Here is a 288,358-nt window from a genome sequence, read left to right on the forward strand (position 1 = left end):
CCAAATGTTGTTTTCTTCCCTGCGGTGCTGAGCCAGTTTTTCTATTTATGGGGGGGTGTTGAGCTGATGTGAGATGATCGGAAAGTGCCTCGCTCCCATTGTGATTCTCCTTGAGGTGTGTGTGTATGCAAATGCATGTGCGTCCATGTAGATGTTGACATGCATGAGTTCGCTTCTGGGATTGTCTGTGTGTGTACTTGCATTCGCGCCTGTTTCCAGATCTGCCAAGGTGTTGTATGTCCCTGTGTGTTTGTGTGTGTGTATTTGCATTGTGTATGATGGGGATATAAACAGGACTCGGCTCATAGAGAGCAGATGTGCCTCCAATAATGGCTAAATGGAGATGCAGGGAAGCACCAACAGCCAGACTAATCAATGCCTTGAAGTGCACAACTTTCCCTATAAAGGGGTGTGTGCATGTGGATGTGTGCACGTGGCTCTATGTGTGTGTGAGATACAGTTGCTATTAGTTTGTAGCTGAATGTCCACGTCTTCTATTAATACAAGCACACGCACGCAGAAATTTGAAGGAGGTAGCATTAAAGCACACAATGCTGCTCCATGTATTGTATGAATAGCATGCACTAAAGCTAGCAGGCACTCTGGAAATTAAATTTAACCAGCTGAGATGGTGAATTTGTGGAGATACTTTAATCCAGTCTGAGGTCCTGAGTAGTTTTTTATTTTCAGCACTATATTTGAGAGCTTTGGGAGAACTAACTTGAAGCTATTTGGTTTGGATTATAAATGCATTAGGAAATCCAGGTAATCCAAACACGAAGACATGCACAAACAAACAAAATCTACAGAAGTCACGCCAGGCCCGGCCCTAACCAATCTGGCGCCCTAGGCAAGATTTTAGGTGGCGCCCCCCTACATCGGCAGTGTAGTGTATGTACTCACAAGAAACCGAATAGCTTTGTCTTTGACCTTCTTTTTTTTTTTACTTAAAGAAAGCAAATTCACAATCAGAATAATTAACAAGATAAAAAAAGATATGAATAAATAAATGAATACAAAAAATAAAAAATGAATATATGAAATACAATAAATTTTACATACATAAACACAATAAAACGTGTCAACAAGTTGGATAAAATAAATTAAAAATACAATATAAATAAGGCAACAGGAAGACCGCTTGATGCTGCTGCATCATGGCTGGGTTGTGCTGCTGAAGTGGAGGCAGCAGCGGTAGATGTGGTAGATGGCCCAGGGGTGGGATTTAGAAACTTCAACAGTGCATCTGAAGAGAGGAGTATGTGACACCACTGAGTATTAAAGTCTAATAATAAAAACATGATTCCAGGAATAAAATGAAATGATATAATATAAATGAAAAACCAAAGAGATATATATATGATGTTAACTGATATGCAGATTAGATTAGATTCAATTTATTGTCATCATTACAGTGAAATGCTGAATAGCAGAATGCAAAGTAACAGTATAATATCATATGAGAATGTTATGTTATGATTATCTTTGACCGAATCACAGCAGTGCTCATATTAAAAAACAGCATTCCCTCTCATGTGATATTGCTTAATTAACATTAATAATGTGCACTTTAACAACTAGGCTTACAACTGTAATATATACAGGGGTGGAAAAGTGACTATTACCTGCAGGGTAAACGTTAGCTAACCAGAAGGCAATAACAATGTAAACAAAAAACACCTGCTTAAAAGATGAATACAAATGAGGAATGGTGGGAAAGGTGGGAGTACTGTAATTACCTAACGTTACATTATTATTTTCCATAACAATTTAGCCCCCTCCACAATATTAACTGACGTTAAAACAGTTAACTAGCTATTTATTGATTAGCAATTAGCGAATCATGTAACATTAGCTTAATGCTAAAAATTTAGGTTACTATCACATTCAGACAAATAATTTCATGTAGGCTAACGTTACCTACCTCTGTCTTTTTCTCGTTTCTCCTCCTCTTCTTTTCTCTTTTTTCTTCCCTGGCCACCTGACAGTTTTGGCCGTTTTGACATCTTGTGTTGATTTTTTGATGTGGTGACGTCCAAAAGGAACCATGATACCGGGAGGGAGGGGGCGCACCGTGCGGGGAGGGGGGGGGCGTAATGTTGTAACAAATAATGTTTCTATTAAATAAGCTTTACTTTGCATTTTAATTAACGTGGGATTATTTTTTGTATTTAGAATTAATAGTACCAACTTTTTTTTTTTTTTTTCAACATTTATGGCACTGGCGTGGCGCCCCCTGATGGACGGCGCCCTTAGCATTTGCCTATACGGCCTATGCCACGGGCCGGCCCTGAGTCACGCAGTACCTGTGCTCTGTTTTTAAATTTAAGGTATCAGTGCTCGCCTTCTGACAAGACCATGGAGCCGTACTGGTTTCTTGAAAATCGACAACAGTCTTGTGATGTGAACCAAACTCACAAGGAAAACACTAATTACCGGTAAACAACGTCCTAAGCATCAACGCTAATGAAGCCATCTACGAGCTGTGTGCCAAGAGCGTGCTGCAGGTAGTCACGGGAAGAAAGTAGAGATGGCACGATACCACTTTTTTATGTCCGATACCGATACCGATATCATAAATTTGGATATCTGCCGATACCGATATGAATCCGATATAGTGTTTTTTAATCAACAAAACTGTTTTTTAAAATATCTTGCTGCATTTTGCAAGTCTGCAAGTTCATACTCAAGTTTAAAACAACAACTACACTAAAGCTATTCTGTTATACCTGTATACAAAAAAAATATTTCATAGTTCAGCAATACTGATCAATCTAATAAACTTAAACCTACACCATTCTCCCTATTCTGGTATTTTAAAGAGTACTTAGCATAAATATTAAGCAACCTAACTAATAGGGTTCCAACTCCCAGCAACAACAAAAATAAATAAATAAAAAATAGGGAACCACCCCTCACGCTCCACCTCATGATGCTTAATCGACGTAATCAACCTTAATTTGATGCAGTGTGAAAAAAAATGCACAGAAATCAATTATTTTTCAAGAAATATTAAATAGATTCAACATCTTTCTTCAACAAAATTGCAGACTGCACAGATGGTACCTTCCCAAAGGAAAAAGTACTATAGCTTACTAGGGTATATATATTAGACTTAATAGTCACTATATACAGTAATTGACTTCTATTCATTTTACATCAAATTAAAACTTTGTGTGTCAGATAATTATTTATTAAAAGCTCGACATTTTAAATGAGAATAAGAAAGAAAAGTATGTCTTTGTGGCCCCTTTTCCCTGTTAATGCCCTACGGCCCCCCTGGCTAAACTTTGCTAGATCCGCCCCTGCACAGTTACCAGCGTCAGCTACGTAGAAAAAGATCCTGGTGTAGAAAGTAATATTAAATAAATTCTAACAACAGCTTATCAAGCTTAAACGTGCTGCTGTTGTTCAGCCGCTGGTTTCCTCTTTCTGGTGCAAAGTGGGCCAAAAACAAAGACGGACTCGCGACAGAAAAGCCGATCAGCTGATCATTTAAGCAGTTTCACGATTGAAGTAGCAGCCGGAGAGCGAGAGGCAGTCGCTCGTTAAGCTTAACGCAGGAATGCTTTACAAACATTCAGAGATGGACTTACACACTTGCTTTACTTCTCTCGGGGATAACTTTGTCGGAGATGAAATGCCAGGTTGCTAGCGAAGCTCCAAATGCTATCCAGACCACAGGTCCCGCATGCCACAGCCGCTCTATCACGTGATGCATACTGCTCCGACATGCTAACGTTCTGAGGTGAGTTACAGCGTGTTGCAAGTTTTGTGAGGTGCTTTCGTGATATTTAATGGATCGGATTACATTTTTTATTTTTCTCCGATATCCGATCCAGTCATTTAGGTCAGTATCGGACCGATACCGATACGTAATATCGGATCGGTCCATCTCTAGAAGAAAGACATGAAAAGGTAAAGATGGCGAGGAAAAAAGGACTTAATGGAAGAGAAGCAAAGGGATACTGGGAAGAAGGGAAAGTAAAATGAATGAACAGCAAAAGAAACTGAAACAGGAAGGAAGAGATAGTAGCTGTAGGGGAAATGAGGGAGCTCGAGATTCAGCGCAAAAATAAAAGAATCAAATGAGCAATAGCAAAGGAAAGAGAAGAAAAAAGTGATGGAGAAGAGAAGAGAGAAGTATTTCGGGAGGTGTGAGAACAGAACATATCATCCCGGGGGCTCTGTGACTTTCCAGGCCTTTAATGTCTTTAATTAAAGCCAACAGTATTATCGCCGTGCTCCCTTGGAGTGCCATTAGCAAAGCAACAGCTACAGAGCCAACTAATAGAGGAGGAGAAGGGATTGGGTTAAAATGCCTAATGATGGGAAGAAGCAGCAAGAGGGGGGTGGATGGAGGAGGTGTGGGGAGTCATCGAGGCCGCAGGAACGCTGGAGGTCAGGATAGACAGGGTGAGAGTAGTTATTAAGGGTGAAGGGGAGCTGGAAGCCACGATGGACAGAGGGACACACAGGGTGAAGATGATGGAGGAGGATGAATGGAGGAATGGAAGAGGAGGAGGAGGAAGAGGAGAAGGCTTGGTGAGGAGGAGGGGGTGGATTTGTGAAACTTCAAAAGGCCAAAGCTGGAGAGGAGACAGGCTGCCATGGAGAAAGAATTATGGAGCTAAACGTGTGGGCTGACTGATACATGATCACATTATCCCGGCAGCTTGTTTAATCAATCTGACTTCCCGGTCTCTCACATGACCCTGCATCAGAGTGGGGAGGCATGGCAACCACTGCAGGGGCAGAAGGCTGCAGAAGGGGTTTGTCTTGTGACATTTTAATGGGAAGAAATGTGATGGCTTTGGGTAAATTTCACCAAAATGAAATGCGTTTCAGTGCCACTGTATATAAAGATTAATGTAGCGAGCTTTGACATCACCCATTGGTCTGTATTCAGGAAATGTTTTGTCTCGCATGGCCTGGAAACCTGGATCATAACCCATTATCGTTTACTGTCAGTTCAAAGCGAGGATCCAAATGCAAGACAACACAGAGGCAAGGAGGGAGGTTGCAAAAAAACAGGTTCTTTAATGAACTTGCTAGTGGGTGTAAACAACAAAGGGCGCTGCTGAGGAAGAGCGGGCTGAGTCCAAAATATAGTCCAAAGACTAAGTGCAGCCAGAAAGCAGGAACACAACAGAGGAAACTAAAGCTCAAGGAAAAACTCAGGGGAAGAGGAGGAAGCAACTGGAGAGTAAACAAAGACAAGACGAGACACATGTGAGAAGAGTTAAAAAAATAGCAGAGATGGAGAGACAAAGAAAGCAAAACAACAAGGAAACAAGGAAGATCAGTTGTCAAAACAAAGGAGGAAGTCACTACAACTGGGACATGAGAATCACTCAGACATAGACTCGTAGACAGAGAGACGAGCAGACAGGGAAACATAGGGGCAGAGCTCTTACTTACACATGATCTAACAGGTTAACGACTTTACCTTCATTGTCTGCAATAACATTAAAATCAGGTGAGAAACCAATATCACTGACCTTTTGTCCCTCTTTGGGGGGACACTCCCACTGGGTATAAATCTGGGACTCGCCGCCATTTGACCTTAGAACTGAAGAAGCTTCTCGGATGAGAGGTGAAACGTCTTCAAGCAACTTAAAGTAGTCCAGACGCTTTTCTTTGCAAGCTCCTTTGACTACGATGACCTGGATGACTGAGAACCTTCACAGACACAATATCACTGACATGTTTTTGATTCTTCTCAATGAAGCATATCATACGAAATGACCAGCAGTAAAACTTATCAGAGGTCTGCAGAGCAGCGAGCTAATCTTACAGAGCAGCTGAGGGGGGATAACATTAATGTTTTTATCCTGCCGTGCCATCCTAAGGCCCATTTCTCATTTATCACTTTGTACATCCTCGATTCTTATCCTCGCCTCTTTGCCTTGCCTCTTAGTTCCTACCGTTAGAGATGCACAACAAGTTATCATTTTATTCAAGGAGGACAATCTCGAAATTCCAGAGAGCTGCCACTTTAAAGTGGTGTCAGTTAAATATGACATTTGGCACAGCTGGATCATAAAGAGTTATTACTGCTGTATTTTATGATCTCAGAGGTAACAAGGTTCTCTTTTTTAATCACACACACACAAAAGGGTGAAGAGTAGAAGGTTTGATCACCTTAAACACCTGAAACAACATGTGAATACTAAGAGTGCTTCTCCCACAGTGATTTGTATATTCCCCTTTAACTGAAGCTAAAAAAACTCCTCAATCCTTCTCTCTCTTCTCTCCTCCTGCTTTTGTCCTCCAGATGAATTTTAGACACTGGTAAATCCTTCAGTGTGACGTACTGAGATTGATTTCAGCGTCACAGAAAGAGAAAGAGATGAGGAAGCTTAGATTAGAGACACGAGGCAAGCCTTTCATCCTGGGTAGATGCTGACTGAGGGATAGATTTGGGGGGTGTAGTTCAGACTGACTGGATTGTTCCCTTTCTGGCCTGCATCCTGCAAACCTCTGGGAAAACTGTTCTTTGATCCTGGTAAAACTTTATTCAACTTTTTACTGTTGAAACACTGTTTTGTTCTATGTGTGGCGCACGTTTCTTTTAACCTGAAGTTTGAATAACTTGGACAACTGTTTTTTTAAATAATAATAAATGATTTAATTGCAGGACAAAGGTGGTGCATCATGCATGAAATTTTAATTTGTATTAGGAACAAGCCCAATCTGACAGCTGTGATAAACATGCACTATGGCTAGTTTTACACACACACACACACACACACACACACACACACACACACATATATGTATGTAAGCAATTCCATCACTAGTCATGTTTCCTGCTCTGGTTTTTAAATTTGAGCACTGTGAGATGAGCAGAATATTAAACAAATATTTTTTATGGTTGACTGATGAGCAGGCTTAAAAAACATGAAAGCCAAATGAAATCTTTTCCCACACGCCTTCAAAACCAGAATATCGGGGAGGTTTTAAGCTCCCTTGTGAACTCTCTCGCAAGGAAGATGTTTCTTTCCTGCCACAACACAGAGTAGGTAACAACTCAGCCTTCACACGTTATCGTAGCTTTAATTGTGTCGCTGTATTTAAACAGCTGCTGAATCAACATCTGTTTGCCATCAGATTGTATGCTTGGGGAGATGCAACTGCAGTGGAGTCACAAAGTGCAACTTGGAAAACAGTCTAGAAAGTAAAATGAAGGAAAAGTAAGTGACCGAGCGAGTGTGTGGGTGGGTGGGTTATAGTTTTTTTTTTAAAATGACTTCCAGTAGGTGCCAGTAATCCACTGTCAGCTGCTGAAAGTGTTCCAGGTCACATATGAGATACCAAGTCGCAAAGTAAATAATGCATTGGGCATAACACTGCCACACCCTTTAAAAGGTTGGCCTGAGGCATTACTGAAAAACATAATATTAAAAAAGCTTTAGTATTCCCGAGTCTAGCCTGAGACTCACTTAAACCAGTAGGGCCTTAAGGTTTTCAAACTCAAGATGCCAGATCTTTGAAGGATTTTTCTGTTAGTGCTAGCGTTAGCGCTGTGATGGTGACAACCTTTTTTCTTAGTTTGCAAAAACGTCTATAGTCACCTCTCAGAGTGAGGAGCCACTGCAGTTTAAGCTGAGAAGAAAGAGCAGGGAGCGGTTTAAATTCATGGTAGGTCGTGCCTTACCTCCAAAGGACAACCCGGAGCTTAGAGAGTGACTGAAGCTGCAGCCTAAAGAAGAGACAACAGGGTTGAAACTGGGGGCCCTCTGTGCTCATGCCAAAACACATTGTGCAAATATGTGTGACTTTAATCAAAACCAAAGGCTGGGCTGTGAGACGGCAGATGTTGGTCTGGTAATATTGGTTGTGTTGGTTTGGCATAGAGCTGTTTAACTGGATGTTCTTTAAAGCAAAACAGGAAAAGGGGATGGAATTTGCAGAAGTGCAGAAATAAGAGGTTACAGAAACAATTACGAGAGGGCAGAAATGGATGATTCATAACCTTTTTCATTGGTGATCGCATATTGAGTCCAGAAAACAAGACTTTAACTGAGAAATTATGTGTTCACCGCAGTTTAATCATCGGTTCGTCACAGAGGACAGTAACCTTTTCTGGGAATGGAAAAATCATGCGTTGCTTTTCAGCTCAATTGAACTGCTTAGTTGTGTCAGTGAGGTTTTGCTATTTTTACAGCAGCTTGTTATACGTTACCAAATTATTTCAACTCTGATAACACTGTCCGATTTTTATTCTAATTACTTCATCCAGTTCTACACCAGTGAACTACAACACAGAAACCACTGAAAGGTGAAGTGAGCAACAGAGATGTAACAATAGCAACTGTCAAGGATGGGATGTATGAGACAGCGAGTGAACAACAAGTTCTTGAAGTTGGACAGTGAGAGATGGCACTGTGGGAGGAAGAAGGCGGTACAGTGCTGTCCACGGTGTTTTGCTGGGAAACCGTAGACTCTGGCACTTATGTGAATGTTATTTTGGCGCATATCACCAACCTAAACACTGCTGCAGACAGTTTACATCCCGTCATGGCAGCAGTATGTTCTTTTTTCAACAGACTAATGCTCCCTGCCACAATCCAGAGTTAAGACAATTTCAGGGTGTTGGCGCCAAAGCATCAGTACACTAGAAAAACAATGAAGGCACACAATGCAACCAATAAGACCTAAAGAACCTACACAAAACACTTTCAGATGACTCGTGGAGTTGATTCTTTGACAGGTCAGGGTTGTTTGACATCAACTCCAAGTCTGTGTAATGCTTTTTATGCACATAAAGCGGGTTCCAGTGATTCATCTGGGACACTTTTAGAGTTCAGTATCTCACTAAAAGACATATCATCTCCTGCAGAACCCAGAATGAAGTCACATGAAATAAGCAAACCACTTTCTGCACTGCCTGGGAATTGAACCCAGGTCACAAGAATGGGAATCTTGTATGATGCCACTACACCAGCAGTGCTGCATGACTGGCTGTTGTGATGAATCATTAACCATTTAGCATACGTGACATTTTATTTTTCCAGGTCCACAGCAGGTGCATATAATTTCGTGAAAGTGGTAACCACTACTAAAAGGGAGCTCAAACACAACTAAAGTCAACATATATAGTAAAGTCTTGGATGGCATGTGCTTGGACTATCTAAATAAGGGGTGCTATAGGAGACGTCATCAAATCCAGAACCAAAGAAATCTAAAAGAGACTTGTACTTAGACACTGAACAGTGACTTTCTGAGGACGTTGGGCATTTGGCATGCATCAGATATGGTCTATGGATCAGTGGCTCACTCCCATGAATCACTTTTTTATTATACACATACAGAGCAGCTGATCTGTTTGAAGGATAGTGGTGGACTCTTAAACACCACATGAGGAAATCAGGAACTAAAGGCATCACTTACTGCCTGCCTTGGAATTGAGCACAGGTCATTCGAATGGGACTTTTGTGTCTATATTGGACCATAGACCAGGTAACAAGATAGTCTGGTAAAGACAGTATGTTGCAGTATTATGCAGCATAAAGCTCTCTGCAATTTTTTGCTTGGAAACCTTGGCTCCAAACATTCATGTGAATGTTACTTTGACATGTGGCACCCAGCTAAATGCTTCTGCAGCGCACCCCAAGCAAATGCATTTCTAGCCTTCTTTTAGAAAGGGACTACACCTTTTAGAGGAGACCAACATTTCCCAGGTGATTGTAGCCTCCAAATTCTCTGTTCTCAGTCTGGCCAAGTGATTGTAGTATGTGCTGGAAAAAAAAGTCTGACTGATGGAGGCCATTTTGCAACCTAAAGGTCTTAAGACATCTGCTGCCAAGGCCGTGTTGCCTTGTACCACCTTTGTGAGGATGTGAGGCATAAAGTCTAGAGAATAGTGTCTCAGCCACATTAATAACCTTTGACTTTACAGATGCATAGCAGCTGTGTATGCTGAACTCTTAAATGCATTTGAAGAAGCGTAAAATGTAACTTAAAGCACTGCCAGGGAATTAAACCCAGGTCACAGGAATGGGAGTCTTGTATGATATCATTACACTAGCAATGCAGACTGACGCACAAGTATATGCAGTAGTAGTAGACAAAGGTCTAAAGATTTCTGAAGTTTTGGGAATAAAACCCAGGTCACAATAATGGGATTTTTGGATGCATTCACTAACAGTCTTAAGCTTGAAAGAAGGAAATTGGACTTCTTTGAGTTTTTTAAGACGTTTCACCTCTTATCCAAGATACTCCTTTAGTTTTTTGTTTTTTTTAAACTATAAGAACTCCCATAATCCCAGAAGGTTGATTCTGATCATCTGGATGTTGCATTTTCAGGGACAAACGTTTCAACACTCATCCAAGTGTCTCATTCAGTCTCAGCTGCCTGCATGTATCCCAGGTTATAAATAGTATGCTTGCATAATGAGTTAAAATGGCAACACTGACTAATAATGGGTCGTGAGGTCAATTTCATGATCATTAATATGCAAACTGTCATGACCATTGATCAATGGCCATGAGTACCATTCACAGAGAGTTGCAGAATGGCTACCGTCAAAGAGGTGTAAGATGGTCTCTTTAAAGTTGAAGACTGATCAATGGTGAACTTTCTTTAACTTTAGAGACAGCTAATTTAGCAACCCAAACGTCCTGTTGCTATGTGATGCATTTGGCATGGCCCACTGAGCAGTCTTAGAACTCATAGTTTACTTTATGATGTAAGTCTGAAGTAGAGGACACATAAGATTTATGTGCACTGCCTGGGAATTGAACCCAGGTCACAAGAATGGGAGTCTTGCATGATACCACTACACTAGCAGTGCTGTTGCAAGCTGGCCACATATGTAGTTGCATTTTTCTGTTACCTAAAGGTCTTAAAGCATCTTTTGCTCAGGCCTTGGTAACTAGTGCCACAGCAGAGTCTTGTCTTTTTCCTTTTATAAATCTACTTACAGTTTTTATTTCTGTGACATTATCTCGCTAGATGATCAGTTAGGATAGAATTATTAAAGACACGAGCTGCAGAGAAGGGCTAGAGGTGAGATATAGCACACTGCCTGAGAATCTTATATGATACCACTACACTAACAGTGCACCAATCAGCTAAAGGTCTCAGCATACAATGGTCACTGCACACGGCTGGTAACATCATCATATACCCACATCCACTTATATTTGCTATTACGGCTCAAGTAGCCACTGCAGTATTCTCCTGAACAATTGAAGCAGCCAGTCAGACAAAAACTCTACATCAGCACCGATGCAGGAGGAGGAGAGCGAAAACGTGAAGCAAAGTAACCTGGTCATGTACTGTACTTGGACATCAACACGAGACTTTCTGAGGATGTGACGCACTTGACATGATTTAGTCTTAGAAATCATAGTTTACTTCAGGATGTTAGTCTAAATTAGAGGTGGCATAACAGTCTTTGCACTGCCTGGAAATTAAACACAGGTCACAAGAACGGAAAGCTTGTATGATATCACTACACTAACAGTGCGGTCCTGGGTTAGCCACATATCTTGCCTTTCGGGTTATGTGCTGTAGAAACAAGTCAGCGAGGTGGAGGGCAATTCTGTCAAATGAAGGTCCTAAATGATCTTTTCCCAAGGCCTTGGCAACTAGTGCCAAAGAAGAGTGTTACTGGTCTATTTCCTTTTATAAATCTGCAGTATTCTCCTGAACAGCTGGAGCAGCCAGTCAGACAAAAGCTCTACATCAGCACTAATGCAGGAGGAGGAGAGTGAAAATGTGAATCAAAGAAACCTGGTCACTCTATCAGACATGGATGGTACTTAGACAATAACATGAGATTTTCTGAGGATGTGATGCATTTTGCATGACATTGCATGCATTCAGTCTTAGAAATCATAGTTTACTTTATACTGTTTGTCTAAAGTAGTAGGACACATAAACTGCATGATACCACTACACCAGCAGTGCTGTTAGAGGCTGGCTGAACATGCAGTTCCATTTTGGGTTATGTGCCGTAGCAACAAGTCAGCGAGGTGGAGGGCAATTCTGTCACCTAAAGGTCTTAAAGGATCTTTTGCTAAGGCTTTGGTAACTAATACCACAAAAGAGTCTAAATCTACTTGCACATGCAGCATTTTTTAATGACATTATCTTACCAGAATATACATGATTTGGGATGGAACCTGCTACTTTGGCCAATTCTTTTCTTCCCATTGTTCCATGTAAACACTCATCATGTTTGAACTATGCCTGGTTTAACTTTTCTACACACATGTGAGTTTATTTATCTAAATATAAAAAGTTTTAGTTTACTACAATGTATCCATAAGAAACCCTCCCTTATGTGTCTTTCAACGCGGACTTTGGTTTTGGTGTAGCTTCAGTTGTTTACCTCAAACCCTAATTTGGCCGTTGAAAATTGTTCTCCTAAGTCTTGACAATCAGAAAAAAATACTGGATCACTTCACAAACCATTAACATTTTTCCACAGAAGTCTCTTTGTTTTTCTTCCAAATTTCAGGGCTTTCATCATCATTAAATCATTGTTGACTAAATGTTTAAACTACAAATGTGAAGTGAAGTGTTTTTGACTGTTAGGCTCTTACTTTTTACACATGAGATTAAATGAGATATAATGGCTCAGGATGACAGGGAGACATATTATACCTAATTTTGCACCTCGGTGGTGGCAAGACTGCAAACACAGAGAGGGATTTATTACAATATGGGTGCAGAGCTGAAAAGCAAGGGCTAACCTTCATAACCAATAATACCAATTGGGATTATGTGCATACAGTGGTATGATAACAATATAAGATATAATAACTTTGTCTAATGCCTTTAATTGATTTTTTTCTGTCTACTTCTTGTACTTTTAAAAGGTTCACAAACTTTCAGGCAACAATGTTACCCTACAAACTTTTGCTTTTTGTTTAACCCCATCTTTGACCTTAAGAGTTGAGCAGACTTTAGGGACAGAAACTTGTGCTTATAAAGCTGTACATTAGGGAAGTTTAGTTTTTCTTTGAAAACAAAACAAAATAAAGAAATAAAGAAAAAAAAATTCTCATTGTAGAACCCACAATGTCCCAGGAGCCATATTTCTACTGTCTCTTTTTTAACTTGGAATTGATTTGGATGTTTATGAACAGGCTTTTGTTTCTTAAAGTTTTATGACTCTTTACAAAAAGAGATATCTAGTGCTCATTTTTTGATTCTTAAGCATTTAAATTAGATTATGAAAATGTAAAATTGCTGACGTTTTGTCTGGTAACACTTTTACTTTTTTAGTGAACATACTATACATAGTTTAGGAGCAGGGTTGGACCTTTTTAAAAAAAAATACACAGCAGTTTAGAAACTGTGAAGGTAAATAGAGTAAGCAGTACATAACTTTGATTTTTAAGAAAAAAAATAAACATTGTCCAAACACCAGAATAGTATATGATGTCAGAGTTTACAGGTCAGCCAGCACGAACCCATTTCTCAGAAGGGTGACATTTTACAACAGAGCCTAGAGGAAGGTAATCACTTGTTTCTGGTGTTTTGCTCACTCATTCGGTCTCTGAAGGACTCCCTCCTCTCCCTCCACCCTCAGACATCCACATCACCACCATCACACATGCGAGCTGCACACATTCACCCTAATCTAAGTAGCTTGACCCTAACCCAAGGCAGAAGTAAAACATAATTTCAGAATGAATTTCCTTTTAACCCCTGTACCACCGGGTGAGATGCTGTGCCACCATAAGCCTGGCCCTCCACTTCACCCTAGGCTGAGTTGTACTGATGCAGCAACAGTTTCCATTCTGTTTAGTCTGAACACATCAGCTATAACTTGTGACTGAGAACTTTACAAAGTATCTTTTAAGTTTGGTTTGGAAATAGCATTAAACCCAGTTGATAAGATTTTATAAAAGCCCACAGACTTATAAATGCTGCTACTTGTTTGTCTCAGGACCCTTCAGTATTGCATATTCTCTCACTGGTGCCTGGTGTTGAATTTCACTGTGCAGCACATATTCCCCAAGTGACTAAAAAGTTTGTGCTCAACCAACCGCCGCGGAGGTGCAGCTTTTAATAAACAAAATCCTACAGGGATTGTAGCACTTGGCTATTTCTCAAGAAACTTTTTTTTAAAGTTTTAAAAGTGAGACACCTCTCTCTGACTTTTGCACAAAACACCCACAAAGCTTTTCTCTTTGCACAAAGCCTAACTCAGTTTCTTTCCACATAGTGGAGTTTCCACATCGGGATCTTCTTTTTCTCCAATTTTCTCTCTATTTCCTGATCATTCAGAAGGTTGTCACCTCTGCAAGAAGGTATTCAGCTATTATTGTATGAGTGGTTGTATACAAGCTTGTGGATAATGTAAACTATCACTCAAACTCTGTCAGTAAACAATTGTAATATATCATGTAACTGCATAACAAATTTAAGTTTAATTTACAAGATGTAATCAAACTTTAACGTGAAAATTAATTTTCTGTCCAAAAAAAGCATAAAAAGCTATGTAGTCAGTTTTTAAATATATATCTTTTTGGCATCATTGCTGAAAAGAACTAAAAGCTAATATCCATCCATCCATCCATCCATTCGCTTCCGCTTATCCTTTTCAGGGTCGCGGGGGGCGCTGGAGCCTATCCCAGCTGTCATAGGGCGAGAGGCGGGGTACACCCTGGACAGGTCGCCAGTCTGTCGCAGGGCCAAAAGCTAATATATTTTTTTAATTGATTTTCCCAGGTGATAACATCATACATTCAGCTTTTTTAGAGGGACTCATAGCCAGCTAAAAGATATAATCTTTCTCGCATATTCTGAGTCTGCCTCAGGGTCTCCTCCCAGTTCACCATGTTTGAAACACCTACAAAATGACAGCAGGCATCCTGGTCAGATTCCCAAACTGCCTCAACTGTTTCCTTTTCAGAGTAGAGCAACAGCAGCTCTCTGAGCCACTCCCAAATAACTAAATTCCTCACCCCATCTCTAACACTGAGCACAGACACTTTTGGGTGGAAGCCTGTTTACCTTCGCTTGCATCTATGATCTTGTTCTCACTTTGCACAGCTTGCAACCATAAGGTGGAATGTAGTTTGGCAAACGTGGCACAGGGTCAGCATTACTGCAAACCATGTGCCCATACTTCTGTCCAAAGTTAAGCCCGATTAATAGTTCTGCTATGTTTGCTTTGGCCTAACACACAACCAAAACACTAGATACACAGTAAGAAAGCAGAATATTGGCTATTTCATTTCCTTGTCACCGTCCAAATACAATTAAAGGCTTCACAGAAGCTCTGTAATATATTACAAGCTTCATTAGTACTAAGTTGACTGATCACAAGTAACTGCATCACCCCGGCACATACAGCTCGAGGGAGATGTATGTCAGGCTATGGTGTAGATTTAAAACAGTGCTATGAATAAAGGTTTACATACAAAGCCATTCAACTGATTTGAACACCCCCCCCCCCCCCACGACTTCAACCACCCCCACTCCCAATTAATTTCTATTTTAATTTGCATTCTGACTTGTGATCGTGAGATAACTGATTCAGTTCTTGTAGCTTATCCTTGTGCAAATCACGCTTATGAAGAGGAAGCTTGAGCACATGGTTAATGGAATATTCAACTATTTATGCATCTGAGAAAAACAGTAAATCTGTAGATAAATTCAGAAAACTAGCAAATATTCACAAAAGCACAGGGATGACTATTTAAATATATATTATATATTTCTTGGTTGCTATGTGTAATTTCCCTTAAATATTGCTATGATAAAATTTCACTTAACTCATCACTTGTCATGCTTTTGGGCATGGATGTCGCCCTGCTTCTGTTGAGAAAAGACTTCCAGTTTACTAATGCTACTTGAGAAGCTGTCCTTCTGACTAAGTGCACTTGAATGCATGGAACATCATATTTACCACTTCAGGAGCCTTGATGAGGGGCTTACCAGCATGACTGGAAGGCAGCATTAAATCAGGAAAGAGCTCTCTCTCTCTTCAGCTCCCTGAAAAAGAAAAGCCACAGAACTACCACAAAACCTTGGCACAGAAAAATCTCTTACTTAGAGTTTTGCATTTGATCTACATCATCTGCCATATGCAAATGCACCATGGTCTCCTATCTGGACATATAAGAACAGGTTTCCTCAAAATGAAAACAAAGTATCCCACCTTGTGCCTTAGTTAAAACAACCCCTAATGTTTGCAGGATGACTGAAGGCACAGTTGTAAGCCTGCATAGCTCCATGTCCTGCTGCCAAGCTATCAGAGTTGGCACTGCGTTCTTTCCTTGCTTCCAAAAAAATACAGAAATGTCCATCAAATTTCTCCATGTTTCTCTGGTGGATGTCAGCAAGTCTGTGTGCATTTCTGAACTCCAACTTGGCTACAAACATTGGGAACATAGAGTACAAGCTGTTTGTAGAGCTGTGATGTATATGTTTGGCCTGTGTTTTGGAACTGTAAAAAGATGGCTCATTTGGAAAACAGCTGAGATGCAATTAGAGGGCCAAACTCACGCTGTGTTTTGGTTTTTTGCAGAAGGGCTCTGTGTAAATTAACTTGCATTTCAAATGGGCTGCAGGGATATGAATAGTGGGCATGGGTGGACTTGAAGCTATCACTGAAAAGATTTTTTTAAAAAGTGGGGTGGGTGGAGGTTTCACCAACAACCCAACTTATTAACATATTAACAGACCAATTTCAGTGCGTATAGACACAATCTACTTAAATTTGGATTTTGTATAATAACAATGCAATTTTAAAAAGCTCTGCAGTGTTTTGAGCAAAATGCTAAACACTAATTGAGCATAGCGTTAGTTTTTGCATGCCATCGAGTCAGACACAGGCAGCAATCCTGACAGATCGTCTGCTGATGATGACACTGACATTAGTTGATGGTTCAGCTGCATCTTAATGGTATACAAATGGGGCATGTTATTTGGCAGCTTGCATACTGCCTGCATATAGCTGCTGCTGAAAAATCCCCTCTGCCCCATCTTCTTCGTTTCTTACGTTCATGCCTGTTTGTTGTTTCTGCTCCTTTTGGCACCTTCCATCTTCCATATATGTGTAGAGAAGGAAAGGGGTCCCAGTACAGTGACATGCTGCCAAATATAAATTCTCTGAAATGAAACAACTTTTGAATAAGAAAATACTCACATATCGTTAAGGGCAGACATACTGAGGCTGATAGGAGTCCCAGCTGTTCTGCAAGTGTTCGACACACATTTTGTCCTTGTGTTGTCATTAACATTAAATATTTAGAGATTCTACTTTAATCTGGAGGTTGGGACATTACACACTCACACACACCCACACACACCTATACAAACACAGACATTATTAGGTGTCATGTGTTTCATATCTGTTTCTACCATTTTCTTCCATCACCCCTTGTTCTTTTGTGGTCTCCTTCTCTTTTTGTTTCCTGTTTATTTTTTCTGTCTGTGCTATGACCTCCCTGGGCTTTGCCTTATTTCTCTGTTTTGTGCCTCCTCGTCTCCTCTCCCTTTTGTCCTCCAGCCTGTTACCCGGAAATTCATCTCAGTGTACCTTTAAGGATGTCTTATTTCTTTAAAAAGCCATCTGGAGGAGAGAGAAAGCTTACTCGAGGAACCATAAGCAGTGTTGGGTAAGTTACTTTAAAATAGTAACTTAGTTACATTACTAGTTACTTCTCTCAAAAGTAACTCAGTTACTTCAAGTTACTCGTTACTTTCAAAGTAACTAGTTACTAGGGAAAGTAACTTTGGTTTTACTCAGAATTCTCTTGTTAATGTGTTGCTTCCATAACTTTGCCAATCTTCTAGCTTGCTTACTTGCCACAAGTGCACTGTGCCACCTACCAATAGAAAGAAAAAGATAATGTGCATATTTCCATGAGAGAAATCCCACGCCTGGACCGTCATTGACTGCTGCCATGATTCTAGCCTACGTCACAGTGTCATCTGCGCCTTTTACATCCAACACAAAAACTGCAGTCGTGGTGCTTTCGATTGTACTCAGAACTCGGAAATTCTGCCTTCCGAATAGGAAGATGTAGGCAACACCAGACTGCAGATGAGCTGCATACAGAGCTGGACTGGGACAAAAAAATCGTCCTGGGCATTTTGACTAGAGACTGGCCCACCATTATAGGAAAAATCATAAAGCCTTTGAATGAAAATAAACACTGTTGTGACAGTGATGTACACTGTCTGATGGTATATATGCATCAATCTATCAATCGTTTGTTGTAAGACTCAGATAATTATTTTTTAAAAGCTAGACATTTTAAATGAGAATAAGAAAGAAAAGTATTTCTTTGTGCCCCCCTTTCCCTGTTAATGCCCTACCTGCCCCCCTGGCAACACTTTGCTAGACCCGCCCCTGCACAGTTACCAGCTGTCAGCTACTTAGAAAAGGATCCTGGGGTTATTTGTCTCTCAGAAACAGTTCATAACTTCCCTTCAACTCATTCATGTCACCTAAAAGGTAAACCTGTTTCTCCATCACTGTTCAGCTCTGATGATTCAGTAAGGACATCTCCTGGTTTCATCTTCATGTTTCCCTCTCACCACATAACCAAACCATATCATGACCAGCAGCTTTTTTGCAGCTGTGGCTCCAGCAAACATCAGCTGATACTAGAAATTAATATTAAATAAATTCTAACAACAGCTGATCAAGCTTAAACGTGCTGCTGTTGTTTAGCGCGACATCCGCTGGTTTCCTCTTTCGGCGCAAAGTGGGCGATAAACACACAAGAGAGAAAAGACGATCAGCTGATCACTGATCAGTTTTCATGATTGAAGTAGAAACGGGAGAGGGAGGGGAGAGAATGAGAGAAGAAGAGGCAGCTGTGCAGCAAAGACACAGAATAACTCCAGCTTTGTGCCTTTTTCATTGTAGCTGAATTACGGGACAAACTGTTCCTTTTCACCTCAATAAGAAACGCGTAATATTTTCTCTGAATACCAGACGGGACGGTTGGCAACTCTAATAACTTATGAACAAAATAAAGTGCAACATCATTAACTTCATAGCACCACCCAGCTGTATAGAAACTCCGTCATGCTAGCTAGCACGCAGTACGGAAAAAGTCAGAATAACGAAAATAAACTCCACCTAAACTTGGTTCATATCTGACCCAGAGAGACTGCAGGTCATAACTTCTTACCTGAAGTTCAGTTCACACTTGGACCGGCGGCCGCCTCGGGTCTCTTTTCCTTCTGCGTCCCTTTTCCTTCATCCACCTGCTGGCCTCCACCACTTGCTAATGTTACTGAATCTGTGGAAGCTCCGCGATAGCCACCACACGAAGTAACGAGTAACGACCCTATCTAAATCCCAGTAACGAGTAACGCGTTCCTGATTTTGGCATAATAACTAGTTACCGTGCTCGTTACCACAATAATAACGTAGTTACTGTAACGCGTTACTTAATAACGCGTTAGTCCCAACACTGACCATAAGTCAAGAAGTACTTGCACTGGTACCTCAGTTCCCACGCAGCTAGAATATAGAAACCATGGATACGACTCTACAATACTTGTTCCCTAAAATATTTACGAGTTGTTAGTTATTAAAGATGATGAACTGTGGAAGGAAACAAGCTATCCTTCTCTTTCTCTACTACTGCAAAGCTCATGTGCCTAGCCATCAGTGGCCCATCTGTCTGCCTGCCAGCTCTTCTACCCTGGCTCTGATTTCTTCATCCATCTCAGCCTGTTCACTTCATCTCCATCGACTCACTTCATCCTCAACCATACATTTGAGAATTTAGCAATAAAATCCTTCGTTTAAATCTTTTCCAGCTTCCAGTTAGGGTTAGAAATTCTGCGGTACCATTGAGCACTGAGGTCTTCTGGTTATCTCCCCTGGGCCTCTGGTTAGCTCGTGCATCTACTTTGTTGTAACATAAACCCTAACCTTCTGCATTTTCATGTCTTTGCTCTCGCCCTTCAAACAGCTCCATCACTGCAGTGTTATTGGATGAATTTTCATTTAGGGATAATCTGTTTGTCCTAGAAGTCCCCTCTCAGAGTGTGTTGGTTTCCACTGACCCTCCTCATGTAACAAACCCCTCCCTCAACAAACCTGGGTTACCTCAGTGGGGACTCCATGCAGTGACTGACAGGCACCTCTAACCCTCTGTTCCACTGTGTTTAGAGACTGAAGGATTATCTACCCAGCGGCAGCTCCCCTTCCTTGCCTCTTCAGAGTACCATGCTCATATCCATCTGTCCCCTCCCCCATCACCTTCTCTTCCACTACGAAAACATACCAATCTATAACCACACAAATAAAAACCACCAGCTGTGTGTGAGCACAGGCACGCATGGATGCGCGAGTGCCTGTGTGTGCAAGTCCTTGTTGGCTTATAGCTTCAAGAATGAGGTGAAGATACAAGAGCAATGGGACTGTGCATATAAAATTCATGGGCTGGTTGTGGTGAAAATAATAAGGGAGAAAACTGCTCCCAGTTCCTTTAATGCAACTAAATAGATTGTGTGTGTGCGCGCGCATGTGCATTTGTGTGTTAGCTCTTAAGTGTTCTGTGCTGATATGTGAATATGTAAAGTTGACTTTGTGAGAGTTAACGCAAGTTCACTTAGATCAAACAGTGGATCAGAGGCATGCTAAAGTAAATAACACGGTAGGTGTCCGGGCTGGCCAGCTGTCACTGAAGTAGGTTTTGATTTATATTGGTCCCTAGAATGACAGAGGGTGGAAAGGCAAAAGAGAGAGGTCAAAGAATGGATAGATGGAGCATTGGAGGGATGGATGTGGCAGAGGTGATGGCAGGAAGAGAGACGAGATGATTGATCTTTATTAATCTTTATACGAGGCAAAAGCATGAATATAGAGCGGTGGATGAAGAGATGATTGGTTTGTGTGTGACGGGAAGGAAGCAGCTTAGTAAACCAAAACGTCTGCAGCCAGAGGACGGCCGACAGATCTGTTTCTTTTAAGTGTTTCTTAAAGAACAGACACTTAAACATTCCCAGATCTGCAGTGCATCTGCAGCCTGACATGAGTTGAGTGCCTCAGTACAATATCATGAGGGGGTTCAAACGCTCTGTTCAAAGCTTATCAGCACAATCTATGATGGAGAAGAGAGGGACTGTGTTGCCTCTAGTGATATTCCCAGTCAGACGCCCATTTTTGTAATCTTTAAACCATTGGCTCCCGACTGTTTTGACTTCTGAGCACATATTTAAAAGTACAGAATGCACTTTTGACCTCACTGTTTGAATTGGGAGTAGTTCAAAAAAGTGAAATTGTCTTCGATGATTGTTTCATTTTAATACATTTTTAAGCCTCCAGAGGCTAAACTGCAAACTATTTCAGAAAAGAAATAGAAAAACATGAGACAAGACAAGAAAGTTCAGGAGAAAATATTGTTGTGAGTTGCAGAAATGTTTTTTTCCTTCTCTTTTCTGCTAATCATTTTGTGGCCTCTGATTTGATTCACAGTCCCTTGAGAGTAGCAATCTTGAACCCCATGCAGTGAACCTCTGGTTTAACACAAGCTCCTGGGAGACTGAATGGATCTAGTAAAGCATGTTTTTAGTTTTCTCTGCTCTTGAAAATACTGTTTTTACTAACTTTGCCAGTGCACTCTTTGTTTATGTAACAGTAATTACGGTATGTTTGAGTAACAAGTAAAGGATGAATCTTTGCATCAACGTGCCTGAGATAACTCCACGTACCGCACTTGGCATATGAGTTGACATAAAGTTGTTCTGATTTTGTTTACGACATCGTTATAGCAGGGGGAATTAATTTACTCTGCTTTCTCCACAGGGCCACACAGGCCTGGAGCCAGGGCTTACTCATTATTTATGTCACACAAATTCCCCCCAAATTGCATTTATGTGGCCTTTTTGCATTTTGTTGCCAAAAGAGATTATCTGTCAGCCACGTGATGGTTTTGAATATAAAAAATGTGTTTTTTTTTTCTCAAGGTTGAGCATTCACACTAATAATATTAGCACACAGCTGTAGTAAATCTTAAGTACTGGTTTTAAAAGCTGAACTACAATGTCCCAACTGGAAAGGAGACATAACCACTACTGAAAATAATAATAAGTGTTTATGTATTTGCAGATTCTGATCTGACTTTAAATCCAGATGCCTGTTGTTATGTAAGTCTTCCTCGTGCCACTAAAACAGATCTGCAAAAACTCAGACGTTGTGGGTTTGGTGCTCAGCCTCTGGGTGATCACTTGAAATTGCATGGATATTGTCTCCAAACAATCACTATCTGACTTGGACTATAATCACTCACAGACAGATTGGTGAAGGTTTGCCAATCATTGCCATCTAATGACTGATTTCTAACATGTTGCAATCGATCTGAGTCAGCCTGCACCAGTTAGTGCAACTGGTCTGTGATGCATCTCTTTGCAATAGAGAGCTTGATTCAACTGGTTGCCAACTGGTTGTAGTTTGGTTTTATATAAAACAAGTTAATTTATCAGCATTCTGCAGCAATGATATCCAGAGGAATTTCTGAATTGTTACATGTTTGGAGCTGGACTCTGTATGCTAGTAGTGCATGTAAATTTCTATTTATTGTACATTTCTATGTATGTAAACAATATTCATAGAGTGATCACAGTTAATTGCTGCATTATTAAAAACAGATTCTATTTAATTGTCAAGCTGACCCCATTCAATTGCAATTAAAAACACAATTTATGCTTAATGCAGTTTTATTTCCACCTCCATACACCAAAGATGCTCTGAAGCTGAAAACTAGCTTGGAGTGGGCACAGACCTGGTTTCTGTCTTGGAAGCAACACTTTTAAAGGCATCTAGATTGTAAGTTTATGGCACATGTTTGGAATAGTTTTGGCCTTGCCATGGTCTCCAACCACTGCATTCCCTAGTATGACTGTGGCTTGGTGTGGGTATGCTGTGATTCCAGATATCTGGGTACTGGCAGCTACTTTGGGTGCACTGGGCTTTTTTATGGTGCATCTCATGGATGCTGAGTCATACTGGCGTTTAGAGAGTTTGGGGGATGAGGCAATACTTTGGGCTTTTTCTCATGTTTCATGAGCTGCAGGAGGATTGAGCTGTAGGGGATTACTGTGGCCAAGGGGGTGGGCTTTGTTTTCAAAAACATTAAAGTTGATTTTGGGTTTCAGAGAAACACCCACCAGCAGTACTGTACTGTAAAATATTGCCATCCATCCATCCATCATTGCTCTGTCTGGATCACAGTTTTCCTTCAAAAAAAGATAATGGACTATTCCACACCCTACATGTGACTTTCACTTTAAGTTCACTGACTTTTTTAGTCTGTACCTGCCTACAATAATGTCATTCTATATTAAGGACTTGGGTCCAGTTGTAGTGTAACATATTTTTAGTACTTTGAAAGTTCAAGCAGAATAATATAAAGACAATCTTTCCATGCCCTTTTGTAAAAGGTAGTTGGCTCAAAATGATGAATTCTTCAACCACATTGATAGTTCGTGCAAACACTCTCAGGAGCTGAATTTGGACTAACAACAACCACTTTGTTATTTAATTATGAAGACTTGCAGTGATTGCGTGCTATATTCCATCTGTTCTTTTGCTGAGATAAACCTTGGATCATGTAATTATGTGTTTAGATAAAGATGAAAAGACAGACAGAAAACATCATGAACTTTGTGTATGTCAGTGTAGAAGCATTACTTTTAGCAGTCAACAGATGGCAGGATATAGCTGGATCATTTGTATGCTGCAGCAGGACCATACACACACACAGACACACACACACACACAGCAGGGGCCAGCAGAATACATTGCGAGTCTTCAGAGGACAGAAGGTTTCCCTGCTCTGCTGTGATTAATGGGCTGATTGAGGCTGGAGCCAAAATGGAGGGTGGGCCAGTTTGCAGCCCGCTAATGAGGTGATAATGGAGAGGTGGGCGGCTGGGTACGCCACCCAGCAAAATGGTGGGAGCTTAGTGGGGATGGTTTTAGAGGTATGCAGGGAGGTGAGCTTCTCAGAGGGCAGTTGTGCATGCTATTTTTCAGTAAAATGTTTTGAATAGTGAAGGTACAGGGAGACCTATATTCATTTTCCACTATAAAAGAGGTGGTTATTTGGTTTTCTTGAAGCAAAAATCATGGTGCTCAAGCAGAGAGTGCATTACACTGTAACACTGCAGCTGGAAAAGACAGGTGGGTGCTGTGACTGGGTGATGAAGAGTTGTTTTCACTGTGACAGTGATTGCTGGTTTTGGAATAAGTGGGATTGTTGTGATACTGCAGATGGTGTGGGAGCACGACGGCATCATTGTTACTGTAAGCTGCAAAACAAGATCTTTCATCATATTGATATCAGTATGGGGAGGCAAAGCATAACTTACTCAATGTTTTATTTAAGCCTTTAAATACGTTTTCACCACAGGCAAGACTCTCAGTGTTTAGAGTATAAAAAAAAATGTCTTATTTTATTTGTTTGGTGTTGCACTAGAAGGCAGCTGCAGCTCAGATGGAGCTGGATGACCGTTATTTGTGAGGCTGGAGGTTTGACTCCTGGGTGACCTTCCAAAAAATGCTTTCCAAATGTGACTTGCTGAGCAAAAACCATTTACCAAATAAATATTTTAAAAGCGATAAGTACATCCTCGTTAAATCTGTTTCCCTTTTATTTTCTGTCAGACTGTGAGACTCATTCTATGAAAGACTGTCTGCTGTAAGTCCAGATTCTAATTATGTGGGTGAACAGGTAATTAGTTATGATAAAACACATACAGCCTGATTACATGAACATAGTTTTTGGTCACCACACCTACAACTACAACATAAGCACTGCTCAGTGACCCTAAAACAGGAGCATGCAACACCTTCAGCCACTTTCACCGGTCACCTGCAGGGAGACTCTGGGTAACTGACTGCCAGTGTTAACAGATCTGGTCCCTGTTTTTAAACTAGTTAACTATTTAACTACTATTTCATAATTGTGAACTCTGATTTACCTCTTGTAAATCAAAACCCATATTATTTAGAGGTAGCTGCTTTCATTTACGTCATATGAAAAACACTGATTTGGTGGGTACGTACAAATGTTACCTGATATTTGAACAGCATTTTAAAAGTACACTTAAGGGATCAGACAAACACAAAGACATCAAAGGCAAATCTGATTACTAACCTACCCCACTTGTGCGTTTTACAGAAAACCAGTTCTCACATTACCTGCAAAACTTTCAGCATGTCCTGTCTGGGTGCCACATGAATCACTTTCAACGTGCTAGGGTTGCAAATCCAAGAGGTAGACTTTTATTTACAAGTTTATTTACAACTTTTAAGTAATTTAGTCGAACTGTCTGTTTGTGAAACGACTGAATTGATGTTACCATTATTCCATCTAGCCATCCAATGTGTGAATAAACAGTCACCTGTATTATTCACTGGCATAAACTAAAGATTTTATATTGGATAGTGTTTTATTTTAAATCACTATAAAACACAAACAGCATTAGAAATATTTCCCACTGCAGTATTTTGGAGTTATGACTCAATCACACAGTTAATTGAGCTTCGCCTCTACAGTGTGTTGCTGTGAACAGAGTAACTTTCTCAGTCAATCTGCTGGTACAACTTATTTCAGCAGAAACTTTAAAAAGCACTGCAGTGGATTTCAAAGATGGTCCTTATCGTCTTAAACAGACAGGCAAACGTCCTCTGTGTGTGGAGGAGAACCATTTCTGTCTTTAAAAAAACCCGCAGCATCACTGTTTCTGTGGAAGGGACAACAAAGTAAATGACGGCATCCATCTAGAGAGACTTAACCCCCACCACTGCAATCCCTTACGACTTTTTCGCGTGTGTTGCAAACCTGAATTTATGTGTGCAATTTATTTTGTAGTTCTTTTGGACAAAGAAACAAAATACATCATATAAAGTGGAAATCTGAATGTTTATGCAGACGATGGAGGTTTGAGTTGTCTCCAAAGCTTTTCTAGAAGTCAAATTGTTGCTGTGCAGTACTTTGGGACTTACTTACACTACGACAACCAAAAAAGAAGCTAAATGAATATGTTTAACATCAGATATCATTAAAAATACACCTGAGAAAATAAAACAGCAAAAATCTGGATTCTATAAATTGAAATCTGGATTTGAAAGTTTAGTTTTCTCCATTTGATGGTTTGCATTTGCATTAATAGTAGCTCATAATCTCTTTGATGTTTCCTTGAGATGTTTCTTTTAATATTTTTGTCTTCTTTTGAGCCATAATGATGGGATATCACACTTATATACATTTCACATTCTCTTTAATCTTCTGGAATATTGGATTTGTGCTGCATTAGTATTATTATTTTAACATATCAATATCTGTTTACATTTTTTTTTGGGGGGGGGGGGGTCACCTTGTGTAGTTGTAGAAGGATGACTATTCCAACTACAGAAGGGTTTGTCTCTCTTTGGAATGCCTTCAACAAGGCTTCCCCTGTGAGCTGAGCACCTGCTTCCGCTCAGTTCTTAGAAAACTTTGGCTAGAAAACCATTACAATAAGCATTATGTGAAGTCCACGGAGACATCACATCTGATGTGAACAATATGACCTTTATTGATTCATAGCAGGCACACTAAACCCCCCTCGGTGATGTCTACTGTTTACTATATTCCTCACTCACATAGTCAGATGATTTATCACTAAATCGAAGGGCAGAAGTCAATAATGACTTTGATCCATGATAACCAGCTTCAGTTACCATTTGCTGACAAAGCTTCTCGGTGATTTTAATAAATTACTTTGATGATTTCTTGGCTGCTGGTCAGACAGAGTAACCAATGTGAAGACACTGCTTTCATTGCAAACATTTTCATCATTTCATTTGTTTCTACATGATGAACAAACTGTGATTAATCTGTAGTAGAAAATGTGGCAATAGAGGTGGTCTGTTAAAATTAGTATAACAAAAGCTATTATCATAGATCATGTAATTATTAATATAATCCAAAAAGCAACAATTAAATGTTATAGATGGTCTCTTCCATAAAGGGAAATTTGCTATCAAAGATTTACCTTGAGTGCACGAGAGCTCAAACTTCTGATGGTTGAGTGCATGAAGTATGTTACAGAGAGTTGGGGAAACGCAGACCTAAAACTCTCACAGTTTGTAGGACATTTGTTCAGAAAATAACAAGAACTGTGGATGAAATAAATGTACAGTAATGTAACCTCCACACGATTAAGGGTTGCAGAAAATATTACCCAGAAGCCTGGGGACTTCAATTTAAGGACTCTGCTTGTAGAGTATGAAAGGCTACTTGTTTTTGCTTGCCCTAAATAAAAAGGTGCGATTGGATTATAAGTAGTTCCCCAACACTAGTTTATATAGTCATATGTGGGAAATCCGGAAATAACCAGTAACCGTGTGAATAAGCGGCAGCTCCGGGGAAAGTACGGAATCTTCGCTGAAAAGTGAAACAGAAACAAATAAAAAAATATTATAAGCATGAAATTAAAATACTTAACTGCTTAAAAGATTCTATGTCGTTACTCTGTATCACGACGATGCTCCATCTCCAACAGTGAAAATCTGCTCCAACACACGCACGCACACGTGCGCGCGCACATATACACAAACAAGCGGCAGGTGTCAGCAGAACACACCCGGAGCTCACAGCACAGGTATGCAGATGCGTCCCTTCTGTATTTCTAACCTTTTAAACTGCACCGCGCTCGGATTGTGCGTCTGTGGCTGTGAGGGTTCAGTATTGCGGCTGAAGTCCTCTTGGTGACGCTCTGCTGACATCACTTTGATATTCCCCCACTCAGCTCTCCGCATCAGACACACGGAGCTCCAGCACTCTCACACACACTCCGTCCACACTTTGTTTCCATTTCGCTCCGCTCGCCTTGTACAAGACGCACCGGCACAAAAACACAGCCACCGGCTGCCTGCGCACTGCGGCCGGTCCACGTGGGGAGGGCTCTGACTCTTCCTGTCATTAACAGAATTAAAGCAAAGGACAGAGAAACTAATCACGGTCCAGACTGAGGAGAGGCGCGCTCAGAGCGGCAGGAGGAGAGAGAAGCTGTAACTTGGCTGCTTTCAGCGCAGGCGGTCTGAACTGAGCTCGAAGTTTCTTGGCTGATCGGAGAAGGAATAATTTGGAGCCCGGCTGAAACACACGGCGCTGTTGTGGATATTACGTCCACCTTATCTCCTGTGTAGAAGAATGGCGAGAGATTACGCAGCGCGCTGCCCGGTGTATCCGATGAGAAACGCTTGGCTGGTGGCAGTAGCGGTCCTGCTTGCAGCCCAAGGTAAGTGTGAACGAGCCCAGCTGTGTTTCTTACAATGGAAGTCCCGTCAGTTCTTCGCCTCCTGTAGCCTCTTGTTCTCTGAATGTAGCAACCCCCGGCACTTTTCCAGCAGGGCAGCCCGCGTTCCCGGAGTGCTGGATGTTTGACGGTGTCACGTCTCCGCGTCCTCTCTGGCTGCTGCTCAGAGCGCCGAGACCTATTGTAAAAGTTTATTGTCCGAGCTCTACATCAGATCTGTGTGTGCATGTGTGTGTGTGTTGAGTTTCGGTAAGCCACGACGCGAGGTGTGGCTCTCCTGGTTTGCGGTGTTTGTCCTAATTCCTCGCCGCTTTCGTCGGCAGGTGACTGTTCAGGAAACCTAATCCTCCCTGAGCCGCTACAAACCCTTACAGCACGGCTGACCTGAAATCTGTGTTTACCTGTCGGGAAGCGTGGCCGTGAAATGGGGCGCTATCACAACTGCCGGTCCGTTTACTAACCATTAGAGTAATGGCAAAAATTGGTCCTCGTCGTGTGGAGCAACAGGGTGTTGATGGGGAAACGCGTTCTCTGCGGGGGATGAGAATGGCTCGGCCCCTGCTCTTGAGGTGGCCCTTCAGGAATAAATACCTTGTCAAGAGGGCTGCATGAATATCGACTACACGAACTGTATGAAAAATACACGAACTCCAGAATCATGGCAGAAGAAGCAGCCTTGCGAACACGCAGTGCATACAAATTTAAGAAGATAAAATGACGTAAATGTTAATATTATGATAAAAGGCACCCTGTAGTCAATTAAGAGACCAATACCAGAACATTTAGAGTAAAATATCTGAAAAAATTAATTCAGTGCTTTTCTTTTTTCAAATTAGACATCTTAAACCCAAATAAAACACATGTAAAACACTCAGAGTTGAATAAAGTGAGATAGGGGTCATAAAAACTTTAACTCCACTTTCTATATATCTACCTCTGTGCAGTGATGCATGTAACTGTGGCCAATATTGACTGATGGTATCAGCAAGTATCAGCCGAATGGTGCTGTGAACTTACTGTTAAGTGATGTAAGCACAATGCAAGACACTGTGTGAGTGTTTTATAAAACCTATAAGAAATAAGTTAGAGCAATATCCTGTGTTTGGGTATAGGAGGATTTACAATGATTGTACGCGAAGTCCCGGATGCAGCACAGTGAGCCACAAAGAGCAGCTTGTTTGATGGATTTCATCTTTAAACTAAAAAGCTTCCTGATCAGCACCTTTGACACTCAGCGAATAAACATGTGCCAAAAATAACGTCCCTGTGAAGTTGTTGAGTGGCGCAGAGACATAATGGGATTATTAAGGAAACGGTGACAACGTTTTCCATAAAATAAAAGCAGGTATAAATAAACCTGCTCATGAATAACAGAAACACTTTGCTGTCACTATAAAACGCACCTTTGATGGATAGAAATAACAGTAATCGCGTACGGGAAAGGTCACTAAAAGACAAGGTTATCGCTGCATTTATGAGGTTTTTTCATGATTCTGTTTCCCTGTACTGGAATGTCTTTACTCTGATTTTGTTGTATTTGTGATTTTAAGTTGAGATGTTAAAACAACACAGATTAGGTGTTGTAGTTTATTGCTGTTTAGATGGCATATTGACGTACCTGACTTGTTATCAGCACTGTTGCACTTGAATGGCTTTTCTAACTAGTCAAAGTCAGTCTGCACACTGGAACTCTCAGTTATGTCCTTTTACCATGTTACAGATTAAACATTAGTGAAACAAACAATGCTATGTGTCACATGAATATGCACGGTTTCTCAAAAGTACCTTAGATTCAACTAAATATTTACTTTAATGTGCACACTCGTGTACTTTCTTGGGACTTTCCAAAGTCTTTACCGACTTCAGCGGCTGTTTATGGGAATTTTCACAGTTGTAAACCAGTGTTTCAGATTATTCAGACAAGAAGAACCACAAGAATTTACAAATATGCTGTAATCCCCAACAGAAACGACTTTGAAAGTTTTTTCCCCCCACTGGAACCAGCTCCAATATTTATAACAGCAGGTAGTCGGGCTATAGTGATCGGCGTTAGCCTGCTCTGTCAGCATGAATCTGTCAGCCTGTTGTTTGCACCTGGGTATAACTAATATCATCTGTCAGAGCTCTCCAAAATTTTCACTGAAGAAAAAGAAGATGGGTCATTATGGAGCTGGAAGATATGTCATCTTGTGCCTTGACGTGCCTTGACGCACCTTGGAGACATGCCTGTGAGATCAAAGCAAACGGGAGGGCAAGTTATTTCGAGCCGGGGAGCCACAGAATCCTTCTTTGCATTTCGCTGTAGCATCTGTTGCATAACCGCTGATGGCGTGAACTGTTATTGGCGCCGAGTTTACAAGGCAGGAGGAAGATTTAATCTCGATTAGAACTAGCTGTGTAATGACATCCTTTCTCTTCCTGCGTTTTTGGAGCAATGTAAGAACGAGAAAACCCCAGTGAAGGAGAGCGTTCTGCTTTAGACCCCATGCTGTAAGCTCTCTAACACAGGTTGGAGAGAGGATGACAGATATTCAGCTGAGACTCTGCTACATTGGGTCTGTATTGTTAAAAAGCTGTCAGATTGTCATGACAGTATCCCCACAGGTTATGAATTCATTTTAACATGCAACAACACAACTGTCTCGTCTGAGGAAGAACATCTACACTCACGCTGCAGCTGCTTAGAAAGCGAGCTGCTGACAGAGGCTTGATTTTTCCAAGATTGCCCTGGCATATGAGGAAACAATTCGAAAGCGAGTTGTGTGCATAGATGATCGTTGTATGTTTACATGGCAAATGCAATTGCGTAATTATGTGGAAAATTAACAAGCACTTTGCAAAAGGGGTCAACGGCAGCCGTGAAACCTTGACTGTAATATTGAAAGAGGAATGTTAACCTTCATAAAAAAGGCAAAATAGAGTTAAGAGGATATCATTGTGCAGCAATGATAATTAAGTCTCTTCAGGTAACCACCCCCTCCCCTTCGTGTCTCAATAGGCCCGATCCTGTGCTGAAATGTCAATGATGATGAGTCCCCTCGACGGCTCTGCAGAGACGGAGGGCTGATTAGCTTATCACTTGGAGAGCAGGCGGACGATGATTATCGCCCTCAGAGCAGCACAGCCTGATTATCGAGAGCTCTTATTAATGACTCATCTTTAGCTTTGCATTGCGCTATGTTGTTGTTTGCATATTTGTGTAGCCAGTGCTACACAAGCTCCAGTATCCATCTGTGATGGCTTTACTCCATGTGGGAATCACTGCAGAGGATCTCAGGGATGAAAAAGTCTTAAACGTTCATGTTGACCTACCTTCTTGCCTTAAAGGGCAAAACCCAAAACATACATCTGCATTTCTTTTTACATCGTCACGCCTTCATTTAAAAAAAACAAAAAAACAACATTTTAGATGTAGCTCTGTAATTTTTAAACATCCTGATATGCACTAGAGACACTATATAGAGCATCTCATCTGGCCTGGGAATGGCTCTGGATCCCCCAGGAGGAGCTAAAAATTGAAGCTGTAGACAGCGACAGCTGGACAACCTCGCTTTGCATGCAACCGCTGCAGTCCGACTCTGGATAAACGGCAAAGGGTAGAGGGACGCGCAGCCAGTTTTAGTGCTGTAATTAAAATTCAGAAACAACATAAAATTGAAAAAAGCAAGAGTTCAAGACGTTCATCTGTGAGCTGCACATTACAGCCGATTGTGCGCTCTTGGCCTTTGGGATAGGCGCACAGTTATTTTAATTTTTCTCCATGCAGGATATTTTCATTTATTAATAACTGGAATAAGCCTAGAGGCTTTAAAAAAATCCAAATTTTTTCGAAAGCAAAGGGCAGTTTGTATAAAATATTCCAGCAATTTTCTCAGTTTAAAAAACATATTTTGCTTCTTTGCATAAATCCTGGTTGAATACTATGTAGCAACCTGACCCTGGAGCCTCTGTTAGCTTTAAAAAGTGGTCTGTAGCGCAAAGGTCCCAGGCCCACTGTGGTCGATGATGTCAGACAGACAAAATGTCAAGAAGTGTATCTGGGGAGAACTGATGCTCTGTGTGTTTGTGGAGAGGTTTGAGGCAGTGGTTGTCATTGTTGCCATGAGAGTTGATCATAGGTATCGTTGCTGGGTTAAAATGTCAACGACCGTGCAAAGCAGCTGGATGCTCTGCAAGTTCCTACTCGGAAGGGCTTAATGATGTGTTTTTAGCATGTGATATTTCCCCCTTAACTGTTAAAAACCTTCATATTCATAACACTAATGACCTTGCTGAACAGAATAGTTAAGGACGCACCAGTCGGGAAAGTCTAGGCTGATGCCGATGTTTAAAAATGACAATTTAGCAGATGTGCAATGCGAGTGGTTTTTAAATGTCGTTGTTATTTATTTCCCCATTTGTCACGGGAAAAAGAGAAATCAAAAAGCAACTGCACTGTTTTCAGTCTTCCAACTCTTCGTCACACAATCACGCATTGAGTGATTGATGTGACACAATGGTTTAGCATCAGCCGCTGCCATATTTAAATGTCTTATTTGCTGAAGAGCCAATGGCTGCTAAAGAAGCCATTATTATCCAGGGCATGACTACAGACTCGGTAATCAAAACTACTGAAACGTAAGAAAAACCAGTTGCAAAGTCATACAGTAAACTTATTTTCACACATGCGTTGGGGTCCAAAACATTTCAAACATAATTTAACCATCTGACATCTTTAGCCTGTCAGCTTCTTTTTACTAAGCCTGTGTGATATTTGATCGAGAACTGAGTCGGTATTTTCCTGGAGATTTTACAGAAAGCTGGTGGACTTTGCATCCTGCCTCTTGCATGTTTTACCTAGCCAGCACTCTTGCCAGGACTAGACTATTTACAGCTGTTGAGAGTGTGTCCTGTTGTCTGCTAAATGTGAGAAAGAGAAACGCTGTCCTGAGTTTGTCTGTGAAAACAGCTTAAGTCAAGTTTAATCTGACACCCGCCACAATACAGGCTGCTCTCACATTGGGACCTGCAGTTAAAAGGCTCAAGACTCAAATGCCAAAGGCTCTTCCTGCTGAGGGTGAAAATCATCAGGAGCAGATCGCTGATGCCCGTTGAGAGCTTGTGAAAGAGTTGCACACTACACACGCTGTTTAGTAATATGGACTGCTGTTTGTGTTTGCACGACTTTGTTTTTGTCTGTGTCAGAATCGATACATGCGGCGATGATTATCACCCAGCATAAAATGAAGTCTTATTGCTTATAAAAAAACTTTTCCTTTTAATTGCAGCTTTTCACTTCTTAATTTTTGGCTCTAGGTTTTGTTATTGATCAAAGATTAAAATCTTAATGACTTCCCACGACTCTTTGTGGGCCAGTGAATGATGAACTATTGAGTTTGTATTGCGGGATCTTGCATAATACGTTTGGCTTGTGTTTGTGCCATCAAAGAAGTAGTTTCAAAAATCTCTAGTGCAGCTCTTACAGCCAGGGGTAGACTTTGGCTTGGTAGGTCACTCTCAGAAATTTTAAACTTGTTGCCATGGATACAGCTTTTGTGTCCGAGACAATATCACAAGCCTGTATTGTGTGTGTGTCTTTGCATGTCCTAAAAAAGAAGGTGTGCAGTTATAATTAGTGGGAATATTTCGGAGTTTGGGTTGATGTAAGAAGCTCAATCCGCCCAGCTTACTACAGGAAGCAGGTTTTACTTCATCACCGTGGGTGCCAAAGAGCCAGCAAGCATGTGTCTGCACTTGGTCAGCAATTTTCCTTTTTCTTTTTTCTTCTTTTTTTTCCACCTCTGAGGAAACGGGTTACTAAGCAAATTCCAGATCACATTTCTAGACATAAAGCGTATCATGGCTAACACCTTGGCATTCCTTTGTGATTCTACAGCAAACAGGTGTCAGTGGGAAGAGGGATTACAGAGCGTAGCAACAGGAAGAGGGCCATGAATCACAATGGAGCTGATCCAAGGATGGTCGGAGCACGGTTTATTCTTACAGGGTCCAGTCAGGTTTCACAGCATCACGAATGCCTTTGCAGATGACGTAAAAATGCACACACAAAGTCTCTTGCATACATACTCACACGATCAGTGTGGCCTCCTTTGCTAGTTTGACTTTTACCTGCATGCAGAGTAAAAAAATGGCCTTTCATACCCTGCTCAGTTTTCATTTTCCCATTCTTTTATTCAGGCATTCTTCCTCCCTGTCTTATTCTCGCTCCCTCTCTTTCACACTCATTCTTTTGCTCACGACCCTATTTTCAGTCGGCCTGGCTGGCTGCTGCTCCGTGGCGGCTCCCAAGCGGGGGCCCTTTTGTTGGAACAGCTTTGGTGGAATTAAAAAGGGTGCCAGGACAACCCCCCCACCCCAACTCTACTCTTCCTCTCTCAATCCACTCTTCTGCTTTCAGTTCTTCTAGGCCTCATTGTTTAGAAAGGGAGGGAGGGAGCTAGAGGGGAAATTCAAAAGTGTGAAAGTGTTTAGACAAGCGTCCCTGTTCTGTGTCCTAGTCTGTCCTCAGCATTCCCGTTACACAGACCACACCGACCTGCGTCCTTCCTTTCCTCCTGTTTATTCACCTCTCCAGATATAGCCTGCTGGTGACAAAATGGAAATTGCTTTTTACCATTTGTGTGCGAGTGCAGCGACCGGTCAGGCTGCGGCGTGACTTTGTGACATTTGCAGTTGTACCCATGTGGGCGATTAATAATTACAGTAACATTGTTTGCTTCGCTTACATCATTATGGAGCTCCTGCAATGACTTTTTCCAATTGAGAAATTTAAGGCAGCGGTCTTGCTTTCCAAAATTGGACCATGTTGGCAGTCACTAAATCACTACTGGCACATTGCTAATCGTTGGTGAAAAGAGCCATTCTGGACAATGTGCAAGATGATTAAAGTGTCCATGTCTTTAATGAACAAAACATCAGAATACATTTTAAAACAGGAGTAACTGAATCATCTGACATTTACGATCCTCATAAAATAAAAAATTACCTTCTTAAACCAGATTGCAGTAACTGGAAAAAAGGGTCTATTTCTCTTCCATTACCTTTTACCACTCTGTTAACAGGTCACATGATACCATTTATTTAAGCAATGAAATGCATGGTTTTAGATATACTTCTTTTTATTTGACCACTAAATAAATCCTTTTTACCATATTATTAGAGATCCATAAGGTTTTATGAGACATGGTCAAGGACACGCTGTAGCCTCAAAGGATTCTGGGGGTACTGGACTGAAATGGGATCTGGGGAGGCCGGAGACCGTCTCAGTGCTTTGGGCTCTTGGTGGAGCTTCCTACACAGTTTTTGTGGTTTGGTGGGATACATAGTTATATAGTGATGTGGCCTGCTATTGGAGTGCTTTTGCTATAGTTTAATTTGCCTGCATCCAAGTAGCATCCAGATCAATGCCAGGACCATTTGTTTCCCTGCTGAACACTGGATTATAACAAGACGATCAATGTTATCCCCATCACCTCTCCGTGGTTCTAATACTGTGGTATATTGGTGTAAAAATACAGTATATTTTCTTATTAAGTGAAAGAGAGGAATCTTATATCATAGCAGAAAGACTTCTTTCTCAGCGCAAGTGAGAAAATGAAATGGCTTCAGCCTTAATGCAGTCTTTGGCCTTGATCACAGATTGCTTTTTATCTCAAATAACAGAGTGAAATTTATTTGCTAAAAAAAGACATTGAACATAACATCACCTACTATCAATCTTTTCGTGTCTGCCAGTTTCAGAATTGGTCATGTCCATTCTTCTAGTTGATTGAATCGAAATTGAAACCTACTTCACTGTTGTGGATTTTTATTCCTGCAAACCAGTATGATATATATATAAAAAAAGAAGTTCATTTCCTGTTATAGTTCAAGTGCAAGCTCTAGAAAGGGCAGGGCATTTCGGTGTTGTTCCTGGATCCTCTTCTTTTTTTTCTCTTATTTGTAATAGCAAATATTCATTTTCAGTTCTTCATTCAGTGTGGCATAATGTTGGCCTTCTGTTTGACCTCCTAAAACTGTTGAACTCACTGTTGAACTTCAAGAGTTTTACAACTCCTGGAATTTCCTGACATTTGGTGAAAAAAAGCATGGAAAGGAAAATCTGTGTCTTAGGGGAATGAAGAACGCTAACATCTCACTAAAGTAATCGATTTGATTTGGAAGATTATAAAAAGCGGTTTTATCTTGGCTTTTCAGCCTGGAGACTGTTCTAGCAACAAGTTCTAGAGGTCAGTGGCTAACCAGCCAGTAGAGAGTGAGCAAATGAGCAAAAGAGAGAGAGATAAAGAGATAGAAAGGGTGGGTCGGTGATGGTGGTGGGAGATCTGTTTGTACTGATGAAATGTTAAAATGAAACTGGGCTGAAGACAAGGATTTGTGCACCTCTAACACTCTGGCTCGTCTCTCACCTCTGTTAACATCTTCAATATCACTGCCTGAACCAAATGCATCCCCGATGCACGCACATGCATGTGCACGTCTGTCGATGGGAGCCATCCTGATCAGCTGCGTCTGCTCTGACAGTGTTGTTTCTTATTTGCATAATACAAGCTAACATCTCTTCCCCTTTCCATGTTCACAAGTGACTACTGTTTAAACAGCCCATTTGTATTCAAGTCACATGCACATTAAAAGAGAATACCAGTGTCATTTAGAGTTACAGCCCATTTACTACCTTCTCTTTCTAGTGTATGTTTCCCCCCGATCATTCTGCAATGCATGCCATATGTAATTAGATCATTTTTAGGTCATTTTTCAATATATAGCCTGTGGTTATTTCAAACCTGGCTGCAAATGAATTGGCTGTCCTGGCAGACAAAGCAGTTGCATGCAAAAGAAGCCATGGATATGACAATTAAGTTTGTCAGGCTGCATATATTTCAGGGATTATTTCCTGGCAGAGACTGTCATGCCTTATGTGGCTGTCAGTCACCTGACAGGAAACAGTCTACATTTATATTAACAACAGGACTTGGTTTCCTGTCAGGCTTCAGTGAGAGACATTGAAATATTCTCTTTGCTAGGAGAGGTCACTGAATGTGCAGAACGATAAGCAAACGGATGCTTGAATGTGCAAACAGTAACCTAGAAAAACAATAGAAACATCCGCCTGCATATAAGTGTACCCTTTAAGAAAGTTAATAGTTGTCTTCCTATAGTGCATTACTTCTGTTACCTTCGTGCATGCCTTTATCCTCACAGCACACTTTAAAACATTTTAAGGCTTTTCTTTAATGTTAAGATGTCATCCAGAGATTGAAATATCTGCATAGCTTGATGCCTCTAAGTGCATTTCTATATATAGTCTTTTTATAGCAAGAGTTGTAGAAAGGGTTCAATAGAGCCTTTTGTGGCTTAAGTGGAAACTGTGAAAGATGTGTGTGTGTGTTTGGTGTCTGAAGTTTAAAATCTGTATGGATGGAATTAAGGGAGCCCGCTAAAGCTCTGTAACTCTCGCCTCATCTGCTCTTGTGGCGAGGGGCTCAAGGCTACATTAGCTACTGCTAAGACTAAGCTGAGTGTTTGACCGAGCTGTTGGAAATTACGTTTGGGTAAATTTGGCTCTGTGTTTTGACGGGGCAGCACGCATGTAATAAGATCTGTTGTGTTGATTTTAATCTAAAAAACGGTATGATTATAGGAGTGCTATAGGAATGTAGCATTCAAGTAGTGAAGTCTAGCAAAAGTACAGATGATGGGTCCGTTATCCTCAGGTGGCATAGTCGATACCTTCCCATGTCTATTAGCACAACTCTAAATATTATGTATATGATAAAAATGTTGTAATCTGAGGACTGTATAAAGCCACAATATGATATTTCTATATGTATACTGAATTCTGTCCACGTGACCCAAAAATAACTGCTTCATCTCACATCCAAACAGTATATCCCGATGTGGAATCAGGCTTCCTCATTCCTTGTCTTTTCCTTGGGGTTGCTTCCCAGTCTCATTACGTGCTCCTGCATCTATGCTTCTGCACCTCCCCAAGTCAGATGTTGGTGGAAAGTTTTAGTTTGACAGCTGCAGAACAATGTTTTGCCTTTCTTAGTTTCTCAGTTTCTTCTCCATCCCACTCCCCGCCTAGAGCAAACTAATTCTTGACTTTCCTATCTCAGATCTAAATCTGAGGGTCAACTCTTTAAATACACAATTCACTGAGCTGAATTTCTCCCGTGAATCCAAAACTGAGTTTTTCTCTTTTTGCACAGAAAAAGGTTGATGTTCTTTTGACATTAAACTAATCAGTATTCCAGACAGAAGCAGACATCCGGTCTTTTGGTGGCCGCCAATAAAGGTTTTCTTTTGCATGATAGAATTACCGGGTTTATTCAAAAGGAGGGTTTTCCTTCTTTAATGATATATTATTGTCAAATGACTCGATATTGCCCGGTGCTTTTCTACAGGCCCTGTGGGCTTTCTTCTCATAGCTCATTTCATTATTTCTCCTCCCTGCTGCTTTTGATGCTTACACTTACCTGTCAGTTAGTCAGTTTAAAGTATGTTTGGCTATTTCTTTCTGTCTTTCTGTCTTTCTTTCTTTTATCTAAGAGAGGATTCTGTCCAAGTCCTGCTTAATTAGACCAAATGAAAGTGCAAAACAGATTAGTGAGGCTAGTGCTTGTAAATAGCTTCTGCTGAACATCTGTCACCCTTGTAACCACTGTGTCCTTGTCGGCATCATGGGGCTCAGGATATACATGGTGGTCAGATGGCTCTGCACAAATGTCTGTGTGTGTGTGTGTCTGTGAGAGAGAGAGAGTGTGAGTGTACTTGTAAGATTTTCTCTTAGGATCTGTATAACTTTTGTAACCTGAGAGTGAAGCCTGTTTTTGAAAATTTGGGCTATTTTTGCCTACTTGAAATTTAGAATAAGATTCTGTTCGAGGGTTCAGGTTAGATTTACTGAAGTTTTAAGTTTGCAGATTTTTGGCCAAGCACTTAGTTGCAATTCTTTGGATAAAGTGGTAACAAAGAGAACATTGCTATGATAGCGTGCAAGTGCATGTCTGCTATTTCTCTCTCTGTGTGTGTGTGTGCGTGCGCTTGTGACAAAGGCCCTCTGTTAGCTGCACTGATACAGCCACTGTGGACTATGTGATGGGTGAGGATGTGAGTCAATGTGACACACAGAGGCATGCACACACATCTTTAACCATCTTTTCTTCCTCTACCCCTGAGATCGTTCTTTTCTCATCTCCTAATATATATTGGAAATGGATCATAGCACATGGACTTAAATAATACTGCAATTGTCAAAACCCAAAACTCATTAATGACATAAAGCGCTTCACTGTGGCTCAAAAGACTTGTACACTCTAGTCACACATGAACTGCTTCCATGGGAGAAAACATTTATATTTCACAGGTTTTCACATTTTTTTTAAAAAGCACAGAAGGTTCTGATTTAAATTAGGAGACTCTCATTCCCTGAATGTTTTCTCCTATTTTAAGAAGCCTGGTTCATTTTCAATGCATTTATTAGTGCAGATGCATGCTCATTATAGAAAAAGAACAATAACTAAAGAGCTTAAACTGAGCAGTGTAAATCTGAAGCTATGGTTGATAAATGGTTTTAAATAAGGTTGGGGACAATGAAGGATAGTATAGCTGACTAGCAAAAATGAATAATGTGCTATTGTGAGCCAGGCAATTATGGCAATAATCTGCTAATCTGCCTGCCACATTGAAATTGGAATATCCTACCATCCATTTTCTAATACGCTTATGCTGTTTGATGCTGTGGGGAATGCAGCACATTTAAAGTAATGCACTGACTGAGAAGCGGTGCGCGCCCTTAAACCAGGTTGTGATATTTTACCTCAAGTCTGCCAAAAGTCTTAAAATTGAAAAATTTGAATAAAAACAACACCTTTATTTAAAAATGCTGGCATACACATATTTACCTGCTGTACTTAAAAAATACAGTGCCATGTTTATTAAAACATTTTATGTTCTTCTGTATTTGTTTGCATTGTTGCTAGCTAGCAGTCTTAGCAACACTAATAGATGGTCAAAACCTGCATAGGGTCATTTTAAATAAGAAATAATTGCAACCACAATAGGCCCTGCAGTCCATGGCGGGCAGTTCTTAACCTCTGCATCTTATTTTATTTAGTAACCGCACATCAGAGTGGATTAGCCAGCTGTCACAAATGAAGATTTTAGTGTTATTCTGGGGGGAATAACTCTTTGAATCTAAATTCTGAGTTTGTATTTTTTGTATAAATTTAAGTTGAGATATGAACCATGTTGTTTCCCAAAAATATGACATTTTCAAATAATTTAAAACCCTAAATAATACTCCAGGTTAGCAATATATTTGAGAAAAGGTAGTTAGCGCTAAAGATACCTGAAAGAAGAACTCCCAAAATTTTAGCTTTATTAGTAAAATGTTCGGTATAAAAAGAGAATCTGAAAGAAACAAGAAGTAAAATTAAGTGGGGCTCAGCATTGTGTGAAAGCCTGTGGCTAAATACTTTAACAATGTAGGGATAAACAAAGTGTAACCTTTGAAAAATCAGAATCAGAAATTGACTTTTTGTTGTGAGCTTACTGACAGGAGCTGTACATGAATTTGATGAGGTTTTGTAAAACTGTAACTTTAATTTCTAATTACTGTCAACTAAAGCCAACAATAGGTGTCAAGTAGGGCTGAACGATTATGGAAAATAATCTAATTGCGATTTTTTGCCCCAATATTTCGATTGCGATGCGATATGCGATTATTTTTTAAGGTCTTTGTCTTCTGTATTATTAAACAAAGACAAGCAATACATCATATAGTATGGCCAATACTATATTACATTAATTTTAAACTGTTCTTTCCTGGAAGACAGACCTCTGTTATGATGACATGAGGTGATGCATGAATTGATGACTGACATTTTTATTTAACTTCTTCAATCACAACAGTATATTTGAACATACACAATAGTTTATTTTTAGCTTACAAACATCTGAGCATAAAGTGCTGACAAGGAACCCTGGTGTAAACATTAAAATGAAAGTCAGTACAATGTGCAGATTGCAGAAATATAAATAAAATAAATCAGTGGCTTTACCACACTCAGTTTTTCGACATCTGTGAACTACTAGACAGTCATTCAATTAAAAAATAATATTAAATAAATAAAACTAATAAATAAAAAATACACACATCTTACTGATCTCTGCAGTCAGTAACATTACACATAAGGTGCAAACATAATAACAATTGTGTAAACACACACACAAACACGCCTTTAAATTAAAACTGGCTGAACATCTTGATTATCTGCAGTAAGTAACAGCAACACAGCACAAACTAAAGTGCACAATGAGTATGGCTCAGTTAGCCATAATCATCCTAGCTCACAGGTTTTTTGCTAGGAAGACTAGCATATCTACTTTTGCTGGCTTTAAGGATGAGCGAGTGCAGGTCACTATATTCCCTCCAGTGCTGAACAGACGCTCTGAGGGGGCACTTGTGGCTGGCACACACAGATATTTGCGGGCCATCTTGCACAGTCGTGGAAAGTGAATGTTGTGCACCTTCCACCAGGCTAAGGGATCATCCTCTCCGTCAATGACAGGGGTCAACAGGTAACTATTCAACTCTGCCTCCACGACATCTTCAAGTGGCAGAGGCAAAGCTGAAGAGGCCGCACTGGTTTTAAAAAGACTACCAATAGTCTTCTTTGCCTTTCCCCCAGAGGCCTGTGCACTTGGAGAATTTTGAGCAGTTTCAGTGCGAGACCTCTTCTCCTGCCAGATGGGAAGAGAGACATTAGTTTTGCAGTTAGCTTATTTTTAAATATTATGTGTTTGTGGAAATATAATTTTCAAGGATTTACCTGATTATGTGTACGTCTAGCCGATTCCACCATTTCTGTCTTCAGTCGGGCCTTAATGGCAGGAAGGTTGTCTGCGCTGATGTATTACGTTTTGAACCTAGGGTCCATGAACGACGCAACATCCAAAAGCTCCTGGGTGTTGAGGTCACTATACTTGTCGTTGAGGTATGCCAGGACCTTGGTTTTAATTGATCTAGTCAGATCAGTGTCCGCAGCATCTTCAGCCAAGACTGATGTTGCCAGAAGATGGAGAACTGGCTTGAGGTAGGAGATGCTCACATACTCTTCTCCAGAAAGAGCATCAGTAAATTCGGAGAGAGGATGCAGTGCCTTATGAATGGACTCCAACACTTCAGCATCCTGCCAGGTTGGGATGAGGGAGCGTGCATGTCGGTCACCTGTCAATACCTGCGATATGGCTTTCATCTGTTCCAGCACTCTGGCAATCATTTTCTCTTTGGACCCCCATCTTGTAGGGCACTCAGTAATGAGAGAGTGCTCAGGAAGCTTAAGCTCCTTCTGTGCCTCAGTGAGAGCTGCCTTTTTCTTCCAACTGTGCGAGAAGTGCCCCACCAACTTCTTGCACAGCCCAATTGCTCTTGATACTCTACCATCTTTGATTGCATTTTCTGGAGGGAAAAAAAAATAAAGTAAAAAGTAAAATTAGTGTTAGACATACAATTGCAGTTATGATGCAAGGTTTCACCATTTCTCTCTCTCTCTCTCAAATTCAAAGTTGCTTTATTAGCATGACTATGGGAACAGTGTTGCCAAAGCTACTGTTACATACATCATGACATACAAGAACATAAGACCATAAGACAAAAACAAAAAAGAAAATACATAAGAAGAGGTGGGTACATCAGGGTGGGGTTGACATAACATATCTAGAATTAACAGCAGTAAAGAACAAGATAAATAATAGTGTGGTGTGTTTGTAGGAGAGAGTGATACACAGGCTCGCACATACATGCATGCACACGCACACTCACTCTCTCTCTCTCTCTCTCTCTCTCTCTCTCTCTCTCACTCACTCACTCACTCACTCACTCACTCACTCACTCACTCACACACACACACACACACACACACACACACACACACACGGCAGTAACTTACCAATAGCAAGATGTAATCTGTGTCCGAAACACTGGAGCCTGGTCCATTCGTTCAGCTGTGCTGCTTTCACCATATTTGACGCGTTGTCCGTCGTTATGCAGACAAGGTTGTCTTCAGGGAGATCCCAACACGCAAGCCCCTCTCTCAGGCCAGCAGCAATGTTTTCCCCTGTGTGGTCTTCGGGGAAGTAGGCCGTTTGTAGGCTGCGAGCTTCGAGGTGGAGGTCTTCGGTAATGTAATGCACCGTCAGACTTTGATAGGGCTCTGCTGTACGGCTTGACCACATGTCTGTTGTCGCCGCAAAAAACTCAACAGCCTTTAACTCCGCTGCGACCCTCCGCCTACATTGCATATGTAGCTCGGGTATTGCAGTCTGACTGAAATACGTGCGGGAGGGCATTCTGTACCTCTTATCCAGTGTAGTTACCAAATTATTGAACCCAGGCTTGGTCACCGTATTGACGGGCATCATGTCTTTCGCGATGCAGTGGGTTACTGCTTTGGTGATTTCCACGTGCCGTTTTGAAGTGCGTTCATATGGCGTAACACCATCAAACAGTTCGGTCAGTGATCCTTGCCGAGTAACGTTACTAGGTTTATTTTGCACACTACTAGATTTTTTAGCCATACATCTACCATACTCTGTTTTGTGCCGAGTCTTAAGGTGCTGGTACAAATTCGTAGTGTTTCCGCGAGATGTAGAAACTCTACCAAGACAGGTTTTACACAGTACCTGACTCTGTGCGACATCATCTGTTTTAAACCCAAAATATTCCCACACGGCTGATGTTCCATTCCTCTTTGGTACTAGCATCCCCGCAGGCTCTGGTTCTGTTGAACCTGAGGCCATTGTGTAGGCTACAGCTTTGCTTGCTAGTTCACTCTCGGTAGACTGTTTCAAAACTTTGCTCCCCGTGTCACGTGACCAGAGTGCAGCCTCTGTGGTTAGACAATCTCGTTTGATCATATCACATGTTTTACTCGCGCATGTCACGTAAACGGAGTATAATCGCAGCGTATAATCGCAGCCTTTGCGGTTAGAAAATTGCACTTGATCATGTCGCGATATTATCACAAATGCGATATATCGTTCAGCCCTAGTGTCAAGGTGACAAAGGAGCGACTAAAGCATTGATACTGTTACTGCTTAAAGTTATAAAAACAGTTTGGAAAGTTGTATTGCTGTTTTATAAGTACAGTTTTAGCCATCGCCACAGCATGTAATTTTTTGAGATGGTCTCTCCTTTCATATTCGAGAAAGTGAATTTCACTGAGCCAGCGACTCTCCTCCTCCCTGCCATGGTGTTTGTGCTTACCTCAAAAAACTCCATTAACTAAGGAGCTTGGATTGGAAAATAGAAATGACTTGTGTGCCTGGGTTTCTGACCTCTCCACCCCCTCATCCCAGAGTCTATTTCCAGGTAGTGGGCTTTTCGAAATGTGAGGATGATTTCTTAATCCCCAGGGGTGCATCTGAGGATGGAAGCGAAATGCTTCAGCTGTTCTCGTTTCCCACCATGCAAGCGGCCTGATGGGTGGTAGACTGCCGACTGCCCAGTTAGCTGGACGGAGAGAAAAGTGTGCTAATGAGATGTGTGCTGCTCTTTCATGTGTGTCCTCTCCTCTTCGCAGCATGCCATTTCTCTGTGGGTGTCTAAGCTATAAGCTTCTAGGTTTCTGACTGTTAATGTACAAAGTGACCGTGCCTGAACTGAAAGTTAAATACGGTTGGAATTGAATCAGGCGTTTTTCAATATGAAAGGGAGTGTAAAGGGCCGTGTGCTAATGAGAGGGTTTGGATCATCATTCGTTCCTTACAGTCATCAGTGGCATAAAACCGGCCAACAGGAACAGAAGACAGAACAAGGACCGGGATGACAGCGCTCGCTAAAAGCTTAAACAAAATCAGTCGACAGCCAAAGTAATTTATTAATGAGTAAAAGGAATTATGGCACATCTCTATAAAAGTCTTCTTTGGAGGATTACACCATTAAAAACAAATTACTAAATTGCAGGTCACTCGTATATTAGGTTTATGTGTTCAATCAGGGAGATCTGTAAGGACTCATCTGCCTGCTTCCTTGAATCTTTGGCTTTCCCACGCTGTCAAACATTACACTCGACTAATCATCTTCTCGCCCGCCTGCTTTGAGCTAATCAGCCTCTACTCTGCGTGGTTTAAATCTTTGGTTTAAGCCATGATGGTGCATCGAAGTCTAATTTACAAATAGATTATATAAGGTCTCATTTACAGATGTCCCATGATAACTCCTTATTTAAGTTACATAATAAGCTCAGTTATATTGTTGTTGATATAAAAGTGACTGATACAGGCTACCTCTTTATCTCCACACCATATAGTATGATATTCAAGATGCACAAAAATCCCTCACAGATAAGAAGAATGTTGATACAAATCCTTAAAAACACCCCCAAAAGTCAAGATTTACTCCAGGTTGGGGATTTTGTGGAGCAGCAGACAGAGTGGAGAGCCTGCTTACTGAAGGGTTTTAAAGTAAGTATTGCGTAGGATTTTATCCTAGTTCACTTTCACAAAGTGAGTCCATGATTTCATTTTGGTGAGGCTGTTGGTGAAAGTGGATTGAGTTTCATGGACGATGGATTTAGTGGTAATGTAGAGCTACGTGTCACTGGTATAGCAGTGGAAAAGACCATGTTGATGGATGATGCTGGTTCCAAGTAGAGAATGAGCAGAAGATGACCAAGACCCAAACTCTGAGGATGTCTCGGCACATAATGGCGAGGAAGTTATTTGTTCTGATCTCTATCAGATGGAATTTCAACCAGAAGTTGCTGGTATCTGCAGTATTTTCTATTAATTTTTTTATCACAACATCCAGTCAGAGACTGTGCAGAGGCTTAAGATTGCAGAATCAAAGGAATCATTGTTTTTTTTGTTTTTGTTTTTTTTAATACCGTTTTTTCCCCCCCAGACTCTCCTGAGTACCTAAAGCACCTAATTCTGGCATTTGAGTTAATGTCTGCCTTCTGCATTTTTAATGCAGGAGGCAAAAAGTTCAAAATGAAATTTCACAGCATCTGTGTTTACTTGTTGGCTTTGACTTCTTCTTCTTTTTTGTTTTTTTTGTTTTTTACTAGACAGCACTTTTTTTCTTAGCTTTGTGAATCCTCTGCTTTTTGCAGCAAATGAAGGATGTTTATTATCTCTCATAAGTTTTAAGCGTCTACAACCTCTGTGATATGCCGGTATTGGTATATTATCCAATATCTCTACCTGAATCTAATTTCAAACTGGCATGAAGCAGACTTAATAAAAAGTTTGGTCCTTTAAATTTTCCTGTTGTATCATTTGCAGATTTGAGAGTTGGTTGGCAGTCCTGGCATGTTCCCATCAGGCGATGGGGAGGCCTGGCATACATGAGACTGCGCACGAGATTCTACTCCATAATCGTCACAGTGGGATCAGCCTTCCAAGGACAGTGGATATAATGATAAACATTGTGTGTCTGTTTTACTTAAATACATAGTACCACAGTAAAGCATATGTTGTGTTCATCACAACATGTGTAAGAGAAAGAAATTCTCTTACACAGCGATTGGTGTTATAAAACTAAACAGACTTTTATGGGCAGCCATGCAAACCTTTCGCATACTAAACATTATTAACACCGCAGAGAATAGAGTTGTCCGTCAATGAAACGGTGTCGTGATGAAATCAAATTTGCTTGTAAATGAAAGTACATTGGTTAACTTTCCAGCTGATTTTCTTTGCCGTGGTTGCACAGAAGGTGCCATCAAGCTTGTAATTGCTCCATAAGATCTCATATGGTTTCAGATGATAGTACGTCAGATGTAATTGCTTGTTAGAACCAAATGGGCAACGGCCACGAGGGGTTAAATGCCAATTAACACAGTATGAGTGTGAGTCCGGATGCAGCCAGTTGGCGCAGAGGGATAGCCATTTGCTCACTATTACTTAGGGCTCTGGGTTGACTCTGTGTTTGACTTGACAGGTCTGTCTGACCCGTCATCCTGTTGATTCTATTCTTGGTTCCTTTTTAAAAAAATAATAAATTTCTGGGATCTTGAGGTTAGTACGCTGTGACAACTCTCACACTGTCTGTTGAGTGTCAGTTTGCTGGCTCCTTTCTTTCTGAAATGACAGGGAGTGAGCGAGGACAGGAGGACTGCAACACGTCGAAGAGGAGAGTGAGGGTCCTAACCTTCCCCCACACTGTCCTCTCATCCTCGCCTTATTCTTGCTCTCTTTCACTGTCGCTCTCATGTTTTATTCTGAGAGTGTGGCTGCTGGTGCGTTTAGACTGGCTGATAGAAGGCCGTCATACATGTGAATACTCTTTCACGTGCAGCATTGCATGCATAACTGCTTGTGCACAGACACGACAATGGTCCCCACGCCGTTCAGCACACAGATTCAATGCCACATACATGAAGTAATTACAGGCACAGATACACACATACTCGCTCTCAGTCTGGTGGAACCACTCAATGGCGTCCCCCTGACAGCTATCCAGTCGCAGATAAAAGCTGTTTTTTAAAGTCTTTTCCCATGTCATCTCTCTCAACTCCTGTCTCTTTTCTCTCTGCTGGCAGTGAAGTGTGGGCGTTGGCAGGATGTGCGTGTGTGTGTGCCTCTGTGTCTGCGTGTATTTTGTTATACGTGTTTGCACGCATGCTGGGAATCATCTTTTTATGTCTGTGCAGATGTGTGGATGATGGATTGAGAGAGAAAGCGCCAAGTACTGACTAAAGCATCCCATGTACTTGCGTAAGTCACGAGTAGAAGCAGTAAGACAGCTGAATACCATTTGTCCACTGATACACACACATGTGCATTAAAACTGGAGCAAATTCCAGCTCTCAAAGGGTGAAAGGTGATGCATGCTCTGGATAGGTCACTAATCTATCACAGACAACCAATCATGCTCATATCCACACCTACAGTAATTTTAGAATCAGCAATTAACCCAACATGCACGTCTTTGGAGACTGTTAAAGTACCAGGAGAGAACCCATGCAGGCATGGGGGCAACAGCTGGCCAGTGGTTTCGAACATAAGAGGTGACAGTGCAAAAACCCTGCATGCGCCTGTTTGTAGTCATCCTACAAAGTTATTAATACTGGTACTGTGCCTGAAGAAACAACTGGATACCCAGATGGACTAGTTCAAAATGCTTCATCTGAGTCATTCTGTGATTTCTATGGTATGGACTAGTCAACTGTGAACTTCTCAGTTGGATGCTGACCATACCATAATATCCAGTGAAAGAAAATGATCTCTAAAAACAAATATTGGAGCTGCGCAGCCGTAGCTTTTTGTTTTGGGGAAAAGTCAGAGTGAATGTCATGGATTCCTTTTCGTCTGTTGTGCTGGCTTGTTAGTTTAATGGCACGACTACTGCCAGTGAAAGAATTACTGTCACACAGATGTCGACTCACCCACCCCTAGTATCATCTGCACGGCGTAACAAACACATACACAGAATAAGAAAGGGTGCCATTTTCTGATATACAACCACAGATGGATTAATTACGAGCTTTAATCATCCCGTTATCACCAGTGTAAGCCATACAAGTGTAGACACACTACTGTGCAGACCTTAATAAACACTTGCTTAAATGATACCATAAATTATTACACTTGTCTTCACAGATTGTATCTTAAAAAAGGCTGTGCATAGATGGTTTCAATTTTTTTCCAGCATTAGAAATATTTACAGACTGTCCTTCAGCCAATCGCAAGACAAACACAGCTGTCATCACAGAATTTAAATAGATCTTGATAATTTAAAGCTTAATAATTTTCACAAGAAAGGCGAAGGTGCTGCGACATACGCCTTCGAGCGACAGCGAATGGGTCGTGGATATCAAGAAGATGTGACGCTCAGAATGGCATTCGCATTCAGAGTTAATTAGCCTGGTGCCATATTTGGAACGAGGCGGGACAAAGAGGAAGAATTAAACAAGAATGGCACAGACAGCAGCTGGTACCTAATCCAATGAATGATTGTGTGTTATTAAAAAGCTCGCACCAGCAGTGAGATTAAAGCTTGAGCTTCGAGTCAGTTTTGATTAATAAGAAGCATGATTAATCAAGTCTGTCTCCAAAATGCACACAGAGATGGAGGGAACTTGGATACAGGCATGTATACAAACCCGCATCCACACATGCACATATATATGTACAATAACTTAGTTTGATCGTGACATTGGATGATATCCTTGACTACTGTAGCATGTGAAAGTGGGTCATCTGTGGCTCTGCCAGCAGGAGGTAATCTGTTCACCTCCTGAGATGTGAAATACTTCCTGTTTGGAGCACAGTTTCATATTTGGGTTTATGTCCTTTTGCTTTTGCAGGTCAGGTGTGGTTGTACAGGTGTTGATGTGGGTAAAGACCGTAAGGTTTTGTTTTTGTTTTCTTTGAGTAGGAAAATAAAAATAGAGGAAATATTTGATTTGAAATTGTTTATGGAGAAGGCCTATACTTTTTATATTTTGTAACTGTAGCTGAGTATCAGTCAATATTCCCTGTGATTCAAAAGCTTAGCCTTCAGATTGCTGTAAATCAGGGGTCGGCAACCTTTCTGATGATGAGTGCCATCTAAAATTTCCTCAGAAGTCAATGTGCCATATCAACCATTGCATTAGGAATAAATTTAATAACACTCTATATCAACAGTTACACACTACATAGAACAACTTTACAGAACTATATTTGCTCCCAGATGTTGGCAAAGTGCAGTATTGTATTTGTGTGTTTCCGCAGTGCTGATGCTGTGCTGAGCTCCTGAAGCATTTAAAGTGTCGTAATGTGGCAATTTCAACATCGCTTGAAAAAACTGTCAGCTAACAACGTCCCTCTCACCAGTAGGCTAAGTGATTTTTAGCCAATTACAAGTTGAATCTGGTAGTTGGGGTTGTTAGCTAAGATATCGTCATTAAGAAGTGAAGCAGCTAATGTGTCTATGCGAGCTAATTTGCGATGTGCACCGGTGGCCCAGCCATTTTTATTTCTAATGCACCTTCTCAGATTAATTCACTGTGTGTCATGCCATCAGTTAACCCCTCACGTGCCAGCTGTGGCACGACTGCCCAGGGTTGCTGACTAGGGATGGGTATCGTTTAGGTTTTATCCCATACCGGTGCCGAATTGGTACTTTTGAAACGGTGCCGGTGCTCAAACCGGTGCTTAAAGAATGGAGAACACAAACTTTGTCCAAAAACCTCTTATGTTTTTATTTTTAGCAGTCTCTTTTTTTTCTGCAAAATGATAAGCACGGTCTAGCCCCATGCACGGGGCGATCCGTGCTAACTTGCTAATGGAGATTTACCACACCCGCAGTAGATGTGCTCGGTGTGAGGTCTTACAGCAAGCTATCAAATACGGTGCATTTCTCTGCTTTTAAAAAAATGCTATGGATCGCCAGGTGTTTCATCAGATTCGAGCTGTTACCTCCTTTGCACAGTATCACCTTAAAGCACTTGTTGCAGGCTGCTGAGTTTGCATCTTTTGCTGTAAAGTACAGCCAGACTTTTGACCGCTTCGCCTTGGGCATTTTTAATCTGTAGCTCTGCTCTAAAAGAATGTACGTACCTGGGCCCGCCTACTATCCTTGGAAAGGTAAAATGATTGGCTAGAATCCAAAGTGTATCACAGCTCAGGGAAAAAAAAAGGCAATGAAATAAAGCACTGAAATGTGCGCTGCTTTTCGGTCTGGTTACTACCGTTTATGTCAGAACCGATACCGGTACCCATCCCTATTGCTGACTCCTGCTGTAAATGCTTCTTTTTTCTACTCTTTGATCTTTATGATGTCGCAGACAAGGATTTTTCCTAACATGGTGATCTTAGGCACACAGATCTGGCTGTTAACCGGTTAATTATGAGGGGCAGCCAATCAGATGATAGTTGATTTAAAACAAAAACAAAGCTATAATAAATTGTATTTGGAGAGCGTATGATCTAAGAGGATGCACAAAGGCACAGAATAAGTTAGATTGGTAAACTTACCTGTGAACATACAAGCTTTTCATAGAATAGCTTTAAGTAAATAATGCTTTAATCTCTAAGTATATCAGCCCTTTTTTACAACCACATCCTGTTTGATATCTAAGGCTCTGACTACTTTAGATGCTATTCCAGTGTGGAAGTGCACAGTGACAGTTGCAGAAGCATGCACATTTTGTGCCCTTTTGGTGTTTTTTTTTTTTTGTTTGTTTTGTTTTGGACAAGTATGTGCAGTCACAGCAAATTGGAGGGTAAGAGGATGTCCGCTTAGAGTCAGCACCTTGAATCCACCTTCTAATGATAACATCTAGATCAGTTGGATGGTGCTGTAAAAGTTCCACATTAGCATCCTATAACGCTAATGTGGCTTTCTGATCCCACTTTTATATCTGTTTAATGAATTTTTTAAAAACCAGAATGAGAAGTTTTTCATTTTGCCCCAGAGGTAACTCATCCGATGCCTCAGCGCATTTGTCTCTGCCCTTGATTTCACCGTGTGAGCTCATTTGCTTTTGTCAGCCTGTCTGTCCTTGATTTGACCACAGGTTAGCCTCTATGTGTCTTTGTGCACAGAGTTCGTTCTCAGACACTGCAGGCCAAGCTTGTGTGTATTTGTGCGGGTGTTTTTGTCTGCCAACAGCAGCGGTCTGATCTTAGATCAATGCGTTTTACCACAGTAGCTGCATTCACACATTCCATTTCCATAAATGGGCAACAGTGCACAACGCAAATTACTGTCAGGCTGCAGGCTAGTTTAGTGTAATTACTCCCTTCTCCTTTTCTCTCCTCATAAAGCTATCCATCTTCTCCTCTGCAGCTCACCTTCTCCTCCCCTTGTCATTTTGTCATTTCATTTCCTCCTTTTTTCCTGTTGAGTCATCTTTGCGTTTTTTCTCCGGTTATGCCATCCGTCACCTTCATCTGCGTTATGTCACTCCCACTTTTTTCTCATGATATTTCCTCATCTTTAATCTTCTCCCTTCTGTTTGTCTCTTCTCTTCTCTTCTCCTACTTGGCATGCATTTCTTTCCCCCTCCTTCTCTTTGTTATTCTTCTCCTTTCCTCTCACCTTTCCTCCCCATCATTGCGCTTCTCTCTTTTTATTTGCCATTCATCACCCCCACTCTCCTCTTAGCAGTATTCTCTTCCTCGGTTTGCCAATCATTCTCTGTTAGGGCTGCTCGATTATGGCAAAAATGATAATCACGATTATTTTCACTGAAATTGAGATCACGATTATTTGACGATATTTATTTAACCCTTTAAGACCTACTATAGAACCAAGTCCACCAGAGCTTATATTATTTTTTTTACATGCTGTAGTGCCATTTGTGGGAGCATTTCAAGTTGCTATACATCAATTCAACTGTTATAGCCCATATTTTAATAATATGTATGCATTAAGTCCATAGTAATTACATAAATTGCAAAAAAGTGCAATAAACTACAAAAAAAATTGAAAATCGCTTTTGTTTTGTTTACATATATTTCTACTTGGAGAAATTTAAGAGGCTTATCCCTCAAAACTTTAAATACAATAAAGTTGCAAAAAATAGTTTACAACAACAGGAAATTTATTTTGAGTGTCTTCATAGTTTTATTTTGGAGATACAGCAATTTTTATATACTGCAGGAAAAACAAAAAACAATCCTATGATGCAGATTTGCAAAGAAAACAGCATGTGCATCATTTCACTGTGGGAAGTGTTACGAACAGCTGACAGGAACGGCAAAGCGTGTTTCTGGAATATTATGTTTTTGTTCCTGCAAGCGCTTTTTATGCAATTTTTGCAAAGCTATATGTGGAACGAAACCGTGACCGAGGACAAGCTGATGGCATCAGATGTAAGTACAACTCCTCCGGTTTCATATGCAAAACAAATTATTGCGCTAGCTTACACGGTTCAGGTTCTACAGGGATTTAACAATAGTTACGCAAAACGGAGCATGCAGCTCTGACCGGCTTTAAAGGGTTAACAATGACTTTAAAAAAATAATATAAAATAGTGTGCAACACCACTGAAGTTTTTTTTTTTTTTTTAAACTCTCTTTTCAACCAACGGCAGTCACTCTCCAAATAACTTCTGCTTAGCTTTCCGAGCTTCCCTCGGGTCCTCTTAATCAGCGGTCTCCAACCTTTTTTGCGCCACGGACCGGTTTATGCCCGACAATATTTTCACGGAACGGCCTTTAAGGTGTCGCGGATAAATTAGGGAGGGGCTAATAATCGGCTCAGTCATTTTTAATGATCGTTGAAAGCCCAGATCGTAATCGTGATTAAAATTCGATTAATTGAGCAGCCCTATTCTCTGTTCTCCTCCTGTCACTCCGTTTCTCCTCACATCCTGCCATCCATGTCCTCTCATCTCCTTTCCTTTCCTGACTCCACTTCTTCAATCTTCCATTTAATCAATTCATCATACCAGCTTTCCTTACTGCCCCCACACTTGAATTTTCTATCTTATTTTCCTCTTCCATTTTCCTTCTAAATGTTTTCAGTTACTTGCCTAAATCGTCCGTAACAAATAAGTCAATTTTGCAGTAAAAATCAAAAGAAACTTTGTCTTTCCCTTCATCCCAGGCTGGCATCAACAAACATTTACTCTTTTGTTCAGAGACTTCCAGGGATCTCCATTTGTGTCAAGTTTAACTGAGTCTTGTTGACAAACCGCGTCCGTCAACTGACCAAAGCTTCTGGCCAGCTAAGAATTACTGATGCTTTCCTTCTAGCTTTGTTTTTGCACTTATCAGCTATTAAAGAGAATGTGTCAACCTCCGCAGCCGCTAAATGCAACAACCAGCCATTTACTTTGTCCCCCTTTTAAGTGCTCAATGTTTAATGAAGCATATCACAGTCATTCTTTGTTTTTTTCCTTCTGCCAGAAGAATACCAAAACAAGACGTCTGATAGTTAAAATGAAACCAAGATCCGAATGATACTAAAAGACTGCAGAGTCGCAGTTCTGAGACACTTTAGAGTACGTGAGCTCGACAGTCATTCAGCTCCTTTCACATTCACAGTCTTTTGATCGATTGCCAGTGAAAATTGACTGAAGCAGCCTTAAAGAGTGAATGAAATACCAACTTCTTCAATATGTCAAAACAACACTTTAAAGGAAAGGTTTGGATGGGAACTCATTGAGGCATAATTTTAAACAAAAAGCTTTGTCATCCATAAAATGAAACTTACAGAAAAGTGTAATATTGTGTATATCGCACGGACTGTGTATAAAAGATGGATATTACAAACAGAAGTGGCCTAAACCTTCTATTGGTTGTAAAAGAAATCCAGCTGTATAGAAGTCAATAAGAGAAGGGGAAACCTAAACCAAGGAGAACAAACACACTACTCACTTGTTTTTAATCCCTCAGTGAATTCCTAATTCTAATTAGCTTAGTGTTCCTGTGGCCAAGATTCAAGTCTTATTCAGCAAACCACAGGATATTTTTGCTATTATGATCCAATTTATGGTAAAATACACAAAAAGAGCAAAGTGAGAATTAGGGGCTGACCATCTTTTGATTGACAGGTTGTATTATCACATGACGGTCAGTTGATGCATTAGTCCAGACCTCGTCGTCTTTTAAATGCAGACTGTGGTGGGTCCTGTTTGTTCTGCTGAAACCACTCTGACCTTCTACGGCACGTCGTTCAGAAGATCTTTGAAGGTATCCCGCGCCTAGACATTATGAGCAGATGTTTATTTTGAGTTCCGAGCCATGGATTGGACTTGTTTTTCTTTCATATCCCACACATGTTCGATTGGATTGAAGTCTGGGGAATTTAAAGGCCAGAACAACAACCTTAAACCAAAGAATCCACTTCACCTGTCAGTAATTTTAATCTTGGACTCATATTTCATATTTTTTTGCTCCGATTAGTAAAACTTGTAGTTCTATCGTGGAGTTTGCCAGCCGCTGTATAGACAAAGACATCCACACACTTGTTACTCTGTTAGGATTTAGCTGTCATTGATCTGTGTTGCCCGTGATATTCCCCACAGCAGCAGATATAACTGTGGCATCTTATTGGTGGGTTTGAAGGGAGGGGGTGGCAACTGGCTGTGAAACATGGCAAGAATTACCCAGACTGAGAAAAGAAAGGGGGGAAAAAATGAGAGGAAAAGAAATGGAGGGCGAATGTATGTCCTGCTCTGCTGTAAGAAAGGCTTAGCGGGAATGATTACTGGTGAAAGCTAAATTGGCAATGTGCCCTTTCTTGTCTTTTGTGCCTCTGGTTTTCTTGGCCTGTCCTCTTTTTTTTCTTCTGTTGCTTCCCTCATTGTTTTACTGTCTCAGTCTACCTCACTTTGTCACTCTGCTTCTCTTGTTTTTTTTTTCACGTGTATTTTTCTTACTTCCATTGTCTGTTTTTTCCTTTTGTGGTCTTCTCTGCCCGGTCTGCTTGTTTTTCCTTTTGCCGTTTTTGCTCTGTCGTCATCATCTTCTTTGGCCCCTCGGTATCCCGATACCGTAAGCTCCAGTTTAGCAGATAACGTTTTTATATCAAAAAGTGTTGATGTTGTGAACAACAGTCATTTCACTTACAGGCCTATTGTGTTCTGCCGAAAGGTAAAAACATTTAATCAAAAGCAATTATTTGGGCTGGTCGGCTGCATTTAAAGACGTAAGCCTGTTATAGGGAGGGATGATGAGATCGAGCTGATGAGATCGAGCAGAGTAACTGGGCTGATTGTTCTTTTCTTGACGAGATGCCTTTTCTGTACACATTTACAGAGCAAAGGAACTCTTTATATTTGTATATTTTGGTACAAGTGAAGAAATCAGCCTCTCGCTTTCCTGCACATGGTTTATTTTTTTTCTCTTTCCTCCATCACCTTTAAACTTCCTTTCTTTTCCATCTTGCTTCCTATTCGCATCATCTCAGACCTTAAAGCAGGGGTGGGCAATCTCAGTCCACGAGGGCCGGTGTCCCTGCAGGTTTTAGCTCTCACCTTGGGTCAACACACCTGAATCACATGATTAGTTCGTTACCAGGCCTCTGGAGAACTTCAGGACATGTTGAGGAGCTAATTTAGCCATTTAAATCAGCTGTGTTGGTTCGAGGACACATCTAAAACCTGCAGGGACACCGGCCCTCGTGGACTGAGATTGCCCACCCCTGCCTTAAAGGGTCAACAAGGTTAACCCGATCTCTGTTATGGATCTGCCTCTCTCTTCTATATTTCTTACTCCGCTCTCTGTTTTGTATCCTGTTTTCTTTTCACCTTTTTTCTGTGAACTTACTCCATCTCCAGCTGACCTTATTCCTGCAGTGTAGTGCAGGTTGGGTCATGTTTATTTTAGTGGCTGTCTGTAGCTGAGACCCTTCACCTCTTACCTCACACCCCTGTCTCTTCTCATTCCTCTTCCCGATGCCACTTAAGCCTCCATTTATCTCTGGTTCTTGGTGTCTCTCTGCGGCTTTTTGCTGCTGTTTTGTCAGCCACTCCCCCTCTTTTTTTTTTTCTCTTTTTTTTAACTTCAGGTTTTAGCTTGACCCTTAATGCTTTTGTGTTTTCTGGTTAATCTCCAGCCTTGCTCTCTAGTCGTTAAGAGCACATATTGGTACTGAAAGGAACTATCTAATTTTTAAGCTTTTGAATTAAAATGACTGAAATTCCTTTATAAAAGAAGGCATGGCAGCATGCATATTTTCATACTATCATTTCATAGGTAATTGTATTTCAATCTGTAATGATGGTAGATTACAAATTACACATACCCCTCTTTTGTCTGATGGTTTTTTGACCTCTGGGCTCAAGTTTCCTACACCATGGAGTCTGTTTAAGGCAGATCTAATTCTGTTACAGAAATGACGCTGAATAATGAATTGAATATGTCGTGTTGAAGAGCTCATGATGAAGTATTCTTGGGCTATTGGCGTTCAATTAACAGGCTATTTTGAATTAACAGTGATGTAAAAGACTAAAAAGCAGCAAATCTTCACATCTGAGAGGCTTCGGCTTGTAAAATGGTTACTTTTATCCAATAAAGGACACATTTTTCTGTATATTAGTTTTTCTTGATCACCTTGATGCAATTTTCACATGACGAATGTTTTTCTCTTTATTCTTAAAGCAGTTATCAAATCAGTAATGAACATTAGCATTTCAGATTCTCTTTGTATCCACTGCTATTACCCGACTAGAGATGTTTTGTCATTGTGTCGATGTACTTTTAATCTAAACCTCACAACTCACCAAAACAGTTTGTACTTTTGCCAGTCAGAACCGCAGAGCTCTCACTTACCGTAATGCTGTCCAGCATTGTGTTAGCGTTTTCAATCAAATCAGTTTGAACTCTTCTTTCAAATATGTATGAAAGACCAAGGCCAGTCAAACACTGAGAGCGGTGAAAGGGAAATTTCCCTTCACCTGAAAGCGAACACTAAACCTATGCTCAGAAGAAGAGCGAGTATGTGCTTCTGTAATTAAACATTATAGAAACACATACTCTGTGTCAGTCAGAGATGGATGCCATGACATCACTAATTTCACACGTGCATATACTGTACATATTCATGGTGTGACTATACTGTACAGTAGTTATGCTCCAAGTTTTCATTCTTGTGTCTGAACTCTCTTTACACAGCATTATTTCTATATTCTACTGCAGTACTCTTTTCAAAGTAAGTTTTTTTTAAAAAGTTTAAAAGGTGTCTAAGTCTTAAAAGTTATGGAAGGTTTTTATTCATTGGTCACAGCGTTGAAAGGATTGAATGACTTTGTATGTTTTGACATGTGGAAAAGGCTTTGATCATTTTAGTGCCTTTGGCACAGGTGAGTCTGTGTTAAGAGAAACTGTTTTGAGAACTGCATTAAGAGTGGTGAGAATCATATTCCTGATCAAATCTGTTGAGATAAACTGTAAATGGATGAAGACGGCATTCTGCACAATTTAGATTCATGTTTGGGTTCATCATTACACAGAATTGGCCAAAGTAACAGAAACCAGCAGCTATTTTTGAGTGAATGTCTGGAGGGAAAACAGAATGTTTTATGGCTCAGTTGACTTCATCCACCTGTCATCATTTACATGTGCAACTGAATAAAAAAAAGCACTTAAAAACCTAAATTAAAACTCAATCATATCTGATGGGTTTGAGATTTTTGGCAAATGTAGTCCATCGTTTGCTCTCCACATACTGTGTTTACCTGTATGCAGCCAAAGCTACTTAAACATGGTTTGCCAATAAAATGTGTACTACGAGTGGACGCCAAAGGAACACCAGAAAGCTTCCAGTACCAAATATCTTGTCAATTGCCAACAGATTCTGAAAACGTTTGTAGAGAAGTGAAGTCTCCTGGTTTCTTAGCTTGTTTTAAGTATAGATTTTAATTAATTTGATGTTAATTAGTTTTTTATTAAAATTATTAATATTTCAGGTTCAGGTTTATCCGTCCGTCCATCCATTCGTTTATCCATCCACTTTTTGTACATTTGTGGAAAAAATTGGATTTCCCTGGTCCCGTGATACCAAAGCTTTCCAGAGCCAAATCTCTCCAGCGTGTCTTTGTCTGCCCTAGGGCTTCCTCCCAGTGGGACATGCCCAGACATCTAACCTAGAAGGCACCCAGGAGGCATCCTGGTCAGATACCTGAAGCACATGAACTGGCTCTTTTCAATGTATAGGATTAGCGGCTCCCCTCTAAGTCAGCCCCTCTCCCTGTCTCCAAGGCTGAGCCCAGCCACCCTTGAGAGGAAGCTCATTTCCGCCGCTTATATCTGCAATCTCATTCTTTTGGTTACCATCCCAAGCTCATGACTATAAGTGAGGGCAGGAAGGCATATCAACTGAGAATGAAATTGCTGGAATGTAAGTTAGTGACTCAAAGTCTAAGAGCTTTGTCTAAGTTGGAAAAGCGTAGAGTGTCCTCTTCTATTTATTACGGTGTGTTCAGTGAAAGTTGGGCATCTGAATGTTAAAATGTTATCATCTTTGGTGAGTGTTAGAGCTGCATGTATTTGTGCATTTATTTTTGTTATTGGAAGTCGGTTTCTATAAATCTGGAAGTGCCTTGCATGATTTTTTTGACACGTTCTAGTGTTTTCTGAGGTGCATAATGTGATGCGTTTCATTAGAGAACATCATAAGCTGTCGATTTACATCTCACGGACTTTAACCACATTCACTTTACTTCTGCTATTCTCCTGTTTATCTGCCTCTATTTCATTTTTCCCCATCTCTCAGCTTGAACCCCCCCCCCCCCCACCCTTCTCTTTTAGCTTGATTAACTTCCTGTTCACTCACTCTCATTCCCCCTGAAGTCTCTGATTTCATCTCTGTTCTTCTCTTACTGTTGTGCACTTTGTAAATCTGCTCCTCCATCAATTCCTCTTCTTTCTTCTCAATCAAAGAGCTGCTAGCTGCTCCACACATGCACAAAGAGATACACGTCAACATGCAAAACAAGCATGAAAAATAGTTGGTTTCAAAGAGTAAAACTTGAGACAAGATGGCAAGCAGACAGCGGCTGACGGTTAACACCACATCCACATGAAAACATAACAGCACTCAGACTAACTCAAATGGGAACATGCACATAAACACAGAAAATCAGACACCTAATCATAAATTTACACACAAATAGTCATGCACAGGACAATTGCATGACAATCTGTTTCGTCCCCTCGTTCTCATTCTTTCTCACTCTTGCTCTCTTTTTCTCTCCGTCTTTTTTTGCTCACGCATTCAATTTAGTTCGATTTACCATCCTGTCAGGCCTGTGATGCCCTCATTTCAGGCTAGCTATGTAAATATTATTGTTGAATCTAGGATGAGATGCAGTTCCCCGGCGAATCTCCTGCTGCTGTTTCTCCCAACAGTCTGTCACATGGGCCGACGTATAATCTATCACACTGACAAGCTATACCCCCTCCCACCAGCCCCTGCGTCTCTTTCCTCCTCAACTTGATGCCAGCTGGGAGGGAGCAGACATGTCAGCACCTAGCTAATGCACCTGTAGATTTTCTCATTCCTAATTTAGGATTTTTGCAATCTGTCTTCTCCTTTTATTCCCCCAAGAGAGATTCTCTCAGTCTGGGATATTTTGCTCTGCTGATGTGCACTCATGTGTGGGATTATGTGCCTCAGGTTTGCAAAGCCTGGTCTTTATTTTAAGAGTGTGATTGTTTTTAATGCTATGTGTGCTTGAGTTTGGAAATGAGTGTCTAATGAATCTAGCTGAGATCAGATCTCAGGCTCAAAGGGAGAGAGTTCCGCAATCTGGGGGCCACACTTCCAAAAGCTTTGTCGCCTTTTGTTTTCAGCCTCATGTGTTGGACAGCAAGCAAGCCCTGGTCACATGACCTCAGGGACCTGCTGGGAATGTATGGATGTAATAGTTCACTTATATATGTTGGTGCTTGTCCATGCAGAGCCCTGAAAGTCAAGGTCAAAACCTTAAACTGGATTCTGAATTTAACGGGGAGCCAGTGCAGCTGAATCAGCAGACATGGGAAAACTTGGAGGACTTGGTCAGAAGCTTTGCAGCAGCGTTCTGAACAACTTGCAGATGCTCCAAAGAGGCTTTACATAAACAAGTAAACAAAGAATTACAATAGTCCAGACGAGATGAAACAAATGCATGAATGACAATTTCTAATTCGGAGCGCGATACAATGGGACTCAGCTTAGCAATGTTTCTCAAGTGATAAAAACAGGAGCGAACCAAAGATTTTACATGGGCATCCAAAGTCAGAGCTGAGTCAATACTAACACCAAGGCTCCTGATAGACGGTTTTGCAAATGTAGCAAGTGGACCCAAGTTTTCCATAACACTAGGTACAAAATTTTTAGGAGCACAAACAAGAACTTCAGTCTTCTCCTCATTTAGTTGAAGAAAGTTTCCAGCCATCCAACATCTAATGGAGTCTATGCAGGAACTGGTGTATCATTGAAATTTGGTTGGCTTTTAATGAAAACTTGTGTTTAAAGCTGATGTCTACAGCAAAAATGTAAACACTGGCATATTTAAATATGTTTGGTACAATAATTATTTAAAAACGGCAGATTGTCTCCCAGTAGCAGGAGGTGCAGCAGACCAACCTGTGTGAATCCTTCTCTCTCATCAGAACAGAAAAAAATAAAATCACCGAAGCGTTTGTTGCTCGTTGCTCCCCTTGCGTCGTTCCTTAGTGGCTCTTGTGCTGGGATCACTAGATATAGTTCTGTGTATTTGGACAGGTGCACGCTGGACAGCCCTAAGCCTGCTGTTTTTCTTTTTTTTTTTTTTTATTTCAGTATGAACTAACAAGATTAAAATGATTTATTATGCTGCCAATACCAGCTTTTCATGTTTATTTATAATTCATTTGGGTTAATAAGGCTGCATGTAGAGTTCACTCAGTGCACTATAGCTGTTTTAATTAATCTAGAGATGACGTGCAGTAGTTTTCGCCCCCCCTGTGATCAATCGCGACCAAGACTCTTTGGTTGACTACAGCCTCTGTTACTTAGTGAGATTTAGAAGTGCTGGAAGGTAGGTTTCTTTAGCCGTTTAACCCGACTTTTAGTTTTCATTCATGCTGAGCTAATCTAATCCACTGTTGGACATGGCTTCATGTTTAACGTACACATATTGATATCACATGTTTCATTTAGCCCATTGCAAGGAAATGTTTTTTCTTTTAAGTAATATATTGGTTTAATCTCATCTCTCTAGGTTTGCATCCCTTGACAGATTGTAAAGTCGTGTGCGCGTGTGTGTGCGTGCATACGTGCTAAGAAAGGGCCTCTATTGATGTCATCTGCTCAGAAAATGGTTCCAGGAACTGAGAGCAATGAGAAAATGGGGAGAAAGCTGATTGAGTTCCAAAGTCAGTCAGAGCAGGAACAAATTAGAGTACATTAATGTTGGAAATGTCATTTTTGAAAGCTCAATTTATTTGTAATATTTGTAATTTTTCTTTTCAAATCCATTTTTGTCACGTAAATAAATAAACATATTCAACGATTAAAATGCTGCAAATTCTTTACAGCATGAATATCTGGAATATATATGAGTGTGTAATTGCATAGCACTACCTCTAATCCATGTGTGTTTGCATGTGTCTGTGTGTGCGTGTGTGCATGTGTGTGCATGTGTGCGCATGTGTGCTTGCCATGTGCACCACTAAGGGACATGAGTACATTAAGATAATGTATCTTTCCTGACCTCATCTCTTTCTAGCCCAGCCCTGGCTGTGATCAATAACCTGCTGTGTGTTTGTGTGTTTGGTCTTTTTGTTTTTAATTATATATATTTGTGCGTCACCAGCACGGTTACAACAGCTACGTGTGCGTCTACTTGCCAGGTCGTTGTCATGCCAATCACAATGTGTTGAATAGATGAGCAGAACTTCCCATTTGTTTTAATGGGGCCTGTCTGTTTAGCAGCCGCTCGTTCTGTTTGTTTTCTTAGATTTCAATTAGAAGACAACACCTCAGGACTTGCAGTGGTGCAACTACACACGCATAAGCACACTTGCGCACACGTTATTGATAAAACGCCTCTCGGATAGAAATAAAGGAGCACAGATTACGTGCTTTCTTCCCTTCTATCTGTATATGAATCTATATGCATTGTGTGTGTTGCAGCTGAGTGATTGCATTCCTGTCTGCTATCAATCAGACGCAACGCAGCGTGTACTAATTACAGTGTTGTATGATGATTTACAGAGGTGGGACCAAGTCATTGTTTTGCAAGTCTCAAGTAAGTCTCAAGTCTTTATCCTCAAGTCTCAAGTCAAGTCTCAAGTAATGTCAGGCAAGTCAGAGTCGAGTCTCAAGTCACTGGTGTAAAAGTCCGAGTCAAGTCACAAGTCTGAAACTTTGAATTTCAAGTCCTTTCGAGTCTTTAAAAAAAAAAAAAACGAAAAAATAATGTTGCAGTTATGCTAAATGTAAATATTAGACCATGTAATTTTAAAATCTGTGTTTTTCTCAACACATGACAAAATAGTGAACTTAGAAAATATACACAAATTGTGAAATTGCACCTCTTTAAAATGCAGCTCAATTAAACCTAGCTCCAAGAATAATTTTCACCGACAGTTCTGAGATAAGCTGCATGTTATTCTTGGATGCGGTTGTAGGACCAGCTTTAAAATCGCATGACAAAAATATCATACACATTAAAAAAAACTGTATCACCAACGTAGCCTGGACAACATTTGCTAGTTAGATGAAGTCAGCTATCTCATCTTAGCATATTTATATGCATATTTATAATTATACGGTTCTTGGAGTGAGTGCATACACTCATGAAGTTTAGTAACTTCAGGTCACTGCAACAAGCCCAGGTACAGTTTACCGACGGATGGGTGCAGGACCTTGAAATGCACCGTGTAGAACGAAAGACCATCGTACGTATCATAAGTTTACCAGTCTCACAAATTGTCGTCATAAATACACATTCCTTAACCGTTTATTAATAGGACCTTTGAGCTCAACGGTAATTAATCAGTAGTGGAAATAATTTCTGGTAGCGTTACAGAAATGTAGCAGTGACAACAATATTGTATGCTGTAATCACCGCGCGGATAGGAGGCGGCTGGCTTGACCGCGGCTCACAAATGACGGCTCACTTTACCGCAGTCTGTAATCGCACTGGGCAATTAGTGATACAAAAAACCTGTTTTATCCTGTGAATAAAAGTATATGTTTTTGTCAATGTACCATAATAACAGAAGCGAAACGCAATATTGTGTCAGGACAATTCACTATTTATGCACAATAAATAAAGGAGCATAGCACGACAATTTCTGTTCAGCGCCAGACTTGCTTGTAACCTATATCACTAATTATGTTATGAAAATGACGTATTAACTACTAAAAAACACTGACCTTCGTGTAAATGCTTGGAGCAGACTAACCTGTGAGCTGGAGTGTTCTGGGACGTTATATTTGGTCTTTGAATGGCTGCAATCCAGGCCATCCGTCGCGTCTTTGTTACTTCGGAAACATGGCTTGAACAATTTCTCTTCAACGACGTAATCCGATAACAACCGATCTCTTTACCCGTCGGCTTCCCGTGGCTCTCATGCGACCGGCTATTGCAGTTAATAATACAACGGCTTCTTGACATTTTTGTGTTTCTTTTTATCGCTGTGTGACTGATTTTAATTGAAAGCCTGCGTGCGCTAGTACCGCTTGCCACGAGTTCCCAGAATCCTTTGCGGTTCTACCCGTGAATGACGTCACATTTTCAATCTCTATATAATATGCATGTTAAATTTTATATTTGGGGTAAAATATCAAGTCTTTTCAAGTAAACCGGTTCAAGTCCAATTCAAGTCCCAAGTCATTGGTGTAAAAGTCCAAGTCAAGTCACAAGTCTTAGAACATTTTTTCAAGTCAAGTCTAAAGTCATAAAATTAATGACTCGAGTCTGACTCGAGTCCAAGTCATGTGACTCGAGTCCACACCTCTGATGATTTATAAGCAAAGCAGCAGCAGCTTAGTCACAAACCGCACTGTCAGGCACCACATGTATTTGTGTGTGTGTTTTCCGTGTCACCATTTAAGACCATTTTCAACATGGTGATTAACCTTTTCTTTTACTGTGAATATACAAACCATAACACAGCATTTGTGCTAACAGCTGTATCCTTTTAAGTTTGTGGCCACGTGCACAAACACAGAATAGATCACGTGCAATTTTTGTCATTAGGAGGCAAACTTGGAGTCAAATTACAGAATTTAACACTTGATCACAGTTAACAGCACTTTCTCTGCTATTCTACTCCTTTGTCTCCCCTATTCATTACCTGGAGTGGTGCCTAATTAACACTGAGCGAAAAATGTTTATCTAGGAACAGAAGATTAGCAGTTCTGCACCAAGGGCGTATTATTCAACGGTATAGAGGTATATACCTCTGAATATACTGCATGAATATCCCTTCTAACAAAAGACTATACGTCCTCTCAAATGCTTTCATTGCATTAGCTAATGTCGATTATAAAATGGAAATTACCCCTTCTGTGAACACATATCTGCAGGAACACAGGTTTTACAGGAAATTCTTATGTTAATTCAATTATCATGTGTTGATTTAATTTTCAGTGAGAGCCATTTATGGTTTTGATTCTCCAGCTGAAACACCAGCAGCGTGTGCATCTTATATCACTGTTCTTGATCATGTCTGCTGAGCAGCTGTTTTGCAAAGAAGAACAAGTTCTGTGTTTTTGATCAGCGATTCTGCCAAATGGGAAGTTCTGCTTACTCTGGCCTCACGCCGCCATTCGTTAGTGTTTTGAGTCACTCCTTTAACACCAGGGGAGCAGACTTTAAATTGCAACAATAAGCCTGTCTGCATAGCCATAGTCAACACTGCTGATATGCATCAAAGTTATTTAATCTTTCGCAAACTCTTTTGAGGTAATTTGAGTGCTATAGGAGTTCAGGTCAGAACATTTCACGTCTCATCTGGGGAATGAGAGCGAGTCTTGTTTGTTCTAAATTTAAATGCTTTGCCAAAATTGGATGTAAAAGAGAGATGCGTTTGAGTAAATGCTTACATTGGAACAAGCCATAGTTCAGCTGGAGACAGGAAAGAAGGATTGAAGCTGTATGAAGGCCAATATAACAATGTTTGCTTTTGCCTCTAATCAGACAAGTATTTCCACTTAATTAAAATACAGTTTTACACATGTGACTTGAATATCGGTCTGGTTTGGGTGTTAAGGCCCTGAGTGAAAACCAGTTCTTTCTTTTCTGGGATATGTTATTTTTGTTTAGATTTTTTTTTTAACCTGACTGCTTTGCTGGGGGTCTGTTTGCTGCATGTCTTCCCATGTAGATTATTCAGTGCAGTGACTTGCAGAAAAATCTTTCTGAAACCCATTTTTGAAATGTGGAAAGTTATACTGTGAACTATACTGTGAACTGTTTCAGACTCATTTTATAATCCATTTTCTAAAGGTTTCACTGTAGGGAAAAATGACTCTGCTGACGTTTTTTAGAAACTATATTCACCTCTTTCTGCTGAGTTGTGGCTTTTTATCAGGCTTCATGGTTATCATCACTTTCTTGGCCTTATCAATGCCAAGCACGAGCACACCAAAAGTTTCTGCTGGTGTTAATATCTGTTTTGTTATGAAGTGCTATAAAGATTGGTTTTCTTAATGGTTTGTCCAGTAAATGGGTTTGACTGGTAAACAGGTTCAAAGTAAAATTTGCAAAGACCAGAGAGCTTAAAAACACAGTTTGACGCCACAAATAGTGGAGACGTTTTTGATCATCGTCAGCACCATCTTTGCCATCAACGGCTACATTTTGATGACGTTTGGTAATCTTCAGGTCTGTTTTCATTTAAGCAGCTGCAATGGAGCAGTTGTGGTGAAATTAACTTGTTCAGAGGTTTGCATCTAGCTCCACTGGCTCAGAAAGCTTCTGGATGTGACAGTGCTCTTGCCAGGGTGGCTGGTTTTCATTCTGAGCTGCAAAACGCTGTATGTCAAGCATTGTCATCATCAAACCTACTCAGATTAAACAAACAAGTAGCGCAAATGTCAAGCATACCAAATCATCTGAAAACTCAATATTAAAAATTCTTCCTAAAGTTCAAAGACCAGACGTCGTTTGAAATGCAAATAACTAAGTTAATGTTTAGTGGAAGTGGTCATATTTCTGCTACTTTAACCACCAAGGCATCGGCAGTCTTTATGATGTTTCATTCATAGTCACATCAGGTGAAATATTCAAAATTACTGTGATCTTGTTGCCTTTGAAATCTTTGATTGAAAATCGGAGACCAGGTCTGCAACCACTCGCAGTCAGTTACTATCTTCAAAGTGAATTTGATTCATCAAGATGGTGATTAAATTGCAATAAGACAATCAGTCTATTAGTGATCTAGCATCCATCCATCCATCCATTCACTTCCGCTTATCCTTTTCAGGGTCGCGGGGGGCGCTGGAGCCTATCCCAGCTGTCATGGGGCGAGAGGCGGGGTACACCCTGGACAGGTCGCCAGTCTGTCGCAGGGCTAACACACAGGGACAAACAACCATTCGCACTCACATTCATTTTCACATTCACACCTAGTGACAATTTGGGTTATCCAATTAACCTATCCCCACAAGCTGCATGTCTTTGGACGGTGGGAGGAAGCCGGAGTACCCGGAGAGAACCCACGCAAACACGGGGAGAACATGCAAACTCCACACAGAAAGACCCCGGCCTGATGTTGGAATTGAACTCAGGTCCTTCTTGCTGTGTGGCAACAGTGCTAACCACCATGCCACCGTGCTGTGATCTAGCATTTTATAATTAAATCTTTGTTCCAGATCTGTTACGATCTATATGTACAGTAAGTGACATTAACTTCATGCATCCAGTTTCTGGCCAGAACCTCACAGAATTTCAGAAAGTCCTCCACAAATAATGATCTAGGTGCTGCAGGATGGTGATACAACTGCAAAATTACATAGGTTATCAGCAGCCTTGCTTTTATATAGGAACAGAGCCCAACCAGATGGCAACCAATTGACTCGAATTCCCAGTTGCAAAGGGGTGCATTGTATACGAGTTGCGCTCATCTGCACAGATTGACTGAGATTGATTGCAACATGTTGACAATCTGTCTGTGTTCATATACAGTTTTAGACTGCAAAACCTGAAGTCGCTCCAAGTCGGACTGCTGTTGCTTTGAAACAGTTTGCCTCCTACCACTTGGCTGGTGGTCACCTGTTTCCAACAGCAAAAGGAAGTTTCAGTGCAATCACCAGTTGGTGGTAAGGAGCTTCCCATCCTATTTGTACTCTTGAATGTGGGTAAGAGGAGGTATAAAGACTAAAGTTATGGTTCAGTCACACAAATCTGACACTGTCTTTATTCCTAATACCGATGTAATTTCCCATTCCTAACCTTTGGTTGGTTTCATACTGTACACTGCAGGCGTAGTTCACTGACTGTGCGAATATGAATGACATAATGGGTAATGCGCTGTTGACATTGTTGGTATGAAATGAACAAATTAGTTCCTGCTTAGCATTTAGACATGCCATCTGCTTTTCTAAATAGTATCAGGCCATGCTCAATTGATTTCCATAGAAGCGAGACAGGGCCGGCAGTGCACTAAGTGCGCTGAAGGTTGTGTGTTAAGGCACCGATTCTCATTACGTTGAATGCAGCGGCATACTTTTACAAGCCAAAATATCACAATAAAACTAATTAAGCGGTGCTTGGAAATGTCACACAAAGGCTTGTTTGTCCATACAAGAGCAGGAGTGAAATTTAAAAAGCTGCCACCTAGAAGAGCAAATTGCAACTGCTCTGAAGGTGCTGTGGTAATTAAGTATCAGGGTTTTTAAATGGACAAATTATCATATAAAATACATTTTGACCTTTTATTTATTCTGAAAAGCTTGATTGAACATGGGTGGTTTTTCACTGTGGCTAAAAACACATTTAACACATTCACACCTGCAAGCCCTGCCGCAGTGTGATAGTATAATTATGTGGTAATAACACATAAAAAGTGAGTCTGTACCTGCAGAATTGATAGTTGTTTCGTACATGATCCACTTTCTGAAGCGCAGTAAAAACAAAAGAACAAAAGAATCATTCAGATTTTATAGAGCTGTTTAAGGCTGCGGCAATTCTGACATTAGCTCAAGTACCCACAAGTATGCGAGTACTTGAGAAAACAGTTTTGTTTAGTTTTTATACCATTAACAGATCATGTGACAAACATGTTGTTTCCATACTGCAGCTCTTAAACAATAGGCAGTTTGTCTCCAGCACTGAATGGACTCCAAAACAAGTGCATTGTTTGCAAAAGGTCACTTCACCCAAATAACTGGAGAGTTGTATCCTTTCACAGTAGTAGTTACAATATAGTTACATATATATTTATTGTTATTACATCATTGTAACCGGTTTGAGATGAATTAATCTTTGTGACATGTTGGATGAAACCAAATGAAGATACACACTGTGGTCATAAGGGGATGGTACTGTTCGCAGTACTGTGATAAATTAAATAAAACATTTTTTATGTGATATAAAAGTTTCATATCGTGATATTACTGATATAGCAATACCGTGCATTTATTTTCCTACAGCGAAACAAGCCCAGGCATGTCTGAGAGGAGGAGCTGCATGTCAGCCTCTGATGAAGTGTCAGTAAAAAGGAACTTACTCAAACAACTTCCAGTGAAACACAGTCAGTTAGAAAATGTGCCAGAAAACTGTTCCAGCTATAGGTGCAAACTATAAACTTGTTTCACCACTTGAGACAAAAAACACAGAGTACACAGACCAGGAAGCCACGGAGGAGACTGGAGAAGCTGGTGATGTGTGACCCAAAAGTAAACAAATGACTCAACTGAGCATGGGTGGGGCACTCGCTAGTTACACTCCTTATAACAGGAAGACTAAATGGTGGGTGGAAATTACTGATGCAGTTACATGGTGGAAAGGCAGCATCTGGTTAAAGACCTTGACTGAAGATACAGCATCCAAAGTGTAAAATATTTGTATTATGTGCCAATACAGTGGAACCCCAACTTACGAAATTAAAAAATGGTAAATGGGTTTCAGAAAGATTTTTCTGCAAGTCACTGCACTGAATAATCTACATGGGAAGACATGCAGCAAACAGACCCCCAGCAAAGCAGTCAGGTTAAAAAAAAAAAATCTAAACAAAGTCTTTCGTAAGTCAAAATTTTCGTAAGTCGAAGCACCTTTTTCCATCGCCTTTTGAGTGAGGCGATAATGGCTGAAGACACGCTAAAACTAAAATTTACATTTACGTTAATTAATGTACGGGCATTTTCGTTATGCGGGCATTTTGCCGTACCATGGGCAGAAATATTGCCGTTAAGTGCCTTTGTAACTTGAATTTTTCGTTAAATGGGGTCTTCATAAGCCGCGGTTCCACTGTATCATTCTGCTCCAGAGGAGGCAGAAGGTTAAGTTACATTTTTGTTAAAGTGTTAAGCAGTTAGGGCTGCTCGATTATGGCAAAAATGATAATCACGATTATTTTCACTGAAATTGAGATCGCGATTATTTGACGATATTTATTTAACCCTTTAAGACCTACCATAGAACCAAGTCCGCCAGAGCTTATATTATTTTTTTACATGTTGTAGTGCCATTTGTGGGAGCATTTCAAGTTGCTATACAACTGTTATAGCCCATATTTTAATAATATGTATGCATTAAGTCCATAGTAACTACATTAATTGCAAAAAAGTGCAATAAACTACAAAAAAATTGAAAATTGTTTTTGTTTTTTAACATATATTTCTACTTGGAGAAATTTAAGAGGTTTATCCCTCAAAACTTTAAATACAAAAAAGTTTATTTTGAGTGTCTTCATAGTTTTATTTTGGAGTACAGCAATTTTTATATACTGCAGGAAAAACAAAAACAATCCTATGATGCAAATTTGCAAAGAAAACAGCAGGTGCATCAAAATAAACTATTTCCAGCAGTGCAATTCGAGTTCTAAGCATCCCAGAAACTATTCAGAAAAGTCAAACATGACCAGTATAGGCTTTTAAGGCCTACAAGTAAAAAAAACTACATTTTCCGCAAAAATGACATCACTTCCGGTTTCGGGCAGGAAATGGCGGACATGTGATAGTTAGCGGTGACGTCTGTTTCAATGTGCGAAGTGTTACGAACAGCTGATCGGATCGGCAAAGCGTGTTTCTGGAATATTATGTTTTTGTTCCTGCAAGCGCTTTTTATGCAATTTATGTGGAAGGAAACCGTGACCGAGGACAAGCTGATGGCATAAGATGTAAGTTTCATATGCAAAACAAATTATTGCGCTAGCTTACACGGTTCAGGTTCTACAGGGATTTAAAAATAGTTACACAAAACAGAGCGTGCTGCTCTGACCGGCTTTAAAGGGTTAACAATAACAATGTATTGAATAATGACTTTAAAAAATAATATAAAATAGTGTGCAACACCACTGAAGTTTTTTTTACCTCTCTTTTCAACCAATGGCAGTCACTCTCCTCTCCAAATAACTTCTGCTTAGCTTTCCGAGCTTCCCTCGGGTCCTCTTAATCAGCGGTCTCCAACCTTTTTTGCGCCACGGATGGTTTATGCCCGACAATATTTTCACGGACCGGTCTTTAAGGTGTCGCGGATAAATGAGGGAGGGGCTAATAATCGGCTCAGTCATTTTTAATGATCGTTGAAAGCCCAGATCGTAATCGTGATTAAAATTCGATTAATTGAGCAGCCCTATAAGCAGTTGTGTTATATTTAAAATTTCCAGGAAAAACACTATCTAGGCTACTTTTATGCTTACACTGGGCTTATGCTCTGTCACTACTATTGCAGTATAATGCTGATGCTGCTGGCATCTTGTAGCTGTAGATTCACACTTTGTAACTCATTGGAAAAGGAAGGAAGGATGGAAAATGCCCTTATTTTTTTCATGCAATAACAAACTGCATGCAGGCTGCTGCCTGCAAACTGCAAGCTGCGTTCACTGATAAAACCTTCAGGTTTTTTCCTGTATTGTCACGAATATCATTATCTCAGATTCCCTTGAAATGTTGGGAAATAGCTTTGAGGCTATATTGTCCACCCTTAGTGTGGGAGGATGCTCAACAGAGACCCAAAGTGTCTGTTACATCAGCAGCAGCAGCCTAAGCTGCTGATACAAGGTAGGATGGATCTATGCTTTCATGTTGTTTACACCAAATTCTGACTCTATCATCCGAATGCAGCAGAAATCAAGACTTTGCAGACCTGAAAATGTTTTTCCAATCCTCTATTTTTTTCATTTTTGGTGAGCCTCTGCCATCTCAAATACCATGTAATTGGCTTATTAGATAGCTGTGTTAACAAGTAGTTGAAAAGGTGTACCTATTAAAGTTAGTGAGTGTACATTGTTACCTTAGTAGTAGCTAAGATCAAAGAGGGCGATGTGCTCACAGATTGTCCTCAGCTTGACCCTTGAGTTTGCCTTATAATGAAAAACCACAAAAATGGTTAATATTCGTGGTAAATTGATGCAAAATCATAGAGTAGCAGCCGTGCTGCTGACAACCATCCATTTTCTACCCATTCCCTTTTAGTTTGAATATGTGAGTGGCACCTGTTATAGACTGTACCCTCTCCAGTGCGTAGCCTGTCTCTCGGCCAAAGTCTGGGACAAGCTCGAGACATCTACCATCCTGAAAATGGATGGATGTCAGCTGCCTGTAGATACTGCAGCAGAGTTCCTTTATGTTATGAAAAAGTTAAACTTGTCAAATCTGCAGAGTGCTTTTCTTTACATTAAGTGGCACTGAGCTCAGAATATGACTAAAGCTAAGTCTTTCCAGCCACCTGTTGGCTGCATCTAATTGACTTGAAAGTTTAAAAAGGCAGTTTGACAAAAGCATGCCCTCACCAATTACCATCAAATTACCTTAGAGCAAAGCACTCAACTCTCTGCAGCTGGGTAGAAGGAAGCTGTGGTCGCAGTGGGCAGCATCCAGGTGTGAAGTGGATGTTAGATTGAATAAGAAAGCTTGGCTGAAAATGGGCAAAGATGCACGGCAAATCCTTTGTGGAGTAATTACAGATAAATAATTCACGGTAAATAATTGAGACATCAATTTACTTCTCATCTGAGCAAATCTCCTGCCAGTTGAACTGTGGAAGAGAAGCCAGCACTTACACTCGCTAAGAACTATAAGGCGGATCAGGACATAATGGACGGGCAGTGGAGCAACTCTGCCCAGGCTATCAAACCTCGCCAGACTCATCTGACAGGTGGGCGCATATGTCATTCCTCCGCAGAGCCCCGGCCATCACAGGTGCGTTTGTTTTCTGCCAGACAACTGCCCTCTAGGGTGGATATTTAATTGTAGCCTCGAGCCAGTGTTGGCGCCGGTTGAGATAGTCGAGGGTCATGCAGGTCGATGAGGCCAGTGTGGCTTCTGACAAACACACATGACCAGACACAGACATACTAATCTGTGTATACACACACATCTGTGTATTTATCTGCTTTAGAAAAGCACACAACCACATACAGTAGAGGCACGTAACACAACTTGGCACACACACACCAGCTGGGAGGTTGTGACAGGTCACAGAAGAGCCATTTACCATATGCTACGATAAGAGAGAGGAGTAATAGGGAAATAAAAAGGTGGTGCGGGATGAACAGAAAACAGAAGAAACTGATGGAGAACCCTGCTAAATGTGGATAGAAATTCAGCAAGAAAACAAAGATGGAGGTACCGATAGGAAAGGGGTAGAAGAAACGAGGAGATTGGGAGCAGAAAGACTAGAGTGTGCACAGGTAAAGAGCAGGAGAGTCACAGAGTGAAAGAGGACCTGCAGTAAAGAGAGAGCAGGTGGACAAAAAAGCTCAAATGAGAAAAAGACTGTGTGAATGATTATTGTTAGACGCACACGATGACAGATAAACAGTGTTGTCTCACTTTACTGTGAGGGACATTTCTGCACAGAGCTGTCAATAGGAGACTTGCTTAAGAAGGTAGTGTACCTCACACACAGTTGGCTCCCAGCCCTGCATCTTGTGTGCTGCTGTTGTTGGTGGAGATGTGGCGACATCTAATAACAGGGATGTTATGCTTCTTTGTTGAGATAAGCTTTACTCTACTGTTGGTCCTCTTGGACAGAAAGCTGAGCTACTTTCTTTATTTACTAGAGAGCAGAAACTCAACAGGAAAAAAGAAATCACAAGATAATGGTAAGGGCAGGGAGAGATGGGGATGGGAAGAGCCATGTATGATATTTAAAGTGCCGTGGTAATGAATGAAAATAAGCAAGGCAATAACAGCAAAGCTTTGCCAGTGGGATAGTCACGAGTAAAGTGCCTTGTGTCCTTCTCTTTCTTTCCTCCGCTTCATGTGAGTAAGGAGTCTTCTGTTACTTCAAGCGGATTGTTTTTGCTTTGCATTTTTGAGACAGAATACCCTCTAGATTTCCTGACATTTTCCTCCAGCTTTTTATAAACACTCTGGAATCTGTGCAGGGCGCAGTGTTTTTTTTTTTTTTGTTTTTCCTGCCATAATGAAGGACAAACATGACTGTTAGTCATAACCTTTCTCTTTGTAGTGGAACCAGTGGCACATCAGAATATACTAACTAGGAAACAATTGAGCTCCAAGGCGATTGAACAATAGCTGGTATTTAACGATTCATGGGCAGATTTTAGTCTTTCATCCATTTATTCTCCTTTTTTTTTTCCTGTTAAGAAATGCCAACATACTTTCTTTACTTCACCATTTCCCCCCCATTAAAAATGTCCTGAAGACTGTAAATTCACACTTAATTATTGACTACTAATTTGATTAGAATGTACTTAATGATTAACATTTAACCATCACAGCTACCATCAAATTACCATGGCTTTTTAGTACGCTGCTTCGGCATTTCATTGAGGTATCTGATGTAGTTTTTGTGCATTCATGTTGCCAAAATTTCAAAAAGCATGCAATTTGTTTTTATTAAATAAATAAAACAATCGCAATTTGGAAAATTGTGGCTACAACATCACTAAATAGAATGCTCAACACATTTATTAAACCAGCTGCCATTAAGACAAACAAATATTTTAGAAAACTGTTGAAAAGTTGTTTTGAACTAAAATTTATGTAATTTATCGGACAAATAATAATAAACTGAATCCATGTTTTCATTTGATTGGGCAAATGAATCAAGTACAGCATTTATCACCAAAATGAATTTTTCTGTTCAGGAACCCAAACAACTTACTGTAATTTGGCATCTTAATCAAAAAATAGTGCTTTTTTTTTTTTTTACAGCTTTTTTGTTAAACGGTAAAATTGGAGAATTCATCAATAACAACAATAATTATATTTTAGCATTAAAAATATAATTTTGTTTAAAGAGCTTGTGCATGCTGGTGGATAAACCTTTACATAAACATTTCGTTGGACAGTACCTAATAAATTTGTTAACCTATAGTCATATAATTTCTTAAATAATGTTCATTCTCAACAAGTTTAAGGTCAATATTTTTATGATGTTCAAACTTATTAGGCTAAATTTGATCCCTTTATTACCTTTTTTATTGCCCTCCGTGCACAGCCACTACTGTTTCACCATCAGCTCCATATATAGTTCCTGTGTGATCATAAAGCTTACAATGGCATTTACTGGCAGATGATAATGACACACGATGAAGGAATCACACATGAAAAAATGTGACCTTCCCACTGGGTTTTTTGAAGAATGCAGCATGTGTTTCAACAAGACCAGACAGATCCTGACATTACAATCTCTTTGCAGAACCCAACAGTGCTACTGGGTATCTGCATTCTATGTATTCATTATTTCAATAATAAGAGTTTCCTTTCATTCCAGACTTGGTGGCAGTCTGTAGATTGCAAATAGCCATTTTAACCAAAGTCTTATCAACTTGTGGTTGAAAAATATTACCTGGCTGCACATATGGCACCTCAGGCTGATCCACAATGGCATTTTTCACTATTTTAACGAATGATAGATGAACCCATCAAGCGCCAAGAAGTGTGCGTAGGGGGGCTGTGGTGGTACACTATATCAAAAGAATTGTCTGAGCTGAGAGGTCTTGTGTGTTACTTTGTGTAAAAATGCCATCCGACTCTGCGCACTTTATTCCTCACTGTAGTGTCGTTCTCTGCTGCTTTTCCGCTGGCTTCACCTAAACAGGTGCGACATAGCATGCGCTTGATCAGCAAGGTCACTCGTGGGCTGTGATGGACCTCTCTTTCTGTCGCTATTTAGTTGAGAAATTCAGTGTGGGCGACCCTTTATGCACTTTCAAGTAGCACTTCATTGACATTTGGACCTTTTCAGAGAGGATTTATGGGAGGTGTGGGTTTGCTTTTCTGAGTTGCTCTGGAAGATTTAAAACAGGGAGATGACAATATCAAGCAAATAGGGGTCAAGGCAGGTCAAAACTAGGTCAGACATGTGCGTGAAGTGGATTAAAGAGAGTATGTAGGCACAGGGGGTAGTAGCTGATAGTAATTTCTTTATACAGAAGCATTCAGAGCTTACAGGGCACATGAAAATGAGCTGTTTTGTTTTATTATTTTTTTAAATGCACAAATGCTTTAGCTTTGTCAGACAAAGAAAATAGCAAAAAGACATGCAAAGTGAAAACTGCTGACACCTGCTTCAGTTTGTGGCCTGCATTCAAACCTATGGATAGGCCAGCGTGCTGAGAGCTTAACCAGGACTTCAGTCTTGCTTATGAGTCAACTCAGCGCACATTTGAGAAACCCCTCAGCTAGTGTGGTGGACAAAACCCAGGAAAGGCAAACACAGGCAGCTCAGTTAGAGCAGATAAAACGAAAAAGGGAGGAAGTGAGGATGGAATAAGAGAGGGATAGATGGGAGGAGGAGAGGAGAGAGCAGCGGCTTGCAGAATGAAAACAGCATGTAACGACAAACAGATATGTAGTAATGATTGTGTGCGAGTTTTTGTGTGTGCGTGCGTGTGCAGCCTGTTTGTCCTTGCTTGCCTGGTTTATCATTAGACTGCACATTGCAGCTGTGCATGGAGAGCATTGGTGCATGTTTTAGAGACGATAGAGGGGAGTGATATGAGGAGGCGGGTGAAGAGATCCAGCGAGGACCTCAGTCTCCAGACCTTTGCCTTTATATCTCCCCAGTTTCCTCTGTAGTTCTCTCTCTGCCTCTCAGTATTCCTGCATCCCTAGCTGTGCATTTTGGTGAGCTGTGTTTGTCATGGCTAAATGGGAGCTTGGCAGCAACACATGCCAGCTTTGTTGTTCTTTTCTGGAAGCTGCAGGGGGAAACGAGGAGCGGGGGAAGCAACTGAGGGGGAGAAGAAAGGCAGGATTGCAGGAGACCTCAGGACATGGTGTGCGCCACAATGTGCAGGCCATGGTAACAATAGAATTACAAGCATTGGCATAAACTCATAAACTCTTTCAGTGTTTCGGGATTGTAATTCTCACCGCACACATGGAACTGTGATGCTAAGTGAGTGGAAAAACACACGAGCAGGGTTTGAGATGTTTCCCGTGCAAGGCTGAATCAGTACAGCAAGGTGCTAATGTGGCATTCAGCATCTTATTGGATGTACTTTAAGATATCTTAGGTTGAGAAATTCATCTAACTTGACATTTATGTCTTTATTGGTAAGAAATGAAACCAATGTAGAGTGATGATGCATTTTATTTCAGCACACAGACACAATAAAAGGAGTTCCTGTTGTCTGTAAATCTTCCTTTGCTACATTGTTTTTCATTGTTTCACTGTGGATGAAGCAGAAAAGTGATTTCCTGTTAATTATTCTCATAATAGTCTAATTACTGGGTCTGACCATGCAACAGTGTTGCAGTCATTTCTGAGCCCATAGTGAAGATGCTGCTTTACAGTTTACTAACTCTGTTGGTTCAAACTGAGAACACACTATACAATATGCAAGCAGTTACCACAAGGCTCGGGCTAGCTGAAGCTATAGTTTCAATTCAGATGTCTGACTATATCAACATGTCTGAATGGTGACCAAGAACACATTAAAGACTGTAATTTGTAGGAGTTTGAGACCAAATACACCATAAGCCCCTTCAAAGTTGGTCAAATTCCAGTTCGCGTGTGTCGCAAAGCTGCCGAGAAACAACTTGGAGGAAAACCGATGCAGTATGAGAAGGATTACTACAAATGGCAGCGATTCATGCAGTTTGGGAGCATATGTATTCCAAATGTGGGAAACACAGAAGACGTATGAAAATTTAAAGTTAGTATTGTGCTGGGCTACCGTGATCCACCAGAACAGCACGTGATTCTCCAAGTTTGTGAAACAGCATTTTTCTATGAATGTTTTCCTTATTTGGTGTTTTGGTGATGGTGCAGGGTAGCACTGTCCGATATGTTGACCACAAATCTCCTATAGATGTTTAACTAGGTTGAGATCAGGAGATTGCAGTGGCTGCGGCACATAATTTGCATCATTGTCTCCTTTCTCAAACCATTGAGTGATCATTCATCCCCTATGTATGGGAACCTTTCATTTTGGAAAAGACCCTTCCCACAGGGATACAGATGTTTCCTCACACGATAAAGGTGGTCACTCAGAACAACTTTGCACTGATGTGCGGAGCCAAATCATTTTTCCAGATCCACTCCCTGTAAAGGTCGGAGGTTTGGGTTTTCTTTTCTTTTCATTTTGTCACCAGTCTTTAGGACAGCGATATCAAATTCATGTGTGTTTGAGAAGTAAAGTCTGCATTTGACATCTGAGACAAAAGCAGCTCTGAAAGCTATCACCAGGGAGGAAAATGTGGTGCATAATAATTGCTTAGTTTTGTCTTGGCAGTTGTCTAGGTTACCCCTGTTTCCTGTCAGGGGTTAATCACGGATATGCAGCTCTTACCCTGACTTGAATGTGGTGAGTTTGACTCATGTTTTTAGCTAAATAATACGCTTAATAAACAAGAAAATGGCAAAGCTTGCCTAGAAAGAGCTAAGTTCTACATTTAACATTTTGCCATAAGACCGAGTTTATGCTAACATTATCCATGAATAAAAAAAATACATACTCGATGATTTGCTTCAGGCGCTTTGGTGAAGCAAAGTTTTGGTGTAAAAATCAACTTTAACAAGAATTCAAGGCAGCACCGCGTGGCAAGAGGCGACACCAGACGAACACAAACATGTCTGCGAGCTCAGATAAATCACTTGGCAACAAAAACGCCATATGTATTCCTTGTTATTGTTGAGATGAAAGATAGTCTTTCTTCTATTGTGAAGTCCCATAGCAGTGGAACGGAGTGCAGTGCTTGGAATCTCAGATTCATCAATCCCTGTGTCTCAACCTCCTGTGTAGCATGTTTTATGATCTGAGCAAACTGTTAACTTCATTTGTTGGATACACTGGGTTTGACTTTTATGTAAAACAGCACTATTACCAGCTTTGAAAGAAAATAGAATTTTCTACAGCTTTGAATGTATTTGCTGAAAAAAACTGATTTTGAACATGTCCTCAAGGGCTCAAGACTTGACTTGTGGTAGCCTTAAACAGCCTTAACAGCTAAAACTACTCTGTCAGTAAGTAAACTATTTATGATCCACATCTTTGAGTTCATGTTGACAGTGTAGAAATGTGGTGTTGAAGCGATATTTATTTTTTAGTGGGTGAAAAATAAACACTTGGCTGTTTTCATTTATAGATAGGCGTATAATTAGTTTGACGATAAAAATCGACAAATAAAGGATCGTGTTCAAACTTATGAAACTGCTTTCCTCTTCAGTTGTGATGCTACTCTGCTACATGTAATGTAAACAAGAGCCTGTACCAAGTATGTGAGTCTACCATTGCTGCATTGCTCCAGACGGTTTAAAGGAATTCTGAAGCACAGCTGCGTTGGTAAAAAAAAATGTTTTTATCACAAAGGTAAAGGAATTTGAATACATGATGAAAATACTCAAATACAGTGAAGATGCTGCTGTTTGATGTAAATAAAATCTACTTTTCAGATGCCATTTTAGCATGCTGAGTCTGCCTAAACACGTTTACAATCATTAAAATGTTGAAGGATTTCTGGGCGAGGGATGGAATAAACCGAAGAGAGGAAGGGTAGCTGTGCACTAGCCCACAGACTACTTTCAGTGTCACAGCAAATGCACTTTCCTGACTGTAAAGTCGCTGCACACACACTCACGCAAGCACATACAGACAATGGCATTGCCTCTGGGAACGCCTGGCTGACTTAGGCCCCCGACTCTGTTCCTCCTCATTCTATATGCCACTTTTTTCCCCTTTTTTCTTTTGCCTGTCACATCCACTTTCTCTTTTTATCCGTCTCCATCTATTTCTTACTGTCTTGTGGGCCGTTTCTGCCTTTTGACCCTGTTTACTGGCTTTTCCCCTATTATTTCTTACTCTTTAGAGCCCTTATTTAGTCTCTTTTTGTTTCATTGATTCCCGTGTTTTTCATCCATCTCTGTTAATCTGCTTCATTCAGATTCTCCCCATTTTTCCCCTCCCTTTCTTGTCCCTCATTAATTACCCATCCCATGTGTTTTATCTTTCTGTCTCTCTGTCCCCTGCCTTCCTCCCGGGCCCTTGTGCTTCCTTTTTCGCTTTCCTTTCATTTTCAGGCTTCTCCATCTCTTTTTCTCTCGCTACCTTTTTCTGCCTCATTCTCATTTGGCCTCTCATCTTTGCCCCTTCCGTGTCATCTTGCTCATTAATTTTCTCATCTTTAGCTGTCTGTCTTTCTGTTTCTCTACTGCCTAGGCCTCTGTCTGCTTCTGGCTTACCACGCAATGATTTCATTAATTCATTATGGTACCCAGTCAAAGAGCTTTACGTGAATATTTCCTCCATTCTCCCTGCCTGACTTTATATGGTGGCCTTCATGTGGAAAAAATCAAACTATGAAACAAAACCAAAAAAACCCATAATAAATAAGTTTCCTGTGGAAATGCATTTGTTACACAATGAAGTTGAATGCTTGATATTATCATGTGTGCTCAGTGTTCCATCTCATATTATCACTGTACCGACATGCCACCTGTCAATCAAAGTTAGGCTGCGCTGTGGCTTTTTAATCCTCACATAGTTTTACTGTTGAAATGTCAGCCTCTGTGGTTGGAGCTTCTTCCTCTGAGGCACTCTTATGTTACAAAATAACAACTTTACCTTTTTGGAAAAAAAAAAACATGGTAACATTGAAAAACACATTATTCTGTGGAAAAGCTGCAGACATGCTAATGTCACGTGTAAATATAACACAGGTAAAGGTCAGAAACATGCCTTATATTAGGTTCTATGACAGGTATATACTGTATAGTGCATTTTCTTTTTTGCAACATTTCACAAGCCTGCATCTGTCCTCTGATTCACTTTCTTTCACAATACTTTTTCCTCTATTTTCGAGTTTGCCCCACTCATTTATCTTACTCTGCTTCCATTGTTATTTTCCTTTTCCAGTCATTCTTTACTCTTTGCTTCTCCTTTTCACCTCTCAGACTCTCTCTTTCTCTGCGTTGAAGCAGAGCAGCATAAAGGGCATTAATGGACAAAGACAATCACTGTGAGAAGAAAGAGAAGAGAAACGAGTTAGTGTAGGAAGTCCAAAATCTAGAGAAAAGGGTGAAACGACAGATTTTCACACTGTGGTTAGCTCTTCAGCTCACAAACTAAAAGGACAAACAACTGCCGAAACTGTTGTTTCTCATGTTGTTTTACCAACAGCAATTTTGAAGGTCAAGAAAAAAAGTCTTTTAAAAAGCTCAGAATACTGGAAAAATCTAGGTCTGCTGAGGATGATCATAATGGAGCTTTCAGCTTTCAACAGACACTTTAATGCAGGATCTAATGACACTGAATGATGCATACATCTTGCCATAAATACAGAGAAAAAAATTGCATTGAGACTCACACAATGAGGATGAGGCGTGGAGAAAGCTTTGTTGAGTACAAAACATGTAATACAAGTTGATGATTTATGAATGTGTTGGCGTTTTTTGGTGTAAAATCATGTATTTATCATACAACATGCCAGGATATTGATATGGTGCATTCTGTCACAGATTGGAACTGTGATTTTATTAGAGCCATTTCGCTCAGCGTGGAATGCAATGAACCAGCGAGATTGCTGTTATCGCGCAGTGTGTAGGGGCCATAAGAGAGAGATTTACTGTCACATTCGAAGCAAAAGAACAACTCAATAACAACTTGTGCCACAAAGACACAGCAAACAAAAGACACCATATTTAAAAGCAGTTGAGGGAATGAAGGGGGGAAAAGAGGAAGTGAGAGGAGGGAGGATGAGCGTGTTGGCTGCTTTCAAGGCTCACAGGAGCGATTTTCTCCCTCAATAGGAGTACTTAAGGCTCCATGGATTATTAATGGTCTATCTCTGAGGAGCAACCCCCCATCCTCCTCTTTCTGTTCACGTCACTGTTCTCTTTTTTCCCTTTTCCCTCTCCTTCCTTCTTTGGCACTCTCCTGTGTGTGTTTTCATTTATCTCCTCTTCTATTCTGCTCATTGTCTCTCTTTCTGCCGCCTCCTCCCAAGTTCATTTCTGCCTTCTTCCTCCTCAATTCCCACTTCAGTTTCCTCTTCTCACGTGCTCTTGACCCACCGCTGCCTCCCAAGTTCATCAGTTTTTCACTTATTCCCCTATTTTCAATCTCCTCTTCCATCTAATCTCCATCCCCTCTCCCCTAGTCCATTCCAGCCTCGGTTCATCTTTTTTTTTTATCATTCTCTTTGTCTCCCCTTTTCAATACCTACCTCAATTTCATCTTCCTGTCCAGCTCCTTCTCCTTTCACTCCTTATGCAGCCTATTCTGCAGTTGATCTTTATTCCTCCCACCCCACATTTCATTGTCAGTGGGCTACATTTCAGACTTCTATTGTAAATTTGCCTGTGTCACATTCCTGATGGATCTCGCAGAAACTCTGGCTAATAAAGTACCTTACACAGTCAGTGTGATTGGCCAGTGGGGTTCTCACTGCATATCCATGTTTGAACAAATTGACATTTTGACACCAAGTAGCTCAGGCTGGTGCTCCTTATTATCCACCCTGGCCTTCCAAGTTCATCACATTATCTGTGAGTGACTAAGGGATGTTCAATGACTTTTTACTCCTTCCACTTTGTTAGAGGATACTACTTTTCTTTTCAAAGCTCTCCGTTAGTCTTTTATGGTCCGTCTCCACGTTGTCTTTTTAAAAAAAAACAAAAAACTTGTACCACTGTCATAGACTGTATATAAAAGATGGAAAAGGCCAACATGGTGGCACTTATTTGGTTTGCAAAGTGTGACAAAGGTGTGACATGGTGACAATGATTTACAACGAGCCAAGAACTCATCAGGGAAGAGTTTACTGAGGTCACAGAGTAAGGGACCTGAAGGCTGTTTTCCTATAACTTTTATACAACTGAGAGTCTCTTTGCAAGCGGAGAAGTTTCCTCCTACTGGCCGGTGAAGACACTTAAACATTCGTTTCATTTTTCAGGTCGAACGTTACCTCCACTGTCTTTTCTAGATAGTCTCATTGGTTTCTTATCAGTTGAGTAACTGCAAAAGATGCCTGTTAGGTGCTCTTCCTCCTCTATTCAGTTTAACTCAATTCAATTAAATAGAATTTTATTTACATAGTGACGAATCACAACAACAGTCACCTCAAAGTGTTTTATGTTTCCCACCAAACAGTGGGAAAGAAACTCCCTTTTAACAGGAAGGAACCTCTGGCAGAATTGTGCTGCGACCAGCTGGGGGTCTCACAGCTTCTTCCATGCATGCACTCACTCAGTCTGTTGGACGAAGGCCTCTTGTGTGTTGTCTACTCCAGCATTTCAAACTAAAATCAACAGAGTGGCTCGTTTGCAAACTTTCTGCAGATGTTTCTGAGTCACGCAGGACAACCTAATTTGCATAAACCAGCCTAGTTTACAAAAATGAGGTTTGAGAAAATCATCGTCCTGTCGCTCAAAATGCGACACATTACCAGAGTGCGTTGCATCATGGCTGTTTACATAAACAATGAAAAAAGTGTGTGATTGAAATGACAGGTTCTGTGGGCAAGTTCTGCACCAGCTGTCTCTTCCTTAAGTATGTGTGTCACTTTAAAATAATAATAGTAGTGCTGAGCACTGCATTGTTAATAAATTGCTCATGACCTTGAGTCTGCTAAGGCGCCACTGTAAGCACACAGTTTATTAGGTTGAAAGCTACTTAAGAGCATTTTCCAACATGCTCTATAATGTTTGTTTATGTTTCCAGACCAGACCTCTGCTCCTCTTATTCACTAACTCTTGTTTTCACATTTGTTTCCATCAGTTTCGACTATACATGCAAAAAGACATTAAAAATGTTTCATTGCACGAGTTTTGGTAAAGTTTATCAGTATTTCTGGAGTTCTGTCATTCCGGTATCACACTGTGTAATGTCGGCTCAGTAACGGCCTGATATGAGGTGTGAGGAATGAAAATGAGCTTTGGGACTGACAATTTATTTTGTTATCTAGTCTAGTGTTTAATAGCCAAGACAACCAATTTTGCTTCAGTGGCACCTTCCCAAGGCCCCGGTGGAGAGGCTGCAGCAGGTCAGAACTTTTTCTCCTCTCTTGCCTCGTTTAACAAGTATATGCTGACACTGCTGATCCCAGAAGTCTGCCCGAGCCGCCTCCTCTTTGTTAACTTGCTAAAGACTTTAAGCTGTGATTGGATGAGGTTCAGTGTGCGGATGGGCCCGTTCGTGTCATAATGACCTAAAATGAGATCTTAAAACATATATTCTGTGGTATTAGTCGTCTCATGTTGCTTTAATAATCATGAATCTTAGGTTTGAATCCTCGCTGATATTTGCCATCTCACTGGAATGTTTTATGTTTGAAATGAAGCTTGTAGATGATGATTATTCTCATTATAGATTAACCTCTTTATTGTTATTATTATTTTTAATTGCCGGTTAAACTCTTAAGTCTCTTAAATTGTTAAAAATGCTGAAAATGACTTCACGGTATCAGGAAGCCCCGGGTCACTTCTTTATATTGTTTGTTTTGTCCGGACAACAGTCCCAGAGAAAGGAATTCAATTTACAAAGAAAAGAAAAGCACAATCGAGAAGCTGGAACCTGCAGCTATTTGCTGTTTGTTCTTACTTTCTTTGTGTTTAAGTCATTTACAGAAATTATTAAAAAACACTGAATTAATTTTCTGTATCCTAGCGACTTAATGTGTTCAGGTTGAAATGCAAAGGCACACAGAAAAGGAAAGATGACAAAACAAACTATTTTCAGCTTTCAGTGTTTTTCTCTGTTAAGCAACCATTTAGTTTTTCAGTAAAGAGCTAAATTGGGGGTTGTGGTCGCGGCCTCTCTCTCTCTCTGTCACTTGGTGGTCCAATTTTCTACCCTTGCCTCTCCCTCTCCCACCTTGCTCTGTCCATTTTGTCATTTTACCAGCACTCTGTCCTTCTCTCACTTTGCTTGCTCTCTTTCCATCCCTCTCAGTGGCTCAGCTTGTCAGTCCATTTTGCTTGTTTTCTCTAAGCCATCCCCTCTTTAGTAGAGATGCTCTTAAGCTCCTTGTTTTCCTCCTCCTCTGTGCCTCACTCTCCATCTGAGCAAATTACTTTGGACGATGCATCCAGGTTGGAGTGTCCTAGTTTCTTCTTCCCTCTCTTTCTTCCTCTGCCCATCTTTGCATTTATTTATTCAGAGAGGAGAAAAGACAAGGAAGAGGGAGACGAAGAAGAGGAGTGAATGAGAAAAAATACAAGCGAAGGTCAAGCGAGAGGATGAGGGTGAGACTAAAACAAATAAGAGGATAAGAGGAGTGAAAATAGTCTTAAGGGGCTATAAATTGAGTTTCTGTCAATATCCCTTCCTGCTTGCTGAAAGAGGATTGGAATCAGTTTCATCTTGATGTCCAGCAAGCAGCGGCACTGCTAAGCTTTACAAAGTGGATGCCTGCTGTTCATGTACTGATCGCAAGATATTTAATTCCTCTAATTTAGATTATTAAAAAAGGAGTTAAATAATGAAACTTTTTTGGAATAAATGCTTATTAACTACCCAGGATTTAAGAAGATTGATGCCATTGTCAATTACCCCCCAAAATACAATCAGCTGTATCCAAATGTGTCACTGACTGCTTTCTACATGCATACAAGGATGACTATAATTGGATTGCTCGGCTTTTTTCAGTCAACAAATTGTTCAGCACATGACCTCACCAACATAAACCCAGTCACTTTTAAGCTGTGAGCTTCAATAGTTAGCAGGCCCAACGGATCAGCGGGTTTCCAGTCTTCATGGTGATATTTTGCAAATTTATCTGTGGACTCCCTCTTTCTGTTAACCTTGTAGCAAGAAACACATTAGCCAGCAATGTCAGTGGTATGCTTCTTAGGAAGTTAGAGATGTTTTTGTTCAGCCAAAATCTTTCTAGTCTCCCAAAAAGAGGAGACTGTAGCCCACTTGGTATCTTTCTGGAAAAGAAACCGAATTAAAGGAAAACACAAACGAGTGAAATGACAAACAGAAAAGCAAATTTATCTGTTTTTTTTGTTTGTTCCAGTTTTACTTTTGGATTGAAAATAGCGGGAGAGAAAAACAAGATTCTAGTAAAACATGGTGTTGATGTTTCACTGTGTAGTTATCAGATCTGATTAAATATAAACGTTTGATCGTTATGGCCCATGTTAACCCATTCATCACTTTAATATAGGTATTGGAGACTGTGCCTGACAAAAACTTGAGGAGTGATTCCTCTGAGACTGCTTGGTGTAAAATTGCATCTCTTCCCAAGTTAATATCCTGAAGTACGTATTCAGTCAAAGGTCATTTATCATTTTCTACTGTGGTGTGACATTTTGTTATCATCATATCAAAGAAGACTTGAGTCTGATTTTGATAAAAAGTCTTTTTTTTCCGTATCACTGCGGACCATCTTTTTTTATTTCTGTTGACTTAAAAAAGAAAGTCTATTATACATAAGCAAATGAAATCTAACTTAAGATAAGCCACTGAAAACTTGCTTTTTATAATGCTGATGATTTTCCTGTTGGTCTGGTTAAAACCTCTCTGGAAATATGCCAAATATTTCTCTCTGCAGTAAAAACCCTGAAAACTTCAGATCCAGCTACTGGAGCAGAGCATAATCTCAGACCGTAAGGAGATTGTACTGTTAAGTTATTAGTCTGCAGACCTTTCTATAGAGAATTAGTAGTAAAGGAAGTAAAATCATAACCTTACACAGTTGTATGGCTTCTGGGGCACTTGCAATTTCATTATCCCGTGTGAGTATGTTTAATGAAACACAAAGGTTGGAGAGTAATTCATTAACACTGCACCAGGCAAGGTTTTTATGTAAGGAAGCATTTTGCTTATCAGTCTAAATCCCAAATTGGGGCCACGACAGAGAATAGCTTCCCATTTCCACTAATTGGGATGCCGTAGACTCAAACAGTGAAAGCATAAGGAGAGACAGCATGGCAGTTGAAGAAAAGGTGCCAGTTATGAAAAGAGAGAGTTTGAAGAGGAGAAGGTTGAGTTCATCAAATGAAGACAGAAGGGGAAAAATGATTTGGCTGATTGGCAGAGAGGTGGATCTGCTGTCTAAAGCTGATGAAGGCAAATGATTCTGTCGTGTCATTTTTTGCTAGGAGCAGTAAGCACTCTCCCTGTGAGGCTGGCCACAAAGAGTTAAAAAGATTATTGCAGGTATTAGCTGCACAGCGCTGTGCAGGGCTTGCACTCATTCGTTCATAGAAGGGGAAGGGATAGAAACCTCATTTTGCAGGGACAAAAACTGTAGAGAATAATGGAGGTCCACTGTGTACAATTAGTGCTTTTATCATGACACTACCTGCTGCTAACTGGGAGCAGAATAGCGACAGATCTGGACCCAGAGTGAAAATGTTCTCGGACTACTGCTGGAACAATACAGTATCACTGCACAGTTGAATGAGAAAAACCCCAGAAATTGGAAAATCCTGACGAGTGATCTATTTTTTTTCCCTTTTTTTTATCAGAAAGTACGGAGCTTGCCTCTGCAGATTTTCATCTGTTTGAGCACTATTTTAGTAGCACATATCCGCCTCTGTGTGGACATAAAACCCTCTTTGAGATTTGATTGTCACTTTTGATTCTGCAGCAGATGTGATGGAAAGACTCTCTGGTGTTTGTGTGAAGTGTGCATTTCGCTGTTTGGAGACTGCAGGGATGACACCGCTCAGTTACAAGGTCCTGAAGTGGATTTGTACTTTCAGGGGAAGTCTGGGAAGTGCTCTCCAAATTCTGTAGTAAATGAATATGCATGAATATTGTAAAAGCTGATGCCTGTGAAGGGATAATCTATACTATACTTTTCTGGCAAACGTCAAGACTGGTGGGAATATAAATGTTAAAGTTGAATTTATTAGTGTTGTGATGTTATTTTAATGTTTTGTGTTTATATAGCAATTGTGTGGTCTGTGTTGTGGTTTAACTAGCAATGGTCCACCGAGATGAAATCTCCTGCAGCCATTAATCACATTGGCCAGCAGTCAGTGTTTAATACAGCAGCAGTGCCATGCTGTAACTGTGTGCTGCCAGGAGGAGCGTAATCACATCAAGAGATAGTATTTTGTCAAAATGACAAATCTGAATTCAGGGTACAGGGACGGTGCTTTGACAGTTTTATGTGACAGTTTATGGAGATTTTGTTGAGAACACTAACATCACAGTATAATTATAGTGTTTTATTTTTTCACAGAGAGAAACCGCAGTTACTGTAGATTGCAGGAGGTGCACTGTTAGAACACATGCATACTTCCTAACCTTTTTTTTCCCCCCTCCGAAAGTTTTTCAGTGCATGGGTTCAAACTTTGTTGCCAGTAATCATCTCCAGTCTAGTCGTACTAAAACATTTCAGACGCACTAATTGTCTGGGCTTCATTGCAGGACCAGCCAAAGCTTAATTATTAGCACAGAGGAGCTCTTGTGTCCAGCGGTCCTCTCTGGTCATAACTGGCATCACCTAAACAGAAACACAAAACGTAGGTGCTGCTGTTGCTATGCAACTGTTGAAAAGTCATTTGAAGTGCAGGGCTCTTTTGGCTAAAGTTAAAATTTGTCATAACTTCATCCTCTTAAAGCATGCTTAGCCGTGAGGACCATACTTCGAAAAATAATGAGGTAAATTAAGGCAGAGCACTGTAAAGAGAAGTCCCTAAACACCCGGCCCTCACTCATTATCACTCTTGTCCTCGTAACAACATTCCTGTGGTTATTTTGTGAATCCTATTGCCAAAGAAAATAGCAGGTCAGTCGGGTTGAGGTTTAGAAAAACACACATTGTGCTTCACACACTTTGATGTGGCCCAGGCTCCAGCTAATTCCTCCTGAGCCTCTCCGTGGGCTCGAGGCCATTGTATTATACAGTGTGCTGTATTCTACCAGAGTATGAAAGACCCCCATTTCACAGGCTTTTTCCTAGTCAATCTGTCCTGGCCAGAGGCTGCTGCAATGTTATGTTAGTGACCTTGGGGTGCATTTGCATTGGCATGGATTAAAGGCTGCCTCAAGCGGCCTCATCACCCCATTAATATTTCAAAGCTTCACTCAAAAGTGTCCATTTGTAAAAGCAATGTCTGATTATCTCTACCTCTCCTGATTCCAGTAAACCAAGGGCACACACCATGAACGTTATACGCCTCTGAATGTTTTGCATGCAATGTCCGTCTGACACTGTTCAAACTGTTTGTGAGGTGGCTGCAGGGCTTAAAGATAGCACTAAACCAGTGCCTCGGAACAATTTTCTACCTTCAGGGGCTCAGAAACCCAGATCACAAATGATAAAATCCGAATGTCTCGCTTACAGTTTATTTTGTGTTTTTATTTTTGGTTTCATGGCTTATTCATTATCGAGAAAATGGTCATCCACTTTTCTTTCCTAAAGCTGATTTACAATGTCAAGGCAAAGCCAATCTTTATTAAACTGTTCTGTAATATATGATATTGTAAATATTCATTGGTTCCTAATTTTAGAAAATTTGAAAATGAGGATTGTTGCTGTTTTGTGTTTTTTTTTGGACACTTTAAATCTCATACTTTTTCATTGTAGTAGCGTCGCCACATCATAAACTGTAGTTGTGCAGTTTAAGGAAAACTCTGTATTTGCCTTCTTTTGCCTTTTTTCCCTCATTGTTCTCACCGACAGCCGCATGTTTGATAATTAAAGCACAAATGCAACACTTTGCCCATGTTTTTGTCTTCTGCAGGCAAAAAGGACAAAAAGTATCCAAACTCTTTAATCAAAGTTATTTTCTGATGCAATAATGTAATAAATGTTGTCATCTATGAAGTTTAAATGTTTCTGTTTTATACAAAAGCAGAAAAAACACAAATGGACAATATAATTTTGATAAAATTACAGTCGTTTAGCTGCATTCCTTAACACACAAAAAAGTTTTCCATAGATAGATAAATAGATACTTTATTGATCCCAGATGAAATTCCAGATTCTCTGGAACTCACATAAACACATACGCTAACATAAAGCAAATTAGCAAGAGATCTAAAAACTCATGTTATAAGTAGTTGAATGTTATACTTGTTGTTCAACTAACAGTTGACCAACTAACTGCTAACTAACAAGTATAACATTCATTTTGCAGTTAAATGTTACACTTGATTAATTTCTGACTACTTGAAATCTAGTGTGGTGGCTCAAATTTGGGTATAAAAACATGAATTCAGTGTATTTTCCTAATCAACAACAATATCACTAATTTTTGGTGGTCTAATAACTTTACTGAGCACTGTAGTAGCAAGGACATTTGATTTTCTATTAGTTAGTCGCACAGGCTCTCATTCTGCAGTCAAATGCATGTGTTGGCTGTTTATAGCTAAGTGTTCTTACCAAATTAGTGTGAATTAACATTGAAGGGTTTAGAAAGCATTTTCATGTTTGGCCTCTAGAAGAGAAGAAGCCACTTCTAAGCTGTAAGAGTGGCAACTTGAACCACATGTTTGTGCTGCTCTTGTTTAACTACTACAGTCTAACTATTGAGTGGCGTTGTGGTGCAGTGGTTATGGCCACTGGTTGGATCTCTCTGCGTGCGCTAAAGCTCTGCTAGCATTAGCTGCTAATGCTAATGTAACTATGCTGCTAACCTTGCTAACTGAAGATTTGAAAACTGAAGATTTTATTACAAAGTCTAGGCATGGATATATACTTATGGCATCTACTTATAGCTGAAGATAGAGGGAGGTATGTTAATACTTAAATTTGGCAAAAATATTGACTCCTCTCTCTCTTACTTTCTCTAAAACTGAAGATTTTTCCCTTCCTTACCAGAGCCCATTCGTTTCTCTACTTTCATATTTATACATGCAATGGCTTAAATCTGTTATTTTTTTTCAGCTTCACATTTTCTAAGAGGTTGAAACTGAACTGCAGTTATATGCTCTGAATTGAAGGAAGGGACATATTTGAATGTTTAAACTTATGACATATGGTGAAGACAGGGTGCATCCATTTTTAATACTTGCAGCTTCTGGCAAAGTGCGACCTCAAAAAATAGAAGAATATAGATATTAAATTAAATGTTTGCAATGTTTTAGCAGCTTATACAAATCACAAACTTTTATATTGTTATTGATTATACTCTAGCTTGATTCCACCTAAAGCTATAAAAATGTAAAATGTAAAAAAAATTATTTCCATCACCAAGTATGACCAGAAGCCAGAAGAACTGAAATTGAATTTTAATGTTATGCGGTAAAAAGAAACAAATGTGTCAATTTACAAGAATGTTTTGAGAACATAAATCAGTGTTTGCATTTGTTTTTGTGATGGGTGTGACTGGGACGGACATGTCTTCCTCAGATTAGCTTTGTTTTTGCTCTGTGTTTTTGTCTTGTGTTGCCAGTTCTCTACTGGGTAATTTACTATTTTATTAAATGACTGTTTTATTTTGAACATGAAAATATATAAAAAGAAACAGAAAATCACTGTAAACGGGGAAAAAAAGTGAAAAGAAAAATATGGAGTTGCCATGAATAACTCTACATATCACAATTCATGCTTGAAAAGGAGAAATACTAACTAATAATTTAAAAATCAGTGTTTATCAGTATATAATCAGACAATATACATGAATAACTATAGACAAGTCCACACACATAAAACAGTACAAACATCACAAAACAAAACAGCAAACTACGTTTTGACATGAAATGCTACACCCTGTAATTAACATCCCTCTAAAGTTTGGGGAACTATTCCTAGCCAAATTAATCTCTTTATGTTTGTTTGTAAACTGAGACTAAGTTTGGACATTGTTGTAATTCCACAATCAAACTGTTCCACAATTTTACACCACATAAAGATAGAAAAATGTCTTCTGGTCACCTGGAAACTGTGCGTCTTTTTATTTAATTCATTTATTTAAATCGTTACAATGGCAACAAATTGCTTCTTACATTATACATTATTAATGCTGTTTTTAGATCTACAAGATCAAAGAATGGTGTTTAAACGTGTTTAGTCATTTGAAATTCATGTTTAGGGGCGATGCAGACATTTGCTCAGGAGAGCAGAAGTCTCCTTAAGCTGTCATTACAAGAAGTCCTCTGGAATGCACTCAATATTACAAATCAGTGGTGCAGCATATGACTGATAGATGACTTTGTAAATTTGTGTAAATGTAATTTGCATTTTTCAAGATCACTTTACTAAATTTTGTAATTAGACAAACAGTTACAGCGGTGTACAAATAACAGACCTAGTGAAGGAGAGAGCATAAAGCTCGCATAAAGGTGAAATCAACAATATTCTACATTTGGACACCACGGCGCCAGCTGCTCAGGCCCAAGGCTGGAGCCCACCAAAACAACTCCCTGATAACGACTGTGTGATGACTATTCTTCCCATCCCATGAAGGACACCTGGATCGGCTGGAGGACTGTTTACTTAGCCTGATACAGCGAAGGACACTGTCTCAGCTGAACTATGGACACGCACACACATACACTTACACTGATAAGCACGCACTCATCCCCCTCCCTTCCAAACGCCTTCGATGCTTGTTCCTGCGGGGGAAGGCAGCGGGTCTGCGTGCCGCGCTGAAATGGTAGCATGGTGCAGGACGACTGCTGTGTTCCTTCGAATCACCCCCCTATCCATCCCCTGTGGCTTGTCATGTGCTCTGATGTTGTGATGTGGACATTAATGTGCTCTCTGTGCAGAGGAGGTTTTTTTTGTTTCCTGTTCTCATGCTGTCCTCCCATAGGTTGCCCAGCGTGTGAAGAGGTCTCTTTTTTTTCCTCTTGTACTTTTCCCAATGTTGTGTAATTTTTTCAGTGTTATTCTCCCAACGCTGCCGATCTCCGACTGTATTCCCTTGTGTTGTCTTGTTGTTGTGTGTGTAAGTCGGGGGGGGTCCTATTCCTCTGTGGGGCAACCTGCATATGGCCAATAAAGCATTCATTCATTCATTAAAGTTGTCTATAGAGTAACAAAACCAGAGGAATTAAAATGCTAATTTTTATTTAGCGAACTTTTATTTTTTATTCAATACAAATGTATCTTTAGAAAATAATGCAGGAAGAATCAGTCAAGTAATTTATATATGTATAAATGGTGCAATAGTTACAGTTACCTTGCTTTCAATGTGCTATTTCACTTCTGCTTGAGATGGAAAAATAGAAATGCATTTGGTCATTTTTAATAAACACTGACTAATAAATTTCAGGTCATTATAAATTCAGATGATGATTCAAATTGAAATATAATTTCAATTTGAATGTTTTATTCCATTTCAAGCTGTTCCAAATAGGCAACATTATCCCCGATGCCCTTCATTTATTCAGTTCTTTTGAAAAGGACGAGTCATTTTAAAAAGCATTTTACTGTTCATAATTTAGAAGCAACATTTCCAAAGTCTTCCATCCATCTGTCTCTTTTGCATTAAAAAATACTGGTTAAGTATAATAATTATGACATAACAGCTGGGAATCCCTGTGTTTTGAAATCAGTGAAGCGTATGCAGCTGCAGTGAAAATGCATCAGCACGTCTGCATTGTCTGCTGGGTGGTTTGACACCCTGCAGTCGAAAGCAGCGCAAAGTGTTCAGTGAGTGAGGCAGCTCAGACAGACCTCAGACACTGGAGGAATAACACACTGTGACTGTTCTATTAAGCCTGGTGACTATACCGCACCTCATTAGACGCGCTGTATGTGCCAACTGGAGGTTTGTCGTGTGTGTGTTTCTTATATTTCACCTGTTGGTAAGACGGAATTCTGTTAATACAGCACATTGTGGGGCTTGCTGTCCTTTTGGGAAGGACAATGGAAAAGGCCCTGTGTGATAATTATTACAGTTTAACATGAACACTTGGAATTGAGGTCAATTTTAGATTTTTGGGGAACTCAATCTAATTTCCTCTGAAGTGATGGAATCACGTGTGTGTGTGTGTTCATTGTTTTGCTGTTTCTTTCTGTAGTGTGTTCATTTGTTCATAATTTAAACAATGAATGCTAATTCGGCGAGTCGCCCAAGTATATTCACAGCTGCCAATGTATAGGTGGTGTCTCATTTTGCAGTATTTCTTACTTTATTTTTTCCTTTGTTTGAGAGCAGACAGCCATCTAGTATTGATTTAATAGTTGGCTGTCTGCTCAGTCATATTTTCAGTTCCCTTCAGCTCTTATGTTTACCTAAAGGCTGGCTTGCTGGCTACGTGACTGTTATGAATTTACTTATAACATTTAGCTGCTTCTCCAGTGAGTCGACTTTAACTCTGCTGTTGGGGCTGGTAGTCTGTCTTCTGCTTCAGAGATACGCTGGAAGCTGGAGGGCAAGTCTAACTAGAGTCTGCCGCAGGTGTAGAACCAGCTCGAGTGCTGCTACATTGAGTTCACTGATATTGCAGAGCAGAGGAAGGACTACAGTCAGCAGGTGCAGTCCATTGGAAACAGTGGGGTGCAGCTCTATGGTCCCCAAGAAATATTCTTAGGAGACAGACATATTATTTTATTATATATTTGTCAAAAATAACTTATTGTTTTGATTGTAGTTCAGTTAGGGAGGGTGGACGTGACATTTTGCAGCTGTCACCTGAACGCAGTGATCAGGACATCAAAAACATGTGCATACAAATAAATGAAGCAGTAACATACATATGTACAGACAGTCCATAAACACTACTATATGTTTACAACCCCTCCAGGGCTTTTTTGCATATTTGTGTCCATCTTGCAAACTGTGCTGATGTAGATGGGAGAGCACACACGAATGACTGTTGACAAATAGCTAATTAGCAATCAGAACAAGATGCCTGGGCTGGAAAAGAGATCTCTGTTTCTCAGTGACACACACACACACACACACACACACACACACACACACACACACACACACACACACACACACACACACACTTGCGCTCTGTCTGTTTTCCCATGTCGCTAAGCGCTTCCTGAGCTCTTTGGGGACCTGCTGTCACTGATGTGGAATCTGTATTTAGAGTGTCACACTAAGCGAAAGGTTAAGGAACGCACACATATGCAGACACACATGCTCTGTGTAGGCAGTGATGATGATTTTGATCATGGCTGGCGGATGCTGGAACTGTTTAAAGAGGCCTGTCATTTGGTTTCTGCTGTGATAATGACATCCAGGTGCTTATTCTAATGAGGTGTGAGTGTTTTTATTTATTATTTATTTCCTGTGTGGTGAAAGTGCGCGCAGTAATCATGACATTTTTAAGCTAAAATTAAACACCACTGCCTTTACGGCTAAAAACTATTGTTTGTTAAACTATAATTAGTTGATATATTCAGATTGTATTGATTTCGTTTATGGATGGTGGTGGTAGGGGTGGGGGGGCGGTTGTCATGGAGAGTTCAGCCTGGTTCAGTGATACGTTTTCATTACAGCATTTCTGCTTTTCTCAAGCTTGTTGTTCTCATTGGGTACAGGTAAAAAACTGAACTGAAACAGAACTAAATTCAACAAAAGACATGAAAACTGAACTGAAACAGAACATAATTAGGATGTTTTTATGCCTCAGTGTCAGAGACAATCATAGCCAGAGGTATTGTGATTTTGGCTCGTCTGTCTGTCCTATTTTCGTGAACATCCCAAGAATTTTTCAAGAGAATTTTCTTCAAATTAAGCACAAATGTCTACCTGGACTCCAGGAGGGAGTGATAATAAGCTGGTGGCCAAAGGCCAAGGTCATGGTGACCTCACAAAATACATTTGTTGGGTAAGAATTCAGCTCTAACAAGCAAATCTTTAATAGGGTAAAAAATGAATGCATGACAAGCAAGAACACTTGCTTCTCATTCGGTGCATTGACTAAATGCAGCATTAAAACACAAGCCAATAATTCTTGTTTAATTTTCTGAACATTTCCAGAAACATGGAAAGTTTAAACATCTGCCAAAGTGGAACAATTCTCACAGATGCACCAAGAGACACTGCTCATGTTAAACTCACCACTCAACACTGCAAACAAACATGCCCTCAACACATGTTGCCGTTTCTGTTTGTGGCTTGGGTTTATAATTCAAATTTATTTTTGGCAGAAGAATAAATAAAATTAAATGAGGGTAGTTGGGCAGAATTTAAAAGACAACAGAGCTTGGACTTTGATGAAAAAAAGAAATCGAAATCTCGTTGTTGGTACGCTGCTGTCGTTTATTTCAAAATCTCTGCATGTAAAGCTCAGTGACAGTGTAGCTCCCAGGGGGTGGATTTTAGGCTGCAAGTTATTTTTTATCATTTCTTGTGTAACAGATAATCTAATATGAAAAGTTCAAAGAAGCTATTTATGCCGGCGGGTCAGGCTCGAGGAGGCCAGATGCAGTTGCAGAAAACCCTTAAAATAAGAAGAGAATCTGCATAATTTATTCAAATGTTAAATTACTCGAGCTTCTAAATAGAAATGTAATCTTCATCAGTTTGCAGAGTCAATGTGAGCATCTCCCATCTGTATTACTACAATACAAAAAGGCTGCAGTGAAGAAGCTTGAACCCAACTGGCAGCTTTGTCAGTAATATGTGGCCTTGGCTTTCAGCCTTTAGAAACAGTTGAGAGCTTCCTGATTGTTGAGCTCTCTCCAGTAGGCACCTGCTAAATGTGTGGCTGAAGGTGATGAGTAGTATCCAGAAAAGGTTACTGTTTGCAGGACACAGGACAGGAGCCATGGACAGTTTAAATGCCCATCCATTTACCCTGTAATTCTCTCTGACACTCTGTGTGTCAGTACAAGGAACATCACTACTGCACCACTCAAGGTGAAAACCAGCTGTAAACAAACAAGCATTTTCGTTTTTTTTCTTCCTGTTTTTCAAAAGATCACTTCAGCATGCGAGTTATCAGAATACTAAAGCGACTATGAGGACAAATATGAACGTCTCAATTACATTTGGTTTAAGGTCTTTGTGCATCACTGAGGGGTCACTGCAGACGAGATAGATGGATCTGACATTGAGATGCAAAGAGAATTACAAGCTAAACAAGGAAACATAAAAGCATAAATCACTTTTACAAGGTCAGCCAGGCATAGGAAGGTTTCATCTGTACAACTTTCACTTGATCTTCAAAGCAGAGATTTGTCTCTGATACGAGTATCAGCTTTGAAGCGGCTTTCAGTCTTTGACGGCGATCTTGTGTCATTTAGCTTCACCGCCCATTTCTTCTTTCTTAGATTCAGGTTTTATTTTCCCACATTTTTATAGCTGATGTCATTTAGATACATCATTCAGTCAGTTTTGTGCTTTAGCAATACAGATTACTGTTAACTGGGCAATCTCATACAGATTCGTGGATGTGGCAAATGTTTTGGAGGTGGCTTTGATTGTTGTTTTTAGTTGTTATGTAATTAATATTAAGTAATATGACATATTGATATTAAAAACTCAAATGTGCCAGATCGAGTTTGTTTTGACTATGATGCACAAACATCAGACCATGTAAGGAACTCGTTATTGTTGCTCCTTCTTATGTTGCCAGTGTGAAGTACTGTACCTCAGTCATTTCAGCACCAAACTGTAAACGGAACTTCATATATGAAACAAGGAGATATATTATTGAAACTAAAACCAGGAAATATTGTAAGCAGTAGGAAAAGAAATGGAAGAATCTAAATAAACCCGACAGCCAAGCGAGTCAGAGAGTACCAAAGCCACCTGGCTGAAGGTTACAGCAACTGAAGGGCGAGTTCAGTGTTAACGAAGAGACGTGCTGTCGCTGAGTTAGAGGGAGGAAAAGAAGACATTTGGGGCCAGTGTGGAAAACTGTAAGGATGTGGAGCAAGGAGGGAATTTGTGTGGCCTGAAGAGATGAGATGAGGGAGACATGAAGTGACAGAAGGAGGAAAAGAGGCACAGAACGCGCCGAAGTCTCAATGAAATGAAAAATGACTGTCCTTTTCACCTTGTCAGCTAATCCTCCACGAAACAGCATGCAGCCCCCTATGTTATATCATTCTTGTAATGAAATACTATTTCATTATTCATCATAGGCCACACATTTGAATTAGCTATTTAATAGCAGACCAAATGTGTAAATTAAATGAAAAGCAATATATAATATAATAGAGATGTTATGGACTCTTGGACATCTTGGTTATTTCTAATGCCTGGAATTCAGAAACATTTAGGATTCATGATAACGCTAGTTTGGTTTGGATACGGGTCTACTCATGACATTCAGGCTTTATTACTGTCTCAGTACAGAGTGCTGATAAATGAATGTGCAGCTCATCCCAACTGAGCTCTTATCAAATCCTATGTAAACTTACACATTGTGGATACGGTAGCCAAGACAAACAACAGTACACTCACCTACATACACTCATGGCCTCTTTAGTATTGGGTTAAACCCACTTTTGCCTTCAGAGCTACTTTGATACTTCACAGTATAGATTCAGGAAGGTGTGTGAAATATTCTTCAGAGATTTTGATCAGTCAGTTGCTGCAGATTTGTCAGCTGCACAACTATGATTTAAATTTCTTATTTGACCACATAACAAAGTTCTCTATTGGATTAAGATCTGATGACAGTGGAAAAAAACCCAAAACATTTTGAGATGATTTGAGGTTGGAGACATGACACGTTATCCCAACCATGTAACAGGAGAATGCATAACCACCAACGATTATTGATACAAGGCAGAATAAATCCTTGCTTGTTTACACCAACTCTGACCCGTAAAGTCCCAGCAGAAACTGATCTTCTGCTGTCCAACAGTTCTTAGCTGACAGGAGTGAGAACCTAGTTTATTAGAGAGAGATGCTCTTCTCCATACCTTAGTTGTAACGAGTGATTACCTATCTATGTAAACCCTAGAGATAGTTGTGTGGGAAAAGATTACCCAGTAGATCACTTACTAAAATACTCAAGCCAGTGCATCTGACACCAGTTGCAGTGCCTTCACCTTTCTTCTCCATTCTGATGCTCATTTTGAGCTTCAACGGATCATTTTGACTGTGTTTATATGAATAAATGCATTAAGTTGCTGCCATGTGTGGCTGATTTTTAAGAGATTTAAAGCAAAAAATGGGTACAGGTCGATAAAATTATAAAAAATAATTCCCGTTCTAAGTTAACTAAAGTGCCATAGCAGCATAGACTGTTGTTTAGCTTAAGGCAAAATATTAATTAAGAAAGAACGACTACCCTGTAACAAACTACAATATTTTCAAAAGGTTTAAAAAGTCTTTTTTTTCACCTTTAAGACACATTCGCTATCAAACTAATTTCTGAGCAGAACAATTGAGCTAATCAGTTTTGTAAATCTGATTTGGGACCCTCAATTTTTCAAGAAAGCAAATTGAAAAATTAGGAGTGAAACGTTAAATCCTGCTAAACATTTAATATTCAACTCATCTAATTTTAACTTCTGCCTGGAGTCAGTTTAAGAATCGCTAATGAATATGGTTCATATATCAGTTACATCTCTTAATTTACTTAAAAATTCGCAGAGCTGGGTTTAAATTGATTTAAGAGGGTATCCACATGGATTTCAATCTAACCCTTTGCTTAATTCTTTCCCCCAGATACTGTATGCCAAACAGCAGAACTCAAACACAACCAAAATCCTTTTCTTGGTAACTTTATGAAAGTTGCTGTGGCTGAAATTAAGAGAGAAAAATGAGAATAGGTGAATGAGAAAGATGGAGAAAGCAAAGCTGAGAGATTAGCAAAAGGGAACGAAGTGAAATGAAATGAATCCGTGTCTTACTATTGGAAGGAATGTCTGCCTTATGGGAAGAGAATGGAAAAGCAGTGACTTGGGTAGGGAGGTTAGATATGTAATGTTGTTAATGAGCGAGGGGCTGGTGGTTGCGGGTGGTGAGAGGGGAAAAACAGAGCTATTGCGAGAGAAGAGAAAACCATAAATGACAGCAGTGCTGATACAAAGGTATCACATGGCAGGAGGAGAAAACATAAACGAGAAGTCACAAAAGACTCAACAAGAGTTGAGATCAACAACTTAGAAAGAAAAGAAAAATGATTTAGAAACAAAAGAGATGTTTGTAAATGATACCAGAGATTCCCTCCGCATAATAGGAATGTGTCTCATTGTGTCTCTGAAATACTGAATAGATGCAGGAAAGAAAGGAAAAAATGACGACAAAATTCTCCAATAATGTCTTAGAGAAAGGGCACACGGAACGTGGCATGTCAGTTCTCATTCCACAACATTATTAGATCTCGATATCTGCACTGTAATTGTTCTTTTATACGCATCTCTAAATATTTCAGAAGTACAGGTGTATGGGCATCCTTGAGATTGTGGCTATTTCTGCACCCAAAAGGAGCCTGATGATAGCTAATGGCTTCAATTTCAATAATATAGCCTAAATAGGTTTCACTTTCTTGTCTGCAGTCATTTAGTAATAGTAGTCATTATCCTGTCAGCTTGCCAGCTCCTACCTGGCTCCACAAAGCCCCAGTTGTGCCTCACAGTTTGCACGAGTACAGAAAGTTCAAACATGCTTGACTGTATTGCAGTCGATGTTGGTTTATGATGGCCTAGAATCAGTCGTTGGACTCTGGTACGCAGGAAATGGATTTTGATACGTTTTTTTGCATCAATTTTTGTTTTTCATTCGATATCTCCTCCAGGTGTACATGTCGTTTCAGGTTAATGGATTCTTCCAGGCTTCAACTAAGTCTGGCAACAGCTCACATGATGGCTTAATCCGTAAGATTCAGACGTGATCCCTCATATACGAGAGCCCCTTAAAGTGCACTCAGATGTCTGAAAAGTTGGATTATGAGCCATGGAAGATGAGTTTGTTTTCTTTATATGCATAATTGATTTCTGTGCTGAGAGATTTCGCTTCGGCTCTTCACTCTCCTGATATAATCAAATGAAATGTGGAATAAAGTGGGTGATATTGAGTTGCTGAACCTGTTGAAAAAGAAAATATATGGCATTATTGTTTGTTGGCCCAAACATTGTGATACAATATTGTGATTGTATTGTTTAGGGAGGTCTCTGATGAAGTCAGCCAGAGTGGGTTTCACAGGTCTGAGATTGATTTCACCCCTATTTCAGCTGATTCAATAAGTGTGTTTTTAATAATAGAAAAAATTATACAAATGGAGAAAAATATTTGAGATCAAATAATGGACTGTTTTCTCACTTATGCTGAAATGCTAATGCTAAACAGTATCTCTAAATAGAGATGGGCATAATAAAACTCTTAATTAGCAGCAAATGCATAAACAACAAGGCAGCTTTATGCAATGCGTGAGGCCACCTGCTCAGACGTTCATGTGTAGCCCCAAAACTCTGACTATTCAGATTGTGTGCATGGAAAAATGACTACACACGCGGCAGGGAAACAAAAATATTTTTTGTTTTAAGAAGAGGTAATGCATTATCATGTTGATGTCACTGAGCAATACAGTGCCATATACTGGAGCCTTAATCGGTACCTTATGTTCAAATTCCCATCCATGACGTCCAGTGACAGGAGGAAGCCCAAAGCTCTTGTAACATGTTCTTGAACCAGCTCAATCTTTAAGATGTTAAAAACAAAACAAAAAAGGTTACAAAGTTACAGCTAGCCATATAGGAATTCACACAGGAGCTATTTGTGTGTGTGTGTGTGTGTGTGTGTGTGTGTGTGTGTGTGTGTGTGTGTGTGTGTGTGTTGTATGGGGTAATGGGACTAATCCACATTGCAGACTAAGATTATCCTAATTCTATTTCATCAGACCTGTTGGTTCTAGAGCAGAGGTCATCATAGTGCCAAAGTCTTCAGGAGTTGACTCATTAGGACATCGTGGATGCTTTATAAAAAGTAATGGGAGTACATCTAGTAATTAGAAAACTCTTTCACTAAAAGCCAGAAAACGTCAAGATGAGCATCACAGTCAGCTGCAGCTGAGATATTGCACCAAAGTGCCAGAGTGACACAGGACTTGCCATCCCAAGAGCTACACTTGAGGTTTGGCTAAAAAAGAACAATCATAATTAAAGTGGCACAAGTCCAAATATCCTGACATTTCGTGGCAAAAACGTCAGCCTCAATAATGCGGCTAGATCCAGTGTAGTCACAAGCTAATTATGGTGCACTTTGTGTTTAAACAAACGCACTTTTACCAACCACACACGGGTACAATGAATTATTTTAGTATTCAAATTAAGACAATACCTAAGATTACCTGTAAATTTTTGCTTTACAGTAAGTGTGATGAATTAACATTGAGAGGCAAGGTTCCAGTTAGTGCAGGCAGAGATTTAGTTCAGGATTTAGTGAACACAAAGTTTTATTATTTTTCTTTATCAAACCTTAATTTTACAAGCCTAACATGGCAAATCTGTGGCATCTACCAGCAGTAAAGAAAACCAAACCCTTCTCTTTACTCCATAATAATCAGTTACATTTGTGGTTAGTAATGTCTCTTCATCTTACATCATCTGTCCACTCAGTAGCTGCTCAAGTGCCTGGAAGACAGAATGACACAAATACTTAATAAATAATCTGTAAATATTTATAAGTTCTCATTTGTAAGCATCTTTCTAAATGTTTTTGCTAAAGTGCAGACTGCTTCGTGCAAATGTGCCCAGAAAAGTGCACACCATTACCTAAAACAAATGACTCTACACAAGTAAGGAAACGCCTCTTATTTACAGTATGAATTCCACTATAAATGAAGCCTCAAGTACATTGGAGTCAGATATAGTTACTAAAGTGTCCATGTACAACACTGCCGCATGTTCATGTCCTGTTTTTTTTTCTTTTTCACTGAAGCTGTCTTCTCTTATAAACTGAAACTGAAACTGAATCTAACTGAAACACATCAGACTCCCTGAGTGTGTTTCTTAACTGTGGATGGCTTTACACTCAGAGAATATTAATAGAATTTCAGCAGAGATTCAGATCGAATGCACTCCGGCAGCAGTGTATCAAATTGACGATCAATAAGTTCAAGTTGCACATCGCTCGGAGCCCGGCCATATCACAAGTAAGGGGAAATAAGATCCAAAAGCATGTTACATTCTGACGCTTTTAAAGTCTTCAATTCATCTTGGAAAACGTCCCATGCAGGGTGTGCATTTTCCATGTTTGTCTCCAGCAGTGGTGAGAAAAAAGCTCAACAGAGAAGCTTTTACATGAAGCTGTCAAAAAGTGAATTCTGTGATTTTTCTATCATTGAATAAGGGCAGTAATTCGACTTCCCTGATGCGGATGCAGCTGTGCGATGAGCCCTGTTTGCATGTTTACCATCTTTCAGCAATGCTACACACTGCTCTCCTCTTAATGAAATTTAAAAATATCAATCACATGGTTAATTTAATTTTCAGCAAAAATGAATTGCTGCATATAACAGAAAGTGAAAACAATTCTGTTTTTGGTTAATTTGAGCTATTTAATAAAGCCACTTTCACAGAGCGAGAGAAAGACATAAAGAAGCGGCACATTTTTGTTAAAGAGAAAACGTTGCAAAAATAATTTTCATGTGAAGTGTCCTATTTTCACTGTCAACCTGGCAACCACTGATTCTGCTTTATGCTTTCAAAATAAGTCATCATTTATTTCAACACGAGCAGGTACTTCATAGTTTATAAAGCCTTTTTTCTGGCATTCTGTCTATAAAGGACCCACATGGACTAATTTTGATTTTGATTTGTTTCGACCTTGTTCAGCAGATAAGATGTGTCCTCCAGCCAGATGTGGCCTGGGAGCTGTTCATTGTCCAGGACACTGCAGAATGTGCTCAACAGCAAAAATATAAACCAAAACTCAACACTTCCCAGAGTGTGATCACAGGGGAAGTGCCTCTCTCCTATTCAGCTGCAAAGCCAAACTGTGTGAGCAACATGGCAGAGAGCTCAAAGGGTGTGAGGAGCATTACATCAGATAATTCTGGGGAAACTCTGCCTGCAGCTATTTATGTCATTCACTGTAAAATTTCAGGCATGTTAAACAAAGACAGCCCATGCTTGCTTTGTCCTAAACTCAAACTTATTCGGAGATGTGTTTTCAGCAGCAAAACTGTGAATTATTTTCCAGCTAACTCTTAGCATTTAGCATCAGCTAACTTAGCTTAGCATGAGCTAACTTTCTGCTTGTGCAAGAGGCAATAGCAGGATTTAAAGAGAGCAGTAATTGGCACATTTCACTTTTTGTACTGGGAAAGGCCCTCGCATTTATCAGGTATATCTTTCTAGTACTGGGCCGGACTCTCTTTTGCCTTCAGAACAGTCCTTCAGTCTTAATTCACAGATTTAACAAGGTGCTGGAAACGATCCTCAGAGATTTTAGTCCATATTGACACCATGACATCACACAATTACTGCAGATTTGTTGGTGCGAATCTTCCATTGTACCACATCCCAAAAGTTGACTATTGGATTGAGATCTGGTGACTGTGGAGACCATTTGAGTACAATGAACAAATCAGTTTGAGATGATTTGTGACAAGGAGCGTTATCTTGCTTGAAGCAGCCATCAGAAGATGGTACTCTGGAGTCATAAAACAGTGAAGATAGTCAGCAATAATACTCATGCAGGCTGTGGTTTTGATGCTGTGTTAGTATTAAGGGGATCAATGTGTGCCAAGAAAATATCCCCAACACCACCCTGAACTGGCATTATGGAGCCTGCTTTCATGTGCTTTACTCCAGAATCTGACCCTGCCAACTGAATGTCACAGCCAAAAATCGAGACTCCTCAGACCATGCAACATTTTTCCAATCTCTTTATTGTCCAGTTATGGTGAGCCAGTGCAAACTATAGCCTCGGTTTCCTGTTCTTGGCTGACATGAGTTGAAGACTCTGGCTGTTCTCCTCTGACCTCTGGCATCGACAAGACATTTTCACCAAGAGATCTGTGGCTCACTGGATGTTTTCTCTATTTAACTCCATTCTCTACAAGCCCTAGAGATAGTTGTTTGGAAAAAGCCTAGTATATCAGCAGTTTGTGAAATGTTCAGATCAGCTTGTCTTTCACCAAAAACCATGCCACGTTCAAAGACATTTAAATCACCTTGAATCACCATTCTGATTCTCAGTTTGGACATTTTGACCATGTCTGCGCTCCTAGATGCACTGAACTGCTGCCATGTGATTGTCTGAGTTGATATTGATGCTAAAGAAGTATTTATACATGTCTAAAATGTATAGAATTCAGATTTTGGTCTTCTGAATGTCTCTCTGTGTTCGTGTTCGCGACTTTGGTTGATGATGAGGAGTCTGTGTGAACTGTTGAGACCTCCAGCAGACTTACATATTTGTTGTTCCTTGAAAACGAATGGACTATCTAACACTTTATCTAACTCTATGGTTCCTTATCAACAAATGCACTGATGGCTTTAACCAAAATATTCATAAGCTTGATAAGAATGAAGCTGTAACTGTACAGATCCCTAATCCTATACCATAGAAATGGATTGGCAGAAGCCCCAGTTATTCTCCAATCGACCAAAGTCTCTGAGATCGACACTGAGTCAAATCAAATGTGCATATAAACTCACCAAGTGCGGAGCAACTGCACACCTCCTTTTTCTTGGTTTTATTCAATCAGCCGCTCATGTAGCAACAGTGAAATGCAGGCAAACATAAGAACCGAGAAGAAATGCACACTCTGGGAATATGGCTAGAAACATGAGAAAAATGAAAAACTGGTAGTAATTCAGATCACCACGCTGTACGTCTGCGAACAGAAAAATATCTCAGAATTCATATCACGTCCAGCCTTGAGGCAGATTGGCTACAATATCATAAGACTACATCATGTTCCGCTTCTTTCAGCCAAGAACAGAAATCTGAAGCTGTATCGGGCACAGGCTCACCAACGCTGGACAGTTGAAGGCTGGAAAAATGTACCCCGGTCTGTTCTCAATTTCTGCTGAGGCACAGAGGTAGCATGTTCATAATTCAGGCCCCTTTGATACAAATCAATCATTGATTGAATGTTGTAGCCTTTCTGTTAGCATTGCTTTATGGCCACAACATATCAAATATCTAATAAACTTTTCCAGCCTAATAAATGACCATGCCACAAACCTCTATTTCACGTGGAATTATATGGACTTCAATGGCCATCCTGCTCTCCAGATCTGAATCCGGTAACGTAGGTAAATTATTCCATTGTTATAGGAGCAGTACAGACATGTGGAGAACTATTAGGTCAGCCATGACCTGTTAGTTGGCTGGTGTATAGTCCTCAACCTTATGGTGACATTCCAAATCTGTTTTACATTTCCAAATGAATAATATTGCTTAGAGTGTGTAGCAGTGTAATAATGTCTAGATTCTGTGTATGTGGGTGTGTGGCCAGGATGGATGACCTCAGTTGTTTTAGGAGGACAGGGGGTGATGCCGGGCACACACACACACACACAGACACACACGTCCTGACAGAATCTCACACCACAGCTGCCCAGTTAGTTTTGGCTGATGTGACAGGAATTAGGGAGGGGGGGCGAAGAGTTTGGCTAAGCAGTAGCAGCTTTAAAATAGTGCCAGACTTGCAGTTTATGTGTATGTGCACCCACACACATACACACTTTGAACAAAGTAGGTCAGGGCTAATTTGTGTGTGTGTACAAGGTTGAGATACACACATTTATAGCCCATCACTCTATCAGTTTCAGTTTTTCTGTTTTTGCCATGTGTAAGTTAACACAGGGTCTGTCATTGTGTTCAATGGGATGAAAAATTCACTCAACATCTTAAAATTTGATTAGATAAAAATATGATATGATATAAATAAGATAAATAAGTAATAAATAAGTAAACATTCTTGAATTTGCATGGGGTCTCTCACATTATTTCACTTTTTCTCTCTATTTCAAACTTGATTTCTTGTATGTTTTTCTACTGTTTCCCCTCTCGTGGGCTCTTGTGAATGTGCCACAGATGGTATTTGCACGGTAATCTGCACTCTTTTTTGTTTTTGCCGATAATCAAATAGAGGGTATTGTTTAGGGTATTCCGTTAGTACTCTGAGGATGCTGAAGTATAAGAGTCCTGTAGCAAAAACTGTGTGATACAGAGCAGTTAAAAATGCTGTGGAAAGCTTAGCAGAAGAAAATCTCACTAATCTGTGTTGTTAGATCAACAGGAAGAAGACGTGGACTTCCTTGTTCTTTTGAAAATGTGAAAAACACATTGTTTCAATCTCAAACATGTAAATCATGCATACAGTCAATAGTATAAGAGCTATAAAAACATCCAGCTGAAGAACTCAGGTTTGGGACTCATTGAACTGTCACATTCATCATTTCTGTGGTCAGTAGTTTGCATACATTCATCATGAGCATAAATGTCATGGTAATTTTTGGATTTTATGATTTTTTTTTAAACTAATATTCTCTACATACCAGCTCAAATCCACTCGGTTGAACCGTTTAATGAGCAGTTCTCAATGTTCTACAATGTATTTTAACTTGACAAAGCCAAGGCCCAATGACTTCTAGTTAGTGATTATGACTGACTACAAATTCTTTAACTCCAACAAGGATCATTGTCCTGTTGAAACACTCAGTTGTGTCCAAGTTTCAACAGCTACAGTAGCCAGTTGAAACTTGGACATAACTGGTGTTTCAACAGGACAATGATTCCAAACATGCATCAAAATTGGTTGTGGAATGGATAAAACTGCTAACATGAAGATTATGGAATGGACTTTCCAAAGTCCTGACCTCTACCCTATTGAGAATTTGTGGACTATCCTTAAAAGCTGGGTCCCTACCAGCAAACCAATACATTTAAATAAAGTCTACCAATTCTGCAAAGAGGAGTCGTTAAATATCCAGCCAGAATTATGCCAGAAGCTTGTTAATGGCTCCCAAAAGCATCTGGTCAAAGTGCAACCAGCTCAAGGATATTTAACCAAACATTAATGGGCCGCATGCATGTGTTTGAATCTGTATATATACTTTTGAGCTGCACTGATTAGGGAAAATCCAAAATAAGTCTTTTGTGCCCGATTCTTGTTTTTTTTTTTTTTTTTTTTTAAATGGTATTAAAATGTATGCTGTACAATCATTTCACCATGGAAAAAACAACAGTTTAAAGAAATCATTAAAAGTTATCAAATCATGATGAGTGTACGCAAACTTCTGACAGCATCTTCATAAAGTAGCCAGTTATGAACATATTAATTGTATTCTTTTTTGCTTTGGTTGAGTACTTTATCTCTTTTCTTTTTTCTTAGGAGCACAATGACATACTTCTTGTTGCAACAATATTTCTTTCCGCTTTCTACTCCTCACATTTTTTTCTTCTGATGCCTTAGGGAAGTCCTGACCTTCAGTGGTATGCATGGATGCTAGCAAATTTATTATTGTTAAAGCAAGTGACAAGCTCATTTATTGTGCATGTTACAATGCTGAGAGAATGTTAATAAAAGGAAATGATAATAATGTTTATTTTAAAGAAACCACAACTGGTCTCTACACTTGTGGCCACAAACACGTTTCCCATCATCATTCCTGTCAGCCTCTTCCTCGCTTTAACATTAGGACCACTGACCGCAGATTTCAGCTTTCAGAGTAAAGGAAGAAGCTGTTGAAATGTTAATCAGGTTTTTCCTTTGACTCAAACCACAACCTGCCTGCAGAAAACACCACACCAGCCAAGTGTAGGTTGTGATGTGGTTCCAGTAAGTTAGCTCCTTCTCTCATATTTCAAGCCAGCTTATTGTGATGCACACTCTGTAAGAGATTTCACCCTGAAAATGGTTTAGGCTCTTATGTTTCATAAAGCCGTAATGATCGAGTACAGGGGATTTATTTGTACCCTCTTACCTTCAGCCTACCTCTTGTACTTTAATTATTGAGCCTCTACACCAGAATTACATTTGAGAGTGTGCCAGAACGGAGACATGCAGGTAGCTTAATAGCAGAGTCTTTTTTTTTTTTTTTTTTTAAAGGAATCAAATAGTAAAAAGACTTGTTTCCATCACTCCAAACACATCAGTTTCTTCCACGATTATAATCTGGTCTATTGAGGCTGTTGTTAGTACAGAAATTGCTATCTTTCCCTTTTCTATGATGGATTTTGCTCCCTCTGTGTCTTTTGATTGCTGCTAAAAGAAGAGAGTGCTTGCTTTCCCTTTGCTTTGGAGGGGATGACACCAAAAAGAAATGCTTATCATCAACGTTCAAGATAAACAATGAAAATGCTGCCTTTAGATTTTATGATCTGGTTCACATTGTGTGTGTGTTTTTGTCATTTATCCATGAGCAAGAAGTGAAATAAAACATCATCAAATACTGTTTTTTTTTCTGTTTATGCACTGTCATACTGTCAGACTGCTTTTGGTAGATGTTTTCTTTCTTTTAGACTGACATGGAGCTTTTTCCAAAAAGAGGGCAGATGTCACAAGATGAATTGAGTGTATAAGGCATGTCTTTAAGCCTTTAAATAAGCCCCGAGCCTTTTAGATCTCCACAGTTCTTCACTCTGAGTGAGTGAGTGAGTGGATTGGCTTGGTATCATTTCAGGCTCTGTGACCTTTGGAAGTTTTCCAGTTTACACAAACCACCATGTTTCTTTCGTGTGTGTATGAGGGCTTCGCGGTTAGCTGCTTAGCATGTGTTCAGATAACGGTGTTTGACACTTTAAGCTGATGTTATGCGCCGCCTCCACAATCTATCATGTTATATAAACAGTTATTAAAAATGGCTAACAACAGTGTTGCATTTATTGAGTCAATCTAACAATAACAATATTGTTAGATGCTGTCAAACAGCAGTTTCCATTACCGTTACCACTCAATAGAGTGCGTGCATGTTTTAACAGTGTAATAATCTGATCAGCTCAAGAACTTTTTTAGCACTTTTTCATTTTGTTTTAAGTGTAGGTTGTTGAAAATAAGTTGACGTCTTATTTTCTTTTAAAATATCTCTTTTGAGAAATCTTAAAGGAAGAGGAGTATGATAGAAACGGACAGCGATGCTCGCAAACATTTCTTTGCTTTTGTTTTCGAGGAGTAGAGTGATGTATTGCAGAGAAGAAAGGGGAGATGAAAGACAGAAAAAGATGAGAGGCTGCAGCGGCAGGAGACGACTTGGTTAACAGAGAAGATGGGAGAGGAGAGGATAATATTGTGGAAGATGGAGATGGGGAGTGGCAGATGATGAGAAAGAAGAAAGTAGCAGGACTCTGAAGTGATGGAATGACAGAAACCCACAAGAGATGATGAGGGAGATGCTATAAGAGGATGAGAAATAGATATGAGAAAAATGAAAGAACAAAGAGCTATAAGAGCATCACGGATATGAAAATGGAAATTGAGTGTAAAAAATAAAAAAAAGGATGTGAGGATATGTGATGACAATGGAGAGAAGATTACATTTGTTGAGAAAGAAAATGTCCAGATGAAGAAATTGAAGATAAATTAAGAAAAGAATGAATACATGTACTGTAAGAGAACAGCAAACTTAAGAGAAAGTGAAAAATTATTCATAAGAGAGGACCTAACCGAATATGTCAGAGAAGTGGAAAATACAGAAACCAAGTACTGCAGTAGTTCAGGCAGGCCAAAAAGTCAAGCTTAAGCTAATCCTGCATTGATATCAGCTGAGCTCAGTGGCAGCCCACATGAGCTGATGACTCAGCCAATGCGCTTCTAATCATACAATTGGCAAGTATCTCATAAGGCACTTTGTTTAAGCTGCTTTAACCTAACAACAGTTGCTGCACATCTGCAAGCAACTCCGCTGTAGCTCCTCCCCTCACTCTGCGTTCGACTTAATGTCGTGTCTGTTGAGAGCTATATCACAGGAAAAACAGCTGCTGGAAAACACAAATAACTATGCAAGCCTCAGAGGTTTTAATGTCGATAAACATAACTTTAAAACAGGCAACACACATTAGAGGAAAACGGAGATGTAATGAAACAATACACTGGAATGTGAAACAATAGAATAAAAGTAAGTAAGATTTGGCTGAGTAAACCAAACGAGATGATAAGAGAGCGAAATGAAAGCTGTTTCATTTGAGCATAATAAATGACACCTATGGATGACAACACTACAAAATGAGAAACGGCAAATGAGGTAGAAACTTAATTTTAAAAAATTCCATAAAGGGAGAAATTCTGGAGGGAAAAAATAAAAAAGCACCAGAATCAACAAACTTAAATCGTAGTAAAGATAAGAAATGAGTGTGTGGAGAAAAATGGGGTCACTGGAAATATGCAGGTCCATTATATAAGAGAAACCTGTTTAGAGAGCAGGTGTTCTTCCCACCCCTGAGATATTATGGAATGTTGTGTTGTATTGAAGTGCACCTTGCAGCTGTGGACTATTGATTCTTGTGCTTAAGTCCAACAGCAGGTCCTCACACACAGTGTTTGACTAGACTTGGTTTGCTCAGACACACTTATCTCTCAGCTGCTGCTCCCCGAATGAAAACATGCCTCATCGCTCTCCGGCTTTCTGCAGCTTGCCGCCAACCAAGTGTGTAAATGGATGTTTTACATAATTATACTTTTCATCTGGGGCGAGAGGAGGGTAAAACAATAAAATGGGAGTCATATTTCTGAAAATGAAATTGATGCACCACGCGTAGGTTGTCCGGGAAGGTGAGAAGACACTCCTATGACTCTTGCCCAGTACTTTATTATATGCGCACTAACACTGACACAGACACACACACACCAACATGCCTCTTTTTCTCCGGAGACCCTTCCTCGGCTGTTGGCATGTGTGTACGTGGACTGAGAGGAGATATTGCCAGATGTGGCTGCAAATGAACAGCTGTTACTCTCTACAGCTGCCTGTTTTGTTGCTGTGACACCCTTGCTGTTGCCTTGGTGACCAGAACTATGTGTAACATACGTTTTACATTCGGGAAATCCTGCCCTGTGGAATTTGAGTTCACGTCCTGCATACTAATGTCAGACCACGTACCTCAGGGAGTCAGTTTGATTGGCGAGTGCTGAAATTTTCTATGCCGGTCATGTTTTGTGTGTGTTTGTGGAAGTGTGTAAACTTGCCCGCGATGTAATTAAGTGCATGTTCCGACAGTGAAAGTGTGAAATTGGAAGCATTATAGATGGATTGGAGGGAGAGGCGGCCACATCATGAGGGAGAAAGAGGAAGAAATGAAATAATGAACATTCTGGCGGGGAAGCAGACTAACTTACTGAGTGAATGACTGGCTGATGAACTGGCAGATGGACTAAGAGCCACACGAGAAGACAGAGAATAAGAAATGCTGTGCACTTTGGAGTGATGTGTTTTTCTGCAATAAGTGATAATCAGATCTTCATCAGTGACAAATAAAGACAAGCATCAAACACAATGCTCTTAAGCATGTGAAGGATTTTGGATACTTATTCTTTACTGAACTGCCGAAAAACACAAGTAATGTTAGAAAGTTGCAGTATCTGCATTTCAACTCTCTTTTGCAAAAGATGGAGTTTGAATAGTTTTAGATAACAGGTTTACTTTGACGATTGGGGTAATTTTCCTGCAGTATTATCCAGATTATACTGATGCCGTTCCACAAGATAACCCCAGGAAATAATCTCCACCTGATGATAGCAAGTTGTCCAGGTCCATTGGATTCAAAGCAGCACAAGTAATCACTATGGCTTATATTTTGTAGGTATGCATTTTCCTTTTCATTGCTCATTTTGGTCATGCACCATAGTTTTAATTTGATATACTAATGAAAGAGTTTCATTCACTCCATTGCAGCCTTTAGCGGTTTCTTTTATTTTCACCTTCTTGATCATGCACACATAATACTCGTGCATTTAAATGTATATACAGCTTTTCTAACTGTCAATTGAGAAATGTCTAAATTCTCTGAACAGGGTTCATCTAATTACAGATATGGCTTTGTAGCATAACTATATGAGTGTTTTGATGTAAGTCATTTTATGTAATTTTGACCAAGGTCACTTTTAGGTCAATGTTTTTAATACCATCATTCAGCTATTCCCAAAACAGAGATGGCCAGAAGATGTACTGATGCATACAACCTGAACATGAGCACTCTTTGAATTTCTAGTTATCTTCACTTTTCACTAAACTGTATCTGTATGTGTGCTGCACGGTGCTGCAGAGCTGCTCCTGTGTCACAGTGTCTGAGAGGGCTTCACTAAACTGTATCTGTATGTGTGCTGCACGGTGCTGCAGAGCTGCTCCTGTGTCACAGTGTCTGAGAGGGCTTTTTCTCAGACACCCTGGACAAAGATCTTTATTTTAATGCACATTAGATATCACAGTGGTGATATAAAATGTTATTATTCACATGTAATTACTAAGCTAAAGGAACTTGTTTCAAGACAGTGAATCTTGAAACTAGAGAAAAACTAGAGATTTTTCACTTGTTCCACTGGCAGATTTTTTCACTTATTTTAAGCTAAAATATCTTGTATTAAGTGAAAAAATCTGCCAGTGGAACAAGTGAAAAATCTCTAGTTTTTCTCTAGTTTCAAGATTCACTGTCTTGAAACAAGTTCCTTTAGCTTACTGAAATGTTGCCCTGTAGCTGATTGTGTCTTATTTTAAGTGTAATGAGATAATTTTGACTAGAAATAAGACAAATATACTTGGTAAGATTTTGAGTTTTTGCAGTGTAATTACTGCTAAGGCTATCTTCTAGTGAGCTGGCCTGTTTACAAACACACACTAGAGACATGCACAGTTTTGCAACTGAATGCAGCTCACACCTGTGCAGTATTGAAGGTGACTGATCTTACTAGATTTTTTTGTTTCTTTTAGTTTTGATCCAAATAAAAGTTCTTTTGTTTTCAGAGGGCATGGATTCCATAAGCAGATGGAAACTGTGACTAGAAAAGTCAATATGTGCCTGTGTTTTGCCAGTCAGAAAAGCTCGGACTTCTGTCTTCAATCTTGTCATTGATTAGAGTTGAACATTGCAAACTCTTGACTGCAATTAGCTTTTCTAAATGTTATTAACCTATGGGTTCACTTACTGTATTTTTTCTGACCTTAACTGTGGATGTTTGTACCGTGATTCCAATTATGGGCAATGTAGGCTTCCAATCTTTGATGTACCCAGTGAGATACAAAAGAAGGTAAAAAAAAAACCAGAAAAAAGAAGGTCAGAGCAAAGACAGAGATGCCAGAATGAAACAGAATGAATGGGGTTTGTTTGATTGTCTGGTTCGGTTAAATCCCTTGGAAGGACGTGCTGTCGCCCGGCAGATCAGCACAATGATGCTGTGATTGAACGGTGTCCCATCTTCCAACATGCTTCACAAAAGTTGCATGCACAAAGGATGGATCGAGTGTTCACGCGGTACTGAAGACGTGCTGGAAAAATGCGATACAAAACCTTGCATGTGATCACACGCTCAGACGCCTCAACGATGCACCTGGGTGCTAAAGTGTTTGCATATACACAGACGTGCGTGCCCACAATAGGCAGATTGGGAGCATATTGTCATGATTGGAGGGTGACGCATTCCTCTGCAAGGTGTACATTTGATAGGCTAGGATTAGGCAGATGGAGATGGGGGCTAGAGGAGGTGCTGGGCAGAGAGAACAGAAAGCAGAGAAAAACAAAGCCCAGCGCATTATGTGTCCTCAACAGGACACAGAAAAGCTCCAACCCTGCAAAATCAGAATCCAGCATTCAGCGGAGATGGCATAGAAAAATGCAAAATGTGCCTGAAAAGGAGGAGGCTTGCACAGAAACAAAGGAGGGATGCATACATTTATCGATTGATTTTCAGTTATTTTGTTTATGTTAAAAGCAAACACATTTGACCTTTTTACTTTATCAAGCCGAAACCTCAGTTTTACTGTTTTATTGCCTGAACAGATCGTTTTTGTCTGACGTGACCGTCGACTCGTTTTATTATTTACTGGCTACCAAGAGTTTTATGAGGATAAACTGTCAAACATCATACTAATGAAGATGTTTTTATAGCGTCAAATCAAACTGCACACCTCTGCCTGTACAACTGTCTGCGGCACAGCTGGAAACAGGCGATAGTATTGGTGACACAAGGCTGAAGTTACACTTGTTGTGAAAGCTACAAAGCAAACAGACAGACAACTCCAGATTAGATCTTGACTTTGTGGGACTCTAAGCCACACACAACCAGGAGGGATTAAAAACCTGATTTCCCAGGACTACTGCTAAAGGTGGAGTATTAAGTGAAAATAGATTCCAATCCTTTCATGTCTGTATCGCAGGACATTAAAATACACCTTGCAGCTTTAGAAAATAGGCTACTGATGCAATGTGGAGGTGTCTGTTGTTCACCAGCTTTCTCTGGGAACATTTAGGTATAGCAGGGTCACATCCCTGCAGCTCAGTCTGCAATCTAGACACACCCCGGCTTCTCCAGAAGCAGTGACATGCATTAAACACAGATAGAAAACACAATCCTGTTGAGATTCTCACACATTATAGACAAATGTCTAAAATGCAACAAACATCTGACAACCACCACACCGGTGAATTCTCAGAGGAGTCGATAAATCGCAAATTCACTGAAAGAAAATTAATCACCAACAATTCGCCACAGTTTCTCAAACTATAAAGCACTTTTAATTTCCATCGTGCACTCTCCCTTTGTGCATAAAATTAAATAATTTGCCTGTAAAATCATAATTTATGGGCAGAAAACTGTTAAGTGTGTGTTGCACGCATCTGCTTCTGAAAGCAGTGAACTCGCCTCACTATAATTTGTGATTTCTGTCAATTTAATTCCTGTTTTGCCTGAAGACAGAAAAACAAGACCATTTTAAGTAACACCCTAAAACCTTCATGTATCACGTATTTGGTTTTTAGTTATTATCAGTGAACAAACATCACTTAGATGTTCCTAATACATTCCAGGCTGCTCTTCACCATCTATTCTTAATTGCGCTAATTTTTATTATCTGGAAATTTGAGGATGGGTGGGGTGAATTTGTTGCGTTTACTCAAGCACAGGGATGCATCATCAGTGTGTGTACTTGCGTCTATTAAGACTATAAAGACTGAGGCCCATCGTCACAATTTGTTTCCTGATTAAACCATCGCCTTTTACAGATCTGGCGACAGTTTACAGGCCTGCACAGAACAAAAAATGTCATATTTGACAAACATGGAACAATAGGCGTCTTATTTCATATTGTTGTACAGCCTAGAAGCATCCTGTGACTTCACTGATCATGTCTGGCCGATGATGAATACAGTCGAGATGTAAATTCTCAAGGAGTGTCACGGTGTCTCATTTATTGTTTATTCGCCACCAATGTTCTGTCTCTTTGATGCAGCTGGTGCTCACAGAAAAAGCCTCCAGGAAGTGTTTGGGGCGGAAAACATCTCTGCAGTAAAAAGATAAGGTCAAATTAGATTTACTGAATAGTTCTAGCATACACGGACAAATGTGTGCTTTTATCGTGGACGCCTGAGTCCGCGTATGTGTGTGCAGGATAGAATATATTCCGGTTCAGTAGCCCTTGCTGTCCAAAAAAAAGAAAAAAGAGTGACACTTTTCTGAAGTGTCCAGTTGTGTTTCACCTTTTACGACAGTGGAGGTGACTGCATTGGGATTATTGTCCAATCACACAGTGGTTATTTTTATGGTGGTAAAGGTTGCAGAGGACAGGGATAACCCATCCTTCACTGAATATGTGTAGCAACAGTGCTGTGTGAGTGTCTGCCTGTGAGACAGAAAGAAACATAGGTGTTGTGTGTGTGTGTGTGTGTGTGTATGCCTTAGCCCAAGGACCTTCTGTTCTGTAATTAGTTTTTCCTGTGGTATGTTTTCCATCCCTCCCTTCCTCCCTCCCTTCCTCCCTCCATCCATCCATCCATGCAACAGATTGCAAGGGTGATTCTGGAAATCCGGAGGATCAGGCCACACACGCACAGGCGCACGCATACAGCCATATGAATGCAATCAAGTCTGCAGTAGCACATGCCAGGAGAGTGGCAAGGCAGGGACAATAGTAAGAGAACATTGAGGCGTCTGTATAATTTGTGTGTATGCGTGCGCACACACGTGTGTGTTTTTCTGTCATCCCTCAATAGGGCAAAAATGGTGGCAAGCTATCTAATTTTCAGGACTTATAGTCACAAAGCCAGCTTGATTTCACCAGCCGGGAAATCTGAGTGAGCGTGTGTGAGTGTGTGTGTGTTACTTATTGACACATGGTGTAGATAAGCCTGTAGGCTCAGGTTGGCCGTGATTCCTCTCTGATTTGTCCCTATATGTGTGGGTGCACATTTAATAAGTGCGACTAGATGTGTCTGTACGCGTGTTTTTGTGTGTGCGTTTGTCCCAAGAGTTTGCTTCACATTACACATCGCTGCCTTGCAACACACTTTGGACTCCCAGCTGTAAACTCCCACTCCTGCTCTTTGAGAGATGTTTGCTCATGTGTCTGATTTTGGTGTAAAGCAGTTTGTCGTCACAGTGCGCAGACTGAACGATAAGTATCGCTAATCAGTAGGGCACTCTGCTCATATCTTCCTTCTCTCATGATTATTTTTTGTCTCTTATGTTTCATTTGTCATTAAATATTCATGTCCACTCTTAGTTTCTAAAGCACTTTGTGATAAACCTTTTCTGTTAAAAGCTCTTTATGAATAACATCACCATCAATATTTAGCATTCTCCGCTCACCCCTCTTTGCCTCCTTTGCTCACCCAAATGATCCTCTCCTGTACCTCAACCCAGCTCTCAGCGCATTTAAAATTCAGAATTTGTGCCTTCTGATTTCTCGAGGGCATTGATTGCATTAAATTTCATTCTTTTCAATCAGCGTTGTTACGGAAACAATGAATTGTATAAACCCACACCTAGCATCGTTTTCAAGCGGCGCTCCAGAGGCAACAGTTACAGATTAAATGAATTTATGGAACCTGCGCAATTATCTGATAAGGAAGATTAAAAGTAAAAATGTATTTCTGGCGGTTGATAAAAGCAAGAACGATCTCAAATGAGTTTCAAATGAGGCTCATTGACAGGATACTCCACATGTCGGAGTGAGAGTGAGATGCAAAATGAGGAGTTTAAGTTTGACCCTCACCCCTTTGTCCTTCCTGCTCTCATCCCTCTCCCCTGTTCTTATCCTTGGACAAAGAAGATGAATACAGATGAGGGTTAATGCGAAGTCTTGTGGCTCGTCGCTCAATCATTTATGCTTAACATGAATATTTTATATCTAAAACAAAGCGGTACACACCTTAATCTCCTTTTAATCTCTTACCTTCATGCATAATTTTAACATCGCCTTCTCATCCCGGCCTGAATTGGTCTGCCGTGACCACACCCTTGAGTATTTGTCTCCCCATCTCGCTCTCATTCAGCGCTGTTGCATTATTCTTCCGGGCAAGGTCTGCACGTTAAACGTCTACGCTGTAATTGTACGACGGCGCCTGCTAGTTGAAATGCTGTCGCCCCACTGGCAGCTATGCTCTGATTTATTTGGTTGAAGACATTTTATGCACTCTAAGTGATTGAAGGAGCTCTTGGGGCCTTTCAGAATTGAATGCTTATGACGGAGAAACTAAAGACTTAGTGTTCATGTACATTTGAGGCTGTAATTGGTTTGTTTACATCAGCAATGCCCCTCAAAATTTACACTTTAGATGAAATAGGAACACATCATTTATGCGTAGTGAAAACCTCAACTCTTGTGTGTGTGCGTGTGCTTGTTTTAGGTCAAACAGAGGATTGTGGTTTTCTAAAAATCCAGTTTTGCATTTACTTTTTTAGCCTTGTTGAACAGAACCTCCTCAGATAGATTTAACTGCATTTTTGAGGATGATGGGTTCAGGAAAAAGATTTTTGGATCAAGTGGTACATTTATTTTTGATAGCAGAGCACTGGCTGGCAAAGGGAACAAAGACCGTGCTCACTGCTACACAAATGCCCCAACAAATATAAATAACAGTGGGTGGGAGGCCAATGAGGAACTAGTTCTTGGTCCTTCACTTACAATGGATTGTCAGATAGAGGGGTGATATAGTGAGTGTGCATGAACCTCTATTTGTGTTTTCAGGAGAGAACACAATTAAGTCAGTGACTGCAAGTGTTGTGCAGACTTCCTTTTCCCTCTCATCTCTGCCTAACATGTGAGCAGCAAGGACATCATTTTCACATGAAAGACACAATTTCTTACCATTTAATAGAGCAGAAGAATGATTTTGGAAATCAAGATGACATCCTGAACCCAAGTCTGTATCGCTGACTGTGGTGCATGTTTTTTTTTTTTTTTTTTCACATTCAAGCCCAACTTCTCAGTAGCCTTTATTCCCCTGATATTCCTCTTTCCAAATAAGATGCAGAGCAGTTTTTTCTTAAGGTCAGATGATGTTAATTGGTATTTTAAAACCGAACACGAGCCCCGTTTACTTGCTTTTGCATCATGCTTCGGTTTATCGGGGTGTCAGAAAGAACAAGTGCTGTCTCCTTGTTACTCAGGTGACAACGTGACGTCACTGCTATTGAACACCTCTGGCATATCAATGTCTGTGTAGGGCATGTATGTGTAATAATGCACTGTGTGTGCTTGCAGTTCTACATGCGTGTGTGTGTGTGTGTGTGTGTGTGTGTGTGTGTGTGCAAACTGTATGCATGTCATGGTTTCCTGTCCGAGCACAAACTTGGGCCTGGGCTACAGCTGACCTTTTATGGCATTTGAGCAAAGTCAGGGCACACATACAGACACACTAACACATGGATGACCTATAATCTGCATAAGTCACTCTCACTTGCTCTCTCTCTCTCTTACACACACTCACATCATAGTTCATCCAAGTCCTCCATAACTCTGCAACAGCAGGTAAAGTTTAATTTCCAGGTGAGACCTGTAGGGTGCCAACCTTCAGGTTTGCTGCAGCTTTTATACACACAATGTTTTTTTTCCTTATAAGCTTGTGAAGAAGAGATAACTACAATTGTTTGTATGGGAGGGTACATTTATGCCTGTGTGTGAGTGTGTCAGTGGAGGGTTAACTGGACTAAATCAGGTGGAGGAGTTATGTGCTATCTTCTCTGCAGGCCAGCCTTGACACCCTGCTGCCTGTGTGTGTAACTGTATGTCAGCCTGGAGTGATTCACCTGCTGTCTGAGTCATCCTCCCACATACTCACATATGCACACAAACGTACATGTTGGACACAAACAGATACAAATACACAAACAGACACAGTTTGTTTCCACCTACACGGCACATACGTAATGTACACAGAGTGTCTGCAACCTTGGTCCCTTGTGTTTTAAAAGACAGAAAGACGATATTATATAATCTGCAGAGGAGTTTTTTTCCCCCAGTTTCACTTTAATATAAACTCAGCAGCAGTGATGAAAAACATCTGCTGTATGTGAGGTCAGATTAGAGGTCAAACCCTTTTTAGAAATGCCTTCGCTCTTTCATTGTTGTGCTGCACTCTGCACGTCTTACATCTACCACACAGTCCATTTCTGCTTGACCTGATTAAGTCTTACTAAGGTCTTTTTATAAGAGGATACATTCAAAATTCCTTTTCATGCTTCATCTCTGTCCAAACTCAGAAATGTGTTTGGGTGGTAAATCATTTCTTGAGCCTGTTAAATATCAGATAATCAACATATGTGTTAACATTTGTGAATGCTAAACTAAGCTAGTCAGTGTTTGCATCCCCTTTCTGAAGGCTGAAGGTTGAAAAATTGTCATAAAATAATAAAATATTTAAAAACTATCAATGTTTAGATCGTTTCTTTGGTTCCCTGCTCTAAAGAAACAAACGAACAAAAAGTCTATCAGCTGAAATGATATTTTACGGATACTGATACTTACTGATTCATTTGTGGTGCATCTCTATTGAATCAAAAACAGCCTTTTGTCTTATGACGTTGCCATGTGGCCTATCGGGGTTGGTTTGATGGTGTTTTAAAACATGAACACAGTCTACCCAATGAGAGACAGCTTCTCATCAATGGTTTTGCAATGAAATTTGTAATAAACATTAATATATTCATGAATGAAAATTGCATTTCTTTTGTAACTTAATTGTATATCACTACACGCAACAAGCCAGATGCTGCTTTACATATTTCTTCCTCTAATGTAGGACTAAATGGAGGCACCGAGTAGAGTTATTCATGCTACAAGCTGACATTTTTCTCATACTGTGTGATCTAAATTCACCAGGGTGCTCTGTTCAAGGAAGTCTTAAAGAACCATGCAGGCCAGCTATCTATTCGGTCCACTGAAAAATGATGCAGCAACATAAGAGAACCATTTTTTCTTCCTAAATTACATTCTGGTGTCAAGCACGGTTGCTTCCGGGAAAACATTTCTATCCACAGAAATGCAGAAAGTTGAGCTCGTCAAAGTGAAATATTTTGTCTGTCTTTTGGGTTTTGTTCGCTTTCCCATCAGGAATGACTGGATTAGCAGACACGAGCACAGTGTGTGTGCAGTTCACTGATGCCAAGTTACAGGTTGAAACAAATACCTCATACTTGGGCTTGAAAAGATATTGTGGCCTGTGATTTTGTTTGGCTAAGAGAGGCAAAAAAGGGGCTTTGGTGTGGCTCAGTTTGGTGCTTCTTCTAATCTGCTATGAGACAGCAGTGAAGACATGAGCTGCCGTGCGTTGTCAGAAAATCCAACCAGGAAAGCAAATAGTAAACAAACATGGATGTCATAAAAATGACAAGCTGGTAGCTTTGGATTTCCACAGTACTGAACACACCACAGTGCAACACATGTCACCTGCACACAGACAGAGCTGGCTTTTTAAACTCGGTGTAGGAGGGGAGCAACAGCCCTGATACCAAGACCGAATCCCACCCGGCCCAGCTGACGTGCTGTTAATGCTGCTGAGCTTTGGAGAGAAGAGACTTTGTTTGAGTGCAGCTCAAAGAACGGATGTAAAAATGATAACAAAGTATAGAAATAATCCTATTAAACTACTCTCAGCAAAAAGAAAACGCACACTAATAAGAATTGTTTAAGAAAACTCCTTGAACAAAGGAAAAGGGAAGAGTTGTTGGTGTCAAGGCAACAACTTCAGGTTCATCACCAACTATAAACACTGAAATCCAGTGTTTGCGTCCATCCATCAATTTAAATCAAAACCCAGACATGAACTGTATCACATTTGTTTAAATTATGACTGAAAGTGGTCGATTGTGCGGTAGCTTCGAGTCCTGCTGTGCAAGGTACTAATGTTTGCATGTAAGCATGGCAGCATTAACCACCACAAGTCACAGTGAAGTTTGACATGGCTTTCATTTGCTTGCAGACGATATTAGAATGCACTTGAGCTTCCATCTGCTTTATGCACTGATGGATTTCCAATGTTCTCTCATCCATGCTTTTGGCACTTAGGGTACACACCCTGCCTCCCTCCTGCTATCCATCCATCACTCTTTCAGCTCTGTCTAATAATTACGAAAAAAAAGGGCTTCAAACAGATTAAAGATGGAATTGACATAAAGAAATTGAAATAATACTACTTTGGAGACGATAATGTCATTTCTTTCAGCGGACTGTGTTCCCGGCTGCGGCAGAGCAGGTAATTGAAGCAAGAAGCCCGGCCCTTTCAACCCTTCCCTCGGTGTCTCAAATGCAGATCAGTGTGATAACGTCTCAGACGCCACACTAGCTAATTACACTGTGAATCCCCGAGGACCAGTATCAGGCTATAGTCATAATGACACAGTGCCACACCACACCTTGTCAAACTGTGTTTAAAGTAGATATTGGGGGAGAAAAAAGTAAAGAGGTGCTCGAGAAAATTAAATCAGTCTCTCCTTTGCTGTTCTACCTGCGTTCTTTTCTTCTGTTATTCCACCATCCTCCTGCTGCCTTTTATCTCTTTTTCTATCAGTGATTTTTTTTTTTTTTTTGCATGTTAGATTAACACAAATCCTGGATGGATAGATTGTAATCAGGAGGCACAAAGAAGTGCAAATCCGCATGTAAATATATGCGGTAGGCACTGAACTTCTCTTATCTAAAGGTGGACAGAGATGTGCTTGATCACAGCTGAAACATTTGCAGCTGCGTGAGCAGAAAGACAACTTTTATGTGCTGATCAAACCACAGCACATATACATATCAACCAGGTGTCGGCCAGGAAGCGACATACTAATCAAAAATGGAATATTAGGACACCGTGCATATGGAAATGAGTAGATGGGTAATGGTTACTTTAATGCAAGCCAAAATCACAAGATGAAGCACCTGTAATAACGTGAGTTTCTGCAAGAGGGAACAGAAATGCAGAGGCTGTTCTGCCTTATATGTGGGCACAGCCCTCTGGTAGACAAATTTAAAACTAGCCACAGTTTCTGGCATCGTCATGTATGTTATTTATTATTTAGGAATATGTATGAATCTCAGTAAACTCTTTCCTCCTTCATCTTGCTGTCGATTGTTTGCTGGTATTTCTTTTGAGACAAAAACTCCACCGCAGAAACCTTTACTTGTAAAAACCCCACATTAGAGCCATATATCATTCCCTTTGTAATGGAAAGTAAGTGCTTTCTAAATGAGAAGCTAAAGGTTCCCATATTGCCACTCCACACTGCCTGACTGACAGATGATCTCAGGGTGAAAAACTGTAGTGAGGAATACAAAGTTAGAGGTCTTCACCTGCTCACTCAGCTTATCTGAGCTTTTCCCGAAGGGTGTGAGGCTGTAAATATTAAAGATTTCCTTTCTGTGTGATCTAGAAATTAGCTGTGATTTCCAAACTCCTGGTAATGCCATGGTATAACTGGAAAATTATATTGTTTGTCCTAAGGGATTAATTACAGCAAAATCTTCTAATATGCCCTAAATGCTTTGATTGACAACACAAAAACCCTGTGAAGTTGACCTAATTTCTGTGATTGCTTCACTCCTTCCTGCAGTGTCTTCCTTCTGACTGTGCGTGCTAACTGTCTAACCACTGTGTGTTGGGACAGACTTTGTTTTGAGTCCATTTACTAATGCTCCAGCAAAGCACAGAATTTTAACATGTTCAAACCTACAGGTCAAACCTATGCATACACTAATGGAAAGTACTCGCAAGCAGAGCCTGAAGACATGAAAGCTTACTTTTTCAGTTACTCTCTCTTCCCTTTTTGCCCTGTGCTTGTCAGGGAGGATTATCCCCCCCCCCCCCCCCTTTTACATTAAAGATCCAACCCCACATACTTCTTATTGTTACTCTGTTTTCTGCTCTTCAGTCTCCTTTAAGCCCTGCCCCCCAGCTCTAATGTTGTATTTCTCATTGTCCTGTTTTTCACAGGTACCGTTGTGAGCTATTACCCATCTCTTTCACAGATAATGCGATTAACCTCCTGATTCGGGAAAAGGAAAATAGCCTTTACTAAGACCACAACATTAATCCTCTGCACATAAGATTTACACCTCTCTGTCTGTCTACCTCTCTCTCTCTGCGTGTCTCTCTCTCACCTGTCCTCTCTGTCTGCCCTATACCTCCACTTCCTCCTCCAGCTTTGGCACATGTCAGCCCTGCCTGAACGAGCAAGCCAGTAATGAAACACACACAGTACAAATGTACATACATACAGTACAAGATAGACTACTCGTAAGGATCGCCAACCACTCTCTCAAACACACAAACTCATAGTCACATAAAATTCAGACTACATGGTACACAAACAAGTCATTCACAAAAGTAATGTCCTGCCAGAGGGGACTGTGGGAAAATGAGTTTTTGGATGGATTATTATTATGTTGTGTAGTCTGGCCCTCTGCCCTGGTCTCTGTGCATCTTGTCCTCTGAAGTGGTCCACAGTACATACACACAGTGCTCTAAACCTCCCGCGGTGGGTGTAAGAACATAGGATTAGTGGAAACACAGGCTTTCATGCCTATCCTAAATGTTTTGAAATCCATGCAGGGATTTGGTGATCTGACTTACTGTGGGCATGTAATTATGGGTTGTGATTTGCGCAGCTCAGTGGGGAATCGTGGGGTTTGCAATTAAGTTGATATACAGGACACACATCACAGTGTCGTGGTCTTCAGAGGCGCTCTGTCTCTAAAGGCAAATAAGGTTAGAAAATATCCAGGCTTATAGGACAAGAAGTTTTGTCAGGGTAACACATTAGCTTTAGTATGAATGCATCATCAAGTCCTTCTGAGATTTTTCCAAAAAAATATCTGAAGATTTGCTACAACTAGTCTAGAAATGAAGGCCAGATTAAAAAAATAAAAACTTGTCTTTATTGATGTATAAAAGAAAACTTGCGAAGCAACATGGGAATCTCAGTTTTCCTTGATGTGTCCTTGCAGCTCTATGTGCTGGATGTTTTTGTGAGGGAATGTTTCTCATGGTATGTGTTGTCATGTTCACCACCATGGAAGCCTTTTATGGGTGCTGGACTGTAATTGCAGTGGTGTGGCTGCTACTTCTGCTTACACATGGGAATAAAGAAAATAAAAAACACTGTCTCCCTCTGCCATTTCTGACTTTTTCCTCTCCCCTTCTTCCTTCTTCTTTGGGTTTTTTCAACATAATAAATCTCTACAGAATCATTTCTGTTCCTTGCACATCTTTCTCATCATCTGCCTCCATGTTCTCCTATGCATTTATTGCAAGAACATATGAAATCATTGTTTTGCTGGGCAGCCTATTAAAAGTGACAGCCTGTTGACGAGCATATACTTTTACATTTTGAAGGACACAAGTTGCTGAATACCTTTAATTCCGACAATTTGTTTCAAAACCAAGTAAATGTATCTTTAATTAAGGATAAGTGCTTTCTTGATTTCTCTTTAGTGTTGCTTTTTGTTTTTTGTTTTTCAGACAGCAGATGTGCAGATGTCTGTTTTGCCATGTGCCAGATTGGTGGAGTCTATTACAGCATTTTAATGGAACTATTTCCTTAATTTTCTAAACAGACATAAGCTGAGTAATCTGAACCACTGTCTGTTAAGTGAAATATTTAAACCATAAAGAGTAAATATTTTTACCCGAGTAAAAAAAAGTGAATTTTCTTCACGCACAAATGTTTTTTTAAAATGTACACTGAAAACTGAATTTCTGCTTTGTTTGTATTAAGTCAGTTTTCATGAGACGCTTTAAAAATGAAATTTTTAACAACCCATCAGGACAAATCAGACTAAGTTTATTTAAAGAGATTATGTTATGGTGAGAAAAAAATATAGCATTCATTTTGGAGAAATAGTTTGACAGCCTAGCAGTCAGACTGCCTCCTATCCCCTTTCAAGTGTATTGAGTAGTGTCAACAGCAATTCCTTCTGACTGTGTGAAGCCAAAAGCAAAATGGAAACCACCCAGAAATGCAGAACTCCAGCACGGTGCAGTAGAAAACATTCAAAGTCCTTAAGCAGTAATGGGCCCTAAACTGTAAGTCATCACTTTGGACAAATTTTTCCTGGCTTTGATGTAAACAGCAGCGAGCTCTGAGTGAAAGCTTTCTGGGGAGAACGTACATGCACAAACTGCAGAATTACTACAGCAGGGTCAGTGTGGAGCAGGGGCACCAGGAACGACTGGACAAATGCACAGATAATCCAATGCTACTGAATGACCGTACCACAGATCAGCTTAATAGCTTCACAGGCAGCCTGTGAGGTTGACAGATCAATAACACCAGTGCAACAGCACTTTCTAGGCTCTCGAAGGCGGTATGTGTGCCTGCTGGCTATCCGTGAAAGGCATGATGAAACTCTGCTGACTTGTTAAAATAATCTGTTAATGTCGGTGCTGCTGGAAAACTCAGCTTTTCAAAGAGAGGTGAAGAAACATAAATGTTAGGAGTTTTAAAATATCCACTGTGCTCTCAATGTAAAAAAACAAAAATGAGATGACTGATTAAAAAAGACAAATCTTGAAAAAGATGTTTGCATTTTGCAGTCTTTAAGTTCAAATTTGCCAGTTTTGGTTGCATGAAGAAAAGTACAACCTTTTTTTTTTTTTTTTTTTTTTTTTTGCATCTATATCAGTGTTTGGAAAGTTAGGTAGTACCAAATGAATAGCCAGTCTGAATAAACACCATGTGGGCAGCATGGTGTTTATTCAGTGGTACAAGAAGGTCCTGGGTTTGAATCCACTATCTCATCAAGACCCTTCTCTGTGGAGATAGCGTTACTCTCCCACAGTCCAAAGACACTCAGTTAGTCGGGTTAGGATAACTGGCCATTCTAAATTGCCCAAAGGTGTGAATGTGAGTGCAAATGGTTGTCTGTTTCCACCTGTTAACCTCATAAGCCTAAATTGGATAAGCGGGAAAGAAATGGATGAATGGATGGATCGATATAAATTTATAAAAAGCAAAACTGCAAGTCTTAATAGGGTCCAAATAACTAAATCAAGCCCTTGTAACTCAGGTATGTGTTCTATTCTGAGTGTGAGTAATAAATGTGGACAATGACTTCTGCAATACTCAAAAGTTATTATCAATTGAAGCCCATTGAAAATGACATGTTACATCTCAAAGGTTTTATCCAGATATAAAAGCTATAAGGGCAAGAATGCAATGTCCAGTCTGTCTCTCATTAATAAAGGGCAAATATGCTGCTGGTTAATATTGACAGCATACAACACTGAATGTATTCATGTGGCATGTTTATGCACAGAAGTCCTAATTTTAATGTAGTTCTAATGCAAAATATTTTATGTTCCTTATTGAAAGGATTTACCTTAATTTACCAAGAGAAAAAATATTTATTTATTTAATTTATTTTTTAAATTCCATGCACTTCAGCGACAGATGGACAGATATGCAGGTAAAGTGACAGGCTGCCATCCATTACTTCCAGACAAGGGAGTGGGGCAGCGACAAGCTGTAATTGCTCTGAAATGAATACTGTGTGAACCAACAGCTCTGCAGCCCTTGGCAACAAAGAGGCAGGCAGGCTGGTAAATAAAGCATAAATACAGTATAGAGCTGCTGCAGCTTTTACCTCACTCCATCTCTCTCACTCCATCTCTCTCACTTCTATTTAAATTCCAATTTAAAGGCTTTCAGGATTTATTTAGAGTGCACTTGTGTTCTCCTGCTTTTCTGTGATATCATGCAGCCATTGTCTCTTGTTTAACTCTCTCCCATGTTTATTTCTGCATTCCCTTCTTCCACAGCCATTTTCCCTCTCTCCTCTCCCACCCCGTATGTTTCTTGTCCTCCTCCTCCTTCCTCTTGGTCTCCTTTCTTCCCTCGCTGCCGGCCTTCCCTCAAGTCTGCAGCAGAGTCTAGATGTTGCTTGTCAATAATTTAATAAGGAAGGAGCGCTCCCCTCTTAACCAGGGCTTTGAATTATTAACCTGCGTGTCCATGTGAACCACACGTTTTGGGGCGCACGCTGCCCCTTATATCAGATGTGATTGTACATTAGCCCATGCATATGTTATGGCTACCCTGCTTCCATATGAAGTGTGATATAATGATTGCCTGTCCAAGAATGATGGAGCATGCTGGTCGAGCACAAATCAGTACTTTCTGCTGTTGTGTTCGGACTGTTTTGAGTGTGTATGTGGAGGTAGATAGCTGAGGAAAACATGGCATGCATGTTTTATAAGGGTCTGTCTGCACTGCCTAGTAAATGAGGTGCAATCTTCATTTGTCTATTTGAGTATCAAAAAAACATGCGTATTATTATGAACATACGTTCACTTTTGAAACAAGGCTATCTATTTTATTTTGCATCTCTGCAGGACTGGAGACATGGAGCTTAATTCAGTTTTATTGGTCACTGCAGAGTTTAAGTGAGTGTAGGTGTAGCATTGCTTATTAATGCTAATGTGTGCGAATGTGTCTATGTGTAGGTTGTGTATACTTGTCTCTTTACTTACTATGGCAGAAGAGTGGGAGTGTGTGAGAGTTCCTGTGCTGGAGGCCAATGGCTACATACAGTTCATCTCAATGAAAGGCGCTGCATCCATCATAGAAATAGCAGAGCTGTGCTGAGAAGGCCTTAGTGGGTTTGACAGAGCTCACTCAGGCAGATGGATGTTGTTTATGGCTGCCAAAATGTTTTAAATGTTTTTATTTATTTATGCATTTAATTGTGGGTGAGAGCACTTAGTTACATGTTAATGCTGGAGCTGGCCTTGTAAGTTGAATGCAAATCATCTGTGTGCAGGAATTGTGGCGATTTATAGACACAGAATGCAATTCGACCGTGCCCACACTGTAGGGTAAACAATTTGCGGCTCTTCTTTGAGCTGGTAATGGTACCTCCTTTACTTTACTTTGACACACAGAATGGGACTGAATCACTGACCTTCTGGTTAGTAGATGACCCGCTCTCACTTCTGAGAGACAGCCACCCACTCACTATGTACATCTATACTATTTTTCAGGTTAATTTGTTTAAAGAGCTGATTTATAGTGCTAATAACAGTTCTGGTACCTTCCTTCCTGTGTTGTCGCCTTAAGGTCTGCCTTTTTTGTTAGTTTAGAGTGTGCTGATGGATTCTGCATCACAGTTTGACAGCTCTCAGACACAACAAAGAAATTTGTGCAGGAATGTGTTTACATCCTGCAGGACCACACAACCTGCCTTGCTATGAATTTTAATTGGCTGCATTTGTAGGATTTCACAGAGGTGTTGCTGCTAAGTGAGGGGGAAAAGGCTTATTAGCACTCCACCTTTAGTGAGTCAACATGATACAGTGAACGGATCACTAGTTAGTTATATTTTCAGCGACTAGCTTTCCTTTGAAGCTTCTTGTAAAGATGGATACATGGAAAACTTTTTTTTACATTTAGATAGGTAGTAATTGATCACTTGGGTACAGATTAACCATAATGAACCTGAAGATTTACGATAATGCTTTTATAATGTCAGTGGGGGATTAATGTGCATAATGTGCCTGAGGTCTCCTTAAACAAGCAAACACAGAAAATTCAACACGCTGTCAGCTATTTACTGCAAAGAAAAGAAAAATCAGCATGTGCAGGGAAGTGATCTCGTTGGCTTTTCCTTTGAGTTCTCAGGGCTTTGCTGCAGAAGCTAATTAGCGTTATGTTTACCACTCTGGGAGATGTGACAAGTTGAATGTGGAGGTAACTAGATGTGGAAGTGGCGGGAATCCTTCCTTCTTGGTTGGATAATTTTTCACATGCTTCAAACATGTTAATTCTTGATTTTGTGGAGAACTTTAAAGGAATGCTATGATTTACTTGTTAAGTGTGGACAGATTGTGTGCAACCTGCTCTCCAAGCTTTGATGTGCTCACTTTTATATCAAAGCTGTGAATATTGCTGCGCTCATTTGAGGAGTTTTAAAGCTCCAGTGCTATTATTACACTCAGCATCTCAACCGAAGTTGCATTTTCAAGCTATTTTGGTGATTACACATCTACAGAATATGGACATAGCCAGATCAGACATTAAAATCCGTCTGAATAAGGCAGTGACAGTGAGCTATCTACTTGTTTTTGCATTTTGCATTTTGTTCAGACATTTATAAGTCAGTGGGAGACGCTACATAGTTAATGGACTGCACTTATTTAGGAGGTGACACTGAGAGATGTAGACAGAAAGAGCCACCACCATCAAGCCAGCACCTACACCAGGCTAACATGAATAAACTACACATGTAAAGAGTAGAAGAGTTTTATCTGCAGCCAGATCCAAGCTTACATTTTTACATGGGGAGGTGTTTATTTTGCATAGATAAACTTACTGCAGTGTACATTCACACCGCATGGATAATTTAGTCTCTTTAAATCAGCTTTGATTAACATTTTCATATAACCCTGAGCTCCATGAGTAAGTGAATATGTGGTAGGTGTTAGTGGTACGCTGGTACTGAACCTTGCAGAGAGTTTTGAGGTAATCACAATTAATATAATCTGGTTTCACAATCAGCAACTGCCATTTACTCTCACGGCATGTGATATAATTTCTATCCACAGCAGGCTGCTCTAAAGAAACAACAAACACAACAAATCACAGATGCGAAGAGTGCTTAACCTCCAATGTTACATTGTCGACAACAACAAAGCGGAAGTGCTTCTCCTCAAAGTACAAATGAAGATTGCAGGTTCAACATTTAGGAGGGATGAGCATTCGAGGGTTTCAAGAGCTCTGAGCTCTAAGTTTTACCTTCACATATCTGATGCTGGTGAATCACATAATGATGGTGACTAGACAGAGCCAGATAACATTAACAATTACCAGAAAGCAGCCCCTGTTTCTCAGAATGGTGTGTGTTCACCTCACGACTGGGCTAAGGAAATAAATGAAATGATAGTAACACATGCAGAACAGAAAATATGGTCCGATTACGTAAAACTAGGCTTTCAGTTTTGGATTGATTTCAGTGGATGTGGATCAGTGGATATGATGTTCAACTATAGATCAAAACCTTGGCCAGTGGCATAGCAGGCTGGCACACCCAAACTGCCTTCAACCTCTAAAGTTAAACTAACTAAAAAACATGAAATGAAATTTTTTGAAACTGATTTGATGAATCGTATTGAGCAACTATTTTCTTCCAGTTTCACTTCAGTTTGCTCCCAAGTGGGAGCAGTGTGTTGTTTTTCCCTGTGCTGTGTTAGGCGCTACAAGTGCAAGTGAGAGGCCACACGTTTCACACGATTCATAACGTTCTGGAAAAGCAAAAGTACTTGTATGTACTGCTTAATGATGCCGATGTCCACATTGTACTCCAATCATTCATGCTCCATCGTGCTCGAGGCATTATAACTCTCTCGTTTACCAACGGAGTTTGTTTTTGTTTATTTTTATGCCAATTATTTATTTGAAACTCAGTCATTATTTCAGTGTCTGCTTTCATTTGGTAATTTGAAGTGTGGTGCAAAAAACTACATTCGACATGGGTTTAAAAAGCACAAGCAAGACAGATTATTGTACTTGCTTATCCCAGCATACATTTCTGAAGAGGCTCTTGCTGAGGAGCTGCACTCTGCAAAGACATCCCTCAAGCCTGCTTTGAGCACATCTCTCTACTCACAATTAGGTAACAGCATGCAGAGCTGAGATATTATTACTTCTCGGGATTATAATGACTACTTGCTGAATTCCCACCTCTAACCTGAACCTAATCCTAACCTTTAATCTCTGAATTATTTAAGCTGCTGGGAGCCGCTGACTTCATAAACAAATGTATGTCCCCCGACGTGAGCAATACGAGCGTACACACACACTGCTGTAACCTACATGCAAGTACACATGTCAAACCAATTTGTGCAGTCGCATCTGCGCTCATGCATGCATTGGCTGTACTTTACTCTGTCATGCTCAAATCCCCGCATTGATGTTATTTCCTCTTTCTCTCTCAATCACACAATTTCTTTCCTGCTCTTGCTGCTAGTCTTTGTCAATGACACACACACGAGCACAAATATAATACTTTGAATTTGTTTTTACGCATCAGCATGCACTTCATTTTCCATCTGTCACACAAAAACCGTTAAATCTCTTTTTAATTTTCTCAGTATGCTGCTTTTATATAGCTTAGGCTCACAACCAGTCGCATGCACGCATAGACACACAGACACACACACAGACATACAAGCAGTGTTGGCCTCAAAGGAGACCTGTAGTGGAGATATCAAAGATAGGCACGGCTGTGGCACTGATTCAGTCTTTGAGCACTACGGTCACCCCGGTGTGTCGGCCAGAACACCACTTAAGGCCAAATTGCCCAGAGCACGAAAGAAGGAGAGAGCTTGAGGTTCCGTTTGAGGCACTTTATTGTCACCGCTTAATTTCTGGGGCTGTAACACAGCGGGTGTACATAAGTGTGTGTCTGGGTGTGTGTGTGTGTGGTTTCTTGTCATTTACGCACACCTAACATGCCCCAGGAATCAGTGCACCCCCTCCGGACCAACACTGCTCAGCCGCCATTAAACTGCCCACCTTACTGGCCGGATGATGTCACTAGAAGGTGGGCTGGCCCAAACTGACAGAAGATGGAACATTACATGAACTTATATAAACTTATAAACACCAGTAAAACTATTATATGAACTTTGGGGCCTTTTATACAGCCGCCCCCAAATGTATGTAAGACATTTGCTCATCAATAAGGCAACAAAGTTCTAGGGTTGTGGTGAGTTCGACGCAGAGCTGTCCTCATCTTCTCCAGAGGGCAGCGCAGGGAGGACAACCAGTCTGGCAACTGGCCGAGTGTAGACTCTCTCCTTCACCTTCACGTCAGCTGACCTGATGCGTCCATCAGGGCTAGGATGAGTTTTAATCACCCTCCCCACCGGCCAGAGAGCCCTGGGAAGCTGTGGATCAGCGATCATCACCACAGAGTCCTCAGCCAAATCAGCTGCCGTTGTTTGCCACTTCTGGCGAGTCTGCAGACTGGGAATGTACTGACGAATGAAACGTGACCAGAAATGGTCAGCCAAAACCTGGGAGTGCTTCCAGCGACGGCGACTGAGGAGCTCACTCTCTGGGTATACTACCTGAGGTAGCGATCCATCCGGCCGCCCCATCAGAAGAACATTAGGAGTCACCGGATCTGCATCTCTGGCATCGGAAGACACATACCCCAGGGGCTTACTATTGAGTATCCCTTCCACTTCGGTGAGTACAGTGCGAAGCACTTCTTCTGGAACTGACTGAGCACCAACGGTGGCATAGAGGGCATACTTAACCGACCGGATCTCCCTTTCCCATGCTCCCCCAAAGTGTGGGGCACCTGGAGGATTAAAGCGGAAGCTGATCCTCTGGGGTGCTAGAAGCTGTTGTAGTTCCGGGGCCATCTTCAGAAAGGTCTCACGCAGCTCCCTCTCACCTCCCCTGAAGTTGGTCCCCTGGTCTGAAAACAACTCGGCAGGTGTTCCTCTACGGGCGACAAATCGCCGAAGAGCCATCAGGAATGCATCTGCATCAATGGTGTTAAGAACATCCAAGTGGACTGCCCTGGTGGTGAGGCACTTGAATATGATTCCCCATCTCTTCTCAATACGCCGACCAACCTTGACCTCAAACGGCCCGAAGCAGTCCATTCCCGTAGAGTAGAAAGCCGGTTTATATAGACGTAGCCGGGCTGCTGGCAGGTCTGCCATCCTTGGCACTGTAGGTCTAGCTCTCCACCTTTGACAATCAGCACAGAGGTGTTGGTAGCGCCGGACAGCTTCACGCCCTCGCAGAATCCAGTAGGAGCGCCGAAGTTCTGCGAACACCCGCTCCGGGCCAGGATGATGGAGGCGGCGATCAAAGTCTTGGATCAGGAGTTTGGTCACTGGGTGGCTTGGGTCTAAGATAATCGGATGGAGTGTCTCCAGAGCCAAATCTTCAGATCGACGAAGTCGTCCTCCAACACAAATGAGCTGTCTGGTCTCATCCACTTCGGGTGACAGAGAGAGAAGACGACTGCTCCTGGGAACTGGCTTACCGACTTTCAACAGGTTGTACTCCTCCAGGAAACTATCCATCTGGGCCCTCTGTAGGATCAGCCTCTCCGCCTTGCGATAGTCCTCAACAGTGGGATGACCATCTGGTTGGGCCGCCCCATGTAGCTCCCGCGCTGTAACCTCTAACATCTCACTCCAGGTTTTGTAGCGGCTCAAATCTGAAGTTGGCTGACCTGACGGAGTAGTTGCTGTGGTCCCACAGAACACAGCTTTGCGCAGCTCCGAGGCATCTCCTGCTTGGTCAACCGTGAGATCCTCTGGCCAGGAGTCTGGACTGCGCAGGAGAAAGGATGGTCCTTGGCTCCATCTATTTGGTACAGTGAGCTCCTTCAACTTCTTCCCACGTGTCACATCGTCGGCTGGATTCCTTCCAGAGTCGACGTATCTCCAGGAGTGCCTGTCTGTCAGCTCTTGTATCTCGGCTACACGAGTGCCCACGAAGACCTTAAATCGGCAGGATTCAGACCTCAGCCAGGTCAGCACTGTTGTAGAATCGGACCATAGGACCGTCTGGTCGATTCTAAGGGTGAGCTCCCTTTCCAGCACTTGTGAGAGCTGTGCCCCAGTGAGTGCAGCACAGAGCTCCAATCGGGGCATGGAGTGGAACCGCTTAGGGGCAACCCTGGAACGGGCCACCAAGAATGACAGATGCACTTCACCATTTCTGCCAGTGGTCCGGAGGTAAGCTACTGAGCCATAAGCTTCTTCAGAGGCATCACAAAATATGTGCACCTCTCTCTGACAGCTGAAGGGGTCCACTTCCTTAGGCACATATGGTCGGGGAAGAGTAATTTCAGGTAGAAATTGCAGCTCTTCCTCCCAGGCTGTCCACTGCTGCATAAGCTCCTGAGGTAGGTGTGGGTCATCCCAACCCCTTTGCTTGTCCCAAAGATGGCGGATGATTACCTTCGCTCTGGTTGTGTAGGGTAAGATGAACCCTAGGGGGTCGTACTGGCTGGCCAAGACCTTGTAGATATTGCGCATCGTGGGGACTGCATATGGAACTTGACGATGCTTGTAGCCTAGGACATCTGTGTGGAATAGCCAGCTCAATCCCAGGGTAGATTCTGGGGTATCTACCTTGTTCTGGGCCAGCCATAGTTCCACACTAGCGGAGCAGCTCTCTTGTGGTAAGTGACTGATGACGTCACGTTCATTGCTGGCCCACTGACGTAGGTCAAAACCTGCTGAGGCTAGGATGGCCCGTAACCTGTCGACAAGTTTCCTTGCCTCTTCCACGGTGGGGAAACTCTGAAGGCAGTTGTCCACATAAAAACACCTTTCGACCGAGAGTCTCACGTCATCATCTGGCTGGCTGTTATCCATGACATGACGCTGCAGGGCAAATGTGGCACAGCAGGGGCTACACGTGGTTCCGAACGGGAGCACCCGCCACTCGTAGACTGCTGGAGGGCTCTCGTCGCTGATGTCTCGCCAGACGAATCTGAGCAGGGCACGATCTTCTGGTAAGAGATGAACCTGGTGGAACATGCCTTTAATGTCCCCACTCACTGCAACTGCATGCTCTCTGAAGCGCAATAGGACTCCCAGAAGCGACGCACCTAAGGTGGGCCCAGGCAGCAGGTAGTCGTTCAAGTTCTGTCCTCTGTACTGAAATGAGCAGTTGAAAACCAATCGGTTCTTGCCATTATGGCTCACCATGTGATGAGGGATGTACCACGCCTCCTGACCTTCTGTCACAGGTGTCCCAGAGCCACACTTAATGATGGAGCCAGCCTTGATAAGCTTCTCCATCTCCACTTTGTAGGCCTCAGCTCGTTCTGGGTCTTTGGCCAGCCTTCTCTCTACACCCCGTAGACTTGGCATGACGGCGTCTTTAGTTGCCTGCAGTAGAGGCATCCCCTTCTGGCGAAGCAGTGGGGTGGCATAGCGACGTATGCCTTCAACCTCTATTCGGACAGTTCTGGTCTCCAGAATGCATATGGCCTCTTGGTCTTGCCTTGAACGAGTAACAAGCTTCTCGTTTCGGAATGGAACGATGTCGACCTGCCACAGTTTCTCCACATGTTTCATTAACTCACTGACCTGAGGTGCAACAGAAGTCAGCAAGCACTGCTGCGGTTGGGTAAGCTGGCCAACTATACTTGCTGGCCCTTGTAGCGCCCAACCTAGCCTGGTACGAATAGCAGCAGGCCCTCCTGGAGGTCCCAGCCTGACTGGTTCAACGGGGGTAACCAGATGGGGATGGTCACTGCCAATGAGTAGCAAAGGTTTCACATTTAACAAGGTGTGGATCGGAAGACCAATCAGGTGCTTGTACCTTTCCCTGAGTTGCTCCATGGGATAAGTGTGGCCTGCAAGTCCGATGCGTGCAGCAGTGAAGGCCCCAGCAATCTTGAACCTGGTCCTGGGCCTTGATGGAGAAGAAACAGAGAACGACACTGACTCACCTCTGAGAGTCTGCACGTCCTGCCTAATCGTGCGCAGTGGGACGTCCTCTGCGATCCCTTGCATGCCTAACTTCTCGGCAGCCTCCGGCAGAAGCATTGTCCTCTCTGACCCGTCATCCAGTACAGCATAAGTGCTGATTGTTCGCTTGCCATAATGAATGCAGACTTTGACAATCTTTAGAAGGACTTTGCAGCCTTCAGTGGGTCTGTCTAGATACAGGACGTCGGTTGCTGCCTTCGAGTCACCGCTCACCACCGCTGTTGTTAGCGACCCTTTAGATGTTCTAACATTGACATCATGCAGTACCTGCAGGTGCTTCCCTTGGCAGAGGCTGCAAGTCTTCCTCAGATTGCACTGGGCTGCCTGGTGTGACCGTGCGCAGCGCCAGCACCTCTTGTTACTCTTTATCCACTCTGTTAGCTGGTCCTTTGTCAACTTGGATACCATTGTGCACTGACTGAGATAGTGCTCTTCCGTGTTACAGAATGGACAGTATGGCTTGTTCTTGCTGGCCACACCACCTGGCCTCAAAGCCTGTGGGTTCGTCATTACCTCCTTTGCACCATGAAGGACTGTGATGGATCTCTTACCCTGGCGCACCTCAGGCCTGGGCCACTGTTTCTCCTTTGTCCCTTTCACTGCTAGCTGCCCTTCAGAGTCTTGGCACCAGGACTCATACTTAAGCCACCCTGCGAGATCTGCCAAGGTATGCATCCTCACACCTTGTTGGAACATGCAGCGGCGGAACTCCGCTCTCTGCTCGGGGGGTAGTTTACTAAGCAGACGAGAAACATGTGAACCACAGTGTAGTTCCACTTCTCCTTCTGGGCCTAGTGTCCTTAACATCCCCACCAGTGACTGTATCTGGAGGGCAAATCTCTCAAATGCAGAGACGTCTCCACGTCTGATGTCAGGTGAGTCCATCATCGCAGCAATACGCCTCAGCACTATCTGATGTGGTTGGCCGAATTTGTCATTGAGGGCCTCCATCGTATCAGTGAAGGGTGTGGCAGAGTTGAGGTAAGCATCGGCTATTAATCTGGCCTCCTCTAAGTGCAGGTGATCAACCAACACTTGATACTTGAACAGCTCAGTCGTGTCCTCAGGTAGAAGATTCCCCAATGCCATCTTAAGCCTAGCAAACTCACTAGGGTCTCGACTGGAGAAGTTGGGGATTGTTGGGCGGGGACCACGGTAAACTGTCTCTGAGGTGATAGGAGTCCTGCCCGGATTCGGTCTGTCCGGCAGTGGCTGTGGAGAGGACAGATTGAACTGCTGCTCAGGGGATGCTGGATTACAGCCATGCTCAGTTTTACTGTCCCCATAGGCGGCGCGCGGATGCTTGGACCCACCCAGTGGGAAACTGCCTGGGCGAGGTGGGAGATGAACCGGCTTGAACCAGGGAGGTGGATTATGGGAGGCTTTATCTGGAAACCTGAGAGCTGGTGGAGGATCTGATGACAGACTCTGTCCTGGGTGGTCCACGACCATATTAGCAGGTGGGATTGCCATTGCCTCTGTCTTAATGGCTGGAAACATACATGCATCTTGGCGATGGGGGTTCAACACTGGTGAGTCACTAGGCAGTGGCGCTTCCTCAATTGGATCTGGCCACGGTGGTGGGGCAGGCCAGTCATCATCCTCCTCAATCTCTGGTGCATCACCCGGTAGCGGTGACTGCATTGACTTACTGGTTTGGAGAGAAGATGGGCCCTGCATGCTCTGGACAGCTTCCACTAACTGTCTCATTTCTGCCCGCAGTGCCTTGAGTTCGACCAGATCTGATGACATACGTTGCTGGCTCTGCTGGATGAGGTGGCGCTCCTGACGGATCTCCTCTAACTCTGCACTTACTTCCTTATTTGGATGTGTATAGGGGAGCACGAAGGGTAGAGGAGTAGAGTGATCATAGGCTTGTTCCCCATGCCATCTCTCCGGATACAGCTGGGGGGCTAGCTGATTCTCCTGAATGTGCTGTTGGCTCTGAGCTCCATAGCGCGAGGCCGTCTCATGGAGAATAGCATCCCGCCTCCACTGAGGGCTGGCTAGGTTGCAGCTAAAGGGGGAAGCGAGGGAGGTCATCCTGGCCTTGTCCTCTTGGTGTCTGAGCTCTACATCCTCTCTATATGCATGGCTAATGTAGCCTGGGTACTCCACCTCATAATCTGCGTAGTGCACAGGTGGGCGAGCATGTCCTTTGGGGCGTGCGCCACGAGCCTCGTACTCTGGGCCTGGTTCCATCTCTGAGGCGAACCTAGTGCATCCGGCTCGAAGGACCAATTAATGTAGTGGAGATATCAAAGATAGGCACGGCTGTGGCACTGATTCAGTCTTTGAGCACTACGGTCACCCCGGTGTGTCGGCCAGAACACCACTTAAGGCCAAATTGCCCAGAGCACGAAAGGAGGAGAGAGCTTGAGGTTCCGTTTGAGGCACTTTATTGTCACCGCTTAATTTCTGGGGCTGTAACACAGCGGGTGTACATAAGTGTGTGTCTGGGTGTGTGTGTGTGTGGTTTCTTGTCATTTACGCACACCTAACATGCCCCAGGAATCAGTGCACCCCCTCCGGACCAACACTGCTCAGCCGCCATTAAACTGCCCACCTTACTGGCCGGATGATGTCACTAGAAGGTGGGCTGGCCCAAACTGACAGAAGATGGAACATTACATGAACTTATATAAACTTATAAACACCAGTAAAACTATTATATGAACTTTGGGGCCTTTTATACAAGACCAATGATGAGAATGAAGTGGCATAAAGGTAGAGATAAAAAAAAAAATAGGGGGGAAGAGGGAGATGGGACCAAACAGTGCAAAAGCAACTAGGAGTGACATGGAGGGAGAAAAAAGAATGACACCATAAACAATAAAAAGGAATGAAAGACATAAAACTGAGGGAGGAGAAGACAGAGAAACTCCAAAAACAAGAGCGACTAAGAGGAAAGAAAGTGATAGCTGTGGAGTGAAAGGATTCACAGAGACTTAGGGACAGACGGATTAAAAAAATACTGGCATGAAAATGGAGTGACAGAGGGGAAAAATGAGAGCGACAGTTGCAAATAAAAGACTGACTGAGAGTGAGACAGAAATAGTTAAAAAGCTAACAGTGACAGATTGTAAGAAAGAATGACATGGTGAAAGAGCCGTGAGTGATGGAGAAAAGACAAGCGTGTTATAAATATATAAGTCTAAATATCTGTCTCTAAAAATCCAACTATATATAAGTAAGACTGTGATATGAAGCAAGATATTACTTACAAGGCTACTGTTTATTTTTTAAATGATTTATCTCATTACATTACTTGCAAATCAAGTCTCTTTAAATTATTGTTGATCGTTTTCCAAACCCCTTGTTAACAAGCTAAAACATGCTGAATAACTGAAATACTCAGTATAAAACCTGTGATATCCTGACAAACATACATGTTTAGGAGCTGAGAAAATCAAGTTTCCTCTCTTGATTTTTTTTTTTTAAGATAAAAGTAAATAAAATGTGTTGAATACAATTTGTATGCTAACAAAGTGGCTTCTTTTTACACAATAAATAGATTGTTCTTTTTAAAGTCTGTTTAATCATAGCTATTTGCAATTCAAACAGCACATGTTTTAAAAATACATTCCCTTTAAAGGACCCAATGTTTGCACATTATGAGGCTTTTTCTGCTCAAGAAGGATTGACACAAAAAAGAAAAAACAAGAAAACTGTGCAGTGGTGAATCAAAATGCACTGTGGATTAATGGTCCAGATGTTAAAGAGCTGACCATGAGCTGCAGTGACCCCGGTTCACATCTTGGGGAAGCCATTTGTTGCTTAACACATCCTGAATCTGTCTAATTTGTGCTTGAACTCTTAAACAAAGGCACGTAAAATAACTACTAATAAGGAATGATTATGAAGATGTTTTCTCTGCTTCCCCCACGCTTCCATCTCTGATGAATTAAAAAGATAAATATAGTTGTTGAAGCCTTAATTAATGGCCATTGTGAGCATTTGGGCTGCTCTGCCTCAGCTGCTCAGTGTGAATTTACTAGTAAAAATTCTTCAAGTCAAACAGTTAACATTGCTGGACTGCAAATTCTGCTGCCAGTAAGTGATCAAGTTTTCAATGGCAAGATTAAGTAAGTTTGTCTTTGCTCGCACACTGCATGTACAGTATTCTGCAGGATATTCATCCATAAATGTAGCATCAACTGTAAATATAGGAAAAGAAAAGGCTGCCTGGTTATTTTCTGCTTATGCAACTTGTCCTCACTTCCAAGCTGTCAGATCTGGTGCTTGGTCTGGACCTTTTAGGCGTCACGTTGTAACACGCTGGGACCCGTAGCTCTTTGGTGCCAATTTTCAACATGCAGTGCAGTCAACAAGAGCCTCCCAATATCTGGAATAGAAATCATAAGACCAAGATGAAAAATGCTCTGCTGGTTTGTCACTGTCATGCAATTTGTAACCATGGCAATCAAGAACCGCGTAACCATGACAACCAAGGTAATGTGAGAGAAGTTTGTTGCAGGTGGAAAAAGTTGCAAAAATGCACCCTTTCATAATGTTAAACATTCATTAAAAGACAAACTAGGATTGCCTCTCTAAATCTGATATAGTACTAAAGTTGCCTGAACCCATGGAAAGCTTTTAGTGTTTAGTTAAATAAAATCAAACTGTAGCAGAAAAACTAAAACTAAAGTAAAGCAAAGAGGAGAATCAGCAGCTTAACTCTTTACCCTTTGAAAGCCTGCTAGGAGTAACCATCGAAGCTCTTTCCTGAACTGAGCGGGTTCTGTCATATTTCAGGCCTTGCTATAGAATAAAGTGAGTGGGTGTGCATCAGAGTTTTGTGAGGGTCGTCTATGCCTATGCAGCTATCCTTGGAAAAAATTGAAATTATTCTAATGGTCATCAAACCACGTCTTTATTCATGTATACTGAGGTGTCAGAATCTTTTTCATTAAGGGTAGGGGAAAGTTGTCAAAGCTCATCTTTATGGGGGAAAGGCTTCAGGCATTTTTGACTTAAATCATTTATTTCTTTGTGTCTTTAAGTAAGGCATGTGCCAAATTTGCCACAGCGTCCTTAATAAGCCAGAACTGCTGTATTCTATCATGTGTTTTGATGTTAAGCTGTGTTGGAAGAGCTGCATGTCTTAAAAAAGTTCCATACTGTTCGTTTGAATAAGTGGAAGACTTGCACAGAGAATCTGCAAACGGCAGTGTTACAAGAAAGGAAATGCATTTTTGAATGGGGCTGCAATTTAATAAGGATAGCAGGATTTTACAGCACTCAGTGGAATTTATAGGACACATGGGTCACAACCCTCAGGCTTTTTAGACAAGTATCTTATTGAAGGATCTAACTATCATTGTACTCGCACTCTGTGACATGAGATTGTGTGGGTGATTGTTCTTTTGAGAAACTTTCAAAAAGGAGAGGAGATACAAGGGGCAGAGCTTTGATGGAAGTCAGCAATGCAGCAGGCCAGTGGATCTGAAGACAGCCGACTCAAGGCTAGGAGCAGATGAAAGCTGAGAAAAGTGGCATGGAGGATAAGAGAAAGAGGAACACCCAAAATAATGGAGATGAAAGAGAGAATGTGAGAAAGGGAAAGGTCCAACGGCATCTTGGAGAGGAGGAGAGCAGAAGGATGACCTTGAGATAATGTGGGCGAGGAGGTGGACAACAAAGAATAAGAGTGGGGGAAAAATAACAAGGAAGTGTACAGGAGAGGAGTGAAAAAGAGAGCCAAAGGGAAGGTGAGGGTAAATGACAGAGAGCGACTTTCTTTAGTTCGATTGCATGTTTTGTTTGAAACTTTCTGAGTATAATAATTTGTCTCAAAAATGAATATTTGACTTCCTTCAAGCTCTGACAGCTTGGACATAAATGTGTCTCTCCAAAAATAATCTAATAATCAGTTTATTTATATATTATTTATGATACTCTGGGTATCCACTGTACAGGCTATCCAACATACTGTCAAATCTTGCTGCAGGAACTTTCCACCATTAAGTCACTCACCAGTATCAGACCAAACTGTTCTTGGGGCAACCTCGGGGTAAGTCACCAGTGGTAACGTCCCCTGTGAACTACACACCTTCCAAGCCATTTCTGTTTGCATTCCCAAACTAATATGAAATCTGTAGTGATGCAATAGCTGTTCAGGGGCTGGTAATATGTTACCTGTTGTTGACTTGTATTTCATATTTTCTTATTTTCTTGCAAACCTTTTTCAACCTCTATTTTCAGTCTGGCTGCTTTCAAATTCTTGCAAAGATTTTAATATTTTGCTTCAACAAGTGAAAAATATGATCAATTATAAGTAAAGTAGATGTTTAATGAATCTATCCACTGATTTCCCTGTGCTTTATTCATTTCAAAACTAACATTAACAGCTTTTACCAATACTTGGACCTTTAGCGATAGATAGATTAGATTAGATGAAACTTTATTAATCCCTCGGGTGGGTTCCTCCGGGAAATTCAGTAATTCAGTAATGCCAAATACTTTGGCATCAGTACCTATGCCACAGTATTTGTCCCATAAATGAAGTTAAAAGTGACTGTGAAACATACTGATGAACCCAGTTTTTGAAGTCTGGCTACAGAAAAAACAGAAGGTAGTACCCAGCTGCAAAGTTACCAGGACTATGAAAAAATCCTGAGGTGCTGAAATAGACATCATACCTTTTAACTAATGTTTTTTTAGTGATATGGGCATCACAATTTCGTGCCACTAGACTGTTTGGAAGCAAAAATCTCTGTGGTGAACTGACTCTTTTACAAAATGTGTCCCAAATAGACGTACAAAATAATATCCCCCCTTTCCCACGTTCACTGCAATATCAGCAAGTGCATTTATTGTAACAGTTGTGAAATAAAACATTTCTACATGGAGTCTCATTTCCAAGGAAAACATAAATGAGGCTGCAGCCTCACCGCCCACTATAGCAGTTTAGCTCGTCTACCCTGAGGCTGATAAGACATTCAAACTGAAAGCAGAATGTGGCGACATATTGTGGGAGTCAAGAGGCCAGCAGACAGATAAGTGGCACAATACGTAGTGCAATTGAAGGAGGAGAGTGCAAGGCTTGAGTAAGTGCAGTATTAGAGCAGAATGTGGGGATTTGACCAAGAACAGAAGAAAAATGTTTTGTGATTTCTTTCTTTTCTCTCTTTTTTTGTTCATTATAAGTTTCTTGTTGCTGAAAATGTCGAGATTCTGTGCTTTTATATATACATGTACCTTGATTCTGAATGCCTTTCAAATTGGTTCAGAAACTTTCTAGCAGGGGTTTGAACTTTACCGCACGCTGTGAGTATATAATTCAAAGTGCAATTTCTCGGGGTTGCTGGTTCTTAACACAGGATCATTTTTGTTAAATCAACCTTGAATTTTCTGGTAACCTTAGACGGACTAAAATTTGAAAGAAAAAAATAAAAACTTGCTCCTACCAGCTTGAATATCTGAGAATATCTGTGTTCAGACAGTCATGACCTTCAAAATGATGAATCCTTGGCTTTGGGATCTGGGACTTTGGTGATGCCACAAGTTTTTCCTTGAAATATCTCATCAGTTACTTAGTTTAGTTAGTTTTTAGTTTTACTCTCAGTTTGTCAGGAGCTATGAACAAAAGCATTGTACCAGATTTATCTGCCAGCTCATTTCCATTTGCAGTCCCTGGATAGAGATGCACATTATTAAATAGGGTACAAAAACAATTAAATGCGCAAGATAAAAGACACTAAACTGATTTGTTTGGATGTTCCTGAGTCATGAATTCCAATGACTTTCCATTCTCCTGACATTTCCTCTGATTCCACAAGGATATTTTTTTAAAAAAGAGAAACATCTGATTGGCTGTTGGATTGCCATCCACTACAATTGTTGCTCTATAGCTTCAAGTTTAATAATTAAATTTTACAGCCGCATAAATTTGCATTAATTTATGGCCAAATGCCTGGAAATCAAAACTTTCTAACAGTTATTACTGTATTAAGAACGAATGGGTTTACATGCCTTGAGTAAACTATGATGTTTACTAGGATAACAGTAACTGAGGAAAAACAATACATGAGACAATGTCTGAGGAGGAATAGGAAGAAAAGAGTTGGGAGAAAGAAACATGGATTTCGAGAAGGGAGGGGAAGAACGGAGAAAAATGGAGTGAGAATATGGGGAGAAAGACACGAAGCAGGAGCAGCGGGTCAGCAGATGACAAGAAAGCCAGATAAAGTAGGAAGTTGGGAGAAAGGGGGAGGGAGTCAGTCAGAGGGCAAGAGGGAGGAGAAGAGGCTGACGGCTCGAGTTGAGGAGATCAGTCTGCTTAGTGTCTGTCAGTTCGACAGGAGAAAGACGGAAAACAGCTGGGGGCTCTCACTGCATGCGTGTGTATGTCCATGTGTGTTACTGCCAACTGCCAAGACAGGCTGCCCTGTGTTTGGTATATGTGAGTTTACACCAGAGAGAGAGAGAGAGAGAGATGGGGGGCACGGCAAGGACAGCCAGAGATCAAAGACACACCCACACATGTGTGCACACACACACACACACGCACAGGGAGCAGCCTGTGTTGGCAGTGACTGGTCAGCCTGCAGGACTGTTGGATGTGATCTGGATACCTGCAGAGATAATAGATTCAGAGAGGTCACACTCACACACATCCCACCTGCAGATGCCCAGTCACAGCAGTTCTCACATTCTTAATATGGTAGAGCTGTCATCACTGCACCAAGAGCGAGGCAGAAGGAGAGGGAGACGTTCTAGGATATGAATTTGATTGTTGCGGGGAGAGCGAGAGACAAATGGGAATCCTGGGTATGAATTGAATTGTGGCAGGGAGCGGGGAGAAATTGCGTCCTGTGTAATTTCAGACTAAAATGTGCTCGTACACTCTGTTTTGTCCCCTTCACCTCGAGCTTACATCCATTTTTTCCCCCTCATTTCTCTTCATTCCAATCTCCCCCACCCACTTCGCATTATCAAGTTGCTCTGTTAGACTGTTTAGCTTTTCTATATCTGGCGTCTGTACTTTCCCGATTTGTATCTGTGTCCTGTACTTCTATTGCTTTTTGTCGTGTTGTGCATGCAACGGTCCTGTTCACTGTGTTTTTGTTGTTTTGTTCTGCACTGTTGCCTTTTGCTCCCTGTGCAAAAGCTTCTGCCTTTCCTTCTGGTTATTTGAGGTCAGATAATGTTTCCCAAGAGTGTCTGATGCAGCTGTATTAGCCTGTGGAAAATTACATCAACAAGTTACCATCACAAGAAATACTGGTTTTGTTTTGTTCATTTGCACTACAGTTAAACTCATAAAAAGACATTTAGTTTACCAAGCAGATTTCCTGTTCTTTGTCATAAATATGTTAGAACTCAACTTACTTGTATTGCTTACATTTGCATGCATCTGGCTGCAAATTCTGAAAAAGATGGAGGCGATTAACGGTTGAATAATAAGTGATCTGTTCTGCCCTGGTGGTAAACATAATCATGAAATTCTAGGAATCAACTGGCTATGAATCAAACGCAACCCAGTTCATGTTAGGACTGGCACAGAAATGTAAGAATTTAATCCAAGCAATCAACAAAAAACATCAGATTTTTTTCCCATGGTCAAATTGGAGCAGTGCTCGACTTTGAAAACGGAAACAGAACTTTGGCAAAGGAAAGTTAGCCATTTGGCATTTGAATCACTAACAACAAAGTAAGAACAGAACACAGCCAGTAGTTACAATATTATTTTTGTTGGCCCATATCATTTCTATCTTATTGTTGACCTTGCTATAATTACTTTTTCATTGTCATGCAATGGACTGGACAACTACACTTGTACAAATAAGCAAGATTTTAGTAACTTGATGACCTAATTCCGCCAAATCTATGGTATGGTTTAGCGTATAGAGCAGGGGTGGGTAACTCCAGGCCTCGAGGGCCAGTGTCCTGCAGGTTTTAGATGTGTCCTTGATCCAACACAGCTGATTCAAATGGCTAAATTACCTGCTCAACATGTCTTGAAGTTCTCCAGAGGCCTGGTAATGAACTAATCAGTTGACCCCCGGGTGATATCTTAAACCTGCAGGAAACCGGCGCTCGAGGCCTGGAGTTGCCTACCCCAGTTATACAGAGTCCGTAACATGATTTGGTACATTTGGCATGGATCAGGGATCTCTCTACTCTATAGTCGGTGCTTCCTGTATAGCCAGTATACATCCTGTACAAGGTGACCTGTTCTGTATTCATAAACAATGTGTCAGTCATTGTTCATGAATACAAAAAAGTTATTAAAACTAAATGATCACTAAGCAGCAGCTGATGGTTTGTGAACTGAATTTCAGCAGATGCCATCTTTCTTTTGATCTTCACAGCGATTGTTAACCTGCACACAGACAGAGCCTGTTGAAGCGTGACCGGTCACTGATCATATTTTCAAATGAATCGGCATCTACTTCAGCAGCTGCTGTTAGCAACAGTAATCATTTTAATAATACAGACCTCTGTGGTTTTAGCAAAGTCAAGCAAAGATGAATTGTATACACAGAGCACTTTGATGTCCCATGAAAATTACTGTTATTATTATAATTTAGTTTCGCCCATATGTGTAAAAACCTCAAAACAAACTTTTTTATACTTTTAGTTCTGCTTCCACAGTGATTTGTACCAATCTTCTGCTGACGTTACAAACAAGTCTGAACTAACTGCAACCTCTTGGACCAAGCACAAACAATCCTTCCATAAAGGGAGTCAGTGACGTGTTGTTGAGAAAAAAGGAAGAGCTGCCTGTTCAAATCCATAATTTTTAATTAATAATATAATTTCATTCAGGTGGTGAACTTTAAAAAACACAAAACTGTATTTGCTTCTCATCTGTTGGCCACTGATCTTAATGTTCTTTCTCCGATGAGACAGACGTTGATTATAAGTGCAATAAATGCATTAGCTGATCGTACCTGTCAGATAATTGTTTCAGTGCTTGTGCGCAGCTTCGGAGCGAGGGAGGCTCTTCCCTGAAGCCTGTGAATTGAATGCCTTGTGTTTGAGTGTTATGACAACTGACTAAGTGGGTAATGAGGATTCATGTGAGGAGGTGGGCCTGTGGGGAAATGTGCTGTATTCACCAGAATTGCCTGCTTTATCAGTGATCTGTGTGCCTTCGAGCTCAACAGGATTCCTGCCTGTGAGGGCTCATCTTTAAATGTGTTGCTCATAGAAAAGCGAATTTTGATTAAAAGTGCTTTTAATTTGTTGCACTGTTTACCCAGAATCAACAGTGATGTTTATTGTGTTTATCATAGTTTGCAAACCCAAATAGGATAAAAATGTTAATGTTCTGGATGAAATACTCGCTCGTCTCTGTATTACAACCATGATTTGTAATGATATACATTACATGAGAAGGTCATGGGATTCTGGGGCTGATTTCCCCTCGCGCAGCAGATCTGTCGCTGTCGGAAACTAAAGTGTTAATGTTTGTATTGGTCCCCTGATCCTCCCTTATTAATTTGTGTTCAGCTTTGTAATCTGGTTATTTGCCACTTGCTTCTCATTCTGGCAGAAAATATCAGTAATTAGGGCTCAGTGCTTCACTGGCCACAATGCTCTCTTCTTAGTGTTTTACTGTAGAGTGCTTGTTAAAATGGACTTGTGTCGCTTTGAAATGAAATGAGCCAAATCCATTGTTGGAATCCACCCGTCTATCTCAGTGATTCACAGCCTGAGCCAACCCAGGAGTGATGAGTCACAAGCTGATTTTTAGAAAAATTAGCAATTAAAAACGGATGTAAGCAGTGAAACGTGATCACTAAGTCTGCATCGTATGTTTTTTTTCCTTGTAAAATGTAAAATGTTTGTAATTTCCTGGCTTCCTTCTATAATTGATAATTAAACTTGCTCTGCTGCAAACCGTGATGCATATTTATGGCTCCAGTAGGAAGTCGCATGGATTATTTCTGTCTGTTTTCAAGCTGAAAAGGCTGAGATAAATGACTTTAAAGTCACTTAGTTTTAGACACAGGCCAGATTGACACGTGGACTCTCACGGTATGGAGGAGGCTTTTAATTATTCTCCCTGAAATATGCACAATTGAGATAACAAGGTAACATTAAACTGTTTCTGACAGGGTCACGGCTCTTTGAGAATATGGGTGAAATTGAGACTGGCAGGTGTCATGCACACACACTCACACAGGCACACGCATCAATGAGTCAGTTCCTTTTGTGTAATGAAGCCTTTTACTGTGCCAGACAACAGTTAAAAAGCCGGTCATACAGCAGGAGTGGAGGCACTTGCATGTAAGCAGTCGCTAATGGGCTTTTAACAGGGCTGCTAAACACACCTGATTGTAGTGCTGGATGATAGCGGCGAGACTGGCATTCCTGGACGGCATTCTCACAGCAAGCGCTGGGCAATAGCGGGCTAAACAAAAATGGGGACCAGGAAATGTGTCCAAGCGATTGCTGGTGGATAAATGCGAGGATTCTTGTGCCAGGAGCAGCCTGTCAAAAACTGAGAATTAAAATTAGCAGGCTTGCATGCCAGCCCCTTTACTCACACTGAATGAGTTAGTCGACTAATCTGTAAAAACAACTTACCCATCTCATCAATTCTCACTCATTTCCCAACCACAAGTCTAACGGCGCTACTCCAAGATAGTAAAAACGGTTACTCTACTTTAGATCTCGCTGTTATTTTGCTCATTACACAATTATTTACAGAGATTACTCATTAGACCGAGAAATTTCATTTATTCGAGGTTGTTTTTTCAATGCCGGGCTTCCTTGATATGTTATTTTGATTTTTCAATAAAACCCAAATTAGTAAATGAAAATTAGATGAGGTGAAGGCGACGAGGGACAATGGGTCTGACTGTAAAAAGGGTTGTTGACCAAAGGCTCTTTATTTAATTGAAGTTTCCAGTGACGGTCTGCTCCAGATTTAAGAGGACAGGTGTTATTTTAATCAACCTGCATTAAAGTGCAAAAAGAAACCACAAAGAGAACGCACTGCCCTGTGGCAGGTCAGCAGCCTATCAGAGGGCTTCTGTCAGAAATTCAATTCAAGTATTTTTAAAATTTTTGTTCTGTGTGATAGTCCTTTACCTGATCCAATAATACCAAGTGTTACCAAGTTCTGCTCAGGACTTTCATAGTATTTCCTAATATTAGCCTTATTGTGTTCTTTTGCCTTTTGCTTGTCTTTTCTTCCAATATTGGATAACCATCTAATTTGTTCACAGCTACATCTCTTATATCTCGAGCCTCTTCTCCTCTTTCTTTTTTTGAATAATTCCTTTTGATGAATTCCTCGCTGGCCTTTGATCTTCGCAAGCAGATTGCAAGTGTATTGAGCAGTGGAAATATCAGATAGAGGAGGCAAACTCTTCAATGGAACTGTGGGGAGAGCCACAGAGCCTTGATCAACAAGGCAGGGGCATGAAAAGAAATGCACTGCTCTTGAAAAAGGAGAATGGAACAAAAGCTATTGACATCAGCACTTTGGATTCTTTGTTTTGTGATATTATGACAGACGTGTATCATTTGGTGCAGCATGGACAGAATCATGCTCGGCTTTCTCCCATCTCGAACCTTTTCCCCAAAAATCAAAAACAAAGCAGGAAAAAAAGCAAATATAGTGAATTCTCTGTGCAGTTGCTACATTTGTTTTCTCCTGAATATGTTGTTCTCCTGTCCTGTCATTGCTTTTCAAACGTACACGGCTTTGTTTATGTTGTAGAGGAGGACCTCAGGGCTGGAGCAGCAAAGGTGGGCTTTTGAAAACAGAGACCTAAAATATTGAACCTTCTGTTCTTTACCTCGGCATTGCTGTCGGTGTTCTTTTTTTAATGCGTAAACATAACCTGCAGTGAAGAGGCTTTGTTCGCTAGATTACACACTCCGGCTTCTCTCTGGGTGCATTATGCTGGAACAACACCTGGGAGAACCTATGCACACATCAAGAGCTGAACTTTGATCTTTATATGGGCAAAAGGCAACATTTTTTGCTTTGCTTATCATTATTCACATCTGTGATTATTGCACAATGTGATCACAGTAGAGTAATGACACCATCGCCATTCGGATTGGTTAAAATGCAATATTTTTCCTGCTACTGGGTAAGACATCTTAAAGGAAACTGAAAGGTTGATTTTTATAACTAAAAAAGAAAGAGGGCAGCGCTTTTCTTTAGTTGTTGGTATTATTAGCTTTGCTGAGGTAGATGGGATAAGAATGCTGGAACAGCTGGAGCTGTAGAAACCAGGCAATAAAAAAAAACAAATTGCTAGAGGAATTTAAGAGGAGTGTGTAAAATAAATAAAAGTATTCAACTTCAACTTAGGAGGAACATTTACTCGATGGAGGAAGTAAACCCTTTCAAGGGTTCATCAACATTATTCCCAGCAGATCATTAAGAAAGTCTAATCCAACTGTGTGAACTTGAATGTTTTCTTTAAGCATCACCTGCTTCTGCGTTCACAAAGACAGTACAACACCCTGAACAGCTTTAAGGGGTAAATACCTTGCTCAAGGGTGCTTTCCCCAGTATTTGTTGAGGAAGAAAGAACCACTCTCGTTCACTTTACCCAGACATTTTCAGCCTTTCCTGGGGCCTTTCTCACAAGGCGGGATTAGGGGGTTATCTGGACACCATGTAACACCCAGAACAGCTCTTCTTTTTTACTTCAGACTATGTTCTGGCTTTGAAGGGTGTTCCGGGTTTTGCTCATCAAAGATATACAGTTAACTTGGGAATCCTCCTTTGTGAAAACAGTCCCTGGGCTTAAACCAACATATTTTCAGTCCAAAACCGACTGCTATGTTGTCAGCTTTAGGACTAAAACACTCAGAGTGGGATGAAATTGTCCGTGCCTGTTTTGATGTCACACCTAACAGGGACACACACACACACACATATATCTATGGATCGATCGATCGATCGATCGATCGATCTAGAGAGATCACCCCTGAATGATCAGATTCCATTGAATTATTTTCATGTATTTGACAAGTACAGTGCTCATTAATCTACAGGAAAATAACTGTAAATGAACCCTTTAGACTTTTTTCCCTCTGTATTGCAAGACTCTCAAGGTTGCATTTTGAGAAATTACGCCAAGAAAACAGCAATGCAACCTCTTGTTGCCTCTCGAGTACTCTTGTGTAGAGATCCATCTTTTTGCCATCTTTAAACATTCAGCACATGCAAATAACAGGGACTGCTCCTTTGTAATGTCATGTCTCCGTTTTACCTTTTTCTGTTGTAGATTTGCATGCATGAAATACCTGAGCAGTTGGGAGATAAGCTATCTACACTAAGGTGCCCTACAAATTATACTGTGTAACTAAATTGCATATCTGCCACCTATTCTTTATTGTAACAATGGCTTTTGTGTGGAGTATCATGAACCTTATCAAGCTCTCGACGGTGTAAGGGTGTCAGAGAGAATGGAAAATCCCTGCTACATTTATCATCAAAAGGCCTTCAAACCTGATTAAAGATGACTATATGCAGCACTCATTTAGTATCAAATACCAATTACTGGTGAGTCAGTTCTCATCGTGAGACATGCACAGAGACACCACAGCTGTAAAACTGCTTTAACGCTTCTTTAAAGATACAGGTGAATGAATATGGTGCCTTTGTAAAATACCAACTTTCAGAAATGAAAACCAGTACAGTCCTTATAAGATTGTCCACTGGGCGTTTTTGGAAATAAGTGCCAGAGGATTTTGAAAGTGTTTCATAAGCCCATAGGCCATATCATTTTCTCAGCCCACAGAGGATTATGCAGCCCTTCAGTTCCAGTTAAAAAAGAAAAAGAGAAAAAAAGAAAAGAAAAGAAAAAAAAAATCGCTATAACTGGAGTTAATAGGTTGTCAGTTGACAGCACAGTAACACTGAAAAGCCACCCACAGTGTAAACATGCCAATTATTTCAGCTGTCAGCTACCCATTAATGTTAAACTGAAAGTATTTTTTTTCTGCCTTTGTGACTCAGTCTATCACCTCGCATGCCTGACAATTAATGCCAAAAATAATTGAAATTACAGTTCTTTAACCTATTGAAAATTAAGGATTATCATTCAAAATTGGAACATTTTTGCTGGTAACTTCACAGATTTTTGCAAATCCTTTATTTCTCTCACATAAAATTACCTCTCCTTCACTGAGAACCAATCGCGTTTCGCTTTGTAGCGATGCGCCGCAACTTAATTTTCTATTTTGACATAAAAGATTGACTTGAAGCAGTATTATTCCTCCATTTCAATAAACTGCTTACTGTTAAGACAATTGAGTTGTCACAGTATTCATGGACGCTATTCAGAGACCTGAATTATCGCTTGCCTGAGTGTGCCTGGTGGCCGTTATCATTTCACCGTTACATTTCTAGACTTCTTTCCACCTGCAGATGCAGTCTGAGAAAAATGAGTTTGAAATCACACCAGGGAACTAATCACACAGAGCATTCATCATCAAACCAACAGTTGCACATTTACAGAGATTGTTCGGGGTGATTCCAGCTGTCACAAGCATAGCTAATTTGCTATTTCAATTCCTGTAAACAACCTTGTGCACTTTCATCACATGTGCTGCAAGAACTAAATCTAATTAACCAAAGACTAGGTGCTTCCCCTGCAAGCTCGAGGTAATTAGGGGTCAGTGATGTGCAGAGAGACAAGAACTTGCAAAACTTTTTTGCCCTTTTCTATAGCGCATTTTGTTTTTTAACAGTTGCATGTTGACTATTTTTGTCTGTTTTAAATGAAAGGACCTGAACCGTTAATGATCCTTAGAAAATTTGGTTTCATGCAGAATGAAAATCACTACATGGTCTGCTCTGTAGTCACATCATTTGTTGGCAACAGTGATATAAACTGAAGTGTAGTGGATGGTGCTTGTTGTGGTTACATAAGGAGTTTTTTCAGCGTTAATGATAAATATCTGATTTGTCAGATTCGAATCGGCTTTTTCTCAACTTTGATTCGTCTGTGAGTGAGAAGTAATGATGGCAAGCTTTTGCTTTGAGGACTTTGAATGTTGTCAAGGCTAAGATTCATAGGAATTGTACAGAAATAAATGCTGCCAGTGTCATGGTTGGCTGTGTGGCAGGCGGGCAAGCAGGAGTGGTGGATCCAAAATGCAGGACTCAGACACAGAAGTTCAACTTAAAGCGCAGCTTTATTGCTGGAAAACCTCTAACTAAACTCACCAAAAGACAAACAAAAATGCTGGTGGACTAAAACACTGAAGCAGAAATACTGAACTGGAACTAGAGCTGGAAACAAAACACTGGTAACACGGAGGCAAAACACACACAGCTTGTTGAGGGTACGACGCAACACTGACTCAGAGAAACACAGGGACTAAATACACTGGGAAGTAACGAGGAGAATGAGACACAGAAGGAGGGCACAGCTGGGGGAAATTAGAACTGACGAGACAAGCAAAGCAGGACACATTCACATAAGACACGGACCTACAAAGTAAAACAGGAAGGATCACACAGAGACGCGAACTTGACACAGTGGAGACAGCAACTAAGAAAAACAGAGACATAAACCATAAGGCAGAGGACTCTAAGAACCGAGAGACACAGAGGGGAACTCAAACATGCAGACACAGACTTACACAGAACAGAGGGGACATAGAGAAACATGAAGGGCAAGGGATCGAAACTAGAAACCATAGAAACTCACACCAAGTACAATAATACAAAAATCACAATGAACTAAAACGCTGGGTCAGGAGACCCAGGACCCTGACAGCCAGACAGAAAAACCGCCGTCTACAGACCATATCAGTTCACCTTTTTATAAAACAAATACCAACATTTTCGAAATTGAAAACCAAACATCTATGGAAAGAATGAGAATGTATACAGCCTTGGTATTTAGGTGACATTTGTTAAAATGTAGCAGAAGCTGTCGAGTGTGAGCTGATACAGTAACTGTTTGTGTGGAACTAAAGCTGTCCTTGTGACAAGTAATCTCCCTTTTCGCTTCCCTCTGCCGTGTTGTTGATCAGTGCTCTGCTACTGAAAAGATAGCTATGATTATGAGCTGTCAAATACCAATTACCGGTAATTCAAGTCCCCAGTTAGTGGTGGATGAGACAGTCACTCAACTCCAACGCCTTCCTCTTCTCTTCTAATTCACATGACCTTTGATGAATTGTATTTTTTTCATTCATGAAAGTCATGAGGAGATTTTAATGGCTGCTGACGTGCTATACAGTGGATCAAAATGACTGATATCACACACTGTTGTCTAGGGCTGCCACGATTGGTCGACTAGTCACGATTACGTCAACTATCAAAATCGTCGACGACTGATTTAATAGTCGACGCATCGTTTGAAGGTTTGTAAGATCACAAAAGACGAAGGAATAAGTAGTAGGATTTAAGAGTGTAATAACGGACTGAAACAGAAGATGGCAGCACTGCATGTACAAGGATGCCAGCTGCCGTTAAACCCAGAAGAAGAAGAAGAAGAAGAAGCTGTGTCCCAGAATTCATAGTGCAGCCCAGCTCAGTTTACAACAATGGCAGCAGCTAGTTAGTTTTAATATTACTCGTATTATTCTTTCTGGGTCACAAAATAAACGTTTAACATATTTTCAGGCGAGAATGTAGCTGTGTAAACCTCAAATATCTGCTCAGTTTATCAAGACACCACATATTTTCAAAAGCGCTTTTCGGAGACGTCTGTTACCCACTAGCTCGATAGCTAGCCGGGGGCAAGGCTCACTAGAGCCCGTGAGAACACCGGACTCCCGGCAAATCGTTTTCAAACCCACTGCCGTCTTTCACTACTCAGGTTAAATATATATAAGTCACTTAAATAACTTAAAAATGTTATTGTTTGGCTTTTTTTTAGTATTTTATTTGTTCCTGAGTAAATCGGTTTGGCTGAGATTAAAGTTATAGTTTTTATACAGCTGAATAAACGTCAAGACGACAACTGATTATCAGAAGTGTGAGATGCTCGAGAATATACTCCGGTGTCCGTTATATTTTAGATAGCAAGGAGTTTATTAAACTTCACCGAAACAATCTGAAAATTTCATTAAAATTTAATAAACTATCATCTTGTCTTTATTTTTAGTTAGCACATACCGTAAACACTTAAAGCTGTAAGCTAATGATAGTTATATAAGAGCAGATGCATGCTGGTGCAATAAGCTGTACTCCAATGGATGCATGATCTGATTAGTCGACTAATCGCAAAAATAATCTGTGACTAGTCGACTATCAAAATAATCGTTTGTGGCAGCCCTACTGTTGTCCTGTTCTAACTTCAGACTCTGCGACTAAATATAAGCAATAATAATGTGATGCTTTCAAGACCCCAACCCTGTTATCAGCCAATTACACGACCACTTACATGAAGGATTATAACTTATCCATCCATTTTCTTCCACTTATCCGGGGCCGGGTCGCGGGGGCAGCAGCCCAAGCAGAGAAGCTCAAACCAGTCCAGAACACCCAGGTGCTCCCAGGCCAGCCGAGAGATCTAATCTCTCCAGCATGTCCTGGGTCTAACCCGGGGCCTTCTCCCCATGGGACATGCCCAGAACACCTCACCCAGGAGGCATCCTTGTCAGATGCCCGAACTGCCTCAACTGGCTCCTTTCGACGTGGAGGAGCAGCGGCTCTACTCTGAGCCCCTCCCGAACGCCCGAACTTCTCACCCTAGCTCTAAGGGAGAGGCCAGCCACCCTTTGGAGGAAGCTCATTTCCGCTGCTTGTATCCGCGATCTCATTCTTTCCGTCACTACCCAGAGCTTGTGACCATTGTTGAGGGTAGGGGCGTAGATCGACCGGGAAATAATGTCTTCACCACAACAGACTGGTACAGCATCGCATCACTGCGGCCACCCCACCAATCCGTCTCTCGATCTCCTGCTCCCTTTTCCCGACATCTTAAACAATATGCTGTGATACTTAAACTCCTCCACAAGGGCAGGAACTCGTCCCTGACCCAGAGTGGGCACTCCACCTTTTTCAAGATGAGGACCATGGCCTCAGATTTATAACTAAACTCACCTTCATTAGTCTAAAGCCCATCTTTGGTGTCTCACATAGGTGTACTGGCTCACCTTGTCACTGCTGCCTTCCTCTCCATCGTTCGCCTCTTACTCCTCCTTCGTCTAAAAATGTATTTTCCATTGTAACCGAAGCTCTTATATAAAATTCCAATAATGCCATGAGCAATGCTGAGTGAGGAAACTGTGATTAAACCTTCATTGCATGAATCTTTCATTTTCCATCTCTCGTTAGCAGCACAGTTACAGTATATTTGTGACGATATTGGCAGCCTACAGCTCAGTTTATGCTTGATCACTCAACGCTTTCGACAGCTGTCTCTCGACAAAGAAGGTATGTTGCACCTCCACCTACATTCATACCCGAGTGACAAAAGCTGGAGGATAGAGATATGATTAAGCGAAGTGATCGCGCATTTAACACCACGTACCTGGGGGCTCTGCCAAGACAGATGTTGTTTGGCTCGTGAATGAGCACAGAAAAGAAACAGAAACGAAACAGGCAATTTTATATTATATGAATCAGCGATGTAGAAGAATACTTATTTCAAGACTCCAGACCTGTTATGGACGGAAGTCTATAAATTAGTGCCTTGTTCGGTAAAGTGCTACTTTTGTTTCTGAACTACTCAGTGGGGGAAAGAAGTCTTCAGCTAAAGTTTGAAGTATGGAGTCTATGAAAAAGTGAAAGGTACTTCTAGTCAGTTTTATTCAGTTTGGATAGAGGCCTTTCTTCTTAGTCCTTTGATCGCAGAGAAACAGGCCATAAAAAATGAAAACAGAGTATAAAACACTAATAAGAGAACTGAAAGTGAAAATACTCAGTTGTTTTAAACTATAACAGTGAGAAATAAGCAGGGGGACACAAAAAACATTTGTAAATCATACACTGAAAATCAGGGTTGGGCAACTCCAGGCCTCGAGGGTCGGTGTCCTGCAGGTTTAAGATATCACCCTGGGTCAGCACACCTGAATCAAACGATTAGTTCATTACCAGGCCTCTGGAGAACTTCAAGACATGTTGAGGAGGTAATTTAGCCATTTGAATCAGCTGTGTTGGATCAAGGACACATCTAAAACCTGCAGGACACCGGCCCTTGCGGTGTTGGACACCCCTGCTGTAAATAAAAGATGGATGTAGCTACTTTAACACCACCCACTGGTTTTCAAACTCAAAGTTTAAATATAAACTGTAGCATTTTGGACACCACCGTGTTGATTTCTTGGTATCAGGAGGAGAGGGTTAAGTGTTGTTATCAGCTAATGCTAAGATTAGTTTGCAGGTTCCATCCATAGACTGATTCCACACACGACACATGGACACCTGTTAATTAGTGCCAAGTAACATATAAAGAAACATAAAATACTAGAATTTCTCTCACAAAACTGAAGCACGTGCTGCTACTATTATTAATCACACAGTGAGCCACATTATTAGACACATAATTCCTTTAAAAATGCAAAGTGACTCGAATTAGGTGAAACGTAACAAACAGCTAGAGGCTATATCTGCCTCAATCACCATCAGCCTCTCAGTCTAAGGAGCCGTGACCTAAAAATAATTTTAAAGCCTTCTTGGTATAAAGGGTTAAATTGGCTCCTGGGACCAAAGCTGTCCTTTTACACAAAGGTGTCAATGTGATTATTTCGTCTGTAAAGCTGCTTCTATAGGGATTTACCTCCTTTAGAAGCAGCCATGAATGAAAATGCACTTTTTGGCATTTGCTTCATTTTTCATCCCTCAAGGTTTTTGCTTGGTAAAAGTAGTAATCTGGATTTTCTGCAAAATTACAGCAAATGGTACAGCTTGGGAGGAAAATAACCTCTACTGATTGTTACCTTGGTCAGCCATAAATATATCCCCTGCTGCCAACAATTTGTGATTTAGTCACAAAGGGAAAAATACAGCTATGGATTCATAACGTACCGCTGATATGTTTAAAGTCATTCTCCATGCAGAAGCCTGAGCTTTTCAAATGCATCCATTCTTTCACTTTTATCAGCTGACAGCTGCTGGCAATCAACCAGATAAAAGCTGACATAGCTGACATCATGACAGGCTGACAGAAAACTCCAAAACAAAACAGCTGTGGTTCATTGCCTTCTATAAGCATGTGATTTGGATGTTAATGTGGATGACTGAGCACCCCATCAGCATATTCTTCACGTTCTTCCTACATGCCTGTCTACATGGGGAATCTCCACATAAACAGGCAAATGCCACAAGCCTCTAAATGTCAATTAACTGTGATTCATCTCCCTGGTGCTTTGAGAGAGACGCAGAATGTGGCTGTTCACCTACACCTTCCCTTTTTGACTTTCTGTTTGTGTTTAGCTGTTGCTCCAATCCACAGTGACTTCCAGTAGGAATAAGCTACAAACTGTGGGATCACTGGGGTTGCAAGCTGGAGAGGATTAAAAAGATAAGAATTATTGTGGTGCACTGACACCAATTTCCTTGATAGCGGGACAAACATTTGTACGTTATGCTTCCAGAAAACAATACAATTAGGCATAAGCAATGATGACACTTGATTTCACAGGGCTGAGTGTTTTCTGTAAGCAACTTACTTTAGCAACCTTTAAAGTTTATGTTTCAATAAAGCTGAAGAAAAATAAAATATATACATACTTGGACTGTTCATTGAGAGCTTTCCCCAGTTTTAGGCGATAGAAGAGCAGGCTCCTGATCTTTTCAGATTGCTTTTATTTAATAAAAATTCTATTTGATTTTTTTTTAAAAATCAAAACTTCTCTTTCTTGGCTATTAGCTGAGGTCTTTTGAACCTCACCCATCTGCATCTTTAAAGATTTAAAGACTGTTGGAGATGCAGTGGCCTAGAAGTTGGGGTGAGTGTGGCATGGCCCAAAACGCCCTCGGCAGCTGAGAACCTACTTCATGTCCCGATGGGCCTGACATTTGCTGCATGGCACTCCCCTGCTCTCATTCCCCACATTTCCCATCTGCAGTACTTGCATTCAACATGTTAATTACAACTATTCAATAAAGGCAGTTACTGATTGCAATGTCTCTATGCACCAGAACTACTAAAAGCAAATAACAGAAAACAACTCAAGTAGAATTTTGACTTTTTTTCTTCTTTTTTGGGGAGTTAAAGCCTTCACCCAATATCCAAGTATGCAATTACACCTTTTTATTACTTTTTCTTCTTCTTTTTCATTTGGGTTTCTTCCTTTAGGAGTCAAAACATTAGATCATCCGCCTCCGCCTTTATCACCCCAGCTTTCTGCATGTATTCCTTCACTGTTTCCATAAACCTCTGAGGTCTTTCCCTTCTCCTCTTGTCTTTCAGCTGCATATTCAACATTCTTTGTCCAGTGTATCCGCTGAGACTTGTTAGACACTTCTCTGCACATGTCCAAGCCATCTCAGCCTCGCCTCTCTAACTTTGTCTCCAAGCCATTCATGCAAACGTGCTCAAACAAACAGACTCACAAATAGCTTAACATCTTCAACTGGGCCACCTCCAGCTCCACCTCCTCTCTTTTTTTAGTGCCAGTGTTTCCAAACCACATATCATAGCAGGCCTCATTTTGGAAACCTCCCCTTCTTCTCTTTCTGCTATCCTTGCTGCTGTCCCACCCCTGACACTAATGTCCACCCACTCCCCCCCTGCCTCTGCCGTCCTCTCCTGTGTGCCGTCCGTTTGCTTATGATGGTTGACCACAGGTCGCTGTTACCCATCTCCCCTATTCTGTCTTGCTTCTGCTGACTTTCATTCCTCTTCACTCCAGAGCACACCTCCACCTCTCTGCACTCTCAGTACATATCACAGTGTTGTCTACCTTACTACTTACCATGAACCAGGAAGCTGCTGTGGAACTATTTTTTACCTTTCACTCTCACCTAGTGTTTGATAGTCACGTCTCGGTTTCTTTTGCTATCACTACATTTCCAGAGATACCATAATCATGCTGATAGAACTGATAGAACCAGTATTTAGTGTTTTCTTAACATAATTTACCCACTTTTTTTTTAAATCTTTTGAGACTGATTTCATGTTTGACAACAACTTTTGTGAGCTTTCATTTTTTTTTCATGCAAGTCTTCTGTAGCTTAGATGATATTTTTCCACACGATGTATTATATTTGCACACTCTGACAAACTAAATGTCAGTGTTTAAAACGTAGCCTATACACTGCAGCAAAGAAGTATCAGCTTGGATGGTTAACCTCAAAACAAGCTGCAACTTTGCTGCAGCTGAGATCACGCTGGTCTGTATGTACGGTCAGAATGAAAACTTTCTCACCCTCTCACTCGTCTCATCTCAGGGAGCCAGTAGGTTCGGTCTCCATCTGACTCTGAGGAAATGAATCATCTGTGGTGTCATCTCATGCTCTCTGCTCCCTTATTTTACTTTTCAAGGATTTAGCTTTTTCTCCTCGTGTCGCTTTTTGACCATTTTTAAAACTTCCCCTCTCTCCGGTTTTCTTTATTTCCTCCTCCAGTCTACTCCTCCACCTCTCTCAGCTTCAGACATTCCTTTAGTCGCTTTTCCTCGTTTATTCCGTAATATTTATTCCCCTAAATAAATGTTTCTACCATCCTTCTCAAAGCTCCTTTCATATTCTTCCTGACATCGTTTTCTTTCACTGTTTAGCTCTTTTAACCTCAATACACCTCATTTTCCTTCACCATCATCCCCTCTTCCTCTCTTTTCTCCCTGTTTCTGTTTATTATATTTTTCCCCGTGCGTCACAGAAGAGATTTCATTGACCACTATGAATAACCCAAACATTTATGTGGTTCATGGCTTTGGTGAGACCATCTGGTGTGTCTGTGTATTTCTGCATTTTGGTTTCTTTATGAATAGTGGGAGTTGTGTGTTGATGTGTTTAATTAAGTGAAATTAATCCGCGTTTTTGTTTATGAGAAAAGAAAAAAGCAAATGTGAACAAAAATGACATCGAAAGAGAAGCAAATGGGGAAAACAGATTCAAACTCTGCTGTTTTCGTTGTTGTCGGGTTGTGTAAAAACTTAATTTATTTTATTTGCATGTCTATATGTGTGTGTGTCTGTGTGTGTGAGTGTGTTGGACCCACAGTAGGAATGGATAAATGGTTTGACAGCCCGTTGTCTCCCTTGGGGTAAAAAGTGTGCTTCAGTGACTCAGTCAGTCTTATCTGCACTCACATTACAGTGAGATGCTGTGATTTATGCGCACACTCTGACGTACAACGATCACACATGCACACATCAGTCCTGCGCTGTAAAGCATGCATATGACTTCACACACAAAATCCACTCCCGCACACATGGTTGGACACGCGGATGCGCGCATGCTGTAAATCCAAAACAACCCAAGACCTCCTGCAGCACACAACCTTCACACTTCTTTTGTTAGTGTGACTGCGTTTTACAGCTGATTTTCGGGCTAAATCCCGGCCAGCCCATTCACCTCCATGGTGCAGAATGTAACATATTGTCCTAATCAATCCCTCACACACTAAGAGGCTTTTTCCAAATACACCCGAGGCTAGCTAGCGGTTATAGCTAGCGGTTAGTGAGTGCTTATCCCCTTTTTCTTGTGGTGAGAGTAAGAGGCCGGCTCCCCACAAGAATTTTATCTTTACAGGCACAGAAGCTGGCTGAGAGGGCAGAGACTAAGGGGAGGTAGACAAGAAAGGCCTTGGTAGGATTTGATCCCGGGTCAGCAGGGGATCTGGAGCTTGAATGAGTGAAAGCAGCAGGTCAAGTAAAAAAAAGAAAAAGAAAGAGAAAAGCTTCATTAAGTTACTCCAAATGAGTGTTTGATGGCTCACTGTGAAAAACAACATTTTGACTGCAAAGCATGAACATTTGGACACGCTTAAAATGTCACTCCCAGTCTCATATGATTGTTTATGGATGTTGCCAAACACTTTGAGCTGCTGGATTTGGCCCAGATTGTATTAAGAAAGGATTACAAGTTCTCTGATCCTTTGTCTTTTCATTTTTCTTTCTTATTCTGGTTGAGCCATTTTCTGTCTTTCTCCCTCTGTTGGCTACAAGAATTACAAGTTCAATAAAGTCCTTCAATTTTAAGAAATTTATACAGCAAGTGAATATTTTCTCACTAGGGGGAAAACAACACAACAAAGAGCCTACATGCAGTTTAAAGCAATGTTCTGAGGAGCACTTTTTTAAACCTGCTGTTTTGCAGAATGTGTCTAGCTCAGGGTTTCCTGCACTTCTGTTGCAAGCCTGAAATGCATTTTCTGCAACATCAGTTCTGTTTGGCAGATCAATCTGAAATTCAGTTGACGTCCGGCTCTCCTGTGGAGAGTATTTGAACAAAGAAACCTGATACATGGGTAGGAACACCAATTCTTGTTGGCAAGAAAATAGCGTATCACAGCAGCACAGTGACATTTTGTTACAAATTGATAAAAAGGGATAAAGTATAGGTTTGAAAGGAGGTCTGGCAGCTGCATAGAGCTGAGTCAGTCAATTACAGAATGACGGATGAATGTTAAAAAACTAATTCCTCTTGTCCAGTTTAAACTCTGTGTTCTGACACAGCCTGCGGGTCAACAGGTGGCACACAGTGTTGAGGCATTGCTTGGCTGTTAGCATATGTGTTTGATCTCTGTTTAAGTTTGATCGCAGAGGGCGGCTCTCCCGGCTTGTTTTCATTAAACCTGTGCTGGCCTTGTTGACCTTCTCTGCTCCCTCAACACTTTTCACTTCAGCTTGAAAGGAAAAGTTACAGGTGCCTTCCTTTGAATTGCAAACAGATGAAAGGCAAAGTAACCAACCGTGTTCCTAGAGGCTCGCCCCCTAGCGATGTCTCCTGGTAGACAAGCTTTACTGTAATGAGGAGGACCCAGGTGAAGGAAGCCTCTGCCTGAGGCTTTTTTACCAAAGACTAATGATTCTGAATTTTTATTTCTTTCTCTTTAAGGAGCTTGTCTCTTTTCTCTCATGGTCTCCTGTTCGTTTAATCCTCTTTCTCGCTCTGTTTTGAGTATAGTTCTCTAAATTATCTATAATGAATGAAGGAGGTTGATCCTTCACAATCATGGCAAACAAAACGTGGGAGGGGAAAATATCAGTCACAGCAAGTGCATTTAATTAAAAGCCCACTGAAAATGCTTTCCTCTCAGATTCTTACCTCTTTTAGTCCCTGTTTGTTCAACTTCCTCTTTTAAATTTATTACAAAGAAATATGATGATATGAATGATTGCATAATCTCTCTTCTCCTTTCTCTTTCTTCTGCTTTCAGAAATTGGGGCTCCAAAAGTGCAAGTTGCGGAGGAGCTGGAGGCGTATCCCACAGAGTCTGTTGAGCTCAGCTGCCAATTTAACGATGGAGGCGGTCTGACCAAGCTCACACAGGTTAGCAGATGAAAGACAACATTGTTAATAATTCCAGAAGTGCTGAGATTCAGAGCTTAAAAGTAAGGCGTGCACTGTAGCCTAATGGACACGCTTATTTAGGGGTCAAATGGCCAGTCTCTCCTCCATGATCTGTTCATTCGACCGGTAACATAAAGACATGCCAATAAGGAAACTCATGGTAAAAGTTTCCAAGAAACTGAACAGTTTAAAAATAAATAGATACAAAAAGTTATCTAGACTGTCTCCGGTAGGAAGACTCAGGTGGCAAAACAAGAGAGACGATAAAAGGAGGAAATAGTTTCTAAGAGAACATAAGTAAGGGTAATTGCCACATGGCATCTGATGTCAAATTGTTATTCTAAACAACCTTTTAAAGAGGAAGGGGCTTCTTGAGCTTAAGGCTGTCTAGCAGTGGTCTCAGAGGATGAGAGGCAATATCTAAACCACATCTCAGGAGAGGAAACAAGGCCAAAGCCATAACAGCATTTCAAAGAGGATGATGAGAAAGAAAACCATTTGTTGATTAAAAACAGTTGATTAATGATATCCGTGCTGTCAAGCAGCTGGATCGCTTGGATGCAGAGACCAAGCTCCCACCTGGTGTTACTGGTGATTTGCTGTGAAGTGCTGTGATCGGGCACTTGCTCCGGATACAAAGCGCTCTTACCGAGAAGAAGTTGCACTTCTCGATACTCCATCCTCACATCTTGGAAATGGATTCACACTGCAGCAGAATAATGACCCAAACACACATCAAAGGTTCGCAAGCACTTAAGACCAAAGACCAAGGAGTCCTCAGCTCCACTGAATCTTTTTAATCTCATTTGAAGACTGAGAGAGCCAAACATTCCTGACACCATGAGAACCATTCAAACGAACGTCAGATCATGCTGAGATAATGTGGGTTATCAGATTTTGCATAAAACTGTGGAGCCGATGCGGCTCGAGAACTGCTGTCAAAAGGGGGGCAAAGCAAATACAGATATAATCTAAAATTTATGTAAATTTTGTAGAGATTCACTCAAAGCTGGTTTTATCATTTGGCATGAATATTCTTGAGATAAATTGGGAACTAATGCAAAATAGAAGAATGTTTTGGATCCCACTGTACATCCTAAGATGTCTTATTATTTATTGCTGCGTGCATGTTGTAAAGCATGAATAAATTGATAAGGCTTCCATCCATCTCCATATGATTTTATGCTTGGCAGACATGGAGAAATAAAAACAAGTGCAGGAATGAAGATGTACAGTGAGCCTGCTACTTATACATCCACTAAAGCTGCTGTTGTTCTGTTGTGGTACTTGCAAACAAACTGTAATCAGTGTTGTAACAAAGCCCTGCACAAACCGCTGAAAGCTAAACATGTGAAACATCATCTTGTTTTAGCTGCTTGAAGCTTTGTTGACACAGAATCAGAATATATAATATAAAAGTCCGCAGTAGTCGAATATGTACATTTTCAGCAGCCTGAGTAATGGTTTGCTAATTGAACAAATAAAAATCATCAACGCGACAGAGAGGAGGGGATCAAAGCTTTGTCAAGTTTTCTAGCTGCAGATATGAAGAAACCATTCTTGTGCTATGAGGTTTATATTCCTCATGGACCACAATAATGGACCTCAGCCTCCTGCCAGAGGGGAGTGACTCCAAAAGTTTATATGTGGGGTGCGAGGGGTCAGCAACAATCTTTCATGCTCGACTCGGTGTCCTGCAGGCATACAGGTCTTGTAGAGAAGGCAGATTGCAGCCAATCACCTTCTCACCAAAACTGATGGCACGCTGCAGTCAGCCTTTGTCCTTGGCAGTGACAGCAGCGTACCAGATGGTGATGGAGGAGCAGAAGTACACCATCAATGAACTCAGCTGGTTGAGTTTCTGCTGCAGGAAGTACTTCCTCTGCTGTGCTTTCTTGATGAGGGAGCTGATGTTTGGCTCCCGCATGAAGGCCTGTGAGATTATGGTTGCCAGAAAGGGGAAAGACCTCACAGCGTCTATGCACTAGGCAGTCAATTCAGACCTCATCGATGGCTGATTGGCCCATTTATTAAAGGCATAATGATTTCTAGATGTCATCCCCGCCTCTTTTTCTCCCCATCACCTTGTCTGACACACTATCCCTCCAACAAAGGCACAAAATTCCCCAAAAATTAACCTTACAAAAATGTTTGGCATAGCATTGCAGAGCACAGACTGGGATTTTCTGTACTTGAAATAAGAAAACGGTGCACATTTTTAGAAACTCTCTTGTTAAAGACACTCACTGCATTGCTCTTATTTGTAAACACAAAAATAGTTGTTGTTGTGTCGAGAATGAAAGGTTGGAGCTTAAGAGAGAAATTCAAATGTTACCTAGTTCCTGATCTGACGCACACAGACACAAACAGGTTTTTTTAAAATCTATATTCTTTTAGTCATTGTTGTTTCTATTACTGGTTCTACTTTACTGTTTGTTTTGTGCCGTTAGTTTAAACCAAACTTGGGACAAGGTCTGCAAATGAGCTGTGTGGGTTAGATTTCACTTAAATGTAACAACATTTATAGACACTGTTACTGATAAAAACAAATGCATACATAGATGCACACATAAGCCAAACTCTGTGTGGAGTTGGTCTGCTGATTAGGCTTTTAGAGGTTTTATTATTGGATGCAGTTGGCAACAAAGAGCACCGTTACTTTCAGCCTTTCAAAAATGAAATGATCCTCATGTAGAAACAATTAATTCACCACATATGTAAGTTTTTTTCCAATTAGAATTCACATTTAAACTAGAAATGTACATTTTTAAATGATATTTTGGCAGTTTGCATCCATCTCAGAAAGATGGAAGCAGCTATTCAAGTTCCAACAAACACTAAGCCGCCAGTTTGCCACTCCACAGAAAACAGGCAAGGTTACTGACATACATGTGAGCTGAAAAAGATTCAACATGTTAAAACTGATACTTTGGAGCTGATGGAAAGTTAACAGTGTCTGTTTTCCCTGCTAGCAGTCTATCTTTGAACACATCCTCGACCACTGTGTCTACTCAGCATGAGATTGTAAATAAATTACCAGCAATCTCAGCTCGAACAATGCTGTCTCTTTCTATTATGCAGTTACTTCCCTGCAACAAACTCCTGCAGTTTGTCAGCAGCAATCAGAAGCGTGATGTGGGACTTTAACTAATCAGCGATAAGTAACTTACGATTACTGGGCGGTGTTAGCTCTTTGCTTTTTTTCTGTCGTAATTTTAGCTCGTTTAATTCCAACTTGGTCTACAGAAGAGAACTGCTCGAGGACACACGGCGTAAAATTAGCTCAGCTGACTATTTGGATGTCAATTTATCTCATCAAGTCCCAGTTGAGCTCGTATCTGACGCCACCTGAACGGTTCAGATGTCATTTTCAACGCCGAGCAGAATAAGCAAAGTGCTACGAGCTGTTTACGAGTTCAATTTGATTCTGTGTGATCTGTCTGAGTTGTGTATGAAATCAATAGGTAATTTGTTCACAAGTAAAATCTAAAAATGCAGACGGGCTAAATTGCCCTCTGTGATATTTTCTCTTCAATCAGCAGAGAATCATCCTCTAATTTGCAATGACATCTGGGTTACAATCCATCATCCTTTTCACAACCTTCAACCTCCTCTGCTTGCTCTCTTCCTTCCATCCTACATGTCATACATTTAATAGATGTTTGCTAAATGTGTATTGATGAACTTTATTCCCTTTGCTCCCTGGTGTACCACTTTAGCGAGCAGTTTGTTATTGGCTGTCACTTTGAAAATTGCAGAGAAAAATAAAATCAATTTGGTTTACCATCACAGCGTTCTCCCTCGTGGAAGTGTCTCTCACAGGCCAGATATCGATATCTTTCGCATATTAGAAATCTCTAAGATGATCCTTTTTTTTTAAAAATTGTGTTTGTTTAAAAAAAGCAGCGGGGTCTTTGAGCGAGCGCCTGCAAGTCTAACAGACATTTAATTTAATCTTGCAGCAGATTCTCGGCTTCTCACTCAGACAACTTTAATTGTACTCAACGTTTTGCTGCTATAAGCCAAATGATTTCATGTTACAGGGACAGCAGTTTGCAATATGTATTCAGAGAAATGTCAAAAATGTTGGCATCCATAAATATTCATGCATGCCTTCTGGTTTACAAACAAACTGTCAGTGTATTAAGGGAAGACGCCGAACAACAGGAAGTTGGTAATTGTTGTCTGAACTGCTGATTTTTTTTCACTACTTACCGACATGGTCAACAGTTGGACCTGTGGCTGCAAACACAGCTCAGTGAGGCTGTTTTAAAACTCTTAAAACCCAAAATGCTACAGTTTATAATAGACTTTTGTTAGTCTGCCAAAGACCCGATGAACATAATTTTAGATTCGGTGTGAATCTAATTAAGTGCAATAAATTCTATTAAAATAACACAAAAGACGATTCTTTAAAAATGATTACTGGTATCCCAGCTTCAAAGTAATCAGTTACTGTAGGAACAAAAGGAACTTCTAGTATTCAATTTGGCTAACTATAATGGGGACAATTTACTGCACATGTAGAACACTACGGCATACGTTAATCCGTGGCAACATTATTAATCTCCTGGTTACAGCCCTCCAGTGTCAGTATTTAAAGACCTCCTCATTAGATGATTGAAAGAGCTGCTGACTGCTTAAGAACCTTGTTAGGATGATGTGAGTCAAAAGTTAGTCTGCTGCACGAATTTATCTTCTTTAATGAGCTATAGTTGTGTACCATAAAAATAAAAGCAATGAAAAGAATAATCGGGCAAACTGTAACCGCTGCCGTTTATAAATTCTTGATTCTTATCAGGTGTCCTGGATATGGGAACCCTCTGACGGGCACAGGGACAACATTGCTGTGTACCACCCGGTGTATGGACAGAGTTTCCCTAATGTGGCCTTCAAGGACCGCGTTGTGTTCCTTCACAACAGTCTGGAGAACCCATCCATCAGGATTTCTAACCTGAGAATGTCTGATGCCGGTCGCTATACCTGCGAGTACGCCACCTATCCTACTGGAAATGAACAAGGGACAACCACCCTCATCATGCTTTGTAAGTGTCCACACAAGATTGCATAAAATCGTTTTCTCCCTCTGATAAAAGCTGCAGGCATTTATACGTTTCAGACACAGCTAAATACGAAGGGTTAAAGCGCATTAAGGTCAGCACTATTTACACTTTTCTGCAAAGGAGAGCTGCGCATAAAACAAGCTTTCAAAAGATGTTCTGCTACATCAGCCTTGACAAGTGCCTTCCCAGCCATCTGCTTATCACAGCTTTCTGAAAAAAACAAGTTCCCACTGGATCCAGAGTCTAAGAAGAAGCAGTTTAAAGCAGCTGACGAGTATTCTCAGGGGTAGATGCTGGTTACACATGGACTGAAAAACAAGAGTGACCGCCAAAAAAGATTCTGTGGCTCTACAGATAATGGCCTTTATGTGTACAAACACTGTTAATTTCTGAGAAGTGGTTGATGAGAGTTGATCAGTACGAAGTCTGCAAGATCCAATAAATGAGTTGTTTATTCTAAGGCTCAGTTTGAGACTTGAGTATGTGCAGTACTTTTCATGTTGTGCTTGTATTTATTTAAACAAAGTTTTGTAGTAAGTTTGAAGCATTGCTGATATGTTGTTATTTTGTTACGTAAATTGAGAAAACAAGTAGTTGATTTTTATATTCATACTTCTGATGATCTGGACTTTTCTCAAGAAATGGACAAGATTACTTTGATTTTTGATTGTTAATGCCAGGTTTAATTACTTAAAAACATGTGTAATGTTATTATTACATGATTGTTAAGCTGTAATTAGCCAGTTTCAGTCTCTTCTTGTGTAAACTTTCTAATATGGAGGCATATGTGCCAAAGCTGTGCGCGATATGGGACTGTGGTGGGGTTGATATGCTCTGCCAAGATCACTGTTCCTACCTCGGGGCATTTAGAGACATATGCTGAGAGTATAGTTCTTTAATTTCTCGTTGAAAATCACAGTTTAGTTCATAATAAGTCAATTTTTTTGTTCACTTTTATACTGAATTTTTTCTTGTACATATGCTATATTTTTAAGTAGTTTAACAATGATACAGCTTTATGTAATTTTGCCTCTGTGTCTACACCGTCACACTGGCTATTAAATCAAACAATGAAAATGACATTGCACACTTTCAGCTTTAATTCAAGGCATTCAACCATTGTATAGGAATTAAAGCAATTTTTATATATTTTTCCCTGATACTCAGGTATTCAGAGTAACTGATAAGCAGGTTCATGGCCAGGTAGGAACTGAACAGAGAAAAGATCTGGAGTTTATTTCAAGCTTTGAACTTGTATTTGGTATTTTTTCACTGGAATCTACAACATTAGGTCTTAAGAGATGTCAGTGTAAGCTGCAAAACCTCGATCAGAGAGATAGCAAAAACCGCATGCTTTCAAACTGATGGTAAAGCACTAAAAGGTTTCTGTTGAAAGTATTATTATCTTTTGAATCACCTTAGTTTATCCAATTACTTTTGAGTCTCTGAAAATGGCAGCCTTTGTATAAAAAATGTATTTAATTTCACTACTCTTAGCACTTCATGCAATTCTCCTTATCAGCGCCTCAAATTGAAGCAGAAAGTCTGCATGTCCCTTGTGAAACATCTTAACTGGTTTAGAATCCAGTCCAACTGGTTTAGAACTTTGCTTGTGAGCAAGAAAAATTACAAAGTGTTACAGAGTGTATGCAAAAGGAACTTTGTGATGGTGACGCAGATGCTGAGAGCAGATACAGCAGAGAAATCCTGCAAAGGGTCTGCTCTGTACAGCTGTTTGTGTTTGTTATGGGGCTGTGTGTGGACATGAGATGTTCAGCTGTTGCTTTTGTTGCTTGGTGCTTTTGTTGGCTTGCTTACTCAACTTTGTCTGGACGATTAGTATTTCAGCATGAAACAAGTTCAAAACATGCTCTGCCCTGATAACTTATCAACAGACTCTGATTCTGTGCATAAACACAACATCAGCATCCTCTGCTATCAAACTCTTAACACCATTGAAAATGCAAAAAGCAGTTTAATTGTTCAATGTTGTGTTTGGCAAAATAATACATTTAGTTATTTATTGAGTCCTTATTGTGATTATTCGAAGACAATGATTAACATAATATCAGAAACCTTGTATTTCAGAAATCAGACTGTTATTTACTTATGTAAGTAAAAGTGGCTGATAGGGCTGCATAATAATCACTGTCTTTGACTTTAATTATAACTTGTACATGTTACATTCAGATCACATCGTGAGCCTCTACAGTGCACTGAATGAAGATAGATAAAGATGTCAGCTCTGCATCCCACTTCGTGTTTGGATCAGATGAATGGAAAAGGAAAATTAAAAAAACAAAACAAAAAACTGTCTTTGGTTAGCATGAGATTTTACAGGGAAATGGAGATTCAGATTCAGAGGACAGACTTAGATCAGCGGTACGAGTTGCAGCAGCGATGATGACACATGCCTCGTTGACATAGTTAAGGTACTAACCCTATTGTCACGGTGCATGTTAAAACATGGCCCTTGTTCTGACAGTCAAATATGGCCTATGCATATGCATGTGTGATTACCATAGTTTTTAGATCAGCGTGACTTTAACTCTCTTCACAGCACTTCATAACGTCAGTGTCCACTGCAGCTCAACGTTTAATCAGCCTTGAAATCAGCAGAATTTGTGTAAATCCACAGCTTCTGTGAGAATCATCACATTCTTTACTTTTCCTCATATCAAAGTAAGTTAGTTATATTTGTCTGCACATTCATGGGTGGACAAAAAGCAGAAGCAGAAAACCGCTAATAAAACACACCTTTAATCGTGTTATTTTGCCAAGATATCCCCCAAAAAAGGTTTGCTTTGCACCACCTGCGCAACCACTTAGAGCCAAGAATGTGAAACCTGAAGGAATGCTCGCGTTACCTCAGCGTCTTGATTTCTGAAAGTGAGTGGAAGTTTAGTTGCTTCTAACAGGGGACACATCCTGTTTGTAATCGTAGACAGCTGGTGTTATTCATCCACCCACATGTCCTCCCATTTGCACTCCGCTTACAAAGGAATCAGATGCTGCTGTCTTTCTCTTTCAGTTAACGGCACTGAGGAGGCTTCATGCCTGAATGTGAATAACAACAGTTCCCTTGATTGTTTTGTAGTGCCATAAAAATATGGCCTACATCAGTGCTTGTACAATAAAGATCTCATACATTTAGCACTGCTGTCATAATGGGAGCAGGAAAAGGGAATGAGCTAAGATGACAGACTTTGAACTGAAACATTACATTTACTAATTAAAACGTCTGTCTGGTAAATTTGCCCATCACTCGTTGATCCTTTTAAGCTACAGCATATCTTGAGTGCTTTTCTTTTGCGCAAAGTGTGAGTTTTAGTTGTGCTTAGCAGTCCTGTTTCAAAGAGTTTCTTGAAACTGAACTGGAGTGGCGACACAGTGTAGGCTTCAAATGCTGGCCCCTGATCTGCAACATTAAAACAGCACACAGACTTTATGCAAGGCGCTGTAAAAGGCGACTGTACAATAAACTGCATTACACTACCTCATTATAGAAGCAGCAGCTATAATGGTTCATGGTTTTACACTGCCTTTCATGTGTTTATGCATTTTACTCAGTTGTTTTATGAGAAAACCTTTGCAAAACAATACAAAATCCGTCCTGGAACCTTCCCTCACAGAAAACAGAGGAGATACAGAACTTGGCTGTCTTGCAGAGAAATGGTAAATGGTAAATGGCCTGCATTTGTATAGCGCTTTACTCAGTCCCTAAGGACCCCAAAGCGCTTTACACTACATTCAGTCATTCACCCATTCACACACACATTCACACACTGGTGACGGCAAGCTACATTGTAGAAACATGGAAAGATATTCTGGCTTACTTGCAGATGGATGTGGGCTAATCCTCCTAAACTACTGCTTCTGCTGGCGCAAAGCAGAGCTAGACTGGGAAATACCTGCTGGAAAGCTCACTGACTCGCCTTTTGTCTGGAGCTGTGGCGTGCCAGGCTCTCTGGGACAGAGTCCATGTAAAATGCACTTGGAAAACAAAGTGCCTCAAAGTCCCTGGAAAACTGTCATATTTTACCTTATGGGATATATAGAATCCATATGAGCCAATCAGATTAGATCTTATTGAATCCGCAGCTACTGCCAGCCAATCATATTACATTTTATTTGATATAGAACCACCAGCACTCCAATTATATCACAACTTATTTAAGTGTGAATACATAATCCTGACAGCCAATTGTATTATAACTTATTGGATGCAGTGGCATAGCCAGCCAATCTTATTACCACTTATTGTGGTGTGAATAAAGAATCACTCAATTGGCAGTGAATTATATCATATTGTCCTGGATGGGGACCATATGAAATGGATGGTAGACAGTTATACTGCATCTTATCAGATGTAGTATAGCCAGTAGGACAGAAATACAATTGCAGGTGAGACGCAAATGTAGTAGTCTGTGAAACTTTGAGGAGGGAGTTTCGGTCCAAAGGTTAAAACAATGGACCAGAGACTGGAGGGCCACTGGCCTGAATCCATGAGCAATGGAGTGAAATTGGCAGAAGTTACAGATTTTCAACAGCCAGCAATGATTAAGCGGTGACCTGAATGAATGGATCTAGCTAAGTTTTTCTTAACTTAGTACCTGAAGACTAGAAATCTCTAGAAAATGTCAACATAACATGTACACCACACTGCACGAATGCAATAAATAAGCAGTAAAATCGGAGTGATTTGAGTTGACTTTAGTTGCAAGAGTCGTAAATCCAATGATAATATATGATGTAACCACCCATGCCTTTTAAGGTTTATTTGTAGCAACAGTTTACTTTCTGTTTATTTTAAGCACTTGGCAGGTACTCTGTTCCAAAACATCTTGGAGAACTTGCCCCAGTGCTTCTGTGAGTTTAGGCTCACTTAATTGCTTCTGTTATTTCATGTAATCCCAGATTGACTGGATGGATGATGTGGAGATCAGATTTCTGTGGGGGCCATACCATCTGTTGAAAAACTCCTTGTTCCATGGTGCTGGTGCATACTGTATTTTAGTGCTGTGTGTATTGAAATGTGGTACTGCTAAGTTACTACTAGGTGATCTTGGGTATATCATTTATTTTTGTATTTTCAGTGTTAAATAAATGCAAAGTCTGTAAGTTGTGAGCTGCAAAATGAGGGCGTTCAATTATAATACTGAATATTGTTTAGCAAACATAACTTTTTGTTGATTTCCTTTGGATCTTTAATTAAAGCGATGTTTCTTTTAATATGCTAAATTACATATCACTGTTTTGAAAAACAAGTATTGTGACAGCCACAGCATTATACTCTCACCTAAGGAACCAAACCTGCCTGTGGGCTTTGGGTTTTTGGCAGAGCTGGTGACTGGAAACATGCTTTCGCTAACGATATCTACATGTTATTAGCTGTTTAATAATATAATCAAGTAATGGGCCCAAAGTCCTGCCAGTTTAATTATCTGTTTTTATGATACTTGCTAATGCAAGCAATCCTAGTTAGCTTAGCCCAGTGTCTTAGTTAGCTATTTGTTTAAAAACATTTGAAAAAGTTGGTGGAATTATAAAAAAGAGAGAAATATCATGACTTGCTACAGTTTTAACTGTTCAGCTCATAGCCGCCTTTTCCTTTGTTTTTGTGGTAACCACTCATCATTCTTTGTTAATGACATCAACCGTTCCCTCGGCGTCTTTCTTTCTCTCCTCGCAGCAAGAGAGAGTAGCAATAAAACCACCAATGTATTTGTTTGTGCCACACAGTACATGTCCTCTGGGTTTGTTCACATCGATTGGTCTTAAGTTTTCTGGCAGAAATCCTGTAAAGACTTGTTATCTATTTCTATAATTTATTAAATGTTGCAGATAAAATACTTCCAGTCTAATACTCTGACTTCTACGCTGCCCTGTATAAATTTTCTCTTCAGAACCTTTTTTAGTTTGAACAAATATAGCCAAATTACTCCAATGCAGCATGGCATTTTCTGACTTAGGTGTAGTGCTACATTGTTTAACACCTTTTCAAGTTGCTGGTAAGAAACAGAGAGCTGAGTTGAGAAAGAGCCAGGAGCAGAGACTCATATCTATATTCATATAGATATTAATAGAGCAAGACCTAATTAAAAAAACAGATATGTAGTTACTGCACATCTAACTAATTTTAACTAAGATTTTCTTAAATAAGAAAATCGAAATAATCTAACAACGTACTTATTAGACCAACTGTCATAATTAGAAACAATAAGAAAACACAGATATTTTAGAAATCTGTCAAACACATGTATAAAACTGAAAACTGTAATTTTATTTATTGGGTAACTAAAAACATAAACAAATTAAACAAATCACTAAAATTAAACTAACTACACAAATACGAGCTGGCACACTGAATAAGCCACGTTTTTCTGCTCGGGAATAAAATATTCTTTAACTAACTTTCAAACACTGGCTATAGAAACATAAAAAATATTTTCTTAATTACTCGTAATGTAACAATTTGGTTTTTAAATATCAAACACAGTGCCCTTAATAACTCCAGCAGTCGCTACAATTTCATTTGTAAATTTATTGCAGCTTTATTCTACTTTAACTCTGCAAATCAGATGTCTGTGAGGCACTTCTTCAGCTGAAGTTTTTGTTTTTTTTATTCAAAAATGAGTATTTGACTTATTATTTCAAGTGATACTAAGAAAATGACTAAATTAGCCTGGCCACCCTCAGCTTTGTTTGTCTCAGGCATCCTTTTGTAGAGTATTATGACCTCAATAGATCCACGCAGCTGCGTGGTGGCCAGCAGCAGTGTTGGGCAGCTCCCAGGTGAAAAGACAAAGTAAAGCAAACCTTTGCTGGATGAATAAAGGTTAAAGAGAGAGTTTAGTCTGTTTGGGCTACAGGGACAGTGCTCATTTCATGTTCAGTGTATTTATGTATTTGTTTTTTTCCAGAATCTGTTAATTAAACTGAAATTTTGATGTGTTTATATAATATAGCCCATATAAAACAAGCACACAGGCAGCTTCTGAATGCCAAGTTTGTCAGTCAGCATACACCATAACAAATATTGCAATGTAGCAACAAATTGTATGAAATGGAACAGTATCCATTCTCCTATTTCTGAGTTGTTACCTGACATGGGAGGGTAAAATAAAAGGGAGAAATGCTGCTGAGTTTACAATTGGCCTCGAGGAGAAACAATGAATCAGTCAAAATGCTGTTAAATGCAGTCGAACACAGTCTTGAAATGTGATGCCTCAAGGTGCTTTTAGATTTTGCTTTCAGAGGCAAAAGTGAGCTGAGCTTAGAAGTCAAAATTAGCTGTTTTCTGCTTTCACTGTTTGCATAACAATACCGACTCTGGAAATTATTTATTTATTTGTTTCATTCATGGCACTTAGCCAGTGCTCTCAAGCTTAAATTAGCTAAATTAGTCTCATGCTTAAATTAATGCATTTTGTCAACATTTAGAACAGCCAATAATGAGTTGTCAAAACATCACAAACAGCAGAATAATTGGAGGTTAAATTATTCTTGTGTTGCTTGAATATTCATGTTTTGTTAAAGTTGAGCTGAGGTAGAGAACTTAACAGAATTTTTTCCCCAACACTGACTGGAAATATTCAGCAGCAGTGTGGCAAGGCAAGGTGTTTACAAACCTGGGCAGCCGATGAGACATGAATTCCAAAAATTTAACAAGTTCCAGAAGCCTTTATTGATTTCCGGCTAATGTATGCAGCAGAGTAGAAAATAAAAAATTACATCACTTGTCCGCCCTTCATCAGGGCACGGCACTGAATAAATCTGTTTTTAAAGAAGGAGACACAGAGGAAACTTGGATACCACCAGGCAGTGCTGCTCAATATGTTCTCCTGGCTCTGTTTCTGTGTTATTTTGTTATAGTAGCTTATATTAAAAATCTCCATTGGAAGTGGTTAAAAGGCTAAAAAGCTGCAGTTAAGCGTCACATGCATAAAAGTGGTCAGATCAACTAGCGAACGCGGTGTGGAGTCTCAAGCTACATGCTACAGTCACACTAAAGACTGCAGCACAACCAAAGTTGTTGTAACAATGTGCAATGATATTACCATCTCATTGCCTTTGAAATAGTTGCTTCAAACATGGCAATTATATGCGTTCTGTTGTGTCTTTGATAAATCAGCGGAAATTTCTGATGCACAAAATCACATTTACTGCTTAAAATTTGGAGTTCATCCAGAACCTCGTAGATCTGAAACATAAGCTCAGACATTCCTCTATGAATAACGTGGTAGTTGCGGTAAGTGTTTTATTTAACTGCAAAATGCTATATATTCAGCAAGCTTGCTTTTATTTTGAAAAATAACCAGAATCCAGCAAGTTGCCAGCCAGCTGAGTAGACTGTCCGATTGCAAAGAGTTGCATCACAGACAAGTTGCACTCAGTCACTGACTCCGATTGATTGCAGTGTGCTGGCAATCTCTCATGCATTCATAAATTAGACAGCGGTTTTTTGCAAAACTTTACCGAGAGTCACTGTTTGGAGGCAGGTTACCTCCTGTCAGGTAACTGACAGTCGCCTTATGGTTGAAAATGGTCACCCAGAGGTTGAGGTTTAGTTGAGTTGGTCACCACAACTATTGGCAACCAGTTGCCAAATGTAAAGAATCACCAATACAGTCATGTGGCAACCACCTGTTTTTCCTACTCTTATAGAGGATGTTGTCCTGCTTTTACTGTGGTGTGACTGACACATTAGGTACATAGTGCTGTCTGCTGTTGTAAAATATGAAGATTGGATATAGTAATTTTCATATGTGAACTTCTGAAAGTTTTTAGAGAATTAGATTAGGACAGGTTCCATAACCATCGTGGTTTCAAAGATGTATGAAGTATAAACTATGTACATAAAACCACTTCTAATCTGATCTACACAATTTGAATATTACTCTCATAATCAAACTGTTATGGTTCCATAGGTATGTTTCTATGGTGGAATCTTCAATCTCCAAATATAAGCAGTAATATAGGTCAGTACTTGGCTTCACTAATTTGCTTTCTGGTGCTTGGTTGGTTTCAACACAAGCTCTGCCACTATGACAGATGTCAGCTGTCTTACCCGAATGCCACCTTAATTCAGCAACAGTTGGCTTCACACTCTCAAATCTTTGCGTTTGGCAGATAGCCCCATTGTGTTTATGATTCAGTCTGGCAACCTTCCAGTGAGAGGCCTTCTTCTGTGAAGAGACAATCTTAGAGAAGTCATGGGTTCAAGTTAGGGTAGGTGTCATCCCTGCCGAACAGTGATGAGAATCTCTATCGGTACAGTGACGGCTTCACAACAAATCTTTATATAAAGGAAGGCGAGAAAATGGTCTCTTCTGAAAATGTGTTGCTCTGAAATCTAATTGTTTCTAGAGGGCAAATAAATTTGCTGCTTTGGGAGAGTTTAGAAAAGTTTTTAACTGCAATGCTTTTGTTATGATTACCAAAGTCTTTGGTCAAAACACGAATTAAAATGCAATTGGAACACTTAAAATGAAGCATGTGGGGAGTATGATGCGTTCACCTTTTGAACACATTTCTTTCTAAGTGCTTGGTTTTATAAACCAAACACCTCATGCAGTTAACTGTGTTTGGAAACATTATTTTAATGCATTTTTCCTTTCTCCCTGTCAATTTCCGACATTCAGCCTTTTGATATTACCGCCGGGGGGTGGTGACGTGTTCGGAGGTCTGTGATAAGGATGGGTGTTGGGGCTGCAGCGTTTGTTAACTCTGTTAGCATGGCTTCCCGCTTGCCTTCTAATTGCTCTGTACTCGCCTCAGACTGATGTGAGGAGTAGCAACAGGCTCAATTGAATGCAGTGTCACGAAACACATCAGGGACGGATACTCCTGACTCGTCTAAACTGCTAGATGAATCCGAACCCCTTTCTGCCATCCTGCTTTACTCTCTGCCCGGTCAGTCTCTTTCTGTCTCTTTCCTCTGTTGGCTTCTGTTTCCTCCAGTTTCTCCCTCACCTCTCTTGTCTCACTTTATCTCTGCTCGTTTTCCCTTCCTTTTGTTTCTTCTTCTATATGATTTTCAGGTTTCAGAAAAAAATGTGCAAGTATGTAATATGTGATGCTAATTTTGGCTTACGTTAGATTTTCTTGTTATTAAATTTGAAGTCAATTAAAATAAACCTGTCAAAGCTAACACACTCATCTGTATGATGATTAAGACTACAAAGTGTCATAATAGTGTGTGAATGCGAGAGTGAATGAATAGTGGCATTGTAAAGCGCTTTGAGTGCCTTGAAAAGCGCTATATAAATCCAGTCCATTATTATTATTATTATTATTATTATTAATAAGAGTAGAGAAATATAAGAAGAAGAATCTAAATGAGTGTCTGTCTGTCTACCATAAAAAAAACTCCAGATAATTGAGCTATCTACGCTTGAAACAAGTACCAATCTGCATAGTAGCATGGAGCCTTGATGTGTAATTATGTTGTTATGACTGACTTTAAGGGCTGGAACATAAGGAGGGAGGTGAAACTGGATTAGATGCTAAGGATGATAGACAGACAGAGCTGGCCTTAGTCAATCATCAGTGAGCAGCTAGAACAGAAACGTAGAGGAGAAAGAAAGTTATAACGGCACACAACCGTGTTCTCGTCAAAGAGGTGATGCAGGCCTTACGACACAAAGGCAGTCCAAAAGAGAGGCAGGGAGTGTTCCCCCATTCCCCCAGTGCCCCCTGACCAAATCTAATTGGCTTCCCTCGGTGGCCCTCAACAAAGCCACTGGACTGGAGTTAATCTGAGAATCCCCACCATCGTTATGAGAGCCTGGATAGGACCAGAAGGAATGCAACAGTTCAGTTACTCATGTCCTTTACTGAGGTTTAATGTACTTGTCATTGAGTTAAATATTTTTATGTTACCCTGCTTTCAGCTTTTACTCTGTTTTATTTCGGATGCAATTATTGCACTTTAGATTTTTTTGCAGATGAACTCCCTTAATATATGTAGGTAATTAAAATCATCAACAACTGCAACATAACAGATATACAGATCAAAAAATCCATATTATGAGACAAGAATATTATGTACATGAATCTGGAAAGTGTCATTCTGCATATTGACTACATTTATTTTGGATAGTTTAAATATATATTAATTATACTGTGCATTATTAAGCTGCTTAAGTACTTAAGTTTTAATTAAGTTAAAAGTCTAAACACTTTGCAAAACAATTATCCAACACAGAATTATGTTTAAAATCTCGTGCAACAGAACTTTTCACATAATAAATCTGTAATGACACACAAGGCTGCACATGAGCATGTTCATGGTCTCCCCTTTTGGCACCCATTTAAAAAATCTTGGAAATGCCCAGAGGCAGCAGCAAGATAATGATGTCTAATTAGCAGTGATTGACAGGCTCGTTTAAAGAAAGTGAGTTCATTCATTTTTTCCAAAATACGTGGTCCTTGAGGTTGAAGTGGGCACTGCAAGCATAGCCAGCAGATACTGTACCTTGTAACCAAGAGTAAGTAAATGGAAACAACAATGCTTCTGTGTTCAGCTGCTAGTGGAAGCATTTGTCCATAAATGATTCCAGATACATATTTTTATTCTATAGTTTAACCTGCAAACAAATCTGTTTTTGTTCTTCAAGACTGGTGGTTCACCAAATTCCATTTAAGATTCTGGATGCTACATAAAATGCTTTAATTTGAGGGGATTTATTTCAAAATTGAAAGAAATGCACATTAGATGCAATCCTCCTCACAGTTACACACTACCCACACTGCTAGGTTTCATGAGTACTTGGACAGTAGCCCACTAGACATTTCTTTGGCTGCTCTGTGCTATTTTAAATGTAACACTCGTCGTGAACAAGTTGATTGACAGTAGCCATTTTGACTGAAGCAGTGTTGTCTATCCATATGTAAGTGAGGCATTGAGCAGAATTAAAGAAAAAAAATGAGGTTAACAAAAGCAAAAACAGAGACAAAGGTAGTGGGTTTGCCAGAATCTGCTGGTTATGCTCCAGCACCGCAAATGTGCACAGGATAGTTAGGAAGTGACAGCCAATCTGGTATTTACATGGAGCACAGCATGTCCAGAATGCTCTCCATGATTTAGGTGGACATGTTCCCTTGTCAGTGATAATGACAGTTTCTGGTTAAAACCTCAGAGGATTCTGGTGGACTAGAAACTAATAAAACTGACATCTTCATTGAAGGCATATTTATTCACAGCTAGTTTAATGTAATAACCATGATTACATTTCAAACTAGTTTGTAAAGAGGCAGAAAAGGAGGAAAAATATCTAACTGTTCAACTACTGATGCTGTGCATTCTAGATTCTTACTTTACACCCAAAGTTTAAACTTTGAGAAAGAACATGAAATAAAGTGGGGAAAAAATAGAAAAAATAGACTTACTATGTATTTTCTTTTTAAGGTCAGCGCCGTCAGACTGCTCGCTGTCATTACATACATGTCATAGGAGCTGAATTTAATGTGAAACATTGTGCTGGACTTTATACCTGTGAACAAATCAAAGTGTGATGTGAATTTATACAACTTCATTATTATTTTAAGTGCTGGTCTTACCAGGCTCTGAAATTAACACCTTTAATGGGTGCATTAAAAAAAATTTAAATTAAGTATTAATGGAAAGCATTTACCACTGTTGGAAAGGCTAAAGTTTGTTTTGCAAGTTAATAGTACCTTGTATTTTTATTCTCATGGATATTTGGTTGTTTATAACATTAAGGCACCAAATGGCACTTTTTAAAATTTAGAGTATAGCAGCAGAGATAAAGATTTTGTCTGTCCTTAGAGTGAAGGACTTCTTTCTTGAGCCATTTAATGAAAAGAAATCCACCGACGAGGACAGACAAAACAGAAGCCTCAGTGAATCAGGAGGCGATACGCTGTTTTTGGTAACTGCCTCACTTTTTCTTGATATGAAAAATCTTTCAATTTCAGCATGTCCATTACTGTCTCTCTGCATAGCCTACAGACACATAAAACAGATTTAAAGGCGTTTGGGGGGAATTTATGAAATCATATTGTGCAGTACAAAATGATGCATGTTTGAGGTGAGTGGGTGTAACAAAACAAGGAAATTTCAAGACTTAACATCACAAAATAATGGAATTTGGTGACATTTGCTGATAGATTGATAGTGTAGCAGTTTGTTCTAAGAAGGGGAGGACGTTTTCATGGAAAATTGGCACTTTCTAGAAGTTCTATACAGTTTGACAAACCTAACGTTACAAAGATGGAAAGCAATTTCGTGCATTTTGCTGTTGAAACTACTAGTATGATTTTGGCTTCAATTCAATTGGGAATTACCAGCAAAGCAATTTTTGGTGACAGTAACTCAAAACTGATTGTTTTATCCAAATAAAATTGACCATTTTCACACGGTTTTCATATCATATCATGGTATAAACATTATGATTCTTTATAACACTTGCATTGGCTGGTGTATGCGGTTTTACGGATCTATGTGTGTTTCCTCTTTTTGTCCCTATGAAGTGGACTGGCCCAGAGTCACACCAGAGGGCCTCCTGCTTCTCTCGGTATTTCATTACAGCCACAGTAGGATGCCGCCACAGTATATATGCACAACAAACTGAACCACCTCCTCCTCTTATGCTTTCCCTGCCCTCCTCCCTCTTCTTCTCTCCCTGGGCCTCTTGTTTGATGTCCCTTTCCATTCACCGCCCTTCTTTTATCTTTCTCCCTGCACTGCCACTTTTCTTTTCTCTCTGTTTCCCCCTCCGTGCCTTCTGTCTTGGACTCTCCTACTTAACTCCCCCCCTTGTCTTTCTTATCTATCATCCCCCCAGCCAAGCCCAAGAATTCGGCCAATGGTGTGACTGTCCAAGCTGGCACCAAGTCGGTGGTGGTAGCCCGGTGTGAGGCAGCGGACGCCAAACCAGCAGCCACGATCGAGTGGTTGGCGCCAGTCGGAGGCAATCATTCGACCAGCACCACGAGCGGGCCAGACGGCACGGTGACGGTACGCAGCGAGTATCGGCTGGTCCCTACACCGGCAGACAACGGCAGGGAAGTGATCTGCAGAGTCAACCAGAAGACACAGAAGCAGCCTTGGGTTTACCCTATCAAGCTATCTGTGGAGTGTAAGGAAGACACACACATATATACACTCTTGAACAAAGCACTTAGAATTGTGTTCCCTAACGGGGTACTTTATTTCAATGATCACAAGACCAACTAAAGTTTTAAATAACTTGAAAGTGCATGCAATTTCAGACGCAGATCAGTGCTTTTCAAAGAACCTGGAGCCCTTAACTTTCACAGTCACTTGCAAGTGCTTTACCACTAACTGAGAGGCATTATATACTGTTTCTGTAATGCAGTGTTACTTGAATTCACGGCAGGGCCCCACTGGTGGGAACAACAAGGGGAAAAATTGCAATTGAAATAAAGTTGACTAAACAGTAATTTTCTAGGGAAAATAAACAAATAAGAGTATTTTGCTATATCTTACATTGCCATTGTCGAAATAGTATAGCAAACCTGCAGAATATGTGACAACACGTTTGGGATAGTGGTGCAAATGAACGCAGAAAGACTGCGAACTGCCTCGTGAATGCACATCATGATCTAACAAGGACAAGTTTTCGCTGACAGTATTTGTGTACTTGGAATTGATTAAATTACAGTGGTATATCATGTTGCAGTCCACTGCTGGAACTCTTTGCTGAATAACTGAGGTAATGAGCTTAAAACCAGCCAAAAGCAAACTCAGCCAAGGTTGGTTTATTCGGTATGTCTAACTGTACCACAAGATCCTTGGTTAGCAACTAATGCACCCAGCAGCCTGTTGCTTATATCCTGTTTTGGAGTGTAATCCTTTGCTGATTAGCTATAAAACTGGAGGATTTTGTGCACTATTAATTGTAGCATCCTTAATGGGCTCTGCGTTCATTGCTGGTTCTCCTTAGTTGTTAATTTATCAGCAGATTATGACAAATGCATGCACTTAGAAATCTTTAATTACATGCAATATGAGGACAGATGAAGCAGATGCGTATGGAAACTCAGAATGTTCAATCTGCAGTAAACCCAAACTGTACAGAGAGCGCTTAAGAAGTAAGATGAAGAAAATGCCCCCAAAGAATTTTCTTTAATTTGTCCTTTTAGGTCTTTTGGCCCTCGGGTGCATAGAAAAAAAATCACAAACACACATTTTGCACACAAATAAGCACACACACACACACACACACACACACACACACACACACACACACACACACACACACACACACACACACATTGCTTTAAATGAATCCATTAAATTCCATTCTAATTTGCATGGGATTAAAATATTACACAGGTTCAGCGTGGCTTTCAAGAGATTTAGGAATGCCGCCAGCATCGTCTCAACGGTGTGACCTTGCTGCCGGTTACTGCAAAGATGGAACAGATTGTCTTCTTTCGGCTTGGTTTTGTAATCTCTAAATTTTAGGTGGCATCCACACACAATCAAAGCGTGCATGTCAAATGTTGTTGAGAGAATTGTTGTTCTTACATGCACTTGTCTTACGAGGACAAGACCCCTGACTGTTCTGTGACATTCACAGTGATATGGCTGCAAGTCAAGCTTTTAAATTATCTTAACTACCTTTCAAGAAGTGTACATCTCAGTATGTACTGTATGCACGTGCCCAGATTTAGTATCTACAAGATGCATTTTCTTAAATAAAAAGCAAAAACACCTCCAGATATGTATATCTGTGGAAGTCCTGTACTGATCACTTGCAAGTGTCTGTGATTTTTATCATAGCATTTATTATGTCTGCATAAAGTTTTGAAGATTACTGCTGATAAAAAAAAAAAGTGTTGGGTTCAAATAGCAATTGTCACTTTTCACTGACTTTACTTCCCAGGTTTGGCTACCTGTTACTTAAATCCTCTGGCTGAAATGAAATTCAGGTTTAGGGGTTGCCTTTGTTGCATGGGATACTTTCTGCTGATGGGTATGTGCAAGTGGTCGCAAGAAAACTCTCAGGCAACAACCTAAATAAGCAGGAGCAGTCCATTGAAGGGGATCCACCCATCCATCAGTGTTTTCTCTGCTTATTCAGTTCAGGAAATAGAGGTCACATTTCATCAAACAAGGTTTATGCTTTTTATGGAGTCGAGGAACTTTTTCCATCGTGCCCTGTTTGTGTGTACTTTATCTGTGTGTGCATGTCATGCACATGTAGTTCTTTTGAGGGGACACTCATTCATCTGTTTGAAATCCCAACTTAAACTTAATTCAAAGTAAATTTCAAGTAGAAGTAGCCTTTAGTGAGGAGTGGAAAAACATGTCCTTGTACTTAAAATTGGTGCTCGCAGAGATAGGAGACCTGCAGCAGGCATGCTCACACAGCGTGATTCCTCGCTGTGTTTGTGTTAGTTTAGTGATGGTGTGAAGGATCATGTCTCCTGTCTACTGTGTAACTCAGATCAGCTTTTATAGGTCAGCGCACTCTAGGAGGAACACACACATCACACCACACACTTACCATCCTGTCCTGCTTCTTCTTACTCTCATTGACACACTGTCCTCTCCTCACACCTATAGTCCTCTCACTTGCTTTTCTTTTTCAAACCTGAAGGGAAAGAAAGCCACAAGGAAGGCTTTTTTGAAATTTCCACACACACACAGCCTTCTTTGTGCTAAGATTACCTTGTTTTTTTTTTTTAATGCCCTCTGGATACATGAGGATTAAATCTGAACTTGGTTTTTGTTTGTTTGAGTTCATGAAACTGATGCAAAACTTTAGAGCTGTTGCTATTTTCCAACATTTTTCTGTAATTTAAATGATTAAATTCAAAGTTATTGTGACTCTTTTCTGTGTTTCAGATCTACCCTCTGTGTCCATTGAGGGATACGACCACAACTGGTACGTTGGCCGTTCTGATGCCACGCTGGTCTGCCTGGCTAACGCCAACCCCGAGCCCACAACAATCACCTGGACTGCGTAAGGGTCACACTTAATCCATCAGGATATCTGGGATGCTTTTTGTCTTATTGCCTTCTGCTTTTATTTACATTTTACTCCTAACCTTCTTGTAAATTGGGTTTTAGTTGTAATCCCTGCAGAAATGTGCCTGACAATCTTCTTTTTCGCTGTAATGGTAGTTAAGGGCAAATGGTGAGCCAGGTGTATGAGACAGGTGGGGTTTTTTGAAGGCCTGTTTGCCTGGTTGTTTATCAGCAACATTACACAGAAACTTCTCCGAGAGGAAGAATATGGGCAAAGGAAAAACCCACTAAATTACGTACAGATCTGGAACTTTTTCATTAAAATCACAAAACTGGGGCACTGGCCTTGGCAGAGGATGTTTCTTTGCCATGCTTTGGCAAAAGATTTTTTTTAAGTAGACATTCAAATGCATTTGTGTTTTTTAAAAAAAGAAAAAAAAGTCGTTCTGATGGACAGATGGCTTGCTTTCTCTTTATGAATATTGAGCAGGGAGACAGAATGGCTGTTCGCATGATTTTTCACACATTACTGCCATCTTTGAATATTGCAGCAACAAACCATGTTCCTCAAACCACATTTTCTGTCTTTTCCCATTTTTTCTGTTTTTTTTCTTTATTCTCCTTCTTTCTTTCATGATTTTGTCTTTTCAATTTTCCCCCTCATCTTATTTATCCAATTTCTCCAAATATATGACCTCGTCACTGCTTCCTTTTCGTCCCCACCGTCTCGTCTCGTCTTTTCTTGTTATCCCTGATTTACACAATGACTTACTTCTCCTGCTTTACTTCTTCATTACTTTTTTCCATTCCTCTCTGCTCTGATCCTTTGTGATCTCACCAAAAACCTGTACTCACGACCTCACTTTTATGTCCTCCCTGCTTCGCCTTCCTTCTCATCTTTTCCCCATCAACAGGGCTTCTGGTCCTTTGCCAGAAACAGTGGTGGTGGAGGGCAACAAGCTGACAGTGAGGAAGGTGGATGATGCTGTCAACACCACCTTCATCTGTGAGGTCAAGAATCGGCTCGGGTCCAGCAGGAACCAAATCACCACTGTTGTCATTGGTGAGTCTATTAACACAGTGACAACACACACACAAACAAGCACACACGCCTTGTATATGTGTGGACGTTTGCACAAATGAAATGGAAATCCATGTATATTTACCAGTCAATATGATGAATACACACTGGTGACCCAACACAATACTCCATCACACCCAGCAGGAATACAGCAAACAGCATGTGATCACTGCTTGCACACACATACACTCACATACACACACACACACTGTGAGCCATGCTAGTTCCCTGACAATATTCCACATTGTCCCAGTGCACATATGCATGCACATATAGTCTCATACGCCTCTTCCGGTGGATGGATACACTTGCAGACACGCATGCACAGAAACATACATTTCTCTCTCACCCATGCACACATTCTGGGATCAGAGCTGATCTGAGAGCTGCAGGGATGCTGATCTCTCTCAGTCTTCACATCGGATTGTTTTTTTTTAAATGTTTTCCTCCTCACTGGCCAAATTTTAGCGAGGCACAGTGGAGGCCTTTGATTGACCCTTTCCCCACAGCAGGGCCAAAATGCAAGACAAGGGCCGGTGTTTATAACCTCCGATCGAAAGCACTCTCTTGAAACTGAACTTTGCACGGCTACACTGCAGCAGGAATCTGTAGCTCTGCTGGATGCAAATTCAAAGTGAATTGTGGTGTATGATAGGCCCTTCTACAAGAGTTTTGGCCCTGCAGTGGATGCAGCGGTGCTGGGATTGTTGGACGATTCCCAGATTCTTTCAAGGGGTTCAAGTTGGTGTGAGCCAGTTTGCCCAGGTTTGGTTTTCTTCTTGTTTTTCTTTTTTTGTTTAGTTTTTTCTTACCTTTTCCTTTCATTGCATTTTTTTTGACTAACACTTACTAAACAAGGGAACTGAGTCGTTCACATTTTCTTTCCTCTTTCACCTTTGAATTTCTCCTTCTGGTAACAGTATAATGGTGGTGTCTGCATGCAGTCTTGATCTTTCTGCTGGGTCTTGACTTTTGACATTTACCAGTGAGATGATTTGGTCACTGTTGCCACGACTTTCGGTCACAGTTTCTTCTTCTACCCCCCCCTGCCTTCTGATGCTTCAATATACGAATCCTACACACATGCACACACCTCTAAACTCACAAGCACGCAAACACAAACCCAGGATTAAGTCTGGATGTTGAAATGCCTCATTGCACGTCAGCGGGCAGGCCTCAAATCTTGTTAGTGTCATTTTAATCACTGTGTGTGTGTGTGTGTTTCTACAGTGCACTCCACACTGACTGCTTGACTGGTCAAAATGTTTTTCTTTCTTCCTTCCACATTTTTTTTTAGAAGAATTTGTTAGCATAATCACCATGTGGAGCTTTACAACAAAGGAAGAGAAAACATAAAGAACAAAAATCATACACTCTTGCCAAAAGAGAGTGCGAAAACTACATTTAGAAAATCCGTGGGAAATCGGAGAAGGAGATTGGAATTGTTTCCTCTGAGAAAAAAGATTCTTTGTAGCCAGACGGTGCGCTGGGAGTGTGGGAGGTTCAGAAGTGGCTAAGCTGCTACTGTTCTTGCTCGAAGCATAGCATTGAGACTGACTCAAAGTATCACGGAGGGTATACTTTCCCCTACTAGCACACACACACACACGCATAATACACATAAAATAAGAGTTAACGCTCTAAAATCCTTTACAGACACAAGTAAAACCTTCACGCTATCCGCACACACTTTAAACTCTTTGAGGACAGGCAAATGTTTCATCTTTCTAAGTAACTGACATCAAGCCCAGACTTTGTGATGGTTAAATGTGTCCTTGGTGTTTCAGGGTTTGCCTGTTTTCGACAGCAGCAAAACAGCTAGATGATATAAAGTAACAAAGCGACTTAATCTCTCATTTTTGGAATGCTTACTTATAGAATTTGAGTCCAGCTCTCAGAAGAAAAAGGCTTTTTGTTTGACTGCTTAGTTCTCCTCCCTTTTCTGCAACGTGACTGCTTGTGATGAATTATACAACTGAAGTAAAACTCAACAACGTGTTGATAGAATTTGACAGAGAACAGCCAAAGTGTCCTTAAACACCGTGGAAAATTCCCTTTTTTTGGTAATGCGCATTCCATTGTTTCCACACAGGTCCAACATATCAGCTCAAGAATTTTCAGGCATCAGACATAAATCTTTGAAATGCATTTCATTTCAATGTCGTTCTTTACAACTGCTGGCCTATAATCAATAGGAGCTGGCAATGAAAGGAAAAAATGTCCTGCGCTTCTGAGTTAGACCATCTCATCAAAACCCCATAAATGACTTCGGCTGTCCAATCAAGGTTAAAGCACCTAAATTAAGGACTGAATTAGAATTGCAATCACAGTCACTGATAAACCAAAACTAAAGCCTTAACGTCTGCTGGAGGTTTTCTACCTATCTAGCTTCTACAGTGTGACAGAATGATACAGAGGAAGACCTGTTATCAACAATAACATTTATCTGATAAAGCAAATAAATGATAAAACTGCCACAGCTTATCTGGGGAAGAGTGTTTACTTCTGTTTACTTCTGAAAGCTTTGATTAAATTATGTAAGTGTATAAGGCATTTAACAAAGGTGGAACTTATTTAATACATTTTATTTATTGAATTAGAAAATGGAGCCAGATCATCCAGCACCTGGTTGTGAACTGACAGTTTTAAGCCCAGACTTTGAGATGGTTAAATGTGTCCTTGGTGTTTCAGGGTTTGCTTCTTTTCCACAGCAGCAAAACAGCTAGATGATATAAAGTAACAAAGCGACTTAATCTCTCATTTTTGCAACGTTTACTTATAGAATTTGAGTCCAGCACTCAGAAAAAACATCTTTTTGTTTGACTGCTTAGTTCTCATCCCTTTTCTGCAACGTGACTGCTTGTGAGGAATTAAACAACTGAAGTAAAACTCAACAACACACCATCAGGCATGAGCATGTTCAGTGATCTTTCTATGCTTATAATACTTTATATAAATATAAAAGTAATTTATGATTAAATCTTTGCCCCTTCAAGACACTGTGGCATTTATGAATATTGGCATTGTAAATGACATCAAATAAGCTCTTATTTGTGGTGAAAGCAGGTGAATCATGAACTGTAATGAGTCTTCTTCACTCCACCAGGTCTGTCATCAGATCCACGGCCCAGTGAATATTTCAATTTCTGTTCTTTTGCATTGGCCCAATTCGAAAAGAACCCTACCGGGAAAAGTCACAGCACTCCAGATGGCCAGTCTGCCACTGGTAGTGAATTACAACAGGAATGGATCATTTGATTCACCTTTGTAAAAATCATCATCAAACATTCGGCTCAATTCACCGACATGTGAGTGGCTAATGAAAGCACACACCGAGAGTTGAACCACTGACTCTAGTGAGCTAATTAATCATGCTATGAGCAAAACATGATACTGTCAGTCTGATATGGTTTGAATCAAGCGATTTAACTTCCGGTGCTTTCAAATTTATGTGCAACTCGTGGTTTTCAGGAGGGAAATCATGCAACAGTGTGATATTCACCTTAATTATATGTTGGAGTGGTGTTCCTTTTTATACCGCCGGTATTTATGAAAAACACAAACCTCGGTGTTCCTTTTTGCCTTTCATTTTATACAGCTTCACGGTAAAACTCGTCCAATCATTCAACAATTACACCTTGCGCTGAGACATTTTTGGCATTAAATTGTGATTTCTCTCTAGTGACCCGTATCAACATGCATTTATTGAGCCAATTAGTTCAGCTCAGGCTACAGGTTTAGTCGAGGAAGGAGACCATTACAAGTAACCCTTTCACCAACGAGGTTGGCCGTATCAAAGGTCAGCGCAGTTATCGAATGCTGTGGAGGCTGGAGCCGTAATGAATTAAATTGTGGTTTGGTATGTTGTGATATAGCTAAACTGTGCTATACAGATACTTCACATTGTGACTCCAAGCTATAGCTATATTTAAAGAACTTCTACAGCACTTCTATAGTAGAGGTTTTACTGACTGTTGTTGAATTTATTAGGCATCATGTATTTTAAATTATTAAATCAGAGCGATACTGATTGTTGTTCTGCAGCTTGTGCTCTATTATTACAAATTCACCACTTGCCACTTGTGGCAGAAGCCAGTTCCAGTCTCTCAGCATGAGTTGTAAACCGTTTGGCATGGAAGACCCCAGCTTCCCATAATGTAACAGTTAATATCCCAGGCACTCTGTGTACACGGGCTCATAACGCCCTGCTAATTTCCCCGCTGAGAACTGTTAACATCTTTTCTCTGTTCTGCTAAATGGTAGATGAAAGTATCATGCTGTCTCGCTTTTCTGCTGCCGTCAAGCAGCCGTCACGTGTCGTGATGTCCCACAGCCTCTGTTGCTTGGAGAAGGATGGAGAGGAGCTGTATTGTGGTAGAATTGGCTGTATATAAAAGATCGACTTGATTCTGGGAAAGTGAAGGAAATTTTGAAGTGATTTAAACCTGCATTTCTTCTGATTGTGACATTAAACTACCTCTCACTTTAAGAACTCAGCTCTCGATAGTTAGCTTGGTGCCTTACTTATTCCGAAATGATGCTATTTTTTGTAATTTTGTATACTATAGTCCCTTGTGAAATGTGAAAGGGACCTCTCGCTGATAGGATGCTACTTTATGAGCACATGATGCACAAAAAAAAAAACAAAAAAAAACTGAAGAAGTGATTTACTGCGGTTATAATAATTTAATTGATCAGTCCTGGTTATGTAAACGGTTGCTTGCAGTAACAATCTCACTGAAACCAGCCCTTTGATTTCATTATTCTTGCTGTTGCTTTGAACTCATTGTCTTTGTTTTCTGGTATGGATTTTTTGGTTGCTTGCCATAGTTTTCGCCAGCTCTGAGCACAAAACCATAGGCAGCTATTTAAAACAGATGAGCTTAGATTAGCTTTGCGCCCAGTAAAACAAAGGTATAACTGGTGGCTGGTAAAAATGTGATCAAACACTGAGCATTTTAAGATTTTCTTTAAAAAAAAGAAAAGAAAAAAGATCTAAGTCAAGGCAGGGATTAAAAATAAATGGATTACTGGACCGCTCTTGTTTTTGTTGTACTGTTTAAGCCTTAGAAAACTGATTCCTTAACAATATGGGGAAATTGGGCATCACTCAGTAATATTTTCATAGAAATGTTATCAGTTTACGTACACAATAAGTTTGCACTCACTTCATTTAATGAATCAGGTTTATTCTACCATAGATTAAAAGAAATGTGACTGAGATTGTACTGGAAAGCCCCCATTTCACTGTATGAGAAAATATACTTGTCTACATGTGCATAACAGAAGGAGAAATGGAACGACTGGAAATGGAAAGACTGGAACTTGAACCCCTCAAGATAAACAACATTTTGTTGTGCAACCCCTCAGAGCTTGAGAATGTTTGACACATATTCCCATACACTATCACGGGTAATTGTTTGTGCTTCTCAGTAGGATTGCTTTGTTCTGCATTTTTCTGTGTCATCATTACACACCGTGTACCACTAGGCCTTATATGGAAGGAAACCCTGCCTATGTAGATTTGTACTTAGGGGCCTGGTCTTAAGCTCCTCTAAACTAATACAATGTGCTTTCTTTCAAAAAAAAAAAAAAAAAAAAAAAAAAACATGCACATGATGCCAGCTATGCATGGCTTGCTTGGTTGCCACTGCGCCAGCTGGATCTGCCCAGTGCACCGTGCCCAGAGAGGAGAGTGGGAGACGGTATTGGCAGGAAAAAAAAAAAAGATTGGCTTGGGGGCGAGGGTATGAGTTGGGGTGGGCAGTAGAATAAAGACAGCATGATTGCAGAAGGGCTCGAAACCGAGATAGAGGCAAGTGTTTGGGGCGAGGACGCTGTGATGGGGAGGTACAGACGGAGGTAACAGCAGGAGGAGAGTGGCAGGAAAGTCCTCCTAGGACTCTGATGGCTTCTGGTCCAGTCTGAAAGAGTGAGCTGGCAGGAGGCTGTGACCCCCTCTGTCCTCTATCCCTCAGCCCATCACTCCACCTCCCACACCCCCCCATACAAAAAAGTCCTTTCATGGGGGAGTCCAGCTGGCAGTGGGCTGGGGGCGGTTGTTGCTGTTCAACACACACACACACACCCTCATATTCACACCCTTATACACATTTATACACACAGTCACATCTGAGTGGACCAGTGGAGAAGCATTTCCTGGATCGCCTGCAGCAAGTGAGATAGCCGTCCACTGGAAAGATACATACTCACTGTGCAGACACATCACATACACAACAATGTTTTACACATGCACACACAGACAAATTGGACCGTGGCGCTCTGTGCATAAAGTAATCAGACGATCTAGCCATAGGGGAAAATGCTGGCACCAACTCTCTATGACATAAAGCCTGGGTTAACCTCTGTACAAGCTAAATGAATCACACATAGGTTTGAATCACACATTCAAAGATTAGGTACAGGTTAAGCAAAGGAATTGTTGTAATGAAGTGTTTTATATTAAAGATGAGTACTGTACAAATTTTGCATTAATCTCAACAGCAGCCTGGAAAAAAGTCGTACATCTTTTTATAATGATTTAAAGGCCCTTCTATTCAACCTTGGAAATTAGTGCCTTAAATGCTGTGATGCATTGCACTGCAAAATTACTGTGCTGTTCTCCCTGTAAAAATGTAGTGTTAAATAGAAAATGAAGAAAAAAATACTGAACATTTTCTTTTCCATGAGTCTCAGTGGCCAGCGAGACTTCAGATAGCTTGGTTTTATTCCCTTCATTATCATCATCATCATTCACAAAGATAACAGGAAACACGAAGAAAGGAAGATGCTCAGACAAGGACTTTATTTGTGGCTCTTCAGCCTTTTTAACAATGAGGACACACATTTTGTTCCAGCAGCTAATAAATTTGGGGGTAACTCCAGGACTCTCTCATTGGATTAGAGATTTTCTAGCTGATCTTCTGCAGAAAGTCCGTATTAATCATGTTTATCTGGTGAAACCATTGTTGATATGGCAACCAATCTTTGGTATGTTTTATCACCATTGTTGTTTTTTTTAAATATGACATAGAGCTACAGGTCATGTTGCTGATTGCAGCAAAATGGAACAACCTCCACAGGATTTTCAGAACAATCATTAGTTGGCAACAAACCTCATTAGATAAGTTGCCATTTGAGGGAAGCCTAGTCCATTGTTGCTGACCTACAACAGCCTCTTTGTTCTGATTTTAAATGCCCTCAGAACATCATTATGGGATGCCTCCACTAAAAAGGTGCCTGAGCGATCATTTGTGCCAAACGCAATCAGCGCACTGAATAATAAGACGAGGCAGGCACAGTGAAATAAACCTCATCAGATGACCTGACTATCGAAGTTGCCAATAATTTGTTGCTGATCAGTCTGTTGATTAATTATTTAACTATTTCAGAAGAGAGAAAAGTGGAAGGTTAATGCCCAACCTTTAGCCTCTGTCTTTAGTGCCACATGTATCTGAGGCTCTCGTAACTGTACAGAGGAGCATCTCTGTAGTATGTGATACACTATGCATCTCAGGCTTTGGTAAAGTAAGTAAAGACTTAAACCCTTAAACTGTCCTTCCAGCTCTTTGGGGCCTCCTGTATAGCTGATGTCTTGCTGCAGTAACAGACAGAGAAAGACCGCCTGTTTAGACTTCTAGTAAGATCTTATCTAATCTTCATGCCTTGATTAAGCTGATTCAGTTTCACTTAATTTGCACCCGAGGGTATAAAACTATAGCGTTGAAAAGAACAACACTCCTTCCTAGAGAACATCTTGTAGCTGTGGGAGGTGTGGATGAAAAGTTCAGTTGTGGTTTGTGCTTGGACTAGATAATTGCCTACTGCTTTACAAAGCTGGAAAACTGAGTGACTGAGATGGGGACGTGTGGCAGTATTCAGTGATTAAATACATATACTATTTTGTAAGAAAATCCTTTGCTTGCTTTATTTAGTCTTGAAGCTTCAGAGAGATTTCCCTATTGGATGATTTAGCTTGGCGTTGTTTCTTCTCCAAGTAGTTTGTGGAAATTTGTGCACCTTGCAGTTTCTTTGTTTTTACCTTATTATTATCACGACCTGTCTGTGACTGGCCTGTCTGCTTCAAAACATACAGCTGTGATTTATCACTGGTTCTGTCAAAATTGCAAGAAAAAAAACAAACAGAGCTGTCAGAGCTCCACTGCAAGACGGCGTGGTATGTCTGCGTGTGACTATTAAGAAATGTGTCTCCCAAAGCAAGATGTGCCTAAAATAATAACACATTCTACATCATTTGTTTTTTTCACCGAGAACAAAAATATGATGTTAGAGAAGCATTAATGAGAAGATTGCACTTGTCCTAAAGTGCTTTAAATAAAATAAAAACATTTTACAAGGCAGCAAGAAAAAGCAGAACAGAAACAGAAAGTCTTTAAAAGTGACCGATCTTTTCTGCCAGGTCGTTCGACAGCTGAGAGTCATTGTGATGTATGAACAAATTTAGTTTTGCTCAAGCGAAGTTGTAAAATTGTTTGATTTTTAAATAAAAGCAAGATGGATAAAAGGTTTAAATACAACAACAAAACGCAGTTTGTTCATATCCTCGACGTAATCAAGTATAATTAATGTCCATGATGTGAAAATTCATTTAGGATTTCACTGTGACTTTCAGACTTGGTAATTACTGATCTCCTATCACTTGTGTTTTTCTAACACCTCAGATGAATCTTGGCAGTAACACGGGGAGTCATTTAATCTAGATGAGCTTCATTTCCACTCTGAAATCATTTTACAGTTGAGCTCAATTTCCCAAAAATATATGTGTGTGTGTGTGTGTGTGTGTGTGTGTGTGTGTGTGTGTGTGTGTGTGTGTGTGTGTGTGTGTGTGTCAGAAACAAAGCCAAAAAGATCTGATAAAAACTTCCAGAAAGCTGAGAGAGAACCCTGCTTTCGCGCCCTCAGAGTGACTGCTGGGGCCGCAGCCATGCAAGGGTAACGTCTGTCAGGGAGATAAGAGCTGAGGAGAAGGCCTTCAGGCTATGGCTTATCACACACATACCTGGAGGGAATACACACACATACGCCTAGGACAGGGGTGAGAAGTCTTTCACATAGAGAGATTTGAGTTGGGGGGAGGTTTATATCTCACCTCTGTATCACTGGGCACCCGACAGCTGTAACTTTAGTCTGTTTCTCTGTCTCAGAGCAGGATGACCTTCCAGACAACAGATTACCACCACCAGTGTGGGGCCTCCAAGAAACAGAGACTGTGAAACTGTGAATTTCCACTGCTACATATTTGTTGTCTATGACTAGAGCTTTTTGTGTGACTGACCCAAGGCGATCAGTGGAAAAGGTTACTGTGAAGTTTGTAATAATTGAACACTGGTGTAAAATCGTCGTATCTCCTGTTCGTAGAGTTTCGGCGCTCAATGGCAGACTTTTGTAGAGCCACAATGACCTTAGGACTCAAAGGAGGCTATCCCATGAAACGTTGTATTGGTGTAATTTGTCGTTTTAACTTTTTCAGAAAGATGTTGGGCTAACAGCATTCTTCTAATGTTTTTTTAAAAATTATATTATAACACAGTTATACTCCATTTGTTCTCTGGGGGCCAATCAAGTTTCACTTTGACAACTTGACCATTTTCTGCCTCACTAAGTAGGGATGGGAATGATCAGAATTTAATGATTCCAATTCCATCATCAATATCACATATCAATTTTATTCCTTATCGATTCTCTCTGGCTCCGCTTTGAGAGTCACCACCATCGCTAAGCAGTATATCAAAGACATTAGACATTAGATTGCTTTAGTGTTTCTATGTAAAATGACCAAAACACATCATCTCATAATTACCAGTTATAACAATATAAACCTATAGGCTACAGTCCAACACCAAGAAAATGTCCATATGTCCATATCCACGCTTTACACTGTGCTATTATTTTCATCCTCTGGCACATTAACTGAAATCAGCTGATTTTAGCGCAAGTGCAAGTAGAGATTAACAATTGGTTCTCGATTCCCATCCCTGTCACTAAGTTTCCAGTTAATGTTCAGCTGTAACCAAAGCCATTCCCAATGACATGCAGTAGCAGCTATTAAACAGAGTGAAATAAGGTATTTGCCTCTTAGGTTTAGTGTCAGTTCTTGTGTCAAACTAATATAGTTTGGCAATTTTTTATGAATTTCATAAGATAAGGGAAATGCATTTAATTTATTTAGATTCAGTCATTGAGGACTAACCCTTATTTTCACTGAATTTTCACTAAAATATTTTTCTTTGTTCATTAACCGGCCCCTGACCTGCTGTAATGCTTAGAAAATGGCCCCTGGCAACACAGGTTTAGCATCCCTGAGTATTGTGAAGAATGCCAAGTAAAACTGAAGCACAGAGTATTCGACAGCAGCCTGTAGTAAATGCTGCATAACAGACCTTACATTCAGTTTAATATATAATCAGTTGGTGCCAAAGCAACTAATAAACTTTAACGTAGTGTGGCTAAAAAGCATTTTGTATTTTGAGCTCTACATAAAGTGACAGTCATAACAGAAGAAACAGAAAAGGGGAAAATTGTGAGCAAGCAAGTAAATCACAACACATAAGTGAGCAATTATCTGCTCTGTCTCTTGCAGTTATCGAATATTATATGTGTATATATAATGTGGAGACTAATTACGCCTCTCCAATGCAATGCAGAGGCTGCTCTTGCTCAGTAGGATGTTTATACAACTGTGTGGGAGTAGACTTTCTGACATGCTGGCAATTAAAATGTTTATTATTATTCTTTGGAGGCAGTGTGCTCTTTAAATGCAAAGGTTTGGTATAATTTCATTAAAGTAAAAAAACTTACTCTACTACTATGAAAAGTGGAGATGCACCATCCAAGTTAGAGCAGAGTGGAGGCCAAGAATCAAGCATTAAGATCTCATTGCAGCGTAATAACTCTCTGTGTCTGTAATTCATTTAACATAATGTAAGTATAGCACAGTGCCTCTTGTTCCTCTCTATGTAGTGCAAGACAACAGCATTGGAATGATAATAGATGTGTTTTTGAAGCAGGAGGGTAGGTAGAGACATGAGGGCTTTTAACCAAAAGGTCAAAAGTTTAGTCCCAACATCAGCCTGTGAGCATGTGCCAGCAGCTGCATGGCCTTTCCAAGGTACTGCATCTCCACTCCCTCAGTGTGTCTGTAGACACTGGTTAGAACTAAAATGTCAAACATATCCATGTAAACTCCAATGCTGAATTACAGGCAGAACATCAGAAATGAAACTCTAGTATATTACATGGGAAATGTAGCAAAAAAGCATTTAAAACAAGGTCTCTGGTCCAAAGAGTTTACCATTCAGTAAAACTATAATTAACAAAAGTGGGTAGAGTGATATTTAGGAAAATTCTTGTTCTGTGTTGTAGGTACAAAAATGACACCTAATTAGGATTAGGCCTGTAATTAGCTTAAAATACTAACATGGAGCATAATGGCTGTAAATTTGTGAGAGTGGCTGTGTGGTACAGGAACAAATTAGCAGAATTAACAGAGGGATTAGGCCTTTGATTAACTGAAAATGAACCAAAATAGGGTTCAAAAGGTGAAAACACAGAAACTGAGAGGATGCTGGTGCCACAGACTAAAAAGTGTTGTTATTCCAAGTCTCACTGCTAGATTATTTTCTGGGAAGCAAGCCAAGAATTTTGTGTTACACTCTTAGCTGTCTGCGGTCCTGTTTTTTGTCCTTCAAGACAGTGACAAAGAATAAAACTGAGATGCCACATTTTTCAACAACGGAGGTTTTTTGGCGGTTCTTTTCACAGACGCAGCAGCATCGCTTCCTACAGGTGGTGTTTGTGTTTTGTTCCCTGGAACAGGCAGGAGTCAGACGAAAGCCACCGCCAGCTGAGATTAAGCAAGCGTCGAGTTGTGAATAAGAAAAACTGTTTAAAATTGTCTGGAATTATTCTTCCATTTCTGTGCTCCTGTGATGTAACTCTTTAACATTTGTTGCAGATAAAAAAGCTTTCCCACTGTGTTGTTTAAAAGTTTTTTTTCCCATTTTTTAAAATTCTACTTAATTGATATTACATGACCCTGTTGGCCAGTTTTGAAGTGTGTGATATGTCGACGAGACTTTCTCAGGATTACAGTATTTCATTCTTAGCTTTGAAGTGACCAGTGTGTGGACTTGGCTAGCTGAAATGTTAATGTTGTTCTTTAAAGGAGCCACTTGTGGTTAAATTCCAGTCAAGAACCTTCTCTTAATTGAATTCCAATCAGCTAATCTCCATCTCGACTTTGAAATAGATCCATCTGATCGAAACGGGTACATTATTGATATGAGTCAGAGTTGGAAAAGAAGCCGAGGGGCCGAAGGGGTTGAGTGTTGTGTGGTATGTGGTTTAAATATTTTAAAATGGGGTATTCGTTTTTTTACCTGAATATTTCACGCTTGGGGCCCGCGTGGGTTGATGCAGTCAAGACTTTCCCTTTTACTACAGCAGTCAAAAGAGAAGGGTGAGCTCATTGAGAGAGCTGAGCCAAGCCAGGCACTGCTGGTTTCAATCAGGGAGAGGCAGCATGTGGGTGACCCTTGAATGCACAAACGAGCACACGCTTACACATGCTCATGATGCACTGTATCCACCTCCCCTGGGCTTTTATCCCATTTCTTCGTGTCTCGCTTTTCAGTGTTTGTGGGTTTCTGAATCTCGCGTCCAAATCCAAACTTCTTCAGCTGTCTGGCTCCAGGCAAAATTACATGTAATAGTTGACTAAATACATTTCAAATAATGTATACAGCACATCATGAATATCACCCATAGCCTGTGTGCTCTATATACACCGCTGTGGATTTTTGTGGTACAAATCACCATCCTGCGATTTAAATGCACAAGCCCACAGTGTACTTATGTTTCGTATCTGCTTCGGCACACACGTTTATTTTGTTTTATTTTGTTATATGCACATTTGCTGTTGCACAGGCTCATTCTTCACTGGACTCAGGGTCAGATGTTACCTGCAACTGAAGCTTGGTGAGGGAGCAGTTCATGATTACCTCTGTGCTTCTGCGGCTGCTTTCTATTTCAATGTTAAAGACCCTGGGCCACAACTCAGCCACTCTCTTAGCTTTGTTTTTTTTTTTGTTTTTTTTTTTCATTTTTTAATGCAGTTCATTCCTGCACACAGGTGCCGATAGTCACAAGAATACACACACGTGCACAGACACTTACATAAGCAGATAGAGCGCATGCACATACACACACTAACAAACTCCATCGAGACAAACACAAGCATGCACAGACACACAAATACTTGCAGAAGATCCAATTTGTGTTGAGGGCTTAGTCACTTTTCTCATTTCTCTCAGCGTTGCAACTGTGGGCTATTCCCTTCTGGCATGACGCATCCAAAAAGCTCAATAAACCGCCCATCTCGCTCTCCTCGTGTGTATGTGTGTGTTTATTTTTGTGTGTTTGTAATAATGAGCCAGACAGACTGGGTAGTGTCTAATCCTGCAGACCAGCTCACTGTCTTTCAATTAGCTAGCAGGGCTTGTTCAAGGCCAGGCTGGGTCAGACGGCTATCACAAACTGAAGCTAATCCACTATGAACTGATCAATGCAGAGAGAGGGAGAAGGTGTGGGCGGTTAACAGGGAGCGAGAGAAGGAGGGGTGTAAGGTTAGACGATTTGCATATAGACCTCTAGGCAGGTAAATGAAGGCAGGAAAGAGGAAATGAAGGGAAAACTGACCAGAGAAAATGAAGAGGGCAGGAGAGGATTGAAAAAGCTCAGTAAGTGCTGCATACGGACAATGGTCATCAGGCCAGAACTTAGTACTCAGCATCAAAAATTGATTCTTCATCCTCCTACATAGCTTGCTACCTGTCTGATTGTATTCATGATCAATTGTAGCAAAATAATAGCCACAAAAATGGCAGCCATAGTAGAGTTGTACCTTGGGCGCTGTGACATTTTAACAATTGTATTTCTTAAAGCATTGAACATCCATGAATATATCTTGATGTCTGCTCTCACAACGAGATATACCATAGTCGTTAATCAGGTCTGCAGTGCAGGATAATATTGCTGTCTTGGTGTGTACATTTAAGTTTAGTGCCCCTGATCATATTCATGGACAGAGGTGGACAGGGAGAGCTGGATCTATCTGAACTGAGCAAAAGTATGCAAGCACACACTGGTTTCCTTTCCCCTCGTTCACCTTTGCTATTTCTCTCTGCTCTCTTGGGCCCCTTTAAACCCCCCCCCCCCCCCCCCCCCCGCCTCCTCCCTCACTCACCCTTGTCTTTCACTCTCCTCTCTTCCGTGGTCCAGATTTGCTTAGAAATGAGTCACCCAACCACAAATCGCCCCATTTAAGAGGGAGGGAGCAGTGGAGGAGTGGTGGGTGACTTGGAGAGGGAGATGAATTGAGTGCGAGTGGGTGAGAGGGATTGAGAGAGAGAGAGAGGGAAGAGGGAGGCTGATGGCTGTTTTTCACTCAGCTGGTTTTGTTGATCAGTATCAGCAGCCAAGGTCTGGATGCAATCAGCTCCCTGCATTCAGCCAAGCAGAATGAGGCTAAAAATATATGTGACAGTGCACAACGCTGGCGCACACGCACACACGGATACTGTATCCAAATGGCATACGCACAGAGTGGCAGCGGTGCAAGTTCAATACATAATGCAGCACAGGCAGGGTGTAGAGGTAAGAGGACTTACCGGGGTTTTGGATTATGACACATGAGACTGCCGGTGCTCACATGTGTGTGCGTCTTTGTGCATGTGTCCGTGTCTATTAGCCAGGCTGTGCGATGAATTAATGAAGCTACAGACATGTAGGTGTGAGACATCACACTAATTATGCCAGCAGTGCTGTAGCCTCGCCATCAATAATGTTCATTAAACTACTGAACCCACTCATGTTGACAGCTCTGGGTACGAGTGTGTGGAGAGCGAGTGTGTACGTACTGTATGCGTGTAACTGAAAAAGACTTACGCACACAAGCAGTGAGTAAGCACCACACTTGGATGATGGATCACCGCAGATTTGCATTAAACGCTTCTTCATGTGGACACGGCTGGCAGACAAAGACATTTTTTTATCATCTCTTCGTGTCCAAAGTTTTAGGCGGACTCCATAATCAATAAAAAAAAAAGAACTAAAACATCCCACTCATAGCTGTCTTTCATTTACATAATATGCAGAATTTTCATAGTCGGAGAGGTGATGTGATTCTTGACAAATAAATGCATTCACACCACACATGGGTGGAGCATTTAACTAAAACCGCTTTTTGTATGCTTTTGGCATATAAGTGAAAACAGTGTCATTAAAGCTCCAACAAAAAACCACTGAAAATAAGACTCACTGCCATGCTGCAAGACCATGTGGTTCAGTTTGTTAAAAGTATGTTCCAACTGCAGCACTTCATCCAAAATTCCAGGGTTGTAGTACATTTATTTTGATACCTAGTAGCAAGCAGTTTCTCATCTCTGTAAAGCTGAGTGTTAACAAATTGAACCCCTGGGAAGCTGCAGCCCTGACCAATACTCAGTTGTTGCTTCATGTGTCCTCTCAGTGAGGGCTATAAACACAAATGGTAGAGGCAGTGAAATCTTTCCTTTCTTTCCCAGCAATTCTCTAACATGACAGCATGTGAACTACCGAGAAGTGTCCGGTAAATGAGCTTGTTGAGAGTGTTGTGACTTTTATTTACAAGCTGTGGTTTTCTTGTAATCAGGGAGCAAGAAAATAAATGAACAGTATAAAAAAATGAAACAAAGCAAACAAACAAACCGGAGGTGCGATCACGTCCTTAGGCAGAACTCAAGAATCAAACTGCCTGTCTTTATATTACAGGGTTGTCTCTGTAATCACAGACCACCCTGCTGGCCCAGTGGGTAGTAAGTGCTCATTTTGCAAGCAGCAATCTGGGTTTGATTAAATCAGACTTACAATGCACACACGATTTCACTGCAGTCTTTTACTTATAATAAGATTTAAAGGCTAATTGTAGAGACAGTTACAGTGAACATGACATCTTACAAGGCATCCAGTGATCCGGAGGCTCTTGACACCTCTAAGGTCAAAGCACTCATCATACAGGAGACACATATTTCTAAGGCATACCTAATTATCTACTGCTTGAGGATGTCACACAACCCTGTATAGTCATGCAAGAGAAGGTAGAAAATGTTAAGATGTGCTGCCTGAGAAGACATTTACATTACATCTTAGGATGTGTGTGTGGGGAGGGGGGGATCTCAGTGGGTTATCCCTTCCTTTTTGTCAGATGACACCTAAACCAGATGTAAAATGCATATTATAAATGTGTATTATTTCCTGATGAATCCACATGAAGTGCAGTCTGAACATCAAGCTTGGCAAATGAAAACCAGTTGAAAGTAAACAGTTGAATGTTGAGCTTTCATTGTGCAGCACGGCCTTGTATATTATATTACAAGTACACCAGAAAGATAGAATGAACGTTTTGGTTAAGAACCCAGTTCCTAAGCAGATTTAACCCATGGATGTTTCAAACTGAATTGACACTTTTGAAAAGCTTGAACTGACCTTCATTTTTAGAGACTGAAGTTCTTCAGATTCGTTAAGGATGCTTCACTGTGCTGCGTGTTGTCCGGGTCCAGTTGTAGTGAAATAACATGTTAGAGCCTTTTTCGATGCACAGCTAAAACTGCTAATGGCCTCAGTTTTTGGCACTGCAACATGCACCACAGGTGTTCAACTCAACTCACCCAAATGGCGTTAGTGGATGTACATGTACTCGAAATCAATATCCAGTCCTGTTACCGCCATGCTGTTCCCTTCCAATGTGTTTTTATGACTGCATTTTACAACTGTACAGTTAATCTGTGCTCAGTAAAATTGCTGGCTGGAGTTTATCCCCTCGGAGGCTTTACATTCCTGTGGTGTTGTGTCAGAGCTTGGTGTGTGTGTATGTGCGCAAATGTTAGCGTTTGTAAAAGGTTGAGGCGCTTTTGTTGTGTTCATACATGCTTGTGTGTTTCGCAGGAGCACACGCTTTCACCAAATGGGTGTGTACAGGGTGTAATTTTTGTGCACTTCAACTTCAGGCTAAGGGTGGTTATTAAGGTGAATGGAGCCAGGAGTGGGGGAAATGTGTGTGCTTTCGTGTGTAAGTGAGCCAGTTATTGAGTGTTTGTACGAGAGACTGTGTGCGCAGCAGCTGGATGCTAAATAAGCATTGAGCTCGAACAGGAAAGTGGGGAGGTACTTGGGAAACCTCGTGAAGTTCATAACCCCTGCAGGGGGCCGCAGAATGGGGAAAAATGTAATTAGACTGAATGCGTGTGCGTGTCTTTGTGTAGGAATGGGTTGCACTGATGTGTGTGTGTTCATGCATGCAAGTTTAAATGTGGTTCTGTAGAAAAAGAAATGCAATACAATTTTCAAGGTGAAAGAAATAATTAACTTCGCCCATTTATTTCCACTTATACCCATCCTTCTATCTATTATCTGTCCAAGTGGTCATTTATCGACACCCGCTACCTACACCCCCCCCCCCCCCCCTCCCTGCCTTTTCCACTCTCTCCCTCCCATCTGTTTGTGCTTTTTCGTTTTCATGCTATCTGTTTGCTCTGTGTCAGAAAGCATCCATTTGAAATCCTGAGAGTCTGAGGAGAGAGAGCACAGTGAGGCTCAATGGGCCAAGAAAAAAGCCAAAAACCACATACTTTAAAAAAGCACTGCCTCTCCTCTCCCCTCGCCGACCCCTTCCTATGTCTCTTTTTTTGTAGTTTACAAGTTGTTTTTTTTTTCTTGTCTTTGCCCAATCTCTGATTATTTCCTCGCTGATGAAAAGTGAGGGGAGAGAGAGAGGCAGAGATGAAAAGCACCAGCTAGAATCCATGATGAAGAGACAGAATCGAAGATGATTTAGGAAGGAAATTTCCTCCCTCACTACAGCATCAAGGGGTTGCATGAGAAAATGATTGAGATCGTCATGGAAACACCGGTAGTTGGATTTGTGTAAGACTTTGGTTGCAGGGCAAAAGAAATATGTGCGCACACAGGCATGTGTGCGTACAGGACCTGTCTGTGTGTGTATGCGTGAAGCTCGGGAATAATATGAGGGTAATTGAATAGATAGTGTAGCTCTGTGTCGTTATGTGCGTCTGCATCTGTGCAAGTCTATGTCATCAATGGTAATTAAGCAAAGTCTGTGTGTGCGTGTGTGGTGTAGTGTGGTGTGCAACCACTGCAGCTGAGTTCAAGATATGACACAGAAACACACTGAAGGCTTTTAGTATCTCATTGCTAATAGCTGCTGGTGGGGGTTGTGCATTTGTGAATGTGTATGTGTGTGCTACTGTCTCTATGTATGAGTGATTGGGAGAGAAATGAAGAGCATTCATCACTGATAGAGTATACATATACGTGTATGTGTGTGACTGATGGCGTTTGGATGTATCGGTGTGTTTGTGTACAGTGGGTGGACGATAAAAGACAACCTGGATGTTTTTCATTAAACTTCAATGATTAGCGCACAAACTGTGACATAAAAGTGAACTCAAAGCCCCATTAAACATGGCACTACTACTTTCTTAATGTCATGTATTTCCCAGTGAGACACTAAAGGATTGTCCTTCTAAACTATAAAGAATTGTGTAACATTAAACTTGTGTACCTTTTAGCTTTGTCTGCAAAAGTAAAAGTATGCTTTGAGAGTATTACGCAGTCACTGTAACAGTACTAATTAAGTTAGAGGTTGTTGTGATGACTCCGGTAACTTAAGGAGAAACCCTAAGAGTTTTAGTTAATAAATAATAATGTGTGGCCTGCAAAGACACTTAAACGCAGTTTAAAGTGTTTGAATTTAATGTTCAGTTAATTATTACACGCTACAATTACTAACTTCAGGGAACCACTTATTATTTTCTGAATGTGTTATTAATTCTAGTGCACAAACTACTCTTCGTGGACCCAGGTTAAACTCTAATTTATTCCTGACACAATTTGTGCTCCATACAAATCAGATAATATTAAAGAGAATAGTTTGAAATTTAGGGGATTTTTTTATAGCACTCTCACTTCTGAGCATTAGCTGAGATGACTAGACAGCAAAGCGAAATTATATTTCATTATATTATCTTCTCTTGGCTATTGGCTCCCTGTAAAATACTAATAATTCAGTAATTGAATTTAAAATTCTTCTCCTCGTGTAGAGTCCTGAATGATCAGACACTATAATATCAAAAAGACCTCATAGTGTTATAGTATCCAGATAGGTTGCTTCTCTTAGACTGTAGGCTTATTTGTGGTTCCTAATTTCCAGAAGTACAATGGGAAGCAGAGCTTTCAGCTATCAGTCTCCTGTCGTGTGAAACCAACTCTCGATTTGGATTCAGGAGACGGACACCCTCTGCACTTTCCCTTGTGATAAAGCTTATAGTTAGGGCTGGATCAGGTGACCCTGAACTATCCCTTAGGTATGCTTCTGTAGGCTCAGGCTGCTTAGGGAGCAATCCTTTCTCCCTCACCTCTCTCCCACAGTTTGTGTTTTGCCCTTGATCTCTCTGTACTCCTCTTTTCTCCCCTCTCTCCCCTCACCCCGAACCAGTCACAACAGATGGCTGCCCCTCCTTGAGCCTGGATACGCTGGTGGTCTCATAAAGGGTCGTCTGATTGTTGGTGTTCTCTCTTTCATTTTGGGATCTTTACCTTACACTATAAAGCGTTTTCGAAATGACTGTTGCTGTGAATTAGCACTATACATCAGTAGATTTTAATATATCACAGGGATGCACTGCAAAACAAAACTCCAGTTTGAAAAAAAAAATGTCTGTTGTGAGTCTGAATTTGAAGCGTGGTGTGCGAAATCAGTCAAGTCCTTCACTGATTCATTCAGAAAAGAAAGGTTGTTTGAAGCGGTTGCAGCTAGAGAAATTCAAATCCGCACTGTCAGATGAAGTTTTTTCTCGAAGGTGATGGTTTTTCAGGAAGTAACACAAGAGCACCCCAGAATAAATGGATAATTATGAGACAAAGTAATTACAGTGATACCGAAATGCTTAAGGAAATGACCAGAAGCGTGACGAGTCAGATGCCGTTTGCATAAACTAGGTCATTAGATAGATAGATAGATAGATAGATAGATAGATAGATAGATAGATAGAACTTTATTAATCCCTCGGGTGGGTTCCTCTGGGAAATTCGATTTCCAAAAAGCACAGCACCGACAGAAGTTTCAGAGTTACAGAATATTATATATATATATATATATATATATATATATATATTGTGCTGTAGTGTGTGTGTTTATGGGCACTATATGTGCATGTTTATATGATTGTTTGTATAAAGCAGACAATAAGAGAGATAAAAAATACTTGGCTATGTTTTACCTGTGTAAACTTATACAAGCCTTCCAATTAAAGTGTAAAAACCTCGTAAATCAGGTTTGCGTATGTGCTACATAAACACCTATGTATAGTTTGCCGTAATCGTATTCATAAGAACTCAGTTGGTTTGCGTTGCCATCCATGAGTAACTGCTGATGAGAGTCAGCTAGATGCCATTGTTGATAAAAGTCCTTCATGCAGACCCTTGTGTGTCTCTTTAATCATGCTTAATTTTAACCAGTCGACTTGCCCAAATTTTACAATCAAATCCCAGGAGCAATCTTTAAAAGTTTCCCTTTGTCCTAGTCAGCAGTGTTTACCTTCAGCTTGCTGCGTCAGTGGTAAAGGTTACATTAAAAATCTCTTCCTACAGTACGTCTGTGATTTCCAGTCCGTGCTGCCTCTGGGCCTCATTATCCAAGCATGATAACATTTAGCGTCTCCCTCACCTCTTCCACCTCCGCTCACTTCTGCCATGATTGTGAGCTTGTGCCTCCCAGACTGCTTATACATGAGTAAATCACAAGTAAACCGCGGGTTGTTTGTTCATGACTAATTTCATAAAGCACAACAAAACACGGTTTGAAGGTCACCTAGTTTCAATTAAAATAATTTATCGGTGACTTGGTTTAGAAACTGACTAAAACTCGTGTTTACAATTTCTTCTGGGAATAAAAATAAACCAAAGGTTAAGTGTGTTTAAAGCACAAGAAGGTTTTCATTAACTTATTATAAAGTGGAGCTTCCTGATGTTTGCCTTTGGGACGTGTTTTAATTTGGAAAAATAAAGTGACAACCAGACTGGCGATACCCACTCAGTGATTAGCACTGTTGCCCCACAGGAAGAGGGCTCTGAGGTTTTGGACCCAGCGTGGAGTTCTCTGCATTCTTGAACATTTTCCTCTGAGTGGACAGTTTCTTCCACCTTCCATCTTCTACGTTGATACTGCCTTTTTTAACATTCAGCTATTCAAGTAAAAGTTTAAAAAATGTTTTTAAAAAGAGGATATCGTGGGTAAACACAGAGGCCTTTTTGTTGCTAAAGATGGTCATTTGGTAGATCCTTCATCTTATCTGACTGCATTCAAATTGCTCCGGGAAAGCCGACGGTTAATGGGCGTGATGGTGTGTGAATGGGTCAGAGAGAAAGACACTGAAAAGTGTTTTGCAGTACTAAGCTAAGGCTAAGAGGCCCTATAAAAGTGTAGAACACTTACCACTTTTCACTTAGTAGCAGAGTGATGTTTCCATGTTTTATGCAGGCCTTCAGCGTAACCTTATAAACCACTAACTACAGTTTATTGGGTTGTTTGAAGTCATTTACATTTTTTTTGCCAAGATTTGTTTAACAAAGGTTAAAGATCGCCTTATTTATTCAGCAGGCACTTTATATATTCTGCATTATCTCTGATAAACTTGGAAGCAGTCTTGCAGAAAATGCTCCAGCTGAGCTCCGGAGAGCTGGTGAACTTTCCCTTAACATTGCAATTACTTGCATTTTTGGACCTTCTCAACCATCTAAAGTTTATATCACTTGGGTAGGAGTTACATTTTCTAGACATATACTGGTCTACAGATAAAATAATTACTGCAGTCATGTAAAAGATTTAGTTTTTCAAAGGATCTCTACGGTGGCCCTGAAAGGCCAAAACGGACTGCAACTTAAGAAAACACCAGCAATAAGAAAAATGCTGCAAAAGCACACAAAACACAACGGAAACAGGAAAAACGAAAATGGAAATAGGAAGAAGGAAAACAGAAACAGGAAAAAACAGATTTCCAAAAGCACCAACGGACCAGTTGCAGGAACCAAAATATGCTAAGAATTGCGCTGGGAGACACTTGAAAGAAGTGGAGGATCTATCGGTTTTGTGAGGAAAGAAAAGATGAGAGGTAAGTGTGTTAGCCTGACTATTAGCCAGAAAAACCGTCATCAGTATTATATGAATCATGAGATTAAAACACACTTACCTAGCATATTTTGGTTCCTGCAACCGGTCCGCCGGGTTATTGTCTCCCCAGAAACACTTCCCTTGTGCTTTTTGTTTTTTGTGTGCTTTTGGAGTGTTTTTCTTATTGCTGGTGTTTTCTTAAGTTGCAGTCCGTTTGGCCTCTCAGGGCCACCGTAGATCTCTGCAAAAACTAAATACACCCTTACTGATTCCTGATAGCAACCAAGTGCTGCTAATCAAATGCACATGATTAAAAGATCATCAGAAAGTGTGAGCAACTCTATGAGAGCAGAGGAACTCTGTTTGATTGTTTAAAGAATTCAGAAAAATAAAAAGCTGGTACTTCTGTATGTGGTCCTAATCTGGGTACCCATTTGACTTTTTGTAATCTGAATTTAGTCATATGTGAATTTCTTCAAATTCTTCATCAACTTGCATCAACATTTCCCACAATTCAGCAGGAATCACTTAGTGGAAAAAACTAAATGTCAGACAGATGCTCTGTCACTGACAATGGTTTTGCTCATTTTTGTTTTGCCTTTTTTGGGAGGCTGTTAGGGTTTTTGGGGTATATTCATGGATGCGCTTTTACATGTCCTTGACCAAAAGCTGCTTTTAATTAGAATCACTCCTTGCTGTGGAGCTTCAACAGTGATGGCCTCTGGCTCGTGCTGTATGAGTGGAGCCTTCAGTTCTGAGAATCAAAACAAGGAGAAAGGAAGGAGAGGTGTGGTGAAGGAGATTCATGAAAGGTTATTAAGTTTCTACTACTTTCATACGCCTTACACCATTTCCCCCCCTCCCTCTGTTTGTCTCTCTCGCTCAGCCCTTCTAACTCTTTCCACCTTGCCTCCTCACATCCTAAATCTTCTCATTTAGATTATCCCTACTGCAGTGAGTGTAACTGAGTAGCAATGGGTAGTTTTCATGGTTTTCTCTCTCTCTTTCCTTTACTCTCCCCCTTCCTTAATCTCCTCCATGTACATGACACTAATACAGAGACTGATATAAGCCCCCCTGCCTCTCTCTATGACATTTATCACTGTGCTTCTTAATGCAGGCAGGCTGCCTCTGTTGATGAGAAATAAGGATGACAAGCATGGCCTATTTTCTAGCTAACGGTCTTTGCTATTTTCCACTTTTTTGGGAGGAAATATGCTTGCAGAGAAGTGTTTACTAAAGCATCTCATAAGGCAGTTGACAAGAATTTGACAGTCATGTTGATCATACATCTGGCACGTTTTTTGTCAGAGCTGATGGGATCCATTAGTGTTTCAGATCATGCAAAATGATTTCAGACAGTGCCTGGAGAAACACTAAATCTGATAAATGAACATTAAAGATAAATACACTTCTACCATTTTTATAAGCCATTCACTATCCTGGTGTCTTTATGAAATCAAATGTACTTATCCTAGTGATTCACCTGTCACTTCTACCAATTTACCATGCTCTGTCCAGCATAAATGTGCTATGTTATAGCAACAAAAAGTTAAATCTGATAGTAAGTTAAAAAGTCCATGTATAAAACTTGTCCATCGAGGAATCAAAACTTGACTTTTTGAAGAAAAACGTACAGTATTGTGTCGAGATCCAGTCACATTAATCATCTGGTCGTTTCCTCTCCACCTCATAGTAATTTCAGGACTCATGTGTGGTAGGGATCTTCATGTCTAACTAAGCTAACATGAAGTCAGATTCACCGCAGCTGCAACCAGAGGTCCAAAATATGTCTAAAGGGATCTCTGTGCTTCCCACTTCACTTCCTCTATCACTAAACACATTCCTTATTACTTTGTCATCCCAAACACTTATCTTATCTTATCTGATGATCATTTCCTTGGTTAGTCAGTGAGTGATCCACTGCTTGCTCATCATGTGACAACAACCAAGACGGCAAAGGCCAAAATGACAAACTCACAGCTTGAAAATGGGAGTTTAAAAACCTGCATGGTGATTTTCATACAGGTCTGTGGGCCGCCCTTTGGTTCTGTCTGAAGATTAATCATCTCCTACAAGGTTTTTTAACACAGTCCATCCCATTTTTAAGTCAAACAAACCCTGTTTTTTCATTGCTTTGATTTAATGCTATGATTTTTTTTTGGTAAAACACTCGTGCAGTGAGCATAAGTTTATGCTTTTGTTTTACAATGTGCATTTGAGAAAGCCACAGAGAAATTTACAAAAGAATATATAAAAAATTGTAAAATGTATAATATATAATTATATATTAACCTCTAAAAAAAGAAATGTTGCTTGGCTTTCCCTACCAAAAATTCCCCGTGGTTCACCGACAGCTGGTTTTAAGTGTGTTCATTAAGTTGAACCTGTTCCCCTACTCAAAATGACCTTTCAGACATTTAGTCCTTTTCATTAATCTGACAGCAAAATTATGTGTGTTGGCTTCATGTCTTAATGAGCTGTTCGTTTTCTGTAAAAGCAGCCCCGCATAGTAAAATTTACATATCGCTCTCTACATTTACACACGTCTGAACAAACACCGTGACTAGGGAATTGCTTATTTTACTGGAGAATGCCACTAACAAGCACAACAAGCAAATAATAGCACATTATCTCACCAAATAAAATTAAGGCATGGTCACGTGCATTGTGATGCATTTTCCCAGTTCCAAATCAAGAAGAGCGATCTCTGTCTTGCATACAAGGATCAGGGCAACTCATCTCTTCAGCGCACACATGCACAGGCTCAAGTGACAGCTTTCAAGAGAATTAAACATTCAAAAGTGTGGCTACACTTTACCAGAGTCGCTGCTGACAACGCTTAATAGCGAGTACAAGTGCTGAATGAAGTGCAAAACATCAACATGATTTATGTCCGAATGACAGAATGTCACCGCTTTAACAGATTGATGAAGCCAGCAGTTTTACATATCCTGTCTGAAAAGGGCAAAAAAGAACAAGACGACTGGCATCCGGCTGTCAAACAAGCAACAAAGTTCCCATCCGCGAGATCATTGCTGTTTAAATATCAGCCACCACCCCTTAGCTATGGACTTCGAGAGAAAATTGGAAAGATAATCACGCTGCTCCTGCATGTGACCTCAGACTTAATGAAAAATGAACATGCCAGCTCTAATGGGCCTTTGTAGGAGCATTGTTCTTTATAGCCTATACAGAATAATAGATTTTTAAGCACTTGATTAACAGAAGGACGGCAGCCACCAAAGACCTTCCACAAAAGGCCATTATTCAGCTGTCTCTCACTCAGGCACTTGATAAATGCCACTAATGCTTAAAATATAAATGGCACAATAAATATAAATAACACTTTGGCCCACATGTTGTGTTTCCATGCCAATCTGTAAGTTTGCAAAGAGAGAGGAAACTAGGACAGGGAAAGTTGGATTCATCATCCTTAATGCCTTCTGTCACTTCAATTGGATATTACCAGACACTGTCCCCTAATTTAGACATCATATCCTGTCCCTAGAGCCCCGCCTCATTCGCCCAACCCGTCTGTCTCACCCTGGCATAACCCTAATGCATCCCCATGTGAGACCAGAGCAAGTGTGTTTGAAATCAAACTGAGACCTCTCCTTTTATCTCCCTTCCCCTCTTGTCTGCTCTTCTCTGTCTCTCTCCCAAACACTCTTCCTAGTCCTTTTTCTCTCCTCTTGCTCAATTCCTCTCTGCTTTTATCTCCACTCTTTTTTCTCCTACACCATCAGAATGAACAATTTGTATGAATCACAGGCTCTCTATCCAGGCTCACTTATAGTGACATCCCCCCACTGGTTTTGTTAGCAGAACTCCTGCTCGCTAGCTCCATACACATCATTATTTGATGTCCAATGTGATTTCACTGAAAGAAAAAAGAACGTCACTGCCTCAGTGGCGCTGCCCTGGCATGTAACCCCACACAATGATCATTTCAGCCAACCTCAGATTGTTTGATTGGCATTCACTGCTGTGTTTGCCAGGAGTGCTGGCAGTACATTGCTGTTATTTGCATAAAACAGGAAGGGGCTCAGATTCCCCTGCTGTTCCACGTTTCGCTGCCCTTGCTGCACCCCAAAGAAATATCTGAATGTGATTCGCAGACAAGAAATTATAAAAGAAAAGAGAATCATATTAGCTGGCCTTGTGCAGTTTTGCACTAATACTCAACACTTCTCCTTTCCTGGTTTGAGACTTTCTCTCTCTCCACTTTTTAGCCCAGCGTGAATCTTTCCGTACAAATCCTACCCATTTTTCTCTCTCTCATACTCCTACATAGAATCCTTTTAAACATGTCCTGGTAGGAGTCTTGCTCCACAGTGTGAACCTTTTACCTTCGTGTGCTGCTGATCAGTGAGATCTGGATTTGGTCCTGGGTTGACAGCGGGCGATCGCTCTCCCTGTGGTTTGACTAGCTGACCAATAAGGGAGGCAGACGAAGGACGCGGTTCAAGCAGAGGATGGGATGATAAGCAGGAAGGAAAGGAATAAGGAGGGGTTTTAATTGAGAGTAGGAAAGAAAGAGAGGGTAAATATAGAAGGGATTAAGCATTGTGGCACTTAACAGTAATGACTGTGCTCTTATTTAACCCTTTCCAAGTAACTCCTCTGCCTGTCTGTCCTGTGTATCTGTCTCTGTGTGTCTGTCTGTGTGACTCTGCTGGCTCTAAACCTCTAACCTGCGGCAAAGTCGGCACAATACTCGAAATAAACCGCTTTTTTTCTAAATCCTTCTCTCATTTTTGTTTCAATCTTCAACTGAAACGTGTGGAGAGGCAAACCTGGCTCACACCAACATGAAGTATAGAACCAAGGATCATCTCAGTAGTAAAGGCTTTGCCCCAGCTGGCAAAGGGGGGAAGGGCAGCAAAAACTGAAGTGCCAGCAGCTGGACTGAAATGCATATAGAGCAAAATGTCTGAAAAATGCAGCACAACAAGCCTCTGGGAGAGAATGAATGAGTGCCATTCAGCCTGATCCCAGCAATGACTGACTGCACCCTCACCAAGGGATTACACTGAGAAGAACATTACCACACACTTGTAAGAGGATTGTAACACACGTAGAAGAAGACACTACTCCTATCACTACAGCACACTCACAATAAGAGAAGAACTGTCAATACCTCCTCCAAAACAGCCGTCATTTCCTTCATTTTTCTTTTCCTCCACCCATTTTTCCATCCCTCCTTCCAACCCCTTCATCCCCTCTGCAGAAGCCTTGGAGGATCCATCCAGTGCCGGTGTAGTGGCAGGCGCAGTGATCGGCTCCCTTCTGGCTCTGCTATTGGTTGTTGCGCTCATTGCCGTCCTCCTGACCCGCAGCCGCCGGCAGCAGAGGCGCGGGTACCCCAGCAGTGGGGACTCCATTGCAACAGGCAGCGGTGGAAGCAATGGCGGAGACTATGGCAACAAAGCCCGTCTGCTCTTCAGCAACTCCGGTAACAACAGCAGCAAGAATGGGACTGGCACAAACAACAACGGGCCCATCTACACGTATCGGGAGGGCTGCGATGCCACGGGAACTCTAACAGAAAAGGCCAACGACTACCACCATCATCATCTCCACCACGCCTCAACCGGCAACGCTCCTACTGCCCATGACATCCTTCTTAGCAGTGAGATGGATGAAGCTGAGAGGAGGAAGTTTGACCTCGATGACAGCATGGAGGAAGAAGAGGAGCGATACGACAGATTTGGAGGAGCGGGCGGAGGCGGAAACATTCTGCCTCCAGCCTATCACGTCCACCGAGGCCACGCTGGCGAAGAAATGGATGTGTACCTGGACGACGACATGGAGTCTCAGAGAGACGGCTCTGTTATTTCCCGGACTGCCATTTACGTCTGAGGAAGAAGGGGACGGATGGAAACGGCAAAGGCTGAAGATAAGGAAAGGAGATGTAGTGGAGGAAGTGGTGCATCCGAGCCAGCCCCTTTCACCTCTAAACAAATCAGCATCACCTCCATTAGCTAGACACCTGCCTGCTTATCATTCAACCTGATTAAAGATCTGCCATCAGTTATATCCTCTCAGCCTGACAGTGACCGTATACTTTGATAAAAGGTGGATTTAGCGAAAAATAATAAAAGGTTGTTGTTAGGCTGATAAAGGAAGACTTGCAGTGGAAATAGTGCACTGTGGCTGAATATGTGACTGTGTTTAACTGTGTCATGGAGAAGATTGGATTCAGTGTCACGGGAATAAAAAAATACTGCCAAGAGCAAAAAAAGCTACAGTAACTCTGACGCAATGCTGCTTATTGCTACGTTCTTGTTTCTTCAGCTTTGCTGTGTGATTATGTGCTGAGTGACTAAACTGTTTGTATTTTATACCTTACCAGAAAATGTAATCAGCAAAATCTGAAGCACCATAATCACTTAAGAAAAAATCACCACTATCCAAAACTCGCCTTTCTGCTTCAAAAGAAAATAAAAATCGTCATCACGTTGAACTCTGTGTTAAACTGTCCGAAAGGCTTCTGTGGATCTTGCTGACGCGATGGAGATGCCAGCTCTTCTGACTTCACTCGAGGCATTTCGAAACTTGAAAAGGCCAAACTTGTTTCTGTTAATCCCAGAGACGACTTTGTTTGGGCTTACTGTGACTCCGGGTTCCCGCTGCACCCCGCGACACCACATGGTTTCCTGATGGGTGCCGCTGAAGCGAGAGCCACCAAACTGAGTAACATAACAGACTTAACAGTATGTGCTAATGTGTGGCTGGCTGTGGTGTTAATGATGTGCATCATCTATATATTGGGCGCCGTTTCACGATAGCACAGTTGTTGTTATTGTTGTTGTTGTTGTTCTAGTTGTTGTTGTTACTGTTGTGTAATGGTGTTGATCTCGCTAAGGAAAAGATGCACCGACACACTCGGGGGTTTCACACAGTTCCACATTGGATCGGTAATGACTCATTTAATGAATTTAAAAAAGATTATTTGTTTCCGACTCAACTTTTTCCCTTTCCAGTTTAGTTTTCTCCGTGTTATCGCCATCTTTATTTCCCCCCTTTTCTATCCACGCCATCTCGTTCTGGTCCACATGAATTCTAAGCTATTTGTATATTGTCCTTTCACTCTGTCCCACACACATTACATCTCTCCCTCTCATTCTGGGCTTTCTTTATTTACATAATGGGCGGCTTAGACTGCCGCAATGACTGTGTGCAGGGAGAAGGGGATAACTTGTATTTATATTCCTATCTGGGTCGCATTCAATGAGGCAAAATATTCACCGGCTTTGTTGGGGGCTGCTGTATTTCATGTATTCATTTTCCATGTCCCGCCGAATGTTCTTACGCCATGTAGCGGATTATTCCGTGTTCGGAGCTCTGATTGGACAGAAAGACACAGTCCAAGATATATTTCAAGAGAGGATGTGAAAACATTCAAAATTAAATCCTAAACTCTCAAGCCTTTGTTTCTTGTCCACTGCAGAAGTACAGGTAGTGGTACATGTCTGGTTAAAATAAGTGACCCATCTGTTGACGGGGCGCAGACGTTTCACTTTTCCGGAAGATAATAGTGCCGGGGAATTTCTTGAACGTGCAAATATGCATTGGAAAAGGTTACATATTTTCATGATTTTTGTTTGACTTTGTTTTATTAAGGTACTTCTCTGAACTGTTGGTAGAATGGATTTTTTCCAACACATTTGTTAAGACATAACAAGAATTGGAAACTGACACTGAGCTCATATATTGTTGGAACATTTTTGCCTTATTGATTCAAAGGTTTTTCCTGCTCATATTTTTATTGTTAGACATCCAAATGGTCTTTTGTGTGTATGTGTGTGTTTTTTTTAATTAAGTCTTGAATCACTTGTCTTTATTATGCCAAACTGCTTGCGATGGCACAATTGGAAGATCTGGGCAGGGAAATCTTACAGCTCAGACAGACGTCTTTTGAGATGCAACGACAGCCAACAAGGACACAGTTAAAGCGTAATAGAGGAGTGGTGCCTAGATGCTTCAGCAGCTGAACTGAGCACATCTTCTGCTTTTCAAGCTCCCTATGCTACATCACAAACACGCACTGGATTACTATAGATGTGCTGTGTTTGATTCGGGTGGTGTTTGTTTTGCAGCTGAGAGTACAGTCAGTAAATCCAGAAATGAAAAACAGTTTGGTATCAACAGTCATTTACACTATAGAGTATTTTAGAAATATTTATGAAAAAAGGGAATCTTTAAGGAATGTGATTATAGTTAATCACGGAGCAGTCAGTACATTTAGAGCGGGGACCGTTTATAGAAAGTTATTTTTCAAATTTACATTGTAAATCTATCGTATTTCATTATGATTATTTTTTATGTCTAAGTGCTTTGTAAGAGTATTTTGTCATGAATAACGAAGACATTATTGCCCAACATGGAATATCTGTGGGTTGTAGATCTGAACATGGACTTGTTTGTGAAATGAAAGCAGAGATATTTAAAAGTCAAAACCTTATTGATTTTTTTTGGTGTGTGTGTGTGTGCGTGTGTTTTTAAGAAGACTGTATCAGCTCTACTCCCACCCAAGTCCTGAGCAGGTCCCTTGTTGTTGATTGTTGTTGAACATTATGCGCTGTGCAATCTGTTGTTCTGTAATTGAGACAGTCCTATCTGCTATGTTACAAAGCATTTCAGTGCAGACATTTCATGAAGCCTCACAGTGTGTTTTGACAAGTTGCCAATTAATCTCAGAAGCAGCCATGGTGTTCTTTTGGTTGTCACATGTACTACATGTAGTAGGACTTGTTTATTGTATCCCTGGAGAGAAGTTTGGGTTTAAGTATTTAAGTGTATTTTCTACTCCGTCGGGTGCATGCATGCTCCAAGGTCCTTACTTTTAAACTCTGGAACTCCAAAATATGAAAAAGTCATTTTCTGATTGTCATGCTTCAGATACACTGTATCGTCTAATGTATCTTATTCAGTACTTAGAGATATTTTTTTAATGCATTTCTGTATTTTCCAAGTGAAAATAAGCCCCTCCTCCTCCTTTTTTACTGTATAATGTGTTAATGATTTTCACCCTGAAAATGAAACTTTTTTGGAGGCACTCGCTTTCATCCCCCTCCAGCATATTTACCCTCAATTTGGCCAATGCATGCCTCGACGCATCTTTTCTCTTAGGGGGTCTCACAGCGCCATAATTTTAAACAGTTGACTGTGATCACAACTTTGCGCCTAATTAGTCCCGGAGTCTTGTACCATGGATGCACCCTTAGTGAGAAAACTCATCATCATTCATAACTTTTGTTTTTGCACAACCCATTTTCAATAAAAGAAAATCTTTCTGAGATAATTCCCTGTGGAAAAACTGGTAATTAATTAAGCAGAGCTGTCTTATTAGACTATAAATATCAGACTCTCACAACTCTTTTAGGGTTTTCTTAGAACTCAGCACATTTCACAGCACAATGTAGTGCAGTGCACCTGCTCTGGATATTTAGCCTCTTTAACAGACGGGCCACAGGACCCACAGGTTTTGCGATTTTAAGGAGCAGTACGCTCTATGTGTTACAACAGTGTCCTTTAAGTTCATACTTTTGCACATTGTTACATCTGCTTACACAGCATGTAATACTTTTGCTTGCCATGCAGCACAATGCCCCATTTAAAGCTGGCATTAATGTGGGATTTGTATCTGGATAATGGCTTTCAATCCACAGACCTCTGGATTTAGACCTTTTATTTAAACATATTCTAACAGTTTTGATTCTAACTGCATGTGCATGCAAAGAAGTGAGGAAAATGTGACTAAAATGACACTTTTGTAAACTGTTACTGATCAAGGGACATTGTGCATTAGAAAGACATTTAATTATACAGTAATCACTTTTTGTGCAGACTTATTAACCAAACCTAAGCTTGCAGGAAGAGGCAAGATTACATCCTTAGGTAACATGCTTAATTACTTTCCTCAACTCCTCTCTTCATACCTTAGCCACCTTAGATGCAAGCAAAGAAGACAAGGAAGAGACCAGAGGAGAGACGAGTTGAGGCATTTGGCATATATTGAAACTGGACAAACTAGCTTCATTTTAAAGGTTTATATCAGTTAAATAAGACAACTTACAAAAACAAAAGAAACATGGTTTGTGTTTTCCAGCTCCATGTTGCACCTGTTTTTATACATCACAGTTAAAAAGACTTTCACAAAAGATACACCCGTGCATCTTATCTGGCATCTTCTCCTGTAAGCCTTCTCACTTCTTAAGATTCATTTCTGGAACCTGCACAATACACAGGCAGGGGGAAAAAAGGCAGGCGAACAGGAACAAAATGAAGAAATGAGAAAAGACCATTGCATTTTCACCTGGAAGATTTGCAATCGCAGTTCAAGTCAGACAACCTCCAAAAATGTCAGTTCTAATAATGCATTCTGTTTGATTTCGGACCTTCCAATACTAGGTGCTTTTCCATCATCCAGATACACATCAAAATTTTATACAGGATGCAAAAAGTTTTGTAGCGTCCCTCAAGAACATCTGCTTATAGAAACTTAACAAGAAGAAATTCTGTTTTCAGATTTACTGTATATGATTTAAAAATATGCTAATATGACTTTTTTATATTAAGTGAATCGGACTACTCTTGGCCTGTCCGGTGAGTTGGAAATGGGGCCATGCTTGTTACAAATGTCCTCTTCTGAGCTTTTGTTTGCCACCCTGACTCACATGGTGCGTGCTCTGGGAGGTTGTGGTCCTGAATGCAACCCCTGTAAAGTCTCGTCCTTGCTGCTGTGTGTGCGGCACACAAGCTAAGCAAAGCACACTGTAACAGGTCACTTGGCTCTGTCGGAGGGAAAGAGACTGGAACGAAGGGAGGGGAGGATCGAGAATGAGGGTGGTAGCTCAATGCTCCGCCTGGGGAATGCCAAATAGGCCTGGAGTGAGGAGAGAGAAAGGAGGACTTTTTCTTCTCAGATCAGAGAAACTGAGAGTCAGAAAAGACGAGACAGAACAGCAACTGAAACCTCAGCTCCTGCAGAGAGGATGAGAAGACATCTCCAGGTTTTTTTTGTAAACCACCTGAGACCAGAAACATTTGAAACACTGTCATTTATTCACCATCAAGCCTGGAATTAGAGATGGGCAGATTTGTTGGTTGTGGAGCCCAATTGGTTGGCTGCAGCACAAAGATGGCAATGTGTGTGAAAGGAATAAGAGATTGGCAAGATGGAATTTACAGCTCTGACAATGAAAGCTTGAGGTGTGTAGGAAGTCTCTAAGGAGTCTTTCTGAGTACTATGCCACCTCTCCACTTGGCGATTGGCAGCTTCCACCCAACAACAACTGACAGTCCTTTTCAACCCGGCCAATTAGTGAAAAAAGCCTGTCCTGTTTAGCTTTCTTCAGCGCAGTCTATCTGCGACAGATCTTTTTAATTGTAAAGAAATGTTCAGCAGTCCTCCAGAGACCCTTGTGCAGGGGCGGAATTGTATATATTCTCCTTTTTCATATTCCATCTCTCTTTGCTTCTGCTTTAGCACCCAGTACAAGCTGTTCCTGGCATGTTTAATTCAGTAGAAGGCATAAAAGTGTTCTGCATTATCTTTCTCTGCTTTGGTTTAAAGGAAGAGGAAGACGGCAAGACAGAAAGAGAAGGAGATGGAAGGGGATAGAGGGGAAGAGAGTAAAGCGAGAAGAAGAAGAGGCCTATTAGTTATTGAGCTTGGCTTTTCTTGTTAATCCAGTTAAAGCCGAGCCTCTGCCGGGCCAGCTGAGACTTCAGCAGATGTGGATAAAGTTTCTTCCTTCCAACACTGGTTAGAGGAGATCTCATTGTGCTCTGTAACCAATTTACTTAACGCAGCACTGTCCTGCTTTCCTGCTTCTCCGGATACCTTCCTCTTCTCCCACAGTGCTGCTCTTGCAGTGTTCTGTGCTATACTTAGGGATGTAATTCGTCATGGCTTTTTTTTTTCATCCAGGTTATTTCAGGTTCTGGAGATGTGCACTCATATGAATGGCTATTCATTTCAAATGAAAGCTTTTCACTTGTGTTTTTGCATGCGGGAAATCTTCAATAGATTGAGATGAATCACTTCACGTATTTCTCTCATTTTTTCACACACACAGCCCCGCAAGATGAGTTGAAGTGCTCATTCAAGAAACTCTGCATTTTTCCTTTTGTATCCATGTTGTTTTTTGTGGTCTCCAACTAGTTTTGAAAGTGACTCGACTCAACACAATCTCAAACACACATATATTTAGATACATTGTTTAGAGTTTGCTGAACTTTTCCACAATATTTTGGGCACCTCTTGACCTCAGCAAAAATAACTCCAATTCAGAATCGCTGCTGTATAAGATATCTTTGCACATGTTCTTCTGCACATCATCTGCTGCAGATTAATTTTAAACATTTGGCTTCATTGGTAAAGCTTTTTTTTCACTGCTTATTCATTTCCTAACATTCCTGTTTGCTAATGTTTTTGTTGAAAATATTGGGAGAATCAAAAGAGTACATTTGCAAGCCATTAAACCAAACCAGTGATCTGAAAAATGTTAAAAACAGGAGTTGTTCAGCTACACTCCTGAGTTACACACTTACTTTCCACAGTAAAAAATGGTTTTGGCCTTTTTTCTTGTCTGTTTTCTTGTCTCATCAGAGTTAATAGCAGAACTAGTACTTTAACTGTCAAGTTTCCTTGACAGTGGACAAATGTTTTTTTGTCCTTGTCTCTCCTCAAGACATCATGGCTTCACAAAGCTCTTCAGCTTAAGTACTGCTCTGCATTCCTTCTTCTCATCAGGGTAAAGAGTTATCTTCTATTCAATGATTTTCAACAAAAAAAAGAAAAGAAAGAAATCTCAATACACTAAAGATTCAGGGAGCGTTTCTTTAATGAACTGGATCAAAATAGACCCTTGTGTTGCAAGAGAGCCAACTCTTTCACTTGATTTAGAATGAACATGGCAATGTATCAACTGCTAAACCTTTTCTTTGATGGTGACCTTTACATTGATGTTCAGACAAAGAGAACTCTGTAAGCTTTTTATCCATTGCCCTAATAAAGCCATTTTTAATCATTCATCTTTTCGGTGAAAAATATTCAAGCTTTTATTTCCCCCTGCCCGAATGACCCTTATAATCTCTTTGCTTTGCTTTGCTTTGAATCAAAAGCCTCTCTGATGTTTCAACTTATGTGGAAAACAGTTCTGATTTTATGTTGTACCAACCAAAAAACATCATGCCCAAAGCGCTGACATCACTTTGCTAGTTTTTGATGTAAAGCAGCCTTTAACTCCTTGTGAACCTAAATATATCTTTGGATTTCTCATTAATCCTAAATGCAAAATTGATGCTAAGGGATGAATCTCTCAGATCTTCGAATGACTCAGTATCGTGCTTTTAAAGGCTCCAAGCACTGTGATTTGGCAACTGCACAAATGAGAAGCGTTTAACCAAAACATCCTCAAAACCCAAAATGTGCTCCAACTGAGAATGACGCACTTGTGTAAAACAAGAGAGCTGGTAATGGTATCAGATTTTACATTCTGGATTTCAGCATCCTATTGGCAGTTTAAGATTTCATGATCTGCTGGTTACAGGTTTTCTCCATCTGTCTGCAGAGATGCATTCTCTAATGGTGAAATCACTATGTGGTTGTGGTTTGCCAACCCAATATATTTCTACAAATATTTAGCTTGAAAACGATCTAATGAAAAATAAAGATGAATGCTTTAACTTTACTGTGGGCACGCCAACATGCTCAGCATTTAAATTGCTTTCAACAAGGCAAAGTTGTTGGTTCCAAATACACAGGTCTGCATATTTTGGAAACTGCTTATCTAGTGGTATTTTCACACACAACCGTCTCTAGAGTTTGCAGGGAATGGTCCAAAAAAAGGCGAACTACCCAGTAAACAGCCCGGCTGATGTCAGAGGAGAATGGCCAGACTGCTTTGAGCTATAAGGAAAGCAACAAAAACTGAAGTACATGACTACTTGTTACAACCAAGCCATGCAGAAAAACTCATCTTAATGCACAACATGTTAACCCTTGATGGAAATTTCACAATAGAAGATGGACAACTTTGCCAGGTCTGGTAAGTGGAATGGATTTCTGCTTCAACATTCAGACAGTAGGGTCAGAATTTGGCACAAACATCTTGAAAGCAAGGATCCAGCCTGACATATATCAGCAATTCAGGCTGCTGATTGTGGTGTAATGGTGGGGAATATTTTTTTGGGTTTATATTTTACCCCTGAGTACCAAATGAATATTGCTTAAACACAACAGTCTACCTTAGAATTGTTGCTGACCATTTCTGTCCCTTTATGGCCACAAAGTGTTCATCTTTTGATGGCTAAATCCAGCAGGATAACATACCATATTGCAACGCTCAAATCATCTCAAATTGGTTTCTTGTGCATTACAATGAGTTCACTGTAACTCAAATAGCCTCCAAAGTCATCAGATCTCAATCCAATAGTGCACATTTGGACGTGGCATGGATGTGAAAATCTGCAGCAGCTGCTTTATACTATCATGCTAATGTAGACAAAAATCTGAGGAATATTTCAAGCACCTTGAAATTTTAGGCATCATGACCAGGAAGATTTAAGGTAGGTCAGGATTGCTTGGTCAGGGTCATGGTTTTATTTTAGTGGGTTTCACTCTGTTTTAGATTGTAGTTGGTTTCGCAATTTTTTTCTTGGTTTCATAATGGGGTTTTGGATCAACTGGTCAATGACACATCCTGGTTAAAACTATGATTACAAATTATTTCTGCTATGGGTTATTTTTTAGATTATTACGTTTTAATAAAATACTTTTTTTTCCCCAAGTGACTGCCCCAAACATATACTGGGACTCATCCAGAAGAAGCTGGTATATCTTTATAAGAGATCTATTTGATGGATCTCTGCCTCTCATTCATGATAGAATCCCAATTCACTGTTGGGAAGCATTTTTTTAAACTCTAATGCAGTTTGGCAGGAAATGCTTCAGGAAGTGCGCTAGACCTACAATCACAACATAAAGAAGTGATCAGAGACACTAAGAAATGAGAAGCCTTGAACCTAATATACAGTATAGAGCACTTTAATGCAGCATATGTAGTTTTAAATGTGTGTTTCCTGATTTGAAGATCAAACAGATAAGAACAAAAGAGGTGAAATCAAAGCAAACTCCCTGTTTGAACTTTAAGTTTAAAAATGTTCCTTCAGCTCATCGGTTGGTCTCAATAACCAGTGGTGTTACAGGTGATTTTGTGAACAACTACATAACAAAGTGCTTCTCACCAGTTCAATAGGTGCTGATAAGGCAGAAGATTCTACAGCAAAGATGTTTCCATATCAAGCCAGGAACAGGGAAAGCACTGAAATAACAGTAATAAATGGAGCAGATACAATTGGACTCTTGCACTGAGAGTGCTTGGCCTCTAGATATGAAGGCGATAAAAAGGTGTGCTGCTGTTAATTGTGATTTACGTTTTAAATGGGATCACAGAGTCATTGCTGGAAAAGAAGCAAGCAGAGCAGAAAAGTTGATTCTGAACACCTGCAATGCTTCACTCACAGTAAACAAACGGATTTGATCAGATATTGCAGAAGTTGACTTTCAGAATATTAGCTCTCAAGAAGTGATGTTTTGGAGGGGGTAAAATAATTTAGTCAGAACTTAATTTGATCGTGTTTTCCAAAGGTGTGACTGGAAGGATATATAAATGTTTTAGTAGTAAAGTTGTTACTTGCCTTAAGATTCCTTAATATTGGCTGAAATCTCATAAATAAGCCTTTTAGATTTGATTTTCTATATAAAATATGGCACTAAATAAAATATACCCCAAAAGTGAGTCAGTCTGTGTACTTCTAGCTGCCCAAGGATCAGCACGGAGTCCTGAGTATAGATTTGTTTTTGCTTATAACAGGTTTGAAATTATTTCACTGGAGTTTTCATTACAGGAGCAGAAACATGTGAGCTTCTCCTCACATCTGACTGCACAGAGCCAAATAAGTTTTACAGGTTTTGAAACCTGACGCCAGAACCTTAACTTGTTTACTTATTATTGACAGCATACACATCATATAGAAAACAGTTCTATATTCTTAAAGGATGATTGATCTTTTATTTGTTGCCATGTTATTGTTTGAGACAAGAAGAAACCCTTAAAATGTAATCTTTTCTGAACAACATGTTTTTAACAGAATTCTCATTAATCCCATTTAAAGTGCATGCAACACATTTCAGTGACATTTTTAATTCCTTTAACAAATAGAACTACATGGAAGCCAGTGATGTTATCGCTCCCCATGGGTGAGATTTCTTTTTTCCCTTTACTTGGAGTAGAGTATTTTTTCCTTTTCATTGAATAGAAGACTACAGCTCTTATAAACTTGTATTTTATATATATATATATATATATATATATATATATATATATGTATATATATATATATATATATATATATGTATATATATATATATATATATATATATATGTATATATATATATGTATACACACACACACACACAATATATATGTACAGTGAAAAGGCTTGTTGTGTTGGACGGCAGCCCGGCTTGCATCTTCCCTGCTTCTTTGGGAGTGAAAGACCACAGGGCATGAAGGAAAAGCTTGACCCTTAACAGATTTAATATGAAGCCTGTCAAAGAATTATTTTGCCTCTTTGACAGAATAAAAAAACTGAAGGAAATATTAAGGGTTTATTTATAATGATCGAGGGGTTCATTCGCAAACACCATCGGAGATGTGCTTGATGCTGCACATGTGACTGAATTCGACATCAAAACACCCCAGCTGAAAGTGCAAGGCTTTTACAATTAGTCAGAGTATCTCTCTGCTTGAGACCAGTCCCTCTAAACTGCGGCACAGAAGTCAGAAGTGAGTGGAAAAAAATAGCCATGTTTTCTCTCTCTCTCTTTCTACCGTCAAAAGAAACACATTTACCAGGGTTTTAGCTCCTTTATTATTTGTCATGTGTCAAGCTGGGCCGTTTTCCAGTAATCTTCTTTATGTGACAACAAATGGATGAAAAACATGTTCCTTTTTTCAATTCCTATTTAAGGCCACAAGAGGCTAAGGTGCATCACTACCTCAATTTGGAGTAAAAGCATTTTATTGTTTCGGCTTTCTTTCAGCTCAGCATTATTGATCTGAAACTAATTAAGAGCGTGACGTCAATAATGACGTCTTCTTCCACAAAAGCAACTGCAAACCACTGGACACAGTTTAAATCAACAGAATCTAAAGATTAGTCACACAAATGCGAGTCACTAAAGTTAATTACCATCTGTAGTGATTCAGAGAACAATTTACATTAGTTAACTCCGTAGTCAGTGTCACAAAACATGCAGGGGAAAAAACTCTCTCTACATAAACCAAACTCACTTTTAGCAACAAGAAAGACATCACTGCAAAGGTAAATAACACAAAACATATAGTGTTTGTGCATTGCATTTAAGAGTTTATTAAGAAATTAAAAGTCATTAAAACAAAAGACATGAAATCTTTTTTGCCTGAAAGCACTTTAAACACAGTGCACTTTATTGCCCTGTGGCCAAAATGTATATCATATTTAATTAGAGTTTTTTGCATCAAACAAATAAAGCTTTTCTTCCCCCAATCTTTTCCCGGATGAGAAAAAAACCATGTTTGTTGGGCAAAAAACAATAAATAGTATATTGGGGTTTTTTTTCATTTGGGAACCCTTTTTTTTTTTTTTTTTTTACACGTTTCACAAATGGAAAATGGGGAACTTGGAAACATTATCCTGGCAAATTTCTTTTTTTATATGTTCTTAAATCATAAACACAGGAAATAAAACTTGCTGATTTCATTTCGACTTTGATAACAGAGCACCGTAATTATTTTTCTTGTATTAACCGCACAGGGCTGTCATCATTTTGCCACAACTTTCTTGGTCTTATTTAAAATAAAAGAATAAGTGTTTCTGAGGAAATGACATGAAATGACAAATTTATCTCATTTTGGACAAACTCCTGAATTGCTACTAATATGCCTTTCTTAGCACTCCGATAACCTGCAACCAAGGTGTCTTTGTCACTGTTCAGCACACGTTTTCTGCATCCTTATATTTTATGCAATAAGATATTCTCTTTTTTCCCAACATGACCAAACAGTTTACTACATGCCTATCACACCAAAATATAACAATTTCTTACTGAAGATGATTGGAATTCCTAAGATCCATCAGCATCCTCACCTTTTTTCCCACCTCCACACACATCAACCTACTTTCCCTGCAGATGTGCTTTGGAAAGAAACATAGTTATATTTGTGCATGTAGTGGGCTGTTATGTTGTAAACTGTCTGCATGTCCCTGGGAAGATTAAGATTATTTTATTGCATTAAATAGTGCTGATCATATCAGTTGATTGTGCCAGTCTGGTGAACAAACTGTCACCTGGCTCAAGCAGGCTCTCCTCCACCCTGTTCTTTTTTATAAAGTGCTTTTCAAACCCAAACATTATGGCTAACAGCTGGATTTTCCCCTGTGAGTGCAGCTAACTGAACATGAGGAGCCACTTCCTGCAAAAGAGGCAGAGATTGAAAGTGGACAGTCCCAACCAGCCATGTGACACCATGGTCAGTGCTGACAGAAGATGGCACTAAACATGTGTTTCAAACTTCGAATTCGAGCACTGATTTCTTAAATCCAGCTTCGCAGACAGTGTTACATCTACGTCAGGTTTTCAGAGTAGGGCTTATTGGTGTATATCAGCCTTTATTTGTGTAGACTTCATGTCCCTCTGCAAAGTTATAAAATCATGAAATTTAGGTTTTTGGAGCGACTGGCCAACTCTGCAAGTTTGAGGGTTCCAGGGCTGCTGGATCTTCAGTGCAAAAGTCTATTTACTTCCAGTACTGAGCATTTTTTGTTATTAGCTGTCTACGACAACGAAAGGTCACATTCCTGAAGAAATCCTACATTTTTATCGGTTCCCTCAACAAACTCTGAATGAATTTTTGGAAACAAGTTGGAAATCCACAGAGTTAGTAAAGAAAAAATATAGTAGTGGTCTTATTTTCTCATGAAAACAAATGTCAGTGCTTATTAATTTACCTGAAAAGATCGGACTAAACCATTATGACCTCGTCAAAAGGTTTGTTTGAAGCTACAACCCACATTTTTGGTTTTATACAAGAAAATAATTAAAAATCAATGCCAAGTTAGCTGTCTCAGTTCCAGTCTTATGTATTGCAACTGTTCAGAAAAAATTAAAACTTTCAGATTTGTAGTAAGGATCAACCTTAAATCTGAAGATAAGTGTAGTTTGGCCCGGAAAATAGGGAGACTGCCGGGCAGATAACGGATTCCCACTCCAGCCACGTTCACACTTTTAACAGTGTAACATATATTTTCATCAATGAGTGTGAACCGAGAGATCTGAGAACTCTCCATCTCACAGAAAGTCAACAACAGTCAATGCCAAGAGTGAAGTCCACTCCAAGTTAGCTGTCTCTTCTTATCTCCAAGAAATCAACTTTCTTGTGTGTAGTTAGCCACTTTCATATTATATATATATTAATTAATAAATGTGATCTGAGAACTCTCCAGCTCAGACAGTGAACCAGTTGGTCTCAAGTGATCAGCGAGAATAATCACTGGTTTGCACTTTCGATTCTATGACTTGGAGTTTCACTGTGACAAATGGCTGACTGCAGTCAACCTGCTGTAAGTTTCACTTACAGTGTGGTTTCATGGCTGCTGTGTGTTTGCATCAATGTGCAAATGAAACTGGTGGAAGTTCCAAGTGTTGATTAGCGAGACAGTTAAGGAGGAGAACTAAAACTTACTACGCTGTGTTTCACTGCAAAATTAGAAGTGTTTGCATTAGAGTGCTTTGTGGTTTAGACTGTGTGCATTAATTAGTGCCTTAGTATGTGTTGGTGTGTGTATATGTGGACTGTATGTAGTTATGCGGCAAAGGTGCAAGGATGTTTTGTATAAGGAAGCAAGCTCACTTCCTTACTGCAGGAAGCAAATTTGACAGCTGAGTAATTGTGTGTGTGTGTGTGTGTGTGTGTGTGTGTGTGTGTGTGTGTGTGTGCGTGTGTGCGTGTGCATCTGTGTGTAGGCTGAGAATGACACCACAAATTTTATTTGCTTTTCTTCAAAGAATGAACTTGACAGCAGAGTGGGTTTTATTGTGAGCATAATCTGCAGATGTGTTTTCACTCTATGTATTTTTCACCTCAGAGTTACTGCTGACATGATGCAGCAGCAGCAATTAGCATAATTTCATGCACACATATATATCATGTTTGTATCTGTTCATCACACCTCCAGATATTCTCTTTTTTCCCAACATGACCAAACAGTTTACTACATGCCTATCACACCAAAATATAAAAATTTCTTACTGAAGATGATTGGAATTCCTAAGATCCATCAGCATCCTCACCTTTTTTCCCACCTCCACACACATCAACCTACTTTCCCTGCAGATGTGCTTTGGAAAGAAACATAGTTATATTTGTGCATGTAGCGGGCTGTTATGTTGTAAACTGTCTGCATGTCCCTGGGAAGATTAAGATTATTTTATTGCATTAAATAGTGCTGATCATATCAGTTGATTGTGCCAGTCTGGTGAACAAACTGTCACCTGGCTCAAGCAGGCTCTCCTCCACCCTGTTCTTTTTTATAAAGTGCTTTACAAACCCAAACATTATGGCTAACAGCTGGATTTTCCCCTGTGAGTGCAGCTAACTGAACATGAGGAGCCACTTCCTGCAAAAGAGGCAGAGATTGAAAGTGGACAGTCCCAACCAGCCATGTGACACCATGGTCAGTGCTGACAGAAGATGGCACTAAACATGTGTTTCAAACTTCGAATTCGAGCACTGATTTCTTAAATCCAGCGTCGCAGACAGTGTTACATCTACGTCAGGTTTTCAGAGTAGGGCTTATTGGTGTATATCAGCCTTTATTTGTGTAGACTTCATGTCCCTCTGCAAAGTTATAAAATCATGAAATTTAGGTTTTTGGAGCGACTGGCCAACTCTGCAAGTTTGAGGGTTCCAGGGCTGCTGGATCTTCAGTGCAAAAGTCTATTTACTTCCAGTACTGAGCATTTTTTGTTATTAGCTGTCTACGAAAACGAAAGGTCACATTCCTGAAGAAATCCTACATTTTTATCGGTTCCCTCAACAAACTCTGAATGAATTTTTGGAAACAAGTTGGAAATCCACAGAGTTAGTAAAGAAAAAATATAGTAGTGGTCTTATTTTCTCATGAAAACAAATGTCAGTGCTTATTAATTTACCTGAAAAGATCGGACTAAACCATTATGACCTCGTCAAAAGGTTTGTTTGAAGCTACAACCCACATTTTTGGTTTTATACAAGAAAATAATTAAAAATCAATGCCAAGTTAGCTGTCTCAGTTCCAGTCTTATGTATTGCAACTGTTCAGAAAAAATTAAAACTTTCAGATTTGTAGTAAGGATCAACCTTAAATCTGAAGATAAGTGTAGTTTGGCCCGGAAAATAGGGAGACTGCCGGGCAGATAACGGATTCCCACTCCAGCCACGTTCACACTTTTAACAGTGTAACATATATTTTCATCAATGAGTGTGAACCGAGAGATCTGAGAACTCTCCATCTCACAGAAAGTCAACAACAGTCAATGCCAAGAGTGAAGTCCACTCCAAGTTAGCTGTCTCTTCTTATCTCCAAGAAATCAACTTTCTTGTGTGTAGTTAGCCACTTTCATATTATATATATATTAATTAATAAATGTGATCTGAGAACTCTCCAGCTCAGACAGTGAACCAGTTGGTCTCAAGTGATCAGCGAGAATAATCACTGGTTTGCACTTTCGATTCTATGACTTGGAGTTTCACTGTGACAAATGGCTGACTGCAGTCAACCTGCTGTAAGTTTCACTTACAGTGTGGTTTCATGGCTGCTGTGTGTTTGCATCAATGTGCAAATGAAACTGGTGGAAGTTCCAAGTGTTGATTAGCGAGACAGTTAAGGAGGAGAACTAAAACTTACTACGCTGTGTTTCACTGCAAAATTAGAAGTGTTTGCATTAGAGTGCTTTGTGGTTTAGACTGTGTGCATTAATTAGTGCCTTAGTATGTGTTGGTGTGTGTATATGTGGACTGTATGTAGTTATGCGGCAAAGGTGCAAGGATGTTTTGTATAAGGAAGCAAGCTCACTTCCTTACTGCAGGAAGCAAATTTGACAGCTGAGTAATTGTGTGTGTGTGTGTGTGCGCGCGCGTGCGTGTGTGTGTGTGTGTGTGTGTGTGTGTGTGTGTGTGTGTGTGTGTGTGTGTGTGTGCGTGTGCATCTGTGTGTAGGCTGAGAATGACACCACAAATTTTATTTGCTTTTCTTCAAAGAATGAACTTGACAGCAGAGTGGGTTTTATTGTGAGCATAATCTGCAGATGTGTTTTCACTCTATGTATTTTTCACCTCAGAGTTACTGCTGACATGATGCAGCAGCAGCAATTAGCATAATTTCATGCACACATATATATCATGTTTGTATCTGTTCATCACACCTCCAGTTATTTCATGCAACATAAATTAGAGAGCGAAGAGACAGAAAACCGGAGGAAAGAAAACTACATATACACAAATTAGCACAATAAACTGTTTAAAAAAAGCTTGATGTCACTGCAGCAGATAGATTACAATTTGTTTTCACTTTATCTTACTTGTTCAGATGGCTTTAAATAACTAAAGTTGAACAGAAAAGTGTTTGTGTGGGTCCGTCTGTGTGTGTGTGTGTTATTCTGTTTTGAGCCAAACTTTATCTGTGGTCAAAAACCGAAGATTTTAATTTTAAAGTTCTGCATAGATGCAAATGTTTTGCATCATAGTTTTTTGGTTCTTTATGTTTAAGTTTTTAACCTTTTTTTAGGTCTGTTACTATACCAGGTAACCATCTCACTGGTATTTTAAGTCTGTTTTCAAGAGCGATTTGGTAAAGTAGGCACAGTTGGTATGAGTATAACAACATTATATATAATATAATAAATATTACTGTCACACTACAGTACAGATGGGAGGAAACAGGATTTACAGCTCTTATATTAAAGCAAAATTTCATTTCCATTTTAATTTGGGAGCAAAAACACTAACCAATAAAACTAATTTTGCCATCCTTTAAAATTGACTTAAATGCCCTCGTAATAACCTACTCTCGCAATTACAGGTCATTCTGCAGAATATTTCAAGAAAAAAATATAAAGCAGCATATTTAAAAGTTTGTTTGTTTGCTTGTTTTTCTTCTAATTTTACCCTGACCTCAGGATAAAGAGAGAACACATGGGGTACTCATTTGGGACTTTTACACAGACTGGAGTGAAGCAACCCAACGAGAGATTTATGTATAGAAACCAGTCAACTGGAAATGCTGCAGACACACAGAAATGGTCACTTTACAGCTAAGATTCAAAATGATTAAATAATTTCTGTTGAGATTTAATTTGTTTACCACGTTTTTGACCTAGTAGGAAAAATTTCAAAGTTGTTCAAAATCTCACGATTTCATTATAAGTTACTCCATTTCGACTCCAATTTGCAAAATGTTAAATTATTTGCTAACCATGATTTCAGAAACTGGCAAAACCTGATGAAATCTGCTGAAAACTCTTTTCATATTAATCCCTAAATCTGTAATTGTTATTGTTAAACATGCTGCTATAATCTGAAGTCTGATGATGTTCGTTCATGTGCTTTTTCTGTGTAGAGTTTTTACAGTTTTTAAATGAGTCTTTAATTAGTGTTTTAATAACTTACAGTGTTATAAAAATTGCTTTTTTGATTTTGCTCCTTTGATTTTCATTTATCGGTTGTACTTATAGTGACTCAATGACTAAATCGTGAACATTTCAGAAACACGTCCTTTTATATAGAACAATGTTATCAGTCATTTTGGCAGTCACTGATAAAAGAAAGGAACTTCTCTCGGCGACCTTATATTTACCTGTATTTAACGCCATATTACTGTAAGCTGAGTTAAATTAAACAGGCTCTTTTCTAGAGACTTCTCAGCTCACTTATACTGTAAAAATGTTATTTATACATTTCTGTTACAAGATGATGCAGGCTCTCTCTAGGTGACAAACTGTTTCTCAATAAAATAATGTGATAAAAAAATCATTTGAGATGTGACAATATTAAATATTGAGTTATAACAGCAGATGTCGTGCGGCTGGTAAAGCACTGCTCTTCGAGTTTGCAGCCTCTACCCGTGATTAAATTCTGGCTCTATAAAGCTTCAGTCTGCACCAAGCGCCATCTCCTCAAGATGTTTTATGTTTACTATGGAGTGAATACAATGCAAACCTAACTTGAACGCACTGCCAGCAGTATCAGGTGCCGTAAACCAGCCACAGACTTCAGCTTGAAATGTAATTTGCAAGCGTGTCAGTGGATGCTGGCATTTCACCCAGAGTTAAAACGAGATGGAGTGCAAAGTACTGTATCTAGCTTTGTGGTGGGTGCAGTCACACAGATGGTTTCTGGAATATTAACAACATAATGGATAGCAGGTTCTTTATTTATCAGTGCAACTTTAAAGGTCAGTGCATGTCAACTTTAAGCTGAACATAGATTGCATAAATAGATGAGAGAAAGCCTCTGAAGGTAATATAAGTGATAGGCCTGTGGTGTATATTTGAATTTCACTCCTTGCGCTGTTGGTGATACGCGTTAGCTTTGTGTCACAGTTATTAAAAAGCAAAAGAGGTTTATATGAAAGTCTTCCATCAAGACAAATCGTCCCACCTTATACCTGAGAGTATATTTCTAGAAATCCACAGGAAAGGAGCCGTACCATGAGGGGTAGAGTGTGATTGACTGAATCAGGCCCGTGTGCACAAATGCTTTTCTGTATCTGAATTGTATCCAGTGTAGACAAAGTATGTTTTCTTTTGCAGTCAATGGTAAGAGGCCAAGAGGCTTACTTAGGCGAAAGTCTTGGCCCAAGTACGACCTTTGCAGAATATAATGGAAGTGGAAAAAAAGGATGTACTAACAGTACATGTTAGTCCCACAAGAACTGTGTGACTCATAAAAATCTGCTAATCTATGCATCAATACTGAAACCCAAAGATAATTACCAAACAGCACAGCAGCTGGAAATACAGTTTTAAAAGTTAATTGGATTTAAAAAGAAAAAAAAAAAACAAAGTAGAATGCATGAGCACACAGACTATAGCATGAAAACAAACATTTATTTTTATGCTTTTTTAAATTTTCTTTGGTATTTAGGAAAACAGCATTCACATAAAACATGTTTGTTATTAAAAAAAAAAAGATGAATCTGCAATCTGTGCCACAAAGTGGGGAAAACACAGGAAGTAAATCTCCAATAAGATACCACAGGAAACTAATCTTCACAGTAAAACAGGAACTGAAATTGAATTAATTAAATAAGGGGGAATGATGAAGGGCAATGTTACAAAGAGAGAGACACAACAAAGGGGAAGCAAGTAAAACTAATGCAAGAAAACAATGAAATTTAACCTTGAAAGTGAAGCTGGACGTAAACAATAAGGGACACTGGAGACTAACCTAGCCATGATAACGGACAGTAAGGCAGAAAACAGATAGGGAGAGGCTGGGGAGGCTAGAATAACAAATAAAATCCAAACAAAAACCAGAATTCTACTCAATAATTCATAAGAACAAGAAACAGACACATCTTCAAACCCTGGAATAACGCAAAAACCTAACCAGAAACTCCTATCTACTAAACTAATGACCAATCCCAATGACCAGAGCATTTTAACACGGTTCCCCATCATTTTCCCATTTATTTCTCCAAACCTGGGCCATTTCAATATTTTCTTTTCATGTTTCTTTAAGAATTTCTTCTGCCATTAAATAGACTGTCATTCAAAAAAGTAGTCAAGGTGTTTCATACAGTTTCACTTACAGGTTGATCGATGCCAGGGTCACAACGGGACTTGTCAGATTTAACAAAACTTATGTTGCAAGGTAATTAAGGCCTACATGTTTTATTATTCTTAGTGCTTTCATGGCATATTCATTTATTTATGTCATAATTTATTTATTTAGTTCCTGCTTTTTTGCAGTTTTAGCTCCATAATCAGAAACTGATCGACTGCAGTCAAGATGTGCATGTGCACATTTGACCTTCACAGCATTAAGTAAAAAAAAAGCTCTCATTTTCTTGGTTTAGCCAACGAGAAAAGAAAAATAGAGAAGAAATGAGAAAAATAGGACAGTTATTCTCTCACAGTAACCACCAGGAGTCGACTTGATGAAATGTAAAATGGTAGCCATTATGCTTAATGTGGATCATTTTTTCCTTTTTATTTCTTCATTTCCTTTTTGTTGTTTTTTTTTTCACTTCTTTTCTCTTGACTAAGCAGCCGAGCAGAATACAGGAAGGACCTGTAGAGAATGAAACAGCTGGCGGTGAAATGAAAAGTGCAATTTGAAACAATGGATTTTGGAGAGAGGCAGACTGTGTAGCCATGGGACACCGATGAGGGCTGCAAGTGCAAATCAGTGACGCATTTATTAATTGAAAACTCTTTCAATTATCTTCTAGGACTTGCTTTTGTCCGGCTGCAGAGAGAGAGAAAAAGAGAGAGATGGACAAAAGAAACGGTCCCAATTGGCTTTATCATATGGCACAAGGAAAAAGCGTGAAAATGATTGAATAATTTCTAAATCCCACACTGATCATCATCATATATTACACGTCAGTTTCATTGCAGTAGATAAATGTATGATGTATAAAGATATGCTTATGTTTCGCTCTCGCCACATTGTTTTTCTACTGTGAAAATTAGTCTGACAGCGTCTTATTTTGGAGACTCAATAAAGATGCAGTTATGTTCTCAACATTATGTAGTGTCGATAGATGTGTTTTCCCATTTAAAAAAGCCAGTAATTGACACAGTAACTCATCTTAAATTCCCCTCTGTGCTGCTTTCTAAACTGACAGCAAAGTCTCGAAGATCTAAAGAACTGCAGATGCCAATCCATTCTGTCTTTGGCATGGCAGGGAGGAGACAGTAAACAGATAAGGAATAGACAGAAATCCATCTACTTCTCAATGTCACTTTCAATCTCCAATCAATACGAGATAACCTTTTGGTGAATGATCGGGATATAAATACACACACGCGTGTGTGTATTTATATCCTTCGGGACATCTCATTGACATAATCCTTTCCCTATCCATTTACCCTAACCGTCAAAAATGAATGCCTAACCCTAACCTAATTGTAACCCTGACACTAAAACCACATTTTGAGGCTCAAAAATAAAAATTCAAACTCGTGGGGTCTGGGATTTTGGTCCCCACAAGGGCTGTCGGTCCCCTCCAGTATAGCAAAGCTCCAATTTTTGTTCCCCACAAAGATGTTAATACTTTCCACATCTTACGTGTGTGTGTGTGTGTGTGTGTGTGTGTGTGTGTGTGTGTGTGTGTGTGTGTGTGTGTGTGTGTGTGTGTACATGGAGTGTGTTCTTTGTTGGGTCACTTGTTTTGTACTCTACCAATGCTGTACAGACCATGAGTATCACATGTTATCAATTAATATTCATCATTTAATTCATATTTTTGGAAAATGATTGATGACTACATTTTTACTTATGTATTTATTTAATTAGTTATATTTAAATATTTTAATTGGAATTACTTGAGCTACGAGGCTGAGGCAGATAAGACAGATCAGTCAACCAATAAGCTAAATCAATTGAAAAATAATATTTAGATAAATAACTTTCATCTAAATATTTTATATAGACTTAGACGAATATAAAATATAAAAATATAGACTATAGAATTATTTTATATTGTATTATAATAATATACACAGTGAGCCTTAGTGTTGAATATCCATGTACACTTCTGTTATTTTGAAGCGCTATGTAGTTTTAACAATTTAATATGTGTCAATGTTTATTTACTACAACTCAGTAAATTCAGCACTCAAGATCTTTGTATACTCAAGCAGATTGACTCATGGTGTAATTGTTGCTGTTGCAGGGCTGACTGAATAATCACAATTAAAACATGCAGCACTTTGTTTGACAAGTACAATAAATGTACAGAAATGTGTCCTTGTGAAGGTTCTCAAAGGAATAATACACAGTATAAGACCTATTCCCTGAATTCATTATGTTAGTTATCATCTCATATAGTTTTAATTTGCACACATGAGCAAGTCTCTGCAGACACAGGAAGGTGAACCTTCAGACACACTCTGAGCTTCTTGCAAAACAACTAATAATGATTTCTAAAGAAGCAGGCCACATGATGGTAAAATGGTGTTAAAAATCCATGGTGTTGAATCCAGTGCTATTTTTTCACTTTAATTCCCCCAAATCATGAGTTTCTCAAACATTCTGATCAGTTCTGTTATGAACATTGCTCTTAATAACACTGAAATGTCTTTAACCAACGTGTTTTTGTCAGGAAATCCTAATTACTTTCAAGACTAAAAATCCAAACCTCAGTCTCTGATTTTGAATTCCTGCTTTTTAGATGCCTAAATCTTATAAAAGACAAACAAACAAACAAAAAACATGACATCTGCTTATGTGTAAGCAGAATCTGTAGGGAGAAGAACAGATTTGAGGTACCAGAAGGTTTCTGGTTTCTTTTTCCCTGCTGGTAGCCTAATGTAGTACTCAACAATCACATTTTACCGGGCCTATGTTATATGCAGGTAAGCAGTCCATGTGAAGAGGGCAACAGTAACTGCATTTGGTGAGACGCAATTCAATTTTTAAGGGGTCAACCATCCAATGGATGGTGCACAAGACAGGTGAAGAAGAGGGTGCAGGGAGGGTGGAGCAGATGGAAATGAGTATCAGGAGTGATGTGTAATAAAAGGACAGCAGCAAGACTGAAAGGGAAGGTTTACAAGATGGCAGTGAGACCTGCTATGACGTATGGCTTGGAGACGGTGGCATTAATAAAAAGCGGCTGAGCAGGAGGGGGCAGAGATTTTCACTGGGAGTGACGACAATAGACAAGATTAGAAATTAGTAGATCAGAAGGACAGCTCAGCCTGAGCTTTTGGATTCAGAGTTACAAAGGCGAGGCTGAGATGGTTTGGATATGTGCTGAGGAGGGATAGTGGATATGCTGGACAATGGATGTTGAATATGGCGCTGTGGGGCAGGAGTTGATGAGGATGATCAAACAGAAGATTCATATATGAAGGAGGACATATTAGGAATAGGGTGAGATGGAGGCAGATGATCCTCTGCAGTGACTGAAAGGGAGGGAGAAGCTGAAAGAAGAAGAGCATTTTATTGTGTTTCGTTTAAATTATCTGCATTAAAAACACGTGGGAAACACCAAGACTCGGCCCAGATATCCACTGGTTAGACCAGGAGCCCTGAAACACTGGCCGTTGCCCTTGAGAATAAGTCAGCAGACTAGCTCCAGATTGAGATCAGTCATGTTATATGATTTCTCCCGGCTAACCTCAGAAAGATTTCATTAAAAGAACAATTTCTCTTTATAATGAAACTCGAAAAACTTTTTGTTGTATGGGCAGCAATATCTTCCCATATAGAGTAATGGACCATCTAACATTATTATAGCTGTGTGTTTGAGTCAAACTGTGTTGTAACTTTTAACTTTTACAACTGCGATAAGTCTTGACTTTAAGAACAACTGGTGAAACTAGGAGCATAAACCCACGCATATTAACAGATGTTCATCACTTCAGACCTTCTGTCCAACCAGGAGTTGTTTCCTCCTCTGGGCTCTATGAATCTCCCACTGCAGTCAGGAAGGGTGACTCACTCCCATCTAGAATAGGTTTAAACCTATCTCAGTTTTGTGCTTTCTGACTCTCGCGCATATTTTCCTATCTGCTGGCAAAAAACAGTCCCTTTTCTCTCCTTTTTGAGGTTATTGTTATTTATATTCCTGTTATCAAGAATCCCTGCACTACTGCAGTGCCTTTAACCCTGCACTCATTACTGTTCGGATTGTCGTTGAGGCAAATACGATTGTTTCTCTCTGTGAAAAACAAAACAAAAAACCTGAAAAACAACACCTTAACCTTAAGAAAAATACAGAAAAAGCAAACACTTTAATGTAAGCTAAATTATCAGCTGTTAGTAAGGATGCAGGACCAATGTATCTTTGTGAGCTTAATTCACTGTTATTTAGTGCTGCTTGAGATGAAAAGCATTAAAAGAAATTAGGATTCCTGCTTTGACAAAATGATTGCTGACAGGCAAGAAAAATGCATTATTCTGAAGTTATGAGTCATCCAAAAATGTTTGTGGAAGGGAGAGTGAGAGAGTTTTTGGTGGTGGGGGAGTTTTTAGCTCTCTTGAAACATGATGTGCCTCACTACAGAAAACCTCCCTACTGATAAATTGGTATTGACATAGTACAATGGCTAAAACCATTCAAATAAAGCTTTTTGTGCTTTAAGAAAAATCACAGTTAGAAGATGAGCCTGCTATCTCAATATAGGTAAAAATTAGACCCGGATATATACTATAACTGTCATGAACTAGCTGTGTGCAGACAGGAATTGGACCTAAACGCAAATTACTAAAATTACTAAACTAATTACACGGGGAGGCACACGAGGAAGCACAGCCAAGAGGGAGGACGCAACGCAGAACTGAGGGAGACGCGGACATAAATACACAGAAGGATAACGAGGGAAGTCTGAGCACACGGGGAACACAGCTGATACTAATAATTGTAACGAGACAGGACAGGAGCAAACACAACGTGACGTACACTGATGGGAGACTATCAAAGCAAAACAGGAAGTACACAGAGACGCAGACAGGAGGGGTAGAGAGAATACGGGGAGAGCGCAGACCTGATGGGCTGGGCAAGTCATGGAATAAAACACAAGGAGGGGAAACAAGGCATGAGAATTCACAGATACACGGAGGGAGACACAGGAGGTAAAGACACGAGGGGAAATCTAATAAACGGCATCTAAACAGAATAACCTAGCAACCTTTAGAATAAAAAGTGGACCTAAAACAAAAATACAGGAAAACACAAAACACCGGGTAGAAGTCCCGGGACCATGACAATAACGTGTTTTCACCAGCCAAATATCCCATATGACAAAATTTCAACCCATCCCTATGACGAGTTTCAGAATACCGAGGTAAATCTTTGCATATGGACAAGTATAGCTTTGAGTTTTAAGTGTACCACACCAGAAAAAGCAGGGGTGGGATATAGCTTCTGATATCGTCCAATGACCCTATCATTAAGGTCATTTATATGGACATATTGCATGTTATGTTCATACAATAAAAGCTTTTCATGGGTAATTTTGCTCCACTTTTGCCATATTGAGATAACCTGAAATTACTGAATTACCAACACTGGCATATAGCCCTATGTATCCTGACCACTCCTGACATGTGATGTATCATCACAAGTACTTATTACATTGCCATGAAAGTAGCTGTCTGTTTGTGCTGCCTTGATAGCCAATCCCAAGGACTTTGATAATACTCTTGACTTCTGCAGTCCGGCCACTAGATGGACAAAATGAATATTTATTTATTTTTGTAAAAAAATGGATTGGTACTTATGTAGCACTTTTCTACTCTAATTGAGCACTCAAAACACTTTTTACGACAAGCCTCATTCACCCAATCACATACACATTCATACAGCACTTTTATTCTATGCCTGAGCACCTTTTCGAACATTCGCACGCTCACACAAACGGGGGCTACTTGGAATTCAGTATCTTGCCCAAGGACACTTCAGCATGTAGACTAGAGGAGCCCGCAATGAAGTTACCGGCCTATAGATTAGTATTCGTATATAGAAGACACATTTCATCCATTGAGCCACAGCCCCATACATATATAACAACATTCATGATTTTTATAGAAAGAATCCTGAAAGTACTTTTCTGTAAAACGTCTTGGAAAAAATGCAACGTTGAAAATGATCAGTATTTTCTCTTTTTAAACCCTCTGACATTGGCCTACAAAATGGACTGAACAGTAGATCCGTTTTTGTTTTTAGCTTTGCAAAAATATGTGTGAATTTGTGTTGAAGGTGCATTGACTTCAGGTCTAAGGGTGTTGTGTATCCACACATTCTCCTTATCATCACACAGACTCACACCTCAAAGCCAAGCTCTGCATTGCAATCTGCATTAAAGATGTTTCTCCTGCATCTTCTGCGCTCGTATCTATCAAGCCACCTCTTTCTGCCGTCTCCCTCATTATTCATTCTTTCATACCTCTTTCTGTCAGTCTCTTTCAAACACTCCAACTAGAACTTATCTTTTATCCCACCCTACACACCTCTCCTCACGTTAACAAGAACAAGACTCCTGAGCTCTCGCTCCCTTTCTTCTTCTTTTACTTTTCCTAACTAGTTCCTTCTCTCCATCTGTTCTGCAGATAAAAGGAGGCTCTGGTCTCTGTCTGCAGGGGTTTAAACTTCCTTTTTGATTATTCCAAGGAAGCTGTCGGACAGCTGCTATCTCTCGCAAGATGTTATCAGGAAAAAAACAAAACGGCTCATATTTACTGAGCATGCTGACCACTGGTCTATTTTGAAAGTCAGGAAGTGTTGCTTTCTATGATAACGCAAGCTAGTCGTGTGTATTAGATATATATGCTGCTCAAAAAAATAAAGGGAGCACAAAAATAAGACATCCCAGGTCTGAACGAATTAAATAGTATTATTAAATACTTTGTTCTTTACATAGTTGGATGTGCTGACAACAAAATCACACAAGAATTATCAATGGAAATCAAATTTAGCAACCCATTGAGGTCTGGATTTGGAGTCACACTCCAAAAATTAAAGTGGAAAAAAACACTGATCCAACTTTGATGTAATGTCCTAAAAACAAGTGAAAATGAGGCTCAGTAGTGTGTGTGGCCTCCACGTGCCTGTATGACCTCCCTACAACACCTGGGCATGCTCCTGATGAGGTGGCGGATGGTCTCCTGAGGGATCTCCTTCCAGACCTGGACTAAAGCATCCACCAACTCCTGGACAATGTGTGGTGCAATGTTGGTGGATGGAGCGAAACATGATGTCCCAGATGTGCTCAATTGGATTCAGGTTTGGGGAGCGGGCGGGCCAGTCGATAGCATCAATGCCTTCTTCTTGCAGGAACTGCTGACACACTCCAGCCACATGAGGTCCAGCATTGTCTTGCATTAGGAGGAACCCAGGGCCAACTGCATCAGCATACAGTCTCACAAGGGGTCTGAGGATCTCATCTCGGTACCTAACGGCAGTCAGGCTACCTCTGATGCACACATGGAAGGCTGTGTGGCCCCCCCAAAGAAATGCCACCCCACACCATTACTGACCTGCTGCCAAACTGGAGGATGTTGCAGGCAGCAGAACGTTCTCCACAGCATCTCCAGACTCTGCCACGTCTGTCACATGTGCTCAGTGTGAACCTGCTTACATCTGTATAGAGCACAGGGCGGAGTTGTCAATCTTGGTGTTCTCTGGCAAATGCCAAACATCCTGCACGATGTTGGGCTGTAAGCACAACCACCACCTGCGGACATCGGGCCCTCATGCCACCCTCATGGAGTCTGTTTCTGACCGTTTGAGCAGACACATGCACATTTGTGGCCTGCTGGTGGTCATTTTGCACGGCTCTGGCAGTGCTCCTCCTGTTCCTCCTTGCACAAAGACGGAGGTAGTGGTCCTGCGGCTGGTTTGTTGCCCTCCTATGGTCTCCTCCACGTCTCCTGATGAACTGGCCTGTCTCCTGCTAGTGCCTCCCTGCTCTGGATACTACGCTGACAGACACAGCAAAACTTCTCGCCACAGCTCGCATTGATGTGCCATCCTGGATGAGCTGCAATACCTGAGCCACTTGTGTGGGTTGTAGACTCCGTCTAATGCTACAACTATGCTACCGAGAAGTGGTCTGTGGTCACCATCTGCAGAATCACTCCTTTATTAGGGATGTCTTGCCAATTGCCTGTAATTTCCACCTGTTGTCTATTCCATTTGCACAACAGCCTGTGAAATTTATTGTCAATCAGTGTTGCTTCCTAAGTGCACAGTTTGAATTCACAGAAGTGTGATTGACTTGGAGTTACATTGTGTTGTTTAAGTGTTCCCTTCATTTTTTTTGAGCAGTGTAGATAAAAAAATAAAAAAAAAACATATAATATAGACTTACCAGTTTCATTTGTTGTGAACAATGCAGTTACAGGGAGGTATATCACAATCTAATTTTCTGTTTTTCCGCTTTCCTCGTCTGGTGTTTTCAGTCATATTACACAGTTATTAACCTGTAATTTTGAGACAGCTTCAATCTGCCTGACACTAAAATAGAGAGGAAGAGGTCAGCTGTAGAGAAATTGGATAAACATGGTTGTTCTTCCCATAGAGGTAGTGATGGCAAGGCATGTCAATCAGCTGTCATCCAAGATTTATGAATGCGAGACGAGGATGATAAAGCTATCATCGCCGGTATTAACTGTCATTTCTAATAATAACATGAAATCAAAACAAATCAGCTTGATGCTGTTCACTGTGTTTGCTTACTTACCTGCAAAAAATACATCATACCTGGAAAAAAAATTAGATTTGAATTTAAAGTAGAAGGCACCTCATTTGTGGTGGAACAGAACATGACCAATCAGGCTTAAATAGCAGTGCTTTCAAATACTGTCTTTATGAAGTCCTGCGAACATGCTTCGTGTTCCACTATGCGTGAGTGCACCTGTTTCCACTTCCAACACGTAATAACTGTAATCCTTTCACTCTGTTCAGCAGGTTGTTTTCATTTCTAGCTTTTCACTCTGCCTCAGTTGTACCAGAAAAACATGCTCCATTATATTTATTCTGTTTAGCATTTGTATGTTTTGATTAGATTTACAATATAGTTATAGAAAACATCTGATTTCCCTCGTAGAGGTTAAGCATATCATCTACTGAAACTTGGCAGTTTGGGTTGTTTACGTCCAAAATTAAATATAGATAAATTGTTTCTGTTTGTGCCATTAATCCGTCTAGATTGTTTTGGTGTCAGCTGCCCAGTGTTGGAAATGTTTGTCTTCTCTTCAACCTGATGGAACAATTTTTCCAGGAATTATTACTCAGAGAAATCTACAAATCTTTCATGTCGTAACTGTTTTCTTTTGACTGAACACAAAGAAATGTGCAGCCGGTACGGCTCAGGGGATGGGGGACAGCATAAATTTTTTTCATCCTGTCGTGCTGTCACAAGAACGAGATTCACATGGTTGATGCAACCAGTTATTCAGTTAGTTTGGTAGAAACATATTTTTTGAGCACCACCGTGCATGGCATTTATTGCCACTATATTCAAGAAAAGTAATGTAAGCCAATAATCTGCACAAAGCAATCCAAGTCTCTCTCTCTTTCTCTCTGTTCATGCATATATGATTGAATCTTAATTCATAGTGAACAATATGCATAGAAGTAAAGAGTCGCTGAATTACTTCCTGATACACGACAACATCATTAGCTAATATTTGCATTGGGTAAGTTAGCAAACCTCAGCTGTTAAGTAAACAAATGTACTAAGAATGTCTCATTTGTGATACAAACAAGAGTGTCCTTTTGGCAGGACACTTCAAACTGCAAACAGCCACTAATTATTCAACATTATAAATCTATTTAGTAGGAAATATTAATCAAAAGGGGGGAAAAAATCACATCCTTAACAACATGTATTTATTACCTTCCTCCTTAAGTTGTTTTGAAGTCTCATTATGGTCTGTCAAACAGATTTCTGACACGTAGAAGTTTCTTTTTTTAGTCTTTTTTTAGTCTTTTTTTTAGTCTTTTTTTTTTTTTTTTGCATTTTGGCAACATCTTGCATTGAATAACAAATAACTAACGTTTAATGCCTTGAAAGGTTGCTATAGCCTGCTGAACTGAGCAGTTTATGTCATATTTTTGCTTGTAGAAGACAATGACTGGATCGGTCATGGTACTGGGATTTACCCACTGAGTGTTTTATGAGTTTTAGTTTTATTCTTTGATTATTGTTATTTTCTCAGTGTTTCCTGGTTTATTTTGAAAGAGTCTTGTGTGTCTTCCTCTGTCTTGCTTTGTTCATTGTCAGGTCGTCTCTTTATCCCACGCCACAATTCTCTCTCACGTCTCATAGTTCTTAGTTCATAGTTCATAGCTCCTAGTTCTTAGATCTTAGTTTATGTTTTTCAGTTTTTCGTTCTAATTTTGATGTTTTGGATTTAGTCCTTGCCTCACCTTTTGTTTTGTCATTTTTCATTAGCCACAATTAAAGGCTCGCTTTTTGTTCTAACTGCTCTGGTCTCCGGTCTGTCTGCATTTGGGTCCATCATTCTCAAACACACCTGTATACCCCGCCGTGACAGGGTCTGCATCAGAAGTTAATGAGGGTGGTATTGGTGTATGCAGCTACCCTTGTAACAACCAAAAGTTCATTATCTGGCATCTTTATGGGTGAAAGGACTAAAACAAAGAAGTTATGCTAAAAAACTCCAGACCCAGGGATCGATGATCAGGAGTGTCAGTAGCTCTAAACAACAAAAACTTCAAACTGATTTGTGCCTCTGGGAACTTTCATTGACTTCTTCTAATTAATAACTCTGTGTAACCTGAGAAAGAATATGATGCGCAATCAATCCATCTACAGGGGACTTGGATGATAGCTTTGGATTTTGTTAATTATAATCGTATCAATGCAACAGTTGAGTTCGGTGGGTAACTGACATAAGTTTATAATTAAAATACCTCTGTGAGCAACAGAAGGCTTAAGTACACTCTGTTCAACATTGATACGCATTTTTACACCGTACTGTACCACAGCAACCTTCACCATCGCTGTCATCTCCTGTAGAGCTGCAGGAGGGCTTTCTGTATCCATCAATAATTACGCTTTCTGCAGGGGCGTGAGATTTCATTGTTTTCCTTTTTCTTCTTCTGCTATTTTTTTCATTTCAAATCTTTCCGCTTTGCCCTAGTCACATTATTTTTAAATTCTAGCATTATTACAGTGGGACGGATTTAAAAAGAAATTGGTTCTGAGTTTATAGTACAGACTTTGATGGTGTGAGTGGCACTGATGCGACGGTAAACAATAGGAAATTGGGTTTTAAAATAAGACACCAGGGGATTTGATGCATGGTGGGAAACGGCGGAGTCGCTTTAGGGAAGGAATGACAGAGATTTAGATCAAAATGAAGGCAGAAGACACAGACAGACCTGCAGTACGGAGATCACACTTCCAGGAGTGTATCTGTTCTGTTGTGTCCTCGGAACAATGGCGGGTTGACCTTCATTTGAAATTGGGTTTATCCTTTAATGTTCTTTTGTCATTTGTATTTCCCCTTGAGGAACTTGAAGAAAAGAAACATTACCTTTGAAGTCAGATACTCACAACCAGGATTTCATGTTTTATGGTTTCACAATTTATAGCAAATATGCTATATTGTATCATCCATTGTTGGCCCAGACATAAGATTGAAAAGCAATTGTGTTTAATTTTTCAGTCACATACTGTGTTCACGGCTGTATTTGTTCTACAAAGGCTTATTTTGCAATCAGCAACATTTGTCTGTCACATCTACATTATTTTCATTCAGCTCAGATGTGTTGGCAGCGATGGAGACATGTTAACTTTGTGTAAATTGTATTTATTAAAGAGTTATTTTCTCTCTGTTGCTCTTGAAACTTTCTTTCTGTACTTGTCAACCACCCGTGACATCATTTTCTTGCACAATAACAAGAAGAACATCCACATTCTTAATCCCATCTGCAAAATATTCTAAATCCTTCGTACCATGCTCCAACAGAGGAAACAGCTGAGAATGAGCACAAAACCATGCAAACATGCAAGTGAGATAAAGGCAGAAAGCTGATGGTCAGGAAGGAGCCAGGCATATCTGCAATTTCTGGAACCTGTCGGATGACTAGTATATATTGTTTTTTAAATGCCAGAGTTTTCGGTGGAACATTATCAATATTGTTTAAGAAAAAGAAAGAAGAAGCCCTGCAAAAACAGGAGATTTTGCATTGACTTTGTGATTCATACTCACTGGTACAAGGAGCTGTAACTTTCTTCATTTTTGAATAGGTCAGTCAATCCACTCATGTAAAAGCATTATATTATTGCATATATAAAAACAAGAGAAAAGTAAAAGCACATAATTAGCAGGAAAATGCCACTATGTGGGTGAGACAAATACTCCTAATTTACTTTTCTGCTTTTGTGGGTTATTTTTTAATCATAACTGTTTAATGCCCGAAACACATCTTAAAATTCACCTCAGGAATTTAGATGAAAAACAATTCTTTAGATGTGGATACTAAATTAGGTGTTAATTTATGTGTGTCTGGTGTGCTGTCGCTCTGCCCCAACCATATAATGGATGCATGGATGGATGGATGGAGGGATGGAGCATTTCTTTACCTAAGCAGTTTGGAATGACCCAACTAGTGGGTGGAAAAATGTGGAGGAAGAGTCCAAAACTAAGTTTAATGCTGCTGAAGTCATGTTTATTGTGATTGATGAGGACGTCCTTTTTTTCAAGCTGTTGTCAGGGAGGAGGCCAGAAACACATTTTACAAAGCGCCACTTTAGTGGAGATAGTGGAGCAGAGGGCCCCAACCCAAATGTTCAGAAACAAGAAGGTTTTTGAGAAGTGCACTGACTATAAGCTGATTCATGTAAATCTGAAAAGTAGTACAGCATCTGAAAATAATTAAAAAGTAGTGGCGAGGAAGCACGAGTGAGCATATATTTGAAACCTTTATTGTCGTCCTGATTATCAAATAGACTGTGTGCGTTGATTTTGCATCTCTCCTTCATGCTTTATTTCAAAGGTGATGTCCTCCATAAGTTGAAAAACTGACCATGAACCATAAAAGGCTGATCTTCCGAGTCCTAAGCTAAAGGATTTGCATATTTTTTACCATAAATTGCAGTTTTTCTCTGAACAGTGTGCACTGACTCTGTTTAGCTATAGCAACTCTCTGAAAAGCCATGAGAAGAAATGAATTGAATAATGAGCGTTCCTCATTCAAAGCTTACCTTTTTGTACACACACCTTTGATCCATCAGTAAAATCCAGGAATTTCTAATCCTAATCCCTCTCTTTCCTAACTGTTCCTGTAGCCAAATGTGTCCTATGATCATCCCTTCAGACTCAATTTTATTTTAGCACTGTCTGGATTTTTTTTCCCCTTCAGCTTTTTAATTATTTAGCTGATGTTGTTGCTGTTGTGATTTTGATGCATCTGTGGCTTTGACATATGAAAGCTGTTGGTTCTTTTCCCAAAAGTATACACACTTGACAAACACCAGAGGGATGTTGAAATCCTCAGTGCTGCTTGCAGTTTAGAAAATTATTTCAACACATCTCCACTTCAATTTTAATTCCTAAAGCTATTATCTTGACATATTTTGTTGTGCGTGTGTCAGCGCTCGTAAACAGTCCTTCTTGCTCTCTGCCAAGCCGATCTTTTATTATACATAAAAACAGAGAACATTTAAATGACTTGCCTCACACACATTTAATAGCTGTCCTCATGGATGCCACTTTCTTTCACCTTGTGTGTTCTTCTCTGAATATATGCATTAACTTGTAAAGAACACATGTCAATTTCATGAAATTGTAGACAGCTTTTCAAACAGTGGGCATTACTGTTTCCATTCATCAATCTGTCACGGCTTTCAGGATTCCCTTCACTGAACTCTGTTTTCAGCCCACCATGACATCCTTTTCACTTTGCATAAAATGATCAGTATCACACAAAAAGAAAACTCAGGGAAAAAAATAAGAGTTAAGTAATGTCAGTGAGTAATTAAGCTCAAAGTGACTATAATATGAGTGTTTTATCAGAATTAATGAGCAATGAAGCAGTGAAAGAAGCTGGCAGAATTATTGGAACAAGTCTGCCAGAGATCAGTAATATCTTCCCCACTCGCTGTCTGAGGAGGGTGCACAGTATCCTGCGGGACCAACATCACCCTGCGCGCCACCTTTTCCATCTGCTGCCCTCAGGGAGAAGGTACAGGTCTATACAGGCCAGAACATCCAGACTGGCCAACAGCCTGTATCCACAGGCTGTGAGGCTCCTGAACTCTCTGCCCCCCTCTCACGGACAATAACCATATCCAACTTCTTAATAGCAATGAACTGGTCTGCATTGGTGCATCATATCTTTATTCTCTTCCCCCTCCTGCCCCCCCCCCCTCTTTCTTAAATAGATAACTATCATATCTGATATCATATCTCACAGTACAATAATATTGAATGGGTTGCATTGTTGTATTTTGTCATGTTTCTCAGGTCTTTGTCTGAATTTCTACAAACATTATTGCTAAGGATTGTCTTATTGCATTGGAGTCACACTGGGTTAAATATGTACACTTGGGTTTTAAGGGGTATTTATTATTTTCTTCTTTTTTTTGGGTTGTATGGAAGCCCCAAACGCAATTTCATTGTTCTTGACAATGACAATAAATAAATAAATACTAAATAAAAAGGGGATGACAAAGGAGAGCATAACTGATGTATGTAGGTGGATATTCCAAGGCAGCTGACTTTCTCTTTTTACATGAGAAAATAAATCAAGTGGATTTCTTGCATATACATCTGTGTGTGTGTCTACTGTATATATCTATCTATCTATAGATAGATATAGATATAGATATATTACAGAAATGAAGTTAAAGTTGAAGATTAATTAGCGGCCATATTATCTACCTCGGGAGTTCAGTCATGTGATCTGTGTGTGTGTTTACATCCCTCCGAGGGCCGACGCAACAGCTGCCTGTGAGAAAATACACACAGTCACAGCAAGACTTCAGACACAAAACCCCGAGGCTTTCATTATTATATCTGGAGACTTTAACCATGCCACACTGGACTCTACTCTGGCTGCTTTTCACCAGTTTGTGAATTGTCCCACAAGGAGCAACAGGACAATTGACCTACTGTATGCTAATGTGAGAGATGTATACAGAGCCACCCCCCTCCCCCCACTAGGGAAGTCAGACCACAACGTGGTTTACCTACAGCCACAATACACACCCCTCGTCCAAAGGCAGCCTGTCACAACGCGCTCCATCCGGAGATGGACCCCAGAAAAGGAGGATGCTCTGAGAGACTGCTATGACACCACAGACTGGGATGTGCTCCTGAGCCCACATGGTGAGGACATAGAGGGGGCGACACACTGTCTTACAGACTACCTCAACTTTTGTGTGGACACAGTCGCCCCTGCTAAGACGGTACGGTGTTATCCTAATAACAAACCGTGGGTAACACAGGAAGTCAAAGCTGTCCTCAACATGAAGAAGAAGGCTTTCAGGAGCAAAGTGAAGGAGGAGATGAAAGCAGCACAGCGGGAGGTGAAACGCTGCCTGAGGGAAGCAAAGGACACCTACAGGAGGAAGGTGGAGCAGAAGTTGGAGAGGAACAATATGAGGGAGGTCTGGAATGGTGTGAAAACCATCACAGGCCACAACACCAAGAAAAGCACAGTGGGGGGGACTGTGGAGAAGGCAAACGAACTCAACAACTTCTTCAACAGGTTTGACCAGCCCACAACCCCCCCACCCTCACCCTCACCTTCACTACAGAGTCCAATCCCCACTCTCCTGCCTCCCTCGCTTTCCCCCCTTCCTGACACCATGACACCCCCCTCCTCGAATCCCTCTCTCAGCAGCAAGACATCTCCCCCCCTCCCCTCCTCCCAAACATCTCCCAGTGTCACAGTGGATCAGGTCAGGAGGCAACTGAGGAAGCTTCGCCCCAGAAAGGCAGCAGGCCCAGACAAGGTGTGTCCTAGGATGCTAAAGGCGTGTGCTGCTGAACTTGGGGAGCCGCTACAACGAGTCTTCAACCTCAGTCTGCGACTGGGGAGAGTGCCCGCCCTATGGAAGACATCCTGCATCGTCCCGGTCCCCAAAAAGAACCGGCCCAATGAGCTGACCGGTGGCACTGACGTCACATCTTATGAAGACTCTAGAGCGGCTCTTCCTCAACTTCCTCCGACCACAGGTACAACATGCCCAGGACCCACTACAGTTTGCATACAAGGCGGGTGTCGGAGTGGAGGATGCCATCCTGTACCTCCTACACAGAGCCCACTCACACCTGGATGGGGGAAAAGGCACGGTCAGGATCCTGTTTCTTGACTTTTCCAGTGCCTTTAATACCATCCGGCCCTGTATGCTTCAGGAAAAACTGAACAGGATGGAGGTGGACCCCTGCCTGGTGGCTTGGATCTCCGACTACCTCACCGACAGACCACAGTACGTCAGGCTGAAGGACATCACGTCTGACACTGTGGTCAGCAGCACAGGAGCACCACAGGGAACTGTGCTGTCCCCTCTACTCTTCACCCTGTACACCTCTGACTTCTGCTACAACTCTGAATTATGCCATATTCAGAAGTTTGCAGATGACACAGCCATCATGGGGTGTATCTGGGATGATCAGGAAGAGGAGTACAGAAGTCTGGTGAGGAACTTTGTCGCATGGAGTCACACAAACCACCTTCAACTCAACACCTCAAAGACTAAGGAACTGGTTGTGGACTTCGGGAGGTCCAGAGAAGGTCCACTGCCGGTTCAGATAGAGGGGGAGGAGGTGGAGGTGGTCAACAAGTACAAGTACCTCGGGCTGTGGGTGGACAATAAACTGGACTGGTCATGCAACACAGAGCACCTGTATAAAAAAGCCCAAAGCCGACTGTACTTCCTCAGGAGGCTGAGGTCTTTTAACATCTGCAGGAAGCTCCTGAGGATGTTTTACCAGTCGGTGGTTGCTGGAGTACTTTTCTATGCTGTGGTGTGCTGGGGGAGCAGCACAGCAAAGAGGGACTCATCCAGGCTGGAGAAACTGATCAGGAGGGCTAGCTCTGTGGTCGGCATGAAGCTGGACACTCTGGTGACAGTGGCAGAGAAAAGGACATTAAAGAAACTGATGGACATTATGAACAATGCCAGACATCCTCTGCACACGGCCATAAACAACCAGAAGAGTCTGTTCAGTGACAGGTTGCTTCTCCCAAAGACAAGAACTAACAGACTTAAAAACTCCTTTGTCCCACACGCCATCAGACTGTTTAACTCCTCTCTGGAGGGGAGAGGGAGGGGAAACAGGAGGACAAAGGAGGGGGGAACAACTAAGCTGTAGTGCCTCTTCACCTCACTGTACAATACCTTGTGCAATACTTTTGTAAATAGTCAACAGTGCAATAGACTCAATACTTGAAATGTGCAATTCACTTGTATTTTTATTTTTTATTCCTATTTATTCTATTTATCCCCTTTGTATATTTTATTTATATTTGTCTCTGTATTTATATATGTGTGTGTGTGTGTGTGTGTGTGTGTGTGTGTGTGTGTGTGTGTGTGTATATATATATATATATATATATATATATATATATATATATATATATATATATATAACAATTCTGTAACTGTAACTTCGGTCGTTGCTGTGCTTTTTGGAAGTCGAATTTCCCAGAGGAACCCACCCGAGGGATTAATAAAGTTCTATCTTATCTTATCTTAGATTCCATCACTCATAGCACACTGTTTAATGATCCTGTCGCTTTGGTTTGAAAGCAGCTGTTATTTATTCTCACATGAATGCGGAGGGCTGTGGTGCTCCGGTTGATTTTCTGTGGTTCAAACCGTAGTGTGGATTTTGTTTCACACTGTCCGAGTAGCTTGCAAGAATTTGCAAGAAAAATGCACATGGTATCTCCAGCATTATATTTATTTGCCGTTCTAAACTGTCAAACTGTCATTTTGTTTTCTATTTTAGGCCTAGGTAAACTGCACAAATTTCCTTTCCACTCTTCTTCTCTGCTGTGCATACCAATGAAGAACACAAGACAAAATAGTTCAATGTCAGCATCAGTCAATACTCTTGTGTTTTGCTGTCTAGGAAACAAATTGACCGTGGCTAAACAACAACTGCCCAATCATGGCTTATCAACCATAACTACTCAGGCATCCCCGTAAACTCTGGATCAAAGTGGTATTTGTGCTCTTCTTTACCCACTGAGTTTGGCTTATCATGTGATACTGCAATCCTAATGGAAAAAGTGAGCAGGCAGCATCCGCTAGAACAGAGGTGGGAACATAAACAGAGGATTTATTTGAGACAGCAATAACCTCTACCAAGAATAATATCAATGATCAGACCATGATAAAGAATTATTCAAGTTAACATATAATAATTTAATTTTGTAAACCTCCTTAAGTGAGATCCCATCTATAGATGGGTTTAGATTAGTCAGCACAATCCTGCTATCCAATCCGATACATTTAGTTTTGGTAATGTTCGATACCCGATTGTTCGTTTTGACCCATTTGGTAACGTGCAACTCGACAATAAAAACACTCACTGTGATCTGCCAGAAAGATAACCTTTCATCAAACTAAGAGCTAAGTCTGAAAAACCATAACATCTGAGTTTAGCAATTTAAACACACTGGGCAATTACATCAGAATCTGTAATGGTAAGTGATTTCCAAGTATTTCTAAAACTAATGACTGCATGCGACCCAGTCTCCTGGCAGAAAGCTGTGTTCTCTACAAACGAAGCAAACTGGTGCTCATTTGGCAGCCATCTTGGGTTTTGGGGGGGATGTGAGGTCCAAGAGCTGAATCTGACTGAGAAACTGAGGGACAGGAGAGCCTCATACAGGAGCAACCTCTCAGTCATAAGGCCATAATAATAATTACAAGTATAATAATAATAAGTCCATCCTAAACATGCCCTGCTTTATTCTCCTTTTTGATTCTAAGGATGACCATAATCTAATGTAAGTGATGTTACTACATCAGAGTTTGCTCTAAAGTCTGCCGTGCTCCTCATTATTAAGTCTTCACCCTAAAAGCCTGCCTTTATCAAAATGTAGAGGAGGAAGGTTATCTGGATGGTTAACTGCAATTCAATGAGTGCTGGTAAGCCTCCTAATTAACTGCTGTAACTGTTGTTTGTTGTGATAAAATAAGACTTTATTACCATGACAACACTCCAGCTGGAGTTTTCCTCTTAAAAAAATGGTAGCATCCCTACAGGCACTAAGACAACAACTAATTTTACTTTTTGTATCACTAGATATGACATCTGAGACACACACACAAAAACACAAAGTGAAATATGATTTAATATTAGCAAAAAAACAAGGTTAATGAGAATATCTCTGCAACAGCAATAAAATAAACTCTATTATCTTTGTTAGGTACTCTAGTGTAATGATTCGAGTCATTTTCTATTTGTAATGACCAGTGTTGTGACTATTAATCATGAAAAGTAATGTATTACATATTACTTGTTACTTTTCCTGAAAGTAAAGGCCCTTACACACCAGGCATGGTGTGAAAAAGATGACAAATGTGTTTTACATTACTGCTTTACTCAAAAATGCAATTTGAATGCAGTATGTATGGCATTAAAAATGGATGATTAATCCATATAATGTTTCAGAGAGCAGGTTAAAGTGTATGTTTTTATGTAAATGATGTACTCTTATACGACATCATGTCCTGTATAATGTTTTAAATATATTCAGTTGAAAATGATGCAAACATTCTGAAATTCTTTGGATTATTTATATATCCATGAATAACCAACACAACCATTAAACGTGTCGTCACAGTAAATCATAAGAAAAACTATCATCTCTAATTATCAATATTAATTCAGCATGAAATAAAATGTAATTAAAAGCATAAAACGTGAAAAACAGCGCTTATTGCAAATTAGTCTGTGCATTCAGAACAGCGGTAGGACAGCTTGCATGTGTGGGACGTGCACTTGTTTCATGCAGTCACTTAAATGGCAGCTCACCCCCTCCCAACTCCTCTTATGATCTCTGTTAATTTCAGTCAGAAAACATGGATTTGACCATTTGTTTCTTTTCAGATTGTTTTATTTCATGCAGGTGCCTGTAGGTGCAAACGTAATCTAATTTACTCACATATATATTATGTTTTTCTGCTCTTACTGAGCACATACAGGGTTTTTAATTACAAGCTGCAGTTTAACCATACATTCATAGAGCACTTTATGTACCTCACATCCACAGCCAATTTAGAATCACTAGTTAACCAACCTGTATGTCACTGAGTGGATGCTGGAATAGCTGGAGGAGAGAACATATGGATGACACACTGAAATGCTCCTGCTGAGATATGAACCAGGATCCTCTTTGCTGTGAGGCAACACCGCTAACCGCCACCGTGCCGCCCTGTTTCAGAGCTTGTGTCTTGCCAAAGCCCTCTATCTCAAGACACCATGTGATCTGTGTATGACCTCTATTCCTTTTGTGCATCATAGATGATCATTCCTCATTTTCTGTTTCCTTCTACTATATCCTTCAAAGACCAGCAGGTGCAGGTGTCTCTGTGGGAGCCTGGGCATATGTGGTAGGAGGACAGGCAGTTCTGTGACAGTGTAGCACCTGTACAAAACGATGCACAAACTTTAAAGTATTTCAATTTGTGTGCATTTTGGGTCACTTTAGGGGAAGTCAGCAAACTTCCGGGTAAAAAAAAATGACAGGTCAATATTTGGTCCAAACAGTACGTAAGGTTTAACGTACCTTGTTCTCACTTAGTTTTGTTGTCTAGCTGTGAATGAACCCTTTGCTGTTTGTTGACTTTGAAAACAAAAAAAAAAAATAGAGAGAAACATTGTGTTCCCATGTGAGCCTGAATTGGTGAACAGGTAAATAGGAATGTTAAAATTGTCTGCAGCAGCAGATTTGTCACTTCAAAACTCAATTTCTGCTCTGCTCTGAAATCAAAATAGTGCTTGAAAACTACATCCTCAAATTACCTCCGAGTTCTCTGGTTGAAGTTGAAGCTGCACAGTTTAAAAACAATCAGAGGTTGACATGTGACCTGTCCTGGGGCACACCCAGGACAGGTCACATGTCATAAAGCTAAAAACAGAGAAATAACAACTATGCACGCTCACATCCACCCCAAAGGCCAATTTAGAATAATGGATCTCTGTGGGTTGTTAGACAAAATCCATAGAAAACCAAATAGGAAATGAAGGCGTATTTCTGCAGCTAACTGTGAGGTCATGTCAAACTTTAAATCCCATTAAAAACATTTATAAAACCTCACTGTCAACGAGAAAGAAGGAAATTTGAGAAAAACAGAAAAAAGTGTTAGGAAACTGTGGAAAGAGAACCCAAACGCAGGCTAATGTAGGCTGCACATAGAAATTTTAAGTCAGTGAGGTTTTCATTTGCCAGACTGTACTTTTACACTATAACTGAGGATTGGCAAACCATCATATTAGTATGATAACATCTGCTAATACATTGTGGAGTACAGTTGGCTAAATCCATCTCAGAGCCACAGCAGCAGCACAAATCTGATAATGAGGCTAGTCCAAAAAAAGGAAATGCTGGAACTGATTCTGGTCATCTTGACTCACAAAGACGCATGATATTAAGGTTCCCCCTCTAGCCAAATTCCACTTTATCCCCTGAATGATACCACTAACAGGTGGCACAGTGATCCAGTGGTTAGAAGCACTGTGACCTCACAGGAACACGGTCCAGGGTTTAAATCCACTTGGCAAATTGAAATCCAGGGGCCTTTCTGCGTGAATTCTGCAACCTCTTCGAGTGCCTCTATAGATTTTTTTCATAGTAATTTCCACAGAGTGGTGACCTGTGACCCTACAGGGTGTACCTTGCCTCCTGCCTCATAACAGCTAGGATAGCCCCCTGCAACCTTGTATTACCACACACAATCCATAACTCAAACTATTTCATAAAGTCACATTTTTAGAAATTGTTCATTTATACGAACACATTGGTTTTATTACTGTTGCTAACATTTCTTTGGTTTTAGGTGCAAAAAGTTGTTGCATGTTACAAAAAATTGGGGTTTGCATTAGGTCAGCGCACATTTACAAAGGATACTGAGCTGTAACCACTCCCTTCAAAAAAAGGAAATTAAGTTTTATTAAAACCAGTCCAACTTCTCCTATCATTGATATTTTAGAACCAATTTTCACAATTTTGTTTGGTTTTTGTAGCACAATTTATAAAAGCAATCACTGAGCTATTTTATATCTCTTAAATTCCATTTGATTTACATAGCACCAAATCACAACAACAGTTGCCTCAGTGTTGCTTTTGGGGGCTTTCCAACAAAATCATGTCTCATACTTAGGTCACTTATTTTTAAGGAATAAGTAAGGAATGTGTATTACCTCTAAAAAAAAAAAAAAAAAAGCACTATGCAAAGTGCTTTTAATTTTCAGCTGTCACTCATATTGTATGTAGGTGTTTTAGTTATTTTGAGCTTGACTATAATGCTGTGCAAATGCACATTTCTATATTTTAACTCAGTGCATATGTGTACACACATGTCTAAACTAAGGATTAATTAACATTGACAAAATATAATTTAACAGCACTACTGCTAATTGTAAAAGTTTCACTGCATTTTAGTTTTAGTAGTTAGTTTTAGTCTTATTTTAACTTTCTAAATCCTTCAATAACAGGCAACACAAATAAAATTTAAATAAACAATTCCTCCCTCCTACCTGAATAATATAAACTGTAGATGTCCCGTCTTTATCAGACAGCGGAGGCATCAGTCGAGGAAAATGTTACAGGAGGTTTGCAGCATCTAACAGGTCCAATCTCTCTGCAGAACCGCACTACTGTCAGTTTCACTTTACTTCAGCTCACACAATAAAAGGCCAATTACATCATAGGAGAAAACAAACAAAGGAGGAATCCACATGAGAAATAACTAGACCCACGAGAGCCTTTTTTTAAAAACAACCAGCCCCTGAGTGTTTCACTGAAGGGTAAATTTAATGTTTCTGCTCATTTCATTCAACTGCATGCACATCCACTCTGAATCATTTCTCATGGAGATACTGAAGTTGAAATGACAGTGGACAGCTTTATATAGATGCAAGGGCATTTTACAGGTGCCTTTACATTTAGCTAGGTTTGCTAATTTAAAGGTGTGTGTGTGTGTGTGTTTGTGCACTAAATCCTGGTTATTCTCGTGTGTGTGAACGTTCCATATAGACAGTCTATTTGTGTATACCTTCATCTAAAACTGATCACGTGTGATTGAGCTGCAGCGATGGAGATGCCGATGACTGAATGCAGAGAGATTCAGCAAGGTCGAGTGAAAAAAAAAAATTGGATTTGGTGAAATGTTTTCTGCTTTGAACCCACTCACTGCTGTGGAAGAAAAAAGTGTGGGGTTCTCTGCCATGTATCTTTGCCTTCAGGCTGAACTGCCTAATTCACCATAAGGGTTTTACACGAGCACACTCCACACTTACATGTTGGCCTCTATCTGCTCTCCCCCTCGAGTAAACATGCTCATTTCAGGAATTTCACAGATCCAGAGATTATGAAGAGGTGAGATGTAGGCGTTTGGTATCTTTCATAAAGAAATGTTAATACGTTATTACGGGCCAGATCTGTGGATTTTCTTGATTGGATCACCTTGCCACCTTTCCTTTCTCTGTGTTGTTTGGCAGTTTCAGTATATTCTTGTTTGCAGCCTGTCCTCAGAGAGAGTTTTTTTTTTACACTTGCATAAAAGCGAGAATTTAAAAAGAGAGGTGGATCAAAAAGCAGACAGCTCCCATGTCTGTATGAATGAGCGAATGTTGGAAATGAAGGGGAAAAACTAAGGGAAGCGTCCCCATCATATATTCATGAACTGGGTGTAATTTATCGTTTCGTAATTATATATCGCAACACCACCATTGTTGTTTTCTTTTTAATTTGAACTTCATCTTCATCTTGTTGTTAAGCTGTAACACCTTCCTGTAGATGTTCACAGTAGACTGCTTCTCTGGAAAGAAGAGGATCATGTTCACAGTAGTGGCAAGCAGCTAAAAATAGCAAATCTGCATAATAACAAAGAAAGCATATACTGAGGTATATACATTGCTCTGAAAGTGTATTAGGCCACCACACAGTTTAAGCTGTATGCCACAGCTGCCCTAAATTAACAGTACTGGTAATTACTAAATGATTTTTTAAAAAATATTTTTATGCTTAATCTCCACCAGTCTGCACAAGTTATTTAATCAAAATTATATCTTTCATGCCACAATATAATTATTGTTGTTATTCATGAAATTTCAAATTTACAGAAAGCAGAAAAAATTGTGAACCATAATTTTTTTCATCGAGATGCTAAATTGCAGTGGTTTACTTGTATTACAGAAATATTTGTTTTAGTGGTTAAATGTGCTTGATTAATATCTGACTCCTCTTCATATTCATGAAAGGTTTTCTGATTTGTGCAGCTAAAATAAGTCTATAGCTCTCTATACTTTCAGGATTTCAGCCCCGTATGTTCTTTGTGCAAGCTGTCAGTGTTATGGTTCCACGTTAAAGTTAAGTGAACTCCAGCATTTTAAAAGCCAGATATAGAAAATGTTCATTTGTTCTTAATGGAGAAAATAACCTGCTCAATTTTAACATCACAAGTTTTCACTTGTCATTTTCAGTCAGTTTTGATTTCCAAATCATCACCTCACACCTTATTAAAGGCCACGTGTAGATCTAAATATATATACATATCAAACATAAAATGTAAACTTTAATTTCATGTTTCCACTTGTCATCTTTAATTAAGTTGTTTTGTAGCAATCTGTTTCCTTCATCCCACCTTGATAACACCCTCAATTAGGTATTAATAGTTAATGAATCACACTTTATAAATACCAAACTACATCCTCCATGAGGTGAAAGCCGCAAAAAGCACAAAACAGAACAATTACACGGTGAAAATGAAGCGTTTATGTAAATAATTAAATGCAGAGTAAAATGCACACTGGTGTTGTCATCTTCGGGACATTTTTTGAGTCTAACCCTAATCAAACAGCAAGTCAATGTGAAGTTTAAAAATGGCCCAAGATAAGATTTTCTCCTGGTGTATAGACACGTGTGACTCTCCCTCGCCCCACCGTGCTCGGAACGCTTTTTTCCCATTTTGACTGCAACACTCTTTAATGGCATCTCAGGAATGCTTTCATGGATTCTTTCAGATAGGATGGGCAAATAGAATGATCTTGTATTGAAATACATTGAAATTTCAATGTATACATATAACAAAATGGGTTAAATTAGAATCTAAAGCAGGTCTCTAATGATGGTCTGTCACAAAGAGAAGCAGAACCTGCAGCTGAAGTAAACACGTCTTGAACACTATTTGAGAAGCTACACATTTGGCAGGTGTTCCTGGACAGCCTGGACTTACTTTTCCTGCACCTCTGGAGGCCTTGTCATCTCTGCCTTTCTACTTAGCAGTGAAGGTGATGACTTGGTGATGATGGTTTTTATCAGCCCTGCTGATGTTTCCTCACCCCCGAGGACATTTTCCCACCAATGTGAACACCCGGGTGACCTGCTGAGGTGCGATCACCTACAGGGGACAAGTCTGACAGCTCTGTTTTTACTTTTTTTGGATAGCAGTGGGTACTTTGTGCCCAGCTATGTTGCAATAGGATAAGTTTTCTTTATCCACATCAAAAATAAGTAGGACCAGCAATAGATAATCTTTTCTATTGTGTAAATGGAGACTCACTGTCTCTGACTTACTCTCTCTCAGGTTTTCTCTTTTTATATTAGATGCACCTGCAGTTTGTGCTGATGAGTTGGAATTCTTCAAGCTCTCTTTGCAAGTTATAGGAGCAGAAATACAACTGCGCTATAAAACTGGAAGGTACTTTAGTGATGCATTGGCCTGAGCATGACGTGTCCAAGCACAAGTGAAGAAGAAGTCATAATCATAAAAACTAAGAACTTCAACTATTGCAAAGTTTTTTGATAATTTGCCACAGTGAAAATCTTTACTCAAACATAGGATGTAATGATATAGGGCAGAATTTTAAAACTTTGATTTTAAAATCATTATGGCTCAAGTCTTTGCATGATTTGCTCTGATAGTCACAAAGTAGGATCAAATTGGAATAAGAACACTAATTATAATTATTAATTAATAACATAGTAACACTTGCTATCGAGTAGATCGTTGTGTTTTGATTTTCAAAGAAAATGCATCATGGGAGACTAATTAATACACTTTATTTACCCAACATTGCACGTTTCTTTTCGCTGTTTTCTGATGATAACCCAATATCATGCATGTTAAAAAGCAGTTATGAAGGTAAATTGCAACTCTTTGGTGATTTTGTTGCATTTTGCCACAATTACTCTGACGGAAACAGCAGAAACCTAAAGCATGAAGCATTGAAAAAGATGCTAATGTGTCCGTGACATGATCTAATGTGAAAAGAACCTATTCTTCTTTCTTTTATCACTTTTCTTCATGCTCAAAACTTGTTGTAATGTCAACATTTTAGTCAATCTCCCTTTAGGTGTATAAGTGTAAGTACATTTACACTGGTTTGATTGGCTGGAGTTAGGCTCATCTTTTTCTAGATGGGTGCTTAGAATCTGCAGAGACCTCTGCACTGGAATCTGATTTTGTTTTGAAAAGCATTCATGTCATAGCGTTCAGTGCAAGGACCTTTCTTGTAGCTGATTAATCTTGAGAATTCTTCCAGATTTGAAATAATTTCCCTGCAGAGTTTTAATCTTTGAAGGGTTCTGATAAATTCAAACATATAAGCTTGTACTTTTAGACAACAGGAAGTTAACTGAGTTCTTTCTGTCGCAATTCCTGCTGCATTCATGTCCCTATCTCTCCCTGTTTTCCCTCTCTCCTCTTTTTGTCAGTGTTAAAGCCGCCTGACTCAGCCTGTAAAGCCTTTTGAAGGGATGGATTTTTTTTTAACGTGGGGTAGATAAGCTGTCAGAAACGTTGAGTAATGAAAAGGTGTGATAACTGCCGCCTCGCCCTTCCTCCTCATCAAGCTGCAATGGCAGCAATTTGTTTTTGGCACAGGCAGCTCAGACAGGCACCTCGGCCACATCAAACCGCAGCAGAAACTACTTTCATGGCACTTTAAAAGATGAGGCGCATCTCACCCTATTTTTCATTTAGACTGTCATGTAAAAAGCTTATGTCATGTAAAACGCACTTTAGCTGTCTTCCTTGGGTACACAGGTAACCCCTACCCCATCCCCACACCCTGAGTCCTTTCCACAGTGTTTTCTCAGACCACTTTACATAGCTAATGCTGTCAGGAAATAATTGCACACATCGTGGAGTTGGAGATGAATTTTACATTAGTGTAAACATTTTGTTAACATTGTGTCGACATTTCTTTGTTTTAATGTAGACTTTTGTAAAACATCTCGCTTTAGACTGACCTTAACTTTTTATGAGCCTGTTTCACTTTCATGTATAATGACAGGATCTGACCTATGAAACAGACTGACAGACTGTCAGTCTGTTTCTGTCAGTCTCCGTTCTGCTGATATGATTTCAGCCGTCTCTTTGATCTGCTTCTTTATCTTACTGACATTCTCGTGATACCTACATTGGCTCAGACTCAGTGGACCAGAGTGCATATGGCCTCAGGCTATCTTTATGTGTGTATATGCATACCACCTTCATCTCCTTTCAGTTCCCTCAAGTCCTCTTAAACATCCCATCAGCTAGCTAGTTATTGAAATGATGTCATACGACAGCCAGGACTCATCAAAAGCCAAACGTATAAAATGTTCATTAGTTCCACAGTAAATGGTAGAAGGAGGAAAAGTTTAGGAGGAAAATCAGGCTAATGTAGAGGGGAAATATAACTCTTTGAAATGGGAACTTCAATCAGGCAGGTTTTCACTTGTCATTTTCAATCACGTTGTAAGTGAACGAACAAGTTCTTCACATTCCACCTTGTTAACACTTAGAATTAGTCATAAATCGTTAATGAAACACTCTTCATCAACACTGAACTACATGTTTGTCACTCCGCATGAGGTGACAATAGCAAAATGCACAATACTGAAAAATGAATTGGTGCGGAAATGAAGAGCTGGTTTAGAGGTCGGGCTGTTTTGTTTTGGATATTAGCAGCAAAGAAGATGATGTGTGATGGGAGCAATTAAAGTTCTGCAGCTCGGAGAATAGACCATTTTAGAAAGGAAGGTTAAAACTAAAAGGGCATCACAGATCAGTGGACTGACTTTAAGTATTTCTCGTTGGGGGCATATTTGGCATATTTGTCTTGTGACCTGGTATTGAAATGGTCAACAGATGCTGGGTTGCAGCAAAGATGGCTAACCCTGTGACCTTGAGCCCCGTTGCTTCACACCTTCAGATTGTATCACTTAATTGGAGTGCAAAACTTGGCCTATAATGAGAGTGTGCAAAAGATGCAAAGAATCTCCAGAAAAATGGGAACCAAACATTGATAATTAAAAGAACAAGTATGTGGCACTGAACTTTAATGCAGGTTGGACGATACTGCAGAGGATCAGAATATCTTGACGTTTTGGTAAAGTTGCCCTTTATTATTATTTTAGCTGTCAGGATGTCTACAGGAAACACTGAAATATCTGCAGGAATCATTGCAGGAAATTACTTTATTCGCTTTACTTACAGTGTTTTAATTTCTCAGTGTCAAATCTCTATACAGTCTGGCCGATCTTTGAGCACATACATATACAATAAGTAAGTTAAAATTAACTTGCTAAATCTGGCAACTTAGATAGAAGTTGCACTGTTTTGTTGCGATGAGATATAGCATTTACAGTTCACAGTAAGAGTGTAAGTGCAGGGGTTTCAGCACAGTGGTGCAGTGGTTAGCACCATCACCTCACAGCAAGATCGTCCTCGCTTCAAATCCACCAGCCCCCGACCGGGGCCTTTCTGTGTGCAATTTCCATATTCTCTCTCTGCCTACATGTGTCCTCTCTGGTACTCCTGTAGTCCACAGAAATGCATGTCGGTGATACTAAATTGGCCGTAGGAGTGAATAGTTGCCCTGTGATGGAACAGTGACCTGTCGAGAGTACAATGATAGGTGGGATAGGCTCCAGTCCTCTTTGCAATCCTGAATTGGATAAGCATTAAGAAAATGGATGAATGGGTGGAATAAATGCAGGAATAATGAAGCTGGGGAGTTTGGACACTAACTTCCACTGTAGTGGTCAGCTAGCTGATCAGTGAAGCAGGTGGTCCGGCTGTCTGCCAGAGCACTTCCTCTAACTTCGACTTTTAAACACTTTGAACATGTACTGTATAAAAGTTTGATCTATTAGCTTGCTTTTGAAAAGGGGATCAGAGGGAAGGTGTCGGATGCAAGCGGTTTCAGCTTTGCTCTTTCCAAAAGACAATTGGAACTGATGGGTCTTAATACGCCAGCTACAATAGGTGCAAACAGAATTTGACTCGGTTAATTGGGGATGATGCATTACAAGGAACATCACAGCTGACGTGGAAAGCAGGGTAAACTGTAACAGGACTTCACAGTTAGTACAGACAGAACATAAGGAGTGTCAGTAAACTAATAATAAAGCCTGTCAAAGTCAAACAGCCGCCTCACTGAAGCAGGCAGCATTTCCAGAGCTGGTGACAGGCAAGGTGAGTGAGTGTCCCTTGAGGGAAACGGGCCAGAGTGAGATTTTGAATGCATATTTAGAACATTTACCTTGAAAAAGAAACTGTAATTTAGTGAAAAATGACTCAATCTGTTACTGTTACCGCATGTCCTCTAACCTACTTACAATTCAGCCTAATTCCTGAATTCTGTTAACTAATTTTTCCCATTAGGATTAATAGCGATAGACTCATCCATCCATCCATTATTTCACTTTTCCATTTCAGTGAGAGACCCACATTTGTTTTTTCTCTGACCATGTGATCTCCACTTGTGAGGCCAGGATCTGTTTTTTGGCATATGCAATCAAACTACTTAGTAATTCACATGGGAGAAAGCAATTACACAATGAAATTTAATTTTGGAAACCACTAAACATGGTCCATATGTAGTTTTAAGATCCCATTAAGTGGAATGAAGAGGTTGACCAAATAATTCTGCATTTTGAAAAGACTAGAGGTAAGACTTGGTCATCTGATCAGATGTCAGTCATATGATTAGTAACACAGTGATTTCTACAACCAGGCAGCCAGTCAGTCAGTCGCGCAGTAATCAGGAAGGGATTTGTGTCAGTCAGCCGATCATGAGGTCAGTTTGGGCCGCAGAGACTGACACAGATGGACTCGACTCCGTGTCAATCTCTTTATTCCCTCCCGGTTTTACCTGCTAACTTCTAACCCGGTTTTCCCTCCAGAAATTTTCTCTTCTTCCCCCAGTCTCTCTTTCCCTGCCTCCCTCCTTTTGCCCACCTCCTTTGTTTTTTCTGTCTTCTCTCATTGTTTCAGTCCTTCTACCATCATTATCAGGCAGAATACACAGAATCTGGACCCACCTGCATCCCAGCTGGCACCTTTTTTTTTCCTGCCTCCCTCCGTCCATCCTTTTCTCTTTTGCTTTTCTTCTCTCTCCCAGAGGAATGGTGTTGTTGTGTTTAGCTTGTCACAGCAGTTGAGATTTTCCTCACCTGTTCACAAGTCCAGACAAGGGAGCAGGTGTCTGCTCAAGCCTACTGAAAAGCGCCGTGTGTGTGTGTGTGTGTGTGTGTGTGTGTGTGTGTGTGTGTGTGTGTGTGTGTGTGTGTGTGTGTGTGTGTGTGTGTGTGTGTGTGGGCAATTTGTGTGTGTCCTGATGTGGGCAGTGAAATATTCAGCTGCCTCAAACCATTGGTGCTAAAACCAGAAAGGATGTTTTCCAAAGATAGTGGAACTTGCCAGGAAAAGCTACTTGTATTGGCAACACTTACTACATATTAATACTGAATATATTCTTAAATCATTTTAGTCTTTTGACTGCTATTGAATATTATGTTATGTTTTATTTATCATAACTCAAATCTCAAGAGTTTAAGTAATGGTGTAAACTGGCCTCACTCGAGAGTGTCTCTGTTCTTGTTATATACTGGAATATACAAAAAACTTGCCATAAACCTTTATATATCTATTTTTTCTCAACACACAATGAGTTTCATTAATTTCTGTCGTCATCTGTCCACTCAGGTCATATTGCAGTTACCATAAATTCCAATAAATATTTTTCCCACTTGTAAAAAGTGTTCACTTTGACTTTCATGTTGCAGTTTCCAGCCCTTCTTCATCTCCAGAGGTTTACATTTTTTGCTGTTTTGTCACAGCTGTTGGCGTCTCACAGATATGCACAAAGTGTCCTCCTGTGTTTCCTGGATTGCATCGGAGTTCATGGCAATAATGACCATAGTTTCACTCCGTTCTCATCATATAAGCACACTTCTAAAGAACAGCTTGGTGTCATGTTTAAAATCACTGGTTAAGCTTGACGTTTTAACCTGCGGTGTTAATGCTGTGAAATCATGATTGTGGTAGGACTTGACTTAAGCGGCCAAAGAAGTGCAGGAGACTGTTGCTGTCCAGTGTAGCAAGTGATTTATTCACCATTTTGTAACCCAAACAATATTTACAAAAAATAAATAAGATCCTCAACTCCATTATTAACTCAGCTCAAATAAACAGGGAACACGGCGGGTCTGTGTGCCGCGCTGGTTTCCTGTTCTCATGCTGTCCTACCATGGAAGCATAGCATGAGTAGGGGTCTCTTTTTTTCCTCTTGTACTTTCCCCATTGTAGTGTACATTTCAATGTTTTTTTCTCTGATTCTACCAATCTCCGACCTGTATCCCCATGTAATATTTGTGCTATATGTGTAAGGTCGGGGGTCGGGGTCGTCACCTGCATGTGACGAATAAAGCTTTGATTGATTGTTGGAGAGCGGAAGTCTGACATATTAAAGAAGAATCAAAGTGCCACATACTCATTAACTTGATGTAATTGGGCCATTAGTGTTTTAGAATAATTAAGAACTTTCCCATCAACAGCGCTGAAATTGGCCTTTCGATTCACTAAAAAAATGAAATGCAAGGAACAACATAATAGACAGTTTATAATACAAAAATACAAACTGTCTCAAAAAGAATCAACTTTTAAGTCCCTGCAGACAAGCTAGTCCAAGTCCAAAGTCCCAAAACTTTAATAACACACTATAGGCCATGTGTATGTAATAAGTCAGCAGGGGAAACAAATCCACACAACAAGCAAATCACAAGATTACAATAAATACAAAAGTACTGCCTTGAAAAAATCCAAGAAACAGGCCGAGAAAATTAACCTGCAATGTGAAAACACCAGGGAGTGACTGGGAAGCTTGACCGCAATAAGAACTGGAAACACAGAGTTTAACTGCAAGGTGAGTGATTGGCTGAGGAGGGGAAAAGAAGAAAAAAACATAACAGAGACAAGAAGTAAAACTATCTGCGAAAACAACAGATTTCAAAATATAATAGGAGGCAGTAGAGTAGAATTTAAGCAACAACAAAAAATAACCATGACATAAACGGAGAACAGATATTAGAAGCAAAAGGAGAGACACATTTATCTACACATACAATCTTCAGTAAAGCTCATGCTGTAGTTTCCAGGGAAGTTGTGTATATATATATATATATATACACACACACAGACAAAAATTGACTTTTTTGTAAGTTGTTAATGATTGGATTTAAATTTTTTCATTAAATTAGTTTTTTTAATACATTTCATCTTTTAAATGCTGACTGTTTGTTGGAGAATCCTGAATCTTTGTCAGTATGTATTCATAGAGGCAGTAACTGTTCAGAATTTAATAAAATTACGTGATAAAGGGTTTTTTATTCTTGTATGAAAACATTGTTTGCTTCAGTTTATCCACTGTAGGCGAGTCTATACAGCGAATCAAGGACCTCGTTGTAGGTTTGTTAAGGAGTTTCAGTAAAGGTTCGTCTAAAAAGCTGAACTTGAGTAACTCTCACCCACATACGCACTGGTGGGTTAAGAATGTGAGTTCATTGCAATAATCCAGAGTTTAGCGTTGTTTTCCACTGATTGGCTCTCACATGACTCACTATGTGGCGACTAGCAGGGAAGGTGGCGTGTAACGGTGGCGTGTAACGGTGAGCATCAACCGATTCCTGAACTTTGTATGTGTGTGTGTTTGTCACATTTAAGTGTCGGAGAGTTCGGCCACTGACACACTGACCATGTCTTACACGCTTTCCTGCACATCACTGACAGCACTTACTCTCTCTCCATCTCCATCTCTCTCTCCTTCTTCCTTATTTCTCTCTATGTCTCTCCCCCTCCTCGCTCTCCTTCTCACCCCCTCTCTCCATCCATCTCTGTCTTGCACTTACCTTGTCTTTCGCTCTTTCTTTCTGGCCTCGGGAGATAACGCTGACACCTCTGGGATGGATGCTCTCACGGACACACACACACCTCCTCCACACACACATACATGCACGCATATAGCCCTCATCCATTTGTGGCCCGGTATATATACTGATAAGCAGCCCAGGTCTTCTGTGGCTGCCTCTCATACACAAGGTAGCTTTGTGTAAGTGCTAAGCGCCTGAGGAGCACTATCTCCCACCTCCATAGTCTGAAGCTTGTTGTATAGCAGGAGAATAATAGGCTATAACTCACCGTTAAGCTATACCGGATTACAGTCAGGGGACGGCAATTTGTGCATGAGTTGGAGTCTGAGTATGGCGGATGTTTGTGTGGAAATGTTGGCATATGTTTCAGTGGGAGCACAAATGGATAGAAGCAGTGGTGGAAACTAGCTTTTAATGGAATTAGTGTAATCTTTAGTGAATTTTACCGTAGTTAAAACTGTGTTAAGTGACAAACAGTATCTTAATAACCTGATATGGTGCAAATGTAGCACCTGTGGGAGTGAGGGAAGTAACAAAGTGTAACGTGAGCAGTTTTGGATCACCAGGGGAATGGTGAAAAGTTCAAAGTTAAAAAAGTTTGTGACAGCCGCCTCAGGAAACGCTGTCGTGTCTCCTTTCACAGTGCAAAAACTAATGATTGAGCAGTAATCTGCCCCTCCGAGTAGACATCATTTTTAATCCCACAAATATACACGGCGTACGCGGCTGTGTTTATAATAACATGTCAGCCAAAGGCACAATCCGAAATCCAAATATAAACCTAATCATTGCCCCTCAACCCAAAAACCAAACACAAGATTGCAAGCTGATAGAAAGCAGTTACTGTAAATCACACCCCTCAGGTTTAAGAGAATTATGTCATTTACAATGCCTTAATAATAAGACAGCGACTAAATAATTTAGTTTTGCCAGATTGTGTTTGTAACACGTTCATTGTGCACAGGAGTAAAGGTGACATTAACTGGACATGGAGAAAAGGGTTGTTTCAGTTAAGCATGTGGATATTCAAATTACTTTAAATTATATGGTGCTAACTCAAAACAGCAGTCACCTCTAGGCAGTTAATATGGTAAATTAAAGATGCTACAATATTATAGCAGCAATGTGATGATACCCTATGAACAAGCAATGAGCGACAAGGGAAAGGAAAAAACTCCCTTATAACAGGAAGATGTGAGGATAAAGAAACAAGCAAAAAATGTCTAATTTCATGCTATTTTGTTATTTGTGTATTTCTGAATAACACAAACAGGACACGCTTTTTGCTCCTTCCCCAGTTTAAAATGAGGATCTTTATAGATGCAGGGATGGGTCATCAGGATGGATGGAGGTCTAAAATATGAAATTCCATTTTGATATTTAATTGGTTTGTGTGACCACAGGGTATTGTCTTCATTTGATAGTGCGCCCCAAATAAGCTGGGGATATTAAGGTAACTCATTTACTCTAATGAATATGAACTTGAATATCATTAAAAGTTTTCCCCATTTGGAAAAGGTCATCAAAAGTCATCAGTTGTGTAACAGATAAACTTTAAAAAAAAAAAAGAAAAAGAAAATACCAGTACATTGTATACTGGTACTGTGAAATATCTTAATATTAATGGCACATAGTATATATTTATAAGTAAATAATGGTTTACAAAAGCTGTATTTCTTTGCCATGTGCAGTGTGCGTCTCTGTGTAGCAGTATCGGGTGGGTGCTGATAAAGGCAAATAAATTGAAGCGCACAGTGGGAGGGCAGATTGAGCCACGCACGGATCAGCATGTTGCTGGATTAGCTGAAGTTTCCAAATTGTGTTGCTCCTTTGCTGCTTCAGGCAAGCGGAGGGCTGACATAAAAAAAAAAAGCTTAATTGAAATAACTACAAAATGCAATCACTGTTTTTTTAAAGAAAAAAATCCATCTTTCAGATATGCTGTTAGATATAATTTGTTCAAGGCACTCAGTGTATTCAAGGCATCAGCGTGTGATAACAACTATCAAAGAGGATGATGCAGTTCAACCTCTATGACTTAAACTCTTTAAACATTGAAGCTGTGGATGGTAATACCTGTATTAATGTTTAACACATAGTGTAGCCACATAAACTAAAGATAAGAGTTATGATTTTCAGATTCAAGTAGAAAAAAAAAGTATTTTAAGCTGGATTTTTCCTTTATTTTAACAGAATTACATTTTCAGAATCCCAGAGAATTTATTCGCTGTATGAATTCTGTGTACATAGTCAATTTAGAATTTCCATCTGTGCTATCTACAGTCTTCGTGCCAATATGATGGGTGAGCAGAGGTTGACAAACATGCCTTCAAGGTACACAATCATCTTCTGCTTGTTGATTTCCATTCTGTTCAACAGGAGGTCAGCAGTGAGCAAACTCTAAACAACCATCCCAAATGTCAACATTTGTGTGTGTGGATTTCTGTTTACATGTTTGTGCATTTCAAAGATTTGGATGGGAGGTTTTGATAAATGACAAATATATGGAATAATGTAATATTTGAGATGACTAACAGTCTAATATTAGAAAAGTAATTAAATGTGAGGCTTGGGTTATTGAAAAGTTGATTTTTCATCGAGATTCAAACTCATTCAGGCTGTGAATGTTTAATAAATCTTTTGCTATATACAACATATCTGGATGTATTTGCTGTATTGCTATAGATTATATTTGGATCAAAACAACAATATAATATGTTTTGTGATCATAAAGTTGGATAAAGAGACAGGAAAGAATATCCCATTGCCCAGAAAACAAGACGGCTGGAAAATATATGCAACCGTTTGCCTCCCTGCCAAGAAAAATATATTTGTACTTCTATTGTACTTTCATTTTTGACTTTTATTTATTTATTTTAATTTAATTTAACCAGTATTAGAAGGCAGTTAGATCCATCTAACTCCAGCACTGAATACATTTGGTTACGGCCTCAAAACATCACTTTCAGATGTTTAAAGCAGCCTATTTTCCATATTGTTATTCTTGCATTCTGCTAGTGTCATGACTTACTGTTGCAAAAAATCCTTGTTTATGTTGGTGCAGCTACTTTATGAAACATGCTTGTTACAGTATTCTCTCTCAAACAGTTTACTCATTAAAGTGCACATATGCAGTCCCATACAACGAAAGATAAATCAATGTTCTAGAAACCAATAATGCCCAAGACTGAGCTGGCTGGTTTTGAAGTGCTAATACTGTAACTGCTAGCTTGCACATTCTTTTAGCCTGCTAGCTACACACACAAGGAGCTGGGCACTGCTCTGCTAGCTAAGTTTACTCATGTTAAACATCAAAGTAAATTAAAGAAACAATGTAATGATAATGAAAGTTAAGTTAGTCAAGTGCCTCTCTCCAACACTGAACATTTATTTTTTTAAGCTTATTTTGAATCATTATTATCTGTCTACTCACCTTGGCCTTGCTCCTTTCTCTCCTCTTCCTCTTTGTTCTTTTTTCATGCTTTTATTTTCACCCAGTGGCTTTTGTTGTTGTCACTGGAATAGTCAGGTGGAGTCCGATTAGGTAGGTCAGGTCTCTTCAAATGTCATTGCAAACTTTGCATATTCCCACTGCTGTAGTTTAAAGTTTTTCAGCTCTCAGGGTCCCCCACTTTCCTGCTTGGGGTCCCCAAGCAGTTTTGTGCCTTGTCTGGTGGAAAGCAGAGCGTGGATGTCCATGTTAGACATGTCCAAATAATGAGGTCATTCCATGATGAAGTAATCCGTGTGAACTAAAACTTCAGGTTTCAGACTTCTATATATTCACCATTTCAGACATTTTTTTCTTACTTTTTTAACCCATGTTAATCAGATATCCTTAATGTGATCAGCTCACACATGTTCAATTCAATTTTATTTATATAGCGCCAAATCACAACAACAGTTGCCTTAAGGCGCTTTATATTGTAAGGTAGACAATAATACATACAGAGAAAAACCCAACAATCAAATGACCCCCTATGAGCAAGCACTTTGGTAACAGTGGGAAGGAAAAACTCCCTTTTAAGAGGAAGAAACTTCCAACAGAACCAGGCTCAGGGAGGGGCGGCCATCTGCCGCGACCGGTTAGGGTGAGAGAAGGAAGACAGGATAAAAGATATGCGGTGGAAGAGAGCCAGTGATTAAAAACAAGTATGATTCAATGCAGAGCGGTCTAACATACATGCAACCCTATCTGTGACCACAGAGCCACCTGCTGTTCAGAACTCCTGCTTCATGGGATAGCCAAACAGCAGAAAATTGGTTTAAAGTGAGGGTAGCCTTTAAGATAGAGATTCTAAAAAACACAAGCGCAAAGAAATACAACAAAAACTTACAGTTTCAGTTAGTTTGGGGGGGGGGGGTTCAATTTCAGAGTTCTGGGCAGAAGCTCCAGGGAGAACAGCAGAAACTGTCAGAGCTGTACTTTTAACACTCGCAGGCTCTTGGAAAGTCATGCAGAGTGATGAAAGCTTGTGGCATTTCATGTGTAGAATACCTGAATACGCAGGTAATAGACCTCAATAAAGCTGTTTAATTCAAGCGTATTTTAATCCACCCATTTATTTAAGGGAGGGGGAAAAAACTCAATTTCCTATTTGTCAGTCCTCTTTTTTTAATTCTATCCCTCATGCACCTCAAAATCATTATGAGTCTTTTAAAAAATTATGTGATCCTTAAATTCATTCTCTCTCTTATAGAGATACGAGAGTCTCCATTTGTTCAGGCACTGCTGCTTGGCTTAAATTAGCTCTTACAGCTTTATGGCGGCTATTTTAGTTTCCTCTCCCGCTGCTTACAGCTCTGCTTCCCTGCGGCCTGAGTGCCACATTCAGCCTTCTCAGATGGAGCAAAGATGTGAAATAAATACAGGTGATGTATACTGGAGGGAAGAGTATGGATGTTTACAGGAAATTCTGGGCTATTAGCTTAGACGTGTGAACCAGCAGCTCAACAGCCAGATCTTTGTGCTTCTTATGCAAGCAGTAAAATCAAAAAGTAAAGAGATATCTGCATTTTTACAGTTAATCCTGATCAATCATTCATAAAACATTAACTCATTAAAATGCATAGTAAGGAAGTTCAAATAAATGATCTTAAAATAAGCAATACTTGTCTTGATGCAACTAAATCAACAAATTGCGTCAATTCATTTAATTATTTAATGAAAAACTAAATAACATGCAGCCACATGTTATTTAGCACATCACAATCAGAATTAAAAAAAGTTACATTTAAAGCGTCAATAAAGTCAAAACAGGTTTTGAATCTTCTTGTTGTGATGCAGCAGAAAGGAGGGTGTCATGTTTGCCTCATGTAGTCTAATGAGAACAACCAATCCCTGAAACATTTATCTGCACCTTCACAGTTTAAGTCAAGGCTTTCTTCTACTGCCTGCCAATTATTTTTACCAGCTTTGTTTTACCGAAACGCCGATAGCTGCTATATTAGATGCACTAAAAATTACTGTTCTTTCACATCTGCCAGCAAAGCGGCAGAGTAGAGCTGTGCACTTCTCCCCTGTTATATAAGCACAGTGGCCAAATTACACCGATCCATCCTTCCCCACACCACCTCAGGTTGTGAATGGTGGTTCATTTAAAGTGACACCGGAATAAGTTCATATTAGATTTATGTCATAACTGATTGTGTTAATCTAACTGAAATATTACTGCCCTGTCCCTCCTAACCACTCATTACAGTGACCCTGAAACTACCTGAAATGACCCACAGATCTACACTGGGTAGCTGTGTGAAGTTGGCTAATTAGCCCTGACCTTTATTTTTACAGTAAGGAATTTCATGCCCTTCACTTCCCAGGTGGCAACATTACTGAATCTTCCAGACCAAGAACACCTAGAAGTGCGTATATTTCTGTATGGCTCGTGATGGCACTGTAAGTGGACTGATTCACCACAGGATAATGTATAATTGTCACTAAAGCAGAGCTCTGTCTGTCTTTTTGGACACTTGTTCACATACCGTATTTTTCAGACCATAAGGTGCACCGGATTATAAGGTGCATTAAGCGAAACAAAACAGTCAGATAAGTCAAACTTTACTCAACTCATTCTTCTTGCTTCCTCCACTTCCGTACCATTGATTCATTAATGTTGAATTCTCTCGCAGCTGCTCTATTCCCATGTTGTTGCAGTATATATGACTAACCTCATATTGTGGATGGATTATCTCAGTTGTTCTCCTGACTGAAGTTTGGTCCGTTTACAGCATCCTGCCAACCCTCACGTTAACTTTTGAGTGGAAAAAAGTTAGCATTCCTCCTCCAGCTTCACTGTGTTTATGTTAAGCTAACATAGCGATCATGTAGCACATCATTATGTACCAGCTAGTCCAACTTCAGTAACCCTACAAAAGTCACTGCTGTTTAGTTTTCTGTCTTCATTTATGTTGGAAGTGATAGCAGAGCTTTACGTTTTAATTTTTTCAGAAATGTCTCAGTCAGAACATGGCGTATCATGTTTAGGTGGAAACTAGCGAGCTAACTTCCTGCTAACTTCTAACTCCGTTAAATTTAATAAATTCTGTTTTCATGGATGCCTGGATGTTAAACTTAATTGTTACACCTGGTAAAGAAGCAACGCTGATCATTTTATGAAAGATGAAAGAATGTAAACAGTTTTTAACTCTCAGTGATGCCGCAGTGTTTGTTTGACTGTAAAACCTGAAGCGGACGGAGTTTTTCACCTGGATTAGTCTGCGAGGCTCCTGACAGTTATAGTAATGCTCGGACAATCCATCAAGCGGTGTGGCTTCGTAGCTTACAAAAGTCGTACTAAAACATTTTTTGACAGATTTTTTGAGCGCTGTGTACCACATAAAATCAATTCAAGGTCAGTAAACTCAACCAGAATTCATACATAAGGCGAACTGTTGATTTTTGAAAAAATTAAAGGATTTTAAGTGCACCTTATAGTTTTTATTCTTTTAAGAGGTGATCTACATATATGTGATTTGAAACATGCAAAGATGACAGGCCCTTACTGTAGTCCAGTGTTGGCCTGCAGTGTAATGGTGCCCTCCAGAAGTCCATGCCAGTCATTTGGCTAAAACCTACGAGCCTCTGATGAAAGCCACAGAGCATAAAGCATTCATTTGCATTTGTTTTAATTATCTAAGAGAATGTTAAAATATAAATGTGTTGTGTTCATGCACTTCAAAAATGTCTAAAATCTCTGTCTAAAATCAGATGTTTAATGTTTGTGTTATATTGATCTCCAATTTCACTCTAATATGTGATATATATATAATCCCTTAGAACATAATTATTCGATTTATGATAATAATTTGGTAAAAACACATTATAGTCTCTCCTTTTCTCTTTTTTATTTTTCCTGCTTGGCTGCTACCATCTTGCTCGTCTCTTGTGACCAGACCATAATATGAGCAGCATCGTTGCCACGGCAACCACCAATCTGGCCAGCCTTAATTGGACCTCCTCAATGAAGTTTTCTAACAAGAGCAGAGAAGACTGATGAAGAGAACAGAGGCAGAGAAGGAGCGAGGAGGGTGAAGAGGGTGGGTCAGATGTTGACAAGGGTTTATGGGTAGTTCTTTTAGGATGTCGGCTCTATGCGCTGTGTAGGTGAGTGGAAGGAACGTAGGAGGGGAAAGAGGATAGTGTCACGGGAGTGGAACGGACTCAGGCGCAGACTGAGGTAGCACAGTTCAACGACACTTTATTAATCACACTGGTGCACTATATACACGTGAAGGGGGGGGAAACACCAGGGTCCCGGGGATCACTTGGCTGGGGAGACACACTTCTTCGCACTCGCTCTGCTCCTCGTCCAAACAGTCTCCACACAAGCAGCTCAGCTCACTCTCCTACTCACGGGGTCCAGGGGTCACAAAAGGGCTGATCCAGGTAAACCTGTTTACACAGACGAGGGTAAGTCGAAGGCAAACACGGGAACAGTAGAATCGCAAGGAAGCCAGGCAATACTAACGAGAGTTACTCAATATTCCAGCGACGAACAGCTCAGAGCCCCAGCCTTAAGAGCCAGAGAACTGCAATCCGCTCGAGATCAGCTGCAGGTGCGTGGGCCAAGGGCAGGAGCCCAATCAGAGCTCCGCCCAGGCAGACAGGTAGGAGAGACAGAGTGAGAGAAAAACAACAAACACTTGTGGCCACACTGGGCTGGCCGGGGAGGCACAGGGACCATGACAGTACCCCCCCCTCAACGGGAGCCCCCCGGCGACCCACCAGGCTTACCCGGGTGCAGGCGGTGGAAGTCACGGAGCAGGTCCCTACCCACGATAGCCGACCGGGGCACCCAGGAACGTTCCTCTGGCCCGTAGCCCTCCCAGTCAACCAGGTACTGAAAACCCCGACCCCGGCGGCGGGAGTCCAAGATGCGCGAGACGGCGTAAACCAGCTGGCCACCCACGAGCCGGGGCGGCGGCGGGGGCCTGGAAGGAGGGCACAACGGGCTGGAGACCACCGGCTTGACCTGAGAGACATGGAACACATCATGAATACGCATGTTGCGTGGCAGCGCCAAGCGGACGGATGCAGGGTTGATCACAGCACAGACATCAAACGGGCCGATGAAGTTGGGGGAGAGCTTCCTGGATTCGGCACGTAAGGGCACGAAGCGAGTGGAGAGCCATACCTTCTGCCCCACCACATACTCAGGGGCGGCCGTCCGGTGGTGATCCGCGAGTGCCTTATTCCGTTCCTTCGTCCGGAGTAAAGCCGCCCGAGTGGCCCGCCAGGCCCTGCGACACCTGCGGAGGTGATGTTGGACAGACGGAACAGTATGCTCACCTTCAACCATGGGAAACAGAGGCGGTTGGTATCCCAGAGACGCCTCAAAGGGTGACACACCGGTAGCAGAGGACGTGTGACTGTTGTGAGCATACTCTATCCACGGCAGGTGTTCACTCCAGATGGCCTGGTTATGGGAGGCGACACAGCGGAGGGCGGCCTCCAACTCCTGGTTGATGCGCTCCGTTTGGCCGTTGCTTTGCGGGTGGAAGCCAGAGGAGAGGCTCACCTTGGCACCTATGGCAGAGCAGAACTCCCTCCACACCCGCGACGTGAACTGAGGGCCCCAGTCCGAGACAACGTCCTCAGGGATGCCATGGAGCCGAAAAACGTGCGTGGTGAGGAGTCGGGCAGTGTCCAAGGCTGTGGGGAGCTTAGGAAGCGCAACGAAATGGGCAGCTTTGGAGAAACGGTCAACGACGGTCAATATTGTAGTGTTACCTGCAGATGGTGGCAGACCAGTGACGAAATCCAGAGAGATGTGGGACCAGGGTCGGCTGGGTGTGGAGAGTGGCTGCAGACATCCAGACGGATGTTGATTGGAGTGCTTATTTCGAGCACAAGTGGTGCAGGCGGTGACGTACTCCCGTGAGTCTTTAATGAGGGCGGGCCACCAGAAATACCTGCGCAGGAATGCAGTGGTGCGGTTAACTCCTGGATGGCAGGAAAAACGGGCCGTGTGAGCCCACTGGAGCACCCGGGACCGGACAGCCGCCGGAACAAAGAGTCGATCAGGGGGGCCCGTGCCAGGATCAGGGTCGGTTTCTTGTGCCTCCCGGATGAGCTCTTTGATCTCCCACGTAACTGCTCCAATAACGCAGGAAGTGGGCAGAACAGATCCAGGGTCGGACTCCTCCCCGACTGCGGCGTATTGCCGGGAAAGAGCGTCTGGCTTAACATTACGGGAGCCTGGCCTGTATGTGATGGTGAAATGAAACCGGGTGAAAAACAAAGCCCACCTGGCCTGCCGTGAGTTGAGCCGTTTCGCCGAGCGGATGTATTCGAGATTTTTATGATCGGTCCAGACAATGAACGGCTGTGCAGCTCCCTCCAGCCAGTGCCTCCACTGCTCCAGAGCCAGCTTTACGGCCAGAAGTTCGCGGTCTCCGATGTCATAATTCCTCTCAGCTGGGGAAAGACGACGAGAGAAAAAAGCACAGGGGTGGAGCTTACCCTCGAACCGTTGGGAGAGCACGGCCCCTACTCCAGACTCCGATGCATCCACCTCCACAACGAACTGCAGGGTGAGGTCAGGCTGGCGAAGGATCGGGGCGGTGGCGAACCGTTCCTTGAGGCGAGAGAAGGCTTCCTGAGCCAGCAGGTCCCAGTGGAATGGCACCTTGGGTGATGTTAACCTAGAGAGAGGCAGAGCAATTTTACTAAAATCCCTGATGAAACGCCTGTAGAAGTTAGCAAACCCCAGAAAGCGCTGAAGCTGCCGGCGATCGGGTGGTCTGGGCCAGTCCAACACTGCCTGAACTTTTGCCGGGTCAGGTTTCAAGTCCCCTCTGGTGATGATGTAGCCCAGAAACGCCACTGAATCCATGTGGAAGTCACATTTCTCTCCTTTAACAAAGAGCCTGTTCTCCAGCAGGCGCTGCAGGATCTGCCTTACGTGGACCTCATGTTCCGCTTTAGATTTGGAGAAGATGAGAATGTCATCTAAGTAGACAAAAGCACATCGGTTAATAAAGTCTCTGAGAACATCGTTAACAAGAGCCTGGAACACGGCTGGGGCGTTGGTCAGGCCGAAAGGCATCACAAGGTACTCGAAATGGCCTAGGTGAGTATTGAAGGCCGTTTTCCACTCATCCCCTTCACGGATTCTCACCAGATGGTAGGCGTTGCGCAGGTCCAACTTACTGAAGATCGTGGCACCCTGAAGTAACTCAAAAGCAGAAGAAAGAAGGGGCAGAGGATACTTGTTACGAACAGTGATTTTGTTAAGCCCGCGATAGTCGATACAGGGGCGAAGGGTCTTGTCTTTCTTAGCAACAAAGAAAAACCCCGCTCCCACCGGGGAGGACGACGGCCGAATGATGCCCGCAGCGAGAGAGTCAGCAATGTAATTCTCCATAGACTCCCTCTCTGGCTGAGAAATGCTGTACAAACGACCAGAGGGAAGCGGAGCCCCAGGCAGGAGATCAATCGCACAGTCATACGGTCTATGAGGGGGGAGTGAACGCGCCCCATCTTTACTAAACACTTCAGCCAAATCATGATAAACACGCGGGACCGAGGTCAATTCCGGAGGCTCGACCGGCTGGTCAGGCCCTGGAGATGTGGTAGGAGCAGGTGCAGCTTGGAGACAGTTCATGTAGCATTCGATGCTCCACCCGGTTACTCTCTCTTTCTTCCAATCGATGTGCGGATTGTGTTGGAGCAGCCATGGATAACCCAATACAAGGGGGGTGCGCGGTGCTTGAAACACGAAAAGCTCGATGCGCTCTGAGTGGTTACCCGAGAGAGTAAGAGACAGGGGTTCCGTGATTTGGGTTATGTCCGACAAGCGTTGCCCAGACAGGGCTGTGACAGCAAGCGGATCGGGTAGGGCGTGTAGTGTGATGTTTAGCTTTTTTGCCAGAGCTGCGTCAATGAAACTCTGCTCAGCACCTGAATCCACTAGAGCTTGAAGAGAGTGGGTAACATTCTTAATGGTGAGTTTTGCAGGCAACATAAGCCGGGGGAGAGAACTTTTAGTAGTTATATCGCCCACCAGTATTCTCTCAACTACTGGCGAGCGCGCCCTTTTGCCCGTGCGCGGCATGAAGAGGCAAAATGGCCCTGACGGCCGCAATATAGACACTCACCGGCAGCCATACGCCGTTGACGTTCTGCGGGTGAGAGCTGCGAACGTCCAAGTTGCATGGGCTGCTCCTCCTCCTCAACCTCGCCGTGCTCGAGTGCCGCTCCAGGCCCCGGTGAGGCGTCCCGCGGTGGCCGAGGCTGAGCGAAGCGACGTTGCGTGCTTCGCCGTGCACGCAGGCGATCGTCTATTCGGATGCATAGGGACATGATCGCACCTAAAGAGGAGGGTAACTCACGCACCATTAGTTCATCTTTAATCTCCTCACTCACATTGTTTAGCAGTGCCGTCTTTAATGCTTCCTGCCCCCACCCCGCTTGCGTCGCTAGTGTCCAAAAGTCAACTGAAAAATCTGCCATGCTCCGCTTACCTTGCTTCAGGTTCATGAGGCGGAGCCCAGCCGCCGCAGCAGTGGAGCCTTTATCAAAAACACTCCGGAACAGAGACAAAAAATCATCATAAGTAATTTCGGGACTAGCGCTCAGCACGGCTTGTGCCCAGGTCAGCGCACGATCTCGTAGCAACTGAACAAAATATGAGATCTTACTCCCGTCATTAGAGAAGGCATGAGGCCGCTGGCGAAACTGGAGAGCGCACTGCATAAGGAAACCCGCACACTTCCCTACATCCCCTGAAAACAGCTCAGGTGTGGGGAGATGAAACTCACACACAGCCGGGACCGGAACCGGTGAGGCAGCACTTACTGCGGAGCTTGATGACGCCTGGGCGGGTTCGCTGGTAGGCGAGGGTTCCGGCAATGGAGTGCGCTGAGCAGCTGCTAGTGTTAAGGCAGCGACATTCTCGCTGAGGTGAACAAGCATTCGCTCGTGGCGTTGTAAGATCGCTTCCAGTGTGACCGGGGCGGAGGGAGACGGGGAGGAAGCTGAATCTGCTGAGTCCATGGTGGCTGGAATATTCTGTCACGGGAGTGGAACGGACTCAGGCGCAGACTGAGGTAGCACAGTTCAACGACACTTTATTAATCACACTGGTGCACTATATACACGTGAAGGGGGGGGAAACACCAGGGTCCCGGGGATCACTTGGCTGGGGAGACACACTTCTTCGCACTCGCTCTGCTCCTCGTCCAAACAGTCTCCACACAAGCAGCTCAGCTCACTCTCCTACTCACGGGGTCCAGGGGTCACAAAAGGGCTGATCCAGGTAAACCTGTTTACACAGACGAGGGTAAGTCGAAGGCAAACACGGGAACAGTAGAATCGCAAGGAAGCCAGGCAATACTAACGAGAGTTACTCAATATTCCAGCGACGAACAGCTCAGAGCCCCAGCCTTAAGAGCCAGAGAACTGCAATCCGCTCGAGATCAGCTGCAGGTGCGTGGGCCAAGGGCAGGAGCCCAATCAGAGCTCCGCCCAGGCAGACAGGTAGGAGAGACAGAGTGAGAGAAAAACAACAAACACTTGTGGCCACACTGGGCTGGCCGGGGAGGCACAGGGACCATGACAGATAGTCTTGTTTCTAAGAATAGATCTTGGAGACAGAAGCAACTGTGACGCAAGGGTGTGTGTTGCGGGAAAGTATGTGTGCGTGAGCATGTGCTTTGGCTCAAGGCATTTCTGTGGATCGTTCAGTGTTTAATCCACCGCTTCGCCGCCCTCGTCATTCCCAAGTGGCAGCATCCAGTATCTGCCAGATCCCCAAGGGAAGGGGTGGAGAAAATGAGAAAGCAAGAGAGGAGAAGAGAGAGCGATAAAACACAGCGATGAGAAGAAAAAGATGAACACAAGTGAAGGGAAGATTATGTGTGTAGAGATGTAAGGAAAAGAGAGGGGATGATAGAGATACAAAGGTGAAAATTAGATAATCACTGTTGCACAGGGAGCAAGAGTGGACGTAAGCATGTGAGAGAAAACGCAGTATTGAAAGCATGAAAAAACAAACATGAACAGAGTGAGGAAAGAGGGACAGAAGGGCAGAAAGGAAGACCGAGCGATAGAACGAGTCTCTTCTCAGTTCACTGGATTCCTTTCATGTTTCCAACTCATCATGTCCGCAAAGGGAATCAAAGATGAAATGAATAGTGCGATCCGCGGAGAGCGTGGGCGGACTAGAGGATGGTTCTCTGTGGGGGTGTGGGGGTGTGTATTGTGTTTGCGTGTTTGCTTGTTTTTGTATGGAGCATTTTACTGTATCTGTGTCTTTCTGTAAAGTTACATCCGTCATTGCAAAATTCATGGATTTTTGCTTGAGCTGCACACGCAGGTATATTTATAGGAGGCGTTTTTCAACTCTTTCTCCCACAGAGAATCATTAGAATTTACGTTTCGAAGTAGGTTTTTTTCTATTTGTAGTGACGATAGTGCCCAGGGGGCAGATTGAGAAGCACTAAGACATTAAGAGCCAGGAGCTTTAACATCAGAGACCTGGGATTGGGTCCGGTTTCAAGTGTTGCTGTTTGGTTTACGCCAATTTCGCATGACTTACCGCTGCCACTATTACTCAAGCCCTCCTTTGTCTCACAAGCTGTTTAAGTGACTAGTTTCTATTTTCAGATGCTTTTCTGTTTAATACGAAACATCCATTCACTGTCAAGAATTCATACAATTCAAGCAAGTTCATTTAAAGTACTTTACAGTTACATATGAAGCTCTTGTTTCAACATTCACAGCAGCTCACATTTCTCTCATTTAGCCTGAAGTGTATTTCTTGCTGACTGAACTTGAAAGCAGAAGCAGTGAGTTCAGTCCTCCATGAGTCTGTCTTCTTCACTTGCAGCCAGGATGGCGGTACAGGGCTGTTTGAACTGCCAGTTTGACATTAGGTTCATGAGACTTCAGTAGAGGAAGAGGAGAGTGACAGTGAGTGCATGAGAGAGCATCGCGGACCCTCTCCAGACTTGTCACATACATACTTGGACACATGTTATTGCACATCGTTTTACAAAGTCCACTGTAAAAGGTGATGTATTTTATCCCTAATCGTCCAAAAATAGTTTTGGTGCCTAAATCTAACAAACAATGGGTGAAAACAAAGTTAAAATCAAAGATTAAACAAAAAGTTGATGAAGTATTAGCAGTTTTAAGCTCTACATACTGAGATTTCAGAGAAGAAGGCTGGCTCTACTTGTGTTTTATACTTGTTGCTGTACCACAGTGAGGCAGGATCACGGGTGTGTGATCAGCTTCCTCGAGGTCGACAGGCCGAAAGACAGCGTAATGACTTTTTAAGTAAATCAACACTGAATTCAAAATCAGGGTGTTGCTTATGTGGGAAAGATATCAATGGACATTCATAAATATATGGCTTTTGGGCTGACCTTTAAAGTGACAGGAAAAGAAAGTGAAATGTGGATCAAATACTCTCACCGAACACCGATTTAGAGTCCGGATATGGCGCAGCCTCTGCTAACATCAGATATTTCAAGGTTAACAGTTTTTGAGATGCTATTAAATGAGTTAAACGCAGCAAGGAACTGTGAGATTTAGTCACTAAAGACATAAAAGTGCATCATTATACCAAAACAAACAATGGGGGAAGTAATAATGGGATATTCTTTTAGAGTAAATATGTTTCTCTTAAAAGTGTGGAGTGAAGGGAAGGAGGGGGCGGAAGGAACGGCTGTTTGTGTAAGGGAACGGAGATAGAAAGACAAAGATCATTATGTGTTTTAATCTCTGTGACTTCTTTGTTCTTTACTGAGATGAATTTCAGTGTTTTGAATGAAATATCAGTTTGTGCTCCACGGAAAATTCTTTCTTCTTTTCTTTGTCAAATCCCTCTTTGATCCAGATGGTCATTATATAGTTCTAAAGTACTCCCTTGAAAAATGAAGCTAGCTGATGCAATGACACCAGCATCAGTAGGCAGTGCGAAGGAATAAGTACTTCCCTAAAAAGTTGCCCTTACTGGTTTCCATTCACCAGTCACTCCATTGTTACTCCAGTGGCTTGTATGCCAAAGAGGTTTTTTGCAGCGCTGGCAATGAGAGCAGCATTAAGAGGTGATAAGCACTTTCACGCTGACTGATGAACATTTTCTGCTCGCAAAATCGAGTTGGTGTGCGCGCCTCTTTAAACTGACTTCATAGAGCCAGCTTTTACTTCACTGCAGCTGCAGTGGGCCTACCACTGAGCCTTCAACAATCTGACTAATCTCATAAATACTGCAGAAATATCGATCTGCACAGTGGACAAATACTCTTAATGTTGACTACATTTGAAATGAACAGGAAGAAAAACAGGGTTTGTTCTTATTTATTGATTCTGCCTACATATTGTGTCGTGTGCAACTGTAATCAAAGCTGAGAATCTCACAGAGAGCTGAACGTCTCGATTGATCATCATTGATTTAGTAAAAAAGCTAGCAGTAGGAGATTTACTGGATCTTAATGGCTGCCTGTGGAGATTGTGCTTCACCAAGCTCACTGGAAATAAATAGATTTGGAACAGAATTCTTTCATTTATTTATTTATTTTTTGGTAAAATATTGAAATTTTCAACAAATTCTGTCTCATGTTCCAAGTTGGTGGTAGCTTTTTCAGTATTTTCTTAAGTAAGTTGTATTTCGCTTAGTGTTTTGAGCACTGTCTGGGGCAGGGGTAGGCAACGCCAGGCCTCGAGTGCTGGTGTCCTGCAGGGTTTAGATCTCACTCTGGGTCAACACACCTGAATCAAATGATTAGTTCATTACCAGGCCTCTGGAGAACTTCAAGACATGTTAGGAGATCATTTAGCCATTTAAATCAGCTGTGTTGGATCAAGGACACATCTAAAACCTGCAGGACACCGGCCCTCGAGGCCTGGAGTTGCCCACCCCTCCCTGGTCTGGGGAAACTGTACTCATTTATAGAAACCACCTGGTGGTAGTTAATAGTAGTGCAGCCTACATGAGATAGGTAGTGTACCAGTGTGGCAGAGTGGCATCTCCCCATCCTTCAGAATGAGACTTGTTTTTATTATCTTAAATGTTTGAAGGATACACTGCACAACTCTTTAGGAATTTATTGGTGCAGAAATACTATTTTACGCCTGCTATTTTGTGACAATTTTTTGTATATTCAGCTAAAGAAATGGGAAGAAACTGCATATTTTTGCAACAGACTGCTAGAAGCAAAAGCTCCTTTTCCATTAGTGCCTACTCGGGTTGACTTACTGGTTTTCGTTTACAATCGAGTATCGTGGTCGTCGTCATAGCAACGCAGCTGAGTATACCGTGATATACTTTGTATGGGGTACAAATTGGACGTCGAGGCGAATATATACCTGCCGCTCGGTCTGTGGCTTTTCATCAGACTTGGCTACCTCAGCATTGTTTTTTTTGTACTCATTTCCAAAATGGCGGTTTTGATTTTTGTGAACGACACACTCTCATGACTCATCAAGTGATGCCACTGACCAGCCAATCGGTGGCATGCAGTGTGACTTACATCATTTTAGTACCTGCTCGGATCCCTTGGAACCCCGGCTGAGCTGGTACTATTTTAGTAACTTTACCTGGTACCAGGTACTATGATCTAATGGAAAACCCTGAAAACCATAGTGAACCATGGCGATCGAGCCGAGTAGGTACTAATTAAAAAGTGGCTAAAGTGCCTAAAGATACATTTTAATAGTGATTCTTTGCCAAGTTGTTTATTCTTGTATATCTTTGATTAAAAAAGCAGCCATTGTCCAAAGACTGTTTAGACAAAATTGCCAGAAGCTCTCACTCCTGAAAGGCAAAACATAAAGAAACACAAGCTTCTAGGAAGAGAGCCAGAGATTAATAACAAGCATGATTCGGTGCAGAGAGGTGTTTAAACTCATAGTGAGTGAGAAAGGTGACTGACGAAGAAATGCTCCATGCATCATGGGAATCCCCCAGCAGCCTACACCTATTACAGCATCACTAAGAAAGGATTTGGGGTCACCTCATCCAGACAGGAGATAGCATGACATTTAAAATCCCCAAATATGTAATAATTTATATGCCTATATGTTATAAATACAAAGAATTGCAGTAAGAAACATAGCTCATCTATAGCTCTATATCAGGCTTTTTGTCAGTTTTTGACCAATAAATCAGTTGAGTTGACCATGGTGGGTTTGGATGGTGTAAGCCAAATTTAAGGGATTGTTAACACAACTCCACTCTATCATGTTTACACACAGAAAGAATGACCCACACAAATAATAGCAAACACTACCAAAAGCTCCTTGTTGAAGATAATGAAGCGTGGTTCGGGATTTTGGGAGAGTACTGCAGTTTAACAATCCTCTATTGCTCCTAATTCATCACAGACACACAGCAGGTGAGGATATTTTTAATGAGCAGGTAAGTTTGATAGAGTTCAGCAGGAGCTCCTCAGAGTCTGAAATAGATGGAACAAGACAGCAGACAAAAGTGCTCAGCTGGTGTGATGCTCATAACTATCACCACCGAGGATGCGTAACCATGGTAACCGTGAAAGAGTTGGAGAAGAATGTTGCAAATGGGAGAAGTTTTTCTTTTTATGTGTGTTTATTGTATGAAAGAGCGTAACCAGCACCTAACCAGGTCCTTTAAGCGCCTCGATTTAACCAAATGGAAACAATTTATTCTATTTTTCTTTTGATTAAGATAAAGTCCTAATGTTGACAGAGTAAATGTGTGATGTCGGATTGGATACATGGTGTCAAATCTTCGACTAGAAAACGAAAAAGAATATTTAAAAGTTTTGGGGACCTTTCGAACCTCGTGAAAGCTTTGTGTCTGGCAGAGAGTCAATCAGAAGGGCTCTTTGTTGTTTGTGGACAATGCAGAATGTTCTTTGTTTTGTTTTCAGAATCAATGAAAAACTTTTTTCACTTGTGTGTATTTTCAAAATTCGGTTTGCCAGGCAGGAAATTGGGAATATCTCTTTTCTATTTGTTTTTGTTGATTCCTGTTTTCTTTTTCTGGGTTGGTTTGTTTGTTTATATATGAAAAATGAAAATGCTATATAAAAGAAGCAAACCCACAGAGGCTGAGGGTCCTGTGACATAGTATTTAGGTTTTTTAGTCTTTTTTAGTTTGGAAAATTACACTAAAATCAACGTTTTAGTGACAAGATGGCAGTGGGAGTGATAGATTTAGTTTGAAGCATGCAGTGAATGAAAGGGTCCATTCAGAAGATGGTATGTGTCAATAGTTAATAAAATAGATCTGCTTCTGCACATGTTTTTGTGGTTATATTGAATGTGATTTTTGGTCACTGACTGAGCAGCAACTGAAAGAATACATTGGTGTGGATGCGTTTGTAAGAAATCGATAGTCCGTCTTTGACACTCATGTGATATTTAAAACCACTTCAATGCAACCAAACCCCTTCTGGTTTGTTTACTTAGTCCCTTTTATCGGCTTTGCTGAGAGAAAAGAAAAAGTCATAGTGCGTAAGTGCATGAGGAAGGAAAACAGAGAAAAAGATTGACTAAGAATATATTTTTCTCCTCGTCTTGACTCTCTCATACCACGTCTTTCACATCCTTCTCCCCTCCCCTCGTTTCCTTACGTCAGACTTCCAACACCATCTTCTTTTCATCAGTCTGCAGTTGTCAGTTTAACCTGGATGGCTGTACATGCAGACACAGGCTCAGACTAATACGCTTGGAGTACACCTGGAGTAAAAAGCATCTACATTCCCCTCCGCACACACAGCTGCACTCTGTTTCTTGTACTCCTTGGCACAAGTACACACTTTTTCATTTTAAAAAATCTTGGCTTCAGGGATGCAGTCATGTCTTCCTTTATATTGTCTGCAGTCTCACCCTCTCTGTCTCCGTTCATCCATCTCCACCTGGCACACTAGATTATATATCTGCTTGTGTCAGACCTGGAGACGTCTTCACTCAGATTATAAGTTTCATTTCCTGTGCATCCATCCATCCGCCCATTTGTCCATTCACACCTCCACCCATCCATCCATTTCTTTGAGCCTTTATCGGCTCATTTCTGCACGCCGGGAAGAATGTGCTACTACGGCAGCTTATCTTCTCATTTCACACTTGGACCTGTCTATTTTACCGGACTCATTTTTCTGCACTAATGT

General features: G+C 40.6%; 1 protein-coding gene and 2 non-coding genes across 3 annotated transcripts; 1 reads left to right on the top strand and 2 right to left on the bottom strand.

The window, feature by feature from the left end:
* Nucleotides 1-8,885: 8,885 nt before the first annotated feature.
* On the bottom strand, nucleotides 8,886-8,956 carry trnag-ccc (transfer RNA glycine (anticodon CCC)). The gene has a single exon. It is a non-coding gene; the product is annotated as a tRNA-Gly (tRNA).
* Nucleotides 8,957-10,728: 1,772 nt separating this feature from the next.
* trnag-ccc (transfer RNA glycine (anticodon CCC)) lies at nucleotides 10,729-10,799 on the bottom strand. The gene has a single exon. It is a non-coding gene; the product is annotated as a tRNA-Gly (tRNA).
* A 16,987-nt stretch (nucleotides 10,800-27,786) lies between these two features.
* Nucleotides 27,787-215,826, top strand: pvrl2l (PVR cell adhesion molecule related 2 like). Its single transcript, XM_085346342.1, has 7 exons — nucleotides 27,787-28,231; nucleotides 164,082-164,194; nucleotides 169,017-169,260; nucleotides 183,090-183,383; nucleotides 186,122-186,239; nucleotides 187,159-187,307; nucleotides 214,802-215,826. Exons 1-7 carry the CDS (start codon nucleotides 28,144-28,146, stop codon nucleotides 215,431-215,433), a joined length of 1,638 nt encoding a protein of 545 aa, XP_085202468.1. The 5' UTR covers nucleotides 27,787-28,143; the 3' UTR covers nucleotides 215,434-215,826.
* The last annotated feature ends 72,532 nt before the right edge of the window (nucleotides 215,827-288,358 follow it).

Source organism: Diplotaxodon limnothrissa, linkage group LG22 (genome assembly GCF_057381915.1).
Source record: "Diplotaxodon limnothrissa isolate DT_005_m linkage group LG22, D_limnothrissa_male_GT1.1, whole genome shotgun sequence".
NCBI lineage: Eukaryota > Metazoa > Chordata > Actinopteri > Cichliformes > Cichlidae > Diplotaxodon > Diplotaxodon limnothrissa.

What these genes read in the sequence shown, in the direction of transcription:
- pvrl2l (XM_085346342.1), top strand. Translation starts at nt 28,144, where the DNA reads ATGGCGAGAGATTACGCAGCGCGCTGCCCGGTGTATCCGATGAGAAAC. An exon ending in GGTCCTGCTTGCAGCCCAAG is followed by an intron (nt 28,232 to 164,081) that starts GTAAGTGTGAAC and finishes TTCTGCTTTCAG; the next exon opens with AAATTGGGGCTCCAAAAGTG. An exon ending in AACCACCCTCATCATGCTTT is followed by an intron (nt 169,261 to 183,089) that starts GTAAGTGTCCAC and finishes TCATCCCCCCAG; the next exon opens with CCAAGCCCAAGAATTCGGCC.